Genomic DNA, 203,130 nt, shown 5'->3' on the forward strand with positions numbered 1-203,130 from the left:
TTTGAACGAATCTTTTTAATGAACCGATTCTAGTGATTCAGTAACATCTAAAGAACTGCTTTGCCCATCACTAGTATGAAAGGGGCCATTCTGCTGCCTGGGTAATTTTACTTTTTATATTTAAAGTAGCCTACTTTTTACTTTTACACAAGAAAAACTTTGAATGCTCTATTTATTTATTTATTTTACTTTTTGTTATATCAGAGTATTTTAACAGGCTACTTTAACTTAGGTAAATGATCTGAGTACCAGTGACAAACTATAATTTGCGTGAGCACACACAGGAGGACTTGCTCACCCTCACAATCAGATGACCGCGTGAACGCCGCTCTGGGCATGCGCGCTCCCGAGAGGAGGAGGCGCGGCCACAGCAGCAGCAGCTGTCAGAGTCTCAGCAGCAGCAGTGGGAGCAGCAGACAGAGGGAAGGTGAACTCTGACTGAAGGTAAGTGTCGGAAAATAAAACCAAACTACAAACTGTGACTCACAGAACTTTAAATTACAACTTAAACGACACCTGCGCGGGTTTATTTGTAGTTTAAAGGCGTTATCAGGCGGCAGAAGTTGACGTGATGTCGGTGTGTTACCGACCGGGGCGGGGCCGCGAACATTTAACGTTAACTTCAGAATAAAAAGGCGAGGCCGCGGTTAAACGTTATCTTTTCTGGTCTGACCACATTTATTAGCATGTGTTTTATTTGCCACAGTTCTATACATGTGAGCTCCTGAAACTGAAGTGGAAACTGCTCTGAGGCGACTTTACCTCAATTCACCCACAGATAAAACACAATTTAACTTTTTAAATCAATAAAACTGCACTAAACCAATGTACATTTTATTTTAACTTCACATATGTTGTGTAATTCATACCCTAAATGTTCCTTATTTCCTGCTGTGTGTTTTAACGGTAGGTTAGTGAATGCACAGGTTGCATCTTGCTGCTGTTTTTATTCTGGTTAAACTGGCTCTGTTGGGAATGCAGTCCAACCTCTCTGCTGCAAGACACTGCTATTTTTCTGCACAACAGCACTGTAGGTGTGTAAACAAAGTGAATGCACACTGTGTCATGTCACAACATCACATGCATTTTATTTAGTCTCTGCTGGAGACTGATAATTGGGAACTGCATGGGGACTAACTCTGACATTGGTTCTTGAAAAACTTTATCTGTATCTTTGCCTTATGTTGTACACAGACAAAATTAAAATATAGGACACTTCCATGAGCCATATCCCTAAATGCTGACACTGATTTTCTACGTCTGATTCAGTTCACTCATCATGAGGAGCACTACTCTACCTGTGAAACAGCTGTGTAACATCTGAAGTGACTCCAAAGGGAGCTGCTGACAATTTTAAAAAGCAAATAACCCTGATGATGCCGTAGTGATGTCACCAGGGTTACTGCATTCAGCTTGAGACCTGGAGCTTTATCTTACAAAAGGTGCAAAACAGTGCACAGCGCAACACAGCCGTCATTACTAGTTTCACACTGACCCACATTGTGTAAGTGGGCGTGTAGGTCTTGAAGCGAGGTGTCGTCAGATGCATTGTTGTTGTTTTGAAGCGGCGGAAAGCGATTGCGCCATTGACCAACAAAAACCGGGTCTAAAGTCCACAGTAGAGAATTTCCCTGCTATTCAACAGGTGCATTTTTCGAATAGTGAGATGCACAACATGCCTTCGCTCTGCTTGTTACACACACAGGGACTTGTGTAAGGGTTACAGGTGGGTGTAATCATACATCATCAGTGAGGGAAATATTAATTACACTCTTTAAAATGTGAACAGAGCAGAGTCGCTGTCCAACTCTTTATTTAGGGTCCAGTTTGTAGGATTTAAATTGTATCCTAACTAGTTTTCATTGGTGTGTAATCACCTGAAAACATCCACTTGCACTTGGTTGTGTGTGTTCACGTTTAGGCTAGTGGTGTCCCAAAACAGAATTGAGGTAGTGGAAGTGGTTTCCAACCCTTGAAATCCCCCCTAGATTCCAAGGGAGCCCCGACCCACACTTAGAGCAAAGTGGAAGATGAAATTCCCCAGAACACCTTGTGAAGTCAGCAACTTCGGCAAGTTTTGGAAAACAGTTTGTTACTGTACGATTGGAATGTAGGCTATACAAACAACAGATGGTTGGACTGGCGTAAACTCATCAGCAACTCTATTGAACACAGCGTCAAAATATTTAAACAAGTCAACTTACCTGAACAAAATGGATCAGAACTAGAAGACGTCGTAGGCACCTCCTGTTTTCTTGCGTCGCTACTCCGCGTGATGTATGCCTGTGCATCGGCCACGCCGATTTACATGAAGTGGTGTCTCATTTCTTAGGGAAAGATCTCTACCCTAATATTTCTCACTTCCCTCATCAAGGGTTATCTCGCAAACGAGGGCACTCAATACCAAGTGGAAGATTTCATCTTCTTCTAACTGCTTCATCCTCTTGAGGGTCGCGGGGGGGCTGGAGCCTATCTCAGCTGACATCGGGCGAGAGGCAGGGTACACCCTGGACAGGTCGCCAGACTATCGCAGGGCTGACACATAGAGACAAACAACCATTCACGCTCACATTCACACCTATGGACAATTTAAAGTTACCAATTAACCTAGTCCCCAATCTGCATGTCTTTGGACTGTGGGAGGAAGCCGGAGTGCCCGGAGAGAACCCACGCTGACACGGGGAGAACATGCAAACTCCGCACAGAAGGGCTCCCATGCCCGGGATCGAACCAGCAACCCTCTTGCTGTGAGGCAAGAGTGCTAACCACCACACCACCGTGCCGCCCAAGTGGAAGATTTAAGGGGTAGAAATGGGACAGGCCCTAATACTGTTTTCCATACACACTTGCTGGTCTTGCTTGACTTGGTTTGACTCGGCGCGTCTGCCCAGCGTGGCAGGGATTTGCACTGACGGCTTCTCGTGAGTGGATGACGTCCAAAAGCAGTGGGCTGATCCACAGCTAAAGTCCCCCTTCCAGCAGGTAAAGAAGTTTACCTGTTGGAGGTGAGCTGTGTGCAGAGGTGCAGTAAGAGCCTGTCGTCTGCAGCTCTTCATCAACATCTCACTGTGGCTGTTTCTGCTTACACTCTCCCTCCCTGTGGCATTAGTAGACTTGTTTTGTAGAAGAAAAGCAGCAGACAAGTTCCGCTAATTCGGTGATAAACACATTTAATTCCCTATAAATTCTTCACACTAAAAATCCCTATGTAAAAGTTTTAATTGTGAAGCAGCAAAATAAGGAAATGCTGAGTTTTAACCAGCAGTCACTTGACTGTGTCATATGACTCCGATACAGCCAAAAGCGAAAACGAAACCATAAAATAAAGCAGATTTCCAAAGTACAAACAGGGACTCATAAAAGAAACTCCAAACCACAGAAATTCAGGAAGTAGCTTCAAAAGTCCTGAGAGCTGAGCTTTTAAAAATGTCTTTCTCGGTGGCTTCCTGTACAGACAGACATCAGTTAAGTCTGACAACACACGCCTGTTTCAGGGGGAGAAGGGAGGTCAGCGTGAAGTCACAGCCACTGGCTTGGAGGTGGTCCGGTGCGCTTTTGGCCAAGTAGAGACAGTCCATTGCGTTTAAACTGACAAAGGAAACACAAATTGGCACGGTATGGTTTGACTCAGCGCTGCCAAAACTGTCAATGGAAAAGCACTATTAAGAAATGTTGTATTTTCGTTACCTTGCAGTGAGACGTTTGGCATTCGGGAGAGGTTGCCTTTGAAGAACAAGGTGGTTAAAGAATGAGAGGAGCAAAATCTTACCTTTAGATTCTTAAAGCATTTGTTTTCTTGCTGCTTTCTGGCTGATTCAGATCACGTCTTAAGTCTTAACGTCTGACTCAGTTCTTGATCTTCCCCCGTAGGTGAGTGTCCTCACGACTGATAATGTCGAACAGTGGCCTTATACGACACATCCGCAGCCCTCCTCAACCCCCAACACCGATACTAGGTGAGATCAGCTGAATCCTAAATATCTCTGTCATGGATTATGTGTACAGAAAAGAGGCTGAAAGTGTTTGTGCTTTGTCTAAATGTGTCTTTTCGTCTTGCAGCATGTTCAAAGTTGGCTCTCTGTGTCATGCCCATCGCTCAGATTGCAGTTGGTGAGTGATTCACATTTACAGATGTTTTATTCCTGTTGTTTGTTTCACTGAAATGTTTTAAATGTGGGAAAGTCAGAATTTTCCTGCAGTTAAATGCGACTTAATCTCCTGCCGTCACCCCTGTGTCCAACAGGTGCGGTACATCTGGATGACTGTCCGCGGCAGCACTACATCCCCATCTATTTGATAGTGGCGGGAGTCTTCGGCCTGGCGCTGGCGGTGCTCTCCTGCCTGCCCTGCGCCAAAAAGGCCGACGACGGCACCTCAAACCCGCTCACTTCAATTTGCGCCACCTGGAACTCGTTGATAGGCATCTTCGTCTTCTGCTGGTTTATTGCAGGTGAGTTTCAACAGCGGTGGGCTGACGAGTGACGAACACAGAAGGGAGGCGCGACTAAAGATGTGCGAGTGACCTTCAGCCTATTTGACACTGTACCATGGCCAAGGGAAATACTTTTGTGGTTGGCACGTGTCTGTTAAAATTGTGTATTGGGATTCCTCAAACGACTGAATATTAACAATGTGACAACAGCACCAACCGCAGCCTCCAAAGTGACCAGAAGACTTAAGCCCAGTTCAGACCAAAGATTCGCGACGAGACAAGTTGAAACAAGCAACTACTTGTAATGCGCTGTTCTGCAACGTTTTAAAAACCTGCCGGTTCACACCAATGCAACTAGATGAGCTGGTGTATCATCTCTATGCAACAACTCTCTGTACTTTTGTTCTGATTTCCAGCTTTTCAGGCTTATTTTGTGTCCGAATATAATTAATAGCTTCTTAAAATATGAATGAGAATAGTGATTGTGAGATACTGGCTACAGCTGCATCTGGAGTTACCTCTCTGGCTGTCGCCACTCTCTCTCCATGTCTTGCATTTGGCACTGCGGCTGAAGGGCTGAGCTGTCCTCCCTCTCTGTTTCCTTACTTTTCTTTTACTGTCTGTCTGTGCAGTCCACATCCTCCTCTTCCTCCTCATTATTACCCACCTGAAAATTACTAGCCCATCTGACCTGTTGAAAGTGAGCTATCCGAGTTATGAAATTATGCTGTGCGACCCGTTCCTCTGTCTCGTCACAGGTGTGTCTCGCTGCCACATTTTCTTCACTGATTCATGGTCAAACAAGTCTCTTTAAGCTTCTGACAGGTGCAAAAAATGCAGGAAATAGTACCGTTAACAATGGACGAAAGTTTCAGACAGCGACAATTTCGGACGAAAAAAATGGACTCCGTGTGCAAAGGCCTTTACCTATAAACATTGAGTGTATGTAACAGAGGGTAATTGTAGCAACAAAACTAAGAATTCAGGCCATGTAAGTCACTGGTGAAGGTGAGGCTTAGCCGCTGATAAATGTCGGGCTGTCAGTGAGTGTCCATCTCCCTAGTTTTTGTGGTGTGTCCTGCACGGTTGCCACTAGTTAGCTGTTGGTTTTTTTGGCTGCTTCAGCATTTTGAATCGGCATTGAAGATGACGGAGCCCGTTGGTGAGTGAAATCACTCTGATAGGCAGTAAAGCTCAGTGCACGAGAAGTGAAACAGAAGTGAGGAAAGTAAACAAACATCTAAAGTCAAGTGGGTGTGAGATCAAAACAAAATTGATATAATAGGTATGATTATTTTTTAGACATTAAGTTCTTTCGCAGAAACAGTTCGTAATTATTATCGGAATCTTGTTATTGTTTCACTAGTGCATGGTAAATATAATTTGGTCTTTAAACATGGGGTTGTGTTATTGATGTGCTAACTGGCCAACTAGTGTCTTAAATCCATTTTGTAGGTCCTCTGGTTCCCCTATTTAAATAACGAATACAGACTAACACCGCCTGCTGCTATGGAGAGTTATTTCCTCACACGCAGGTGCACAACATACCTGCTAGTTGGCTGTTGGTGGTAGCCTTTGGGTGCAACTTTTTGGCTGAGACACAGGCGACATGCGGCGACGCAAGGTTTGGCCTTCGTCGCCACTAGTTCTTTGATGTTGGTTTGACATGTCTGGGCCCTAAGTAAGACTGCACCACAGGGTGTCCTGAGAATAATGGATTCAATTGAGGAAATTTTCCTTGCTGTCTCCATGTTGTCTGTTATTTTGTTACAGCAGGCATTATCTCTTACATAACCTGCCTTTGTAGTTCTTTACAGGATAATACAAATACAGCAAGGGTTACATTTTTACAGTTTAAAACATGTATAGGCAAGTGATACAAGGGATGCAAAATTTAAAAGGAAAAGCAGCAATTAGCAGCAATCATTAAGATGCACTAGTTGGAGAATGCACACTGTAGTAACATGTATTGTCCACTAGATGTCCATCTATGATCCTCCCTTTCTCTAAAGTGACAGAGCTGCACACAGACCCCTCAGGTGTACAAGTAAAATGAACAAAAAAACATTTTTAGTTGCACTGAGGCCAGAAAATACAGGTTCAACCTGTTATCACTCAGTCCTCTTAACATCATAGCTGAAGTAACCAAACTAATGAATTTAATTATACGTATTTTAGGCAGAATTTGTTTTAGACTTCTGCCTCACATTAAATAAACGATACTTTTGAGGCATCCTGGTGGCGTCATCATTCTTAAAATGCCCCAGAGAAATACTGAAAAGTAAGAAACATGTATGTAGATAAACAACAAATTCTTGAGAAAGATAAATACCTCCCATACACTGAAATACTTTTAAAAGACTAAACTGACACTCATCTAAAGACAATGTGAGTTTTTAGTCACACTATAAGTATTACAAAGACTCTGGGTCTCTATTTGCAAGACCACAACTATTTCCTTTTGAGATTATTTCCCATCCTGCTCCTGGTGAAAAAATATTATGCCAAACTCCCTTTTAAAAAATGCGAAATATTAACAATCCCTCATGTGTCTGCAAAAACACATAACTCTGGAAACACTAGACAAAAGTTGTCACATGTTGACAGGGTTCTTATCAATTCTGCATCAATATAATCCATAAAGACAAACTGTATTTGTTGTTCAAACTTTACATTTAAATTACATTTTTGTGGCCTCAACTTGTGACCAGCCTCCATTCGTCAGCTGTCTTGTTTCAATTGGAGGAGACCGTGTAAATTAGAGGCGAGCCTTTTTCAAAAATTACGATTTCTCACTAATGTAAGTGTTGATTGATGGATCAGTTACACAATGAATTAAACACCGACTCTTGTTCACTCCCCAGCTCCATCAGTTTCTCCTCTTTTTCCATGGAACAAGAGAACCCAGACTTGTTTGACGTTCTTGCGCCTCCCTAGAGATCCCTCCATGTTTATTGTCTACCTGCTGCTTCCTGTTTGATGCTGGAGAAAATGTAGCAGACTACAAACTTGTGATAATATTAAACATGATATATTTTATCACAACGTCAACGACAACTCGGTTTAATCACTGCTGAACGTATTTGTCCCTCAAATTTTTCAACCTCTTCGTGCATTCTGCTACGTCCACACCGAGGTTATTGGAAATTTCTCTCCAAGAGTTAGCAGCCATTTGAGACTCTTTGTAGTGGGGTGAGGAAGAGTCATGCAAATGTTCGTATTTGCGGACTTCTTTGATCAGCCTCTCCATTTGGTTCATGTTGACAGAAGGAGTCGTCGGACATGCGTAGGAGGAAATGCGCTGCTATCAAGCCGACCAATCAAAGTTGTTGTGGTCTGTGCTGCCACGACATGTAGTCACGTTTCTGGGGAGGTGCATGTCAGGCAACGGCATAGGCTACAACGTATGTGACCATAGGTACAGCGTCAATTTGGTGCAAAAGTATAAATCACACCAAACGATCGAAACAGACCACAGTCTTCACAGCTCCACCTTTTAGTACCAGATCTGTGTGCTAGGTACCCCAACAGAGGGTTGACCAGAAATTTGGACGGTACGGAACGGTTCCATTGGTACTATTCACAACTTTTCACAGTGGAAATAGATAGCTGTTTTTTTTTTACGTTAGACCACAATGCAGTGTTGTATGAAGTTAAAGTAGATTAAATATATATGGGTAATTAATGCCTGTGAATTTATTCTCTTTTATTTCTTTTTCGTCTAGGTAATGTGTGGATATACTCCATTTACCAACCCAATTACAACAAGAACACAACAAATGTGGATCCCTACTGCGACAGGGGTCTCTACCTGTTTGCCTTCTGGACCACCACCTTAATCTACATCTTCCTGGGTCTGTTCCTGGTAGGCGGCTGCTGCGTAATGGTCTGCTTCTACCTGTGTGGCAGAGCCGACGCCGACGACGTCTAGAGACAAACGAGGATGCACACAATGAGTTTGCTGCTGAGGCTGTTAATGTTGATGGTTCATACTTTGCAACACAAGACTAATCTGTCTGAACACCTGTCATGTCTCACAGTGGCTCTTGCCTTCATGCTGACAGCCTAAGTTGGAAACGTACTTAACTCAAAGATGCTGTTAATTTTAACACTGGTCTTAAAGGATAACTTTGGTGTTTTTCAACCTGAGTCTCTGTTTCTATGATTTTTCTGAGTGACTAATGGGAACAAATATTTTAAAATTTGGTCCAGTATTTAGCAAGTAACACAACAAGGTGTAATGTGAACACTTAACAATAATGCACCATCAATTTACGTCTAGTAAAAGTGTTGGGTTTTGTCACTGACAGGCTCAGATTGTTACTATAAGTATCTGACACTACGGAAAGGATCCCTACAGAGATAGGCCTTTTTATTTTAAGAGTAACACTGTTTTTGTTTAACCAAAAACAGCCACAAAATCGCTATCGCCAAACCCACCAGGCTCCATTTTAATAAACCATGATTTTAGCGTGTATAGAGCCAGCATGATTTCACATCTAACCAGATGAATTAAGTATTTATTTCAACCAAACCAGAGTTGGTGATTGATGGATCGGTTAAAAGACGGACCAAGATGGTTTTTGTGAGTTTTATTTTGTTTTTGTCGACTTAGAATGAAGTGTGTTTAACAATGATTAAATTACTGTTTATTTAAATGGAGTCTGGTGGGTTTGGCGTTGGCGATGTTGGCGAACAAAAAGGATCTTACTCTGTCACAAGAAGATCTATCTCTGTAGGGATCCTTTCAGTAATGTTGTCAGACACTTAAAATCTGAGCATGTCAGTGGCAAAAACAAAAACGCCACATTGCAGCCTGTGTCACCGCTGTCTCGCTCAACACTGGACCGATTTCAAAACATTTTTCCCATTAGTCACTTCGACACAGAAACATAACAAACAAACATGAAAATAGGGTCCAAATTTAAAAACACCATGTAACACATGTCGGTGTAAAGGTTAAGTTTGCTACTTCTCAGTTTACTGCACGGCACACCAGCCCGGTTTGATGGGAGCTAGCTCCGCTCATTCGGAGATTAGCGCTAGCAATGCCGTCCTGACTCAAGAGCGTTGTTGTGGAAACAATGTGCCCACTCTCCGCTCTCCCCTCAGGTCAATTTTGAGACACAAACCCCCTTTAGCATTGCTAACTTTGCTTTTACTGTTAGCAGTGTTAGCACGGCTAGTGTTGCTAACGTAGTGAACAATGCTAAAGGGGTCTTGCGACTCAAAATGAAACTGCTTACTCACTAGGGCTACCGAGGGGGAGACAAGAGGCTGGCCACCATTTTTTCGCACCATTAGGACATTGTTACCAGCAGTGATTGCTAATGAGCTGCGCCGCTAGCTAGCTCCCATCTAGCCTTGGTGGTGTGCAGTGTAGAGCAGCCAAGGCTAACGTTAGCTAACCAGCAGACACTGGAGGGAGGTTTCCACATGTTAGCGCAGCTAGCCAGCCTTCTGTTAGCAAAGCCAACAGAAAATAAATTTTAGTCAAAACATTTACATCGCAAAACATTTAAATGTCACCTCCTCTAAATGGATAGTGCTTTGAAACATAGTGCTAAAGCTAACTGAGTCAATGGGGCGCTGGACTAAAAGGAAAGGCCTCTTGTGTTTCACCTCATGTTGCTATATTTAGCCTTTTGGGCTATTGAAAGCTGAATTAACTGAAACTGACAGATGTCTGTAAGAGTTTACCTAATGCTGAGCCTTCTCTACCTCCTGCAGAAGCCGCACTGCTCTGTGTGTGACTCCTCTCTCACTTCCTGTGCAAAAGATATATGAGATGTATTGTTTACATGGTGAACCAGGAGGATTTTGACTTCGACTTTATACATAGTACAAGATAATATGACAAGATGTTTGTTCTTTGTTTGTTGTTTTTTTACTGTAATGCTCATGTTTTTTTTAATTTGTGTTAGGAGGGCACGCCATAAAACATGTTCACATTTAACCAATCATACTGCAAATCTTCCCCATCATGCACTTTACCAGACAATGATTTCTGATACACTATAAGGCTATATGAAATACTATATGATCCAGTTTGCTTCCAGCAGGGACCAACCTTTTTAAGGGCCCCCTTTTGGTCTAACATTTAATCACAACACTAAACCAATGACTTCCACTGCTGTAACTTATACTACTATAACTATTGAGATCACACTCAGTATGTCACCCACAATACAATTAAAGATTGTATTTTGTCACAATAAAAGAGAAAGAAACATGCAACTGTGTCATAAGTGTTTTAGAAACAGCCTGCTTGACCACACGACGTGCTCTACCTCGTGTAGAACGCACGAGTTATGCTGACATGGAAGGAAATGAATTCGATGTAAAAATAGCTGTCTTACAACTGTTCTCACCAAATAAGACTTTTATTGATCTCAGACTAAATCACACTCTGTCCCTTCCTCGTGCTTGGCTGTGATTGCTCCACACCTCACCTCACCTGCTCCTCATTACCTCATGAGTCACCCAGTGTACATCAGCCTGTCGTTAAAGGAGTCACATCATGCAGGAGTGAGGAAACAGGTTGCTGTTAATAGCAGAAAGGAAAGACAGAAGAAATTGACAAGGAGCGCACCCAGTCCTTCACTTCCTGAAGACAAATTCAATGCCACCCCTCTCATCTGTAGTGTTAATATGGAGCTACAGCCAGCAGTCACTTTGCATAAAGACTTGAAATCGGGGCAAACAGCTAGCCTGTCTCCCCAAATCTGCCACATCATCATCATCTGAAGCACAAACCAAGCTTGGCCCCACTTTGTTGTTCTTTGTTTGCTTTACTCTGATTTGCTGCCCAAGAAAACTTTGTCTTGTTTCCAACTGTTGCAATTGAGTCCTCAGATCTGGATTCAGAGACCTTAAGAACAGTGGTTCCCAACTGGTGGGTTGCGGGTCACCTCTGAATGGACCACAAGTGACTCGCAAATAAGTACAGTGAATTTCTGGCACAGAGTTTTTACTTTGAAGTGCCGGTTCTTGCTGATTGAGTGACTAAGGGACAGCTGCTTGACTGCCACCGCAAACTAGCTGGACGACATGACGACATGGACCTTGAACTAATGACTAAGGAGAAATCTGCACTCCGTGGCTGGACCAGTTGGGAACCACTGCACTACACCACTATGTGGATAACTTTCCTGGAGACATAGTGGAAGAGCGTTATGTATTTACCTCCGCCAAGGAGGTTATGTTTTCGCCGGCGTTGGTCTGTTTGTTTGTTTGTTTGTTTGTCTGCAAAATAACTCAAAAAGTTATGAACGGATTTTGATGACATTTTCAGGAAAGGTGGATAATGGGACAAGGAACAGATGATACAAGTTTGGTGGTGATTGGTTGAAACAAAGTGGATAAAATAATAAATAAAGTCTATCATCTGACAGCCTCAGCAGCAATTCCAATTTCTAATGAGACAGTGAAAATATCATTCTAAAGTTGAAATTAATGTTCTGTGTTGGAAAAAAAGAAAGTGAAAAATACAAAAAAACATAATATATTCTTGGTACAAAATAAAAACGAAATAAATATACCAGAGTGTCTCCATGGTGAAGGCATATATAACCTAATAATGATAGTGATGCAGATAACCTAATTGTGATGGAGGCTGCAAAATCTGATGCAGAGGGGGAGGGAATATCACCTACTTGGCGGAGGTCTGCACTCTGAGTGCTTTTATAGTTGCTTCCTTTTTTTTCTTCAACCCTATTTTTCTTTGTTTTTGTGTCTAAATGACTAATAGGAACAACAACTTTTGAAGCTGGTACAGTTTAGTTTGACAGTGCTGCAGCTGGAAGCAGTGAAACAGGCTGCAATGTAACCACTTGGGCAAAATGCACTGTCACTTCATGTCCACTGAAAGTGTTTGTTTTTGTCACTGACAGACTCAGATTGTTATTGTAAGTGTCTGACAACATTATGGAAAGGATCCCTACAGAGATAGGCCTTTTTGTTTAATCAGAAACAGCCCCAAAATGGCCATTGCCAATCCCACCAGTCTCCATTTAAATAAACTAATTTTGGAATCGTAAAACACACCTTATTCCAAGTCAACGGAAACTAAATCAAACTCATAGGAGATGTTTCAGTTCATCTTTCCACTGTTCCAACAGTCTCCAACTCTGGTTTGGTTGAAATAAACCCTTAATTCACAGTTAGATATAAAAATATGCTGGCACTATACAGGCTAAAATTACTGTTTATTTAAATGGAGTCTGGTGGGTGTCTGACAACATTTTGAAAGGATCCCTACAGAGATAGACCTTTTTGTTAAAGAGTAAGATTCTTTTTGTTTAACCAGAAACAGCCCCGAAATCGCCATCTCCAAACCCACCAGACTCCATTTAAATAAACAGTCATTTTATCATCGTAAAACACACTTCATGCAAGCCATAACTGTCTTGGTTTGATTTTCACCAGTGGCGCCTCCTACTGGCCAAGATTGCTGTCTCTAAAGGGCTGTGGCATACTTAGATACCCCGTGTAAGGGTGGGGGTACCATGATAAACTAGACAACCTAAGAAATCCTTTGGTACACACGATGTTGGCTCAGCTTGTCAGGAGGGTGGACAAATAACCCTTATGGACGGACCCTTAGGCTAAGTTTTGGCGAGGGAACAACTGGCATTGTCACCTCACAGCAAGAGGGTTCCTGGTTTGAACCCAGGGTGTGGGAGCCCCTGTATGTGGGGTTTGCGCCTTCTCCCTGTGTCAGCGTGGGTTTTCCCAGCGTACTCCAGCATCCTCCCACAGTCCAAAGACATGCAGGTTAACTGGTGACTCTGGGGAATTGTCCGCAGTGGTGGGAAGTAACGAAGTACAAATACTTTGTTTCTGTACTTAAGTAGATTTTTCAGGTATCTGTACTTTACTTGAGTATTTATTTTTCTGATGACTTTTTACTTTTACTCCCTACATTTGATCACAAATATCTGTACTTTCTACTCCTTACATTGTCAAAATAGGCTCATTACTTGTTTCAACCTCCACGGATGACGACACAACATGGTTCTAGGCATAGGCACGATCTGCTTCATGACAAAATCATAGGCCGCCTCCAGTCGCGTTCTTATGGTTTGAGCTTGGAGGTGGAATATTATGCTATATTATTATTAGGGCTGTCAAAAAAAATTAGAAGTTCTAAATATATTCAAATATAGCCTATATATTTTTTATAAGTTCGAACCTAAGTTTGATTCGATTCTGACAGGTTTTAAAAATGCCCAAATTATTAACTTAACGGTCCTGTTACATCAGCAAAGGTCCAGACAATCCAATTCAGAAACATATTGAGTCCAAAACACATTATCACATCCATAAATATCCACGGTCAGCGGTTCATTTCTCTGCCAAGTTTCCTCCGTTTCTAAAAGTCCAGTTGCCACGGAAACAGAGACGCCGGTCCCATTTTAAGGTAGCCGCGGAACTCTGACCTTTCGACTGACACTTCACTTGACGTATTAAGAGCTTTCATGCCCTGTTCACACCCAATGTGAGCCTGTGTTGAAAGGAAGGGCCTTCCTCCATTTCTTCTTCTCAAGAATGAAACAGTTGCAACTGAGTCTTCAGGTTACTGACGCACTGATTAGCCAAAGACTTATTGTGTATCACTGACAGTAAAAATTCATTTTTACTTTTTACTTTTGTACTTAAGTACATTTCAGAGCCTGTACTTTCTTACTTTTACTAGAGTAAAGGAGTTCAATCAGTACTTCTACTTTTATCAAAGTCTTTTTTTAAACAAGTATCTGTACTTCTACTTAGAGTGTTAGTACTTTTGCCACCTCTGATTATCCGAATGTGTGCATGGTTGTCTGTCTCTATGTGTCAGCCCTGTGATAGTCTGGCGACCTGTCCAGGGTGCACCCTGCCTGTCACCCAGTATCAGCTGGGATAGGCTCCAGCCAGGTTTCCACTGTTCCAACAATCACCAACTCCGGTTTGGTTGATATTAGAACTTAATTCACCCAGTTAGATGTCCGACACTTAAAGTAATAACCTGAGTCTGTCAGTGGCAAAAACAAACACTAGACGTACAATGACGCTGCAGCTGTGCCCAGAGTGGCTACACTGCAGCCCAATTTCAAAAGATATGTTGTCGCCATGAGTCACTAAGACACAAAAACATGCGCCCAGATAGAAAAATACCAAAGTTACCCTTTTATATATACATTTAAGGATGAAGGGGAAATCTAAAGAAAATAGGAGGCTAATTTTTGTTGAGATACTTTACCCAAAAAGTCTTTAAGTTGTAGGACAAGACCAGATACGAAGTGATTAATCAGTAGAAACATGATACAGAGTCTGTGACAACAACAAAAGGTCAATGCTGAATTATTCCAGTTTACAGTTTGACTTGCTTCCTCATTGCCAAACAGAAGAGAAACTGAAACCTCACCTCACACAGCATGAGACCTCTGCGTCACACCACAAATGAACTGTCTCTGACCATCGGATGTCAACAGCAGTCCGTCGATCCAGAGGAGACACATCGAGGAGATACTCTTACTCACACAGAGGTATTTGACCTGTCTGATTAGGTTATGGTTTTTTACATTCACAGATTGTTCTGCCATTTTCTTTTAACTTAAATCATATTAGTTTCGGTGCACTTCTTTGATCTATTTTCAACTTCAAAACAGCCAGTTTCCTGTCTCTTTTATAGTTCGTTTAGTCATTTTAGATCTGTGCTTACTTTTCTTGCAGTTAAAAGAACAACATGAAACTTTCCCCTTTATTTTAGGGAAGTGCACTGCAGCACGTTTGTGGAGCTATTTCACCACTTTATATGTAAATAGGAGCACTTATTGAGAAATGTGGACACTGCAGACAAGATTCGACATCTGATGCGTCTGTCTTTCTTTCCTTTGACCCTCTGTAGTTTCCATTTATCATAAAGCACAATGTCAGAGAGCGAAGGACTTCAGCACATCCGCAGCCCTCTTCAACCTCCAGCAGCAATATTAGGTGAGAGATAGTGATGTGGAGAAGTCATGCACACTTGTGTTCATATGAAATTAATCTCATCACATGTATAAAATGTTGTCTGTCTCTCCTCAGTATGTGTCCAGGTGATCATGGGGGTCATGCCCATCGCTCAGATAGTCATAGGTAAGTGATTCACCTTTGAACTTGTTGTTTCACTGTGGATCGCAAATGTAGCCAAAAATATGGAGGCATGAAAATAACTCAAGTATCAATAGATTAATAAATAAATGAGTACAGAATACATAAAATACATGCATGAATAAGAACAGAAATAAGTAAAAAACAATACAACAAATAAACAAATGTATCGCTAAATAAATACAGGAAAGAAATACAGAAATAAATAAAAGAATGAATAAATGCATAGATAAATAAAACAAAATAATAAATGATGAAAAATGTTGCTAAACTAAATAGATAAATGCATAAAATAAGAAAATGATTGAATATGGAACACATAAATAAATTCTGAAATGTATAAAAAATGAATACAAGAATAAATGAATAAAGAAATAATTGCTACAATTTTAAAAAAGCTGAATAAAAGAATAAATGACTAAATAAATATATTTTTAAAATATGGAAATAAAGATAAAAGTGTAAATTAATAAACAACTGAACACGGAATAAATAGATAAATGTATTAATAAATACAGGACAAACATTTCAAATGAATGTATGAAATTTACAGAAATAAATATGAAAAAACAGAAATATTTAAAATGGTAAATAAATGATGACACATATACCTGAAAAATAAATAAATATGGAAATATATAAATGTATAAATAGATAAATAAACACAGAAATGTATAAATTAGAAAATAAAATACAGGATTAAATAATTTAAAAAGAATAAATAAATACTGAAATAAATATCCAAATAAATAAATAAATGCATAAATAAAGTGGAAATAAATATGGAAATAAATAGATAATTGCATAAATAAATAAACAACTAAATATGGAATAAATAAATTAATGTATGAATAAATACAGGAAAAAAGCAAATATATAAATGTATTAAAAAAATAATAATTAAGATAATAAATAAATGCTGGTGTAAAGACCTAAATAAATACATTACTGGCCTCAATAAATGTTGAAACAAATATGGAAATTAATAGATAAATGTGTAAATACATAACAATTTAAATACCGAATAAATCAATCAATAAATGTGTAAATAAAACATAATTAAAAAAAAGAATAAATACATGCTGAAATTAATACCAAAATAAAGAAATGCATAAATAAATACATAGAAGGATAAATGACTAAATAAATGTTGAAATAAATATGTAAGTAAATGGATAAATGTATGAATAAACGTTAACGACTAAAAAGGACAAACAAATATCCTAACCTAATTTATTTCTTTTTCCATGTATTTTTTATTTACATATTTATTTATACTTTTTTTTTTAATTTATTTTTATTTTTATTTTTTTACTTTTGGCATTTTTCACCCTCCATAACTGAAATGAAGTTCAATGATCATACATAGACGAGGCAGGTGAAGTGACGCACCTTGTGTCCTACAGGAGCAATATATCAGCATGACTGTCCGAGGCAGCCCTACATCCCCATCTACCTGTTGGTGATGGGCGTCGTCTCCCTGCTGCTGACCGTGCTCTCCATCCTGCCCTGCTGTGCCAACTTTGGGAATCAAAGCAAGACCTGGAGCTGCTTCGTCTCTCTCTTCTTCTTCTGCTGGTTCATCGCTGGTAGGCTAAAAGGCTGAAAGACTGGAGTGGTTGTCCAACAAATGTAGAATCAAGACTTTGACCCAGGGCACTGTGTGGATTTATTCCATCTATGAACCCAACTATAACAGGACGATTTCCAGCCTGGACACCTACTGCAACAAGACGCTCTACCTGTTTGCCTTCTGGACCACCAACCTCTTCTACATCCTGTTGGGTTTCATCATTTTCTGCAGCTGTTGCTCATGTCTCCTGTGTGGCAACGAATAAACACACACATGGAGTGGTCGGTGGATGGAATGACAGTAAACATAAGAATATTTGACCGTGTTTTGATGATGTTTGATTTTGCCTTTAAAGTGTGCTATTAGATTTTGTTTAAAGAACAGTAGAAAGGAGAGTCTTACATCACCTTAAAGGGAAATTTTGGTTTATTTCAAAAGTCTCCTATCGTCCTAAATTTGTTTCCAGCGACTAGTGACATAGAAATAATAGTTAGCATGTTAGCCGTTAGCCTAGATACAGCCGGGGCGCATAGTAGCGTCAGACCTGTTAAAATGTAAGTGAACGGGCAACCTTCAAGTGCAAAGTTAGTCCACTAAACAAGCTTTTTCTCCACAAAGACCGCCTCATATCGTTAGGATAAATGTCAGAGAACATATAGAAAACGACATGTAAACGTGTCGTCTTACCTTACCGGTGTGGTTCCATGTGTGTTTACCAGTTAGCTCTGCTTTCATAAGCGCGGCCGAAACATCACGAGAACAAGCAGCGATCTCATACCGTGCCTAAAATCTCACTATATTTCGGCTGTATCTAGGCTAACGGCTAACATGCTAACTATTATTTCTATGTCACGAGCCACTGGAAACAAATTTAGGATGATAGGAGACAGGTTGAAATAAACCGAAATTTCCCTTTAATGCACCATATGGTTTATTGGTCTGTAAAATATTATAATTTACATACAGAATACAAAAGTTTTTGCAAATGTTTTGTCATAATTAGCACAAGAATTCCTGAGTTATGGGCAAAAATATGTTTAATGAGGTCACAGTGACCTTGACCTTTGACCCCTAAAATCTAATTGGTTCATTCTTGAGTCCAAGTAGACATTTGTGCCAAATTTAAGAAAATTCTTCCACAGCCTTTTTGAGATATGGCATTCACAAGAATGAGATGGGTGAACGATCACAGTGACCTTTGACCCCCCAGTCTTATCCCTAAGTCCAAGTGGATGTTTGTGCCAAAGTTGAAGAAATTTCCTTAAGGTGTTAGTCACGTCGGTACCAAACTTAAAAAAGAACCCAGAGAGTTCTTGAGATATCACGATCACAAGAATGAGACAGAAGGTCACAGTGACCTTGACCTTTGACCACTACATTCTAATCAGTTAATTCTTGAGTCCAAGTGAACAAATGTGCCAAATTTGAAAAACAACCCAGAGAGTTCTTGAAATATACCATTCACAAGAATAAGACAGAAGGTCACAGTGACCTTGACCTTTGACCTACAATGACCAAAATCTTATGAGTTCATTCTTGAGTCCAACTGCATGTTTGTGTCAAAGTTGAAAAAAATCCCCTACTGTGTCCTTGAGCTATCGTGTTAACAACAATGTGACAGAAGGAGGTCACAGTGACCTTGACCATTGACAGTTGTGAAAAAAATTGAAAATATTTCCCTGAAGTGTTCTTGACATATCACTTTCATGAGCATGAGACAAAAGGAGGTCACAGTGACCTTGACCTTTGAACTACAACCACCAAAATATAATCAGTTCATCCTTGAGTGCAAGTGGATGTTTGTGCCAAAGTTGAAGAAATACCCTTACCATGTTCTTAAGATATCCCGCTAACGAGAATGCTGAGGACGAGGTCACAGTGACCTTTGACCCCAAAATCTAATCAGTTTATTCTTGAGCCCAAGCAGACATTTGTGCCAAAGTTGAAGGAATTCCCGTAAGGTTTTCTTGAGATATTACATTAACAAGAATGCAAAGGACAAGGTTATAGTGACCTTGACCTTTGACCACCAAAATCAAATCAGTTCATCATTGAGTCCAAGTAGACGTTTGTGCCAAATATGAAAAAAATTACCCTGAAGCATTGAGATATTACGATCACAAGAATGAGACATCACAGTAACCTTTGACTATGACCACCACAGTCTAATCAGCTCATCCTTAAATCCAAGTTGATGTTTGTGCCAAAGTTGGAGAAATTCTTTTAAGGTGTTCTTGATATATTGTGTTCATGAGAGTGGGAAGGACAGACAACCTGATAACATAATGCCTTCAGTGGGCATTAAAATATTTATCTATGTTTTGATGTTTGTGCCTAATAAAAATTTTACCTTAAAGTGTTTCACGTCATATTTCACTGGGAACAGTAGAATTGAGATATTAGATCACGTTAAGCACCAGATGATTTATTGATGTGCACCATTAATCACAGACATATCATAACTTACATACAAAATACAAAATATAACACTTTATAATGTTGTATGTTTTTTTAAAAATCATTTTTCACGGCAGCATTGTATAAAAATCAGGTTTGGATATTACTCATAATATTTTCACTCTTTATGTAAAGTTACATGTGATCAGAGAGAGAGTCAGAGGGCTGTCCATCTGATTGGTGGGCTGGGCTGTGATGTCAGCACGGTTTGCCCGCCAGGGTGGCCAGTGCTTTGGCGTGGATGGGCTTGTAGAGGAGGGTGAAGCTGGAGGGGCTGAGATGGCCGTTGCCCAGTGCGTCGACTTTTCCCATCAACACATAGTTGCGTCCTGGATGAGAGAAAGATGTGTCCGAATATGTCAGATACAGCTTTGTTCTACAAGTTTATGCAATGGGCGGAGACAAATAAAAGGTTGTAAATCCACATAGCTGTACTGTACCTTTAATTAGCCCGGGGCATCTCTTGCAGGTGGAGATCAGTGTGGCCAACATGATGGGCCCTGATCTGGCGATGTTCAGGCGTCCTGGCTTATAGGCCTTGATCAGGAACACCTCGACTGACACTGAGCCCCTCTCACCAGGGGTCAAAGATGTGACCTTACCCGTTATCACTGGAAGACAGAGAAATATAACAAGTTATTTCTGAAAATTTTAGTTGTTGGGACAGAGAGATTTCGTGAGGAGGAGAGGAGCAGCTGATGAGGCTCACCGAAGTCATGAGGGCAGAAGCTGGACTGGAGGGTTCCTGTCCTCTTACAGGGTTGTGTGCACACTGGGTTCGGTGGTAAAGCTGAGGGAAACACACAGCGACAAACACATGATAAGCACCTTCACTGCTCTTGATACAGGTGTGCACTAGCTGGTCTGGCTTTTAGGCAATTTTGTGGCTTACTGAGGTCATTTAATGTATTTCTTTGGTAGTTATTTGTCTCTTTGTGGTTTTTACTTAACTACTAGTTATATTTAACGTCACTGTGTTCTCGACTTTGAACCTTGTTAGGCTAACGTTAGCTTTCTGGCTCATAGTTAGGTCAAATGGTTCAATGAGCTGAGCATGCTAAGTCATATTTAAGGTTCGTCCTATTTACTGGAGTAGAGAATGGTGTTTCCATTGCATGAGAACCTTAAAGGAAGAATACTTTTTTTTTTTTTTTAGATTATTTTTAGGGCTATCTTGTCTTTAATGACAGGACAGTTGTAAGCATGAAAGGCGGAGAGAGAAAGGATATGCAGCAGAGTGCCGCGGGCACCACTGGGCGCCCTGAAACTTTGATTTCAAAATGCATGAAAATAAAAATTAATATTCTCAGTTTTTTTTTCTTTGTCATGTAAAAATGGTATCAGCAGGATGATGCCTTTCAAGGTGCCTATGATCAGGATTTAATGTCCCCTGTGGCAGCAGCTTCTGAATCTGGCCATGGGCGTTATGAGACAATGGGCCCCTGGGCACATATGTGCAAAGGGCCCCATCATCTCTGCTACACAGGAGCAAGACACACAGGTTTTATTGTGGTTTTGTGTTTCCTTGTGGTTGTTTTGTGCTTTTTTAAAGGTAATTTAATGTATTGTTTTGGTTGTTTCATGTCTCTTTGTAGTCATTTTATGTCTCTTGGCAGTTCCCTTGCTTCTCTTAATGTTCTTTTTGTCTTTTTGTCTTTTTGTTGTCATTTTGTGTCTCCCTGTGATTGTTTTGTGTCCTATTGAGGTAATTTAATGCATTTTTTGTAGTTTTATGTCTGTTTGTAGTCATTGTATGTCTCCCTGTGGTTGATTTGTGTCTTTTTGAGGTCATTTAATGAATTTTCTGGCCATTTTGTGTCTCTTTGCAGTTCCCTTGCTTCTCTTTATGGTCTTGTTGTCATTTTGAGTCTCCTTGGGGTCATTTTGTCTTACTGAGGTAATTTTATGTATTTTTTGGTAGTGTTATGTCACTTTGTAGTCATTTTGTGTCTCCTCGTGGTTGACTTGTGTCTTTGCAAGGTCAATTTGTGTCTTATTAAGGTATTTTAATGTATTTTCTGGTCGTTTTGTGTCTTTTTGTGGTTGTTTTGTGTCCTATTGAGGTAATTTTATGTATTTGTTTGGGACATTTTGTGTCTCCTTGTGGTCGTTTTGTGTCCTATTGAGGTAACTTATGTATTGTTTGGTAGTTTAATGTTGCTTTGAAGTCATTCTGTGTCTCCTCGTGGTTGTTTTGTGTCTTTTTGAGCTAATTTTGTGTCCTATTGAGGTAACTTAATGTACTGTTTGGTAGTTTTATGTCTCATTTTGGGTCTCCTTGTGGTCAAATTGTGTCTTATTGAGGTAATTCAATGTACTTTCTGGTTTCTTTGTGGTCATTTTGTGTATTACTGCGGTAATTTTATGTATTTTTTGGGTCATTTTATTATTTTATTTTGTGTCTCCTTGTGGTCGTTTTGTGTGTCTTTGCAGTTCCTTTACCTATCTTTGTGGTGTTATTGTCTTTTTGTTGTCATTTTGAGTTGGTTGTTTTGTGTCTCACTGAGGTAATTTAATCCATGGTTCTGGCCTCCCGGTCATCCAGTAATTTCTGTTAATGAACACCTTGTCAGGGATTACATAGAAAATCTCAGCTGCACGTGTGCATCTCTGGCCTGTCAGACTTTGTACACATTACCACACTTTCATTTAAGCAAGAAAACGTTTTGTTTCATTTCTTTAAGGGTCTTTCTAAGTAACAACATTATCAATAACAAATTGTGTAATACTGTTACACTGTGAAATTGATTTTTCTGAGATGGTTACCATACCATGAAATGCTCGTACATTAGCACTGTGCCCATACACACACATGAAAGCAAAGTGCAGATTGTTAATTATTGTCACTCACGTTTCTTGGTCACCAGAGGCTTCTTCGTCACCGTCTTGCTAACTCCAGGTTTCGGCGTCACTTTGGGTTTAATCTTGGGTTTGGGTGTAGGTTTGGCTCTGCTCTTTGGGGTTGGCTTTACTGGTTTGACGGCAGGTTTTAAGGTGGGCTTGGTCTTCAGTGCAGGCTTGCGTGTGGGTTTAGTCTTGATGCTTGGTTTGAGCGTCGGCTTAATGATCTTAGGTTTGGGTGTAGGTCTAAGTCCAGGTTTGGGTGTGGGTTTTTTCACAGGTGCTTTAGGTATGGGTTTAGCTGGCTTGGGTTTAGGTGTGGGTTTAGCTGGCTTGGGTTTAGGTGTGGGCTTGGCGGCAGGTTTGCGTGGCAGCGGTTTCTTCACCAGTGGTTTCTTGGCTGGTTTTGGGGTGGGTTTAGGCTTGGGGGCAGGCTTAGGTTTGGGAGGTGGTTTGGTGGGTTTGATCGGCTTCACGGCTGGTTTTTGTGGCGCTGTGGTCGTCTGAGGTCCATAGATGAAGTCTCCCCCGGCGGTGGGCCTCCGAGACCCGCGGGGGACACTTGCGTAGTGAGCCATGAAGCCATCTGAGGTAATGCTGAGGTCGGAGACGAACTGGACGAGGAGCTCGTTCCCGTTTGTCACTATTGTTCTACGCAGAGAAAGATGTAGGGAGCGACAGACGGAGAATCAGTAAAGGGGAAATAGATATGTGAGAATGCAGAAACATTTCAGATCAGTAGTTTCACCCTGGCGGCCTGTCTCCGCAGAACTTCCCGATCCGCCGCGAGTTGTCCCTCTCTCCCCCGTTAAACAGCGCCACATAGTCGTAGCGACAGTACGTGTCAGGCTCCAGGTCCAGCTTCTCAAACTTCACCTCGATCACCTGGGGAAGAAACATGAAACACAGACTCACGACGGGGAGTGAATGATGTGAGCCGCTACATGTTTATAGTCTTCACAAGTCCAGCACAGTGCGGACATACAGTCGGTGGAGGAGAAAGAGGAGGAGGAGGGCCAGGCTTGTGAAATACAGAAGGGCATTTACTCTCTCCCTCTCTCTCGCTTCCTTCCCTCTTTCCTTACGTTCAATCTCTTGGCACACATGAAACACACCTCCAGGCACTAAATGAACTCTTTCATTTGAACTTCGTCAGGAGGACGCCATCACACACACACATGTACACTACATCATGACCTGAGGCTGGACGGGCCCCTTCACTACTCTTTTTATTTCAACTTCTCGTCCAGCATCAACCAGCCTGGATCAACACACCCAGCTCCTCCTCATCCTTACTCTGAAATACATTTTAGAGGCATTTTTTACCTAAGGAACCAATCCCGTAACGCAACAGCAAAATGAAGGGTATCAGAGAAGAAGGTTAAGGGTGCTTTCAGACCTAGAGTTGTCTTGCTTTGGTCCGAATTAGGGACTGAGTTCGTCACAAAGTTGTATAATTGCCTAGAGTTGGTTCGTGTTCTCACAGCAGCATTTACAAGCGGACCAGATAAAATGCCTTGTGTGAGAAAGCTGCTCTTGATTGGTCAGAATTTCCATGTGTGGAAAATCCAGGAAGTAAAGCAAACGTTGAAGAAGAGTACACTTGCAAGATAAATGTGACACTTTCTAATGTCACAATGGAGGGACAACTACGCAGGTTGATTTTAGCGCTGCTCATCGTGGACTATATTGCTGTCATTGTTCATTTTAGTCAAACCATACAGTTTGAAAACGAGGCGTGGCTCCAACTAGAAAACAATGTTTTGATGCATTGGATGTGCTGAATGTGCATATTAAGGCAGTACAGGAGGAGGTGCACATTAATAATCCTCCAGGACTGTAACATGCTCATGTTTAACCCAAACAATGTGTCATGTGACTGCAGTTGGTTCAGATCCAGGTCGGAACACGTTCTCACCACAAATGAACCGCACCAGAGTTCGTTTGTAAGCAGACCGAGACCACCTCTTCAAGAAGGTCTCGGTCTGGTTGTTTTGGTGCACACCTGAGTGTGATTGCTGTGTTCACACCTGCCCAAACGAACCGCACTTAAGGCTCGAACATACTTGGGTGTACTATAAGCGGAGCAGACTCCGTGAGCAATGTCCGCAGTAATTCGGGCTTTCATAGTCAAGCGCACTTCCGCATTGTAGTTTCCTGTAAAAATGTCCGTGAAAAATCCCCGTGATGTGAAAAATACCTGCCGAGCAGTCACTGGTGCGCAGAGCGGAGTCTGCGCGGTCATAAAATCTGAGCTTTGCGCGCACAGGGCTTGCGGACGTCCGCTTTGAGTCCGCACGGACCTCCGCGGAGTCCGTTCCGCGTACATTCCGCCCGAGTATGTTCGGGCCTTTAGGGGGCAAACGAACTGAGTTTGATTGGACTGAACTGAACAGGGCAGGTGTGAAAGCACCCTTCATTTAATCGATGCCCAAAGAGGAACTTGAAGTCTGTACTCCACTCAGAGAGGGCAGGCTAACAAGTCTGGCTACTTAGCCTAGCTAGCTAACATTAGTGCTGCTTCCCACTAGTCATTACTTTTCATCAAAATTTCACCTCACCTGAAGAACTATATTTTAGGGTTTTGAATTTATTTATTTATTTTGGTGAGTCCAATATTAACTAAAAAACTTAAAGAATCAAACGCTGAGCTTGGGAATAGTCACTCTGAGCGCCAGAACGCACTCTGGAACAAACCGGATGATACGTAAAGTCGAAGTGCTGTTGGAATATAAACTGAGCACAGTAAGTAAGGAAATTTGTGTTTGGTAGATTCCCTTTTAAATGGTGTCACATTTGTAAGGAACATGCATTTGTGGGTTGAGCAGCAGAGCTGAGTGCGTGGGTTGCGCCCATGGAAAATTAGGCAAATCTTTTCCTCAGATTCAGTCCAGTTTAAACACACAGGTCCACTGAAGATTTGACTCTTCCTACTGGATAATCAACTTCATTACATTTGTATTAAAATTGTCACTCTGTGTCTTTAACAGGCGATGTTTAAGGTACATGATATGACTGGCTTACGTTGCCTGTTTCTACGGAGATGTGCCAGGAGCAGCTGATGCCTGCTGGGTAATTAGAGTTGGGCCAGTTGGGCGTCTTGACTGAGCCCTGAGACTTGGTCAGACGTCCTCCGCAGAACTGGTTCTCTGTGGGATAAAACAAAGGAAATGCTAACACACTTCTTCAACCTTTTTCAAATAAGAGACGCATGTTTTACCATTCTGAACATGTCTGCTGCACTCATGTGACTGTTTTGGATCTGGCGTGGGATTACACGTCCACACCTTCCACATGCGGCTTCCCGGCACTGAAGGCGGCGAGAAAGCCTCTTCCCCCTGTGGCCTCATCTGACACCATCTCTAACATCATGGTGTTGGAGGTGGCGATGAGGGCGCCGGGCCGGAACGTCCCACAGAAACGACCCAGCTTCTGCACCAGGCGGGTGTGACCGTTGTAGACGTCCAGGTAGTCGTAGCGACAGGTGGGGTCGGCCTCCATGTCGAAGAGGCGGAAAGATAGCATGACCACGTGACCCTCTGGGACCTGGGGGAGGCAAAGGAAGATGTTTTATGTTTTGCATCAAATAAACCTTGATGTTCCCTCCTATTCTGCATATGAAGCATTAGAAGTGTTTTGTTTTTGTAGATTTTTTACGCTTGCAAAGCATCCAAACTTAATCTTAAATTAAAAGGAATATTTCAAGGTTTCCAAAGATACCAGGTATGTCCATCTGATTTTGTGTATGTGTATTTTAACTAATGAATTTAAAGTCCAGTGTTTGAAATATTCTGTTAATTTATGTGTTATATTATTATAGAAAAATACGGAAATAAATAAATACAGTTGTAAATAAATGAAAGAATAAATAATGTCTGAAAGAAATATATTTAAAAAATAATGCATAAATAAATAACTTATTGCAGAGCTTAGGACCTTCCACCGCGTTAACATACAGACACAGAAATACAAAAATAAAAGTAGCTGTTCAAAAATGTAGAAACATATTTAAGATATGTTTTTATTTATTTCCTGTTTAATTATCTATGGTTATTTTCTATGGATTTATATTTTTATTTACATATTTATTAAGTAATTTATTCTTTTATTTATTTATGATTCAATTCTGTATTTAATTTTGGGATTCATTTTTTAATTAATCATTTCCACATTTATTTTAACATTTATTTAGTTATTTATTCTTTTATTTATTTATTTATTCAGTTTTTTTCGTATTTATTTATTTCATTCATTCATTTTAGCATTTATGACTGTATTTTTTTTAGCATTCATTTATTCAAATATTTTTAGATTTACCCTGAATGTGTGTGTGTGCCCAAAGATAGTGTGATTGTCAGCAGTCAACAAAGGATTTTTTATTTATTTATTTTTGTTGTTATTTTGTCCTCTTTGAGAGCTTTGTATGAGTTAAGCTCCCCCTGTTAAACTGAGCAGACGGTGCGTTCCAGTTCAGCCTGAGATGATAAAGGCCAGTCACTGGGCTGCAGCAGCAGAGATGCTAGCAGCGTGCTGTGAGGCTGCATGTGTCACACCTTGTTTCTTTGTCGAGCTATTCTAAGCTACTTAAGGGGAACACTTTTATTTTTTAAGTCAAGAAGAACTGAACATAAATCAACTTTTAAGTCACTTCCCACCTTTCTGTGTGTTCAACATTTGGAATAAATGGAAGAAACCCTGAGAATTAAAACTGGAACTGAACACTGCCCACAAAGTCTAGCAAGCTGTTAATCACTGGAAGGTCTGATGTGACCCAACTGCTGACTTCATGAACGTTCTCCTCTTGTGCTACATTATTTTACTAGCTACTATCCCATAATTACCTTGAAGGTACCCAGACTTGTAATTAGGTAGAAAACTAACTCTATCCACTACTAAAGGTGACACAGGTGCTGCCTGTGCACCCACACACAGTCCTGAGAGCAGGTCTAATTAGCCAACAGTGATCACCTGTGCAGGTTCACCATGGCTGTCAGTGCCTTTTCACTCACATTGTGAATGAAAATGAGTCACAGTCCCCCGACCTAAATATCATTAAACATCTGTGGATAGACCTCAAAGAGCAGCGCATACAGACGGCCCAAGAATCTCACAGAGCTAGAAGCTTTTTGCAGGAAGAATGGGTGAAATAGCTGGATACAAAAAGTGTTTAGAAGCTGTGATACTTGCCAAAGTATCAAAGCCCTGACCATGCAGGGTGCCCAAACCTTTGCTTCAGGCCCTTTTCCTTTTTTGATATTTTTGGAAACTGTGTAAGACTGAAATAAAATGCCACTGTAGAACTGGGTAACACAGGACCCTAGATACATGGATACGCTCCCATAGCAGCCACATTGGGACATGTTGGGTTTGGGTTCAGTGTAATGGTGCATCCATCCATCCATTTTCATCCACTTATCTGGGGGCCGGGTCGCGGGGGCTGCTGTCAAGCAAAGCACCCCAACGTCCCTCTCCCCAGCAGTGCTTTCCAGCTCCTCCTGGGGGACCCCAAGGTGTTCCCAGGCCAGATGAGATATGTAATCCCTCCAGTGTGTTCTGGGTCTGCCTTGGGGCCTCCTACCAGTGGGACGTGCCTGAACCACCTCCAGCAGGAGGCGCCAAGGAGGCATCCTGATCAGATGCCCGAACCACCTCAACTGACCCTATCGACACGAAGGAGCAGCGGCTCTACTCTCAGCTCCCTCCGGATGTTCAAGCTCCTCACTCTATCTCTAACTGTACGTTCAAACCAGAAGTTTCCAAAGAGGCAGAGTCTCTCACGGACGCCCAAGAAACACGACTGTCCAAAATATTTGTGGCAGCTTTGGTCGCTCTAGTCGCTCATCACATGAATCGTTGAACGTTCGATCGTGCTTGTCAATTTAAAGGAGCTGCAAAGCGGACTACTAGCTTGACAGCAGCGTAGTTGCTGCTTGCTGTTGTCCAGTCAAAAAGCTCACAGAAAGTAATGTTTGGTCAGTGAAAACAGAACACATAATTCTCTCCTCTATTACGAACATTACACACTTTAAAACTCACCAGACCAACCAATTACCTCCGCGACGCCGTCCCAAGCCTCATTCTTTTTATTTTGGTCTCTGTAACAAACAGCGACACATTATAAAGGACTGAGTGGGCATGAACGCAAGTAATCAACTTCTCGATATCCATTGTCAGAACAAGTGTGCTGTAGGAACCAAAGTTACATGGCTTGTTCTCTGGGACCTGCTTCATCGATGCACATCAGCATTCTGACTGGTTGCCGCCGAACCGCGTCAGAGCTCATTACCATAAAGTTAAATGAGTTTTAACTCCCCTCCAGACCCACTCCGGTCGCTTTGGTCACCCAAGATGCGCGGCTCTCATTGAAAATGAATGACTTCTGCCGCTTTGGAAGCTCTGGTCGCTTTTGGTGTGAACGTACAGTAAGGCTGAGCCCAGCCACCCCATGGAGGAAACTCATTTCAGCTGCTTGTATCCGCGATCTCATTCTTTTGGTCACTACCCAGAGCTCATGCCCATAGGTGAGTGTTGGGATGTAGACAGACCAGGAAATCGAAAGCTTTGCCTTCTGGCGACAAATGACCGATTCATCTCACGCTCTACCCTCACTCGAGATATGGTGCAGTGATTTTTAAAGTGACTCACAGTGATGTACCAGGTGCATTTACTGTTGGGTTTGTAGGGACTGGGGAATCCTTCACTGGCCACGATGCCCGAGTCTGTGACCAGGTGGCCTCCACACTGGAAGTTGGGCCTAGAAAGAGAATCACAAAACCACAGTCAACTGTGTTTAACTTGACGTGCTGCGCTGGAGGAAAACACAGCTTTACTGAGAGTTTCGAGGCACACACACACACACACACACACACACACACACACACACATACACAGGTTTACATACACGCTGAAAACCACAGTGGCACAGTCTGTCTCTGTTCACCGAGTCTGGGGAGGTTCCCAACAAACTCCACTGGTTTTTTCTTGAAAAGCTGCTCCGACTGAGCCAGGAAGAGTGTCAATATACAGTGTACGTGCTGCGAGCTTTCTCCACACACCACAAGAAAGTTGTCAGTAGTATTTAATTTTAGCAGACGGGCACTTTAAACCGCCTGCTCACACATGGAGTTTGGTGACACACACTCAGATACACACAGATCAAAGCAGGGGCAAACCTCCACTTTAAATTTCACAGCAGACTCGTTAATTTAGACGTTGTCTGCTCTGTCAGTTCGTTTCCTCCTTTTAAAATCAACATTTTGTCATCAAATGTGGCTCCATTTTTGTTTTTGTGCTCATTTTGTGGAGAAAAAAGGCCAAAATAAATCAGATTTTACACTGTGAGGACTGTTTTTGCAATCATAAACCCACTTTTAGTCCATTTTTCTTTCCGGTCATGCTCTTTTCATGTTGTGTGTCTGCTGTGGTACTACAAGGCCACTTTTGGCCAACAAAAAAAAAACAACCCAGTGGCAGTGGAGTCCCTCCCTTCTGACCCTCTGGAGCTGAACAACCCACAGGCATTTGTTTGTCCCTCGTGTTCAATTTACACCCTGTGTGTGTGTGTGTGGACGTAGCTGCAGCAGAGCATGCATCAGCTTCAACAAGCTCCTTTTTTTAAAATCAAAACTGTTGATTTAGAAAATAAAATTCATGATTTATCTCCAGCTTTGACCCAAACATCAGACGTGAGGGCAAACTGCTGTACAGCTGCCCGGTTAAATCACTACATCAATTACAGCATGTCATTTTGTGTGTTTACGGGACGCCGACCACATCTTTCCTAACACTGAACCCTTCTATTTCTCTGTAGCCATAATACTGCAACCAAGAGAGGAAAAAACACAGTAGTTAATTTAGACAGATGTGGGCTGGTAAACGGCGTGCCACATGTGCACACGCAGGCAAGAAGACGGGATGCACAAGAGGGACATTGATAGACGCAAAGAGCTGACACACGATATCTGAAATCTGTTGGCCTACCTGGTGAAGTTCTGATTCTGAGCGTCGGTCCATCCCAGCATCAAAATGACCAGGAGGCACACAGTCCACACCCTGTCCTCCATCCTGCTGTCCTCCGAGGTTAGGAAGCGACAGGAGAGGCAGGAGGAAGGAGGGAGAAGGAGAGGAGAGGCGGGGAGAGAGGAGGAGGAGGAGGGAGTGTTATGGAAGGAAGGAGAAGAAAGAGAAAAGGTGAATGAATGTGATATTGAGAGGACAGACGGCTGTTTGACAGGGAAACATTAATGACATTGAGCCGTAGCCAACAGTAACGTGTGTACAGTCAAGAGTACAGTGTGTGTGTTATGTTCCAGCTCTGTGTTGTTGATGTTTAACAGGTAAGGTCATGGAATATATGGGGACTGTATGTTTCTGCAGGTGCTGATGGACACAGTACCTCTATTACATGTCTGTACAGTATAATGACCTATTCACTGTACTGTGTTTGGGAACGTTGGTCGGTCCAACACTTTGGTCCAAATTCTAAATATCTCAACATCTAATACGTGCATTGGTACAAAATTTTGCGCAGAAATTCATGGTCCCTGGAGGATGAATCGCAATGGCGTCCAAGATCCCCTGACTCTTTCTCGTAACACCACTTGCAGGTCAAAGTTTTCATGATGCTATGAAATATCTCGACATCTACCACGTGGATTGGCGCAAACTTTTGTACAGGCATTCAATGTCCCCAGAGGATGAATCCTAATGACACTGATGATCCCGACTTTCCCCTCTAGCACCACCAGCAGGTCAAGATTTTCACTTTTCCGATTAACGTCCCCTAATGTGGTGTTTCTCAAGTCAAACTATAGAAAACAGGAATGGCTGGTGGACCACGCAAACACAGCCTACCTCCACCAACGTCTTGAACAGCTTGGCGTTGCAATATTTGCACATATGAATAACCTGTTCATATTAACGTGTTATAGTGCGTCATAATATCTAAAATTAGGTGTTTCCAACCAGGTCTCATTCCGAAATCATTTGAATAGCAGCGCTTGGTTGGTGACTTCCGGCGTCAGAGACCGAGGAATAAAGCCGTCCTTCCACGTCAGCATGACATGCAGCTGACCACTGTTATTGTGTAACGGCGCCCGGCGACATCAGGGGGATACGCACCTGGACAACAACGTAACTGAAGTGAGCAAAAAGGCGTGTAGGGCAGGCGGGAGGATGGTGGAAGGGTCCAACCAGGTGGCCAGTGTTTTGCGTCCAGTTAAAGCCCTATTCAGACGGGATTAGTTTAACATGGAGAGATGGGGTAATGTAAGTATTACCAGGGATTTTAGTCTCGTTTGAACGCACCATGTCTGTAATCATTACAGATAATGTCAATAAAAATTACGGCGACTTTTACCTTCTGTAAAACGGTCTGGAGAAAATATCTCGGGTAATATTAATCCCATATGTAAATATTTCGTCACGTCCTGTTTACAGTCATTTTTTCCGTGTTTACAACTAGTTTTCCGTGTTTTTCCGATGATGGAGGCGCTTGAAGAAGCATTCAATGTTGTCAGCAGTCGTGATAGTGGACATTCTTCTAATGATCGCATAGCCCTACTGTACGTGGGAGACCAATCAAAAAGGTCGAGAAGAAAGCACTTTTCAGAGCCACGAGACTTCTGGTCGTGTTAGGTAGGCCTAATATAAATCCATATTGCTAATCGTTGTGTACACACAATCCTGCTCATGGGCAATATTTCATATTGGGCTAATCATTAATTATTATTGTCCTTCAGCTGATGCTTACAGGAAGCAACGTAGTACGCACATGCCGACAGGGAGGTGACGCCAGGGTGCAAACCGAGTTACCACTCCCATCTCTGGTAGAATTACGGAGATTTCTCATCCCGTGTGAATCGGACATTTATATTGCGTGTGTTCGCTAAACCTAACCATGCGCGTTTTTTGTTGACAGAAAAAAAGTCAATTTGCGGTGTTGTACCAACGTAGTGCTTTTATTTTGAAAGTAATTTGCCCGTGAAAACAGAAGTGTATCTTGAAAGAAGACAATGCACGTAACAGACAGAACTTGACACGACGTCCCAGAACGTCAACAACCAACACACCCAGGGTACCTTGAACGTCATATCTGGAAGTGGAAAGTGTGTCTTTACACCAGCCTTGCAAACTGCTGGCTCGCTGGTGTGTCTTCAACGCAGAGAACATCTACCGCATGCATTGGTACAACATTTCGTCCAGACATTCATGGTCCTGACAGGATGAATCCTATTGTGTATTCGGACAGAAGTAAGTTAATTATTTTGATATTTTGAGATAATAATCAAATCATTTATGTTGGTTCTTGAGAAAACAAAGGCCGATTTCTCAAGATTGGGATAAATCATAAGAAGAAGTCAACTTGTTTTATCCATCCATCCATTTTTATCTGTTTATCCGGGGCCAGGTCATGGGGGCAGCAGACCAAGCAAAGCACCCCAGACGTCCCTCTCTCCAGCAACACTTTCCAGCTCCTCCTGGAGGACCCCAAGGCGTTCCCAGGCCAGATGAGATATGTAATCCCTCCAGTGTGTTCTGGGTCTGCCCCGGGGCCTCCTACCAGTGGGATGTGCCCAGAACACCTCCAACAGGAGGCGCCCAGAAGGCATCCTGATCAGATGCCCGAACCACCTCAACTGAGTCCTTTTGACGCGAAGAAGCAGCGGCTCTACTCTCAGCTCCCTCCAGATGACCCTATCTCTAAGGCTGAGCCCAGCCACCCCACGGAGGAAACTTATTTCAGCAGCTTGTATCTACAACCTCAATATTTTGGGCACTACCCAGAGCTCATGACCAAAGGTGAGGGTTGAGACCTATTTCGTCCCAAACCCAACACTCAATTAGCCCCACTTGTGCTTTGCGTTAAGGGCTGATTAGCTTGACATCAGCACCTTGGCATTGTCACGTTAGCATTTAGCTTAAAGCACCGCCTAAATACAGCCTCACAGAGCTACAATCATGGCTGCAGACTTGTTTTTAAAACCTACCTGGGCACACACGCACAATTAACTCTGCAAGTGACGGTTGTTATGTGGATTAAATTCCTTTCCACAGAATTTACGACGGTGGAAAGTAAGCAGATGGTGAGAGAGCTCAGTTAAAGGGAGGAAAGAATGAAAAATACAGTAGCTTCAACCAAAGCCGACCTCACACTGGACTTATAAAAGTAAATATGGAAGACTTGAGAGAAATATGTGGAATTATACGGCATAATGTATTTTGTTATGGCAGGGACAGGGCTGTAATTATTGTTTCAAAAATGAGCTGGTTTAAATACTCATAATGTGACTTTAAATACGCTGGTTATTATCATCAGCTCTCTCACAAAGCGACCCACGTACATAGCAGTCATCGTCGTCACTGTCATAATGATAAAGTGCAATGAAGTCAACGTTGTGTTTGTCTGAGTGAGGGCATGCCATTGTCTTTTTTAAGCTGCGGTGACCACTCTGGGTAGAAACCACAGCTGAATAGAAGGAGACTGTGGTTCGGTGAGGAAAGCAGCTGCCCTGATCCACTCTCTGATTCCAGTCCATTCTGGACACTTCTGCGTCTCCAGGCCAACTGCTGCAAAACACCCGCTGACAAAAATAGACTGCAGAAGTATGGGAGTCCATTTCTGTCAGTGTGATGGGGGAGAAAAGATCCTGTAAATCCAGTGGTGTAGAGCAGGATATATACACAGGAATATGGGATATACCTACCTCATTTTTCTGGGTGTTAACAGTGAACCCACCTATCAGCCAAAAGCCTATAGAATATATGGGAGAATATGGACAGGGCTGTAGAAGGGCATCAACCCAGCAGCAGGACCAGTATCTGCTCCTCTGTGTGAGGAGGAACAGGAGGAGCACTGCCAGAGCCCTACAAAGTGACCTCCAGCAGGCTACTGGTGTGCATGTTTCTGACCACACTGTCAGAAACAGACTCCATGAGGGTGGCATGAGGGCCCAACGTCCTCTAGCGGGACCTGTGCTCACAGCCCAGCACCGTGCAGCTCGATTGGCACTCACCAGAGAACACCAGTTCACACTGAGCAAATGTGACGGGTGTGAAAGAGTCTGGAGACGCCGTGGTGAACATTATGCTGCCTGTGACTCCTGGTGCAGAGGGTCCTGGGTTCCTCCTGGTGCAGAGGGCCCTGGGTTCCTCCTGGTGCAGCGGGCCCTGGTGTCTCAAAGTGTCTCAAAATAATGAGTTAGTATCTCAATAACGACAAACATTCTCAAAAGTTTGTGTCTCAGAATACTAAACGTTTTCAAAATATTGAGAAACTTTCTAAAAAAGAGTTTATTTTTAATATCTCAAAATACTTTAAAAATATTGCGAGTCTAGAAATAATGAGTTAGTATCTCAAAAACAATGACTCAATATCTTAAAATAATTAGAAACCATCTAAAACAATACTGACTTATCTCGAAATGACTTAGTACCTAAAAATAACAACTTTAAGAACTTTACTTAAGTGAGTATCTTAAAAAAAAAAAAAGAAAGAAACTTTCTAAAAAATGTACTTATCTCAAAATAATTTTCGTATCGGTATTTCAAAATGAGAAATGTTGTTAAAAAATTACTTTTTTCAAAATGACTTAGCATCTTGAAATTAGTATCTCAAAGAGAAACTTTCTCACAATATCTTGAAATGACTTAGTATATTGAAAGACTTAATATTTTAAAATATCTCGATATAATGACTTAGTATTATTTTGAGAAAAATAAATTTATTAAGTATTTTCATTCATTTTTAAATTTTTGTCAAATTATTTTATTTATTTTGTATTTATTTATATTCATTATTTTTTTTATTTTCCCTATTTTGTTCCAATTATTTATTTTTTAGTTTATTTTATTCTTTATTTTTTGTCATTTATTTTTTTAATTCCTATTCATTATTTTTCAAATTATGTTTTATTCATTTCTTTTATTTAGTCATTTTTTAAATTCCTATTCATTTTTATCTATCTTTTAAATTATGTTTTATTCATTTATTTTATTATTTTTTTTATTATGATCATCATCATGACTTGCAGAATTTTTTCCCCATCATATTGGTGTAAATGTTCTTCCATAGAAAAGAGATGTAATTATAGAACTGCTGGAAAAAGAAAACAAAAGTCACACTTCACATTTTAAAGGCTTTTCAAGTCGTTTTATTGTCTTTTTTTGTACAAAGAATTTCACAAAAATATTTAGAAACTGTTGCAGACACCACTGACGCCATAAAGCATAGGACATCACATGACCAGAACAGTGCCACAGAATAGGAAGAGAAAGAGCAATAGGAACAGAGAGGAAATAAAGATAGTCAACACTCTCAGAACTCCCCTGACTTTTAGAGAGTTACGTCCACCTCTTTCAAATCCACCTCAGAGCTTTTGCTCGGCTCCTTAAGGTGCTGGCAGTTTGGGAAATACTGTCTGTGATGTTTGTGAGAGAATCATTTTACTGTGGGGATGCCACACCAATGCACAAACTAATGCCCGGCTGAGGAGGAACCTTAAAGTCCAGGTTCGTCTCCCGGTGATTGCCACGCTGCCCCACCGTCACCTGTACATCCCTCATGTAAAGCAACTTTTAGTGTCACGAGAAACTGATTGTTTTTCAATCTTCGTTTTCACATCGACACTCTCGTGGGCATTCATCCTGCCTCTATCTACAGTGGGGGAAAGTATAAAAATATACACACTGTTTACAAAATGTGTCTCTCGAGTCAAAGTTGCTTTTGTTTTTTAAACGGGGCAATTTTTTTTTACATAAAATAAAGTGAAGTCTTTGAGAGAAACGGGATCTAAGTGGGAGCAGGATCCCAAACCACCTGTGAAACATTCAACAAGAAGAAAAGTCACGGATAACCCCCCTTCTTCTCCTCGCCAGCCCGACCCTGAACAGCAGGGAGAGCGCCGAGTGAAGCACATCCATCTTTACGTCAAGGCGCCTTATCTGTGTAACACATTCACCTTCCTCCGCTCTGATTATCTTACAACTTTTAAATAAATAGGCCGAGAACTACAAGTACGAGGAAAGTGAATTCACCCTCTACATGTGCGCATGTCCGGTGGTTTCCAAGGCATTTAATATGCAGGTATACGACATGCCTGGTCATCAAAGTCAGACTTCATGGACAGTGCCCGGGGCCAAGTGTCCCGCCTGACCAGGAAGTTGTCTCGATCAGTTTGCACCTTTTTAATGTCCCACTTCAACACCCTGTGTAAGGATGTGTCGGGCACAGGAAGTTCCTGGAAGGTGCACATGGTCTACATATCAGCGCAGAAACGTCGTGTATCATAGTGTTCTGTCTCTTTGGCCGCCTGCTTAGTGTGTCATGACAGACTTTTCTTTAACGTCCTCTGAGGTAGCGCTCGGCTCCTCCGCCGCCATGTCTTGGTTGCTGTCGTGTGTTTCGGTTTCTTTCTCCTCCACCTCCTCGTCTTCGTCCTCTGGCTGAGCTTCATCCATGGCCGTCTCGCACAGGTTGCCCTTGATGGCGCCGTCCTCCTGAGCTTTCAGCACGCTGCACAGCTCCATCTCGTGGATTTCCACGTCGAACGGAGCGGCGGTGGGCACGGAGGGGGGAGACTTACAGCCTGTACAGCCCTGAAAGACACAAGAGACAGAAACACATGATTTCCTTTCTTTTATATTAACAATTATAAATGAATAAAACATCATTAAAAATTAATTAAAAATAAATAAGAATAAATACAAAATTCAAATAAATAAATGAACGAACAAAAATTTAGAAATATATAAATTAAATAAAAATAAATAAATTTAAAAAATGAAAAATTTTCAAAAATAAATGAAATAAAAAATGAATTTAACAAAAATAATGAATATAAATGAATAAAAAATAAATAAGAATAAATAAAATTATTTTAACATAAAAATGTATGAACGAATAAATAATTGAAACAAAAAAATGAAATAAAAAATGATTTGAACAAGAAATAAAAATATTAATATAAACAAATAAATAAAAATGAATTTTACAAAAAATTATAAAATGAAATGAATGAGAAATAAAAATAAAAAAATAAATAAAACTAAAGAATGAATAAATAAAAATAAATTAAAAGGTAATCTTACAATTAAAAAAATGAATATACTTGAATGAATGAATAAATAAATAAATCAAAATAAATGAACAAAAAGAAGAAAGGAATTGAAGAAAAAAATTAAAATACTGCATATAAAAATATAAATCATGAATAAACAAATAAATAAATGACTAAAATTGAATTTAAAAACAGTAAAAAAATAAGACTACTGAATTGAATTAACAAATTAATGAATTATAAAATAAAAAACAACATACAAAGAGAAATAATAACTTACAGAGATGTTGATGGCTCGGGGCAGGCGTCCTGTGCGGATCCAGGGGTGCACCTGGCTCAGCTCCCTCTTCTGCTCCTCAGTGAAGCGTGGCTGGTGTTTCTGCATGTTCCTCAAGGCCTCACGGTCTTCTCGCAGCACGGTCTCCATGTCTCTGTTGTATAGGCACAGGGGATAAAGGGGGTCACTGATGGTCCGACACTGACAGGTTCATTCACAAAGAATCAACATAAAGTTTTGCTGCTAGTACAAAATAAAATAAGTGTTGTGTGGTCACATTTTGCCCAGTGTCGTACCTGACAGGCAGCTGGTAGGTCATCATGACCTTGTCGTCAGTGTTGGCCATCAGCAGCCAGATGGGATCCTGCAGGACACACTTGATGAACTGCTCCTCGCCTCCGTCTCCTCCGGCGCTGCTGCTGCCCCCTGCTGGCTGTTTGCGGGAATGATCGTTCTCTGAGGAGTCGATGCTGCCGAAGTACTTGCTGGTGTGGCTGCCCTGGCTGCTGCCTGAAGGGACACGGAAAGAAAAGATGAGAATTAAAGTGTTTTGTTTCCAAAACCAGAAATGTTTAAGGTCTCACATTTAACTAAATGTTATATAGATGCACCCCGACAACTTTCTGCAGCCAGCTCCAAATCTAACATCAACACTCTCATCAGAGTGAAGTGACATCAGATTATGTTTCATTTTCATCAAGGATATATTTACAGACTTCGAGAAAGTATTTCAGGTAAATTGCCTCTGACATCTATCAACCTGGAGGAACTCTGTGACTCCAGTCACTCTGCCTCCTCGACAGTCAGGGCGACCCACGGCTCTTTGAGAAAAGGAAACTGGGATGCCATTTTAAAATCTCCGTGACGGTAAAATTAGACGACTCACTGGTGCCGCTGGTGCCGGAGGAGCTGCAGCCGTTGGAGCCTGAGCCTGAACCAGATGACCTGGTGCCCGAGGAGCCTGAGCCGGAGGCGGCTGAGCCGGTGCCTGAGCGGGCGTCTTCCTGCAGCAACATATCCAGCAAGTCGCTGGAGGTGGACATGGCGTCGTTGTTGGACTCATTCGCTTCACCCTGGTGAGAGAGGAATATAGCTTTTCAAATCTTCCATGAAATAAAGACACATTTAAAATGACGTAATGGTTTAAAATCTTAAAGGGGACCTGTTGTGCTCATTTTCAGGCTCATGCTTGTATTTTTAAGGTTGTATCTAAGGTGTGTCTAGCTGCCACCAGTGCGGGGTTGTCCAGTGAAAATGTATTTAGGGGCCTTTAAAGAGTGTAGCGGCACTTTCTACTGTGAAAAATCTCCAATAAAAGCTTCAACCTGACATGTTGCAGCAGGAATATCATAATAATAACATGCGCAACAAAGATTACATGTTTCCCAGTCGTCAGCATGTAGCTACATGTAGCAGTGTACCTTCAGCCAAGGGCGTAGATTTGTTTTACCACAAGTGAAACGGGGAATTTGGTGTCCTCCTTCAGGCAATTTTGACCGTCAAACACTTCCTGCGTTCAGGTGAATTTTTATCTGACTTTAAAAATTAAAGTCAAGGACTTTCAAGGCGCAATTTCTTCAAATTCAAGGACCCAAGACGGCAGAGTTTGAGACACAAATCACCGTTATATACTGTGACAGTACTGAGAATTTCTATAATGAAAAGTAGCGTGCTTCCCAAAAGCTCATAAACAAAAGAACTTCTACTGTTGCCCAAAAAACAATTCTTGCAATTTCCTTGTCCCGTGACTATTTTCAAAAACTTGACTTAGCATAATAGGTCCCCTTTCACATCCTGTCCTGACGTCAGTGTACTTACATTCTCCTTGGAGGTATCATCAGAGCTCCCCTGATTTCCTGAGCTCTGTCCCCCTGCCGCACCGCCCTGCACCGACGGCGTGGCTTGCTGTGACGCCAGGGCCGTTGCGACCTCTAACCGGTTGCTCGGTGACTCCTCCAGCTGCAGCAGGTTGAGAGGTGAGGAGCATCGGGACTGGAAGAGGGGGGACTCTGCACCCTCGCGGTCAGCGGGCGTCTGGCTGTAGGACTGCGGGGTGCTGCTACGAGACGGGGCGCAGGTGGCCGCAGCGGGTATGGGGTTGGTGATGACGGTGGGGGCGGCTACTGGGGCGGCGGCGGGGTATGTGAAGTTAGGGTTGTAGAAGTGTCCGGGGGTGGGGCCTGGCTGAGAGATGGGCGCTGCCATCTGGGGGAACATGTAGTTCGGTAAAACGAGGGCCATCATGGGAGGTACCATCTGGTTAGGGGGGAAACGTAATGGATCCTGGGGGGTCAGGGGCTGCGCGAGCGCTGGGTAAACAGGGTAGATTGGAAGCATACCAGGAGCAAAAGGGGCTGCGGGGATGCTGGCCTGGGAGCCGACAGATGGCCAGGAGGAGGAGTTTGTCGGGGGCCCGATGGGCATGTTGAGCGGCATGGGAGCTGTGCTGGTTCTGGGGTCACGCCGGCTTCCGCTCAGGCCCAGAGAACTGTGCTGGTCAGATGACTCCTGGTGCTTCAGTCTCTTACCGCCACGACCACGTCTGTGGCCGGTGCTGCTTCCTGCGGCGGGGTAATCCCGGGAACAGCGCACTCCTGGGGAAGAGAAGAAGACACTGAATTAAGCAAAATGTTTTTGCACTTTTTATGGCCACCGGGCAAATGGCGAGTGAGTGTTCAAATTTTACCAGCCACACTGTGTGTTGTGTTTAAATGACAGCGTGTGTGTGTGTGTGTGTCTCTACCTCGTGACAGAGGGTTGGCAGCCGGGGTCTGACAGCGCAGGGCCGAAGACGCCGTCTGATCGAAAACGCGCAGCTTGCTAAGGTCCTTGAAGCGGTCAAGGAACGCCTGCTCCTCCTGCTGGGTGTGGGCAGACAGCACCTCCTTTGTGAGACCCATACGGCCTCCTCCACTTCCTCCTCCTCCTGCTCCACCTCCTACACTTCCACTTCTCCGACTGTCCCTCTCTGGCTGAGTGGCTTGAGGGGGAGGAGGCGGGGGAGGCAGAGGAGGAAAGGTGAGAGTTGTGTTAGCGGGATGCGTCGGGCCGCTTGTGGGAGGAGTTGGTGTCGTTATAGGAGCGGCGAGAGTGGGAGTTGTGGGAGCCTCCTCCATGATGATGTCTGTGACAGACGAAACAGTAAAGAGGGGTGTTAAAGCAGTGAAGTGAGGCGATGTAACTTTAAAAAGAAAAGTTAAATACATAAAATACTCTCAGCTCAATACAGTCAAGGAATTTTTTTGCGACCAGTGGCTTATGGTGGCTAATGTTAGCAAACTTAAGACAGGTTTTTTTTATATCATCACCTTTCAAAAGACGCACAAAAACATGTTTTGGGTAAAGCAAAAAACAAAAGACAGCAGAAGAGGTGACACCCACAAAATGAAGACAACATTTCCAGGATGGACGAAGATAAGAAACAGACAGACATCAGATTACCTCCAATCTGCAGTTTTATCATGCAGCTATATGTTTCTGCAAGATAATTCTTCCGACTTTGATAAAAACACTTTTTTGATCAGTTTCTTTGCAAAAGAAGCAAAAAACATGACAATGATCATTTTGTCCATATTGATCAGTGTTGATTTATAGTTTGACAGTGCTGCCAGTTTGAAGAGTATTTTGATGACTGAAGCCTGAAGACACCAGATGGAGCATTAGTTAAACTTCAGAATATTGTTTTTCTATTTTATGTTAATAAATAATTAAAGCTACGGTACACAGACATCAGGAAATTTGAAAATACACCCTTCCCTCTCTTTCCTGAGCCCCTCCCACACACATAGTATTTCCCATGCATTAATTTATCTAATCTTATTTTATTGTGAAGAAGCATGTAGCTCATTAACTCGGCCCCTCGTTGCCCTCTATTTATCAGACCATTAATAGGACAAGAACTAGCTAGTTAGTTAAATCGACAGTCTCTCCACCTCGCTCCCCGCAGCTGTGGACTCCTTCCCCAGGATGTGAGTAGGTAGCAGCTCAGGGGATGGGTCTACAGTCAGTGGCTGTGACGGTTTGAATTCAGCCAGTGCAAACCCCCCAGAGCCGGGTCTAATGTGCGTAATGGCAGCAACAGAAAGTTTGCTGATCCAATGGGGAGTCGACACTGCCTGGCCCGGGGGAGCTGCTGCCTGCTCTCCTCCTGGCGAGGCGGTCTGTTTTGGCGGGGAGTGAGGTGGAGGACACACTCAGTACGTTTACATGGACAGTTTAATTCCACTTTCATTCGGAATGAAAGGCCATGTAAACGGTCATTCCAATTGAAAATTAAATCCGATTAAAGGGGGTGGTTTATTCCGTTTGTCATTCCGACTGAAAGAATTTTGTGTGCATGTATACACTCGTTCCTCTTTAAGCACATTCCGGTCTTTCTGCACATTCCTTGCCCTTCTGGCACGATGACATATATAGCGCGCATAGCAACGGGCTGAGATAGAGCAGTCGGACTCGTTGCACTCACTGGTTTCCATACGCCAAAGCACGGTCTTCTATCTCCCTTCTTCGACCTTCTACCTCCCTTCTCCTCCTCAACAGATGAAGCATTAGCAGAACAAGGTTGTTGTCGTACTGCTGCTTCAAGAATATAAGCAAAACAAGCCCGAAAAAGGCACTAAGAACGGCGTCGTCAAGCATCTTGTTATCCGGAGTGAGGACGACAGTGTTTTCTTCCGGTAAACGTAAACACGTAACATCCGCCCCGCCCCCTATCCAATCAGAAACCTTCCCTGCCCCAAACCTTGCGCATACCCAAATAAAGGCGATTAAACTGATCTCCCGTGTAAACCCTCATTTGGAATGAATATTTCCCATGTAAACTACCTGGAAAGACTAATTCCGAATGATTTCATTCAGATTTATTTCATTCTGAATGAGAAGCCATCATGTAACCGTAGCCATTGTGATTCGAGGCTCTTGCCCTCGTTAGCCGCAGCTGTGGGCCTTTCGCTCTGATAAGAAGAGGGCTAAACTATTAGCAACATTTTCTGTCTATTTCTGAAATGCTTTGCTGATACTGACACGTTTTGTTTTGTTTTGTTTTTTTGTCACACTCTCTTTTTTTAGACCCTTTTTGATCAGTCGGTCTTCCCGTTTTGGGTTGCTTTGCAGTGTAGGCAGTTGCTGCCAATACTGGAAAAGCAACTTTCTCTGCAGGACATGGAATCAGACTTTCACCAAATGGACGTGCACATCTGCTTTTAAAGAGCAGCCAGAAATGACCTGTGATTGGACAAAGTCTCCCGTCACAAGCTAGATTTTCTAAAGCCTGAAAACAGAACCAAGAGGAACAGAAGTCTAGTTCTCTCTCATCATTCTTTAATTACAATATGCTGGGAGTTTTGCCCAATAACAACAAAATAAAAGTGCTTACCCCTTAGTGGTTTTAGAATATATCTTGTTGTTCAACATTTAACAAACAAAAAAATAAAAGTTAGGTTGACAATGGTGTAGTTGCTGGGATGACACCTTGTTGTTAGGTGATGGAAAAGAGTTCTTGTGTTTCCTATCTTGGTTGGCATCAACCTACGAAATATTCTGCAACTGACTGAAAATCTGAGCTTTGTTGTCGGTGAAGATTCTCAGTCATCCAGGTCATGGTAATCGTAAGTGCTAATATCGTAGGCAACTGGACTTGCTTGCGTTTCTTGAAGACGTTTCGTCTCATCCAAGATGAGAGGCGAGTCGATATTAGCACTTCTGAGCTTTGTTGCTTTTGAGAAATCCAAACCACTTCCATGTCATTGACATTTAAGGTACCTTTTCTGTTAACAGTTTCCTCAACTTTGGAGGATAACGCAAGTTCACTTTCAGCAGAGAAGAGAAGCAGCAGTCTGATTGATTTGAGATCGTTTTATCGCCTGGCCCTGAGGCAACTAAGAACTTTTACCAGAGTGTGTTACTGGTTCAGAGCTCCAAAGAAAAAAAAGGTCTTTAAACTCAACCCTCAATTACATTTAAGGCCTTTGAATTAAATTAAAGACATGCAGTGACTTCATACCTTACCACGACATAGACAGAACCTGCTGAGTAACACACTGAGAGTTCAGAGAGTGTGAGTGTTGAGGATTCCCACCTGACTCAGGTGGCTTCTTGTCTCCCACATGCACGATGGTGCTGCTGAAGCTACACTGCGACGTGACTGAGGCTACACTCTCTGCCTTTGTGGCCATGGTCAGGGGAGGCAGAGGAGGTGGTTCACTTACGAGGTTAACTGAACCACCTGCAAAGGAAAACAAGTCCAACAAGTTTGCTGTAAATGACTGTTTACTGTCCAGACAAGCAGCACAAATGAGCAAAGCATGTTTATTGGTAATAGAAGAAGCTGCCATGAGACAAATCAACGATGCTACATAAAAAATAAAAAAAATCCATAGTCAAAAACATGAATCAGTATTTTGGCGGTAAATACACGCTGACCAAAATAAAGTGGGAAAATAACCTTAAATAAGTGGATCAGAAATATTAGAAATGCTATCTTATCGTCTACGTAACAAACCAAACCAGCTGTAGTTCAGTTATAAAAAAAAAAGTACCTTGGTTGTTGCTGGCTTCCTGCTGTTTGTCGTCATCAGACGTGGAGGACGCCGTGTAGGAGCCGCACTTCCTTTTAACTGTGTTGGGAATGTTACAGCTGTCCAAGTACCTGCGCACATACAGGCAGAGCGTTGTGGATGAGTGACCTTATAACCAAAGCAACACGAACAAAAGAGAGACGGGCTTTAGGGTTGCCCACACACCTTATGATGCTGTCCAGACAGTTGATCTGCTGGTAGGAGTAGCCAGTGGGAGGCTCCTTGGGGACAAGCGGCGCAGGGACCAGAGCTTTGGGTGGCTTCGTCATGTCAGCTATCAAACCTCTGATTGGGTCGCTGCTGATGGCTCTGATGCCCGCTGCGCCTGGATGAAGGGAACGGAGGGACAGCAAATTAAAAATGTAGGCAGCTCCGTTCAGTTTGTTTCACGTTAAAGGAAGAGTCTATCTGCGTTTGTCAATGGGTCAGCTCCATTTAGACGCAACAGTGAGGGTTGGGAAAACGTGAGCCTGAATGACGTTCATCAGTTCTCGGTCTGTTTTTTTTTTACTTGTTTGTGTTTGTATGATCGAGTAAATGCCGCTCTCAAATCTATCACTTGGATCTGTGGATCATATTTTACCTGTGCTGGTGTTTTTCCTAGGCGGTGGCCGGTTACGGGACTCGATGAACACCTGCTGTCCGTTAGTCTTAACCATGTGGACGTCTTTGCAGATCTGCTGGAACGTCATCTGGAAAAATCACAGCAGTGTATTGTTATATGTTGAGATCCCCTGCATGAAAACACCTGTTAAAACCAAAATGTAGCTACACCTTAAACCACACGTCGCTCGTAAGGCTCACCGGTTTGTGTAACGCGACGGCTGCACCAGCCTCGTCCATGGCGGGGCCGTTGCTGTCGCTGGACGAGGCGGCGGAGGCACTGAGGTGCTGTTGGTGTGAACGCCGGGAGCCTCGCGAGCCGCTGGACCCGAGCGAGCTGTAGCCCTGAGAGCTGCCGCTGTGCACCGGCTGCACCAGGAGTCGGTGGATCTGCTCGCTCAGCTGGACGACGTCGGGCGTGGTGGCGCGCGTCTCGCAGCCCTGCGGTGTCGTGAACACGTCTTCGTTCAGAGGGCTCCTGGAGACAACGTTGGAGGAGACAGTTCATACCTCTCAGGCCTCAGAGGAGTGTAACATTTGACAACTCTCAGCATTTGTCTTTGAGTGAGCAGAAACTTAGTAATCTTACGTTCTGACTTTGTGGCGCCCGACGATGAACGCCACCTTGCGGCTCCAGGGGTTGACAAAGGAGGACCAGCTGGTGTCGATGGTCAGATATTCCCCGCTGCGGGCGCACATCCTCAGGGGTGTATAATCGAACGGCTGCCCTGCAAACTGGAAGACTGAAGAGAGACAACAGTGCAGACGTGTATGAGTTCTTCTGACTTAATCGGTAAATACAAGAAGAAACAGGAAGTGAATGACTCCTGTTACAGCTCAGTCTGAATATACTCACTCTTCTCGTGTATGGCCACCATTAGGGGTCTGTCTTCAGGGTGGATGTAGAGCAGGGTGGGGGTTCCCACCAAGTCCTGAGGCAGGTAGCCCAACAGCGGCACTGCCCTGCAAACACACATGTATTCCCACATTATTTCACTTCATCGTCATCGCACTAAATCTCATATTACTGTGCTCTAAACAACCAAAATAACGTTTTGTGCCATGATTTTGTTGTTTTCAAGCCAACGCCGATCGAATCGAGGACCTCCCAGCATGCTACCCGTCTGTTATCCTCCCACTGCTCCATCAGAGGCCACACATCAGAAGAGATTGACAGATCACACATGCTCAGAGCGGCAGGCGAGGCTCGAGTGAAGTTGTTTTCATTTCGTGTGAAAAGCACTTGGGCTTTCAAGCAGTTTCAAGAATGCAAAATGAAAACACCACACAAGTGTTTGCAAGGATTCCCAGCACCCACACCGACCCTGACATAATGTCCATTAAGATTCAAAATGACTGACCGTTCATCAACTTCCTGGAAGAGGCAGCTGGGAGTGTGACTGGTGGTGAAGATCCTCTTGTCTGGAGGGATACGAGGAGCTGGAGGAACAACACATGAAAGCATGTTTTAAAGGCTTGTGAGTTCATACAGATGCATTTGACTAGTTCATAATCATGTGGAGAGCTGCTCTGTTGAAACTTGTGACACATTTACATTCAAGAACAATCTTGTTCTTGATAGAGATAAAACAACTCAGTGAAGCTGCCTGGGTTACTCTAACATAATGTTATCAGCGCCACACAGCCACAATAAAAACACGGCAAGGAGCTTTATATTATTAGAGCTGCTTCATTAAGTTATTTTCAGTGTATGACCGACAACTTCATGAGCCTAAATACAGATGTAGTAGAAAAATACCCTCGTATCCAGAGTGGACCCTCTCTGCGATGAGCAGGCAGCAGGGCTGAGGCTCAGCATCGTCCGAGTCTCTGATGGTCAGCTGGTAGGGTGTGAGGCGAAAGGGGTAGTAGCGCATCTCGCCGCCGTGCGCCCGGTCGGCACTGATCCGACAGAACATGGATTTCTCCTGGGTGCAGTCCACCGGAGGAGAAGCTGAACGGGAAGAGAGTCGGAGTCAGACATTGAGAAACTTTGCTCATCTACCTTTTCGCCCTAACCCTCTCCCAAAGTCAACATCACTCTGCCTCCGCTCACCAGACCCGATGCAGGAGGCCCAGTTGGGCAGGCGGCAGGGCGCCGTGCTGCTGTAGAAGGTACTGACGTCCTGCGGGGCCAAGAGCTCGGAGAACATCGCCCCCTGGAGACACTCTGGCTTGCAGCGCAGCAGGGACGAGCCCTGGGGTGACACGTACACGACCTTACCCGACAAGAAGGACACGGCCATGGAGAAAGTGTCCTGAAAAAACAAACAAACATCAGTCACAGGAGTTCATTTTCTGTATGAAAAATTAAAACAGTTTTAAGAAAAAATATTAAGTTGAATAAAGCAGGAGTTAACTGTATAAACTCACGGTGTTTTTGAGGGTGTATTCTGAGGTGATGTTGTCAAGCTCCTCGATTGTGAAGGCAGACAAGTCCAGACTGCAGCCGTGACACTCCTCCACGCTCCACTGATGATAATACTCCTTGTTGGCTGGAAACGTTAAACATAAAACAGTCAGAGTGTGTGTGTTTACATATATATGAAGATACAATCACATACTGCAGAAAATAAGCACTAATGCCTGAAGAGTTATTCCAGAAAGATGCAAACACAGACGCCCCCTCACCTCGGACTTGTTTGACACACTGGAGTGCGTATTTGAGTGCGTTCAGAGTGCTGACGTGACCCTTGGTCTTGCGCTCGCTCGGTAGGCGGAGCTTCAGCTCCTTGATGGCCTTCATCAGGTCCTTCTGGGTCTGGACCCTCGCTGACTGGTTGCTGCTGCAGCCAGAGGTGGAGGGGGGGTCGTGCTCCGAGCTGGTGGACAGCAGGCTGTAGGCCAGCGAGCTGCTAGGAGGTGAGAGACTCTGGGAGTTGGAGCTGGGAGAGAAGAAGAAGGAGATTATGGTGAGTGACCATTTTACACACAGATGGACAGATGTGTACGGAAGCCCTGAGAGGCAAGTGAGGACAAATAGAAATGTTGTGATCATTTTTTTTTAAAGTCTGATCTTAATAGTTTTCTCTTCTTTTTTATTTTCATACACTAATGAAACATATTTAAGAATATTAATTCAATTTCTGCCAACATATCCCCGAAAACTGAGAAAATGATCATGACAAAATAAATTAATAAATAACCTGCCACACCTTTTTCCCTCCATTTTCACATATTAAAAAAAAAAAAAACCCTAGAAAATAATCCTGGAAAAACTTTTTACCTAATTTTTTTGGATGAAAAAAATTACCTAAAAGCTGATCCTGGCAAAATTATTTTTTTATGTTTTCACATATTAAAAAATAAAAATAAATAAATGAAAAATGATACTGGCAAAACTTTCTTTACTTGTTTTCACACATAAAAAGAAAAGAACAACTTCCAGTTTTTATTAACAACTTTTCCTGTTTTCACAGATTTAAAAAAAAATAACTTATGAAAATGATCTTTTTTAAAATTCAAATTATTTTTTTTCACCAATTTTCTTGGATGAAAAAAAAAACTAAAAACTGAAAAACCTAAAAACTGATCCTGGTAAAATTATTTTTCCTGTTTTTTCAGATAAATAGAAGAAAAAATATTTAAAAAATTATACTGGCAAAACTGTTTTCTTTTTTACACCTGTTTTCTTGGATTAAAAAAAGTTAATAAACTTTTAAAAATATTTTTCCCATTTCCACACATAAAAAGAAAGATAATAAACTTTCTTTTTAGCCTGTTTTCTTGTATTAAAAAATATTTAAATTATTATCAAATTCTCAAAATTATTAATTTAATATATCTAAAAATGATGGTGGCAAAACCGTTTTTCCTGTTTTCACAGATTTAAAAAAAAATTATCCTGGCTGTTTTCACCTGTTTTCTTGGATGAAAAATTTACCACAAAAAAATGATCCTAACGTCTCTTACCTCTTGTTGCTCTCTGTGGTTTCCAGCATCATGCCAGAGTCCTTGCCGTTTGACGAGCTGTGGGAGCTGTGTACAGACTGGCGCCCACGTGACCCATTGTCCCTCTCCATCCCGCCTTCGCTCTCCCTCTCCCCGGAGTCGTTCCCGCTGGACAGTCCATCCATATCATCTGAATTGGGTCCTGTCCTGTCTCGGGAACCTCTGGACCCCGACCCCACGCTGGGAGATGAGCCGCCTTCATTTCCACTTCCCTGCTCCTGAGTGGCGACACTGGCGCTGGGCTGACCGCTGCTTGTCTTCAGAGAGTTTAACACCTCTGACTCTGCTTCCTGGTCATTGTTTTTCTCGTCGCCCCTTGCCACTCGCCCCCGAGTGCTGCTGCTGGGCATTGATTTAGGGTTGTCATAACTCATACTAGAGTAAGAAGGGGCTGGAACAGCTTTTATTTAGGTGTTAGCAAAGGGGAAACAGGAATAACTTGGGTTTAAGTGGGACTACTATGTATACACGCGTGAATCATGGTTATGCTGGTAGCTGAAAGAACTAAGGAGAGAAATTCATTGCTTCTCCTGCAAAAAAGGTGAAAACCCAAAGAGTTGTGGGCTGTGAGCCCTTCTTTGAGGGGTTTTAAAAAGGGCAGAGTTTCAACTGGCTGTCTGTCTATCCAAAAAAAGACAGCAATTATCTTGAGAGAAAGTGTCACTCAAAGTAACGCAGACAAGAGATGAATTCCCGCTTATGAAACAGCCTTGGCACAAGTGCTCCAACAGATGGGACGAGAGATTGTGAGAAAAACAGCTCTTGGTGAGAGCGAGGGGAAAAAAAAACAAACCACACTCTCTTCACTTTGTATCTGGTGTTCTTCAGAGATGTGATGCTCGAGGTGCTGAGGGCCACCTGAGATGGACAGAAGAAGAGAGAGATGGACAGAGAAAGAGAACGTTAGCTGCAGGATTACAAAACGCCTGTCATGGTCTTGCAAGTGTCTCCCAAGGACTTGCAACTATGAAAGGACAAAAAAAAGCTTATCAGTTTATCGTGCCGGCCTCCAAAGAAGCTGCAAATGTGGCCATGAAATGTTGCCGCTGCCTTGTGGTGCAGACTGAGTGTCTATCAGAAGTGTGTTGTTGTGCTGTGAGTGCCCAGCTGTTCGCCTTTTACCCAGATTATCCAGAATAAACAATCACCCCGTCTCGAGCACAGAATAACAATAATCTCCTGCTCCTATTTGCATGCAGCAAGTGCGTATGCATGCATCTGAATATAGAGCAGGTGAACCAAATTACATGGGATATTTTGTCAGTCGTCATAGCTTAGTCCACTTTTACCCAGAGGACTAACAACAAAGATAACACCGGGAGGACGCAACAAAGCTCCACATCAGAGGGTTGTGGCAAATTAAGGATCTAAGTGTATATCTGTCCACCACCTACGCAAGTGAAAGTCTATTGCTATTTATTCCTTAGGCAAGGGAGACACCCCGTAATCCTTTAAGCCCTGCAGACGCAAACAGAAGACAACGCAGGCCAGTTTTCAGTCGTCAATCCTGTCAATTTTGTACACCTTGCTGGCCCACAACCCTCCTTACCTGCCTCCCTAAAGGGTGCAGGGATGCTTCGGTGCAGAATTTGTTCGGGACAGGTTTAATTTTGTACCTGCACTGACAGCTCAGACAAACTATAGCTTCCTCTACTGACGCACTAACCTAATATGGCTGAGTGAACATGGTCATCACCAGCTCATTACATCTGAGGAGAGGATGACACAGCCAATGATAATGTAACATTACACTGAAATAACTAAAGCAAACGCAACAGATTAGATGGCAGCGAACGACTACAAGTACCAGGGTTCGTCAAATTCATGTGATGCTGCCTCCTCCTCGGCCCCGAGATGCTAATGAGCATTATGTTTGGTCAGATGGATGGTGCACATGACAAACAGTGTGCGCTGTGGCTGAACTGGGCGGGGGAAGGAGCAATTATGTATCTGGAGATATGCGAGCAGGGCGTGAGTGGGCGTCGAGGCAGGCTGGCATCCATGCATACTTCCACGGGTGATGGCAAAGACACACGGCGGTGGGTGGAGGTGGTGGGGAAACTGTGCTCAGGCGACGAGAATACCGTCCACACCGAACCTGGCTCTTTGTCAGTTGTGACTTGTCTACAATACTGTAAAACGGACCCTGTGTGGTTTCGTTATTTAAGGTGTGCATGAGCCTCCACGTTCCAGATATTATGACATCCACAATCTAATATATCTAGTCTGATATCATTGTATCAATATAAAGTCCAGCCCTACTTGCTAAACCAACTGTAGCAGGCCATTTGCTTCAAAGGTGCATCCCCAAATTCAATCAATCTCCTGTACAGCCAGTCACCGCACACACTAATGCTCAAATTCCCACCTACAGGCAATTTAGCGCTTCCAGTTCACCGAACATGCATGTCTGTGGACCGTGGGAGGACACCGGAGCACAAGGAGGGAGCCCACACAGACACGGGGTGAGCATTAAAAACGCTACGCTGCCAGGCCTGAATCAGCGAGGTCAGGTTTGAACCCACGACTCTGAGGTAACAGTGCTAGCCACCAGGGTCGGGCACTATGCCGCCCACCTGCTCCAATTACTCACAGGAAATGCACTCGGTAGGACCGTGTCTGATCATGCCAGATAGTGTCTGTCTTACACTGTTTCAAGATTGTGATCCCTCTGAACATATGTGCAGCCATGAATTTAAGTCAGTTTAAAGTAAAGATGTCAAACATTCCCTACTTCCTGTTCCTCAGCTGTGATTATTTTCACTCTCTTAAATGACAGTCTTGTTTTATGGACTGAGACATCTGAGGTGTAACCTTGGACCTGCACATGAATCTGCACATTTCACATGAAGTACTGTTTCAGTCAAGTTAGATACAGTATTGTTATAATGAAGTTAAATGAAGTACTGTTACAATAAAGTTACACAAAATACTTTTAAGATAAAATTAAACAAAGTTCTGTCATATTAAAGTTAAATAAAGTACTGTTATAATAAAATTAAAGTATCATAAAAAAATAAGTACCGTTAAAATAAAGTAAAAGTACTTCTGTGATAAAGTTAAATAAAGTAGTTACAATAAAATGAAATTAAGTAGTGCTACAATAAAGTAAAAACAATTTTAATAAAGTATTGTTACAATTAAGTTAAATAAAGTACCGTTACAGTAAAGTTGAACTAAGTACTTTTAGAATAAAATTAAATTTTAAAGTACTGTTATAATAAAAAAAAGGTTAAATACGTTACAATAAAGCAGGGCTCACCAATAAGGATTGCCCGACTGCCCGGGGGCAAGTACAACTCACGGTCGGGCATGTAAACTAACAACTCACTTGCCCGATCGGGCAAGTTGCTAAAAATAAAAAAGTTAATAACTAATTGATAAAATAAATGTATTTTAAAACGTGCTCTTCTGCTCTGATGCAGCGGTCTCTCTGCCTGAAGTCACAGGCACAGCTGTGTAACAATGTCCTGCCCACAGCCCCCATTGATATTATTTTGCGCGACGGACGCTTCATATAATAACATAACAATATACTATTTATGGTGTTATGCCATCGTGTCATTTCTGTCTCTACATGGTCACGCCTTAACAATTCTCCTCTGCTCTCTGTATCGCGCACGGCGGAGTTCCGCCACACACACAGGTGAGCACACTAGAGCGGCTCGGGACGCATTTTCCTGAACAAACCTGACCCTGAGCCCGGTGCAGTTTGTCAGCTGACAAAGTTACTGAAATGGACAGTGTGTAAATAACCAACAGACTGCTGTTACGCACAGACAAACACGCTTGCAGCATGGCACTCATGCTGAGCTTGTGTTACGTTCAGGCGTTATCACGTAAATAACAACTTCCAACACTTAAATAGGTCATAGCACAAAACAGCAGCATGTCATGTGACTTCTTACTTTATTATATTCAATAAAATTGTTTGTTCCTAAATCTTGAGACACCTCATATGTAAGCTAGACAGACATTTCACCTGCTCATTACTGTGCACACATGTACTGTATGTACTTAGTCCTAAAGAGCCCTTCTGGTGCCAGTAGATACACAGAAACATCCCAGCAGGCTGTGCTTTGCAAGCATACAAAAAAGTTTCACGCATGTGAAAATTATTTTTCATGCGTGTGCTTCACCTCCGCTGCTACACCTCCATCCTAGGGGAAACACTGCTGTGTGCGTTTTGTGCAACAGGTGGATGTGGTAGTCTACTGGTAGAGTAGAGAGAGAGCTAAGTAGCGTTGAAGTAGAGTAGAGCAGGGCAGAGAGATGGAAGCAAAATATATTAAACCCAGTGTTAATAAAGCAGAAATGGAGAGAGGGGTGAAAAATAAATAGAGGTGGGCATGGCTCAAGTAGGGCGTAAAATTCTAGACGGAGAACGATTGACAAATTTTTCACTTTAAGCCCTGACACTGTCATATTTGTGTAGGAATTAAGCTACAATACATGACATATGTTGTTTTAATTAATAAATACAGTGTGAATAAAGATTACATAACATAAAAATAAATGCAGTCTCTTTTATTTGATAGCCGCTTAAATTAAACAATTTTTATAGGGCAAGTAAAAACTGACTTCGGGCAAGTAGATCTCTGACCAACTTGCCCAACCGGGCAAGTGAAAAAAAACCTTAGCGTTGAACCCTGATAAAGTTAACTGAATTACTTTTATGATTAAATTAAATATAATAATAAATACATAATTTATCAATTATGTATGTGCTTATATGACAATGTAAGGAGGGGCTGAACATGATAAGCTCTGCTTCCTTCAGCCCCTTCTCGAACTTGCACATTATCACAGTGTGCCATTTTTTTTATTTATCATATTTACTGCCTTTTTTTCATGCTTGTGCTTGTTTGAGACAAATAAAAATCAAATCAAATCAAATCAAATATAATAATAAAGATAAAGTACTGTTATAATAAAGATTAAATAAAGTACTATCATAATAAAGTTAAATAAAGCACTGTTATAATAAAGTTAAATTATGTACTGTCAAAATAAAGTAAAATAAAGTATTGTTGCAATGACATAAATCAATGTCGAATAGGGCTGTCAAAATTGCTCAAAAATGACATTCGAATATTCCTTCTAAAAATAACTCATAGGTTTGAACCATTCAAATATTTCTTTTTTCCGCATTATGTCCACAAGAGGGCAAACTAATACAAGGAAACATACTTGTATATGTATTAATACAAGGAAACGTAACTACTTGTAGGTATTTTTATTTCAACATAAACGTCTTTGAAAACATTTACATACCTACACATTAAAACACATAAAACAATTATCTATAACATTACGTTATAAACGACCGCGGACCTCTCGCTCACCCCCCCCCCCCCCCCCCGACCCGTGGCCACACCGCCCGTGGAAGCGCTGCGAATAGCCTCGAAGCACCGGACCGTGACCGGCTCGCGCCCTGCAGCGATCGTTTCGGCATCTGGTCTATTTTCTACGCGAGCCGCGAGCAAATGTGTCAAGCCGAGTGACGGAGACAACAGCTGGGAGCAGAACCGCTTGTCGACCAGGCTGGAGAAATGCGCGTCTGATGCCAACGCCCACTCGCAAAGAGGACAGCTGCCGTGGTGTTTTCTTTTTTCTCTCCACAATCGAATATCAATTTTCACATTCGAAGGTCCATTTTTTTTTTTCAAATTCAAATTTAAATTCGAATTTAGAATATTCGTTGACAGCCCTAATGTAGAACCACTGGTGCTTCTATTCGGAAGCACCCGCCTCTTCTTGAGCCCATAGTGTTAATGTTTTTGCTCTGAACTGGAAGCTTCCGGTCAACAGTTGATGTTACCCGTTGGCTAAAAGTTAAACCATTATATCAACACAGTTAACTATGAGGATTTATTCACTGTGAGCAGGAAACAAACCAACAGCTCTCCAGTTCATACATAACATTCACAAGTCACACTGGTGCTCCATGGTTGCAAAATACCACTACACGGTCACAGTCTGGAGCTCTGCACATACAAAAACAAACTACTCAGCACTGTGACATCACTTCTATTTTTAGGGCTTTTAGAACTGTCATCACTACAACACAACAAACAATCATCACTGTATCTGTAAACAAGAGGCAGGAGACACCACCAAATTTTATGGAGTCACATAGAGCATTATAACCAGTGAAACAGCACAGCTCCACCTCACTGTTGGCCAGGCTCTGCTCCAACAGCTGGTCTCAAATCTGCTCACTATGATGGTAATGAGAAACAAGAGTCCATCTGATGTAAAAACTGTATCTGTAAAGCTCCAAAACAATCTCAGAGATGAGGGAGGTGACAATAACAATCACACAATGTTACTGTGTTGTAAGAATAATGAGGCTTTTCTAAGGGAAACTACACACACAAGAAGAAAGTGCATGCTAATTTTAACTGTTAGTCAATCAATTAGTCTGTAAAATATTAGGTATTAAGTTGTTTAAGTAAAAACTGAGTAAATAAAACACACTTTGCTGGTTGCACCTTGTTAAATTTGAGTGGCTTCTTAGTCTCAGTCGTCTATGACAGTAATTTGGTGGCCATCAAGTTCAATAACAGGCAATAAAAAGACATCGTCTACAGTGGTTCTAGGGAAAATGACTGGCATGTTGTACTATCAACTAAACAACAGATTGAGAAAATAATCAGCGGATTCACTGACAAAACAAATATTAGCTGCAGTTAATGTTGCTGAATAGGGACGAACATTTTAAGTAATTTCCATATTCGAGTACTCGCGTTAAATTGTTTTAAAGCACTCGCGAAATAAAAATCTGGCAAAAGAATAAGGTCTTAAGTGAACACTTGAGCGAAAACGCAGGTAGGGGTTCAGGTTAACGCTGAAATACATGGGACAGGGATGCAGCGTGACATCTGACATAGCTACCTGCAGCAAAGCGTGTCCATTATAATCAACTGAAAACTGCTACACAGAACTGTGACAAAAATGATTAAAATAAATACCTCATTGAAGCTGCAGAGCAACTTTGAGGATGTTTTTACATTCAACATGAAAATAAATCAATCAAATCAATGCATCCTGTTGTTCAAACCATCTGGTTAATTAATTCAATACAACTCAACACACACAGTATGTATTTCAGCTGTTAGAGATTAGCCGTCATTGTAGCAATACAAATTTGAAACAGTTTCAATAATCACTTTCCGCTGTATCAATACGCCGCTACCAGCTGTACTTTCCCTTTTTGTTAATGTTCACCACAGTCATTCTGATGTTTTCTACTTCTAACCAAGGAAAGGAAAGTCATCGTTGTCATATTATGGCCTTATAATATTTATTTTTAATAGAAATTGTAATGAGTGTGTTCTCCGTGGTATCAAAAATAGTATTGAATATCATAAGGTATCCTATCCCAGTTAGGAAAGTCCAGTATCGTGACAACACTAACACAAAACGTATTAATTTTTATTTATTTATGAGTACTTCCAAACATCACTCCTAAGGCTCGGACAAACTTTCTGCATTGAACGTCAATGGACAAGATGCACACAGTTCTATTCATAGTACAATCGTGACGGACTGTGAGGTGAGCTAACGGTCCATTCGACTGCCGTCATCGGGTCAAAGTGAAACTAAGAAGATGCTGCTGGGTTCACTGTGAATACCTGCACTGCCCCGCCCCTTTAGGAGACCAGCTGCAGCCCTGAGTTCATTCATTCACTGGAGTAAATACTGGACCCAGTTTCCACAAGCCCCAACCCCTCTTAGCACTCTGACACTGAAAACGACACAGTTTTGAATCTGATCGTTCACTAGGCTTCCAAATGAGGCAGGGGGGCTGCAGGAGAGACGGCCACACCCACTCAGGAAGTGTTTAACATTTCATACAACTGGCACAGCTTGTGTCTTTTGTTATAGAGCATCTTTGGTCCCACTAAGAACAAAGGTCTTCTGCATGGACAGCAATTACATCATCGCCTCCTGTCCTATGTGTATATATAAATATATATATGCACACAAATGACTGAATACACGCATGCACAGAGTACTTGAGTTCTCAAACTTCATACTGTAGTTGCTGTAATTATGTATATACATGCTATATCTGCAGAAATGTTCCTATCATTATTAATACACAGGCAACACCCTTACAAATATATGACCATGCACATCTACACTGTGTATTTTCTTTTGCTTTAATGACACAACATGCACTATGAAGCACAGTGTGTCAGCCTGGAGCAGTAACACCCACAGCATAAACACCCACTGATTCATACTACACATTATACACACACACATTGTCACACAGAGAGACACACCTGCGATACAACTTGTCCCAGAGACACAAGTCACCTCTCCTAAACTCGCCGGTAACATGAGACACTTCCCTGCTGCAATGTACAACGCGAGGCTGCAGGAAGGTGTGGCAGCTCCGCGCGTGAACATGTGTGCATCCACCCGTCAGCACCACGACGTGTCCATATCACTCAGTCACGATAAGACAACAGCAACAGCAGCAGCGTTTCTTTACCTCGTCTGTATCCGCAGAATAACCGCACACAGCTCCGTGTATCTCAGTCACAGACTGTGCCCGCGCACAGCAGCTCCGTCCCGCTCTGTCTCTCTGTGTACATACGGCACGTGTCCGCGGCGGTGCTTTCCGCGAGCCCTGCCGGCCGCTGATTGGTCGGCGCGTCGGACCAATGAGAGCGCGCGTCCCGCAGAGGCCGGGCCTGCCTGCGACAGCGGTGCTGTCTGCCAAACACTGGTCTCAGCTCCGCCTCGAGCTCTGGCTCCGCACACGCGGGGCGGTGTGCAGACGCGCGAGCTGATCCTGGACCAGTGTCTGAGGGAGGCTGCGTAATGTACATCATGTACATTTATGAGACACGCGCTCCAGCAGCTGGGAGAAGAAACCCGTATGTATGGACACATGACTTATTAGTGACGTTACTCTACACCAATATACTAAATATATAAATGCATATTTACAATCATCATCTTTGACTAGTCATTAAAATAACTTTTATTGTATATTACAGAATTATTTAATTTTATAATCTATGGATACATTACTTTTTTATACTGTGTTTTTTAAGGTGTCCTTGAGTGCTTATTATTATAAAAAATATATTTATATTGTATGTATAGTCACACTTCCTCTGTTTAATGTATATGGTATGTTATCCTATGTATGGCTATATATATCTTATATTTATGTATGCTGAGTCCTGCCAGCCAGCCAGCTATATATATATACCATTAACTTCAATTAAAAGCGTAGTCCCAATTGAACCCACAGTCCCTTTTGCTAGCCTGGTGGGGCGACACATTTTGACAATTAGAGGCCTGTCTCAATTAGAGGCCTGGGGTCTCATTTGTAAAGATTGCGTACGCACAAAACGAGGCCTGAAAGAGGTGTACGCCGCTTCCTTTGGAAAAGTTGTGATCTATTAAAAAATGGAAAAAGTTTTGTGATCTATTAAAAAATGTTGTGATCTATTAAAAAAAAGTGGAAAAGTTGTGATCTATTAAAAAATGGAAAAGTTTTGTGATCTATTAAAAAATGTTGTGATCTATTAAAAAATGGAAAAGTTCTGATCTATTAAAAACAGACTTGATGGGAGAAACTTTGACCCATGCTTACGAACTTTTTGGAGACAGGAAATTGGCGACGCAGGTGGCGAGGTTGAAGCCTGATTGTAGAAACTGTCAAATGTCCGTATGTACATTTTAGTATGGATCCTACGCACTGTTTTATAAATGAGACCAGTTCATTTTTTTTTAATATAAGTTCTTCGAATGTATAAAACCGGGTTGTTGGCTACCTCAAATTATGTATCCATTCCTTGATTGGCGACGGGAGGATCTCGACCCTGCTATTTGCGGATGACGTGGTCCTCCTAGCTCCATTGAACAGTGACCTCCAGCTCTCGCTGGGACGGTTCGCAGCCGAGAGTGAAGCGGCTGGGATGAGAATCAGCACCTCCAAGTCTGAGGCCATGGTCCTCAGCCGGAAAAGGGTGGATTGCCCGCTCCAGGTCGGGGGGGAGGTCCTGCCTCAGATGGAGGAGTTTAAGTACCTCGGGATCTTGTTCACGAGTGAGGGTAGGATGGAGCGGGAGATTGACAGGCGAATTGGGGCGGCGTCAGCAGTGATGCGGACGCTTAACTGGTCTGTTGTGGTGAAAAGGGAGCTTAGCCAGAAAGCGAAGCTCTCGATTTACCAGTCGATCTACGTTCCAACCCTCACCTGTGGTCATGAGCTTTGGGTAGTGACCGAAAGAACGAGATTGCGAGTACAAGTGGCTGAAATGAGCTTCCTCCGCAGGGTGGCCGGGCTCAGCCTTAGAGATAGGGTGAGGAGCTCGGACATCCGGGAGGGACTCGGAGTAGAGCCGCTGCTCCTCCACATCGAGAGGAGCCAGCTGAGGTGGTTCGGGCATCTGGTAAGGATGCCTCCCGGACGCCTCCCTTGGGAGGTATTTCGGGCATGTCCAACCAGGAGGAGACCTCGGGGCCGCCCCAGGACACGCTGGAGGGATTACATCACCCGGCTGGCCTGGGAACGCCTCGGGGTTCCCTTGGAAGAGCTGACGGAGGTGGCCGGGGAGAGGACTGTCTGGACTTCTTTGCTGAGGCTGCTGCCCCCGCAACCCGGACCCGGATAAGCGGAGGACGACAAGACGAGATGAGACGAGACGAGAGATTCCTCGATAACCCTGTAAGTTATTCACATTCCTTTAGTCCATAATGGTCCTAAGATCAAAAGTGGTTTAAATAAACTATTTGATTGCATGTCCCGATGTTTCCTGAGCAACAGTTTTGTGTGAAAGGAATTAAAGGCCTGTCCCAAATACAGGCCCAATGAGTTACGCAAATAATAGCCCGGGCCACTAACTGAAGTTTTACAGTAGCTTGTATTTATAAATTCTAAGGTTTTGTTCTTGTATTCTGTATTGAGCTATTTTGATTTATTTTATATGTTTATTTTTCTTTTCATTTACATTTTTCAGGTGTATTTATCCTTCCTGTGCAATACCTGTTGATGTAACATAAGAATTTCCCAATTTGGGATCAATAAAGTCCATCTAGCCAGTTATAATCTTATTTATAGCGTCTATCTTATTTGTCTTTCCAGTTTAATATATCATATCTATCCTATCTTATTTATCTAATTTATTATTAGGGATGCATAATAATATTGGCACGTCATCGGTATCAGCTGATATCGCCCAGTACGCTTTTTCTTATTTTGAACAATGAATGAATAGAGAGTATGTATGTATAATATGATGTTAATTCCACAACAGGAGAGACTTGTAGGTTAAATATCGGTATCAGTTATCTCTTAAATGAGTTAGGCAAAAAATCCACTACCTATCATCGTATTGTTCTATCTTATCAATCGTATTTATCGCTTACCTTTTTTATCTTATCTACTTATCTATGTACAACACATTTTAAATAATTCATTAAAATGACATTTTTAAGCCTCACCGGATGTCAATAAATCCAACTGCTCTAAATTCCAACTGTGTTAAATTCATTTCTGTGGCCTCATTGAGGGAAAGGATTATTGTTTGCCTTGGGAAAAAAATCCCGGGTACAACATGTCCAATCTCTGCCATGGGCGGGGGCTCCGTCTCTCACTCAGACCAGGTAACCTCAGGTAAACAAGTCCACCAACTGGCACAAAACTTGCAGACTGGGAAAGGTCGTAACCTGAAATCGATGCAACGTCTTTAAAGACTAGTCAGCTCAGTATGAGTGAACGTCAGAGCTGCAGAGCTTTCTGCATAATCCAAGCTGTTGAAACCTATGTTATAATAACCTAGTTGGAAGATTATGAATGCGCAATAAAGTGGTTCAGCTACAGTGGAGCAAAGGGGAAGGTCCGAGCACATCCGCTGGATTTCTGCAGGGTTTCTCGAACTTATTTCCATGTTGGAATTTCACACACAACACGTGCCAACTTCCTCTGCATCACTGTATCAAACTGTTGTAATAAGTAGCTTAATTTGCCGTCCATTGAGGTATTATTTTATCAATGGACGACAGATGGGCCATTTTAGTGAAGCAAATGTTCGCTGATTTGGCTGAGACTCCCAAACCAGGAAAGAAGATTCAGTTTTGTGTCATACTGGGAAGCAATACTCATTATGTTTGCTTGTCTGGGAACCATCTATCACTTATTTATTACAGATTTTTAAAGAATCCCGCCCCTTTTATCAAATGAACTTGCCCTTTTCTCTTGAACTTAAACTTTTGCACGATTCTTCCCCGTGTTATGTCATGCCGTAGTGTCCTTTTTTTAAATAGCAGGTCTAAATATATGCAATAACTGAGATAAAATGCTCCTTAAAAATCTTTTCATGACGCCGTAACAGAGCCAAGAAGTTTGATAACTGTGGTAAAACACACAAAGATAATTATATCAGCCTCAAACCACAATCCAGACTAACATTAGTATCAAAGCTCTACGTAACATATCAAGTTCTGGTGTAATCACCATGATTCAAGTGTGAAATTGAAAAATAATAGACAATGCAATCTGCTTAGCCTACAAGCAAACTCCACATAACTTTGTGTTTGCAACTTTAACAAGAGACTGTTTAACAATCACCACCGATCCTGGGATTAATAATTCTAATTGCAATAATTGCAAGACAACCCTCATTAGCAAGAGCAATGGAAACCGAACCACCTCCGGCATTTTTAAGAGCCACCAGCGGGCCATTTCCTGGCAGCCTGTGGTAAACTCGGTAGCTTTGATTGTTTTATTGTTGTCTGAGAACAGGGGGGACACAAACACTCCCGCCTATCCTCCATAAATCTCTTTCCCTGTCTGTCTTTTCTTGCCTCGAGCTTTAGTTTTTCGCCATTTAAAGTGGTGTAAAGAGACTCAGTGAGAAATGCTAGTCAAGGTACAAGCAATGCTCTTGTCACAGAAACAGGTGGTGCATCGTCTCGCTGCTCCACTGCCTCACCCATCACAGTCCAAACTTGGTACTGCTGCTGGTGAATCACTCATTTTGAAGTGTCACAGTGATGGAAAACTATAAGCTGTTTACATGGCTTCCTGTCGTAAGTGATGATGAGTCAGTCATATGTTTGATAATCTAGTTTAAATGGGGATTGAACTAGAGCTGCGACAATTAGTTGATTCATCGATAGGCGGGATAATAATCGGCAATCATCAGAGCAAAAATGGGACATTTCAAGGTTCTCAAGTGTGAGGATTTGCTGCTTTCCTCGGCCTTATATTGTAGTAAATATAATATATAAGGGTTTGGAAATGTTGGTCGGACAAAACAAGATGTGTAATGAAGTCACTTTAGACTCAAGGGTACTGTGGCAATGTTTTCTGATGCTTTATAGACCAAACAATTAATAACGAACATGCCATTTCACCTCTTCTGCCATCCACACATCATTAAAGCTGCTTTACTTTCTTATGCATAAGCTGAAAAAGTCGTCTTTATGATGCCCACCCACAACTTTCTCCAAGATTAGAAGAAAGTAGGTTACTCCGACCTTTGTTTTCTAATCTTCTGCTCTGCACTATCTTGTCCGACACTTGCCTTTGTAAACTTCTTGGATGTTTTCGTGCAACTGCCCTGCACACTCAGATACTAAATCGGGTGTGATATCTGCCAAGACCTTTTATGGTTTGTCTGTGGACAATTTACTGTAAAGCAGAACATAAGGAAAACCACACAGGGCGTGCATTTATATTCTCACGAACACCGCTACATGTTGAGCATCATAGAGAGTGATCATATAGACGCCGCCAGCGGGTCACTCCATGGTTACCACTGATGTGTGAGAATACATGCATTGAAATTGGCTGACTGTGAACACATCATAGCAAAGGCCTACACAAGTACACCTGATTTATAACTACGTACATGTTTTAAGCACGCTTAATGGAAGCAAATACATAGTTGAATTTTAAGAGCAACTGAATAATTCACATTGAATATAATCACTCAAATTGTTCAAAACACTCAGGCTCGACTGCCTCTCCTGTCCTGGACAGTGGTGGAATGTACATTTACTCACGTATTGTACTTGGGTACAAATTTGAGGTGCTTTTTTTACTTAACTTGAGCATTTTAATCTCACGTCACTTTCTTCTTCTGCTCCACCACACTTCAGAGGGACATATTGTACTTTTTACTCCTAAAATTATTAGATTACTTCAGTTAGTTGCTTTACAGATTTAGATTTTTGTGCACAAACCACATGAAAATATCCAACTGCAACTGAAGCCTTACATTTTCCTTACTTAAGCAAGTGTTTCTACAGTGTGTGTGTGTACATTATTAGTTTTTTTAAATGTGAATCTGACCAATTAAATTTAAGCAACCTGAATATATTTTACTTATTATTTGTTTTTTTTTTATTTTTTAATGAAACTTGAATTTTTTTATCAGAATTTTCAAACAAAATTTGAAACGTATTCATCTGCAATTTCAAAGGGTGAAATTGCAAATATTTTTTCAGTATTTCCAAAGAGGTGAGCTCAATTTGATGCACTATTTCAAAGTAAAATATTTCAATGCTTTTCATTTAATAGTGCAGGGATGCTCTATGGCCATCATGATAAGAGTATGCATGCATTATATGATGTTAATTCCACTTAAGAAGAGACTTGATGATGACTAAGATTAGGTGGGGAAAAAAAGGGAGTTGTTGCATATCGGCATATCAGCAAAAAAAAATCCAGTATCATGCAACCCTTCAAGGATGTTTAAATTTCCATGTAAAGTATTCAGTGGCTGCTCAAATCCAAACACTGTCTCCTATTTGCTCCCATAGATTTTGTTAGGCTTGTGTGATTTTGACTATTTCTTTTTGGTGTACAGAGGTATGTTGGGATGCAGCCTGTGTAGGTGACGTGCAGCAGCACAATGCATGGGTGGATTACAACAGTTGCCCATAGCAGAACGTCATCTGATTGGCTAGAGGCACGCAACTTGCACAGATTAAACCCAAAAAGTACACAATGTGCACATCAGGAGCACGGGGGCTTGTAGCGGATCGAAACTATGCATCACTGCATGTTGTTATTACACCAGTTTAAACTATAGACCGCAACACATATGCTGCAACAGCTCAGCTACAGCTTTGTATCCATACATAAAAATCTTCACATAATTAATTCAGCATAAATCAGAAGTGTCTGTCACCACCATGGATCCAATGGGGCGTGCTCAGCCACCATTAACACTGTAATAGTGGCACGTATGCACTGTTAATAAGACAATGGGCGGTTTATTTGATGTCCTGTCATAGCAGAACACGACTCACGTTGTTGTTAGCGAGCATAACGTAAATACTACACAGCACAGTGTGAACCTATCACAGCGGAGCATATAGGAGCCCTGGTACATTGTGCAACGTCCACATGTGCTGTATGTCCAACCTATAGAAACACAAGTGCACTTAATCATAGAAATACAGCTCCTGATATGTGGATAACAGCCAATAATGGTGTTGACTTCTTTAACCCCCGCAGACATTAAAAATGACTTCATATCGTGACACATTACGCGGCACTTACAGGGTTAACAAGACAACTGGTCTGTCTGTACATTCTGAGACGTGTCATTACAGCTAACATTAAGCGATATAATTAGATTTAATATGAGGCAACTAAATAAGGATACGACTGCTGTTTTTGCCCGAAGTGACAGCTAGCATGCTAACGTTAGCCACAAAGCAACGGCCACAGAGACGACAGTTAACTGCACAAATCCGCCATCTTACCTTTAAATACGCTTCAAAAACGACAACAACAGCTTCAGTATTCCGCGATGAGGTGTTTGTCGGTCTCACAGAAATAACAACATGAATCCTGGTAACGTTAGCGACAACTGCCTGTACTCAGCGCTCCGCATTCGCTCTGTACATTTTGTTTTTGCTCAACCCCCTCCGTCAGTAGTTTACACGCAGGGACACACGTGCCGGTGCATGGTCTAGCAAGTAATATTGTACTAGCCGCTGTGATTGGACAGCACCGCTCGAAGCCCCGCCCCTTACCCGCCAATGCGTGTTCTAATTGGCTGAGAGGGGTGGGGCTATCCGCACGGGGCTCGGCAGTCACGTTGCAGAGTGTCTGGTCCTGAGTTCTTTTCCAAATAGACATGAGAGGGCGTAGCCCGTGCCCACACTTGATGTGGCCTACTTGGTGCACCGTAATACGAGTAATAGCACCGCAACGACATTCACTACTGGGAGGTTATTTTAGCTCTTTGTGGCAGTTTAATCCAGGAGTTGCTGCTAAATTCACTGGTGTTATTGTGTCTACATATATATATGTTCACAAATTGAGGTTAATAATCATCAAAAGAGCTGAAACAAAGGACACTGACAGCCACATTCAACTACATTAGGTGCACTAATACTTAATATGGTGCACATTACTACTTTTCAGTAGCATCATGTGCCATATTATTCTTCAATGTCATGTTTACTTGTCAGTGTAGTGCAGTATCATTTTGTCACTCATTTGTCACTGATTGTCTATTGTGCTTCATGCTACTATAATCTGAAGCAGTCTCTGGCACTACAATTTCCTTCAAGATAAATAAAGCTGTGTTGAATTTAATTGAATTACATCTAAATATCTGGTCACTCTATCACTGCCATTTTACATTATAGGCGATAGAGTTACCCCTTGGGCTCTAGTTTCGCAGACAGGGCGAGGTCTGGGAGGTCCAAGCTCGCAGTGTTCGAATATACGGAACTGCGAGCAGACCTCCACGGGCTGATGATGCAAAGGTAGCCTGGGAGGAGGTCACCACAATTGTAAATCAATGTTGTGTTTCTCTCATACGCGCGTGCGCTCTCTCTTTCTCTCTCGCAGTCTCACTCTGTTTCTTTTCTCTTGACTTTTCTAAGATGACAGATGCTGAATATATACTTCCTATCTGATGCTGTGGCTGTTGGTGGTTGGCTGAGATACATTTATGTGCTGATTGCAGATAGTTGAATTGAATAGTGTTTTTTGGGGAATTTATTGCATCGTTAATGTGCCTGATATTCTGGAAACCTGCCTGTGAGGTTTTGGTGACGTGTGTGCACTGTCCGCCGGTCAGCCAAACTTCGGCTTACACCGGCTGCGCTCGGCCTGTGCTGACAGTAGACCTGGTTTCAGCTGGCGAGCTTTTAGCGCACCTTCGGCGAAGCCTTTTGGCACGAAACTGTCACTGCGCCAAGCTGGATCTGTCGACACCTCCCCCTGCTGCGCCGCCACACCCATCTTAGAGCACCTTGGTCTGCCAAACTACCAAACTGAGCACGCCTCGGGTTGCGCTGCTCAAAAACTAGCTCTGCGCGGGGTTCGCCACCCTGCACCGCTCCAGGAAACTAGAGCCCCTTGGCTCAAAGTCAGGGGCGTACACATAGACAGTGCAGGCCATGTGGTTGCACTGGGGTCCATGAGGTGCAGCCACCATGTAGTTTTTGTACGTGAACTAAACCTTTGGGCTCGGTGGGAAATATCAAGTCAGAAGACACAAGTCCAAGTGATATCGCAAATCATTGGTGTTGGAGTCCAAGTCGAGTTGAAGGTTGTTTTTTGTTTTTCCCAGGTCAAGTCTAGAGTAATCAATTTGTGTGACTCGAGTACCCACCTCTGCTTCTCGTTATGTCTATACCTACCTACATGCTGTTTATTTATTGCAGTTACTGCCAACAAAATATATTTATATCACTTTAATTCATATTCTTTTAACGTTATATTTTATCCCCATTTACTAACTTGCACCATTTTATGTCTTAGGTTCTCTTTTTGTTGCTATTTGTTTGCTATTATTGATATACATATTTAATTGCATTATTAGAGGGGCCCTCAGTCCCAAGACTTTGAAATTTGACGATTAATAACTCTTGAGTTTTATTTACTGGTAGTTTCTACATAATAAGTTAAAGATACGATACAATGCGATACGATACGATACGATACGATACCATACGATATGATGCAATACGATACCATACCATGCGATGCGATACCATACCATACCATGCAATGCGATACCATACCATACAATGCAATACGAAACGATGCGATGCGATACGATACGATAATTCTTCATTCGTCCCACAGCGAGGAAATCTGCAACATTACGGCAGCAAAGGGACAGAGTGCAAACTGGGAGCATCAGTAGAAAAACATTGAGTACAAAGCAATATATAAGTACGTAAAATAAGTAAACTGTACAAAAAAACACACACACACAAAAAGCAATATAATAAGGAAGCATCAGAATGAAGCAGAAAATAATAAAGAGACAGACTGAATGGCTGATGTATTATTGACTAATAGTATAGATACTGCACGGACTAACAACACTGATATTGCACGAGTGATGATTGATTGTCAACTGCTTTTCATATGTGTACAGTCTGACAGCAGCAGGAAGGAAGAACCTGCAGCATCTCTCCTTCAAACACCATGAGTGAAGCAGCCTGTCTCTGAAGGAGCTGCCCAGTGCTGCCAAAGTGTGCAGCATGGGGTGGGACATGTCGTCCATAAGGGATAATAGCATGGCCACCATCTCCACCTGGTCGAGAGAGCATCCAAGGACAGATGAATCTCTTCCTGTCAGCTGTCGCGATTACCACTCCATAGAAGATGGCTGATGCCACCACAGAGTCGTAGAAGGTCCTTGGGGGTGCCAGCTGTCCTCCAAAGGACCCGAGTCTATTTTTAAACTATTATCATTTATTCCTTTGTTATTTAGATCTGTCTGTTGTTTTATATACACATATATTTAACTTTGACTAACTTCTGAAGACTGTGGGATGCAGTTGAAAGCCCCAGAAAATAGATAGTAAGAGGATCTTATTATCTGAAAGCTATGGGCACAACAAATTTTGTTTACAGGTGTACAAATTATAAATAATCTTGTCCCCAAGCTAACTAGAAAGCCAGTTGTATCTGAAACCACTCATAGCCTCCGTGTATTCTCAGAAACTACATGAATGTTGCCGAGCAGAAGAGAAATCTACCCCAGCTCCTCCCTGATCATGCACAGCAACACACGGGGGCTATTTCCGCTGCGCGTCTGCCTCGCACTTACGGCTGCGGCAGAGCCTCGGCATGCACAGTTCAACGTGCTTTGAGCTGGTGACGTCATTTGTTCTGCTTGCCCTCCTCAGGCACGCGGCTCGCGGTGTGGTTGGTGAGAGCCTGTAAACAGTGCAGATGTAGGGCACATGCCTGCGTGTAAATGACTACAATATTACGCGCAATGGGAATGCGTTTACTGTGTCATGGTGCACTTATACGACTGGAAATATATAAAATCTGTTTAAAAATGTCATCACAAAGAAAAAAATGTAAATCCATCATGAGTTTATCTTCGTTTATAGTGCTGAGATTTTCTGTCAGTCAGTTTGGTCATGCTTATAATATAGTAAACTGTGAGATGATGTAGAAAGATATATTTTCACTGGGTGGCAGTCTGATGTGCAGTCAATGGTTTTAAAACTTAAAGGTCCAGTGTGTCTGATTCAGATAAGATTTAATATTCACAGTTATGTTTTCGTTAATCTTATAATCACCTGAAAATAAGATTGTTATGTTTTTGTTACCTTAAGCAGGATTATACTTGTGCGGGTGTGTCTGTGTGATTCTGCAGTTACACCAACAAAACACTAGTCAGCGGCAAAGGTTTCTGTGAAGTGCTGAGTGAGTTGATTCAAAACACACATTAAACATGGCTTAATAGAGACAATTTCAAACACAAGTACACAAATCAGCTTCACTATAACTCGCAGCATTCACAGACAAACACTTGTCTTTATCTGGACACATTTTCCCCACAAATACAACATGCTAACATTATTAGCACAAGCCTATGGCATTTTACATTGTATAAATTAGCCTGGTGGCTAGCGATCTTTTCCGATCTATTCAGCTCCATTACAACTCACACGGTTCACTGACAAAACAACTGTCTTATACTAAACATGTTTTCCAAACAAATACAACATGCTAACGTTATTAGCACAAGCCTATGGAATTTTACATTGTATAAATTAGCCTAGCGATGAGTGGAGATTTCCTCTGCTCATATGAAGCCAGGATAAATCACACACATGACTTAAAATGCTATTTTGTGGAGGCTTTATTGTCTTCACAATTTATTGTTTGTCTGTGAAATTAAAGTAAATAAAAGCTTTGTTTCCACTGAGGGAAATGGTTTCAGCTTACAGAAATAGACAGGAGGTCTGCGTCTCTGCGACCTGTGGTTACATATCTGGGGAGGTGCACATCAGGCTACGCCATAGGTTATGATGTAGGATCCATGTCGACACAGAGCTTACGGCGTAGCTACATCACCGATTCAACGCAGAAGTATAAATTCCGCATTACAGAACTGCCGTTAGCTAGTCACTCAGTGTAGCATCAGTGTTAGCCTGATTCTCAGGGCTTAGCTAAATTACTATGGCCCTCTTTTACACTTCGTGTTTTGAAAAGCTGCCAAAAATATTAAAGTGACTGATACAAAATATACACAGTCTTGCAAAAGAGAGCAGTAAAGCTCTGTAGAGCTAGCTGCCCTCGTCATAAACGTGGCAGTGCTTCATTTTGTAGCTAGCTCGGCTAGCTGATGGGCCAACCTCACCGTAAATATGATCAAAAACACTAAATACAAAGAGGAATGGCAAATACTATTGACAAAATGTACAAAGCTTACAGTGAAAAGTGAATTAAGTACCCTACACAGATGAGAAAAGCATGTTTATCACTAAGGTATGAGGTGAGGATAATTAACATTATCGTAGAGTCTGCAAAGTAATGAAAGTTGTCAAAATAGGCTAAATGTCGTGGGGTGAAAACTGCAATATTTTCTTCTAAAATTTATGCAGTAAAGGGAGTTTTGTCGGTGAAGATTCTCAGTCATCCAGGTCATGGTTATCATAAGTGCTATATCGTAGGCAACTGGACTTGCTTGAGTTTCCTGAAGACGTTTCGCCTCTCATCTAAGAGGCTTCTCCAGTTCTAAATGACTGGTGCGGAGTTGCAGGCTTTGAACTCTTTAGGTGTGAACCCTTACAGAGTCGTTGAGGTCACATGTGAGCTGTGAGTTTCAGAGTCATTGAGGTCACTATGTGAGTCGTTGCCATAGTTGCCATCATATGAGTCGTTGGGGTCAGGTGGGTCCAGGAGTGAATGAGTGTAAAGTCATCCCGGAAGGGATCCCAAGACTGCAAAACAAAACAACCAACCTGGCTCTGCTGGCACAGCTCAGCAGAGCCAGCTCGTCAGGTCATGACTCAACTGTTCACCTACATCTAAAGAAGAAGGGACACTCTTTGGAGGACAGCGATGTTCACATCTCGGCCATGGAAGAAAGATGGTTTGAAAGAGGCATAGAAGACGCCATCTATGTCAAACTGGAACGACCATCGTTCAACAGAAGAGGTGGCCTACGACACCACTTATCACCCACCTACAGTGCAGTCTTGGGATCCCTTCCTGGATGACTTCACACCCGTTCACCCCTGGTCCCACTTGACCCTAATGACTCACATGTGACCTCAGTGACTCTAAAACTAAGAGCTCACATGACAACAAGGGTTCACACCCACACTGGGTTTAAAGCCTGCGACTCCGCACCACTCATTTAGAACTGAAGACGCCTCTTGGATGAAACGTCTTCAAGAGACTCGAGCAAGTCCAGTTGCCTACGATATAGCACTAAGGAGTAAAGGGAGTAACATAAAATAGACTCAAAGTTGACTACAAGTGCCTCAAAATTGTACTTAATGCAGTACTTGATTAAATATACTTAGTTGCATCCCACTACTGTATGCAGAGATTGAAATATGGCTGCATCATATACTGTAAAGTTTTAAATATTGTGATGATAATATTACTTAAGCTAGATAAACAGTTTCTAACCAGTATGTAACATACTATTTGCTGATGAATATATGTCTATTAACATGGGATCAAGTGACTCTGAAGAGACGGTAGCGTGCAAAACATCAAACACATTTTATATCATGTGTGGCTGCTTCCCTGATGATGTCTGAATCTGACAAACAGATTTACATTTCACCTGCTTTTAAAATGTGTTCCCATCTAACTGGTTGGTTATTCATGTGTTGTTTATGCAGCCTTTCATTGGCTGAGCAGCGCTGAGCCATCTGGACAACAGCCTGGTGTTTGGCATCAGCGACTGGCAGGTTGCAAACAGTCAGATCAATTTACTGCACTGTCATGTTCACCACTTTAACATACCTGATTTAAAGTAAGAGGAGGATACAGAGGCTAACTAATAATGTAATGTAATGTGTAAAGTAATGCAGATTAGCAGGTCAGAATGAAAGCATGATTAGGTCCAATAGAGGGCAGCATTTTATGATACTGATGCCACAGGAGGGAAACACTGACGTGCAGGACGTGCAGGACATGCCGGACACGACTGTACAATCACAGCCTAATCTGTTTTTAATAAGTCGTTTTATTTGTTTGTCACAGTCAGTGAGAGGGTTAATGTTGACCGTGGTATTATATCAGATCATCTGCTAATTATAGAGAGTAAATAAAACTGGTGTGCATCATTAGCTCCTCTGAGCAGTGAGTGACAGGGCGCTGTCAGGTTATTTTTTTTACAGGAAATGGCTTTCTGTTTAAATGCTGGTGCACCGTGTGTGTGTGTGTGTGTGTGTGTGTGCCCCCTAAGATAAACTGTCATTGTTAGCAGTTTACTTTGAAAGCTTTGAAAGCCTCGTATGAACCCAGCTCCCCCTGTGGTCACCAAAGCAGATGTGGTCTGTGGTACTGAACGAGTGTAGTGAAATAAGAAGTACAATAGCTCCCTCTAGTGGAGCAGAAATATAATGCAGTGGTTTAAAGTTTGAGGTCCTTGACTGTCATCTTCTCATGACACTTTCTACTTCACAACATTTATAAATATTGCACTTTCTACATCATTACATTTATCTGACACGAATTCACAACCTAATATTTTTGCATATACACTATGTGAAGGGTATATAAAATATGAGTTTTTATCATGACTGAAAATGCTGAGGGACTTCTCTGGTGTTCACTCCCCATGTCAGGTCCCCTGAGAGATGAACACCAACGTACTTGAAGCTCCCCACCTGTTCCACCTCCTCTCCAGTGATCACCACACTGGCATGTGTTGTGTCCTTGTGTCTCCTGAAGTCAGTGACGAGCTCCTTTTGTCTTGTTGGAGTTGAGGAGCAAGTCGTTCTGACACCAGGATGTGAGGGCCTGGATCTCCTCTCTGTAGGCTGTCTCATCATTGTTGGTTATTAACCCCACCACGGCTGTGTCATCAGCGAACTTGTACGTGTAGTTTGTGTTATGGACGAGAGTGCAGTTGTGTGTGAAAAGTGAGTAAAAGAGTGGACCGAGAACACAGCCTTGGGGAATGCCGGTGTTGAGGATGGTGTTAGAGGAGATGTCTCACATGCTGTGGTCTGTTGGAGAGGAAGTCCTTGATCCAGCTGCAGAGGTGGTGGTCCGGGCCCAGTGACAGCAGCTTGTTGACCAGCCTGCCCGGGTTGACAGTGTTAAAGGCTGGCTTCGGCTAAGCCATGGGGTAGTCAACCTCTGGCTCCAGAGCTCTGTGGGGCCGTTTGGCCCCTCTCCAGTCACTCTTTGGTCTGTGGTTTTGACAGAAAATTATAAGGAAATAAATAACAGTTATATTTTTGAACATTTTAATTTTCATTTGTTGTTGTAGGCGTAAAGTGATTCCTACATGCTTCTACTGTGAAAATAAACTAAAGTCAGCTAAAATGTGTGTCATATGTCTCTGGCCTGGTGCCTTTTCCTCTCAAAACATCACTAGCGATTGCCACAGTAGTCTTGAGTCTTCCTCACTCGGCTAGCTGTGGATTCCAAATCCAAAAATGGAAAAGTCTTAGGTGAAAATAGAGAATTTAATAGTGCGTTGACAAATTTGTTTCCTTTCATCAGCACCGCTGCAAAGCTAAAGTACCAAATAATCAAAACTAGCCCACTGCAGAATAGCTGCTTTTTTTCCCTATGAAGCGAAGGTTCTAAAACCTGCATTTCTTTATTTCTGTATTTACTTCAGCATTTAATGATTATTTTATTAAGCCTATTTATTTCTATATTTATTTATTCCTGTATTTATCCATCTGTTTATTTATTTATTGATACATTTATTGTCCCCCACACACACTACTGGTATACAGTAGAATAAAATAAAAAATAAAAAAATAGAAAAAGAAATTTGAAGAATAATAAAATAAAAAAGACTGTGTTACCTTTTATTATGAGGCACAAATATGTTTTGCAGTTCCAGTCAGAGTTTATTTATTTTGGCTAAAAGTGGCTCTTTTCATAGTAAAGGTTGTCGACCCCTGAAATAAGTGGTTGAAAATGGATGGAAATGGGAAAATGATGAAGTAAATACAAAAATGATAATAACACAAATAAACAAAGACATATATAAGTGCATAAATGTTGTAATAAATAGAAACATAGATAGATAAAATAATATAAATAAAAATAATTAAACAGGACATAAAAATATCTAAAATGTATTTCTACATTTTTTTCAATTACATTTATCTATTTATGTATTTCTGTATCTATATGTTTATGAGGTAGGCATTTATTTCTTAATTTATGTATTTATTTCTGTATTTATTTAAGCATGTAATTATAATTTTATTTTATCATTTAATTATTATTTCATTTTGCCTTTTAATTTCAGTGTTTATTTTGGCATTTAATTATTATTTTATATGTCCTGTTTATTTCTGTATTTGTTTTAGCATTTAATCATTAATGTATTGTAGTGTATGTATTTAGCCTAATTATTTCTGTATTTATTTTTAGCATTTAAGTTGTTTTTTTTTAATTTAGCCTAAAATTTCAGTATTTATTTTAGCAAATTATTATTATTTCATTAGGCCTATTTATTCCGTATTTATTTAAGCATTTAATTATTCTCTTGTTTAGCCTATTTATTTCCATATTTAATTTAGCATTTAATTATTTCATTTAGTCTATTTATTTCCATATTTATTTCAGCATTAAATTATAATTTTATTCAGCCTGTTTATTTTAGCATTTAATTATTATTCTATTTAGCCAATTCATTTCCATATTTATTTTAGCATTGAATTATTATTTTATTTATCCTATTTATTTCTGTATTTTTTTTGTATTTCTTTATGAAGCCTATTTATTTCCATATTTATTTTAGCATTTATTTTTATTTCAATAAGCCTATTAATTTCCATATTTATCTTAGCATTTAATTATTATTTCATTTTTCCCTTGTTTGTCCATATTTATTTCAGTGATTAATTATTATTGTATTTTGCCTATTTATTTAATTGGTATTTAATTCAGCCTATTTATTTCCTTATTTCTTAAGCATTTGATTATTATTTTATTTAGCCTTTTTATTCTGTATTTATTTTAGCATTTAATTATTCTTTCATGTGTCCTATTTTTTAAGCATTTAATAATTATTCTATTTAGCCTATTTATTTCTATATGTATTGCTATATGGATTCCTTTATTTATAAACCTGTTTAATTATTTATTGAAACTTTTGTCATTTATCGCCCCCCATACACACTAAAGTAAAATAAAAGTAAAGTAAGGTAAAATAAAAATACTACTAGTTAAAACCCCGCCTTTTTAATCACCAACCAACGAAGGCGGAAGTAGCAGTGAGTGAACCCTCTCGCTCTCATCCCACAGTACGGACTAGGGCGTATCCACTCTTTGGGAATCAGGAAACACGTTAACGTTGGTAACAAGTCCCTCCTTCAGTTTGGTCTGACCACGGTCAGTGGTGACCACACCGTCCAACGGCTGCCAGTCCCCGAACATCACCACCGGTCCTCCGGTTTGCTCCTGTCCATCAATGGCTGATTCAACCGTCAATACACGTGAGTTTCCGACCTTATTTTTACCTTGTGTTTGAAGAGGAGACGGTGTAGCAGTGCTGCACTGACGGTGGTTAAAATTTAACGTTTTTTCTTCTTGGAAAAGTTTCCTCTGTTTTTGAAAATAGCTTGAGTTTATTGAATTATGGCGGCGCCACAGTGTCACAGGGTTGATGCCAGGCGGTTTGAAATGTAACGTCAGCTGAGCTAGCACACAGACATGTGTTTTAGGAACACACTGCGTGACAGACACAACTTAGAGATAGCACACAGCAAACTCAGTATTGAACAGACACATTATAAATATGTTTAATTACTTTAGGGTTTGATGTTGTTGTTCACTATGCTATTTCTGATTTATTAGTAGCCTACTAAATGATGTCAGCCCAACAAACGTAAAGGTTAATGTGTATTTAATTCTATTTTTTAAGATTTAAGTCTATCTATCCAACTGTCTTAAACACACTTGATGCACCAAATGAACTTTTCCTTCCCTAAAAATTCCTGTTTCTCTGGACTAAATGTGCAAAATCTAGTTTGAAAATCTCTTGACATCTTTTCTTTTTCCGCAATATTGATATTTAGATTTTCATGCTTTAAAATACATTCATATAATACATAACATGACATAAAACTGCTGCCTTAATACAGAAGATGGGGAGAAAAAAGGAGGCAAATGACGCACACACTAACAAAAATGCTCCTCCTATGTTAATAAATGGTAATTTATGAAAAATCAAAGTGAAAATGAAGATGGCACAGTGGTCCAGTGGTTAGCATTGTTGCCTCACATGGGTTCAAACCCCTTCTGTGCAGAGTTTGCATGTTCTCCCTGTGTCAAGCATCCTCCCACAGTCCAAAGACACTTGGTGACTCTAAGGATGCATTCACACTGGTGCTATTTGGTCTGCTTTAAACGAACCCTGGTCCACTTCCATGGATAGTTCGGTTCGTTTGCAGTGGTGTGAACGCTCATTCGGACTCTGCTGTGGATCAAACGAGCGAACCCTGGTCTGCTTGAAAACTGGGGGTCTTGGTTCACTCTCAAGTGAACCCTGGTGCGGTTCGCTTACAGTGGGAAATGCAAACGGACTATCCAGCGGACCAAAGAGAGGAAGTGACGTAGAGCGCAGTGCATTTTGGTGCTTGGTGTTTTTGTGGTGACCAAGCCGGCTGAAGGGGATGGATTTCCGTTTTCAGTCCTGGCCAATCGATGAGCCTCATGCTTTTTTTCTTCCTGGTCAGTGGTCATTTCGGGCAATACCGCCCCCAAGTGAGCAGGTGTTGTAACTGTGTGACATTGTCCAGGTGGTTTGGTCCGCTTTAAAAAAGTGCAGTGTGAAAGTGAACCGAACCAAATGAAGGTGTGAAATTTTTTGGCATTCCCCTCCCAGTTCTTGAGGATGTACTTTTTTAATTGACCCTCCGCTAAGTCCCGCCCCTGGACACAGACTGGCCAATCATAACTCAGCATCAGGCTCCGACAACAACACACCTGTGCTCCATCGTGTCAGATTTCCTTCATTTCCAAAAATATGGTAATATTCCTTCAGGGAGTGCAGTTAGTGACAGTGTGGGCTCCGTGCTTACTCCAACAGCTTGTCGGACCATCACAAAGAGGCGGGGCTTAGCAAAAGGTCAATTCCCAGGGGGAAATTAAGTGTTTTTCTTCTCTGTTGTCATACACACACAGGCCCAAAATACACACACATGCACAAGCAGGACGTATGCATGCATTAGATGGAGGGTTGTCAGAGCGAGGGGGCTTCCTGGGCAGCTGGGGCTTTGGACCTCTCCAGCTACCAGTCCGCACCCCATACCTTGTCTGTGGGGACTTGAACCACTGTCCCTTTGGTTCCCGAGCCAAGCCCTGCCCCTAACCTAACTGTAATATTTGAGTAGTAGCTGTAGAAATATTTTATCTGCTGCGATAACATCTTAATCTAAAGTACATAATTGACAGGAAGTTACTGCCTTGGTGTAATGATATTGGAGTAGCACAGAAATGTAAACAGCATGCGTGTTGGATGTTATCTTTAGTTGAATCAGATTTCAAAATGAAGCTACTGCATATTTGAACAGGGTGTCTGTCTCCTGTGTAACCTTTCTGTTATTGACAGTCGAGATAAACGTCGCAGGAGCAGTGACACGTGTTGTACAGTCCCCAACCTGTTGAAGCCCTGAGTCAAGGAAACTACCGTATGTGTCTCTGCATCGAGAGATACTCAAGCCAGCACTGTTGCTCAGTCCCACGTTACGCTTTGGGTTTCTTCATAACCTTTAAGAGTCTGGGCCTGTTTCCATTTTCCATGGGGAGTCCACAGGAGGCTGTGGCTTACTAAAGGCCAGGGCTCAGTCGTCACGCTCATTCAATTAGACCCAGTCATGCAGTATGTTGGCTTGGTATTACACTCATGTAATGTGTGTGTGTATGTGTGTGAGTGTACATACTGTACATCTCTGGTTGTTTCGTCTTTTGTCACTGCTTCATGTCGCAGCTGCGGCGTACATACATGCCCTGAACACTCTCCCAGTTGATCTTCACACTCATGTGCAGGCTGAGAGCGTTGTTGTGGTCTCGGTCAGCGGTTGCCAACCTGTGGTTTGGGACCCCCCAAGAGGTCCCGAGATCAGTGGCGCCCCCAGAAATTTTTCACAGGGGTGGTTAGATGGGGCGACTGAAAATCTTGAGGTGGCACACCGAAACCAAAAGCCATAACTGGATTTCAGGAAATCGATTATATTGTTAAAGTATAGCCTATTAAAAACTATGTCGATGGGAGAGTGAAGATAGTACATACTGATGTACTTTGGTTTCTTATTTTACAGTTAATATTATTAAATATCTTGAAGCCAATTTTTCCCACCTGCGTTACTGCCGCAAAAAAATCCCCTGCGGCCCAAACGCATTGACCTCCATTGTAAAAGAGACGTCTGTAAAACTGTTGACGGAGTACATTGGTTGTAAGATACAAAAAATTTACAGGGAACAAGTTTTCTGAAGTTTAGGGGATGACTCATGCCGGGTTCATGCTACACAATATCAGCCTGAGTATAGCCCGATAGACGCGGCGTCGTACGGTATCGGCTCGGATTGTGAACGACAATAATCCATCATTTTATCTCATAGATTTTCATAGTAGACGACAACCGACGCCACGTCTGGGACGCCTCAAGATGTCCCGACAGAAAGTCTAGCGTGTTTGATTTTCTTTTTGTCGTTCATGACTGCTCCCGTCACAGCCGTCACTTTGACCAATAGCAACACAGAGTGATCTACTGCTGTAGACAACTGTACAGCAACAACACCCCAGGTTTTTAGATATTTTCTCTATAGGGGCGTTACCACACAGAGTGAAAAGGGAAAAAATATGGCGTTAAACAGCAATCTGGTGAGTACTGCCATTAGCATCAAGCTAGTAAAGAATGTTACTTCTTCATAATGGACGTGGACGTAAAGTAAGAAAATTAAAATATAGTGACGGGGGGTTTTGCTCACCACAACTGCAGAGGCTACCAGCTTAATTTGTGAGAGCCGGTTCTGTGGCTCTTGTTCACTTTGAAGAGCCGGTTCAAAGATGTTCGTTCATTTTTTTAATTTTTTTTTTTTTTTTTTTTGCTGTGTGTGTGTGTGGGGGGTGTTAGTGGGTTCAATGACGAATTGCATTGATGATTTATCGCATCATGTGATCTGGATATTGTAACGTGGACCCAGAATAGACTCCGCAGACTGTGACGTTAGTAAACGAGCCGAATCTTTGAACCAGCTCTTTGAAGTGAACGAGTGAGCGGCTATGTCCACATTTCCTATTTTCCTTTAGTTAAGAATGAACTACTATCAGAGCTCCCTAAAACAGAAAACACTGCCGTCTGACAGGGCCAAGTTATGTTCAGGATCATATTACTGTTCAAATGAAAGTTTATGCACAAGAGTACGCTCTGGGTTATGTTGTGGAAACACTGTGAACGCACCCCAAGGTCCCATCACATGGTGGCACATACAGGTTGGATGACATTACAGCGTATGTGGCTAAAATGCAGAATAATTTGAGTCAAATTATCCTTCAAAAGTAAATATTAGTCACTGCTGGCTCGCAACTGTGGTAGTTTTTGTAAGGTTTATAGATTGAAGTTGCTTTCTTCCCCACTTCATCTGCTCAGTTGCTTAAGTTGATGTTCTTGCTAGCTTGTTTCAAACAGTGGTTTCAAATGTGTGTTGGCAATGGGAAGCCGGGATCTATGATCGAATGGTCAACATTTCTAAGCACGTAGAAGATGATTTCGTAGACGAGTTATAGACTGCACATATTATAAATCAGACTCGGCGAGATGCCCTCTGTTACACCAGCTAGATTATCACTTAAGATGTCCTGGAAAAGTCCTGGAAAATGATCTAGAAAGGAAGGAACCTTGAATATGGACTTACAGGCAGGTATAGACTAATAACTTGTTTTATATGTGGCTAACACTCACTGTAAGACCAATGTCAAACATGATGGTACATCTCCAGAACCCTGTGGTAGCATTGTGTTTGATGCTGCATTTAAGATTCAGTATGGTTATAAAAGATGATGAGTAGTTTAATGCCATCTGGGAGAGTGGGAGTTTGGGTTAGCTGAATCCACCTCACTGCACTTTTATCACAAATAGTCAGTTGTAGTTGAGCTTAAACGGATGGAAAATAAAACACTTTTTTCAAGGGGCAGTTTTTGCTTCCGATGTCTGACGTTCGGAGGCATTTACAACCACACAGTTTTTTGCCCCCTTGAATGTGTTTTTTGGGGCAAATACCTTGAATTTAGGGGCAACTACTTGTATCAAGCTACATTTTGAAAGTTGTCTTAGTAAGAAGATCCTCTGCTGCCGTTTTCTTTTGGTAATTAAAGCCCTGTTTCCACCAAACACTTTCGGTACCTTTAGAACTGAGAGTAACCCTTCAGACATGGTACCTAGACGAAATGTGGCCGGGGTTGTTGTCACTCACTGCTTCGTCCTGAGCAGATTGACCCTACTCTATTGACCAATCAATGGACTGCAGTGTTCACAGCTCCACCTTTTAGTACCAGATCTGTGTGCTAGGTACCCCAACAGAGGGGGGACCAAAAATGGGGACGGTATGGAATGGTCCCAGTGGTACCATCCACAACTTTTCACAGTGGAAACGGAAAAATGCGCACAGAACTGAACCGTACTGCTCAGTGGAAACGGGGCTTACGGTGCTGTTCTCGTTTCACATGTGGGGAGAGCTGGAACAGTTTAACTATTGATTTGACAAAGAAATAATAGGCAACAACGCTGATCATCGATGAATCATTTCCTTACGTCTCAAGGAAATCACCTGGGCTGATGTTTTACAGACTGAAAGTTGGATCGATTTGCTGAGAAAATAATCAATCATAAAAAAAATGATGTTACTTGCAGCTTACAAGTGATCGACTTGTAATGTAGACACCACAGCCCTGTTTCTGGATTGTTTGCTTGAATCCCTGCATGAAATTGAATTTCTGCTCCCAAAAAGAACGTAGTAATCGTCTCCTTCCTTAAAGACAAATGGGAGTTTTGAGCTCACTGATCAGCATGCAGCGTGAGAATGCAGTTTAGCAACTTCCTGCACAACAAGTACATGCTTGCTAATATGCATAGCTGTGTAAATCCAGACGAACTAGTAAGCGCAGGGAGATATTTGGCATGATGTGCTGACTGAGACTTTTGCATCCGTCACAGAGTCGGAGTCAGACAGCAATAGAGGGGTTTCATCTCTTCTCACGAATGAGCTCCGACATGGATAAAGAGACTGTAGGTTGGGATGGCATTTTTGCATAATATGAAATAAAATGTCGTCACTTTAAGTCTGAGATTTGCATTTTTAGCTGCACATGATTTCCTGAACATGAGGAAATGGGTAAACCACAGCCACAGATGGACCGCTGGGCCTTTTAACCCATTAATATTCAGCGCTAAGCTGAAGACCACAAACACTGTCTCTTATGAGCTGCTGTGGTGAATTGAAACCCTTTTACTGTACAACATTTTCTCAACAATGCAGGATTTAAAGGTGTCAGTGTGTAGGATTCAGGGGGATATATTGGCAGGAATGCAATATAATATAATAGGTATGTATTCTTTAGTGTATAATCACGTGAAAATAAGAATTATTGTGTTTTTGTTACCTTAGAATGAGCTGTTTATAGCTACATGGAGTAGGTCCTTGTCCATAGAAGTTGCCATGTTGCACTGCAATGTTTCTGTAGTAGCCCAGAACGGACAAACCAAACAGTGACTCTAGATAGGGCCGTGCGCTGCTTTTAAGACACCAAACATGGCTGTTTTTAGGGACCTGGCGCTGTGTTTAGAGCGGCTTTTAAAGCACCAAATGCAAGTGTTTTTTAGGTTCCTGGTGCTGTGTTTTGAGCGGCTTTTAAAGCACCAAATGCAAGTGTTTTTTAGGGTCCTGGTGCTGTGTTTAGAGCGGCTTTTAAAGCACCAAATGCAAGTGTTTTTTAGGGTCCTGGTGCTGTGTATTGAGCGGCTTTTAAAGCACCAAATGCAAGTGTTTTTTAGGTTCCTGGTGCTGTGTTTTGAGCGGCTTTTAAAGCACCAAATGCAAGTGTTTTTTAGGGTCCTGGTGCTGTGTTTTGAGCGGCTTTTAAAGCACCAAATGCAAGTGTTTTTTAGGGTCCTGGTGCTGTGTTTAGAGCGGCTTTTAAAGCACCAAATGCAAGTGTTTTTTAGGTTCCTGGTGCTGTGTTTTGAGTGACTTTTAAAGGCACAGAACACGGGTGTTTATAGGGTCCTGGCGCTGTGTTTTGAGCAGCGTTAAAGGCTCTGAACGTGGCTGTTTTTTCGGCATCTTGTGCTTTGTTTTCGATGGCTTTTAAAGCATCAAACATCTGTATTTTTTAGGGACACAGCACTGTGTGTTGAGCGACTTTTAAGACACTGAACATGGATATTTTTTGGGACCTGGCACTGTGTTTAGAGCGGCTTTAAAAGCACCAAATGCAAGTGTTTTTTAGGGACCACGTGACTTGTTTAGAGCGCTTTTAAGGCACCAGCCATGGGTGTTTTTTAGGGACTCATGACTCTTTCTCCAGCTGCTTGTGAGACCTCACGCCGGATTTCCACTGGATGCGTGTCCGTTGCGGAACGGCAGCGCTGGTTATCCGCTGCATGCTCCGCCGTCCGTCAATACCCACCAGCTGCGTTTGCTGTGCCGTGCGGTGCAGCTCCGCTGGAAGACACCTGTGCACTGCCATGATTAATATCTCCTCGTCCATGGTGTTCACGGGGTGAAATGACGTCTGAAAACCTCTGACCTGTTGACTTCAGGCCTGCCTCTGCCCATTATGTCGTTTTTAAGGTGTAGTGCAGGGAAATATGATCCGCCGTGAACACTGTATTTTATTTTGAAAATTAACCGGATGTTTTATTGTGTTTCTGTGCACGACTTCCTGCACCGCATGATCTGCTCTGTGCTGAATTGCTGCGTTGTGCTCCGGGGTCCGGCAAAAATAGAAGTCCTGCATATCTGTTCCGGAGGGCTCCGGAGTGCCGGAGCTGAGACGGAGCCGGAACGCAGCACAGCCGCAGCCGGTGGAAACACACACATTGACTGGAATTGAATCCTATCGGCTCCACTGCCGTGCCGGAGCGGAGACGCAACCAACACGCATCTGGTGGAAATTGGCCTTCAGACGTTGGTGTTTTTTAGAAACCTATTTCTGTGTTTCCAGTGGTTTCTTTAGCCCCCTAAACGTGGGTGTTTTTTAGAAACCTATTTCTGTGTTTCCAGTGGTTTCTTTAGTCCCCTAAACGTTGGTGTTTTTTAGAAACCTATTTCTGTGTTTCCAGTGGTTTCTTTAGCCCCCTAAACGTTGGTGTTTTTTAGAAACCTATTTCTGTGTTTCCAGTGGTTTCTTTAGCCCCCTAAACGTTGGTGTTTTTTAGAAACCTATTTCTGTGTTTCCAGTGGTTTCTCTAGCCCCCTAAACGTGGGTGTTTTTTAGCAACTCGTTGTTTTTCCAGCAGGGAAAGTGCCACAAAAATTGGTTATTTTTCACCAAGACATTGCTGCTCCCCCTGCTGGGATCATGCCCCCAAAACATGATCTTTTTCTCACCATAACTAAGGGGTTTGACATATGTTAAACACATTGTTCAAACGTAAAGTTTCAACATATTCGCTACATAATAACAAGCACAAGGTCCCTATCTTTGGTTTGCAGAATGCCAACGTTTTTCTGGCAGTTGGGCTGTCAGTGAGCAGAACCAGTTTTCATTTCCATTCTTTCTCCTTCCCAAGATGAGTGAGTGGAGGAGAATAATGCAGTTACATGTAGTTGAGGATCAGATTGCTGAGTTGATATAGCTGAGAGGTCAATCACTGATAGAAACAGGGTACAAGTCTTGCAGCTGTTTCTGATTGCTCAGACTAATATTTTTTAACGCCAAGTTGGAAATTATCTGAAACAGTACACAATGTGCTGCCTGGTGTCGTTAGATCTTTTGCTGATCTCAGCAGGGAGTAACATTGACATCCTCTTTTCTGAGGTGCCCTTTGACATTGTGGTGCAGACATCAGCGACATCAGCATAAACAGCTGATAAGTAATGAGTAATTTCCATCTACACATCTGTTTGCTTGTCAGAGCAACGTGATACAAGGATTCAAATATTCCAGCTCACACACGAGCAGAGTTAAAATTGTCTTTATTAATAGCAAAAATAGATTCCCATTAGTGCATCTGATGCTCAGGAGAGAAGAGAAGGAAAGAGAGGATAAAGGCAGCGAATTCAATCACAAAAGCTTCTCCTTGTGTTTTTTCGCAGGGATTGATTTTACATCATTTTGTGAAAGAAGCTGTTGCAGCAGAGACGTCGATAACCTTTTGGCAGACAGAACTTCTCAACGACTAAATCCTCCTAAAACTGCAGGAAATTAAACTAGCAGAACAGTAATGCTGACCTATAGAGCCTGCACTCAGCTCCAGAGGAGGTTTCAGATAAAGGATTTGACAGTGTCGACAGAAATACTTTTACTCCTTCAGAGTCAGAGAGGGGGAATACCTTCCTCATATCTCAAAATCCAGAGACTCACAGGATGTTACTTTGTGATGTTGTAAGATATTTCCTGACACCCAGAGTCCAAGTAAACACGGTTGCTTTTCGTCTCCAATTCATTTTTAGACGTTTACGTTGAGGCCTGAGTATCATTTGATTTTTTCAGCACTGGCATCAGTTTGATACCTGAACATTTTGTTCGTTTCACAAACAAGCCAAGTTTCTCAGAGACAGCAGTGCTGTTTTAACACCAGCAGAGTTACAAGAACGTTGCTAAAATTTGAGGTGTAAAAAATATTAATGCACTTATCTCAAGGCAATTGAATCAAACGCAACTGGACTTAGTTTCTAGACAAAATTAAGTCCAGTTGCGTTCGATTCAGTTGCCTTGAGATAACTATGACCTGGATAAATGAGAATATCCACAGGTATTAATGCACTTGAGTATCACAATATTATGTTTTGTTATACTATATTGATTATGGAAAACACTTTTTACGTTTTTTAATTTACTTAATTTTTCCCCTAAAGAATCATGCAAGCACCTTTATTTTATATAATTTTATTTTTTTCTTCATTTTTTTATTTTTCATTTTATTTTGTTTTATTTTTTTTAATTTGATTTATTTATTTATTTTACTTATATAGGCAACTGTTAATTACTTTGCTCACATTCAGTTTTTAATTTACTTATTTTTTTACCTAAAGAATCCTGCAAGCACCTTAATTTTATTTCGTTTAATTTTTCATTTTATTTTGTTTTTTTATTTCATTTATTTTTAATTATTTTTTTTACTTATATAGGCAAATGTTAATTACTTTACTCACATTCAGTTTTTTAATTTACTTATTTTTTTTACCTAAAGAATCCTGCAGGCACCTTGATTTAATTTAATTTAATTTAATTTAATTTTATTTTATTTTATTTTTCATTTTATCTTATTTTTTTAATTTAATTTATTTTTAATTATTATTATTATTATTTTTTACTTATACAGGCAAATGTTAATTACTTTGCTCACATTCAGTTTTTTTTATTTACTTAATTTTTTTTACCTAAAGAATCCTGCAAGCACCTTAATTTTATTTTATGTTATTTCTTATAATTAATTTTTTTTGTTTTGCGTAAAAGATCAAATATTGATTAGTTCTTTGTACAATTACATTTTTCTTAAAATTAGTTTTTAAAAGATTGCAATAAATCACTCTGCTGACAGTATTTCAGTATATTACAACATATTGAATCATAACCCCTGTATTTTGATACTTATCATATTGCCAGAGCCTTATACATACAATTTGAAAGAGTTATTATTTAAATCAGGTAATATCTGATCAAAGGATATGTGTTCAAGATGAGACAAAACAAAAAAAAAAAACATGATTACTGCCAATTGATAAATACAGGAAAAAAAAATACAGAAATAAATAGGCAAAATTGAATAATAATTATTTGCTAAAATAAATGTAAATAAATTAAAAAAATTAAGAAATAAATAAATGCAGTTAAAAAAATGTAGAAATACATTTTAGATATGTATTTATATCCTGTTTAATTATCAACATGATCATCAAAGCAAGTTATCAACCAACAAATCCAATGTTCTCAATTCTCAAATGTGACAATTTGCTGCTTTTCTTTAATTTTATATTAATTAATTTAATTTAAAAAAAGAGTGCAGACGTCAGCTTGAGTGACAGTATTTTCTGACATTTTATCAACTACAAGATTAATTGAAAAAATAATAGACAGATGAATCCTTGGTTGCAGCCGTAGATTTGGATTTAACTTTCAGTTTTCCTTTCCATCTATACCCAAAGTCTTGAGGTTTTGTACCCAGCCCTGTTTACATCCTGACTGTGGCTCAAATATCTAATCAAAGCTTTGCAAAACATCAGAATTCACAGTTTTAATCCACATGATTATTATATAAATCCACACTGTGATGTGCGTGTGTTTTTGGCCATCCCTCTGACAACTGTCATCTCGGCACCAGCTGTGGTTGCTAAGAGATTTTTATGACTCAAGTCTAAATCCTCCTCAAGGACTCTGCTCAACCTATTTTCCACTTTCTAGTCTGTTTTTCTGAAATGGTTTTTATACACTCGTCTAATTGGCCTTCGATTGCTTCTCATGAGTCATTTGCCGAGGCATGGCGGCACGCCAGGGTGGCCTACTAGTGTATGAGCACATGGACACACGGTCACAGGATGGTCAGCGAGCAGACAATGGTCTTTATCAGTGTGTTCAGTAGTCTGATGCATCAGAGCTGGGACAATGGCTGTGTGCAGCAGGAGGCTCATGGTTAGGTATGCAGGAACACGCCTCTGTACGCACAGGGCCACCGTGCGTTTAGAAATGTCATGAACATGTGATTTTAATTCTGATATGGTTTAAGATTCAAACTGTGGCCTCCCATTTCTGCCTTTGCGTCTTTCGCTCTCTCTCTCTCACACAAACGCACACTGATGGGAACAGGAAGACAAACAAAGCCCTCTTGTGTGTCCCTGGAATGCCTCACGTGGTGTCCCAGCAACAGGAGCCATGGGAGCTCTCGCCTATAGCTGACAAAAGGTCACCATCTACCCTCTGACCTTTTGACCTCATCACTTCCAAGACTCTAAGGAGGTTTTCTCATCAGGGACCCAGATCTGAGTACACTTGACCCCAAAGTCCGGTTCGTTTGTTCAGTGTGAACTCTATGTACCAGACCTGAGCATGGTGCGTCCGTTTGTGCCTGAGTCCACGTGAAAAGGTGGTCTCTCTGTACGGGTCATGTGTACTCAGGTACGGGTCATATCAGGTGTGAAAACCAACTGTGCCAAAACATCTTCATCATGAGACTGCTGCAAGAGTGTGAGCTCCAGGCCTGGGGTACTTTGTGAGAGTCCACAGGCAAACACTCGATGACAAGGCTAACTGTTAGCATCACATGGCTAACGTTGTCTAATGGCTATAAAGTGCTGCAGGGATGAGCCCTTAAACCCAAAAATGAGTTTGCATTTTAACACTTAATGGGTTTATTTAACAGGTTTTTGGTTGGATGCCTGAAATCAGATCTCACATAAACATAAAATACGTCAGTAAATACCCCACAAGTGAACTTTGAAGCTTCTGTGTGTCTTAAAAAAGGCGGTTGCTAAGCGGTTTTTAACACTTGGCTAAATGAGGATACAGTCTTGTTGGCTTTACAGCCTTGTTATGGTGGTGACTTTAGGTCATGTGACCATAGTGTGGTGTGTTGAAAGCCTGACGTTAGCTTGTTACCTCTGGCGATTGCATTTAGGCTTCAAAAATCACATAAGTGGTGTTTATTTGTGAAGATTATCTCAACAAAATAGTCGGTGTCATAAATGTTTGTTTGCCACAGAGCTTATCTTCTGCAGTGATCCAAATCCCATTGGCTTTTTGACAAGGGAACCAGTACGACGCTAACATCAGGCCCAAGGGCACTCTATTAACAGGTTTAACAAGGTGTTGTTTTTGGGTTGATGTTAGCTGCCGCTGCTGTGTTAGACGTGACCGGGCAGACGTTGAACTAAAGAGACATATTTTTTTCCCCACCTTGTTTTATTTTATTTTATTGTATTTTTCTTTTTCTTTTCTTTTATTTTATTATTTAATTTATTTACTTTTTTTTTTACTTATATAAGCAAATGTTGATAACTTTGCTCACATTCAGTTTTTTAATTTACTTAATTTTTTTTACCCAAACAATCCTGCAACACATTAATTTAATTTTATTTTTTTCATTTTATTTTATTTTATTTAAATTTAAATTTAATTTATTTTTTTTATTTCTTATTATTTAATTTATTTTCAATTATTTATTTATTTTTTACTTATATAGGCAAGTGTTAATTACTTTGCTCACGTTCAGTTTTTTAATTTACTTAATTTTTTTTACCTAAAGAAATTTAATTTAATTTAATTCAATTTAATCTGATTTCATTTAGTTAAATTTAATTTTTTTTATTTAAGTTTATTTTAGTTTATTTTTCATTTTAGTTTATTTTATTTATATTTAATTTATTTTTAATTATTTATTTATTTTTACTTATATAGACAAATGTTAATTACTTTGCTCACATTCAGTTTTTTAATTTACTTAATTTTTTTTTAACTAAAGAATCCTGCAAGCACCTTAATTTAATTTAATTTAAATTAATTTAATGTTATTTAATTTAATTTTGTTTTATTTTTTTATTTAATTCATTTTCAATTATTTATTTTTTACTTACAGTGCCCTCCAAAAGTATTGGAACAGTGAGGCCAATTCCTTTATTTTTGTTGTAGACTGAAAATATTTGGGTTTGACATTAAAAGATGAATATGAGACAATAGATCAACATTTCAGCTTTTATTTCCAGGTATTTACATCTGGATCTGATACACGACTTAGAAGATAGCATTATTTGTAATGGAACACAAAATTTTTAGGTGAGCAAAAGTATTGGAACATATAAACTTAAAATAGATTAAAGTGAATGAGACTTAATATTTAGTTGCAAATCCTTTGCTTTCAATAACTGCATCAAGCCTGTGACCCACTGACATCACCAAACTTTTGCATTCTTCTTTTGTGATGCTTTTCCAGGCTTTCACTGCAGTCTCTTTCAGTTGTTGTTTGTTTTGGGGGGTTACTCCCTTCAGTCTCCTCTTCAGCAGGTAAAATGCATGCTCTATTGGGTTTAAGTCTGGAGACTGACTTGGCCAGTCTAAAACCTTCCACTTCTTGCTCCTGATGAACTCCTTTGTTGTTTTGGCAGTGTGTTTTGGGTCGTTATCTTGCTGCATGATGAAGGATCTCCCAATCAGTTTGGTTGCATCTTTCTTTAAATTAGCAGACAAAATGTTTCTGTAGACTTCTGAGTTCATTTTGCTGCTGCCATCATGTGTTACATCATCAATGAAGATGAAAGAGCCCGTCCCAGAAGAAGCCATGCAAGCCCAAGCCATGACATTACCTCCACCTTGTTTCACAGATGAGCTTGTATGTTTGGGATCATGAGCAGATCCTTTCTTTCTCCAAACTTTCGCCTTTCCATCACTTTGGAAAAAGTTAATCTTTGTCTCATCAGTCCATAAAACTTTTTCCCAGAATTTTTGAGGCTCATCTCTGTACCTTTTGGCAAATTCCAGCCTGGCCTTCCTATTCTTCTTGCTAATGAGTGGTTTGCATCTTCTGGTGTAGCCTCTGTACTTTTGTTCATGAAGTCTTCTGCGAACAGTAGATTGTGATACCTTCACTCCTGCCCTCTGGAGGTTGTTGCTGATGTCACTAACAGTTGTTTTAGGGTCTTTCTTTACAGCTCTCACAATGTTTCTGTCATCAACTGCTGATGTTTTCCTTGGTCTACCTGTTCGACGTCTGTTGCTTAGTACACCAGTGGTTTCTTTCTTCTTCAGGACATTCCAAATGGTTGTACTGGCTATGGCCAATGTTTGTGCAATGGCTCTGATTGATTGTCCATCTTCTCTCAGATTCACAATTGCTTCTTTTTCACCCATAGACAGCTCTCAGTTTTCATGTTGGTTCCACCTCTAAATGCAGTCTGCACAGGCAAAACCTATCGTACCCAATCTGAAACTGAGCTCAGACATTCAGTGCTATTTATTGTTTGAATAATCAGTGTAATTGGGAAACACCTGGGCAACAAAACACACCTGTCAGTCACATGTTCCAATACTTTTGCTCACATGAAAAATGGGTGGGTTCAAACAAAAGGTGCTATCTTCTAAGTTGTGTATCAGATCCAGATGTAAATACCTGGAAATGAAAGCTGTCTCATATTCATCTTTTGATGTCAAACCCAAATATTTTCAGTCTACAACAAAAATAAAGGAATTGGCCTCACTGTTCCAATACTTTTGGAGGGCACTGTATATAGGCAAATGTTAATTACTTTGCTCACATTGCACAAAAAGTAGTGCTATGATTTTGGATGTTACAGTAACAAAATGGTTGGTGTCATAAACATTTGTTTGCCACAGAGCTTATTTTCTGCAGTGATCCAGAATTCATTGGAAAAATCCCATTGGCTTTGTGACGAGGGAACCAGTGCGACGCTAACATCACCCCAAGGGCACTCTATCAACAGGTTTAACAACAGAGTGGAGCCTTTTGGTGTTGATGTGAGTTTGTTGGGTTCGCTTAGACGTAACCTGGCAGATGTTGAACTAAGGAGCCCTATTTTTTTTCCGCCTTGTTTTTCAGCACCATCAAAATTATTGGGCTTTTTAAAGAACTTCATTCATGTAAAATGCAATAAATGAAACCTATAAGCTGCAACAATTAAACTGTATGATTAAAAGAAAATAAATGTGCAAGTATTTTGATCATTGATGAATAGTTGTATTCATTTTTTAAGCAAAAAAGCCAAACATTTGCTGGTTACAACTTCTCAAAAGTGAGGAGTCCCTGTTTATTTGTCTCATATAGAGCTGCGACGATTCTTCGATTGGTTGTCAACAAACTAATTTGATATCAGTTATGAGTTTGAGTGATTTTTACTGAAGAAAAAGCTTCTTGAATGTGAATATTTTCTGGTTTCTTTCCTCCTCTATGACAGTAAACCGAATATCTTCAACTTGTGGACAAAATACATAATTTAAGAACGTCGTCTTTTACTTTGGGAAACACTAATTTTCATTTTCAATCAATTAATACAGAAAATAATCAACAGATTAATCAAAAGTGAAAGTAATCGTTCCAGCCCTACACACAAATGCTAGTAACTGAATATCTTTGGGTTTTGGACTGTTGGTTGGACGAAACAATTAATATGAAGACGTTGCTTTTGACTCTGAGAGGGTGTGAATGCTGTTTTCAATACTCTAAAACTGCCCAGTATCCTTCCCAGTCTCGTGGCGCCCTGATGAGGCTAAAGTCCGCTATGTAGGAGGGTGGGCAGATGGGAGTGGGAGAGGGAAGCTGGAGCCAGGGTGGTAAAGTTTATGGACCTTGTGCTCATTTTGCTGCAGTCAGTTCCTATAAAAACACAAAGATATGAGCAGCCATGATGCGTTCGTAGTTTCTGCCTCTGTGAGAAGGGAGGCAGCTTGCACGAGATCGAGCAGGCCAGGGGCAGCAGATTGATCCAGGAAAGGGAACATGAAATCTCTGTCATGTTGCCGCTGAGAGCATTTAAATCCCCTCAGCTGCTCGGCCTCAGATGTGCCCACAGACTCACTGCAGGGATCAGGTTGCCTTCAAGGGCGTTGTAATGACAAACCGATTGTTTGCTTTGTCTGTGTGCATCAGTATTTAGAATGATTTATCTCTTCGTCCCTCTTCATCCTCCAGCGGGTCAGCCTACAGTTACCGGACCAGGTAACGGTGGAGCAGGGGGAGGCAACCCGGACTACACTGCTTTCATCCTGGTGCCTGTGTTCTTCATCCTGGGCCTGTTGGGGGTGGTGATCTGCCACGTGTTGAAGAGGAAGGGCTACCGCTGCACCACTGAGGCCCACGATGAGGAGGAGGAGTTTGAGGAACAGGAGAAGGATCCCGAGCTGGGCGGAGGTAACTCCAGGCAACTCCAGAAACGAAACTGGCTGTGGCAGCATTGTGATTGGCTTTATGTGTTTATTGCATCCATGTGCTCGTTGTGTGAAGGCATCCATCATCTGTAAACAGTACACACCCAAGATTATTGCTCAACCATGTTAATCTGAGCAGAGAGGCTGTAAGGGAGGGAAACTGTTTGACAGAAAGGAGACACTATTGGTATGCAGAATTCCTAAGACGCCCTCCAGACAAGCTTTAAAGTAAAATACTTACACTAATATTGGCTGAGCGCTGAAAGAGAAGTGCAGATCAGGTTAGCGTTAGCGTTGGAGGAAATATACATACATGTTCAAGCCTCAGTCAGACCCCGACTCAGATGAGGAATCTGTTGTTCATCAAAACCGATGACTTGCAGATGTATCAGAATCTTTCGTGGAATTAGCATCTTTTACTTGTTAGTGTTTGCTAGCCTGTTAGCTTGTAGGCTAACTGGCAGTGGCTGACACAGTGTTAGTGGTTGTGAAACATACAATAACAATGGTAGACAGTGGAGGGAAGCTCAAGGATCTGGTTTACACCCAAAACCTTCACACAACACCATGTTTACTGTCAAAACTGTCACTAAGCTAATGCTAACTCGGCTCTGGAGGTTTCAGGTTTCGTTGCTGGTGTTGTGCAGAAGTCAGTTCTCCTGTTGACATGTGTTTCCTGTATCAGACAATAATTAGCTTTCATATTATCTGCCTTGCCGGCTGTACATTTGAATCCCAGATTTTAGGAAAGTGTACAGACATCGCCAGCTTAGTAGAGCTTGAAAACACCTCTCTAGCGATGAACTTTTCACAGATACAACTCACGAAAGTCGAGGTCAGACATTTTAGGGGACATAAAAATAAGAAAAAAAAAGTTTTCTCGAGTGGAGGCGGACTTTAAAACATTTACAGGTCAATTTATTTCTGCATATTCATGGTTGCTTTCGGTTTTTGCTAAAATTAACGTATGGCCACTGTCTTGTTGAAGTATTTTTTTTTAAAAAAGAAAACTAAAGATTTCAGTGTGGAGAAATCCATAGATTTCATATGGCGAGGAGCAATTCTGTCTTTATTTTAACCCAAACCATGATTTTCTTCACTCTTACCCTAACCCAAAGAATACCTTTCTGGCCGAAAACCCTCCAGGCAAACTCCTCTTAATAGCTGGTAGGAATAACCAGTGGTTAACGTAGTAACGACACATGTGTTTTTGTTTTGCCCCCATAATTGCGGGGGCAGCAACATTCCTGCAGCAGCTACTTTGTCCGAAATACAACAGAAGGAGAACTGGTTTATCTGTTCACAGTGCAGCCAAACAAACTCATAATTACAACCACTGTCTGGTTGCCGAAAGCACACGGTATGTGCAGATTACCACACAACAGCAGGACAAAAGCCTGTGTCCAATAAAGTGCTTTTTCCTGAGGCCAGAGTTTTGTTTTTTAAATTCTTGGCAATGGGAGCGCCACGTATATACTCTGTGCTACGAACACCAGCAGTGTGACGAGGTGCTGAGCATCTGTTCTACTTCTTCGTCTTCTTTAAAAAAGTATTCAACTCGAGGTAAACGCTGCATTCGTCACTGTCATTTCTTTGCCAACCGTCCAATCACAGTGAAGGATGGGCGGGACAAATACGAGATAAACTGAGAGTGCTGAACAACAGCAACAACAATAGAGGAGAAATTAATATCGCTGGTGTCTGAGTATCCATATCTGTACCAACTAACATCCCTGGACGCTGTACCCTACGCCGTAGCCTGACGTGCACCTTCCCAGAAATGTAACTACACATCGCAGCGACGCAGACTTCCTGGCCGTTTCTGAAACCATTTCCCTCAGTGGAAACAAAGCTTTTATTTACCTTAATTTCAAAGATAAGAAACAATAAATTGTGAAGACAATAAAGCCTCCACAAAATTAGCATTTTTGCGTTTTGTGTGTGATTTATCCTGGCTTCATATGAGCAGAGGAAAAGTCTGCTAGCAGCTCGGCTAATTTATACAATGTAAAATACCATAGGCTTGCGCTAATAACGTTAGCATGTTGTATTTGTGGGGAAACAAAGGTATAAATCCCACTTGTCTAACACGAAAATGCGTTTGAGGCTTTTCTTTATCCAGAGAAAATAGTCTGGTACCTTGTTTTGACATTTTTACTTACGCAGATATTTCATTTCATAACAACCAGACTCAACCAACTCTGTGCCTCCAAAGCACTCTTGTAGAGCGGGCCCTTTCAGCTGGCAAAAAATGTTTTTGTGGACAAGAGTTACCGCTCACTGTGGCTGCTCTGACTTATTCATAACTTCCTGCAATATTTAAAATTGATCTGCTTTCAAAACAATAACCATTTTCTTTTCTAATGAATGTTCATGGTTAACTTTAATGATGGCCACAAACACGAACATTGCATTTCCCGTGGTTTCCTCACAGTAAAAGCCTCCTGTATGTCACCAGTTGAATGCAGCAGCAGCATGTGCAGCTTGCATTAGCAGTAACTAAATACAGCTCTGACACAACTGTTGAAGAGTGACAGCCCATGCCAAAGAACATAGATACTGAGATGAAATTAAAAGCAGTAACTCTAGATTACATGCTGATTTGTTTACATGAAGGCAGTTTGAGTGCACAAATGGTGCCCGCTACTACTAACAATGAAACCTACTGTATTGAGATCAAGTTAAACATAAACTGATAGTCAGTATCAGCCTAAAGTCTCCCTGCACACAGTCACAATGTGATGCTGTCAGCTTTCAGTCAATGGAAAAGTAAATGCAGAAGAAATGTTTTTAGTTGTTTTCCAGATTAGTCACATGTCTGCATGAGGTTTTCCATGTTCCTGTTATGATGGTGAAATTCAAGGTCAGCGATCATGCAGTAACATCACTAGAATCTCCACATGCCCTCTAGTACTCACAGCCTTGTACTAAATTCCTGAATCTAATGAGTTTGGTGTGTGCCAGGTAGTGTAGGTGCGGACAGATGATAAGAATAGACTTGTGTGAGGTGAACTGCTAATTTATTTGCCAAAAAAAGCAGTAATAAATATTAAAACATGCAATAAACCTTTAAGAGTCAGAGCGTTTTCAAGGGATAGGTATGTATTTCATGCACCATCATTTAAGAGGTGTTTGTGCTGATGAACGAATCTTCAGAATGAAACCTGAGAAATCACAAACCTTATCAAAGGTGTATTCACAGTAAGTCACTGTGTTCTTTTACCATGAAGTCACAACCTTATCTCAGCCATTATCCTCCATTGCTTCTGTCTTTTTAGGGAGTGGAGGCCAATAGAAACCAGGAAGACTTTTTGGCATTCACGTCACTCATGTCCTGACTCAACTAGGGGCGTGTTAAGTGAAGTGAAACAAAGAAATTCTCTGCACAGGGCCAGCTTAATTTCCCCTGGTTCATAATGATAACTGCAGATAACACTTAATTGCTATGAGCATTGTGTACGTGATGATGAGTTTTCAGGCCTCGTGGAGAATGTAGTCGACTTTATAAACTTCAGCGCACTGAAATAAAGTTCACTCACTTGGTTTTCCTCTGTCTGCATCAGTACGGAGCCCCCAAGGGGACAATGGGGAGGAAAAAATAAGATAGGGGGAAAAAGAATACTTTTGCGTTTTCTGGAGAAACTTTTATGTTCTCATGAAAAGCTTTTGTCTTCTCCGAGGATACTTTTGCATTCTCTTGCATGCTCCTGGGAAACATTTGTATTCTCTCTCCTGAGAAACCTTTGTGTTCTCTCGCAAAACTTTTGCGTTCCCCAGAGAAACTCTTGTGCTTTCTCGCAAAAATTTTGCATTGTCCTGAGAAACTTTTCTGTTCTCCTGAGAAACGCTTGTATTCTCCCGCAAAACTTTTGCAAACTCCCACAAAATCTTTACATTCTCCTGAGAAACTTTTGTGCCCTCTCGCAAACCATTTGTGTTCCCCAGAAAATGTTTGTGCTCTTGCAAAAAAAAAAAAGCGTTGTTCTGAGAAGCATGTTTTCCTGAGTAAGTTTTGCGCTCTCCTGAGAAACTTTTCAGTTCTCCTGAGAAACCTTTGCGTTCTGTCACAAACCTGTTGCGTTCCTCAGAGAAACTTTTGTGCTCTCTTGCAAAAATTTTGCATTGTGCTGAGAAGCTTGTGTGTTTTGCACTGTCTTGAGAAAGTAATGTGTTCTCCTGAGAAACTTTTGTATTGTCTCACAAAATGTTTGCGTTCTTTAGAGAAACTTTAACAGTCTCTTGCAAAACTTTTTACGCTCTCCTGAGAAAGGTTTTTGTTCTCCAAAGAAACCATTACATTCTCTTGAAAAACATTTGCATTCTCCAGAGAAACTTTTGTTTTGTCCTGGGAAACTTTTGCAGTCTCTCACATTCTCCTGAGAATTGTATTCTCCGGCAAAATGTTTTCGTTCTCCCGCAAAATGTTTGCAATGTCTCACAGAAGTTTTGCTTTTTCCAGAAATTTTTTTACATTCTCTTGCAAAACCTTTTGCACTCTCCTGAGAAAGTTTTGTTTTTTTTATTGCAAAACTTTTTGCCATCTCCTGAGAAACTTTTCCGTTCTACTGAGAAACCTTTGCACTCTCCAGAGAAGCCTTTTTGTTCTCTTGCAAAACTTTTTGTGCTCTCCTGACAAAGGTTTGCACTCTCTAAAGAAGGTTTTACATTCTCTTGAAAAACTTTTGCGTTTTCCTCAGAAAACATTGCATTTTCCTGAGAAATTTTAGCATTCTCTGGCAAAAAGTTTACGTTCTGAGAAGCCTGTATTCTCCTTTTGCATTCATTTGCAAAACTTTGCATTCTCCTGGGAAACCTTTGTGTTCTCTTGCAAACTTTTTGTGTTCCCCAGAGAAACTTCTTGCGCTCTCTTGCAAAAATTTTGCATTGTGCTGAGAAGTTGTGTTCTCCTTAGTGAGTTTTGTGCTCTCCTGAGATACTTATGCTTTTCCCAGAGAAGTTTTTTTTCGCTGTCTTGCAAAAATTTTGCTTTCTGCTGAGAAAATTTTGCAGTCTCTGGAGAAACTTTTGAATTGTCTCCCAAAACTTTTGCGTTCTCCAGGGAAACGTTTTCATTCGCCTGCAAAACTTTTTGTGCTTCCTAGGAAAGGTTTGCGTTCTCCAGAGAAATTTTTATTCTCCTGAGAAACTTTTGCACTGCTTTACAAAACTTTTGCATTTTCCTGTGAAACGTTTGTGTTCTTTCAGCAAAATTTGTGATCTCATGAGAAGCTTGTGTTTTCCTGAGAACCTTTAGCTTTCTCTCACAAAACTTTTGCATTCTTGTGCAGAGCTTTTGCATTCTTCGTTTCATGGAAAACAAAAACAAAATGTGCAACAAATTTCACTCAGCACTGTACATCTTAACAATCTGAACTGTACATAACCTCCGACTATATATCTTTATGATATATCTGATAAACTGGCAAAATGAAACTTACAACTGGCCTTACATGAAGATAAAGGACAATGCATACCGATAAAACCAGATACAGATCATGAAAGATAATGAGTACATGTGTCTTTCAGATTCATAATGTGTTGCTCAGAGGCATGATAACATACCACTTCAGACAGCGGCTCCTGGCGAGCTTATGACTCCACACCACAACAGTATTTCTCAGGATAATGCAAAAGTGTCTCAGGAGAAGTAATTGTCTTTTTCCATGCATTTGCTCCAGTATGTTACATGTCTGAACAGAGACAGTAAAGAGCGGAGGTTAGTGCTCTCCTTCTTATAATCCTCGTGTGCAGACGTGAAACCTCTGGTATCAGTGGGTCGCCCTGGGGTATGTTACAAGCATGAGAAATGTTATGGAAAGAATGAAGTGTTTACACCATGCTACCAGGATCGAAGAGAGCCTTTCTCACACAGCAGCCCACTGCACAGATTTCCTCCATGCACATCACATCTCCACTATTTCCCACATTGGCCAAAGCCCTGAACCCCTCCACTGACTCAGATTAATTATTACCTCATTAGTTAAGTGGAGTAGGTATTGGAAGAGGAGAGGCGTAGAGCTGGTTCCTCCTGTGGAGTGAATGTCAACCCCTTGCCAGCAGCACAATAAGTGCATTAGGGTTTTCCCTGCTCTCTCTGCCTTTCTCTGCATGTCTTTCCGCAGCAGGCCCAACCCTGCCTCTCACATACGTCGAAACAAAAGAAACAAAAAGCATTGCCTGTGCGTTCTCTCACTCATTCAGCTGATCCAACCTCTCTGGTTACGCAACGATCAGATTTCCTCTTCTTCTTCTTTCCGCTTTTGTCTCTGCAGCTGACTTTTACAAGCGGTGAGCAGCTCCCTTTGACACTGTGCATGTTAATCAGCCGTGAAACATCAGAACAATCCCAGAAATCACTGAAAGTGTATTATGCTTATCACAAGTGAGGGGACAAAGCCTAGGAAGCAGTCAACAGGAAGCTCTAGGAAGTGCCTCACCAGGGTGTGTGCTGAGTGGAAGGGCTCGTGTACAAGTTTTCTGTTTCGTCAGAAGGAAGGAAGACAGTCATTGACTGCACATTTATGGGAATCTGTGTGTATGATTACACAAGGGTTGAGCAACACCTAGTCACCTATTGATACTGTACAAAAACTGAAAACAATAGCACCATTTTCTACATAATAAATGTTGTATTTATAGCTTGCTATGCTGCCCCCAAGTGGCCAAAAAATGCTGTGAATGAAAGTTGACCGTTTCATCAGACATTTGAAGCACTACCTCTGAAACCACTGACACTTGTAGCCAATGTGTGCCAAAGTCACTGCATGTTCTCAGCTTTAAACCGAGTACACACTGCTAGCAAAAATTTAAACATTAGCCTCTATATTGCGTCACTGCTCAAGACAACATCACGAGATGTGGATGGCATCTGATGGCCAGACCCAGAAAACAGACGAGATCAAGCCCAATTCTTTTCTATTTTTCTTTTTCTTACACACTGTTTTTGTCGAATACGCATCCATACTTCACACATTTAGGGCCCTATTTAGCCATTGATAATGCATGGTCCAAAGTGCATGGCGCAGGTGTATTCAGGGCGTTCCCATCCACTTTTAATCAAACATATGGGCCTTTTTCAGCCGTGCCAAGTCAAGCAATGCTGCACCGATTTCCATTATCAGTTTAGACTCGCCATGCCATGCCAAGCTGTGCAGAGATGGACCTTCTCCAGAGTAGGTCCAAAAGCTGGGTGGCCGATCCTCAAGCGGGTAGCGGTGAAGTCTCGCAAACCCCTGACGACCACCCTTGTCCCTCTCAAACAAGCCGTGTGTGTTGTGAGACTCTCCTCACCTCTGTCTGCAGGAGACCAGAGAGGAAGGCGTTTTTAAAAGACTTTTGTAGCTTCGAACTGAATCTATGTAGTTTGGAGTTTAGTTTCTTAGTTTATTTTATTTTACTGTTTCATGTTCGCTATCAGCTGTATTAGAAGCTGCTGCTTGAAAACTCAACATCTCCGTATTTTCTGCTGCAGACAACGGGCTCTCACTGCACCTGTTCACACAGCAGGGCAGGTAATGTGTGATGGAAAAACACATGCAGCAAAATAATGGGGACCTTTAGCTGTGGATTAGCCTGCTGCTTTTTAAGTCACTCAGGACAAGCCGTCATCAGTTGAAGACCAACCTTCAAAGGGGCAGCTCTGTTGTAATGGAAACACAAATCCCTGCTCTGCTAGGCTGATGACTCAAACCAAACCAAGCCAAGCCAAGCCAAGCCCATGACTGTCGAAAAGGGGTAATAATCTGGGGCAAAGTAGTCGTGAGGGGAATCACAGGTGTGTTTTTGCCGTAATATAGATTCAACTAATCAGAGCGTCATCTTCGATTCCCTTTGAAAGCTGCTATCTACAGTACATAGTGTTTTCAGCAACTTGTTGAAGCAACAGTAATGCAGTAAGAGCATTTCACTCACCTGCAACCCATCCATGCCTCCCTGTGTGTGTAACAAGCAGAGTATATGCATGTTGCGAACCCATCTACATATCTTACCATCTCAGTAATGAGTCCTTTAAATAGCAGAACAAAACCCTGAACCATCCTGTCTTTAGATCTGGTTCTTGTTGATCAATAGTTCCGTCTCTTTGTGCTGCCTTAAAATAGCAAGCCGCCAACAATGCGCCTGACCACACCTCATTTTAAGACCTACACACCCATGGCTGCACAAATAGGTGCACTTCCAAATGCTGCTTACAATATGTGAGTGCTGGCTGTGAACACAACTGCACCAGTCTCAAACTAACAATGACCCATTGCTGCACCAGGCGTGAGAACAGGCCCTAGAATACCTGTGTGTATGTGTGTTTACTACACGTATGACAACTGTATTGCTTTGCCCTGCGCATAGAAAAAGCAAAAGCCACAATATTTTTTCATTTTTACTAGGGTTGGGTACCGAAACTCGGTACTTTTTGTACTTGGTACCGATTCACGTCGGTACTACCGAGTACCGATTCACTTAAAATGAAACGGTGCCAAATTTCAGTACCTGAGGTGAAGGCAGAGTAAGAGCGCATGACTTGCACCTCAGACTCAGCAACAATGGCGACAAAAACAACGTGCAGACAAAAGTTAACATGCAGCACTGTTCCTAAATGTTCTCAATAAAATGTTGAAAGTGAGAAGTTTAGACTAGGGGCCCGAATGACGCATAGTGTGTCCAAATTCACACCTGTTCTTCTCTGTGGATTTTCTCTGCGACCGTGTGTCCAAGCGAGAAGCCACGCATATCAGCGGAAACAGCAGAATTGTAGCTTTCCGACAAGGCCGAGCACTTGTCGGTAGTCCAATGTTTTCACAGCGAAAAAATTGATAAAATTACAATAAAATGACGTATAACAGAGCTTTCATACAGCTCTGCACACACATTATTCTTGGATGGATTACTCGCGAATGCAGGCTCGCACAGAAATGCCACGCACATCACATGAAAGCGCAGGACCACACACATCATTGTACTGTCATCCCATCATGCTATAAATACAGATCAATTGTCTACAAAGTAAAAACCTGACGAATTTCTTTACAACCCATTATACAGATCTTGTTATCAGTCACTTCATATAGTGAGGAATATCGTATCTTACCACGTCTTAGGCTTGCGTGTGTTTCTCCCTGTCTATCCACATTTGTAGTCCGGCTTTCAAGATGCAAATATCTCCATATTGTCCAGTTGACACTCCATCAAACTTTGTATGACAAGACCAGCCACTTCACCTTTGCGCACCCAGACAACAGTAACCTAATTATGCATGCTGACAGGGCAGTAGTCACCATATACATTGAGGGGGACACATGCCCCCCCCCCCCCCCCCCCCCAATGCCCAAAATGCCCCCCAATATATAACTGAAACTGAAAAACAAATATTATCTTGGAGGACATCATTGCACTTGGCTGACTATTTTTCTATGATCTTAGATGTAAATATTGCATGTTTCTTTCAGATAAAACACATTTTTGACTTGTGAATGAGTCAATGGAATTTCTTGCAATAATGAAAAAATACTGGCAATCATGTCCGCCTGGCACAAACCACATGTTTTGGACAGCTGTGAAGTGACAGAATGTCCCAGCATCATGGTTCTTATATTGCCAGATTCCAGAGAGTCTCCCCTCTTCAGATATGGCAGATTATGTCAACTTCCAACTTGCTACGCTGAGATACATGTAAAAATATAAGAGTTTAGTTACACAGATTTTTTTTTTCATTGATATAAAAATTAATATAAAATACAGGCACATAGAAGGACATGGAATGATGGCAAATCTGGTTAGTCCAGATTGTCCTGGAAAAAAAAACAAGATATAGCATGTGTGTGTAGCCTTTATAATGACTGTGATATGTTAAGAAGATTCAAGAACTTTATTAAAATCCTCAAATGAAGCATACTATTAAAAAAACAACTACACAAATTCAAATATAGAGTAAAGTACGATAAGAGATATATTCAGCAATAAAATCTAACCAATATAAGTGCAAAATATAAGCAGTATTTAGTGTAAAAATGTCTATAAAAGTCCAGTAAACAAGTGTGCAAACATCAGCAGCAGCAGTTAAAGTGCAGTGTGACAGATGTAGAGTGATGTCACTGGGTTGACAGGAAGTGAGTATTGCACAAGCACAAAGATTGCAAAGATTGCAGCTCCTCGAGATATGTGAGTTCAGTAATGCCAGAGAAAAGCTGTTTTGCAAGAGATGTATAATGTTTGCTGATTTGGTGTGAAGTTTTGCAAAAGTAGCCCATAGTTTTAAAGATAATGCCTCAACAGTCAGACAAAAAACGAAAGATGTATGTGCATAGCAAACACCCCAGACATTATCTCCTCTCATATCACAGTGTTAATATCATATCAGTATCTTTCCAAGCTTGTAGTGGTTGTACGAGGCAAACAGCATGCTTGTTGAGTCCATTCCTGCTCCAGTTAAACCATCAAACCTCTGGGAGTAACATCATCCTGTTGTAACATTAACAACAGCTCTTCAATGATGATTTATGGGTATCATGTTTGGTGTTTACGATGTAAAATGTGGCCCTGAGGCCATGCCTGAAGAGTGTTTGCCTCTCAGCGCACACTTACACAAATCCTCTCAGGCTATATCGTTTGTTTTACTGTACTGCTCTCTGGAATATAAATAAACTGCAGAAATATGTTGTTATTACGATTACACACTTAATAAGTTGAGTGTTTCTAATTATGTGTGTGTTTGTCTGCTTGTCTTTCAGACATGAATGACACGCTCAGTGAGAACAACGACACAGTTGGGCAGATCGTCCGCTACATCATGAAAAATGAAGGTAAGTGTCCGACTTTACTAACCCACGAACATTTAAATACTTTATTTTGCCACGTTTATAAACCAGTGAAGCTCCATTTTCATTTTGGCTGTTCTCTGCCTTCTACATGAAGTCATTACAGCTGCACTCTGTCAATATTTTGGCAAGCAGACTGTTACAAACTATTCAGGAAGAACGTGTGTGTCAGTTTGTGTGTGTGTGCATTATTGGCTCAGGAACGAGGATATCCGTGGAAGTTCAACGTCAGGACAGTCGAGCCACTGCAGAGGAATTTCAAGGGAAAACGTTTGATTACGTCACTCTTTCCTATCGCGGTCACAGGAGTGTGATTGTTGTTATTTGATTTCCTTATTCCTGCAAACCAGAATTATTTCCCAGACCCGGAACATGAGGTTGATTTCGAATAAATCACAGCGCTCTCATTATACCGAGTAATTGCAGCTCTTTGTTCGGCTGGGTTTGTAAGTGGCGACAGGAGAGATAAGGATCGATGCTTGTATTGTGTCTGCTTGATTAGTATGAACACACGTGCCTGTCCTGACAGTGTAGATTACAGAATTTCCCTCAGTGCTAATAAACTCTATTGACAACCGGTTAACTGCTGTTATTTGTAGGTACGGTACGTAACTCTGGTTCAAACGTAGACGACAGGGTGCTCTGATATTTAGGTGACGCAGAGGAACTGCTGGTGTATTTGTTCAAAGAGTTACTGATAAAAAGGTTTGTCTTGGCACTTGGATATCAGGAGTTCAGTGTTGAGTTCAATCTGTTGTTTTACTTGGAAAATGTTCAGAACAACTATATTTCTTGTGACACAACAGGCCAGTGGAACAAGTAATTTACTGACGAAAGAATAGAGTGGGTATTCATGGGAGTTAAAGGGTATTTAAGAGAGAGAACTCAGACCCCTCTGAAGCAAACCGAATTATCTCGGGAGGTGGTCTAAGTTCAGTTCGCTTCAAGCCCGTGGTGCGGTTCACTTAACCTGTGCCCTGTGAACGCAAAGTATTCCAGGTTCGCCTTGCTCTTTGCCATTGTATTTAGCCCTCTAGATCTTATGTTGCACTGGGACACTTTCAAGGACTCAGGACGAGGAGTAGTTTGGTCCACTGAAGATACCGCACGTCTCTAGATGTGGAATATAGAACACATCAGATGGAATTAGCCAAGGTTTTCCTCTATTTTTAAGTTCATCTGAAATAGGGCTGCAACGATTAGACGACTAATCGATGACTAATCGACTATTAAAATAATCGGTGACTATTTTAGTAGTCGACTAATTGGTTTGAGTCATTTATCATAGAAAAGTACCATAAAGTACCCCAAAATACTCTTATTGCACCTTGTTACGTTCAGATATTGGCAGCTTTACACACTCTCCCATGATGGTGAACTAAAACCCTTCGAATTAAATTCGTTCTGAGCTCCGAAGCTTCGAATGTCCATAAATGGATTCGAAGGTCAGCCCTAATTTTAACACATTTTTCGATAAAATTATTAGTCGACTAATCGAAGAAATAATCGACAGATTATTCAACAAAGAAAATAATCGTTAGTTGCAGCCCTAGTCTGAAAGCGAGGGGCTTCATAACCACATTACAGTGCCACGTCAAAGTAAAAAAAGAAAACAATTACGTCAGTATATATTATATATAGGCTATAGTGTGAACAGAAAGAGAACCAAGTCCTGTTTCTGTCCACTTTTTGGTGCACTTTAAGACGACTGATTTCGGTTTGTTTAAAAAGGACTGTATGTGAAAACACCCTACGTGTCTAATGAGAACGACATTATTTGAAATTAGTCCAGTATTGAGCGAGAGCAGCGGCAAAACAGGCTGCAGTGTAAAAGCTTGTGTTCAAACCGTCCGCTAAAAGTGCTTGTTTTGCCGCTATCAGGCTCAGATTGCTTTAAAGGAGAAGTCTGGTATTTTGCACTTTGAGCCCCATTTCTGGGTTGTTTATGATGAAACAGAGTGGCTAAGACATTTTGACAATTGCTCCTTTTCGGAGAATTTGTCTTTCCCCTGCCTGGCTTAACACTGCTGCCTATGGCCATGTGTGAACCTGTCCTAAAACCACCCTAAACGTTCGTTTTCAAAGCCATGAAACTCACCGAGTGGTCAGTGGTGTTCGTTGATGTTCTGACATAAAAATCGTAGCAAACTGTGGTTTCCATCCGTGTTTCTGTGTTTATTCATCTTGATTGTGGAACTGTTTTTTCAGCTGCCTCACACCCGTGTGTAAACTTCCGCTTGATCGTTCGTTTGACCCTGCCCAGCCCACTTGATGGCGATAATGCTCCTTAGTGTTGCACGGTATACCGGTACTAAAATAGTACCGCGGTACTAGGGTATTCCAAACAGTACTATACTGCATTTGGAAAATACCGGTACTTTGGAATTGATTCAATTCATTAATTTATTTTACTCATTTATGCACACAAACGCCTTTCTTGTTCCTATTGGAGCACAGATTGCACAAGTGGTGTGTATGACAACACCTGTATCAACATTCGCAGCTGGCGCACGTGAAAAAAGACAAGAGAAAGTCTGAATCACAAAAGGAGACAACACGAAACAGCACAAACTTGGTGGAACATTTGAGTTACCAAACCATGACGTCCGTACCGAGGTACTTACCGAACCATGATTTTTTTGGTACCGTTACACCCCTACTATTTACTGTTCTAAAGGTTTGTATCCAAAAGGACTTTTCCTCAGGAAAAGTACAGAAGAGTATCAAAAAGTATCGAAATTCATATTGGTATTGATACCGAAACAAAGATTTTGGTATTGTGACAACACTAATGCTCCTTTACGTGGGTGTCGACAACCGGCAGGAAACCATTGCAATGTAATGGGACACAGAAAAGAAGGAGAAGAAGAAGGTTGGCGTTGTGTTCAAAGGCATTGTACTGCGAAGGTTGTTTACAAGCGAGTAATCCATTACACAGGTGTTTAAACTTATTACGAAACTTTTTCGTTCGTTCTCGTTCTTCCTCCAGGAGAGCACACAGCACTGTCGAGCCGGCACTTTCGCTGAGCTAAAAGACTACAATTATTGCAACCTTGTTGTAAACAACTCCCTTTCCGTTTCCGGTGGCGGATTACTGCTAACAGACAATGAGGCTTCTATAGAAAATCAATGGATTAGACAAAATTTCAAATAAATCATCATGGAAACCGCAGTTTGCTACGATTTTTATGTCAGAACATCAACAAACACCACTGACCACTCGGTGAGTTTCATGGCTTTGAAAACAAACGTTTAGGGTGGTTTTAGGACAGGTTCACACATGGCCATAGGCAGCAGTGTTAAGCCAGGCAGGGGAAAGACAAATTCTCCGAAAAAGAGCAATTGTCACTATTTTGGTCTGAGCCACTCTATTTCATCATAAACAACCCAGAAATGGGGCTCAAAGTGCAAAATACCGGACTTCTCCTTGAAGGGTTGTCTGACAACATTATGGAAAGGATCCCTACAGAGATAGAGCTTTTTTTAAATAGTGAAATCTTTTTGTTTAACTGGCAGCAGCCCTGAACTCGCCATCGCCAACCCACCAGGGTCCATTTGAATAAACAGTGATTCTATCATCATTACACACACTTTATTCAAAGTCAGCAGACACAAAATAAAACTCACAAAAACCATCTTGGTTTGTCTTCCACCGTCCCAACAATCACCAGCTCTGGTTTGGTTGAAATTAACCCTTAACTCACTCAGTTAGATGTGAAAACACGCTGCCTCTATACACGCTAAAATCACTGTTTATTTAAATGGAGTCTGGTGGGTTTGGTGATGGTGATTTCAGGGCTGTTTCCTGTTAAACAAACTTTGAACTCACTTACTCCTCTTCATCCCCTATGGACATAAGGCCTCAGTGAGCTCTTTCCATTGCATACAATCCTTGGCAGCATGTTGCGCCTCTCCCCGTGACACGTTCATCTTTTCCAGCTGCAGTGTCACAGTTCTGCGCCAGGTGGTTTTGGGTCTTCTGGGTTTCCTTTTGCCTGGTGGTGTCCATCGTAAGGCATTAAAAATACATGACATTAAAACTATGGGAAAATAAAAATATGTCTGATATAGCAGATGATGAGGACAATATAACACTGATGTAACAATATAGGGATCAATTTACTTTATAATTACATCTGTTGAGGTGATATTGATAATGTTTCTAGATACAGGAACTGCACAGACACAGCTTATCTGTGAATATTGATCACTGGAGCTGAATTCCACTGCAGACTAAACCATCCTTCACTTCTTATCAGATGACTAACGCGCCGTGTGACACATGAAGGCAGCATTGTTCTGTTTTGATTTTTCTGTCCACCCTCCAGAGGCGAGCTCTGAGCTGACTCATCTCTGCTTTCATCGTAACAGTGTTTGCCGAGTCCGTTAACTGTGACTCACCCTCACAGTGTCACTCTGGAGACGTAGTGCAATTCAGGACTCTGACGACCAAAATATTTCCTATTAGGGGACTGTGAAAATGTCTGTTTAAACATCCAACCTAGAAAATGTTTGAAAGCTTCATTACAGGCTGTTTCCAGGAATGATAAGTGGTGTCCAGCAGCAGCAGTTGTGCATAAATAAACATAAGAGCAGTGAAGTCACAATGAGGAGCAGTGTTCGTCTGTAGAGGGCAGTCTTTGCTCAGCCATGAAGATCATTTCAAAATAAGGGTGTCACAGTGCTGGCACAGTCATACTACAACCTTGAATTGATTAAAAGCCAGACCCATAAACATGTTTTCAGCTGTCTCTAATAACTTTTGGAAGTATATTCCATAGATTTGGAGCACAGTTAACAAAAGTTGTGCTGCCTTTTTTCTTGTGTGTATTTAAAAACCCAGCAGTAGAAGATCTGAGAGCTCATGACGGATATAAAACGACAGAGAGTCTGCAGTGTAGGACAGTCCTAAACTATTAAGAGCTTTAAAAACAAGTAAAAGAACCTTTAAATCTATTGAAAAAGATACTGGGAACCAGTGGAGTGCAGCTAAAACCACGCTACTTTGCTCTCTGTTCAGGGTTTTGGTTAAAAGTCTAGCAGCACAACTCTTGATAAGTTGAAATATTTACTATTGAATGTTTCAGAAGGCAGGTAAAAATAGCATGACAGTAATTACATCTTTGACATAAAAGCCTGAATCCTTTTTTTCAAAGAGGTGAATTTTAACGCATACTTCCATTTTAAAAAACTGTTTCAAGTAATAAAATGTTTGCTCAACCAAAAATACCCCTTCTGTTTTCATTCCCTTAAGGGTTATTCTAATTGATAAGAATAATAATAATGATAATTCTGTAATACAGTGATTAGGTATGAGTGAGTAGACTCATACCCTAATGAGTTATCTGTGTCTGTTCAACCAATAAATGATCTGTGTATGGGGAAAAAATAGGGAGCGCTGGGTTAAGGCTCGGTATTTGTACTTGGAATTTATTTATGCCAGAAGTGGGTGGGGTTTAAGTCTAAAGTGGGTTGGGCCTAATCAGAAGTTGTTATCTCAAGCCTGACATTTATCAGGATTGATCAGATGTAGCCATATTTATTACCTGTGAAAAAAGTATTTTCAGAACAGCCTCAGAATTGAGCTTCTGATCATTTTATATCACGAGTAATAGATTAAACACAGCTACCAAAATGACTATTTTCCGTTATCACAAGTACATTGTACTCAGGTGCAAGTGCAAACAAGTCCGGGACACTCGTTTCATCCGAGTATTCGGCTCAGCCCCTTACTGTGATACTATGAAACCTTGATTTTTTCTGAGACAGTTATTGTACCGTGAAAGTGACAGTGACCAAATGACATGGACCATGTCCTTGATTAGAATTACAGATTTCTCTTAGTTTGAATATTGTTGGAAACATTTGGAATTATGTCCGTACACAACTATACATTGGTATATAGTCCCTATATACAGACTCTACATTCAGTGAATGTAGAGTCTGTAGGCAAACCCCGGAGATCTTGCCTCCGGGAGAAGAGAGGAAGGGCCCTGGTTTCCGGTTGTAGGCTGTTTGTAGTCCGCGTGATATTGACCAATCACGTTTGAGCCGGCTGCAGTTGTTGCCAGGTTAAATGGTCCGTGCGGTGAACTAACAAGGCGGAACATAATTGGCGTCACTGCAAACTCTGAATCCATTGCAATGGTTCAGCATATTTACTTATATATAAACGGAAGTCGGAAATGGAAATTTGCCTCCTCCACCCAAATCAAACCAGAATGCCAAAAAATCAGGGGTCTGCCCCCAGAGGCTGTATTCGCCGTCTGCCGGAAGTCAGACGCCGAATACAGCCGATGGGTTCTGAGAATGATTGGTATGTAACAGTCAGTACGTTTACATGGACAGTTTAATTCCACTTTAATTCGGATTCGGATTCCGATATAAAGTGGTCATGTAAACGGTCATTCAGATTGTAAATTAAATCTGATTAAAGGGGGTGGTTTATTCCGTTTGTCATTCCGAATGAAAGAATTTTGTGTGCATGTACAGTACAGGCCAAAAGTTTGGACACACCTTCTCATTCAATGCGTTTTCTTTATTTTCATGACTATTTACATTGTAGATTCTCACTGAAGGCATCAAAACTATGAATGAACACATGTGGAGTTATGTACTTAACAAAAAAAGGTGAAATAACTGAAAACATGTTTTATATTCTAGTTTCTTCAAAATAGCCACCCTTTGCTCTGATTACTGCTTTGCACACTCTTGGCATTCTCTCCATGAGCTTCAAGAGGTAGTCACCTGAAATGGTTTTCCAACAGTCTTGAAGGAGTTCCCAGAGGTGTTTAGCACTTGTTGGCCCCTTTGCCTTCACTCTGCGGTCCAGCTCACCCCAAACCATCTCGATTGGGTTCAGGTCCGGTGACTGTGGAGGCCAGGTCATCTGCCGCAGCACTCCATCACTCTCCTTCTTGGTCAAATAGCCCTTACACAGCCTGGAGGTGTGTTTGGGGTCATTGTCCTGTTGAAAAATAAATGATGGTCCAACTAAACGCAAACCGGATGGGATGGCATGTCGCTGCAGGATGCTGTGGTAGCCATGCTGGTTCAGTGTGCCTTCAATTTTGAATAAATCCCCAACAGTGTCACCAGCAAAACACCCCCACACCATCACACCTCCTCCTCCATGCTTCACAGTGGGAACCAGGCATGTGGAATCCATCCGTTCACCTTTTCTGCGTCTCACAAAGACACGGCGGTTGGAACCAAAGATCTCAAATTTGGACTCATCAGACCAAAGCACAGATTTCCACTGGTCTAATGTCCATTCCTTGTGTTTCTTGGCCCAAACAAATCTCTTCTGCTTGTTGCCTCTCCTTAGCAGTGGTTTCCTAGCAGCTATTTGACCATGAAGGCCTGATTGGCGCAGTCTCCTCTTAACAGTTGTTCTAGAGATGGGTCTGCTGCTAGAACTCTGTGTGGCATTCATCTGGTCTCTGATCTGAGCTGCTGTTAACTTGCGATTTCTGAGGCCGGTGACTCGGATGAACTTATCCTCAGAAGCAGAGGTGACTCTTGGTCTTCCTTTCCTGGGTCGGTCCTCATGTGTGCCAGTTTCGTTGTAGCGCTTGATGGTTTTTGCGACTCCACTTGGGGACACATTTAAAGTTTTTGCAATTTTCCGGACTGACTGACCTTCATTTCTTAAAGTAATGATGGCCACTCGTTTTTCTTTAGTTAGCTGATTGGTTCTTGCCATAATATGAATTTTAACAGTTGTCCAATAGGGCTGTCGGCTGTGTATTAACCTGACTTCTGCACAACACAACTGATGGTCCCAACCCCATTGATAAAGCAAGAAATTCCACTAATTAACCCTGATAAGGCACACCTGTGAAGTGGAAACCATTTCAGGTGACTACCTCTTGAAGCTCATGGAGAGAATGCCAAGAGTGTGCAAAGCAGTAATCAGAGCAAAGGGTGGCTATTTTGAAGAAACTAGAATATAAAACATGTTTTCAGTTATTTCACCTTTTTTTGTTAAGTACATAACTCCACATGTGTTCATTCATAGTTTTGATGCCTTCAGTGAGAATCTACAATGTAAATAGTCATGAAAATAAAGAAAACGCATTGAATGAGAAGGTGTGTCCAAACTTTTGGCCTGTACTGTATACACTCATTCGTCTTTAAGTTCACTCTGGTCGCTCTGCGCATGCTCGTTTCCTTGCCCTGAGATAGAGCAGTCGGACTCGTTGCACTCACTGGTCTCCATACGCCACAGCACGGTCTTCTACCTTCCTTCTCCTCCTCAACAGACGAAGCATTAGCAGAACAAGGTTGTTGTCGTACTGCTGTTTCAAGAATATAAGCAAAACAAGCCGGAAAAAGGCACTAAGAACGGCGGCGTCACGCATCTTGTTATCCGGAGCGAGGACGACAGTGTTTTCTTCTGGTAAACGTAAACACGTAACATCCACCCCGCCACCTATCCAATCAGAAACCTTCCCTGCCCCAAACCTTGCGCATACCCGAATAAAGGTGATTAAAAGGCAATTAACCTGATCTCCCGTGTAAACCCTCATTCGGAATGAATATTTCCCATGTAAACTACCTGGAAAGACTTTAATTCCGAATGATTTCATTCAGGTTTATGTCATTCTGAATGAGAAGCCATCATGTAACCGCACCCATTGGTATAGTTCAGGGGTCAGTAACCGTTACTATCAAACATTTTTGGCCGAAATAGAAGAAAAAAAAAATCTGTCCGGAGCCGCAAAACATATTTGAGTCTCAAAATAAAGGTAACACAGCCTTTGAAGTCAAATTTAGCCCATCAGCATTACTAAAGGATCTAAATGAGCATTCATTTAGGTGTTTTAGCACAAGGTGGCTGGTCAGCAGTAGATGATTTTGTACTTTAACTTTGCAGCATTTTCCACTGAGACTTTTCCCTTTTTGGATTTGGAATCCACAGCTGGTCCAGCTAGGAAGACTCAAGACTGCTGTAGCAATCGATGGTGACGTTTCAGAGGAAATGGTGTCAGGCCAGACGTATGATGCACATTTTAGTTGACAAAATGTCAAAATTTTCTGTCAAAGCCACAGGGAGTCACTGGAGAGGGGCCAAAGAGTTGCAGGTTCCCTACCCTACCCCTGGTGTGGTTGTTTTTAGACTTTATTGCTGAAAAGTTTCATATTACATGTTTAATAACTCAAAACTATAACCTAGTCTTTCGTTTAATCACTCAGTGCCACAGTATCAAAAGCCTTGTACACACAAAATGACCAAAGCAGCCGCAGTTTAATAAAACTTACGGGCTAAAAATATCTGTCCGGTAGCAAGGATGATGTTGTAACCCCCCCGTGGTGCCTGATGATATGAGGAAGATGAGGAGGACGGCGGTTTGAGTCACACGTTTAGATGAAATCAAAACATGAAACCCCCCATGTTCACCTTCATGAGTCATCTCCGTGTCTCAGTAGCGCTCGGTACATCTCCCCCTTTCTCCTTTATCAGTGTTCACACAGTGCGCTCATGGGGAAGTCAGTGAACGCATCAGGCCCAGGCCTCGGGGAAATCTGTGTCTGGGAACAAATTATGTAAATCTGTTGTCTGTTTGTTGATGCTGCGTCGTCTGGGAGCAGACGTCTGTGGAGTTCATGCGCAGGACAGGAACATGTGATTTCCCTGGGTCAAAGTCTTGACCATTATACAGGAATAAACTTTTCAGAGTCTGTTTGTTTGCACCAACAAAAGTTTTTTTTTTGTCTGTTGAGGCACTCTCCCCTGAGGGTTTTGTGTACAGTGATTGTGTGGCGTTTAATTGTGTTAAGGAGTTAATCTGCTGCAGCCATCTTTCAATAAGCGCTCTGCTTTTGAAGTCACTGGAGCGTTCTCCTCGCTAATTCCCAACACTACCCTTATCTCTCCCTTTCTTCTATTAAACGTGCAACTTTCTCTCTCCCTCTGCAGCAAACTCTGACGCCCTGAAAGCCATGGTTCATGAAAACAGCATCGACTCTGATGGGTAAGTGTCCTCTCGTCTTGTTGTTCCCATCTCAGCCACCAGATGGCACCATCAGCCTCTCAGAGGCCCGGCTGGTGTCACTGTGATGAGAGTAGCCAGAGCAGGAAATGAACACACAAGGCAATCAGGCCACATTTCTCTTCTGATACTTCTCCAGATTGGCGAGGTTTGATTGAGGGCGAGCAGCTGGGGACTCTTCCCGAAATGCCACTGTGGCCCATATCAGTGTATTGTGGGATTATTAAAGCATATTGAGCACAGTTGTTGGCGTGTTTCCTTGTTGGATTCTTTGCCAGAACACAGTGAGCGTGACTGTACTTATAAAGGGAGAGCTGGGCAGAGAGACTGTAGGTATCTTTATACAAGAGGCTCTTCAAAGACAGCAGCTTGAGTTGATTTATGATGCAAAGATCCCGAATATGGGCCAGTTTCAGCCTTATATCACATTGATTTATTTTAAATTAATAATCTTTGGGTTTTAGACTGTTGGTCAGAGAAAACCATCGCTTTTCCCCTTTCTTCTGACATTTTATGGAGCAAAATGTCAATTTTATTCTCCATTTTTCAGCCCTGTCCAAAATACTCTGAAAAACAATTGACACGGATCCTCTTCGAGTCATTTTTGGTATTCAGTGTGAAGAAAATCGTCTCTCTAAGGCAGTGGTTTTCACACCAAAGGGCAAGCCAAACTCTCTAGGGACGCCTGTCTGTGCACAATAGCTTCTATAACATGTGTTATCACTCTTATCCTGACACAAGACAATAAAACTAAGAAAAAATAAGACCGATAGCTTCTGTATACATGTTTACTTAAATGTGAAAACTAATGAATTGGAAAAAAATATGAATTGATAATGAAAATAAATTGATGAGGCACAACGGGCCTGTGAAGCTTTAGATTTCTCCACGTGTTGACGTGATGTACATGGGGCTCTAGCAAGAGTAATACTCTGCATCTGAACCTCTCCTAAATCCAAAATAGAAGTGTGAAAGTGCAACATGAGCATGTCCAGCTAATGAGCTCGCGCTAGTTACAGAGTGTTACTTCTAAGGCCTGAGAGCATTTCATATTGCGTGAATTTGTGAAGGTACATGTTATTTTAAGAGACCCTACAGGTGGATACATTAAAAGTTTGAGTTAATAGATATCTACATGAAATTCCCCAGTTGGTTACTTACGTCAAGACAGTTATTTTTTGTGTCACAAGTTTTCTGAAATTTAAAGTTTAAAATTTAATCATTAAATTAATATCGTAAACATGGGGGTGACTAGTTGACTAATGGTCCTAAATGACAACTGTTGGTCAACTAGAAAAATTCTAAGTTGGGGGCAGCCCTGACTTTAATGCTAAATCTGCCCATTAGTTTTGTAAACTGTAATTTTGATAATTAATGAATCGTTTAGGCCATTTTTTTTAAAAGCAAAAATGCCAAAAGTGTGATATGTCCAGGTTCTCAAATGTGAGGATTTGCTGCTTTCCTTGTCTTGCATGATCGTTGTTGAGTTGATTCAAAACACACATTAAACACACATTAAACGTGGCTTAATAGAGACAATTTCAAACACAAGTACGCAAATCAGCTTCACTATAACTCGCAGCATTCACAGACAAACACTTGTCTTTATCTGGACACATTTTCCCCACAAATACAACATGCTAACGTTATTAGCACAAGCTTATGGCATTTTACATGGTATAAATTAGCCTAGCAGCTAGTGGACTTTTCCTCTACTCATATAAAACCAGGGACAACAGCAACATTTAACAAAGGTAATGTCACATAATTTGGCTCCATTACAACTCACAAGGTTCACTGACAAAACAACTGTCTTATACTAAACATGTTTTCCAAACTAATACAACATGCTAACGTTATTAGCTCAAGCCTATGACATTTTACATTGTATAAATTAGCCTAGCAGCTAGCTGAGATTTCCTCTGCTCATATGAAGCCAGGATAAATCACACACAAGACTTAAAATGCTATTTTTGTGGAGGCTTTATTGTCTTCACAATTTATTGTTTCTCATCTGTGAAATTAAAGTAAATAAAAGCTTTGTTTCCTGGTGGTGGAGGTGCACATCAGGTGACGGCGTAGGCTCTACGGCGATGCAGGATATTGTAACAGGCTTAGACCAATCGATTAATCGAGAAAATAATCTGCAGAATACTCAGTAACGAAGATAACTGCGAGTCGCAGCCCTAAAAAACAGTGCCATGTGAGAACTGAAAGCTCTCAGTTGTCAGTTGTAGCTCTCGCCTGCATCTGGATCCTTTACTAGCACAAAATCCGTCTGCCTCGAAATTGATTTCACTCACATTCTGACATTCACATCTCAAATCAAAGGCGGCCTGCTTGTCACTTTGAAACGACCCTGCATCATAAGAACAGCAGCTGATGCTACGAGCTCAGATTAGACGTCTTCACTTTGCCTCGCCGCTGAGATAAGCAGTTAGTCTGATAGACAGATACGAGGAGGAGAAGCCTGTGACAGAGGAGGAGTGCGAGTAAATCGAGTTAGCTGAGTATGTTTTCCCCTCTCTCTCTCCCTGTCATCTTTCTCGTCCCGCTACGTATTGTTCCGGGAGGAGAGAGGAGAGACTAAGAGGGGAGAGATGTTCTCCTTTGTGAGGAGGAAACACTGTGGATAAATGGTTGCCTCTGCCAGGGATTGAGGTGTTCTGCTCAGTCACGTCGGCCGTCCTGGAAAAATCAGCAGAAATCTGCAGTCGCACACATTTTCCCTGCCGTCACTTTCATGTGTCTCGCTCCTCCGTTCTCACTCCAAATCTCTTTTTCCCACATATTTCCAGCCCTTGTTTCCTCTCCCGCTTCCCACCACTTTCATGTTCCAATCGCTCTCTGTAGTATTCCCTCTTTCTCTCGCCGCTACTCTTCATATCTTCCTCTCTTTCTCCCAGCCAGGTTGGGCAGCCTGCCAGTGGATCACTTAGAGATGGAGGAATAGGGGGGTAATTTATGGGACACTTAAAGGGGAGGAGGGAGACAGACAGACAGGCAGAAAGAGGGGGAGGAAGAAGAAGGAGAGAGGGATGGAGAGCGACTGTAGTGTGGCCAGGCCTCGCTATCTGCCTCTCCAGATTTGCTACTTAACTTCGCCTCGCCTCGGTGCTGCTCTCTCCATCACTACTCCAGCCTCCACCTCTCCTCCATCCCTCAGTCTGCTCTACACAAGATGCTCTGCTCACATCACTCCATCTCCCCTTTATTTTTCCTCCCGTGGATCAAAGTCGTGATTCATGCCTCTGATCATTAGAGTAAGAATAAGTGCCAAATCAGAGCGCCAAATTGCACAAACAAAGCCTCACAAATAGATATTAAGCTCGTCTGAACATTTATCAGTGTTGTCATTATCAGAAAAGTAAACAGATCTTTTCTGAGAAAGGAAACATTAATGTCTGCGTCCATCATCGTTTCCATGGTCGCGGTGAATCAACAAAGCTGCACTGATGCTGTGAAAATTAAATCAACTTCTTTTTGTTTATAAAAAAAAGACTAAAAAATATGAAAAACAAACGGATGATATTTATTCAGTATGCTAAGGGAAAATAATGTGAGTATTAGTAGCATCAGTTAGTTTGCTTCCTCTTCTGGCAGAGATGTTAGATGAAAGTGGAACGTCGTCCAACTTCCTGCGTAGGTGTGTGGACTGAACGACCCGCTATTTGTATTCAGATGTCAAATGTGGTCTGAAGAACTACGGAGAAGACTAGAAGTCTGACTAGTATGGACTTTTAAAAAGGAAAATGTGTAGGCAACAATAATTCAGAAATAAGATAAGAGGGGAGAAAAGGACATAACTTTGTGTGGCACAAATATGTTTTATTCTGTTTTCCTATCCGGTTTATAATCGGATTTAACTTGTGACCACTTTTGGGGTCCTGAACCCTAAGTTGGGATCTATTGATTTCAACTATATGACCAAAACTTTGACACCCCTTGTGTCCACAGATACTTTTAAAACCAGTGTAGGCTGTGCCAGTGCAAAACCATTTCAAGGGGTCCAAGAACTTTTTAGAAAAACTCAGTAATTTGATCCAGATTTTTACGCCTCTGTTCAGTGATAGCCAAGGCGTTATGTTTTTTCCGGCCGTCTTGAGAAAAAAATCTTAAAGTCCGGGGGGATTTTTTTCAAATTTGGCACAAGATTAAACACAAGATTTAGCGATGAATTGATTAGATTCTGGTGGCCATAGGAAAAAAGTCAAGGTCACTGTGACCTCATCTGTCTCCTTCTCATGAAGGCGACATCTCAAGAATGCTTCTAGGGATATAGATTTTTTTTTTTTTTTTTTTTTTAAATTGGGCACGAGCATCCGCTTTGAACCAAGGATAAACTGATAAGATTTTGGTGGTCGTAGGTCAAAGGTCAAGGTCACTGTGATCTTGTCTGTCTCATTCTTGTTAATGCAGTAGCTCAAGAATGCCTTGAGGGTTTTGTTCTTTTTATTTTTATTTTTTTTTAAATTTGGCACAAATATCCTCTTTGAGTCAAGGATGAACTGATGGATTTTGGTGGTCAAAGATCAAGGTCACTGTGACCTTGCATCTGTCTCATTCTTGTGAACTTGATATCTCAAGAACACTGAGGGAGTTTGATTAAAGGTCAAAGGTGAAAGGTCAAGGCTACTGTGACCTAATTTGTCGCATTTTCGTGAACTCTTTATCTCAAGAACATCCTGAGGGCATTTTGTCAAATGTGGCACAAACGTCCACTGTGAGTCAAAGATGAACTGATGGATTTTGGTGGTCAATGATCAAGTTCACTGTGACCTTGCACCTGTCTCAACCTCGTGAACTCTGTATCTCAAGAATGCCTTGAGGTTTTTTTATTTTTAATTTTTTTTATTTGGCAAAAACATCCACTTTGAGTCAAAGATGAACTGATGGATTTTGGTGGTCAAAGATCAAGGTCACTGTGACCTTGCATCTGTCTCATTCTCGTGAACATGATATCTCAAGAACACTTTGAGGGAGTTTGATTAAAGAAGAAAGGTAAAAGGTCAAGGCTACTTGGACCTAATTTGTCGCATTTTCGTGAACTCTGTATCTCAAGAACATCCTGAGGGCATTTCTTCAAATGTGGCACAAACGTCCACTTTGAGTCGAAGATGAACTGATTAGAATTTGGTGGTCAAAGGTCACTTTGACTTCACTAAACATGTGGCTAACTCAAGAATTCCTACACGAACTATGATAAAATTTCACACAAATGTCTAACAGGATAAATGATGACATTTAATATCCAAAAGGTCAAAGGGCAACCTCACTATGACATCATAATATTCTATGAAAACACTTTTCTAGCCATCAGCATCATATCTCAGGAACAGAAGGGGAGACATTTGGTCAGATAGTGAATTGGTGACACTAATCTTGGGCGTCCATCTTGAAACTGTGCTGATTGTATAGATCTTCTGTGTTGTCAGGTTGAAGATGTGTGTGAAGCATCCATGTTTTCACAGACATGGATGTAAACGTGGCCGTATTCAACCTCGAGGCCATTATTCAAAATAAACAAAAATGCATTCATTCATAATAGAGCTGTATATTTAATCATAAAAACAGACCTATTTTTATTAGAATTCTTATCCCGCCCTGCTCCCATCATGCGGGATGTGAACCACAGGATTCCTGAAAAAATGTTAACCCCTGCTGCAGATGGCCTCATTCAAATGAATCGGATCTGAACACGGCCTAATGCTCTTGTGAATGAATGAGTGTAAATCCCCTCATTCAGCCTCCAAAGTGTTGGGAAAAGCCTCCCAAGAAGAACAGAGACCTTTACAGCATCACATTAATGGCCATATTTTCAGAATGAGGTGTTCACACGTCACATTCAGCTGTCCTCATACTTGTGGCCACATACTTTGCAGTCCTCTTGTCCCTGTCCCCTCATGACGCAGATCGCAGAGACGTGACTCATTATGCTGCCTGCCCCTCGACACACGTGCATACTTACACGTACTGTGTCTAATATGAGCAGTAACACTGTTTATTCTACCTGTTGTGTGTAAACAATGTGAAGAGCTGCTCTCCAGGGTCATAAAACATGCACACACAGAAAGATGTGAGAGATCAAACAGATGTGAGCTAACAGGGACTAATGGAGGCCGGCTCACTTGTCTCAGATTAATACTGTATGAAAGTGTGTGTTTGACTTCTCTTTACAGCCACCTGTGTGTTGTCTTGTATGTAGTTCTCCAACACTTCACCTGACGCCTGCTCGTACAGGAAATAGCCTCCATTATTGCTTTGAACACGAGTGATCGTCAGTATTTGTTTGAAGATTTGAGATGAGATATTAGCGTGTCATTTCTGTGAGCGGCGCAGAATGCAGTGAGCTCGAATTCTTCTCTGTGAAATGAAAATGTTTTTAGACTGAATGTATGTCGGCTGCCATTCTGTGAAAGGTCTCATTTCTCAAAGCCACACGTTTAATAGTTTATTTGAGAATAAAAACACTACTTTTCATTTTTTACTCAATCTTTGCCGCATGGTGCTGGAATATATGGAGGACGACAAATGACAAGTGTCAGTAAATAAATAAACAACTGTATAATGAGGAATGAGGACTAAACAATAGAATACAGAAATAAATGAACAAATAAATGCTGAAATAAATGCCGTGGTTACCTCATTAGCTGCAAAAATACAGAAATAAAATACCGTAATTGCAGAAAAATATAGAAATACATTTTAAAATATTGCTTCTTTATTCATGTCCTGTTTAATCTTTGTTTATCTATCTATCTATCTATCTATCATCATATTTATTTTTGTATTTATTTCAGCATTTATTCATTCTTTTATTTAGTTATGTCTCTTTTTATTTTTTTAATTTTGTATTTATTCATTTCTACATTTATTTATTTCTACATTTATTAATGTCAGCATTTATTTAATCTTAGTTATGTCCATATTTTTTTTTATTTTGTATGTACTTATTTCTACATTTATTTATTTCAGCATTTATTTAATCTTAGTTAGTTATGTCCATATTTTTTTATTTTGTATTTCTACATTTATTTATTTCAGCATTTATTTAATCTTAGTTAGTTATGTCCATATTTTTTTTATTTTATATTTCTACATTTATTTATTTCAGCATTTATTTATTCTGTTATTTAGTTATGTCCGTGTTTTTTTTTTTTTAATTTTGTATTTATTTATCTCTACATTTATTAATTTCAGCATTTATTTAGTCTTTATTTAGTTAGGTCGATATTTATTTTTTTAAATTTGTATTTATTTATTTCAGCATTTATTCATTCTTTTATTCAGATATGTCCGTGTTTATTTTTTTAATTTTGTATTTATTTATTTCTACATATAATAATTTCAGCATTTATTTAGTCTTTATTTTTATGTCCATATTTTTTTTAAATTTGTATTTATTTATTTCTACATTCATTTATTTCAGCATTTATTCATTCTTTTATTTAGTTATGTCCGTATTTATTTTTTAATTTCTGTATTTATTTAATTCTACATTTATTTATTTATGTATTTATTTAAGCATTTATTTATTCTTTTATTTATTTTTTCTGTATTTATTTCTTTATTTATTCCTGTATTTTTAATATGTATTAATACAGTTCATTTACTCTGTATTATTAATTAATTTATTTACACAATTAATTAATTACGTATTTGTTTATTTATTCCTGTACTTATTTAAGCATTAATTTCTTTCAGAATTCATTTCTGTGTTTTTAAGCATTTATCTATTCTTTTATATAACTATTTCTGTATTTATTTAAATATCCTGTATTTTAATTTTTCATTTATGTAAACATTTATTTTATACATTTAGTTTTGTTATAACCGTATTTATTCCGTTATTTATTTTTACATTTATTTATTTTATGTATCTGTTTTATTTTTATATATTTTTAAAATTTATTTCATATGTATTTATGTTTTTGTTCATAAGTCCGAAATTTATCATGCATTTATTCATTTATGTCATTTATTGATAAGTAGTCACTTTTCGTCCTCCGTAGAACATTCTGCAGACCTATAAAAGATTTCTTTGTTGAATAATTATTGTTCAGGGGCTGATTTACATTGTTTTGTTTGTGCTCTGCTCGTAACATCAGGCCACAGTCATCAGCAGCATCTTGATTACACACTCATCTTATAATTAAAGTGTAATTTTTTACTTTAATGTGATTTATTAATAATAATTGGGTCATTACTGAAATATCCACCAAACCTCCGTCTTGAACACTAATTTCTCTCTCTGTCCTCAGCCCTCCGCTCACCCCCACCTCTCCCGGCACCCCGACCCCTCCCATGACTCCCATATCACCGGGTGCACCTGCAGGAGCCGCCAAGCACACCTGCAACCACCTGCACACCATCGGTGGCCTGGGAGGCAACAAGAACATCTGCACCCGCTGCAGCCAGAAGAAATGGCCGCTGATGAGGAAGCCGTCGGCCCGTAAGACGGAGCAGCGCCGCAGCCACCATGGAGAGGTCACGGTCCTGGCTGTGGGCAGGTGGGCAGGTGTGTGTGTTTGTGTGTGTGTGAGTGGGTGTATGAGTCAACGAGGCAAGAAAGAAAAGCAGTTTGTTGCCGCTTTGAAATGATTTCCATTCCTCCAAAATTTCATAGACTCACAGCACACAGGATGCTTTAATCAGCAGAGGTTAATTAAATTAAACTCCCCCAGAGGCAGATTAGATATTAGCTCAAACACAACATTAACAATTAAACATTAACCCTCTAAAACCCGCATGTAATTACACAGGTTTGACTCTCTGACACCAAACCAGTGATCTGGAACACGTGGACGGTCAAACTGAAGCCTGGGAAAGTAGAAACTGCAGGCGTCAGACCGTGGTGAGGTTTCATGTGAAGCTTCGGTGGTTAACTTGTGTCGTGGAGCCGCTGTTAAAAACACACTAAAGAGGAAGAGGTCCTCACAACACGGAGACGCTGACAGCAACAAGAGAAATGTGTGATATTATCTAACAGCTCCCTACGATTGTTTTTCAGGAGAGTGTGCGGAGCGTCTTATTGCTGACAGAATGTGAACCCATCTCTTTTTTAATACGACTTCATGTGGCTGCTTCACAATAAAAGCAGCAGGAATAAGATGTGTTTGCAGTGGCAGTAAAGTAATACAGCTCTGACACGGTGTAAAGACAGCCAGGGGTAAACAGAGAGGCTGTTATCAGGAAGATGAAACTGTGCTGGATGACATGCATGAATCCTTTCTCTGTGGATCCCTCCTGCTTGTAAAGGCAATCTGAATCCAATACGGGAATGGCGGACTCTAACAACACTAACAATAAAAAGTACTATTTAGAGAGATCATTTCTGTATGTAAATACATTAAACGACTATAAGGGAAAAAAGCAGACCATAAATGACATCAAAATGCAGTTTGATTATTGACTTGTGTAATGTCACAATACCAGAATTTTATACTTTGATACAATACTAGGGATAGACCGATATGGATTTTTTAGGGCCGATGCCGATACCGATTTTTTTCCATCACCCTTAGCCGATGACCGATTATGGGGCCGATACTGCTTTTGCTCCCTCAATTTACATTAAAAAAATGACACAATGATAACAAATATTACAGGTCTCAAGTTTAAAATAAGAAACATTTATTGAACAGTAAAAAAATACTAAAACAAGATGGAAAGTTGAGGTAAAACAGGTAGAATATTATTATTATTATTATCATACATTCAAATAAAAAAGAGTTCAGTGCTCTTAAATCTTCCAGTAATGTCTTTATAAAATAAACAAATATTTAAGCTGAAGCATAAATAAAACAACAACTACTGTACACAGTAGGATTCAACAGCTTTGTTCAACTTAACCACATACTTTCAAATGAAAAAAAGTGCCAGGGAAAAATAAATCCGCGAACCCATGCGCGTATCGGCCGATGCCGATACAAGTAAAAAACTCAAATATTGGCCTGATATATCGGCCGGCTGATGTATTGGTCTATCCTTAAACAATACTAGTTAAAAATTCAATTAAACTCAATTAATTAAAATAAGATAACCCTGCACACATTGCTGGTGCAGAACGTCACTGAACACAACATACCTGCAGTCACATGGTGGGTGGTTCATTGCTGGAGAGAATACCGTACCAGGCACAGGTTGAGGACCAGGGACCAGTTGCACAAAACCCCTTAAGTTTCCTCCTTAAATATGACACTTAAGACCTAACTTCTCCGTAGCTGACGGACTTACTCAGTTGCACAAAATCCCTTCAAAGGTTTCCTTAGTTTAGGAAAAAATATTAATTAATTTACTGCGTTGAAAGAGATGTTACAGTGGTAAAAGTTTCCATGGAGATTGTTTGTCTGCTTGGACTCACGCTGATACATAGATAGTGTAAAAATGGCAGAAGGAAAGAAGACAAGAAAACCATATCGGTGCCCTAATACCAGAAAACAAATGATTGTGGGGAGAAATTGCAACGAAAAATGAATTCCTTCAAATGTAAAGGGTAAAATCAAAAGCGTATCCATTGGGTTCTCCCGGTCGCATAAACGCAGTCATGTTGCAGTTAAAGGGATAGTTCGACATTTTGGCAAATTCGCCTATTGACGTAATCCCTATTGTCATATGAGTAGGTACATTACCTTTAATTGTCAGCGCCTGCTGTTCTGAGATCGGTGGGGCAGAGCTGCCCGCTGAAATGGAGGTGAACGGTACAGCCCCCTCTCTCCCTCAAAACTAATCAAATACACCATCAAATGACTTACACACTCACCACGCTGTGAAATAATAATGTATAATTACGAGACAGAGTTGTTTTGAAGCCAAATGCAGAGCCGGAACTACATTCCAGACATACAGTACTTGCTGGGCGGAGTGATTTCAAACAGCGTATGTTTAGTGCAGTTACTCCCGTCATCAAAACAACAAGTTTGTTGAGAAGAAGCCAGAATATACAGAGGAAGAGTTACAGGTTTTAGAAGAAGAGAGAGCAAGAAGAGAGGTTGAGGCTGCCGAGCAACCAGGGGATGAGGGGAGACCCAGAGCCGGTGGTGTAAATGTGAGGCTTACTGGCCACTTTATTAGGTACACCTGTGCAATATAAATATAGAGTACGCCTCAAAATAATCACCGGAACACGGGGAGAACATGCTAACTCCACACTCATAAATCACCACAACTACTGAAGGAACAACAACATAAAATGTTCCCTAGCAGTCTGTTTATTCCCAACAATGAGAAGTAATACCAGTCACTTCACTATATGCTCTGAGCAAGCACTTATCCATAACATAACCACAACAACATTTGCATTTTAGCCTTATTTACCATGCTTGGGTTGTAGGCTAATGTTACTCAACATGGAGGTAACGTTACAGCAGAGAGATTGCTGAGCAAAATACACAACGATCACTTACCACGTCTGCTCGTTTTGTGATGCCGACAGATAGTATGAGAGTGTCTTTCAAGAAAGGAGTCTGAACCATTCCTGAGCTTCTGCGCTCCATCCTTTCAGCGTAGTCCTCCGTTAAAAAATGGCAGGAGCACACAAATATTTTCCGGACCGTTTCCACAGGCGTGTTGGGGTCGATGTCCAGCACAAATAGCCATTGTTTCATCCTGTCCGTATTACTGGTTGGAACCACGTGAAACTTCACTTTGCTCCATGTCTTCGGCTTGTTACCGCAACCTTTTACAATGCATGTGTAAACCATGATTTACAACAACACTCTGTAAACTCAAACCTTCTGGTGCGTCCAGCTGACGATACTGCAAATGGCTACAAGCAATAACAACGGCACTGTCTCAGGTGCGCACTGTGTCACTCTGCCCAGTGGTTTACTCAAGAAAGTAGTTCCGAGTATTTGCTTCACGTGTCGTAATGTTACTTAATTATACATTATTATTTCATAGCGCGGGGAATGCGCAAGCCATGTGTTGTCCACTGGAGTGTTTTGGAGTCATTTGATGGTGTATTTGATTAGTTTTGAGGGAGAGAGGGGGCTGTACTGTTCACCTCCATTTTGTGCGCCGAGCAGCAGGCAGCTCTGCCCCACCGATCTCAGAACAGCACGCACTGACAATTAAAGGTAATGTACCTACTCATATGACTATAGGGATTACGTCAATAGGCGAATTTGCCAAAATGTTGAACTATCCCTTTAAGACAGAGTCTGAGGTACCTTAAGTTGTTTTAGAACTTGCTTCAGTTGCTAAGGTCTTCTGTGCCGCGGTCTCGGGATTACTTCAGTATATGACCAAGACAAGGAGAAAACCATAAATACTAGAGAATATTTTAAGAACACCTGAAGGAGAAGACTTAAGAGTGTTTTGTGCAACCAACTATATTTTGAGCAAACCTTGACTAGAACTTACAGGAAAATATTAACTTAAGGTGTTTTGTGCAGCCAGCCCCAGTTATTTTTCTTCCCTGTGCAGCCTCAGGTAGAAAATCTGGTTGTAGTTTGGTTGTGCCAGTTTCGTTGTAGCGCTTGATGGTTTTTGCGACTCCACTTGGGGACACATTTAAAGTTTTTGCAATTTTCCGGACTGACTGACCTTCATTTCTTAAAGTAATGATGGCCACTTGTTTTTCTTTAGTTAGCTGATTGGTTCTTGCCATAATATGAATTTTAACAGTTGTCCAATAGGGCTGTCCGCTGTGTATTAACCTGACTTCTGCACAACACAACTGATGGTCCCAACCCCATTGATAAAGCAAGAAATTCCACTAATTAACCCTGATAAGGCACACCTGTGAAGTGGAAACCATTTCAGGTGACTACCTCTTGAAGCTCATGGAGAGAATGCCAAGAGTGTGCAAAGCAGTAATCAGAGCAAAGGGTGGCTATTTTGAAGAAACTAGAATATAAAACATGTTTTCAGTTATTTCACCTTTTTTTGTTAAGTACATAACTCCACGCGTTCATTCATAGTTTTGATGCCTTCAGTGAGAATCTACAATGTAAATAGTCATGAAAATAAAGAAGACGCATTGAATGAGAAGGTGTGTCCAAACTTTTGGCCTGTACTGTATCTGTCTCTCTTTTTTTTTTTTAATCTCCGCCAGGCATAAACCTGGAGGAGTTATTGCATTTGGTCATATGTGTGCAAGTGAGTGTGTGTGTCTATCTGCAGCTAATCTCACAAACTACTAGACCAGCCAGCCTCATATTTTGTCTGCACATTCATGACTGTATGCTCAAGGACCTCTCGTGGTTGTGGTGATTCACAGGTGTTGAAAAACCTGTTTTATTGACTGTTTCATACCGTCTGCTGACTCCTCGCTCCTCATAGACCCCTTTTCCACCAAAGCAGTTCCAGTGCTGGTTCGGGGCCAGCGTTTAATTTGGAACCGGTTTTCCTGTTTCGACAGACAAAAGAACTGGCTCTGGGCGAGAAAAACCGGTTCCAGGGTGGCACCAGTTCTTTGCTGGACTAGAAGAACGAACCACATATGTCATGGGGAAGGGGGCAAGGTTATTGAGACCATGTTAGGTTATTACCTGTCTTTTGGAACGTAATCGCCGTCCATACAAATCTTGTCGAGCAGCACAAATACGATGTATCTGCCGTGTTTGGATGCTTATGAAGCCTCGTAGAGCCAGGAGTAACAACTGCACAAATACGTGGTCCGCCATCGGTGTTGCCAGTGGGAAAGCAACGACGTAACTGATGTATACAGTGGCGCAATGACGTGGCATCCTAACCACCTCGAGCCGTGGAAAAGCAAATTGGTTTGCAAGTTGGACCAACTGAGAACCAGCACCAGCACTGGAACTGCTTTGGTGGAAAACGGGTAACAGAGGCCATACTCATGCCGCTTTTTTGCGCCCGCAAATGCATTGTTTTCAATGTAGACGTGCAGCACATGCACTCAAATGTCAGAGCAATGCCATTGCAGTGCGCACATTGTCCCGAACACCGGTTTTTGAGGGTGCAATGGCTGTGCCTTCAGATAAACTAGTTCAAGTTTTAAAACACAGCTGTGCACACCGCATGTCATTTGACGGAGACCAGCCAACAGGTGTCTTTCGCTCTTGAAAGCCGGCACAGAAAAGGCCCAAGAGTAGCACCCAGCGCCTGACCTCACGTTTTCCAGGGGGTTAAAGATTCGGCATGTGTCCCTTAGATTGGTGGGTTGTGGCCACAAGTTTTCCGGAGATGGGAAGGACTGAAAACAACGAGCCTTACAGGACACATGTGACCCATTTTCTGTTATCTTTGCCACCATCTTGACTGTAAGGCAGCTGAGAGGGATAGTCCCACCAACCGCAGCTTTCTGCAGTCTTGCAGTCTTGTTTGTGATGTGACACCGGACGCTCCTGTGCACAACTATATTGGGGATTTTCTTTCTCTTAAAGATGGGCTTGGACCCTTTTCATCGCTCTCCATTGTTTAAAGACAAAAGCACCACACTGGGAATAAACCCTGACAGCATGCCACCATTATAAACTGTGTCCAAGTAAGTAAACTTACCATTTCTCAGTCCATTAGTGAGCCCGTGAAAGCGTGCAGCCTTGTCCCCGCCACGCAGTGAGCGCTCTCCTCATCCTTAATGTCATGCTGCGAGCTGATTGGGATGCACTGAGGTTGCTTTTCATTTGCACACCCAGATGAATGACGGTGTACGCAGAGGGTCAGCATGACCTGGATACAAATATTCATTTACTGATTTAATTAGAGCTTTGGAGTGTGTCAGTGTGTGTGTGTGTGTGTGTGTGTGTGTGTGTGCAGGTGTGTTTGAGTGTGCGGGTGGATGATAGCGGTGATAAGTTTAGGTCAGACGGAGTGTGTGTGTGTTTGTGTGTGTATTATCAGTGAGAAGACGCAGCAGCAGAAGCCAGCTGTGGCATAAATGAGAATAGCTGGTTCCCACAGAGTTTGCTCCTTCAATGCACAAACTCAGTGGGTTATCATGTAAATATACTGTTTACAGTGTAAACAAATCAGCAACAAAGATGGTCAGTCTTTTCTTTGACCTAGAAAAATAATTCACAGGGATCCTTTTTAAAAAATTCAGCAGTATACAGTGAACATGTCGGCCCCCACATAAGAGCAGGAGTTTAATGAGTCCTCGTTGCTCTCTTTCCCCGCTCTAAAAAAACATGCAAAACCTTTTTATATTTGTCGCCTCTCAGGTTCCGGGTGACAAAGTGTGACAAACCAACCAGAGAGAGGCGGAGCCTGCTCGTAACAGATGCCAACGGGAGCGTCCCCATGTCTCCTACAGAGGTGGAGCCCAAGAGCCGGACGACATCTGAGTCCCAGCAGGTCTGTATCCTGGAAACTTCATCATCTGTGTCTCTTTGTTTCCCCTCAGGCTCTCTGTGCGCTGATACACTGTGTAATTTATTATTAAACTACATCAGTATTATCATTGGGGCTGGGTGTCGCCACTGATTTCCTGTGCCTATTTGATTTCTGATTTGGTTCGATTCGCTTGGGGATACTTCAGTTACAATCCCAATCTTTGCCAGAATGTGAAAGAGATTCTCAGATAAGTAATACTGTAAATTTTTACAAGGAATCTTTTTAAAAAAGAATACATTCTCAACAGGATTAAAACTGAATATTTTATAACTAAAATAGTTTTATAACTAAAACCATTGACTCATTCCTCATGAAGGTTCTCTTTCACTTAAAACAACAAGCGTAGCTGTCGTTAGCTGAAGTTATTTTCACTCCTCTGTCTCCACCGCGGCGTCTTTACTCCGTGTTTGTGTATGTGCGTGAAAGTGGCTAAAAGAGGCTGCTGCAGCATGAAACAGGAAGCTAACAGTTACAGATTAAAGAATGGCTAACGTCAGAGCTTCTCAAGACTACGGTCGTTTATAATTTCGCGCATGGCTTGTTTACTTCCGGTGAGATTAACGGGGTTAAGCTTCACGCATCCGTGAGAAAAAAAGCCCATATGAAAAGATCGATCTAAGATTTTATTAACCAATATCGGGTCATTCAGTTGCAGATTGATTTGATTGGAAAACAAGTACCAGATTCTCACATTTGAATTCCTGGAACCAGTTTTGTTTTTTCTTGAAAAATGGCTTAAACGATTAATCTATAATCAAAATAGTAGCTGAAAATTTTCTGTCAATCCATCGATCTCTAAACTCTGTGAGGTAAAAACAAGCGGCAACCTCCAGGGCGGACGAGTGAGGCCAATGCGGAAGTGCCAAAAACTGCAATTCATCGACTGGCCACAAGGGGCTGGCTGCATACTAGAGCAAATCCCCATCGACTCCCATGTTAAAATGCCTAAATATGGGTAAAACCTGCAGATAGATGTGTTACTAAAATGGCACATTCACACACCTGTTTAGAAGGCAGAGTTCAAGTCAACTTCATCGTACAGACTCTTCTAATATCAAACAGAGACTACTGTATATACAAAGAAAACACAAAACTCCACAAAGAGCTCATAATGTACAACAGTGAGAAAACAGAAGACACCTCAGGAGTCATGGATCAAGAAAACAATTATAAAACAAAACAGAAAAACTACTTTCAACAAAGAGATACGACTCTTCATGAGATATAACTTGTTGTGAAGTTAATGGGATTTTAGTTAAATAAGTGTTTAAACATTGATGATAAAGAGTCGCTGATAAATCCAGCTGCAGTGATGATCCGCCTGCAGCTCTGCTGGGTTCTGTTTACATCACGGGAACGCTGCTTATGAAATTTCAGTGCTCCAGGTGATGGTGAGCAGCCTCAGCTCGTCTCTCCTCGGTGTTTTAATTTACTGTTTACAAGAGTGTGCAGAGAGTTGTCTTCAGGTTTGTGTACACAACGTTTCCTTGTAGGTGATTTCCTCTCAGATTCTTCTGTGACCAGATGAATTAAAAACAACTGAAAACCTGAACAGGAATCAATAAAATAAAGCATTCATTACTGATTCAACTTCAGTGTTAGTCGTCAGACGGATTTGCTTTATAATCACATTCATGTTCATGCACACAGTTTCCTGTGGAGGTGCCCACCCCTGCTTTTGTAGCACCAATGATTTAGTAACATTCGATCATCTGCAAAATTTTCAACATCCATGCAACGACTGGATTTGTCAGCTCGTTATTGGGCCTGATATTGATCTTATTAATTGGATAAATTTTGAAAGGAGACAATATTTGCAGTTGGTTAACATTACTAAAGACACCACTTTTCTAAAACCATATTTAGATATTTAATATCTTAATGGCTGAGTGGCATTCCTAGGGTTCTGAAAAAGTAGATTAAAAAAAAGTATAAATAAACACAGGACTACATGAATAAATACGGAAATAAAAAATAAAAGAATTCATAAATGCTGAAATAAATGATAATAAATACTAAAGGAATTAAAAAAGAAAGAAAGAAATACATAAATAAATACACAAAGTATGAATTAATAAATAAAGGATTTGATAAATGCTGAAATAAATAAATATGACAATAAATATATAACATAATTAATAAATGCTGAAATTAATACAGAAAGAATAAATAGATAAATGAAGGAATTAATAAATGACAAAAATATATACAGAAATTATATACAAAGTATAAATAAAGAAAGACTTGATAAATATATTAAATAAATAAAATAAATTATTTGATAAATGGTTGTTAATGAAATAATTATTAAATTTTGAAAATAATACAGAAAGAATAAATTAATAGATAAATAAGATTATTAATAAATGCTAAAATAATAGATAAATGAATAAATACAGAATGAATGAATGAATGAATAAAAGATTTGATAAATGCTGAAATAAATATGTGTATAATTAGATATGGGGAAAATAGATAAAGGAATTTATAAATAAATAAATAAATAAATAAATACAAAATGTATGAATTAATAAATGAATAAAAGATTTGATAAAGGCTGAAATAAATAAATATGACAATAAATAAAGAAATAATAAATGCTGAAATAAATACAGAAACATAAATACAGAAAGAATAAATAAATATGTAAATAAGGTAATTAATAAATGTTAAAATATATACAGAAATTAAATACCAAGTATAAATAAAGAAAGACTTGATAAATGCCGAAATAAATAAATGATTTGATAAATGGTTGTGAATGAAATAATTATTAAATGTTGAGATGAATACAGAAAGAATAAATTAATAGATAAATAAGATAATTAATAAATGCTAAAAAAATAATAAAAAAATAAATTAATACAGAAAGAAAGAATGAATGAATGAATGAATAAATAAAAGATTTGATAAATGCTGAAATAAATTTTAAAAAAATTAATAAATTGGGAAATAAATACAGAAATAAATATTAAAGTACATAAATGCATAAATAAAGAAACAAATTCAGAGGTTCGGACCTTCTGAATCATTCACATGCAGACACAGAAATGTATTTATGCATTTATTTATTTCCATATTTATTTAACATTTAATTGTCATTTTTTCTTTTGTTTATTGAGGCATTTATTTCTGTATGTCATATCAAATTATTTCTGTATTTATTCATTTATTCTTGTATGTATACCTTTATTTATATCCATATCTATTCTTTTATGCTTGAGTCATGTTTTGTCCTCCGTACAGATGAAGCCGATGTTGCGTCACAGTTTGTTTTCTACAGTTACTGAAATTGAGCCTGGTAATGTGAGAGATTTGAGTCACGTCATAATCAAATTTGTTTTAGGGTGGAGAGACGAAACCCTCGTGTTTCATAGACAGTACAAATGCAAAGAATCAATTTACAGCTTTAACATCCGTGTTTGTTTCATTTCATACTCTGTTGACTTTTGGCTTTCTCATATTGACTGTGTGAGGAGGAAAAATGCCTTCAGCCCAAGAAAGTACACAAACATGATGGCAGAACACGCCATTGATTATCATTAATTATTACTGTGTTGAATCAATATTATTTCCTTCAACAGGAGGAGACGAACAACTTGGACAAAGAGAAACGATAGAAACTCAGGTAACGTGTCTCGTGTGTTTTTTATCAGCCACATGTGTGTTTTTCATTTCTGTTTGGTAAAGTTTATTCTCCCGTTCGACAGTTTTCCAAAGAGAGGAGAAAAACAACACTCGGACACTTTTTAAAAACCCAAACAAGACCAATGAAACATCAGCACTGGAGAGGCGAGGTCGACCCGGGAGTCGTCCCCTCCACATTCCTGCTCCACGCGGAGTCACAAGTGCTGCTGCTGATAATGATGAGGACGACAGCGGCGAGAGTGACACACAGAGTCACAACAGCCGGTAATTTTACAAGCAGAAAGCGGGGAAAGTGTGTCTGCTTGTGACGCACTCCATCTCCTCTTAAAATAGATTTACAGTAGTGCCTTGCTCAAGGGGCGTTAAAGCAGGGCGGCTGCTTAATGTCACAGGAGCCTGAACCAGGGCCTTCCCGATGAACTAAGGTCTTGTTACTCAATATGCAGATGATGTGATGTTTTTTGTATATGGAGGTAGAGAAAAGTTTTGCATGTAATCAGTCAGTTAATTGTTTAATCTAAAACCCAGAAACAGGTACAGTCTGAGAATAAAGTGTGGGTTGTCATTCCCAAACAGGAAGTAGGAACAACCTGACGATGGCCGTCACAGAGCCAGGAAGTAGACCGGAGTATTAGGAGATGTGACGAGAAGAGTTTAAGAAACTGTAATCGTATCCTGTGGTGGTGTGAAGAGAGCGCAGTATTCTGGGTTAAACGACAAATAAGCTTCAATATTCAGACACAGACTCATCGTTTTCTCTAAAAGTGACAGTGTTATTTTGACATTAATTGCGAACGTTAAACAAGCCAGTCTGTTCCCGCCCATTATGGTCACTACCAGATTTTATATTTGTAATTCCCCATGTGTCAGACATTTCTACGGAAGCTGAGAATGGCCGTGCTTGCAGTTATTTTTCTAATGCCGTCATCTTGAGATCCAGAAGTTTATTATTTCGTTTTCTTGAGATAACGAAGCTGTTTTGATGTCGATTCTCGAGAAAACAAAAGGCCAGTCTTTAGAGAATTAAATAATTTATCACAAGAAACAGGCGGGTTAACAGTGGTTAGCATTGTCGCCTTACGGCAAAAGGGTTCATGGGTCGAACCTGGGAGCCCATCATATTCTAAACATGTCAGCGTGGGTTAACTTACGTACTTACTTTGCACACTGAGTCTGTTTTTTTTTTTGGATGCGTTTTTTGTTTATCCATCACCCTGTGAAATGATTCTGCGCGCCCCGTTCCTCTGTCTTGTCACGGCTGTGTCCTGCTGCCACATTTTCTTCTCTGATTCTTGGTCAGACGTCTCTAAAGGCTCGGACAGATGCAAAAAACGCAGAAAGTTGAACATCCAAAAATTTTAATGACGGACGAACGTTTCGAACTCAAAGTGCAAATGTGATTGACACAACATGAAGTTGTGTTTATTTTTACATGTGCGACAATTTCAGATGAAATGTGTGAAGGCCCAGAGGACACAACCTTTTGCTTTTCTTGTGTGAGTTTTGTGAAAACAGGTTGATTTAGGTTGATTCTTGAGAAGAAAAAGGGCAATTTCTCAAGATAACGAGATAATTTATCTCGAGATCATGAGTTAATCATGGAGAACTGAAAAATGAATGTCCAGTTCATGTGATCACATCTCACTCTCATGACTTTCAGGAGTCGTCGAGACATAAATGTGTATTTTTGTTTGCTGTAGTTGCGTCATTAGAGCAAGAGGAAACAACCTTTGTTTTTTGCCTGTTTTTATAACGGGTCAATTATCTCAAAAAAATAACAAAGCTCGTTTTCTTGTGATCACGGTAATTTATGTTGATTTTCGAACAGTTTACAGATTTTTTGAGATAATAAGCTAAGTCAACACAAGAAAACAACTTTCGTCGTCTCATAATCATTCTAGTATTTATAGAGAACTCAAAAGTGAGTGTCTGGCTTATAAAATAATTGCAAGTTTGGCTGTTCTTGGCTTAAATACTAATCAATCAGTCAATTCTTGAGAAAACACATGGGTTGATCATGGTTTAATTGTGGGAAACTCTACTCAGTTCATTTATCACACCTCACTGTCATGACTGTCTGGAGAATTCATAACTAAATATAAATGTATTTTTGTTTGATGCATTAACGTAATTAAAGCAAGTGACCTTTGTTTTCTCAAGATGACAGGCTGATTATCTCTTTACTGCACGTTAAAAAGAAAAGCTTTGTTATCTCAGGATAACAGTATGAAAAAATATTAAGCACGGCTGTTCTCGGCTTCCCTGCATCACTAAAACATTAAACTTTATTGTTTTAGACATTTTATCATCTTATGAAGTTGTTTGATTTTGTGAAAGTGTTTCCTGTTTACACCTACAACATTAGAAATCGTGGAGTTGGTGTTTAACTCTTTTAGCTTTGTTTTGGTCTCCACACAGGCGTTTATCAGGTGGAGAATGTCTAAGATGCATTATGGGAAATGTAGGATCAAGTGTTGTTGGTGCTAAAGACAAGGAGCCTGTTTCGACCTGGTATTAACATGTGTTTAGGTGATTCGGTGTCAATCATGCATCTCCAGCCGACCACTTGTGTTCAGATTTCGTTACTGCTAGGATGCATTAGTGTTTACACTGCAAAAGATATGTGGTCAAATACACATGTTCATACCAGGTATAATCAGTCTCTGAGAGACAGTATATCTCAGCCTGTGTAACTTTATTAAAAAGTAAAATCTGTCTCAAGTGAGTCCTGTACAGAGAGGCGAAGCCCTTATCTTCCAGTGTCCCCACCGGAACCTTTTTTCGGAAACAATAGGTATTGTAGTTAAATGACGAGAGGCAAATAAGTTGTTGATCCTGTTAACATTGTGCCACAAGTTACACATATGATGTTTGTCAATTTACAAGATCATTTTGTAATTCAAGAAAGCTGCAATTTGTTGAAGGTTCAGTTTTGTGTTAAACCGATCAGTGAGCTACATCTTTTGTCAACACCAGCTAGCTAGCTAGCTAGCTTAGCCATGTTCCACACACACATGTAATGTTCAGCAAGAGAGAAAGCTATGACGTCACTGACGCAACTTGCGTAGTTGTTTTAATCATGTATTTTCATGGTCTTAAACTGAAAACACACCAGCCCCCGCCACGGCAAGGCACGTTATGTGATGCGCATCGATTGCTGCCCCTAGCATGCACCAGACGCGTCACACTGACGCAAAGTTATTACTACTTTTACTGACAGATCTGTACCTCTTCCACTTCTGCGTTAGCTTAAAATCACGTGTGGACAGCTCCTAATTAAAGTTGATTTCTCAGCTTCTCCAGAGCTATGACTCGCCAGGCGATATCTTTTTGGCCACTGTCTTTATGACAAGATTGTGGGTCGTTTAGCTCAGGATATTTCTCCACCTCCACAACGAGTCTCTCGTTATCAATTCTTTGTCACACACAAGACAGCAACAGCTACGGAGTTCTCTTTATACATCCATAATGAGGAGAGGAGTCGAGCTGCTATAGGAGCAGAGAAAAAGAGCTGTCACAGGAGCTGGTCTGTACAAGCAGATAGCAAGTAGGGGAAAATGCATTTAATTCGGGGGGTAATGAGGCTGGAAATAGGACAGTGGCACGCATCTAGTTGCTGCCGGTGTGGGGTTCTACATCGAAAATATTAGGGGCGTGTTTTTTGACACATGGCGTTCTGGCTCGCAAAATAATCTAATGCGAAATTTGTGGCACAATTCAAACGGGATCAAAAATTATTTGTCTTTCGTCGTTGACTACAGTAAACCTTTTTTCCGAAGTAAGGTCGCATAGTGGTCCATCAGAATGGGAGGGACACGCCTCTCTACAAAAGAAGGGTACTAAATCATTGGAGCAGCCCTTTAAAGACCCTCCTGAGTTAAGACATAATCACCTGAATATATACTTTCCCAGATCTTTGTGATCAAACATATAATTTTAGGCATGTTTTCTTCCAACTTTATATCTGTGAACGTAATTGTGCCTCATTTTTTAAAAACACGTACAGTAAACCTGTTGTTATTCAAAGTTTGGGAGAGTTAGCCGTGTTTTTATTGTTGTATAATGAAATAAATAAAGACAACTAACACATATCAAACCATGAATAATATATTGTGTTCATTTATTCATACGCTCTGTGTACCAGCTGAGACGTCAGTACATTAGAGTCCACCACTGACCTGCAGGCTAACTGCTCCCTCTCCTCCCTCTGACTGAGCCATCCGTCTTCATATTCTATTCTCTTTCATTTCCTTCTCTCATCTCGGCACCCTCCTCGCTCCTTCTCTCCCATTTTTCGCACTGTAATGAAAAGATGATTTTTCTTATTCATTTCGAGTAGGTAGTCCGACGACCTCGGGCTCTCTATCATATTATTTCCAGATAATTGAGACGAGATGGAGATGGAGAGGTGTTGTGAGCATTAAAAAATCCTTGACTTCCTGTTGCCTCTTGACCTTCTGAGTCTTATGAGAGAGACACAAGTTTCTGACTTTAAAGGGGAACTTTTTCATTTTATATTCTGGACCTTATTTTCATGTTTCTGTGTCTAAGTGACTAAAAGAGACAACAGTTTTTGGAAACTGGTCCAATATTAAGAGAGAGGCTGCAGCTGCGATACAGGCTGCAATGTAACCACTTGGGGCAATTGTGCACCATCATTGTACATCCTCTAAAAGTGCTTGTTTTTGCTGCTGACACGCTGAGATTGTTATTATCAGTGTCTGGCAATATTATGGAAAGGATCCCTACAGAGATAGACCTTTTTGTTCAACCAGAAACAGCCCCGAAATCGCCATCACCAAACCCACCAGACTCCATTTAAAGAAACAGTAATTTTCTAATTGTAAAACACACTTAATTTAAAGTTGACAGACACAAAATAAAACTTCCAAAAACCATCTTGGTTCATCTTTCCACTGTTCCAACAATCACCAACTCTGGTTTGGTTGAAATAAACCCTTAATTCACCCAGTTAGAGGTGAAAATATGCTGGCTCTATACACACTAAAATTACTGTTTCTTTAAATGGAGTCTGGTGGGTTTGGTGATGGTGATTTCGGGGCTGTTTCTGGTTGAACAAAAATGATCTTACTCTTCAACAAAAAGGTCTATCTCTGTAGGGATCCTTTCCATAATGTCACCCAGTGATGGCAGTGACGGTAGCTGGAATTGGGCCAGCTGATTTTGCCCGATTCTGGGGGTCATTAATGCCGAGTTGGGCAACCAGATGCAGCCCGACTAATTTCATCCGGCATGCCGAGTTTGGGTTGATGCTGGGCCAGATCATTTTTGATAACAGCCCAGTAATGGAGGTGACGGCTGCCATAATCCGGCCATCTGATTTGGCAGGATTCTGGAGCGTCATTCATGCCGAGTCTCAGTGGAGTCAGGCAACCAGTTGTGGCCCAACTTATTTTTTCTGGCGTGCCGAGTTTGGGCCTAAGCTGGGTAAGGTCATTTTTGGTAACGGGCCAGTGATGGCAGTGACGGTAGCCAGAATCAGGCCAGCTGATTAGGCCTGATTCTGGGGTGTCATTCATGGTGAGTCTCAGTGGAGTCCGGTAACCAGATGCGGCCAGACTTATTTCTTCCAGTGTGTTGAGTTTGGGCCAAAGAGGCAGGTCATTTTTGATAATGGCCCAGTGTTGGCAGTGTCGACAGCCAGACTCAGGCTAACTGATTTGGCCCGATTCTGGGGCGTCATTCATGGCGAATCTAAGTGGAGTTGGGCTACCAAACGCGGCTCAACCTATTTCTTCTGGCATGCTGAGTTTGGGCCAAAGGTGGGCCAGGTAATTTTTGATAACAGTCCAGATGGCAGTGTCAGCAGCCAGACTCAATCTGGCGTGTGGAGTTCGGGCCAATTCTGGGCCAGGTCATTTTGGCTACCCAGGCAGACACTTACAAAACAATCTGAGCCTGTCAGTGACAAAAACAAACACTTTTAGTGGCTGTAAATTGACAGTGCACAGTTGCCCCAAGAGGTAACCTTTCAGCATGTTTTGCCGCTGCCAGCTGAAGCGCTCTCACTCAATAATGGACGAATTTCAAAATTGTTGTTACCCTCAGCTACTTAGACACAAAAAATGTGAAAATACTGAACTCACCCTTTAAAGAAACCACAGGGGAAAAGATTGAATATCTGTTAATGTCTGTTATAACCTCACTGAATTATTAACAGATGCTTAACTACTCTGACCAACAGCAGAGGAAGCAATGAAACAAGATTTCTGAGTGACGCATGACTGCTGCTGGTGTCACTTGACGGCACTGGAGGGAGGATTGACTTACAAAGTGTTGACAGGGACGAAGAGACATTTACATGCAGTGGAAAAAAAAACTTATAGCACACATGGCGATACACCCCACCCATGGCTGTAGGTTCAAAGCCTTGCCCTTTATAAACACACACACACACACACACACACACACACACACACACACACACAGTGGACAGCTTCAGGGTGTCAAACCTGTCAGACAGATGCGGTCGACGGTGCAGGACATGAATACGCAGCACGAGAACCTGGTGCAAATATTGACGCATGTATGTGTGTTTACTTTAGCTCGAACTGGGTGGGGGTGTCACCAGTCTGATGAAAGGTTTTCTCACACAACACTAAAGCGACGAAGAATTCCCACAAGGAAATTATGTATGCACATAAAAACAGTGTACAGATAATAATAAAGCTCTGTTCTGTCTCTTTTGCATGACTTCATAAGCAGTAAATTTATCTCAGGTGCTGAATTATTCAGGCCTCCAGGCGACAGGGTTCCCATGCCGATGCCGGGCTAAGTGCCCTACATCTTATCTTTGTCGCTGGATATCAGCCAAGAGGATGGAGCTCTGACTCAGAGGGGGATTTTTTTTTTAAGGGAAATATTTGGGAGCAGAGGGAGGATGTCTAGTCAATGTTTAACACCTCTTGAACCACATCAGGGTCTGTAAACGCAGTGACCTTGTGGAACAGCTCACTGCACCTTGCTTTAAAACTCAGATAGTGGGATTCAAGTCGGCTCATGCATTAGCAGCAGCGTTATTGATCATGGTGGTCTGTGCGACTATTATATTTATGTATACATACATATATATATATATATATATATATATATATATATATACATACAGTACAGGCCAAAAGTTTGGACACACCTTCTCATTCAATGTGTTTTCTTTATTTTCATGACTATTTACATTGTAGATTCTCACTGAAGGCATCAAAACTATGAATGAACACATTGGAGTTATGTACTTAACAAAAAAAGGTGAAATAACTGAAAACATGTTTTATATTCTAGTTTCTTCAAAATAGCCACCCTTTGCTCTGATTACTGCTTTGCACACTCTTGGCATTCTCTCCATGAGCTTCAAGAGGTAGTCACCTGAAATGGTTTTCCAACAGTCTTGAAGGAGTTCCCAGAGGTGTTTAGCACTTGTTGGCCCCTTTGCCTTCACTCTGTGGTCCAGCTCACCCCAAACCATCTGGATTGGGTTCAGGTCCGGTGACTGTGGAGGCCAGGTCATCTGCCGCAGCACTCCATCACTCTCCTTCTTGGTCAAATAGCCCTTACACAGCCTGGAGGTGTGTTTGGGGTCATTGTCCTGTTGAAAAATAAATGATGGTCCAACTAAACGCAAACCGGATGGGATGGCATGTCGCTGCAGGATGCTGTGGTAGCCATGCTGGTTCAGTGTGCCTTCAATTTTGAATAAATCCCCAACAGTGTCACCAGCAAAACACCCCCACACCATCACACCTCCTCCTCCATGCTTCACAGTGGGAACCAGGCATGTGGAATCCATCCGTTCACCTTTTCTGCGTCTCACAAAGACACGGCGGTTGGAACCAAAGATCTCAAATTTGGACTCATCAGACCAAAGCACAGATTTCCACTGGTCTAATGTCCATTCTTTGTGTTTCTTGGCCCAAACAAATCTCTTCTGCTTGTTGCCTCTCCTTAGCAGTGGTTTCCTAGCAGCTATTTGACCATGAAGGCCTGATTCGCGCAGTCTCCTCTTAACAGTTGTTCTAGAGATGGGTCTGCTGCTAGAACTCTGTGTGGCATTCATCTGGTCTCTGATCTGAGCTGCTGTTAACTTGTGATGTCTGAGGCTGGTGACTCGGATAAACTTATCCTCAGAAGCAGAGGTGACTCTTGGTCTTCCTTTCCTGGGTCGGTCCTCATGTGTGCCAGTTTCGTTGTAGCGCTTGATGGTTTTTGCGACTCCACTTGGGGACACATTTAAAGTTTTTGCAATTTTCCGGACTGACTGACCTTCATTTCTTAAAGTAATGATGGCCACTCGTTTTTCTTTAGTTAGCTGATTGGTTCTTGCCATAATATGAATTTTAACAGTTGTCCAATAGGGCTGTCGGCTGTGTATTAACCTTACTTCTGCACAACACAACTGATGGTCCCAACCCCATTGATAAAGCAAGAAATTCCACTAATTAACCCTGATAAGGCACACCTGTGAAGTGGAAACCATTTCAGGTGACTACCTCTTGAAGCTCATGGAGAGAATGCCAAGAGTGTGCAAAGCAGTAATCAGAGCAAAGGGTGGCTATTTTGAAGAAACTAGAATATAAAACATGTTTTCAGTTATTTCACCTTTTTTTGTTAAGTACATAACTCCACATGTGTTCATTCATAGTTTTGATGCCTTCAGTGAGAATCTACAATGTAAATAGTCATGAAAATAAAGAAAACGCATTGAATGAGAAGGTGTGTCCAAACTTTTGGCCTGTACTGTATATATATGTATGTATATGTATATAAACATATCCCAACATGTTGACGAATTTTTTTCATTATATTACAGATTCATTCCGCCCAGCCATCATTTGAATTTCTTTGTCCTCTCCTACAGTCGTATATCGCTTCACCTACACTACACTGCCCCCACATGATCTCCATGGTGCTGCTCCGTTTTGTCCGCGTTCGTAAACTTTCAGAAAATGTGCACAAGTATCAACAAAAGGCTCCGTCCATCTCTAACGTTGAGCATAAATGAGCCCTAAGCCTGAAGGGAGGTCATGCGTTTGGTCGTGTGTGTATCTGACTGTCCAGAGCTTATCTCACAAACTACTGGACCAATCAGCCTAATATTTTGTGTGCACATTCATGACTGTATGTCCAAGGACCTCTCGTGTTTGAGTGTTTTACATCATCACTGACTGCTGACACCTCACTAATTTTAACCGGCCTTTAGAGTCTGAAATCATCTCGGCTAAAAACAAGTCTTGCTGTTTTGTTGCAGTCCATTTTTCGTCGTCGCGGCTTAAAAAACTGTCATCCATAAAAAGTTTGGTCTCATTTTGAACTGGAGCATCTGCAGATTAATTCCATATCCGACATGTTATGATCCATGAAAGGTAGGCACGATACGAGATGAATAAAAAAACATTTTTGTTATCCTTGCTGCCATTTTGAATGCAAGAGAGCCAGCCGTAATGCATTTTTGTTCCATTTCAGAAGTGAAGTGTTATCCCTGCACCATTTTATAGACTTTCAGATTTTGTTGATCTGGCTTTTTTTCCTTAATATTTAAGCTTCTACTTAATATTTAAGCAGGCGATATAGTTAAATGGTTTCTTTTTTTAATTTTTTTTTATTAAGTTTATTTTTAATTCTTACTTTGTTGTGCTGTAGCCTACAAACCAAGTTAATACCTTGAAAAATCCAGTTATGAATGACATGGATTGAAGAATTGTGGCTCTGTTTTACTTATTAAAAATAAATCATCCTCATAATTAAATCATATTTTCTGAAACATTCTGCAGTGTGTTTGCTTAAAACACAAAAATAGTCTCAAGTGGCTGGGATCAGCTTCATCAGCCGGATTGAGACCACCTGGCAGAGACTCTACTGAGTGTACTTCTTCAAATTTAACCAGTGTAACAGCCCTGAAATTAACATCACCAACACAACTGATGCTGTTTAAAAAAACAGTAATTTTATAATCCTAACACACACTTCATAAAGGAACATTATTCGAAATTAGTCCAGTTTCGAGTGAGACCAGCAGGACTGTTTATTTACGTCCATTAAACGTGTTTGTTTTTGTCACTGACAGGCTCAGATTGTTTCTAAAAATGTATGACAACAATATGAAAAGGATCCCGACAGAGTTAGATGTTTTTTTAAAAGTGTAAGATCTTTTTTGTTGAACCAGAAACAGCCCCAAAATCACTATCATCAAACCCACCAGATTCCATTTAAATAAACAATAATTTTGTCATCGTAAAACACACTTCATTCAACTCACAAAAGCCATTTTGGTTTGTCTTTCCACTGTTCCAACAATCACCAATTTTGATTTGGTTGAAATAAACCCTTAACTCACCCAGTTGAGTGTGAAAACATGCTGACTCTATACACGCTAAAATTAGTGGTTATTTGAATGGAGTCTGGTGGATTTGGCGAGGCCGATTTCAGGGCTGTTTCTGGTTAAACAAAAAGTATCTAATACTTTATCCAAACAGTGTTAGATAGTTTAACCACTGTTGAAAAAGTTGTGAGCCTCTAAGGTCCTGAACTCATTCTCTTTCCTCTGTTCCGACAAACACTAACTCTCCAAAGCTCCACAAATATTACACAAACTGAAAATGACTACTTCTGTTTTTGTTTTTCTGTTGTCTGTATTGGTGTATTGTAGTTTCATGTCTTTGGGAACTGAAACTGTGAGCTACATTTCCCACGTGTGCTTGCATGACGCAGCACAGGTGTGATCTATCTGACGTCATTATAAGCCCTGAGATTCTCCTTTGTCAAACATTTGCCCTGTTTGTTGTCTGAAGACAGGAGGCTCGGCTTTTTCTGTCAATACCTGAACGAACAAAGACTTTGTTTCACGAGATTTGATAGCTTTGGTCCTCTGGCGCTTTAAAACTGAGGTGTGAATGTGGTGTTGCCTTTTAAAGTATCAAAAAAAGAAAGGGAAACAAAAGGATAGAGAGGCACTTTTTGTTTTGGTCTTGAGATGTGGATGGTATAAAAATACAGACAAATGCCCAACTTATGCTTTAAATCCTTCTCCATGGGTTGGAAACATTTTTTAGACCCTCATAAGGTCATCAAACTCTCAAAGCCCTTCAGATAAAGCAAGACATGCACTGACATTTACCCAAACAAGGCTTGACTTTGTTTGCCCCTGAGGAGTTATCATTGTGGAAACACCAGGTTTTGACCTGACAAGAACTCATGAACAAAAAAATCTGTACTTTAAAATTATTTTTTACTAGGAGGAAGTTTTACTTCACTGTCGCCAAACCCACCAGACTCCATTTAAAAAAAAGCAGTAATTCTGTTATTGTATAAGACACTTCATTCAAAGCCGATAGAAACAAAATAAAACTCACAAAAACCATCTTGGTTCTTTATCCACTCTTCCAATAGTCCCCAGCTCTGGTTTGGTTGACATAAACCCTTAACTCACCCAGTTAGAGGTGAAAACATGCTGGCTCTATACACGCTAAAATTACTGTTCATTGAAATGGAGTCTGGTGGGTTTGGCGATAGCAACATTGGGGTTGTTTCTCATTTAACAAAAATAATTTTACTCTTTAATAAAAAGGTCTATCTCTGTAGGGATCTTTTCCATAATGTTGTCAGACACTAAGGGCCTGTTTATACGGTTCCATATATTTCTGAAAGCGGGTATTTATCTTTGCGTTTGCACCTGTCATTTACACGTAACTGACGTTTTTCTCGAGATTTTCAAAAACGGCTTCCAAAGTGAAAATTTTTAAAAAATATCCGTTTCTATGGAGGCGTGTAAACAGGATAGACAGAGATTTTGGAAAACAATAACAGTGCAACCCAGTTCGTGCATGCCCTTTAGGGGCCCGGGAACCACAACAACAATGGCAGATATATGTTTACGTTTTGTTAGCACTTTTGGGACCACTTACAAGCTTACACGTGAACTTAGCACTGCGCTGCATCAACATCACCGCTACATCAGCGCACAAAGACGTCTGCTGTGCCTGATATTAGTAAGTGCAGTTCATCAGTTTTCAACGCATCAGTCTGACTAGTGAGGACTAGTCAGACTGATGCGTTGAAAACTGATGAAGCCGCTTGGATAAGAGGTGAAACGTCTTCTAGACAAAATCAAAGTCTAGTTGCCTACGATTTAATTGTTGCCAGAATGAGTCAAGCCATGTTTTTTCAGCATTCACCACTGAGTCAAGTCACCAGGTCGGGAATTTAATATTTAACCAGAGTGAAAACATTAGCTAATTTCCAGGGCGAACTCCAAAACAAGGACTATTTCAGGCTCCTTCTCCGACATTTAAAGGGGAAATAACCCGTTTAATGTCGACACTGATTCCTGTGTTTCCAGGACAGTGGGAATCAGCAGAACAATCCTGTTTTAGGAGGATATTTCCCTGTTAAATACAGTCCTACCCATTCCTCCGAGACAAGGACGTGTGTGTGTGTGTGTGTGTGTGTGTGTGTGTGTGTGTGTGTGCCGCAATTAAGGGTGACATCATTAACTCCAACAAAGCCTTGAGAAAAACAAACATGTTAACGGAGCGCGCACACCTCGGGGACTCTCTGCAGCCGGCTGCCTAATGGACCTAATAAAAACAACACGAAGGAATCTGACACACAAGTGCTCTTTATTTGCCTCCGTCGACGTTCGATGCTCAGCAGGTTGTGGCTCAAATTAGCTCGTTGCAGAACTACTTTTGTGCTGTTATCTGAGGGCGGGGTGAGGTGAATTGATTACTGTGAGTCACAGGGATGACAGGATACTGAGAGGTGACTTGAATAATGGAAAACAAGATGGAGAGGTTTCCTGTTTTCATACAGAGAGGCCAGGGATCATTCACTCTGTTTATCGTCTCACATACAAATGATCATTTCATGCTTTCAAATAAGTTTAACTATTAATGGTAATATTATATAGCCTTACTAAAATTTAGTTGATTCAAAACACACATTAAACACACATTAAACATGGCTTAATAGAGACAATTTCAAACACAAGTACACAAATCAGCTTCACTATAACTCGCAGCATTCACAGACAAACACTTGTCTTTATCTGGACACATTTTCCCCACAAATACAACATGCTAACATTATTAGCACAAGCCTATGGCATTTTACATTGTATAAATTAGCCTAGCAGCTAGCAGACTTTTCCTCTACTCATATGAAGCCAGGGACAACAGCAACATTTAACAAAGGTAACGGTACATAATTTGGCTCCATTACAACTCACAAGGTTCACTGACAAAACAACTGTCTTATACTAAACACGTTTTTTAAGCAAACATGCTAACGTTATTAGCACAAACCTATGGCATTTTACATTGTATAAATTAGCCCAGTGACTAGCGCAGATTTCCTCTGCTCATATGAAACCAGGATAAATCACACACAAGACTTAAAATGCTATTTTTGTGGAGGCTTTATTGTCTTCACAATTTATTGTTTCTTATCTGTGAAATTAAAGTAAATAAAAGCTTTGTTTCCACTGAGGTGTAGGCTAGTTACATTTATTTTCGATGGTATAGCTCTTTAAATTTTTATTTGCATTTAAAGGGAAATTTTGGTTTATTTCAACCTGTCTCCTATCATCCTAAATTTGTTTCAGGAGACTAGTGACATAGAAATAATAGTTAGCATGTTAGCCGTTAGCCTAGATACAGCCGGGGCGCATAGTAGCATCAGACCTGTTAAAACGTGAGTGAACGGGCAACCTTCAAGTGCAAAGTTAGTCCACTAAACAAGCTTTTTTTCCACAAAGACCGTCTCATATCGTTAGGATAAATGTCAGAGAACATATAGAAAACGACATGTAAACGTGTTGTCTTACCTTACCAGTGTGCTGCCATGTTTGTTGTTTACCATTTAGCTCTGCTTTCCAAAGCGCAGCCAAAATATCGCGAGAACAAGCAGCGATCTCATAGCGTGCCTGAAATCTCGCGAGCTCTAGATAAAGCCCAGCTGGATACTACTCCAGGTGGAGGTGTCTCGTCCTCGGTCACATCCGGACCTTGAAAATAAGGCCGCAACCGGTCCCATTTCTTGCAACAGAGGCATTCCTCTTCTGTGGGCACTGGGGCACAGCATTCACAGGTACACCACCAATCTCCAGAGCTATGCAGCCTTGCAGCAGCCATTCCTCCTCTCTCGTCCTCTACCTGTTGTGCCTCTCTCTCTCCTCCTCCGTTCTTCAATTTCACAAAGCTCTTCGTCAGTGTATTCTGGCTCAAATAAATAAGGGCGGCCATAAAACTCTGCAAAATCAAATTCCTCCTCCACAAAGTCGAAGTCTGGCAAAAAGTCAGCCATTATTCTACAAATCTTTCATAAAATAAATGAATGAACTTTTCAGGCTACTGTCCGGTTCTGCCTTCCAGCTGTTGCTGCTTGTTCTCGCGAGATTTCAGGCACAGTATGAGATCGCTGCTTGTTCTCGCGATACGTTCTCGGCTGCGCTTTGGAAAGCAGAGCTAGATGGTAAACAAACATGGCAGCACACCGGTAAGGTAAGACAACACGTTTACATGTCGTTTTCTATATGTTCTCTGACATTTATCCTAACGATATGAGGCGGTCTTTGTGGAAAAAAAGCTTGTTTAGTGGACTAACTTTGCACTTGAAGGTTGCCCCTTCACTTACGTTTTAACAGGTCTGACGCTACTATGCACAACAGCTGTATCTAGGCTAACGGCTAACATGCTAACTATTATTTTTATGTCACTAGTCAATTGAAACAAATTTAGGACGATAGGAGACGGGTTGAAATAAACCGAAATTTCCCTTTAAACGTCCTTTAATGAAGTGTTTGTTCTGCACTTTGTCGTGATGCTTTTGATGTTTAATGTTAAGAACTTTGAACTGCCTTGTTGCTAACATGTGCTGTACATAGTGATGTAATGTAACAAAGTAATATTGTTTTTTTTTTTTTTTTTGGGTGTATCTGTACTTCACTTGAGTTTTAATATTTCTGCCAACTTCCACCTTTACTCCACAGGACAGACAAATGAATGAAGGAATGGCAGAGAAGGAAAACTGGATTTTTTTTGTCTTTAAAGACTTAAAGTTGTGACGAAGACCCTGCTTTTTAATGTAGTGTATGTGTTACAAAGAAATAAACTTAATTTATATTAACAGCATTTACTTGTACTTTTATTTTCATTCCTTAATTACATTAAGTTAAGTACAGTGAATATTTGATATTTTTACATAAATCATACTCTTAAAGGTGACTAACTTCTACCAGAGTCATTTTCTGCTCAGATATCTGCGCTTTTACTCAAGTGTGGCTTTCAGGTTCATCCACCACTATAAGCTTGCCTTGCGATGGCATCAGATTAACAGATGAAGTCATAAGTTACATGCAAATCAGGTCAGTCCATTTGTTGGGGACTATTTTCAGCTACAGATCAAAACACATTTGGTTCACTGAACAAAAAAATTAAACACAAAAACTTTTATTTTTGCTCCCATTTCTCAAGTTTAAGTTCTAAGATTCTTTTTGATGCGCAAAAAGACTTATTTATTCCAAGTTTGATCGAATCCATGTTTGTGAGCACATCTCCTTCCCCCTGACAGGTGTGGCGTATCAAGGTGCTGATTAAACACCATCATTACCACACAGGTGTGTCTGATAGTCACAGAAAATGTCCAAACTAAGAGGCTGTTTACACGTGGCCGGCTATTTTCATAAACGGACATTTCACCGTCTCCGTTTTCAAAAAGATCTTCGTTTACACTTACCCGTGTATATATACACAAGAGCATGCCAAACCTGTAGGTGGCAGTGTAACGAGAAGCTCAAGCCTTCCATGTATTCATTGTCGCCATAGCAACATAGGTCGCACTTTTGACACAGGTGCAAGTTCCGGCGCATACTGTGACGTCGGCTGCCTATAACTCCGTTTATCTCCGTTCATCTCAGTTTACATGCAAACGCGCAACCGGAGTTTTCCAAAATCTCCACTCTGGCCGGAGTTCTTAGAAAGACTCGTTTTCAGAGGAGAAATCTCAGTTTGCGTGTAAACGAAGGGCACAAACGAAGGAAGATGTCTCCGTTTATCAAAATCACCGTGTACGTGTAAACGGCCTCTAAAATGTGCAGTTTGATCTAGAAACAAAGACTTTTATAAGGATTTCACATGAAATCACAAAATCAGCTCAAACTTAACTCTTGAAACATTTATATGATTCGTGTAACATATCTGTGGTTTGTAGAAACGTACAATAAAAACATTTTCTGTTGCAGCTGGGCTGAACGTGCTGTATTGAAAATTCTATTGTCTTTTATGTACATTTACAACTTTAGTCTAACAAAGTGTTGATTTGTTCTTGTAAATTTATGACTTTGATCTCAGAAAGTGAGAGTTTTTTTCTTGGAGTATCACCTCCCATCCCTGCCTCTGTTTGTAAATGTATTTATTCATTTAATTTTTGCCACAATGACCCTCATACAATGTCGTATAGTCCTTTTGTTGGGGACTATTTTCAGCTACAGATCAAGACACATTTGGTGCACTAGTTTATATTCATGTCAGCAGGACTGTGTGTGGGATTAAGTAAACGTGTACATGCTCATTTAAGTGTTTGTTTGAAAGAGTTTCCAGACACTTTGAGGCACCAGCAACACATAAGAACCCCAAAAACTTCATATCTTTAATAATAATTACTCTAAACACTTTAATATAAACCAGGTATCTGTTCAAGAAGCCAAGGTGTCACTCCTCAGACATTCATCAGAGCAAATGTTTGACACAGGGAGGGATAACGACGTCTAACACAGCACACCTGCGTCTGTTCCTGCAGGTATCATCAGAAAATGTGCCTAATGGTGCGTTCCAGGCAGGCTTTTGAACTCCTAAGTCACGACTTCAAGTCATGAGTTACGACTTTGTAGCGTTCCAGGAAAGTTACGGCAAACTGCCAGTTACTTCCTGTTTAACGTTGAACATGGCGAACCGTTTGTTTGTGCTTCCCCATTATCGCTATCGCCAAAGGTACCTGCTTCTTGCTCATTTGAGTGAAACGGAGGAGGATAGGGTCACAGATGCTATTATAGGCTATTTTTTTACGTTATCTGTGTGTTTGGAAACGTATTTTGTATTGATTTATTCTTGCACTAGAAACCAGCTGTTAGAGCGGCTGCCAATAATGCGTTAACATTAGGGTTATTTTATGTCTATTTCTCACCATGTATCACCTGCATCAACACTGCATCCATAGGGCTGCCATTGTTGTTTAGAGGAGTAAGGTAATTGGTTTAGAGGGCTGTGTGACGTCAGAAACCGTAACTGGGAGTACAGCGATCTCGTACGAGTTCACGGGTGGGAAGTTACGGGTTTGACTGCCGTTCCAGTGCACTTTCACGGGTTACAGGTTGTGAAAACACGAGTTACGGGTTGCCTGGAACGCACCATAAGATTCAACTGCACACAAAGCTCCACAGATACGTCACACAAACCTAACATGACTACTTCTAATATTTGTTTCTCTTGTTAAGATTTTCTGGACTGTTTTCTTTATTGATATACTTTAGTTTCATGTCTTCAGGAGCTGCAGCTGTGAACTACATTTCCCATGAGTGCTTGCAAGCTCCAGCACAGGTGTGATCTATCTGACGTCATTATAAGCCCAGAGATTCTCCTTTGTCAAACATTTGCCTTGTTGAAGGTCTGAAGACTGGAGCTTGGTGTTTTCTGTCAATACCTGAGACTTTGTTTAATGAGATTTGATGGTTGATGGACACTTTTTTATTTTGTTTTGTCACAAGAGATGTTGATATAAGACAAATACAAACTGATGTCCACCATTTGCTTTTAAGTCAACCATTTTTAGACGCTTACAAGCTCATAAAACTCTTGCCTGTCTCATTCAGCCCAAACAAGGCTGACTTTAACTCCTGAAGGGTTATCTTTGTGGAGATACCTGGCAAGAGCTCATGAACAAACTAAGCAAAAATCTGTACTTTAAAATGATTTGTTTATTTCTAATACAAGATGATTTTACTTTGAAGAAGCTGCAGGCCAACATGGATTTGGAGCTTTTAATTTCTGGCTTCCCTACAGGGACATCCTGTGTAATTTAGTCATGATTTAAAAGCCTCGAAAAATAAGTAAAAGACCAAATGGTGGAAAACAAAATGAGGAAGAAGCACAGCAAAGAGTGAACTGACATTAAACTGTGGAACCAAGTAAAAGGTCCTTTCTTTATATACATAAACAACTTAGACTGAATTACATAAAAGTTGTCTTGGTAATTATTAGTTCTTGCGGTAAGAGCTTCAAAAGAGGCAACGTCTGTCTTCAACTTTAACCATTCAGCAAGAACAACTTGAAGTGGCACTAACGCCTGCCAGCGCAGGTTCAGAGTTTGTTTGGCTGTACCTGGTGGAAGGAGAGACTCGTCTCCTAATGAGCACAGCTGACGAGACTCTGGCAAAGGTCTTTGAAGCGACTCACTGAGACTATTAATGACTCATGTTATTGTTTTCAAATCAACTAAAGGAGCATTATGCTTCCCCAGCTGGTTGATACCACTTATTAAACCCTTACTAGTGCACAAACTCTCTAAATAAACATTATAGTGCCAAAAATGCATTTAAATCCTGGACAAACAAGACTTAGTTTCTGAGAAATTCACATTTTGGAGATGATGGCAAAAGACAAGTGACATGATCATGTGCACAATCCCGTGAACCAACAGTATGCAATGTTGTATGTTTAACTGAAAAAAGGAGCTCTTATTTTGATGAAGTTACTTGGAAATGTAGTTTAATGTACCATTCTAATCGCCAGAACACTCACCAGCCACTTTGTTAGGTACCTGCTCAACTGCTCTTTAATGCAAGTAGCTAATCAGCCAATGAAATGGCAGCAACTCAATACATTTAGGCTACAATTCACACAGGCTCACCAAAACTGGACAATAGAAGATTGGAAAAACGTTGCCTGGTCTGATGAGTCTGGATTTCTGCTGCCACATTCAGATGGTAGGGTCAGAATTTGGTGTCATGGATCCATCCTGCCTTGTATCAACGGTTCCGGTGAGGCCGGTCTCACTCCGCAGTCGTGGAAATCCAGTGCCTGGGCAGTGACTTGCAGCGTCAGAAACCAACAAAAAAAAGGCAACCTTAACATTTGCATGATACACGGCCAGTTGCCATTATGGTTTAATGGTGCCCGGCAGGGTCTGGGGGGGAAACGCGGCGGGACATGGACGAAAGTTAAGGTGGTAAAAGTCCAGAGTGGGGTGGGTGGGCCCAACAAACACTTACTTTCACCTGAGAGAGGTGTTCACGTCCCGTAAAATTCTAAAGCCAAACCCTGTTCTTTTTCCTAAACCAAACCATGTGTGTTTGTTGTTGAAGGAAAAAAAAAAGTCAATTTGTGGTTGTACCGACATAGTGCATTTTTTTTTTCTTTAAAGAGACTGTATGTAAACTTTGAATTTCCTGTGAAAACAGAAGTGTATTTTGAATGACGAGCACATGTCTCAGAACATCACCAACCTTGTTGAATCTATGACACCAAGAATTAAGGCAGCTCTGAAGGCAAAAGGGTGTCCCTCCTGGTACTAGCAAGGTGTACTGTTGCTAAAGCACAACTGGTTTTGTTGTTTGCTGGTCTGCAGCTTGGCAGGCGTCTTGCCCTAGATGACACGTCATCCACCATCTCCTCCACCTCCCAATGACAAAGTCAACCCATAGACTACGTCACTTTAGAAACACTGATTATGATATGTATGAAACTTGTAACATATCCAAGGTTTGCAGAAACAATCCCAACACCTTCTTCTGCCGACTGGGCTGAATGTGCCAAAAAGCAGATTTCAGTTTAATGTTTTTCCCGTCGCTCATTTTCAAACCATTTGTTTTGGTGCCAAAATAAATCCCCCGGCTGTGATGTATCTATCTATACATAATCTACCTTTCTGTGTATCCTTGAAAGGATCAAAGTAATCTGGTGACGCACGAGCCGAGCTCAGCCCTGTTGTTTCGTGGATTGATGAAAAGATGAGTCACCGGTTTGATTAAACAGGAACTCGGCAGCAGATCCTGTTGTCATCACGCTCCATGGATATATGGAAATGTTCTTTTCTCATTTCCAGGGACAATCGGACACACTCATACACACTCACACACTCTTTGTTGGTGCAGGTGTGACTTATTTCTTAACACTGACAAACACAAGGTGTGCTTTCAAAACCTCAAAGTAAGAAGCAGCTTCTGGAAACTGTTTTCCACCAGTTTGTGGAGCAGAAACCAGCGTTACAGAGTGTGTGATTTGATTCGCAAAACATCTTGACAGGTTTGTTCACTTCAGAGTGAAGTAGTGAATCTTTTACCTTTGCAAAATCAGACATTTTTAATGTTGTTGATGCCGTGACTAACGGGCAAATGCATTTCAAAATGGCCCAAAACATTCCCATGAGGCAAAAAACATACTGCAGCCTCAGAATAAACAAATGAAACTTTTATTGTCCCAAGAGGTATTTACTTTACTAAGACTAAAAACCAAACATAAAAACCATGGACTGAATAAATAATGGACGTAGCTACAGTGATGTCACCCACTGGTTTGTGGACCTCTGTTTTGAAATCTCGGGTTTGGCTTTTCTGTTTTTTGGAGCCAGATGTGACCATATTTGCATGAGAAGGTGTTGTGGAGGAACCAGAGGTGGATCTGACTCATGAGCCACTTTTACACTGCCAGATTTTTGGCAGTTTTGCTGCCAAGCTGCGAGCATTTAGACACACAGAGCCGGATTGGCGAGTTGATCCGAGGTGCCCAAATTTCCGCCTCGTAGGGTAGTCATATTGGAGAAACCCTTTTAGTTTAAAAAGACCAAGGCGGCCTTCCGCAACAGGAGAGGCTGTTGAAGACGCTGCACGTGCGACCAACTGGCGGTGTTAGCAGGAATTAGCGAGCAGCTAGTAGCAAGAGGGAAACACAAACCTGACAGACACTGTAAAGATGAGCAACTGGGGAGACAAGGAATTGCGCGCCCTCCTTGCCCTCGCAAACGAAGAGGCCATTAACCGTCAGATGACGGGGATGGTGAAGGACGGGCCGACTTACGAGACAATCATTGAAGGACTGACCAGCCGCAGCTTCCCTCCCATGTCACTGTTTACGTCACACTGAGCTACACATTTTGTTACTTGCTCACGCCCCTCATTGCCCTGAAAAAGCCACACTCTGTATGGACAAAAGTAAGTAGGCGGCATTTTGTTTTTATACTACCAATACTGAAAGAAGACTGATCGGGCTTTCCTGCAAATTTGCACAATTCCTGTTTAAAAAGGGCTATGGACTGTAACTATGCCTGTCAATTAAGCTGCTCCAGCATTAAAGATGCGTAACTTTAAGCCTCAAATCAATGTAAAAGGGTGAGTTATATAAAGACTCACCCACAGCGCAGAAGGGGGAAATTAGCGTACGTCTAGTGCCTGGCGCTTCTTCCTAAACTTTGCCGAATCTCAATAGTGATGGCGAAGCTTGTGTCTCCTTAGTGAGGATAGCTATTGATTCCAAGCTATTGCAGACACCGCACCAAACTGCTGATCCATCTCACGCTCCATTCTACCCTCACTCGTGAACAAGACCCCAAGATACTTGAACTCCCTTGCTTAAAGCAACAACTCTTCCCCAACCCGGAGGGAAGAATCCACCGGTCTACGGCAGAGAACCGTGGCCTCAGTTTTGGAGGTGCTGACTCTCATCCCAACCGCTTCACACTCAAACGGCCCCGATGCATCCTGGAGGTCACGGTGTGATGAGGCCAAAAGAACCACATTGACCTTCCGTTGTGTTGACTGGATATGGAGCTTCTTCCTGCTGCACTTGTTTTAATTTGTTCGATCCTTCTGACTTTTTGGGTTTTAAGAAGTGTCAGAAAAGTTACCACAGGAATAACTGGTTTGTGATGACCAAACATTCACAGCGACATTGCTTCTTGATCTTTTGATGCTGGCTCCTTTTGTCATTGTGAAGCAGAATTCACCAAGCAGATTGTTCACACACTAATAGGGAATGTGAGACAGTTTTGTTTTTCCCTGTTGCTGTATCTGTTTTGGCTTTCTGCAGCAGAGTTTTTCATTTGCAGCATGTTTCCATTGTGTTTGCTTGTGTCTAAAGCTGCAGCATGTTTCTTTTAATGGAAATGTTTTGGGTCATTGGGGCCTATTTGGCCCTTGTTGTCCACCACTTGTTTGGCTCTTTCGGAGTCAGCGCAGAAGAATGAGCTCGTTTGTTCTCCAACTTGTGATTTGGCTGCTGACTAAACCGCTGGATCACTGTATCCACAAGTTATCTTGTCCATCACAAAATAAAAACTCAACAGACCGCAGAGAGAGACACAGACAAACTTGTTCACTCAGTCATTTTGGAGGCCTCAGCGTGGCCTGGAGGCTGGTAGTCTGTCCCATTGTGTGACATGAAATAGACTTAAGTTTCATGTGGTATCACTGTGCAGTTTGAAATACTAGAATATTACAAGTACAAAAAGCTATTTGAGTGTTCAAAACAAATTTCTCTGCAGTCAATAAAGTAGCAGACTTGTGACAAACATTCGAGCCTGCATTGCTCAAAAACAAGTCCAACTGCAGAGAGAAGAGGAAGAGAAGTTTCAGGCTTAAAAAGAGACACTGTAATTGTGAGACCCATGGCGAGCAATTACAGTGACAAGCGAAGAGCAAGAGCATGAAGATAGAAGGGAGTGGGTGAGATGAATAGATAAATGTCCAAAGAAAGGGCTAATTTTGGTTTCGTTGGGGCTCAGTTCCACCTCCTGCGCTGACAGATACACAGAGACAGACACACTAACAGCCTCTCCTGCTGCGACCAGTCAGACCAACAGGACTTCTTTTTTTCCCCTCCTCAGTCACGGCTGTTGTGGAAGTTTCCAAGGTGCTCTGTGTGAGTCCTTCTGGTTCAAGCAAGAAGCCCTGAGGTGTTCATTAGCCGAGGCCCCCGGGGCCCTGGACGCAGCCTGCCGAGACTCTAACTGCTGACGGTGGTGAGGGTTTAAACACCCACAGTCCCACAGCGATCACACGCGTTTATGAAGAAGGAAGGGAGCACTCGTAAACAAACATTTGACACAGAACCACAGAGTCTCTACGAGAGGCGGTTTGTTTTTTGACATTTTTAAGGTACAAGACAGAAGATCTGAAAATACAGAATCAACATGTAACACTGTCGTCCAGAGAATTTACAGAAGAACTTTATTACAGGGAAAAACTTACCATTATGCTGATTGCACAATGTACTGGCTGTACGTCACCATCTGTGCTTTGACGGGTTTCCTGTTAGCCTCACCTTCACCATGTAATTCTCTTTGCCACTGGGTACGATCTCCCAGGAAAATGTTGGCTCCATTTACGGCACAAAGGAAGTGCGTCCACCATTGTGCATCCAAAACAGTGGCCATCAAGCCCCTGGGAAAAATGCTAGGCTTTGGAGCCAATGTCACATAGCGGCAAAACTGTAGAATTACAACTTCCGGGTCTGTGACATGACGCCATTGAGCCCCAAAATGACTTTTTTCCATTGACTTACATTGTGAAAGAGAAGTCTGTATACAACCGGGGATTTGATCTACTTGGTTGGGTATCTTTTTAATCCCATTCCAACCCAGTCTCACTCCAAAGCTGTCAAAATTCGATGCTTGGTCAGTGACTTCCGGCTTCAGACACCAATGAAAAAAGCCATCCTTTCACATCAGCATGATACAGGACTGGTCTACGTTATTGTTTAATGGCGTCCGTCGGCATCTGGAGGAAACACGGTAGGACAACAATGAAGGTTAAAGTGGTGTGAGTGGTGGTGGATGGGTCCAACAACCACCAACTTTCACCCAGGAGGCCGGTGTTTGCTTCCCGTAAGATTGTCAAGCCAAACCCTTGTACCTACGTAGTGTTTAGAGACTGTACGTAAACATTAAATTTCCTGTAAAAAGACAATTCATGTGACAGGCATCCAAGAATGTGAACCAACACACCCAGGGTACCTTGCATGTCTTATCTGGACGTGGGACCAAACGTCGTTATGTGACGAGGTCGGAGTGAAGGTCTGCTGCGATCGAAGTATGTAGAAGGCTAAATCGGAAATTAGTCTCTTTTTTCTGTACACCCATAAAATCTAATCTGAATAAATAATTACACAAAGTAAGTAAGTCATTTAACACATTAAAAATAGCATGTTCTCCTCCAGGGCACTAGCCAACGTTAACATTAGTTATGTTAGCTAACTAGCTAATAGCAATCTCTATTTTTTTCTGTACACCCATAAAATCTAATCTGAATAAATAATTACACAAAGTAAGTAAGTCATTTAACACATTAAAAATAGCATGTCCTCCTCCAGGGCACTAGCTAACGTTAATGTTAGTAATGTTTGCTAACTAGCTAATAGCAATCTCTATTTTTTTTTCTGTAAACCCATAAAATCTTTTCTGAATAAATAATTACACAAAATAAAGTCTTTTAACACGTTTAAAAATAGCCCGTCCTCCTACAGGGCACTAGCTAATGTTGCTAACGTTAGTAATGTTAGCTAACTAGCTAATAGCAATCTCTATTTTTTTTCTGTACACCCATAAAATATTTTCTGAATAAATCATTACACAAAGTAAGTCATTTAACACATTAAAAATAGCATGTCCTCCTCCAGGGAACTAGCTAACGTTAATGTTAGTAATGTTAGCTAACTAGCTAATAGCAATCTCTATTTTTTTTTTTTCTTTCTGTACACCCATAAAATCTTTTCTGAATAAATAATTACACAAAATAAAGTCTTTTAACACGTTTAAAAACAGCGCGTCCTCCTACAGGGCACTAGCTAATGTTGCTAACGTTAGTAATGTTAGCTAACTAGCTAATAGCAATCTCTGTTCTTTTTCAGTATGTCCATAAAAACTATTGAGTAAATAAACAAAAGTAAAAAAGTATTTGTTTAACACATTAAAAACAGTGTGTCCTCCTCCAGGGCGTTAGCTAACTAGCTAATAGCAATCGCTATTTTTGTCTGTACACCCATTCAGTTTATTCTGAATGAATAATTACATAAAGTACGTAAGTCTTTCAACACATTATCAAAAATAGCCTGTCCTCCAGGGCGTTAGCTAATGGGAGTCGCGTTAGCTAACTAGCTAATAGCAATCTCAATTTTTTTCCTGTACACCTCTTAAGGGGCATTCTTTTATATTGTGTACTCAATTTGCTATGTGACTGTTATGTGACTGCTGCGTCATCACGTTTTGTTTAGGCCATGCCCAGTCATGTTCTGTCAGAGGTCGGAGTTCATTTCCTCCGTGACTGAGTAAATGTGAGGTCTTCAATAAATATGCCGTACAGGCTAAAGATTATTATTGCCTCCGTCAGATTATTCCCCGAGTTCAGCGCTGGTGAGGCTGCGGATCTCAAAAACACCCATGAAAATATATTCTGAATAAATAATTACAAAAAGTAAGTAAATAAAAATGGCGTGTCCTCCTCCAGGGCGCTAGCTAAGGGTTAGCTAACTAATAGCAATCCCTATTCTGTATACACACAAAATCTAAATAAAAAAATTACACAAGTAAAAAAAGTAGCTCACAGCTCACTTTTTTAAGTACATTCCTTTATTTTACAATACAAATATAATAGTAGAAATGATTTGGCAGGCAAACAGTGAGTGAAACGGGGAAACACATTCAGATCTTCATTGAGCAAAACAGCTTATTTAGCATTAACACACTCATCACACTCGCTTTCCTCAGCGCCGTCCAGCCTCAATTAGTTCGTTATTAGGCACATTTATAAGCGAGCTGTGGATTGAACTAATGTCACGGGCCAGAGCAGGAACACAAAGCCTGACCTATAAAACAGAGCAAACAGACATATTGGGGTAAAGTGATGGCCCCTGTGTGGTTTATTCACCAGTGATCCGACCTTAGCTGCTCTTTGTTAAGATCAAAGTTCAGCTGAAGTTGAAAACCTGCAGAAAATGAGATATCAGTGAAATGTACAAGTGGATATTTTCTGTTTAATCCTTTGGTAACCTGCTGAAGAGTTGTGCATAGATACGCCACCACATATACATGGCCTCACACTGTCATTATGTGCATTAAGTTATATTATGAAATCAACAAAGAAAGAGAGATGTCAGTGTGTAAACTAATTTTTCTAAATTTCCACAGATACATCATTCATTCTGTTTTATTCTGATGAAATCAACAATGACACAATAAGTTATAAATAAGAAACGCTCCTCGTCTGCCCTCCTGCTCTTCCTCTGCTCCAAACAGCGCCCAGTTATTTCTCTCAATAAATCAAAAAACAATGCCAGTGAAGATATAAATAACAACAGAAGAGACAAAAACACAGATATAAAAACAAAATATGGGATGACCTTTCCTCTGTCGCCGGCTCGCTGGAACGAGGGCGAGATTCCTGAAGAGACAGCAAGCTATGGCAAGGACTGTTCACAAATGTTAGGCTTGTTCAAGATTGAACACCGGCGATCACATGCAAATGTGGACAAGGATATTGTCGTGAGAGGCGGCATGATGGGAAACGTCTGGTTCTCACCTGATCTAACAGCTGATTGGTTTAAATATTGACTCAGCAACATGGTGTTATATATAAACTTTTTATTGTTGTTGAATTGGGGAGATTTTGGTTTGATTTGTCTGATTTAAAGGTCATGTTGTGTGACTGATGGTGACGTTTAGTAGTCACTAAATACATTCATCTAAACTGATATATGGGTCTGATAACATGTTTAATTAACTGGACTCAGATCTAACAGGATGTGAGTGTTTCTGTGACGGCAAATGTCAGCCGCTGCCTGATCTCATCCAATTTTCAGTTCATCTCGAACGAGCCTATTAACTCTATGCTAGCAGTTAAGAGGGATTTATACTTATGCGTTATTGTGAAGACAATAAAGCCTCCACAAAAATAGCATTTTAAGTCTTGTGTGTGATTTATCCTGGCTTCATATGAGCAGAGGAAATCTCTGCTAGTCGCTGGGCTAATTTATACAATGTAAAATGCCATAGGCTTGTGCTAATAACGTTAGCATGTTATATTTGTTTGGAAAACATGTTTCGCGCGTAAGGCAGTTGTTTTGTCAGTGAACCTTGTGAGTTGTAATGGAGCCAAATTTTGTAACGTTACCTTTGTTAAATGTTGCTGTTGTCCCTGGCTTCATATGAGTAAAGGAAAAGTCTGCTAGCTGCTAGGCTAATTTATACAATGTAAAATGTCATAGGCTTGTGCTAATAACGTTAGCATGTTGTATTTGTGGGGAAAATGTGTCCACATAAAGACAAGTGTTTGTCTATGAATGCTGCGAGTTATAGTGAAGCTGATTTGTGTACTTGTGTTTGAAATTGTCTCTATTAAGCCATGTTTAATGTGTGTTTAATGTGTGTTTTGGATCAACTAAACTTTACAGCTCTTCACAGAAACCTCCACTGCCAACTAGCGTTGTGAAGGTATAACTGCAGAGTGACACAGACACCACCACTGCACAAGTATAAATGCTCACAACAGTGTAGGCCACTTGCGTAGGCTGCCGCACAAGTATAAATCCCGCTTTAGCATAGCTATGCTCCAAAATGAGGCTAATATGATAAAAGCAACCTGCAAGCAATGACTGTACATGGGCAGTATGGACATGGCAGAGCAGTGAGTGAGCACATACAGGCTTATGAGGACTGTGGAGTGTTAAATACGCTGGATTCATAACAGGCTGATATGGCTGCAGGCGATATTCACACATCTTTTCAATTTGTGGCATTGGAAAAGTTGCCTCCTTCACACGTTATCTTCTGTCAGTGTGAACAGAATAAAAAAATATCCAAGATTTTGAGTTCAAAAATAAATCTTTTTGTAAACAGTTTTCCTTCATTCGCTTCATGTTCTTTGATGAAAACACAACAAAGTTTCATGAACGCTCTATCAAGAGTTTTTTTGGTGATAACTGAGAGGCACCGCAGAGGTCCGTTATTCAAATTCCTCGCCAGCGGTGGCGGCCTCCAAAGCAGCGAGAGCCTCCGCCACCATCGAGTCTGTAACGCTCTGCACCTCCTCCTCCTGGTTCCTTGCCTCCACCTTGTCGTCGTCGTCACTCTTTGTCACAGAGATCCCACTCTCTACGGTGGAAACGTCCGGAGTCTTTGGCCGTCTGAGCTCCTCCCTGGTGTCGACTGACGACAGGCTGGTGGTGCTGGTGTGGATGTCCACTGACAGGATGCTACCCTCGTCCCCCGTATCACACGGGTACTCCGGCGTCCCTCCCACACCCTCGTCCACCTCGTCTGCTGACAGGCTTTCACTGCCGATCGCACACTCTGTGATGGAGCTGTCCCACTCGTTCCTCGTCACAACCCGTACCCGCTCGCCGTAGCTCCTCTGGTTCTCATAGTCCTGTATGTCTGGGTAAACGGGAACCTGACTCACCCATCTCGGCCCCAGAGCTTGCGGCTGGATGATGTACAGACCTCCATCTCCAGGTGGCGCGCTCGCCTGCCTGTGCAGCTCCGTCGCAGGTGAAGGTGCAGCGTGCAGCCTGTGGTTGACGTGGTTGTTGTCCACCTCTAGCTTGAGCGTGCTGTCGTTGGACTTGCTGTAGCCCAGATTGTTGAAGCCCTGTTTCTGCTTGCTGGGGCTGCCGAGCGGGTCACCACTGAGGGCCCCGCCTGAGAGGTGGTGGGGATGGTAGAGCGAGCTGCCCGCAGAGTCAGACTTCCTCACATCTCCCGCCACAGAGGGGTCGTAGATGTAGCTGTGAGAGAGACAGACAGACAGAGTGTGTTACAGACACAGAATAAGAGGTGAATTTCCAGACGGTTCAGAGTTACACTTGACTTCACTCTTTGATTTCCTGGATCGGTGTCTGTCCGTCTGACTGGGCTCCAGGAGTCAGATGTTCCCGTGGCGATCAATGAAACACCCTCACATACTGTACACTGACAGCAACAAGGAAACCTCATCGTGCAGTCGATGCACCTTTCTAAATGCCACTGTTTTGTTCGAGGCATACATGCACCTGATGTTTACACAGACTGCATGTAGCCGTGGTGTGCTGATGTTTGCACCGCTCATGTGAATGTCAGAAATATTATGCAGATGGTTGTAGGAAGAAGAGAACAGGAGAGGAAAATGAACTCAGGTTCTGACTACACTCTGCTCTCTAACTCTGGTCTAAAATGTAGAATACTGACATCTACTCTCACATGTTGGGTTTGTGTCAGTGTCTCCTGTGGAGGGTGAAAAATTACGTATGGCTTATCAATAAATAAATAAATAAATACAAGAATAAATACATTAATTAATTAATTGTTTATATAAATAAAGGGATTAATAAATAAATAAATAAATATGTGAATAAGTAAGTAAATAAATAAATGCAGAAAAAAATATGTGCATGCATAAATAAACAAAAATTAAATGCTGAAATAAATACGTAAATAAATAAATAAACAAATACATAAATAAAAGAATAAGTAAATTTATAAATAAATACAGGAATAAATAAATACAGGAATAAATAAAAAAATAAATACAGAAAAAATGCATACATGAATAAATAAATAAAATAATTAAATGCTAAAATAAATAAATTCCTTACATAAATAAAAGAATAAATACATTTATAAACAAATCCAGGAAAAATATACACATCCATAAAAAAATTACTAAATGCTAAAATAAATAAATAATTAAATAAATTCCTTACATAAATAAAAGGATAAATAACTACAGAAATAAATAAACACGTGTAAATAAATAAATGCAGAAAAAAAGACATACATGCATAAACAAATAAAATAATAAAATAAATATGGACATAAATAAATAAATGCACAAAAAAGAAATACAAAGGCTAGGACCTTATACTTCATTAACATAGAGACGCAAAAACCCAGTAATAAATATGGTTGAGCAAAAATGAAAAAATACACTTTGGTTTAATTATTTATCAACTTTTAAAAAATAAAAAAATTTAAAAAAAAGTATGCTTTTATCTATTTATTTCCATATTTATTTCGAAATGTATTGTCATTTTTTTAAATTTTTTTAAAAATTATTTTCATGTTTATTTATTCCTTTATTTATTTTTGTATTTATTTATTTATTTATTCCTGTATTTATTTATCTATTTATTTATTGGCACTTGAGTCATCCTCCATAGTCTCCTGGCTGGCTCCGTACCTATCGTACACACACAAGAATGGTATCAACCTTCTGATCTCGCCATATCTCACACAGTATATCACTCAAAGATGTTCACCAGGATTTTCTGTCCCTGCAAAATGAGCTGTCTCCTGCTGTGAGAAAACTTTGATTACCATAAATTACAGTAAAAGGTCTTCCTGTGATCAGAGTTCAGGAAACACTTTTGAGAAAAGCGACTGAAGGGAGAAATGGTGAAAGAAAACAGACAGGCAGTTCATTATGTGCCGAGTGTGTCCAAGGAAAAAGAAACGATAAGTGATAATACACACAAAGAAATTCACATTTTTGTTTTTTGTGAAATAATGAGCCACAGAGTTCAGCTCATTAAGATGAGCGACGAATGTTGAAAGCCAAGGGAGCATCTTCACCTGCAGTTTCCTCTCTGGATCAGGTAAATGAAAAGCAGCACTGATACATTATTTAGCATTGATGTGAAGTTTGTGTTGACCTCCTGCTCTTGTCTGCTCGTGCCTACGCTCAGTCTTCTACTGTGTAAATTACAGAACATCATAAGCTCTGGCAGAGATCTGTCGATGTTGTCCCAACTGCTCGTAGGATGGTCGAGGTCGATAAAGGTGTGGGACTAATTAATGCTCTGAGACAGCCTCTTGTAGGCTGTAAGGTACGGAGCCATGTTTCCTCCAATGTGATGAGAACAAAAGATCCTCTAAGTCATTAAAATGACAACTTTTCCCTAAATAATGACTCAGTATGTCTCTAAATAATGCATGCCCCGTGTCAGCGTGGGTTTTCTCCAGGTGCTCCAGCTTCCTCCCACAGTCCAAAGACATGCAGGTTAACTGGTGACTCTAAATTGTGCGTAGATGTGAATGTGAGTGTGAATGGTTGTCTGTCTCTATGTGTCAGCCCTGTGATAGTCTGGTGACCTGTCCAGGATGTACCCCGCCTCTCGCCCAATGTCAGCTGGGATAGGCTCCAGCCCCCCCAAGACCATTAACAGGATAAGTGGTTATGGAAAAATGAATGAATGAATCGCTAAATAATGACTTAGTGTCTGAAAATAATTCCTGAAAAGAAAAAGACTTAGTATTGCAAATTAATGGCTTTGTTTTTAAGAATTACGACTTAGTATCTCGAAGTAACGACTTCTGTCAAAATAATGATGAATTTTCTTAAAATAATGACTTAGTATCTGTCATCTGTAATCAAACTTTTTTCAAACTAATGACCTGGTATCTCAAAATAACTATGACATAGTATCTGGAAATATTGACTACTTATGTCAAAATAATAAACTTTCTTAAAATGACTTCTCTCTCGAAAATGACAGTATCGCAAAACATGGTCTCAAAATAAATAATTTTTCTTAAAATAATGACTTATCTAAAAAAATCACTCAAATGACTCAATCTCAAAATGAGATTTTTTTTAATTTTTCCTTTTTTTTTAAATAATGAGAGACATTCCTAGCAATGTTTCATTATCTTAAAATAATGACTTGACCTCAAATTATGACGTAGTACCCAAAAATGACTAGATTTCTCTTTGGTCGAAACAAAAAAACTCTTTTAAAAGACTCCTCGAAATAATGACTTAATAATGAGAAGCTTTCTTAAAATAATCAAACTTTTTTTTAAATAAATGTAGTATTTAAAAATTATGATCGAGTATCTTGAAATAATGAGTTCTTATGTCAAAAAAAGACATTTTGTTAAAATGACTTATCTCTAAATTATAACAAACTTTTTGCAAAATATGAACTTAGTATTTAAAAAATATGACTTAATACCTTATAATATTTTTTCCTCTCAAACTAATGAGAGGCTTGTCTTAAAATAATAAGAACCTTTCTTAAAATAATGAGTTATATAAAAAATTACTAGATTTCTAAAATTATGACACAGTATCACAAAATATGGACTTAGTATTTAAAAATGACGACTTAGTACCTTAGAGTAATGGATTTTTCTTTCAAAATAATGAGAAGCTTCTTTAAAAATTACAAGAAACTTTCTCAAAATAATGACTTAGTATCTCAAGATAATACAGTTTCTTCAAATAAAAGTTTTCAAAATATTGACACTGTATTGCAAAACAACCTGGTATTTAAAAAATTTGACTTGGTATCTGTAAATGATGACTCATGTCAGAATAAGAAACTTTCTTAAAATGACTTATCTCTAAATAATGACATAGCATCACAAAATATTGACCATTGAACTTTCTTAAAATACTGACTTATCTCAAATTATGATGTAGTATCTGAAAATGATGATTAAAAAAAAAAAAAATCAAAACAATAAACTCTTCTAAAACACTTCTCTAAATAATGACTAAATAATGAGAAACTTTCTTAAATTATTAAACTTTCTCAAAATAAATGTTGTATTTAAAAATAATGACCAAGTGTGTTGAAATAATGAGTTCCTTTGTGGAAAAAAAAATAAATTCTTAAAATGACTTAACTCTAAATTATTACAAAATTTTGCAAAATATGGACTTAGTATTTAAAAATTATGACATAATACCTTCTAATATTTTTTTCTCTCAAACTAATGAAGCTGTTTTCAAAATAATAAGAACCTTTCTTAAAATAATATATTATTTTATAATAATTATAAAATAATTATTTAAAAAAAAATGACTCAGTGTATAAAAATTATGACTTAGCATCTCAAAATAAGACACTTTCTCAAAATTACTTATGTCTAAGTAATGACATAGTATCACAAAATATGGACTTAGTATTTAAAAGTTATAACTTAGTACCTTTAAAGTAAAGTACTTCAAAATAATGAGTAGCTTGTTTAAAAATTACAAGAAACTTTCTCAAAATAATGACTTAGTATCTCAAAACAACTTGGTATTTAAAAATTTTGACTTAGTTATCGAAATAATGACTCATGTCAGAATAAGAAACTTTCTCAAAATGACTTGTCCCTAAATAATGACATAGTATCAAAAAATATTGACCATTGAACTTTATTAAAATAATGACTTATCTCAAATTATGACGTACTATCTGAAAATTATGAGATTTTTTTTTTTTAAAAATCAAAACAAAAAACTCTTAAAACTTCCCGAAATAATGACAAAATAATGAGAAACTTTCTTAAAATAATTAAACTTTTTCAAAATAAATGTAGTATCTTGAAATAATGAGCTTAACGTCAAAAAATAAATTCTTAAAAAGACTTATCTCTAAATTATTACAAAATTTTGCAAAACATGGACTTAGTGTTTAAAAATTATAATTTAGTACCTGGAAAAAAAAAATGAATTTTTCTGTTAAAATAACAAGGCTTTTTTCCCCAAAATAATAACCTTTCTTAAAATGACTTATTTTAAAAAAATGACTTAGTGTATGAAAATTATGGCTTACTGTAGCATCTCAAAATAATGACTTTTTTTCCCCAAAGTAATGAGACATTTCTAAAATAAAAACTTATCTCAAAGTCATTATTTTGAGATTTCAATACTCATCACATTGGCGTCAATGGGCTTCCATAGTAACGACTGTCTGATGCGTCATTTTGGAGGATTTTGTCAGAAGGCTATTTGAGCACAGGATGACACAAACACACCTCGACAGGTATGAGGAGTGTTGGCAGGTGGGCTTTATCTTGTGGACGGTGTAACAGGCTGTCAGACATCACCTGCTGCGAGAGCCTCATGTTTTTCTCACCCATGTCTCCGTCCTTTCATTTGTTTTCTCCTCCACCCATCTCACACCCCACCCACTGCCTCCACACAAACCTCCTCCTCGTCTCCCTCTCAGCGTCATCCTAATGTAGTTGCGGCTCACTAATCTACTATCCCTTTGCACTTGACTTCTCCTTGATTTGAGTGCCTTCCCTCGAGCTTTTTCCATCTATCGTCTCACTCACCGCCTCCTCCACCTCCTCCTTCTCTCTCAACTTGTCCTCCTGTTTTTTTTTTATCTCACCCCTCTTTCAGCTCTAAACAATAACTCCTGAAAACTTTCAGATATATTGATTGATTCAATAACAGCTTTTTTCTCCCCTCCTGGTATCACACACACAAAGACGGCCTACTCATTTATAATTGCACGCTAACACACACACACACAAGCTCGCCCTCTGACTTAAGCACCTCTCCGTCTCACCCTGCATCCTTCCCTCTGTCTCCCTTCACAGCGGAAAGCTGAGAAAATGAATGTTTTCCATTTCTCTCGCTCCTGGGCAGCGCCGCCGCTGTGCCAAGGTGAAATCTGAGGCTCACTTTCAGAGAAGCCAGACACAAACACACACACACACACACACACACACACACAGAAGGTGTTTTACAGAAATAAGAGGTATGATTCATAAAGCTGGACAAATGGGAGAAAATGAAACTGTATTTTCATCAGTGCCAGGAGGCCACACGCTCTGTCTCCGAGCTGTTTCCAAGACTCAAACTTGTTGTTGCAAGTCTCTGTTTTTGTTCTTTTGGTGAAGACGAAACAAAAGAGCAGACGTAGCGCCTCAAGTTTTGGGTACGTTGCATACAAAAGACCAATTTTATGCCTTTGTACGGAGTGTTTCTGTGGCAGATATAAAATCACACAAAGTCCCACAGAAAGAAAAGCAGCAGCAGCTCCAGTGTTTCTCTATCGAAGAAATGAATTCTTGGGAGTTCCTGCTTTCTCTTCTTCGTCGGGATTCCCTCTCTGCAGGGTTTTGCTTATATTAAAGAGCTGTTTAAGAACCACCTCCGTCCTGGAAGGAGCCGTCATTTGCATATAATTTAACTGTGATGGTGCACCAGAGGAGATGCTGTCTCCTGCATCATGTTAGGTCACACAGTGATGAAGTTATAGACGTAGATAGACAATGATTCGCCGCCCTGCAGTGTGTCAGAACAACTCGAGTCTTGTGTTTCACATATTAAAGCTGATAAATATAACCTATTCATTTTAGCTCACACCAGCATCATTAAACTTGTGATGAACATCCTTATCTTTAATTTCCTTAAAGCGAGACAAATTGTCCCCTTGAGTGAAAGGAAATTTTTGATACAGGAGCTTGAAAGTGTAAAATAAGTACGAGGGAATTAGGAATATGGGTTACCTTTTCTTGTATGCTAACGCAGACGTTAGCATCACCCTGGTTCCTTCATCAAAAAGCCAATGGGATTTTTCATTGGATTTTGGATTACTACAGAAAATAAGCTCTGTGGCAAACAAACTTCTTCTCATTTCTTTCACAAATTAGCACCACTGTTTAGATTTTTGAAGCATAAACGCAATCGTCAGAAGCAAAAAGCTAACGTTAGGCTATAAACAAACTACACCACGGTCATATGACTCTACGCCCCCCCCAACAACAGTCTAATTTACCCATTTGTTAGCAACTGCCCTTTTTGTAAAGACTTCAAAATTCACAAGTGGGGTAGTTACTGACGTATTTTATTATTATGCTATCTAATTAATTTGAAGCATACAGCTCGACAAGGCCATTTAATTGGACTACTGTCTTTGTCCCAGTATACAATGGGAGGGGAATTTATTTACTGACCAAAGTTTGTCCAACTCCGCTACGATAGATGCCGATATGCCCCCTTTCAGATTGTTAGTATTGGACTTATTACGTCATAGACCAAACAATCAACAGACAAGTTAGCTACAGGTAGCTAGCAGCTAACTGCTACCATGGTGGACAACTTTACAGCTCCATTTCGTCCATCCAAAAATGCACAGCTCTGGGTGTAGATTTCGTCATGTTGTTACCGGCTTCTTTGTCTGTCAGACGTTTAATGCTTTCAAATTCCGGGTAAAAGCCCAAGGCAGACACTGTGGAGCATGTGCAGAGCGTGTCGGCCATTTTAGGTCCGATTGACTACATACATGCATGATAAATCAATCTTCTCTAATGTCATGTATACGTACTGACTCTTTGTTTTTATAGACTTTTAATTAAACGTACCTGGAAGGTAGATTTTGAGAAAGCTAAAATTAACTTACGAATCTTTAAGAAAACAACGAGAACCTGATTTTCACACGTTTACCTTTTAACTCTTTTTTTTTAAACCAGTTTTCAAAACAAACAGAAAAAAAACGTCCTGGGGTTGTTGGGACTGTTTGAGTATCAGCCCAGTGAGGCCACACTGTTGACCCAGTAACCTACAGGCCCACCCTGCCCAACCCCAAACACCACTAAGCCCAGAAATGTGACAATCCAGACAATTAGCAAGGTATGTGTGTGTGTGTCACAAGCATTCACATGTGTGTCTTTGACATGGGAAAGAAATGTGTGTGGGGTGTGTGTGTGGAGGGGGGGATTACAACTCTGGTATGCGAATCACAGCGTGCCCTTTCATTAATCTGCAATCAAAATCTCGTTTCCCGGCCCTGTTCTCTCTCCTCGTTCACCTCAAAAAGCACAATGATGTCGAGCCCTGACAACGACGCCTTGTAGGCCTTTAATGAATAGACAGTCCGGCGGAGAAATACAGTAACCAAGGGTGACGGCTATTGGCATATTGACTCACAGTTTGTACAAAGAGCCCACGTGAGGCTGAGAGCGCAGACGTATTATAAAGGGACCTCTCACTATCTGCATGAAACAAGACAAGAAATCATTATGTGGGCAAGGAGACATTTGAATTGGCACGTTGGACCTGCAGATAAGGACACGTACAGTGAGAGGCTGTTACTGGCTGGACTTTATCTCATGCTCCTATCCACAGCAGCTGACAGTGAATTAGAGCTTAAAATATTAGCTGACTGACAGAAATGAGTACACAGCAGTGCTTAGAGCTAAATGCTAACATTAGCATACTCAGAATGGTGTTTACCATGTTCAGGTCTGTGACATGGACAGGGTTCCTGGAGAGTGATGTTCCTGCTGAATCTTTCAGTATACTGTATTTATAATTTATAATTTTCCAACACTGTAACCACCACAAATGAAATTCCAGTCACCTCCACATGTCTTGGGGTGAACAAAATACATGTAGTCATGTATCTCTAGGGCTGTCGTGGTGAAGGAACTTCCCCTGTAGTGATTAAGGGAGGCTCAACAGCGTGATATGCGACATGGAAATTACCTTGTTATTCAAATTTTAGTGCTCTGTAAATAAACTTTATTATTAGGTGTACTGTTGCTGTTTAAATGACTAATATTAATTGCTAAATGCAGCACACAGAATGAGGCACAATAGACCAAATCACTGTGACGTCATGCTAACACTTCCCTGTAGACAACTGGCAATTGTTTCGAGTCCATAGTCCATAGGGACTTGGACGGTAGCCGGTTCAAGTCCACGTCCGGACCAAATATGGAGCTTGGACTGGCAGCTGGAGAGGTGGCAGTTCCCCTCCTGGGCACTGACGAGGTGCCACTGAGCAAGGCACCAAATCTCCAGCTGCTCTGAGCATCTGTCCATGGGCAGCCCACTTGCTCTTACATCTCTCCATTTAAGGTATAGGTCCTGTTTGTGTGTATGTGGATTTATATGACATCTAATTTCTCCTTGAAAATATATCTTCTTCATCTTTTATGAAATACTACACACTGGATCTTTTACATTAAGTTACGTAGGTTAAGTTTAGGTAAAGAAACATGATGATAATGTACCTAAAATGACTCAAAGTCCACATGGTTCCAAAAAACGTTGTCCTGGGGAAGGTCTTTTTTTTTTTTTGTGTGATCCATACCGGAATTACTGGCTCATGATTACATGGGATTAGGGTTGCCCCCGACTAAGAATTTTCCTAGTCAACCAATAGTCGTCATTTAGGGCCATTAGTCGCCCACATGTTTACAATATTAATTAATATAGGCCTATATTTTATCTACAAGTGCATGTCACACACTGAGCGAGCCGTCTGTTAATGACGCTGTGGGCTAATGGGCATGTAGCTACTTCCATGTTTGTAGTTGACCAATGAAGATGAGTTTATATATCACCTTGGGTTCGTCCTTCACCTTCTCAAAATGATCCCACACTTTGGATTTCCTGCCCGACATGTTATTAACTAGCCTGTGGAATAACCGCAGGTACCAGCCCTGGAAATTAACCTGAGCATGGACACTTCCTGTGTCTGTCCTTTCAAATTAAATTCCCACATGGTCCAGTCATATAGGTTTTGGTGTATTTTGACAAGGCGCAGCTCCTTATAGAGTTTCACTTTTGTTTTTTGTTCATTTTTCTGTAAATAAGCGACCAATGAAATCTTGCTAAATAATGACCTTTCTGGTCGACGAACATTTGGTCGACTAATTAATTTTTTTGTTTCTAGTTTCTTCTCATAGCGGTACACTTTGTTCCCAACGTGGGAGTATCAAACATCATTGTTCAGCTCTGCTCTGATTGGTCCAATCTGATTGTTTCAACCTGAGAGTTGACTAACTCTCAATCAAGCAGATCACAATCACCTGAGTGATGAATGTGTTTGCGTTTATAGAACTCTTGTTATGCTATGCGGTGGTGACTTGACAATGCCTGATGGAGATCTCTCCACAGTGTCCGAAACTCTTGATTCTTGATTTAAAAACATTTCAGATGTGCGTACCCTCCACCCTGCCGTATTTGGGTGAACCAACCCTTTAAATCACTGAACACAAGTGACTGTAAGATTGTGTCGTCGTGACAGTACCCACTAGAAGGACCCTGAAACAAACAAACAAGAGGAGGTATAATGACTCACCTTTTTATCATCCTGCAGCATTGGCACCCCATTTGGCCAGCTGTGTCGTGGAGCTGTGGAGGGACATTAACAAACACATTAAACTTTAATCACACAGACGCCCTTCGAGGATCTAAAGCGACAAAACTTTCTTTAAGAACATCCACATATCAGTGGGTGTCAGTTTTCCATCAATGTCTGAGCCTGCTCATCAAGGAAAGGTTACAGTCGGCTCCACAGCCACTGGTCTGCACAATACACACACTTTGACAGAGTCCGAGGCTGCTATTGATCGGACAGTTCACCACCTCTGACATGTGAGTGGTTTTTAAATGAGGGCTCTCTCTCGAAGATTTCACCTCATCAGTCAAGTTTTTGCTTTGCCCTTGGTCTCGACGGTGTTTGGACACGAGGATGAAAACTCTGTCTGCCTGAAGCACCGATAAAGATGTTATTGCCATCCATCACTGTTGTGTGTGCGTGTGTGTGTGTGTATGAATGTGTATCTGCGAGCAGAATGGGAGTGACCTTTTCTCTCCTGGTGGTGTGTTTCTCTAGGCTTTGGCATTTCATTGCCTGGGTAAATAATTAATCACTGAGTCTTGAATGGGTTTGTCTGCGAGCGAAGGAGACAGAGAGAGCCACAAAGGTAGAGGACACAGTATCTCTTTGTGGAATAGAAGGAAGGATGTGTGCCCACAGCACAAAACAGCCTCTATTCTTAACCGTAGCTCTCTGACCTGGCAGGCTTTTACCTTTGGTTAGATCTTTGAACAGAAGTCAAGTACAACAAGTTTTGGGTGCAGCTTCATCTCATTACAAATGATGTTTCAAATGAAGGCAAGAAACTAGATTTCATTAAATGGATTCACTGCACATGCCCCATTGTTCCTATTGAAGATGAAAGCCTTTAAAATGACTGTCACACATCGGGTTTCACTTTTAAAAAAGTCTAAGTAATGACTTCAAACACCTGGGCACTATAGTTTTTACCAAATGTAACTCAAACCAGAGTAAAAACTACATTTGTTGGGGACTATTTTCAGCCACTGATTAATACACATTTTGTGCTCTTGTGAGTTTTTACAACAGCAAGATGAAGGGTTGAAGGTTTTCTGTGATTTCTTTTTTTCTTTTTGTTTTTTTTTAAATGATTACCTCCCAGGAATAGAAATTGTTATGTACAAAAATTTGAAACAGTAAATACGTTTTTGACATATCAGCAAAATGTTCACTGAAAATATGTTATTTATTTGCCACCAACAAAGGCAATCAATCATTATTACCATTTTTAATCACACATAAGTAAAGTGATGACCTTTCCCTAACCTTTACGTGCTTTTGTTGCCTAAACCTAACGACCTGTGTGCTTGCTTTCGCAATGCAGGTGATGCTTGTTAGCAGGATAAAATAATTGTTGATTTAAGTCCTTATTCTGGGATTTGCTGACAATAAGAAAAATATAAGATAACTTTAGCCAAAATGTACAACAGCACATTAGGGCCATTGTGAGTACATAAATAAACAAATGAATATGGAGACGGGGAAGGGGGGTTATATTCTGGTAATTAAACTCTGAATTCACGAGATTAAAAGTTGTGTTAGTAAATTTAAATATAAAAAAAAAACTTGCATATTTTGTAAGATAAAAGTTATGAATGTACCAGAAAAAAAATCTCAAATTTACAATAAAAAACTTGAATATTCTTTGAGATATTAAAGTAATAAATCTACGAGAAAAAAAACTGAAATTCTATAAGATTAATATTGTAAATTCATAAAATAAAAACACTTTAATCTCTGAGATTAAAGTGGTAAAAGGAAGAGAAAAAACTGCCAATTTACTGGAAAAATAAATTATTCTCCGAGACCATAAGGTCATAAATTTGCAAGAAAAAAAAAATTCTCTCAGATTAATGTTGTAAATTTACAAGATAAAAACTTGGATATTCTCTGAGATTATAAAGCTATAAATTTGCAAGTAAAAACTCAGAAATTATCTGAGATTAAAGTGGTAAAAGGATGAGGAAAAAACTCCAATTTACGAGAAAAACTAAATTATTCTCTGAGAAAATACGGTCAAATATTTGCAAGAAAAAAACTCACATATTCTCTGAGATTAACATTGTAAATTTCCGAGATATAAACTTGGATATTCTCTGAGATTACAAAGTAATAAATTTGCAAGAAAAAACTGAGAAATTCTCAAACATTAACTTTGTAAATGTTCAAGCTATAAACTTGGATATATAAAGTAATACATTTGTGAAAAAAATTTAGAAATTCTCTGAGATTAATGTGGTAAAAGGATGAGAAAAAACTGCCAATTTATGCGAAAAACGTAATTATTCTCAGAGACCATAAGGTCATAAATTTGCAAGAAAAAACTCTCTGAGATTAACATCGTAAACTTCCGAGATATAAACTTGGATATTCTCTGAGATTAAAAAGTAATACATTGGCAGAAAAGGCAAAAATTTCAAAATTCTCCTAGATTAAAGTCATACATTTAAGAGACAAAAAATTTCTCTGAGATTAATGTGGTAAAAGGACAAGAAAAAACTGCCAATTTACAAGAAAAACTAAATTATTCTCTGAGACCATGGGGCCATAAATTTCCAAGACATAAACTTGGATATTCTCTGAGATAACAAAGTAATAAATTTGCGCAAAAAACTCAAATTCTCGAAGATTAAATTAAATTTCCGATATGTTAACTTTGATATTCTCTGAGAAAGATAAGGTCATAAATTTGCAAGAAAAACTAAGACATTCTCTAAAATTAACATCCTAAGTTTACGAGATAAAAATTCAGATATTCTCTGAGATTACAAAGTAATAAATTTGAGAAAAATTTAGGAATTCTCTGAGATTGATAAAATTAATAAATTCCATAAAAACCTGAATATTCTCTGAGATTAAAGTGGTGAATTTAATTTACCTGCTATGGCCCTCGTGATGTTATAAAAACCATGCCTCATACCTCCCATAATCATTACTTTTCTTCCTCATATGTATCTATTAGTTCTGTAAATCTGCAGCTGGGGCAGACAGCTATGATGCAACAGAGTTTAGATATGAGGTGGGACTTCATACATCTTCTTAGAAAGTCCTGGAGGGAAGGAGCTAAGAGGTCCAGGTGGACTCTGCTTGCACAGCTACACTGTTGATGTACTGCACTCCTCATGTTAGCATTAAAAAAGCAAAGAGATCTCGAGGACCTGCTGAGTTATGTAATATTACAAGCTGCCTTACAAGGCTATCAATACGATACTGTGAAACAAGACGTGACCGGGTCACATTTTTTTACATGAAAGGCTGTTTTATTTGTGCAGAAGCAGCAAAGCATGACTTGGCTGTCCCAAGGCGTCTAATTATCCCCCTACAGTCTGCCGCTGTGCGCCATGACATATAAAGAGGATGCAGACAAAGTCAACTTGGACACAGAGCAAATCTCAGAATACAATCCTCTTGTCTTTGAGTGTCCTCTATTGTCTCCTTCACAGAGACGATCTCTTGACTGTAACCGAGCTGAAACAATCCTCACCGCACATTCATCTACATTTTCACCAGGACCTCCAACACATTCACAGCTACTTCTGAAAAAAGCCAAGAGGGTGTTCGGTGCCAAGAGCAATTCAGACAGCCCGGCGGTTCGACAGGCTGTGCTTTAAATAGAGAACCCTGTTTCACACACTGTTGCACTGACAAGTGCCCACCCATGATGTGTCCCTTATCTTCCAGGAGGGGGGCAGAAGAGGAGGTAATTTCCCAGCGGGCATCTCCAACTATCACATTAATGAAGCGTTGCGTTAGCTCTCGGAAGAAGTCGCTATCAGCTGACTTTTACAATTACTATTCACATTCAAGCAGGTCAATAATCATCTGACAAGCTCCAAGTCTCAATCCTCTGATCGCTCGTGATTTCTCCCTCCAGCTTCCTCCTCCTCCTCCTCCTCCTCCTCCTGCCTTCTTGTTGTGCCGTGGCATTTCTTGCCTTGTGCATTATGTATATTCCGTATCTCAGTGATATGTGTCTGCTGCTTTCTGCTCGCCGTACCCTCGAGGCTGTTTTTAATGTGCTCTGAATCATTTGGGGAGCGTCCTCCAGCTCAGAGCCTGCGCTGCCAAATACGAGTGCATATCTATTTGTTGCAATAAATGGTCCTAAACCCTTTGACATAACTGTCTCTGACTGAATTGTTTTGAATTAATTATGAGTGTGAATAAGTTTACTTCCTTCCCAGCACTGTGTTTCCACCACAGATAAGAACACAGTGACAGTATGTGAATTATTATTGTGACAGAGGGGTAATTAAGCAACAACTTACTTCAAGTTAAATGACTTGCTTCATATTTATATTAATAAAATGATCAAGTATGGTCATGTAAAAGTAATTTATCTCCACCCACTTGACCTCTCTACTCCAATGTAGCAATGTCGGACATAAAAAATAAAATCACAATATATTGCCTTGCTGATAGTCCTGCAGTATATTGAATCTTATGTGTATTGTATTGTCAGATTCTTGCTAATTCACAGCCTTATCCAGCAGTGCTAACATACTGTAATCTATATTTATCAAAACCATTAGGGGCCTGTTTAAACAATCTACAGTACATGGTCTAAAGTGCATGGAGCAAATGCATTTAGGGTGTGTCCTACTCCACTTTTTCAAGTTATAAGGCGTATGATCTTGGTGCAAAGTAAAGTGCAAGGAGCAAAGGGGATGTATTACGCCTCTGAATTAATCATAGATATGTTATGGAGTGGTTTTCTACTGAGAGCAAAGCAGGAACAGCAGTCACGGCAGCAAATAGTGTGACACTGACAAATTGTAATTATAAACTCAACAAAGAGAAACAGAACTAAACTTTTAGCCTCTAAAATCTAGACTTGCACCGATTTATCGTCAGTGCTCGGAACCGGGCCGGTATTCACGTGATCGGCCATGACCTGCGACAGACTGGTCGGTCTAAAATATGCCGATTTAAAATGCCGGTCAACTTCCCGGCGCGCCGCATGATTGACATCGTATAACATCAGCAGCGCACGCACATGTGCAACTCACAGCTTGGGTGATGTGAGGAAGTGAAACATGGGCAGCTTCTCGCCTTAATCATTCACGCGCACACATCAAGACAGAGAAGGAGGAAGTTGTTAACTGTCCGTGTTAAACTGAACTGTGGTGCTCTCACTGCTGCACTGCGCCGCTTGAAACTGACGAGGCGCGTGTCCGTGCGTTTACTGGCAGGCGCGTCCTGTGTGAATTTTCCACAGGAGATATCTTTACTTTTTTGTCTTTTAAACAAATTACCCACAAATGCTCTACACGAAGAATTATTATTTTATTTATCTATGTTTTTATTTATGTATACCTTTTTTACTTATTTATTTTAATACTGTACCTGAAGTTATATTTGAGCAAAAAGGAAAATGTTTGTTTGTTTGTTTGTTTGAGATGATTATTGAAAAGCTAGTTGTATCTTGGTTAAAATGTTCTAATAAAGCAAAGATAGAAAATATTGCAATATCTTGTGAGCTGTAAAGTGGTTTGAAACAAAATGAAATCGTAATCGGCCAAAATCGTAATTGGCCGTCCGAACACTCTGCAAATCGGAAATCAGTATCGGCCCAAAAAATTGTAATTGGTGCAAGTCTACTAAAATCAATGACGTTACGCTGCTCCTCGCGTGTAAATGTGCACAGTGTCTCTCTTAACAAACTAGCAAACTTAGCCAACGCAATAACAGTTTCCGTTAGCTTACATCACGAGATGCTTGCTTCCCAGGGTGGGCGATATGGCCCTAAAATAATATCACGATAATTTAGGGTAATTTTGTGATAACGGGGAGTCAGACAAAAGCTCTACCCTACGTTCACATTTTAGAGAAAGTTATTGTTTTCCTCGTTAGCGATGAAATACCAGAAAAATACTGCGCCATTCTGACTTTAGACCAGGTCTTTGTTGGTCAATGGCGTCATTTCTTTCTGCCAACAATACGGCAATATGGCAATAAGACTTGCATGCCCATGGGCGCACTAAGGGGTACATTGCTACTTAGACAATTATGGTGCTTACTGTTAAAATGGCAACTGTGTTTGTCTGAAGAAAGCGCCTACTGGTTCTACATACAACACATAAGTATGCGTGTTATTTCTCCTTGAGGTGAGCTTTTTGGTATCTGCAGTATTATTTGGCCGTAATTGGCTGATAAAATTACGAAAAATGTTTTGTAATACCACTACAAAGACACATTATGAGAGTAAAACAAGAGTTACAGAGAAAATAGCACAACATGACCGTTCTATGAATAATTACCCCTGAAGTCGTTCACATGACTATGAGCTATAACGAGCTCTGGAAACACTGTGTTCAATAAAAGTGAACACCACAAAGAAGCAGTTAATTTGTGGCAGCAACGTGATGAATAGGGAACTATTTTTAAATGTAAAACACTCTCCGTCTTTATCTTATGTATGTGTCAAATTCCTGGAGTTTAAAGTTTATGTAACTTTTTATTTACTCTTGCGTGCTTACTCGGCTCTTAGCTGAACACTGAGTTTAATCATGACTAAAACAGCAATGATGAATCGATGAGTTGCCAACTATTAAATTAATTGCCAACTGATTATTTTAATGAGTTAAAAAAAGTGAAAATTCTCTGATTCCAGCTTCTTAAATGTGAATATTTTTTGGCTTCTTTCCTCCACTATGGCAGTAAAATGAATATCTTTGGGTTGTGCAGGTCATGTTGGGTTTTTGGAAACACTGGTCCACAATGTTTTGCCATTTTCTGACATTCAATAGAAAAAACAACAACTTGGTTACTCGATAAAATACTGGCAGATTATTCTATGATTAAAATATTCATTAGTTTCTGCCGAAATCATAACAGGCTGTACCTGCTGACTGAAATTAGTTCAATTAAACGTTAAAAATGCTACAAATTCAATAGTTTTTATTGCTTTCCACCAGTTATTGTCACATAAGGTGCCTTTGCATTCTGTGCTGTGTTCCTGCTGACTTCTAACACCCAGTAAAGACACACCATCACACAGACCAGCTGATGGTTGGCTGACTGGGTTGGAAAAAGCTGGTTTGCATCGGCACAGAGTTGGGTTGCAAATTTGCAAGGCAAAAGCTCTCTGTGCTGCCTGTGTGCTGACAGTGTGATTGTAGTGTTACCTGCCTTGGGCCAACCATTCTGCTGCCGGTCAGCAGAAACGGCTCACAGTCAGAGGGGAACTGGTCCCGCAGGGCACAGATGACACGGTGCCATCTTAGCCGACAACCTCCAAGCAACAAGGACCCATGAGTAACTAGCTACATCACTGCGGTGATAACTAAGTGACACCAAAAGTCAAGGACAACTCCCAAGAAGTCTGCTTAAAGAAAACGGCAAGACAAACACGACTTACGAGGCGGGCTGATGTGTGTTCTGGCTCCAGTGTATCTACTTTCTGTCATCTTTGCCACACTGTTTGCAGAGTAAATAACCAAAGATACACAGAGAAGCTGAAAAACCAGTGTGGTGTGTTTTAAGATTAATATTTGGTATTAAAGGTCTGCGTGGTCCTAAACGTCCGAAACCTACACCTGCATCCTTAAGGCTACAGCCAGGTTTTCGTTTTAAATTGGCATTTAAAAATGAAGACGATGTCCGTACTCACAAGTTTTACCTCCATTTCACAAAAGAAAAACTAAACATCCATACTAAATATGACCATTCATCTACACTAGGCTTGAGCATGACTGTAAACAGGAAGCAGTTACAGAAAATACTATGGAAATGGCAAGAAGTAAGGCAAGGGATGTCTTTGCTTGAACTGGTGATGAAGTGCGACTGTTACTGAAAGTTACACAAGTATATGATGATCAAGGTGCTGGAAAAAATGGATTGAGAGTCTGAAAAGCAAATATAGTAAAACTGAAAAGACCCAATCAGGAAGTGAACATGGGACTTTTCAAACTACCACGTGGTCAGAAGTCTCCATTTCAAGACCTTGTTAGTTTGGATGTAGCCCAAGATCAACTGAATACAACTGTTTCCGCCAAATCTAAGACTTGAACCTGACTCGAGAGCTGAAGCTATGGTCTTGTTTCGGTAAAGGGCTGCAGCGAAAAAAATATTTTCATTATCCATCAATCTGCTCATTATTGTCTTCATTAACCAACTGTTTAGTCTATAAACTATCATAAAATAGGGAGAAATGCCGACTACGATTTTATAAAGCCCGACATGACGCCTTTAAATTGCTTTCTTTGCCCAACCGACGGCTACAATTTAAACATTTTCAAGGTTTTGTCACATAACACGATCAGAAGCAGCAAACCCTCACAATTTAGGAGGTGGAGCATCAGATTCTTTAACATTTCAGTTGGAAAAAGATGGTTATTTGATTATCAAAACAGTTTCTGATTCTTACTTTTGCACAGTGTGCAAACTGTGCATGTGGCATGTGTATGCCTCACAGAGACTGTAGTGGGGTTTCCATCCAAATGTATCGAAATGTTTGAGCGAATTTTGTGAAAATGCGCAAATGAAAATGCGAATTTATGCCCGTTTCCATTTGTTATTGTTTTGCGATTACTGGGAGTCAACAGGAAGAGCAGTAGGTGGCGCTTCCCGTGAAAAATGAACAAAATAAAAACACCCCTGTAGAGGAAGAGTGCGCCATGAGATGATGTCATAAGAGAGCGTCTTATGCCGACTGTAAACAACAACACACTCAACTGACACTCAACAACTGTCCATGGACAGATTCCTGATAAACCTGTCGGCTCTTGGGAGAACTCTGGTTAGCATTTTGTCAGCGTTCACAGTGTACCTAACCATCTTGAAGAAGAGACGACAAAGAAGAAGTTTAATATTAAGAGTACTGTTGGAAATAGCTGGAAGGAGACCACCGCGTTGTTCTCCGTGTGTATGGGAACGTAGGTATGTGAAGGACTTTTGGGAAGTAGTTGTCCAGCAGCATTTCACTCACGAACTCTGGCTGAAACATTTCCGTATGTCAAGGGCCACATTTGAGGATCTGTGTGCCACAATCGGACCGTTTGTAGGACCGCTTGTTCCAAGCCATCGACCACCTGTGCCAACAGAGAAAAGGATCGCCACTGCTGTATATAAGCTTGCATCATGTGCGGAGTACCGGGTCGTCGGTGAAACTTTCGGCGTGATATCCGGTACGTCATCGTTTATTCGCAAAACCTGTTTTCATAGCAAAAAGTTGCATTTTCCTTTTATCGATACGCTGACAAATCCAACCCCTCCAAGGGTAAAAACTTTTTTGCGAATTTTCGGCCTTTTTTCAAATTTCTGGCATTTCCATCCAAGTTTTTTTCCGCAATTTTGAAAATGCGAATAAAAATAGGTGGATAGAAACCTCACCTGTGACTCATAGCTACAAGCATGTTGGCCTGCTTGCTTTATGCCTGCACACAAAAGTGTTTTTTAAAGTAAGGGAAGTTTTATGATATTGTGCCACCACGCTTAAGTGGTGATGGCAAGAATAGCCTACATGCCGGTATCTGTATTAAAATGAATTAGTGATGAATCACAAGTTGTCAATGTTTTAGAGAGCCCCAACAATTACACACATCATGTTTTCAGAGGAGCTCATGGCTAATTCCCCTGGCTGCCCTGCAGTTCCACCTGTTTTTGAAAATTATCAACAAATTGTTTCAGTTCGAACGCATCCCAAAACTTGGTAGTCTATGTTATTGGGTTTGGGTAACTACATGTAAGTTCATTTATTTATAATGACCTGAGATCTACTGGAAGAAATGGAATATAGTATTCATTCCTATGTTTTCATTAGTGTATAATCATCTCAAACTTGTTGTGCTTAAAATGAGCTGTTCATATCTACATAGGGCTGCAGCACCATTTGTAACATCATGTCTCTGCACTGGCAGACAGGGTCTTTTCGCTTATTTAAATTACCTGAAGGCCACTGTAGAGAGGGATGAGAGCGGTGTATTCAGAGGGCTGCAATCTACAATAGCAGATGCAATTGAATCCTACACATTGCTACTATTCCATTACAATTATATGACACATTTTGTAAAGTAAATATTTTTGGGGGCATTTATACATTTACTAGATAGTCAACAGTAGTAGTAGGCCCTGGACACAAATCTGGGAAACTGCATTCATGGTTGGCACTTTAACCCCGAGGCCACCAGGGCACACTATTTTAATGCTTCTAATCCACTGCTCAGACAGAAATGTTGGTATTTATTTTACAACTGTTACTTTCCAGATTACATTTTTGTAATCCAAAACATTTACTAACATCTTGTAGTATTTATTTATTTATTTGCACACAGGATAAGACTGAGTACTGCTCCTAGTTTGACTTTATTATTTGCTGCCAACACATTAATAAATTAGTAATAATATCTTAATAATATATGATATGATAACATATACTCTGAAAGAGGTTATTCAGCATAAAAGGTACTTTTACATATGATACTTCAAATACATTTTGCTGCTAATACCGCAGTACTTTTAGTCAAGTAGAAGTTTAGATGCATATTTTGTTGCTGCTTCTACATTTATTTGAGCTACAACAATGAATGCATCTTACACATGACGTCACAGAGTAACAGCTGGCAGGATGTACCTGTACGTATTAAAGCAAATCAGAGGATTCACGAGGAACTAAGAGCCATGCAAACCTGTCACTAATGAGGACTATCTCCCACAGTCTGTACAGTAACCACCAGCAGCTGACTCACATTCACACCACAACATCCAAATGACCAATCATGTTGTTCCCCTGGAGACTTTCCAAAGTCATAATGAGATCAAGGATTCAATCTGTGCATTAAATGACTATCAGTCATTCAGATATTGGCCATTGTTGGCCGGCAATAACAGTGCTTTATCTGCTCCCTGCGCCATTCAATATATTATATATTGCTCCTGGTTTTTATGATAGGGAAGATCGGAGGACGATTACTGAAGGGGAGAGATATTTCAGCGCTGACAGCTTGGACCCGCTCCCATTTTTTCGCTTTCAGAGTTTTCTCCTGAGGAAATTGAAACATTTCATCTTGAAGAAACAGGTGCAATAAAAGTGAGATTGCTGTCGAGTGTCCCCTAAAAGTGGACTGGATTGAAATCTGGGGGATACCCGAGGAGCTGGCAGCCGGAGATGCTTTTTGAATGATTGCTGCTGGTGGGAAATTTTAACTGGAAAGGTAAGGCTTAAAATAATTCCTCCTCTGGAAAGAGCCCAGATGAAATTGATTATACCAGTTAGGAGTTTGGTTTGAAAACAGAAGCGACTGTGTGGGAGGAGTGCTTGTTTTCATAATAACACTAATTGGAGGGTTTTATTTCCAGAGAGGATGATACTGTGCAACAATTGAAATTATGACTCCAGGACGGAGGTTCAACAACATTTTAGCACCACCGTTGTTGTTTTTACACTTTATTTTACAGATTAAACCAGATATAACATGTTAGTTTGGGAGCTCTGAGGCGCTGGTAGGAAGATTATTTACATTTGGACAGAGTTGGATGAGCTAAATCCTGGCTGTTGCTTCATATTTAGTAAACAGGTATGAAAATGGTGATAATCTCATCTAACTCGTTGCAAGGACACAAATAAACATATTGATTATAACACATTCCTGCCAATGGCTTCACACCATGTGGAGGTAACATGCAAAGAAACAGGTGCCAAAAAGAGACTGCACAACGTGGTGAGAAACACCAGGGGTCTCATTTATACAACAGTGCGTAGGATCCATACTAAAAATGCACATACGGACAAAAGCCAAAAATCGTGTTTGCCAAAAAATATTCAATTTCTACAATCAGGCTTCCACCTCACCATCTGCCTCGCCAATGCCCCGTCTCCAAAATGTTCGTCAGCATGGGTCGAAGCTTCTCCCATCAAGTCTACTTTTACAGATCACAACTTTTCCATGGGAAGTGGTGTACGCCTCTTTCAGGCCTCGTTTTGTGCGAATGCAATTTTTATAAATGAGACCCCTGGTGCTTCTGGAAGTCAATGATGCTTCCTTGGTAGGATGGATCGGGTCCTATGGAGGCTCGGCAAGACTCTTGCCTAGCATTTGAAGAACATTTAATTAAATAGTGTAGTGAGTGTTCAGGTGTGCTTCATTAAAAGGTCCCAAGATATGAGGCCAGTTTCCACTGAAGAAGTTCCTGGTACTATTTGGGGGGCAGGAACTACCACAGGAACGTCCTCTCGCTCGGCCCTCTCAGCCACCGTGTCTCCACTGAGAGAGCGGAGTTGGAGGAAGGTTCTTGTAAAGTTACCGGACTGTATGTGACGTAATCGTTGCACGACCATTTTGACCGGGCCGACATAGGGCCGTAGGGATGCCGTTAGTGGTGTCTGTAATAACTCCGGTCACTGTCCGTGAAAAAAATATTTTTTTCCAGCGGATGTCTTAGTTACAACATGATTGAGCTAACTGGAGTAGTTTCATGTCGTATCCGACAACGGGAGGCTTTTAACAGATGACGTCCTGATGTTAGCTTTGCTGCTGCTGTTAGCTGTCCCTGTCAGCTGATGCTTTCTAGACATCGTGATTTCCCAAAACTGAATAAATACCACACATAGCAACACAAACTGCTTTGCTAGCTCAATCATGTTGTAACTAAGATATCCACTGGAAAAAATATTTTTTTCACGGACTGTTTACTGAGTTATGACAGACACCGCTAACAGCTAACGGTTAGCCCAGCTAATCTACGATAACCATGTTGTTATTTACAAAACGTCACATCCCGCCTTGAGTAATCAGCACCAAGTAATCCCCAAGCCCCAGCCAGGACTCTCTCGGGGCCGTTCTGAGTACCTACTCCGAGGCAGGGACTTGTTTAGCCCCTGTAAAAGTTCCAGAACTCTGTCCTTCGGGGGTGGTTCCTGCGGTGGAGACACGCACGAACGGCCCCGGCCCTGTAAAATTACCCCGAAGTTCCCGCGATGGAAATGGGCCTATGGTTGCAGTACTGCCAACAGTACCCTTCAACCTTTTTGTTAAAAAGCAGGGCGAAATTTAGCATCTGCTGTTTGACGTCTGATGTTTAGAGGTGATAAAGGCAAGCCAGCTAACAAACTTAGCCAAAACAGTGACAGCTTCAGTTAGCTAGCCTCACAAGATTCGTTGCTAATTAGTAGCACTTTCTACTGGCATTAACACGCATTGCTTTACTTTGATGGAGCACATTAAGCATATAGGACTGCAGGAACTATTTCATACCTCTAAGAACCACCTCTGTTTGTTGTGTCCGCACCACAAGAACTAGGAACAATTGCAGTTCTTGGAACGCTGTTTTGAGGGACGCTTTCTAGCTCACATTTCAGACTAGGTATTCTGACGTAAGTGTACATTAATTGGTGGAACAACTGAGCCAATGCAGCACCAGCAATCGGCCATTTTTAAAACCTCATTAGCTGTGTAAACAACACAAAACACGAACAACAGCTTCTAAAGAAAAACTAGAATTACCGCCTCATGGTTGTATGCCTCCACGCACTACTCAAGCTGCACGTAGAGTGACATCCATGTCCGTAAAAAACCTGGGTGCTTCACACACATCGTCCTCCTATTAGCGCAGAAGATCTATACGATCAGTATACTTCCACGATTAGTGTCACCAATTCAGTATCTGATTACGTCTCCACAAATGACAATTCATTGTCAAGTTCAAGTGAAAGTTCGTGTTAAATTTGAAGAATTACCTCAAAGTACTTGTGAGATCTGTGTTCAAGATATCATCTCATCATGCGTGTAAGACTGTGGGTACTTTAAGAGCGCTGCGGATACACCCAGGCATCCTTGAAAATTCTCTGAATAAAGGACCGTCTTGGGTAAAATTCCAGACAAACTCCAGACATCGAAAGTCTTTCGGATGGGATTCGATGACATAGCATACCTTTACAATACTTTTTCATATTTATATTCATACCTGCACATAATAGTTGAATGGTAATAGTCGTCAATTTTTGTTTACCTTCCTCAGCTTTGTTGTCCTAATTTTGAACTGTACGTCTATATGTGTATGTAAACTGAAACCAGTCAGACTCCCTGTACACATTTAAGCAAAGCAAAGCAGCCATTTAAGGATCCTTCCTTGACTTTGAGAAGCAGCTTATAAATATAAATATAACGTTTGTTTGCAAGAAAGCACAGAAAACCTTTAATATGTAAGAAATAAATAGGTGTTTTGAGGTGATTTGATCTGCAGCCTCTAATACCATCTCAAAACACAAAAACACACCGTCACCTCCTTCAGTGCACATCTGATACCAGTTGTTTTTGTTGTGCCCTTGACCGACTGAAATCCATCCACAACCATATCTGTATAAGTGTGGGTTTGAGTTGCTGGTCTAAACACTGCACATACCAACACTGTAAAACTACAAACAGGCAGACGAGGTCCAGAGACAAAAACAGAGAGCTTGAATAACATTAGAGGCTTACTAATAGATAGAACAATCCCTTTCCCTTTATCTGCTGACAGTAACTGAATGCACATCCGGAGAGTTGTTGCCTCAGGTGTAGATATGAGTATTTCTCCGGAGGGTCTCTGCTGAACTTTTCAACAAAGGAGTGGAGTCTTTCACAGACGAGACCCCGCCACCGCTGCTACACGGCTCGGTCACCTGATAGATGTGTTCTGCTTATGTAAGCCACCTGTTACATTATAAAGTCATAATTTACAGCTCGACGCCGACTCTGCTGGTGTTTAGTGTGTGTGACGGGACAGTGAGACGGGAGATCATGTTCATGTGGGTGACATGGGAGCGGTGTGGTGGTGGAAAAGTGGGCTAACTGGTCCGACATGTATCTGAATGTGTGTTGTTTTTGTTTATTGTTCTTCGTCTTCATCTGCAGTGTGTTTCATCACAGTCACAGGGATTTTCCGTCGGTACAGTAGATGTGCATGTCTGATATGCTGAAAGGGAAACTGAGGGAAAGTTTGACCTGGTTTACAGCAGATTATAGATATGTTGTAGATATGTAATGTTATCATGTAGGACATCCTGCATATTCAACAAGTCATCTTTCCATTGTATCTAGAGCTAAACAGATGAATCAATAAGAATAAAAAGAAAATTGATCAGCAACAATTTTTATATTTAATTAAGTCAAAGTGTCTGCTTTTCTAATTTTTATATGACCGCAAACAGAAAATCTTTGAGTTTTGGACTGTGGTAAAACTAAAAACTTGGGCTTTTTTATTTTTGCATTTTTCTGATATTTTATAAACAACATTATTTGTAAATTAAAGGGGAAAATAACCTAAAGATAATGAACATAATTATTACCTGCAGCTCCGCCACTACAATCCATTAAGGATAGACCGATACATCGGTCGGCCAATATATCGGGCCGATATTTGAGTTTTTTACTTGTATCGGCATTGGCCGATACGCGCGTGGGTTCGCAGATTTATTTTTCCCTGGCATGATTTACAGATAGGCATCCACGGGCAGCTCTGTGTTGCCGGAAGACCCTGCAGCGCACACGCAGCGAATCCTACTGTGTACAGTAGTTGTTGTTTTATTTATGCTTCAGCTTAAATATTTGTTTATTTTATAAAGACATTACTGGAAGATTTAAGAGCACTGAACTCTTTTTTTTATTTGAATGTGTAATAATAATAATAATAATAATAATAATATTCTACCTGTTCTACCTCAACTTTCCATCTTGTTTTAGTATTTTTTACTGTTCAATAAATATTCTTATTTTAAACTTGAGACCTGTAATATTTGTTATCATTGTCATTTTTTTGATGTAAATTGAGGGAGCAAAAGCAGCATCGGCCCCAAATATCAGCTCAAGAAAATCGGCAGTCCATAATCGGTCATTGGCTAAGGGTGATGGAAAAAAATCGGTATCAGCATCGGCCCTAAAAAATCCATATCGGTCTATCCCTATTATTTCCTACGCAACAACAAACTTTTTCAGGATAGTATTTGAGGATATATCATAGCTCAGTATGTCTACAATGCAAGGAAGCGGTCACAGGGTTGTCTGTGCTACACTACGTTTTTCAGATGTCCAGATGTATTCCAACAGAAACATACAGCCATATTTAAATCAGTACAGGTGTGCACACGGACTACGTTACAGCTTGTGTTTTTTAAATTTATTTCATTGTATTATTATTATTTTCATTCGGTAGGACAGATAAGACAAAACTTCGACTCAAAGTAGAAAAGTGCCCCATGTTGTCATTTTTCCTGTTGTCCAATCAGATGATTCTGTGGTGGTCACGACAACAAGTTTACAGTTGGTAAACAGTGGAGGAGAAACTGGTGGTAGTGGTTGCTGGATACCCAGAGCTACACAGCCTGACGATAGACAGCAGGTTGGCAAACTACCCCAGAGTCATCCTAAAATACGCCTGGAAACATCCATCATGGAGGAGAAGCTCCTGGACCAACTGGTGGTACTCCCCATGATCCACCCTCTTTTTTAGGATCTCATGTACCCACACAGATCTCTGTTTCCCTGTGCCCAACGAACTATTTACTGACACCCTCAACCAGAGCTACAGCAAGTACCACCTGCCTCAACATTTTAGGAACTAGATACTGGATTAGTATCAAATAACTAAAATAAATAAATGGTAGATTGATTACACAGGAAATCTAGAAAGATTTTGAGTCTGGCCCTCACCGATGCACCCTTCCTACCCAAGGGGCGGCACTAGCTGAGGCATATTAAATGCCACTGCACGCAATTGGATAGCACGAAAGCCAATCAGAGCAAAAAACAAGTTGACGTATTCATTGCACTAAGCCCATTTGTTTACCGACCAGTGGGGCTAACTGATATATTATGCTTCTGCCGTATCCCGTCGGCAAAACGGTAAAAACGTTCTTCCTGGAAGCAAAGGCTTCTAGGGCAGTCTTCTGTTCCTCTCAGATAAGTGTAGTTGGTTTAGCGTTTCTTCCAAAGCTAAATTGAATGGACGCAGTCCTTCAGCAGGTGCCATCTTGGCTGTTTACTTTCAACTCCTACGGCACAGCACTGTCTTTATCATGTTAGGCCCGCCCAGAGCCCACCTTTGTCAGATAGACTGATCTGATTGGTCCGATTTGCGATTCAACAGGCTTTGCTGGGGGTAGGGCATCTGGATTTCCAGGTTAACTGGGTGCCCCATGGCTTGTGTTTTACTTGCACTTTAGACATGTAGTCATTACCTAAAGCTTATTTGTTTTGCTTGAAGTTTATGTTGATTCTCACATATGCGTTAGCCTCTACATAGTTTTCCATAAGCGCCAACTGTCGTCTGAATGGCCAGACATTAGAACATTTCTAGATGACTACCTTCTCACTGTTTCAGGTCACATTACTGGGAGTTTTTACATTTTGGTTGGTTTTAACTTTATCTTTTAACCAGATAAAGGATTTTAATCAGCTGACGTCTGGATCTTAAGTCATCAGAGAAACAAGCTGAATCCTGGTTTGTGTCAGTCGAAGATTTTTCATGTGAAACTGTGTTATTTAGTGTTTTTAGCATGTTTTCAGCAACAAATATGCAGTGTTGCTGGTCTTTTTGTAATCCCATTGACATTGTACCATCTTTCGCTACAGTTTCAATGTTTAAATCTGTCACAGACATTAAAAACTATAAGTACTTATTTATCATTTTCAAAATAAAAGTCCCCTGGCAACATTTCTATGGACAGAATCCCGTCATTTGTTAGCACAATCTCTTTATTGTGAAATATTTGCAGGATCGTGTTGTTGACAATGCAGTGATTTGCACAGCTCCATAAATATGTGGCTTTCAGTCGTGGAAATATAGTTGTTACAGCACCTCTGAAGCAGCGCCGCAGCAACAAGCGTTGTAGCATTCTGGTGTGGACGGAGATATTTTGTAAAACAAGGTCATGTGGACGGTATTTCTTTTAAAAACAAAGGGGAAAAATATCAGTTAACAAAAATACCTGCAGCCTTGTTTTTGTGCAACACTTCCTGGTGCTAAATTAAACCTGATCCAACAACTTATCAAGGTGCAACCTGCTTTTATCTCACGTGTGTGTTCTTATGAACATAAAGTCAAAGTGTAAGCAAAGCTGTTACTGACAGGATTTCCTTGTAGTCACCAGTGTGACCCTCTGCATTTCTCTGCTGAAAGAGAACTGCAGCATTCGGTGGTCAATTTAGCCCTCTTATCAGCTCCGAGGCTTTTAAAAATCCAGCTGAAATGTCAATATGTGGTTTTAAAGTCTGTGTAACGGCAGAAAAACGGCGCTGTCTCAGCCCACTGCTTTTACCCAGCTTTTAATAACCTGCATACAGTAGATGAGATAACCTTCCACACCTGATAACGCTCCCCATAAAAGAGCTGGAGCTATTCATCTGAGCAACACGAGCGCTCACACAGAAGCTCACAGTTAAATACATCTGTTATTAAACACAAGAAAAATGAAATCACTTCAAAATAAGACTTTTGATTCGAGTGTTTGACACGTGTGCTTGACGAGCTGACCTTGAGCTGTCTGATTTGAATAAGCCTGGTGTGATTAGGCAAGTGTATCCATGGCGAGTTGCCATGGCGACCAATTTATAAAAAAGTCTGCCCTCGTTAAGGATCAATCTACGGCAGATACTTTGATTTCAAATTTCTGCTTACACATGCGCCTGCTGTTTTTCCATCCAAACAAGTCAATGTACATTTGTGGAGGTCCTTCAGGTGAGTATTGATCAGCTGGTGCAGTAAGGAGCGTCTGAAATGTCAAAATACCTCCTCTGATTTCAGAAACCTAACATCCTTTCTCAGATGGCCTTGGGCAGCAGTCTGATGAAAACAAGTCCTGTCTCCTCTCTATTACCCAGCAGCACACACTTATCAATAGCACTCCCCTCCTCGCTCACACTGCAAACAGACCTGCTGCTGTTTTCCTCCTGTGGATCCTCCTGACCCCAGCAGCTACCAATTGTACTTTAAGCCAGTAAACAAGCCTCCCGAGCACCCAAGAAGAGTGCACTCTTAAATGATATGGAGCCAGTGATGCAGGTGAAAATAAAAAGGAGGCTAAACAACGTCTTTATGTTGATCTTTAACAATAAACATCCATCATGTTATTAAAAAAATCTGTTGTTTGTCTTGAAATATATCTTATTCAGGTTTGACACTACTTGTGTACAGACATCAGAAAAGGGGAAATGGAGTGTGTCTTTGCTTCATAAACACAAAGTGTTGCATGCAATATTAAACTCTTTTCATACGGACTCAGAGTTCCTTGAATTATTCCTTCTTTTTTAAATTTACAAGTCTGTTTAATGCTACATAATAGGGATGTAACGATACCAGAAACTCATGATACGATATTATCACGATAAAGAGTCCACGATACGATATATATCACAACATTTATACAAGGGGAAAAAAGAGAAAATTTACTGTTAAAAATAGCAATTTTATTAAAAAATAGTGCATGTACACTGTACAGCATGTTATTTTTAACTTGGAAGCGTATCATAAACAAATCAACACACAGTTGAACATGTGCTTTCATTTCCCCCTTATTACTGCCAGGCAGGCAGACATTAAAGTGCCATAACAAAGTCATGTCAATTAAAACTATAGTGACAGAATATGAAAATGGAAAAATTCAGTATTTTTTAACCTTCTCTGAACAAAAGTAGTGTAGTACTATTACTAGAAAGTCATCTGAATGACATCAAATTATGAGGATAGAGTAGTCTTAATATTCATCAGATATACAGAACTTAGAACAATCAGACCCTGCAACAACAACAAAATTAACAAATTAGAAATAATGTAAACTCAATAACACACAATCCCTCACTCACAGATACACAGAGAGACACAGAGAGACACAGAGAGAGAGAGAGGTGGGTAGAGATGTGTGTAAAAGAAAACCAAAATAAATAAAGCCCAGCCATTTCCCTGGAAGTCATAGAAAAACTCAAACACACACATTCACTCAGTTTGTTCACGCCAGGTTGACAATCTTGACATCAAGGAGACCCTAACACTTTCTCAGAACAGGAGATGAGGAGCGGAAAGCTCTGCTCCTGCGCTTTCGTGTGATATGCGTAGCATTTCTGTGCGACCCTGCATTCACGAGTAATCCATCCAAAAGTAATGTGTGGGCAAAGCTGTATGAAAGCTTTGTTATACATTATTTTAGTGTAATTTATCATTTTTTTCCACTGTGAAAACATTGGACTACCAACAAGTGCTTGGTCTTGTTGGAAAGCCACGATTCCACTGTTTCACGTGATATGCGTGATGAACGGTCGCGGAGAAAATCCACAGAGAAGAACAATCAGTCTCCTTACTTTTATTCGCTGTTTCCTCCGGTCACGTACGGGTCAGAGTCAGAGGCTCAGAGGCTGAGCTGCTGAGCTGCACGAGTCTGCTCTCACCTGTGCACGCAGTTGCATGCAAAGGATTATGGGGAATGTAGTCGCACAGTCATATTACCGGCTCTGTAGGAGAACGCAGCTATATAACTACCGTGGCATTCCCACAACGGTATCGAGAATTTATTTAATCATGACATCGCGAAATTCGATATATCGTTACATGCCTACTACATAATACATTCACTTGTGAGAAATATTTTCCCTGTTTTTCTGAATTATTAAGATTTTTTATCTTAAAATTATATAAAGTTTTCATGGGGAAAAAAATCCCCCTTTTTTTTTTTTTTAATTATTATTATCTTCTTTTTGGAAATGACAAGATTATAATCTCAGTAATCTCAATCTCAAGAGATAAATTTTCATGAGAAAAATCTCATGTTTTTACTGAGTTAACAAAAATATAATCTCAAACATTTTGTGGTGTTTTCATGAAAAAAAAACAACTTTTTTTTTCTGAATTTAGAATATATTCTCAGAATTATGAGAAAAATTTCCTGGGAAAAGTAATGAGATAATTATCTCAGAATTATGAGAAATGTTTTCACGGAATTAAAAAAAAAAGATCTGCTCTTTGTTTTTTCCTTAATTAACAATATTATTTATGAAAAATTATGAAAACATTTTTATGAAAAAAATAATCTTATTTTTTCCTGAACTAATGTGATAATTATCTTGGACTTATAAGAAATGATGTTTTTTTCCGGAATTAATGACACTGTCTCACAATTGTGGGGAAAATAGTCAAATAAAGAAATATCTGCCTGTGCGTTTTCTGAATTAATGAGATTATTATCTCAGAATAATGAGAAGTTTTCATGGAAAAAAGTTTTTATTATCTTCTTTTTTGTAATTGACATTTGACCTTTTAGAATTATGAAAAAAAAATCATGAAAAAAATCTTATGTTTCACTGAATTTACAGGATTATTATTTCAAAATTCTGAGGTGTTCTCAGAAAAAAATAAAAATAAATAAAAATTAGAATTTTTTTATTGAGAATATATTCTCGGAAATATGAGAAAAGTTTCCTGAGAAAAATCTGCTCCGTGTTTTCCCTTAAAGTACGAGATTATTTTCTCATAATTAGGAGAAAAGTCTTCATGAAAAAAAAAAATCTGCTTTGTATCATCTCAGAGTTACGAGAAGTTTAATGGAACATTTTTTTGTGAATTTCCGCAATTATTATTTCAGAATTATGAGAAAGATTTTCATTTAAAAACATTTCCTTGTTTTTTTCTATACTAATGAGATTATAATCGCGCAATTATTTGAAGTGAGAAGAAAAAAATGTGCTCTTGTTCTTTCTTAACTTGCAGGAGTTTTTCAGAAGTTTGAGAGGTCTTCTTTAAAAAAAAACTTGTATTTTTTAGTTAGTTAGTTATGAGAAGCTTGCATGGAAATAAAAAATCTCATGAATTTGATTTTTTTTCTGATTTAGGGGGAGTATATTACATTAACAAGATTATTCTCTTGTTAGTTCATTAAACCTTTTATCATTATTCTAAGATGATAATCTAGTTCATTTAAAAAAAAAAATTCTCAAATGAATGCATTACACTTATACATTACTACATTTTACTTCTCTGTCCATTAAAATTACATGATTAATTAAGGTATCCCTTCTAGGACACAGTGACACATCCCTGTCTTTGAAAAGAAAACATCCCACTGTGTGTCCACCAACAGCACTGAGCTCTGTTCCCATGTTTGCATCCTGTTTCAGGCCGAGTCATCCTGCAGGAGCAGCCCTGCTGCAAAGCAAACTAAACCCTGAACAAATAATATTTGCATACACTTGTGATGGCTTGTTTTGTCTAATAGGCTGCCACATGGGTGGAGTCTGCCACTAAAGGCAAGAAAATGAGTTTACCAGACCACAGCTTAGCATCTTGTGTAAATCAGCTGTCAGGATGTTGTAAATCCAGCCAGCCCTGAGCTAAAAACACATCAGACAACCATCAGAGGATTTTAAGAGACGCTTGATGTATAATGGCTGCTCGTACACGGCTGCTAATATCCTGTTTAGGAGTGTAGTATGTGACAAATGACAGACAGGACAGGTTTGGGCTCAGGCTTAACGTTTGTACGCTGTTTTAAGTGACCTGGAGTTCAGCAAGGCTACGTGTTAGATGTGCAAACACAGCCCAAGGCCATGTACACGAGTTCTGCTTAACTGATTCAAGACCACTCCTCCACCTCCACCTCCACCTCCACCTCTGCACTCTGTCCCAACAAAGAACAAGCGTCCCCATTAACAGCCCTCCATTCACTCATTAACCTGTGTGCAGTTTCAGTTTGTCACATTTACAGCCATCTGTGTGACATAAAAACACAATGACGTGAGGTTTTTAGTTTTGTTTTTATGCAGATACACATTTACATTTCAACTAAAGCTGCTGCTCTGGTGACTGGTTATTCATTGTGTTTCTATTTAAACAAAAATGACAAATACTTGCTGATATCAGCGTAATAAATGTGAGAATTTGATTCTTTTCTCTCTTTTATATCAATGTAAATTAAAAATATTTAGGTTTCTGAAGTGTTATTTGGACAACAGGCAGCTCAGGGAAGTTAGCATGGAAAATTTCCTCATTTTTCATACGTTACAGGCAAAACACTGAATTAACTAATGTACGAAACACGATTTTGATAAAGAAACTGTTAATAACTTACACATGGTGGGTAATTTTAGAGTCCGATTTAAGTGACTTTAAAATTTTCACTATTTGAAGACCCATTAAAGAGTCAATAAATGTAGAAAAGTTTTGAAATAACACTGAGAGAAAGTATTGGAACTATGGGCGTCGCAACATGACCGTGACAGTTAAAAATTAAATGTTGATATCATGTTAATCATCAACCCTGGCTCCTAGAAATTAAGTTTAAATGTTAGGTTTGTTTGCTTTCTTAATTACGTTGTTGTGGCAACGTAATTGCTGCCTGGACGATGCTCAGAGACAACGTTTCTAACTCTACTGTCATCCATCTTGTACAGTTCGAGAGAAAGTGGGTGGAGGGGATTGTTGGTATACAAAGTGCAGGACCTTGACACCAGAACATCTAGCTCATGTCCAGACTCCTGTCTTAGGTTTAGGCCTCAAAAGTTCTTTGGTTAAAGTTAGAGAAAGAGAAAGATAATAAAAATAAAAATTTTATGAATATCACGATTATATTTTTATTGTAAACTCTTTTGGCCATGATAATCATGTAGTATAAAATATGATATTGTGTCAGCCCTAATGGGAACACTTAAATTAACTCTTAAAATACGAAAAATCCAAGTAATTTAAGACTTTAAGATAACTTTTCTTAAGTCTTTTTTTTTAATCAAAATGTCTTTAAAAATGGCGGCGGGACTCCATACACTACTTATCTTGTTTACGGCAATGGCTCCCTACAGTTCGTAAACATGCAGTGTTGGGGAGGTTACTTTTGAAATGTAACAGGTTACCGATAACTAGTTACCCTGGTAAAATGTAGCAAGTAATGTAGCCTAACTATTTTAACGAAGAAGAATGTAATTGGATGAACCCCTTTGCAATCACCAACATTTTGATAAAGTAGTAACTGTAATTTAATTACATTTCTTTACTCAGTAACTGTAACTGATTACAATCACATTAATTTAGTAATTCAACGACATGTAACTAGTTACTCCCGAACACTGTATATGTATCTACTGATTTGTTAATTGCTTGTGAGGTGACTGCTGCATTGTTTTTGTTTTGCAATTGTAGCCTCTAGTTCAGTCATTTATTGCCGATGACAGTTCATGTCAATTTTTAGTACATGCTAATGCCACGGCTAATGTCTTTTATTATATTCTATGAAAGAAAGAAAGCAAAAAAACTTTAAGGTAAAATTAATTTTATACAAATAAAATATTCTGTACACATCAGGTGTAATATTTCATATAGGACATTTTCTGAGTCATCACTTTTGTTTGTTTTTTTTAAATATCGTGATAAATATCGTATCGTGGAGATTTTTTTTCTTTCTTTATCGCAGTACCGTCAGTTTTTTTGTAACTTGGTAACAGTCTGCGCACTGACTGCTGCATTGTTTTGTTTTGCAATCGTGGCCTCTAGTTTGGTCATTTATTGCCAAAGATAATTAACGTGAATTTTTAGCACAATGCTTAGATAATGGCAAGCTACGTTTATTTTATTTTAAAAAAGAAAGCAAAAACACTTCACTGTAAAAAGATTTTTTTTGCAAATAAATGTTCTGTACACATAACATTTAATCATTAATAAAAAATAACTTTTTCAAATCATAATTTGTGTTTGTTTTTCAAATATCGTGATAAATATCGTATCTCGGTATCGTACAGTGAGTTTTTAGTATCATTACATCACTAGTAATGGCCTGTCAAATATGAGCTCACAACGATGTTATCATACCTGCTTTTGTATCTTTACTTACTGTGGCACCACTTCAACATACATTTTTGCTTGTTTTTTAAATATCGTAATAAATATCGTATCATGGTATCATACAGTGAGTTTTTAGCATCATTACATCACCAGTAATAACCTATGAAAAACGAGCTTATAACAACGTTATCATACATGCTTTTTTATCTTTATTACTATAACACCACTTAAACACACCTAAAGTATAACTATAACTACTTTATTTTGTTTAATTGTACGCGTTTTTTTTGAGTATTTCTTTGTTTTCAAAGCGGGCACGCGCCATATGGCTGACATCACCACTTAACGTTCACCTGTTGCTGCTGATAACCCTCGAAGAAGAGTTAACAACGGTTTACTATCGCGTCATTAACGCTTTTAAAACGCTTTAAAGTTAATTTAAAGCATTATGTGTAAGGTAAAGGAGACAGAGAGAGTGGTAGCAGATGGTGTTTGGACCTACCTGTTGTGCTAAGCGAAGGTGTGGCACTTTGCCCTAGGTATCAAAAATGAACGGATAACTTCAGTTGTCATTTAAGTTGCGTGTCTTCCGGTGGTCCTGGTGGGAATTAGAAACACAGTGGAAGAAGAAGAGCGTCCATTAAAGGATGTTCAGCGGGATATGAGCTCCTCGGGTCGGTTAGAGTTGTTGTGGAGAAGAGTTTCCCCCCTTCGGTGACTCCACGGTCCCATGTCTCCTGTGTGAACAGCCGTCTGATGGTGAGTTAGCCTGGGAAACTACTGCACCTCCGTCAGGCTACACACCGCCAGCTACAACTGCTTCCGGTCGACGCTTTCAAAATAAAACTCAACCCTGACAAACGCCACATTATTTACCGTATTAATTATTTCAATATGTTATATTTATTTATTTATTTGTAGTTCACAGAACTGCGCTTACTTAGCAGTGGTTAAATATAACTAAAAAATAAATATAATATAAAAAAATACATTTTACTTAAGTAGAAATTTAAGGGATTTGTACATTACTTAGGTATGATCTTTAAATGCCACTTTGTACTAAATTTCTGGGGGAAATTTTGTGCTCTTTGCAATTTCAGATTTTTGCCCTCAAAAGATATGAAAAATTTATAAAATATGACATTTAATTATAAATTAAACTTCCTAATAATTTACAAAAGTGGGCCGACAGCTTAAATAATTAGTCATATAATCGATTATATATTTACAGAAAGTTAACTGGCAACTATTTGAAGTGTTTTAAGTTTTAATTAAATTTTATTTTATTTCTATTTATTTTGCAAAAACACGTAATGTTTCCAGCTTCAAAAAATGTGAAAATTTGCTGCTTTTCCTTTTATCATTTTACTTTATTTTTAATAATCTAAATGGCTGTGAGGCTGTCACTTTGGGCCCTGGGTAATTGTGACAGTATTTCTTTATATTTTTACTTCTTAATAACAAAATAAATAAATAAATAAGTGTCATGAGTGGTACTTCTTACCTTAATCATTAAAATAAAGTAAAAATTACAAAGTGCTTTGCATGAAGCAAAACAGGTTACAAGATTTAAGACACAACAAATAAAAGAAATGAACGATGTTACAACTGTCTGGATTAACATGTAGCTAGTGTTTATTAGGGTAACTAAATGTGTGCCGTTTGAAACACACATAAATCTTAATGATAAAAATTCATACCAGCACAGTGGTGCCCAGAATGAGCATGAGGGGGTCACAAGATGATTAAAGGAATAATACAGACAAAAAGACCTTACCATAAAAGCTTTAAATGCAACAACTTGAGATGAAAAACACTGGTTGACTGCTCACCCATCACACACTGATACAGCTGTAACCTGAGAGGAGGGGCTGATTTATTTTTAGAGCTCACAAACACAAAGGCTTTAACAAACCTGACTTCCTGTCTTGATGTGGCAAAGTGCGTCCAGCTTGACTCAGTTTAACCTGACCTGCCTCTTCACAGTTGATCATATGACTTGGATGCGATTAGAGTGGAATCACCCCTGAACATGTTACACACTTAACAAAACCTGGCCTCAGCCCAGGAAAGAAAAACTCTTGTACAAAAAGTATAAAAAAAAAAGTTATAATTATTGAAAAAAAGGGGAATAAATTGGCAACTAAGAGGAATAACTCTTATATTGTACTGTAATGCATTTATAATCTGTTTTCAGGAATTATCCATCAGGTGTTCTTCAACAATGTGCTCTACAGTTTTGCTGTTTCACATGACATCATAGGCAAATTACTTCCCTTAGGACGACACACAACTGGAAAACCGGTTTGTGTGTTTACAGATGCACGGGCAATAAAGTTTATCCTTGGAGGGGTCAGAAAGGGTGGGTGTCACAGGTCATCTGTGGTGAAAGAAGTACTCATATCTTTAATGTAACTAAAAGTACCACAGTGTAGAAACACTCTGTCACAAGTTAAAGCCCTGCATTTATAATTTTACTGAAGTAAAATCACAAATGTGTCAGCATAATAATGTACCTGAAGAAATAAAAGCAAAGTACTAATTTTGCAGGAGGGTTCATTTCAGAATGATGTCGGCCTACGGTATAATATTGGAATATAATTATTGATGCAGTGTGTGTACATCACTTTAATATTGCAGCTGGTGAATGTGAACGGCTTATTTCAATTATTTCATTTATACACTGAGCAAAAATTTAAAAGCAACATTTATGTTTTTTGCTCAGAGTTTTCAGGAGTTTAAATTTTGAAGAACTCTGGACTGGACTTTTTTAATGCCCACAAAAGACTTACTTCTCTCAAATTTTGTCCACAAACTTACTTAACTTGTGAAAAATGGTACTAACAAAAGTGTTGCCTTCATCGATGGATTACTGATCTGGTCTAACAGGCACAGTCTCAGAGGCCCAAAGTGTCGGGCACCCCCTGACCTTCACCTGCAAAATGGCACTCAAATTAACACGTACTGACGAAGCAGAGACCATAAATGACCACAAAGGAAAACAACCAAAAAAACGCACAAAATTGAATCAAAGAGATACAAATGATGGCAAAAAAGACACAAAACGACCACAAGGACACACAAAATGACTACAAAGAGAAACCAAACCATAAAAAAAGATATATATTTACCACAAACAGACACTAAATCACTTCAAGAAGAAACTAAATTACCTCAAGAGACCCAAACGACTACAAAGAGACACAAAATTACCTCAGAGACACAAAAGTATCTCAATAAGACACAAAACCACCTTTCAAGAGACCCTGGTGACTACAAAAAGACACAAAACAACCACAAGGAGACACTAAATAACTAACAAGGGCCTCCAAACAACCAAAAGAAGGAATGAAACCCCCGCCAAAACGTCAAAGTGACACAAAATTACCTCAGAGAGACCCAATAGACCACAAAAAAGACACAAAACAACCACAAGAAGACACAAAATGACTACAAGAGACAGAAAACCACAAAAAAGACACATATTTACCACAGACACTAAATTACTTCAATACTCACAAAATTACCTCAAAAATATGACTAATTAGAGATACAAAACACCCAAAAAGGCAAAAAGTATCTCAAAGAGACCAATATTACCTCTAAAGAGACACAAACAACAAAGAGACACAAAACAACCACAAGGAGACAAAAACTGACTAATTAGAGACCAAAAAAAAACAACCAAAAAAGACACAATCACCTCAAAGAGACACAAATGACTACAAAAAAGACACAAAACAACCACTGAGACACAAAATGATCTCAATAAGATACAAAACTATCTTTAAAGAGACCCAAACGATTATAAAAAAGACACACAACAACCACAAGGAGACAAAAAACGACTAATTTGAGACATAAAACAACCAAAAAAGACACAAAATGACCCCAAAGAGACCAGAACGACTACAGGAAGACACAAAACAATCACAATTGGACAAAAACTGACTAATTAGAGACACAAAATTATCTCAAAGACACACAAAACCACAAAAATATGCATAACAACTCAAAGAGACACAAAACAACAATGACAAAAAGAGACAAATCTGAGTAACTTCTCTGACTGTGATAAATGTGAGCGCGTTTGTCTCCTTGTTTTTTGTAAAAACAGTTTCTCATGATAACAACAGCATGTACATGTGAAGGTATGAAGCATGGTCGGACACAGCAGGCTTTAGGAAAAGAAAACACTCAGAGAAACACTGGAGATGTTTTTCCTGCTCTGGCTGCAGCTGACAGGACGGCGGCTAACATTCTGGTGAAGACACAAAACATGACAACAATGTGACACGTCACATGCAAAATGGAGAGCCCTCCTAGACATTTTAAAGATTCAGCCAGTGGTGCCGCATAAATACAATCCTCACTTCGCTGCTTCCTTCTCTTATACATTTTCCTTCTTGCAAAAAAAACTCCTGTGAAGGAATGAAACAAAGAAAGGGAAAGAAATTGTTTCATATTTTCAGAGGTACATTTATTCGATTTGTAACACAAAACCTCTCATTAAACCACAACTTGTTGCTTTTACACTTCAGTTTCTTTGCAGATATGACGTGTTAATTAGTGAACGTTAAAAGTGATGGTGATCTATTGGGTTCACACTAATTTACACAAATGGGTACCTTCGTACAACTAAAGCAGGATTCATACTTCTGCATTGAATTGTTGCCGTACCTATGGTGTAGGCTGTGTTGATATAGAGTCATAGTTATAGAGTAACTACACATTGCGGTGATGCGACAAAGCTTTTATTTACTTTAATTTCACAGATAAGAAACAATAAATTGTGAAGACAATATAGCCTCCACAAAAATAGCATCGTAAGTCTTGTGTGTGATTTATCCTGGCTTCATATGAGCAGAGGAAAAGTTTGTTAGCTGCTAGGCTAATTTATACAATGTAAAATGCCATAGGCTTGTGCTAATAACGTTAGCATGTTGTATTTGTTTGGAAAACGTGTTTAGTATAAGACAGTTGTTTTGTCAGTGAACCTTGTGAGTTGTAATGGAGCTGAATTGTGTAACGTTACCTTTGTTAAATGTTGCTGTTGTCCCTGGTTTCATATGAGTAGAGGAAAAGATAGCTAGCTGCTAGGCTAATTTATACAATGTAAAATGCCATTTTGGCTTGATCTAATAACGTTAGCATGTTGTATTTGTTTGGAAAACATGTTTAATATAAGGGCTCATTGATGATCCCTTGATGTACGAAAATGTATATGTCCGTTTCAAATGATGTTACCGTCACTGCCCACATACGTCCATGCGCCCTTTACGTTGGCATGGATGTTAACCAATATATCCACCAGGGGGCAGCCCAGCGTCAAAAGTTTATGACAACAACAAACTCAAAAACAAACATGGCGACCGTGGAGGAGATATTGATAATGTACCTCTTGCATAAAAGACAAAAACAGAGGCAGCATTGTAGGAGGCGGTGTTCGGTGAGGCTGTTAAATACATCGCGACTGGAGGACAGAGAATTCTTTTCTCTAGTACTGCCGATGAGAGAAATTGAATTGTTATTTCTTCTTCGTGTCTCACTAGAGCTACGTATCGGGTAGTGACAGCAACACTGCCCCCACGGTTCCTGGTGGTACTGCTTCGTTTGGCCCGTATCCGTAAGCTTTATGGAAACGTGCAGAAGTATGGACGAAATGAACACAGAGCACGGGCAGAAGGCTCCATCCGTATCCGGATCCGTATTTAACGTTGAGCATAAATGAGCCCTAAGACAGTTGTTTTGTCAGTGAACCTTGTGAGTTGTAAGGGAGCTGAATTTTGTAACGTTGCTTTTGTTAAATGTTGCTGTTGTCCCTGGTTTTATATGAGTAGAGGAAAAGTCTGCTAGCTGCTAGGCTAATTTACATAATGTAAAATGCCATAGGCTTGTGCTAATAACATTAGCATGTTGTATTTGTGGGGAAAATGTGTCCAGATAAAGACAAGTGTTTGTCTGTGAATGCTGCGAGTTAGTGAAGCTGATTTGTGTACTTGTGTTTGAAACTGTCTCTATTAAGCCATGTTTAATGTGTGTTTAATGTGTGTTTTGAATCTTTATCTTGTGTGTGAGTGACCTCTGACTAAATCTTAATGTTTATCACATTTGTCATTTAAATGATTCTTCACACCAACTTTGACTCGTTGCCACACTGTTAAATATCCTCGTTGTTGGGCCTCGGCGGTGACGTCAGCTGGCAGAAAAATAAATGGACTTTGGTGTGTACTGAGTCACTCCTGGACTGTTGCTTTTTAAACGGTCTCATTGTCTAGAATCAAAAGCAAAGCACTTTACTGTAATGATTAATTCCAACAGAAACTCCGCGGGTGACTTTGGGATAATATACTGAATTAAACATTTTGGCGCAGCAGCTTTTTAACTGCCATTGTCCGTCCCCTTCAACGTGTTTGATTTCCTCCTCTGTCCCAAACTCGAGCAGGGGGAGGGTGGACGCTGTAATCTCTATCACAGCCAAACAGCTCCTCCAACATCTCCTGTTTCCTACTGTTCACCTGGAATCAAAATAGAGTCCTCTTCCCAGCATGCTTCAGAGGAATTAGGTCAGGGCTTGTTGGTAGTCATCTTCCCAAACTGGGGTCTAGTGTGGGGGAAAGAGTGCGAGATAAATGAGCAGGGGCTGTGTTCCAGTGATTGGATTTGTTATAACTCGCCTCGGAGATAAGGCACTTTGTAAAATGTAAGCTTTGTCTTTGAGCGGCCTGAAATTGGTGTGATTTCCCCGTGCAAACACCCCATATTTGGTGAACAGCTTTTAGTTAGTCAAACACGGGCTACTCAAACAACCAGAGGATTTGGAGTTTTTTTCTTTAGCTTACTGTGCAGGGGGGGGGTTGCTTTGACTTAAATTTAAACTGCCAGTAAGGTTAAAGTGTTTAGTCGTGGCTGGTTTATCTGGCCTGCCAGAGAGGAGATGCGGGGGAGGGGGACAGACACGGGTGAGTCACAGGCTTCCCCGTCGCTGAAAATACAGGTTACAGTTGGAAAAAATGCGAGGATGACAAAAGGAGGGACCTGGATTATAGAGTAAATGCAGCTGACAATGAAGAGGCTATTTTAGGGCTGAGTAAATATGAGACAATGTCATACTGTACCTACTGTAGGACACACACACACATACACACACACACACACTCTGACCTGTGGAGACCTCCTGTTCAACAAACAAGTGGTGTAATTATATGCCTGTGTGGTGCTGCAGGTGGAATGTGCTAGCGATAGTCAAGCCCTTGTTGTCATAAGGACTGGAAGCAGCCCCAATAGCCAACAGACATGAGCTCACCATCATTACAATGAGAGGCGTTACCAAGCCCGTCACCGCTATGGACCTGATGTTGCCGTGGAGACAGGACACACACACACACATAGACACACTCGCATACACACAGATTGGCTTAGAGTGACACCACTGGGAAATTAAAATGGTAGCCCAAAGCAACAGGCTTTTATTGGCCAATCACAGCTTGATCCTGGATGTGTTTACCTTGCAAGTTTGTGTGTGTGTGTGTGTGTTGGCGCAGGGTGCTGTACAGGTGCACTGCACACGCATCGCCTAATTATAATGACAATGTCAGCCACTGTTGGAGAAATATTCACCACGCTTGTCTGGCATTCGGCATCAAGCGCAGAAGAGCAATTACGGGCCAATCAAATCATTTTACAGCTTTGTTCTTTCTTCCTGTGTGTGTGTGTGTGTGTGTGTGTGTGAATACTTGTCCTTGCTACACAGTGGGGACTGAGACATGTTTTTAACCAACAGTGTGAGGACTTTTTAAAAAGCGAAGACATTATGGCCAGTCCTCTTGTTTGAGGGTCAAGACTTGGTTTTAGGTTTGAATTTGCCTGTCATAAGTCCCGCCCCTTTTCAACGTGTACTCCAATGTGGTGCAGGCATGAGTCCTAAAACCCAAAAATGAGTTAGCATTTTAGCACTCCTTGTTCCCTTGTCATGAGGTCAATTTTTGGTCTGTGTTTAATGTGATGTTATGTGACCATAGTGTAGTTTGTTTAGGGTTTAAATAATTACTTGCTGGACAAAACATGTAAGTATTATAAACTGTAGTTTGAGGCCGCAGCACCTAAATTTTGAATGCTCTCCCAGCCAGCACCCTTACGGTCCGCTGACTCTGCTGCGCTTTATCTTCTAGTTTTATTCTTGCATACTGCAGTTTCTCAAATGGTGTGCTGTGATGCATATCCAGGTGTGCTGTGGGATTTTTGATAACCACAAAGTATTATTATAATTATCACGTGGGCTTATACAAATGAATTTTTTATTGACGGTTTCAGTGCCGGCACAACGGCTACAAGTAAATAACATTTTCTTACTTCCAC

General features: G+C 40.5%; 5 protein-coding genes and 1 pseudogene across 9 annotated transcripts; 3 read left to right on the forward strand and 3 right to left on the reverse strand.

The window, feature by feature from the left end:
- Positions 1–330: 330 nt before the first annotated feature.
- Positions 331–10,669, forward strand: LOC117272695 (transmembrane protein 272). Its single transcript, XM_033651718.2, has 5 exons — positions 331–444; positions 3,871–3,956; positions 4,060–4,110; positions 4,244–4,450; positions 8,158–10,669. The coding sequence occupies exons 2-5, from the start codon at positions 3,893–3,895 to the stop codon at positions 8,361–8,363; spliced, it is 528 nt and encodes a 175-aa protein (XP_033507609.1). The 5' UTR covers positions 331–444; positions 3,871–3,892; the 3' UTR covers positions 8,364–10,669.
- A 4,180-nt stretch (positions 10,670–14,849) lies between these two features.
- On the forward strand, positions 14,850–19,405 carry LOC117272625 (transmembrane protein 272-like; annotated as a pseudogene). Its single transcript, XR_013488580.1, has 4 exons — positions 14,850–14,958; positions 15,321–15,406; positions 15,500–15,550; positions 16,972–19,405. The product of XR_013488580.1 is annotated as a transmembrane protein 272-like (transcript).
- Positions 19,406–19,541: 136 nt separating this feature from the next.
- Positions 19,542–30,533, reverse strand: pcolceb (procollagen C-endopeptidase enhancer b). The gene is made up of 9 exons (XM_033610143.2): positions 30,417–30,533; positions 29,082–29,190; positions 25,724–25,982; positions 25,461–25,585; positions 23,185–23,321; positions 22,447–23,087; positions 20,305–20,385; positions 20,036–20,206; positions 19,542–19,924 (listed from the first exon to the last, which is right to left on the reverse strand). Exons 1-9 carry the CDS (start codon positions 30,497–30,499, stop codon positions 19,794–19,796), a joined length of 1,737 nt encoding a protein of 578 aa, XP_033466034.1. The 5' UTR covers positions 30,500–30,533; the 3' UTR covers positions 19,542–19,793.
- Positions 30,534–35,571: 5,038 nt separating this feature from the next.
- On the reverse strand, positions 35,572–64,815 carry per1b (period circadian clock 1b). 3 transcript variants are annotated; one of them, XM_033651953.2, is made up of 20 exons: positions 64,649–64,815; positions 48,860–49,756; positions 47,579–47,832; positions 47,321–47,442; positions 47,004–47,205; positions 46,707–46,901; positions 46,309–46,387; positions 45,804–45,910; positions 45,537–45,690; positions 45,149–45,425; positions 44,928–45,036; positions 44,510–44,669; positions 44,306–44,415; positions 43,846–43,992; positions 40,513–40,893; positions 39,588–40,363; positions 38,656–38,842; positions 38,066–38,279; positions 37,773–37,923; positions 35,572–37,031 (listed from the first exon to the last, which is right to left on the reverse strand). In XM_033651953.2, exons 2-20 carry the CDS (start codon positions 49,270–49,272, stop codon positions 36,750–36,752), a joined length of 4,320 nt encoding a protein of 1,439 aa, XP_033507844.2. In that variant the 5' UTR covers positions 49,273–49,756; positions 64,649–64,815; the 3' UTR covers positions 35,572–36,749. The 3 variants fall into 3 exon arrangements, with proteins under 3 accessions (XP_033507844.2, XP_033507845.2, XP_033507846.2); XM_033651954.2 differs by lacking the exon at positions 64,649–64,815 and adding an exon at positions 57,405–57,507; XM_033651955.2 differs by lacking the exon at positions 43,846–43,992 and having other exon boundaries at positions 64,649–64,812.
- Positions 64,816–74,650: 9,835 nt separating this feature from the next.
- Positions 74,651–133,363, forward strand: rell1 (RELT like 1). Of its 2 annotated transcripts, XM_033609803.2 has the most exons (8): positions 74,653–74,812; positions 91,175–91,393; positions 102,132–102,203; positions 112,141–112,195; positions 120,475–120,723; positions 127,342–127,474; positions 131,098–131,141; positions 131,224–133,363. In XM_033609803.2, exons 1-7 carry the CDS (start codon positions 74,788–74,790, stop codon positions 131,131–131,133), a joined length of 789 nt encoding a protein of 262 aa, XP_033465694.2. In that variant the 5' UTR covers positions 74,653–74,787; the 3' UTR covers positions 131,134–131,141; positions 131,224–133,363. The 2 variants fall into 2 exon arrangements, 1 of the variants encoding a protein (XP_033465694.2); XR_013488451.1 differs by lacking the exon at positions 131,224–133,363 and having other exon boundaries at positions 74,651–74,812; positions 120,475–120,731; positions 131,098–131,113.
- Positions 133,364–156,759: 23,396 nt separating this feature from the next.
- On the reverse strand, positions 156,760–195,536 carry LOC117272807 (uncharacterized). The gene is made up of 3 exons (XM_033651877.2): positions 195,275–195,536; positions 170,002–170,054; positions 156,760–159,933 (listed from the first exon to the last, which is right to left on the reverse strand). The coding sequence occupies exons 2-3, from the start codon at positions 170,031–170,033 to the stop codon at positions 159,153–159,155; spliced, it is 813 nt and encodes a 270-aa protein (XP_033507768.2). The 5' UTR covers positions 170,034–170,054; positions 195,275–195,536; the 3' UTR covers positions 156,760–159,152.
- Between the last annotated feature and the right edge of the window lie 7,594 nt (positions 195,537–203,130).

This window comes from Epinephelus lanceolatus, chromosome 22, assembly GCF_041903045.1.
Source record: "Epinephelus lanceolatus isolate andai-2023 chromosome 22, ASM4190304v1, whole genome shotgun sequence".
NCBI classification, from domain to species: Eukaryota; Metazoa; Chordata; class Actinopteri; order Perciformes; family Serranidae; genus Epinephelus; species Epinephelus lanceolatus.

Excerpts from the sequence above, each read along its gene's own strand:
- LOC117272807 (XM_033651877.2), bottom strand. The coding sequence starts at position 170,033 with ATGGGGTGCCAATGCTGCAGGATGATAAAAAG. Across the intron at positions 159,934-170,001 it reads TGCTGCAGGATGATAAAAAG|CTACATCTACGACCCCTCTG; the intron begins GTGAGTCATTAT and ends TCTCTCTCACAG.
- per1b (XM_033651953.2), bottom strand. The coding sequence starts at position 49,272 with ATGAGTTATGACAACCCTAAATCAATGCCCAGCAGCAGCACTCGGGGG. Across the intron at positions 44,670-44,927 it reads TAGGAAAAACACCAGCACAG|GCGCAGCGGGCATCAGAGCC; the intron begins GTAAAATATGAT and ends CCCTTCATCCAG. Across the intron at positions 40,894-43,845 it reads CAAGAAGCCACCTGAGTCAG|ACATCATCATGGAGGAGGCT; the intron begins GTGGGAATCCTC and ends CGTCTGTCACAG.
- rell1 (XM_033609803.2), top strand. The coding sequence starts at position 74,788 with ATGGCTGATTCAACCGTCAATACAC. Across the intron at positions 74,813-91,174 it reads TGATTCAACCGTCAATACAC|CGGGTCAGCCTACAGTTACC; the intron begins GTGAGTTTCCGA and ends TTCATCCTCCAG. Across the intron at positions 112,196-120,474 it reads AACAGCATCGACTCTGATGG|CCCTCCGCTCACCCCCACCT; the intron begins GTAAGTGTCCTC and ends CTCTGTCCTCAG.
- pcolceb (XM_033610143.2), bottom strand. The coding sequence starts at position 30,499 with ATGGAGGACAGGGTGTGGACTGTGTGCCTCCTGGTCATTTTGATGCTG. Across the intron at positions 29,191-30,416 it reads CAGAATCAGAACTTCACCAG|GCCCAACTTCCAGTGTGGAG; the intron begins GTAGGCCAACAG and ends TTCTCTTTCTAG. Across the intron at positions 23,322-25,460 it reads TCTCCGTAGAAACAGGCAAC|GTGATCGAGGTGAAGTTTGA; the intron begins GTAAGCCAGTCA and ends TTTCTTCCCCAG.
- LOC117272695 (XM_033651718.2), top strand. The coding sequence starts at position 3,893 with ATGTCGAACAGTGGCCTTATACGACACATCCGCAGCCCTCCTCAACCC. Across the intron at positions 3,957-4,059 it reads ACCCCCAACACCGATACTAG|CATGTTCAAAGTTGGCTCTC; the intron begins GTGAGATCAGCT and ends TTCGTCTTGCAG. Across the intron at positions 4,451-8,157 it reads CTTCTGCTGGTTTATTGCAG|GTAATGTGTGGATATACTCC; the intron begins GTGAGTTTCAAC and ends TTTTTCGTCTAG.